The following is a 265,504-nucleotide window of genomic DNA, read 5'->3' as shown; positions in this document are numbered from 1 at the left end:
TATACACGTTATAGCCCTGAATTTTCCAATGCCTATCTCTTTGCAAAAGAGAGATATCGGCAAGGAAAAGCTGCATTGTACTTTTACATTTTTCTCCCAAACGAAAGACACTAGAATGAAAATTTTAAAGCCTCCTGTTAGTGCTTCATCTACACGTTATAGCCCTGAATTTTCCAATGCCTATCTCTTTGCAAAAGAGAGATATCGGCAAGGAAAAGCTGCATTGTACTTTTACATTTTTCTCCCAAACGAAAGACACTAGAATGAAAATTTTAAAGCCTCCTTTTAGTGCTTCATCTACACGTAATAGCCCTGAATTTTCCAATGCCTATCTCTTTGCAAAAGAGAGATATCGGCAAGGAAATGCTGTATTGTACCTTTGCATTTTTCTCCCAAACGAAAGACACTAGAATGAAAATTTTAAAGCCTCCTGTTAGTGCTTCATCTACACGTTATAGCCCTGAATTTTCCAATGCCTAGCTCTTTGCAAAAGAGAGATATTGGCAAGGAAAAGCTGTATTGTACCTTTGCATTTTTCTCCCAAACGAAGGACACTAGAATGAAAATTTTAAAGCCTCCTGTTAGTGCTTCATCTACACGTTATAGCCCTGAATTTTCCAATGCCTATCTCTTTGCAAAAGAGAGATATCGGCAAGGAAAAACTGTATTGTACCTTTGCATTTTTCTCCCGAACGAAAGACACTAGAATGAAAATTTTAAAGCCTCCTGTTAGTGCTTCATCTACACGTTATAGCCCTGAATTTTCCAATGCCTAGCTCTTTGCAAAAGAGAGATATTGGCAAGGAAAAGCTGTATTGTACCTTTGCATTTTTCTCCCAAACGAAAGACACTAGAATGAAAATTTTAAAGTCTACTGTTAGTGCTTCATCTACACGTTATAGCCCTGAATTTTCCAATGCCTATCTCTTTGCAAAAGAGAGATATCGGCAAGGAAAAGCTGTATTGTACCTTTGCATTTTTCTCCCAAACGAAAGACACTAGAATGAAAATTTTAAAGCCTCCTGTTAGTGCTTCATATACACGTTATAGCCCTGAATTTTCCAATGCCTATCTCTTTGCAAAAGAGAGATATCGGCAAGGAAAAGCTGTATTGTACCTTTGCATTTTTCTCCCAAACGAAAGACACTAGAATGAAAATTTTAAAGCCTCCTGTTAGTGCTTCATCTACACGTTATAGCCCTGAATTTTCCAATGCCTAGCTCTTTGCAAAAGAGAGATATCGGCAAGGAAAAGCTGTATTGTACCTTTGCATTTTTCTCCCAAACGAAAGACACTAGAATGAAAATTTTAAAGCCTCCTGTTAGTGCTTCATCTACACGTTATAGCCCTGAATTTTCCAATGCCTATCTCTTTGCAAAAGAGAGATATCGGCAAGGAAAAGCTGTATTGTACCTTTGCATTTTTCTCCCAAACGAAGGACACTAGAATGAAAATTTTATAACCTCCTATTAGTGCTTCATCTACACGTTATAGCCCTGAATTTTCCAATGCCTATCTCTTTGCAAAAGAGAGATATCGGCAAGGAAAAGCTGTATTGTACCTTTGCATTTTTCTCCCAAACGAAGTACACTAGAATGAAAATGTTAAAGCCTCCTGTTAGTGCTTCATCTACACGTTATAGCCCTGCATTTTCCAATGCCTATCTCTTTGCAAAAGAGAGATATCGGCAAGGAAAAGCTGCATTGTACTTTTGCATTTTTCTCCCAAACGAAAGACACTAGAATGAAAATTTTAAAGCCTCCTGTTAGTGCTTCATCTACACGTTATAGCCCTGAATTTTCCAATGCCTATCTCTTTGCAAAAGAGAGATATCGGCAAGGAAAAGCTGTATTGTACCTTTGCATTTTTCTCCCAAACGAAGGACACTAGAATGAAAAATTTAAAGCCTCCTGTTAGTGCTTCATCTACACGTTATAGCCCTGAATTTTCCAATGCCTATCTCTTTGCAAAAGAGAGATATCGGCAAGGAAAAGCTGTATTGTACCTTTGCATTTTTCTCCCAAACGAAAGACACTAGAATGAAAATTTTAAAGCCTACTGTTAGTGCTTCATCTACACGTTATAGCCCTGAATTTTCCAATGCCTAGCTCTTTGCAAAAGAGAGATATCGGCAAGGAAATGCTGTATTGTACCTTTGCATTTTTCTCCCAAACGAAAGACACTAGAATGAAAATGTTAAAGCCTACTGTTAGTGCTTCATCTACACGTTATAGCCCTGAATTTTCCAATGCCTAGCTCTTTGCAAAAGAGAGATATCGGCAAGGAAAAGCTGCATTGTACCTTTGCATTTTTCTCCCAAACGAAAGACACTAGAATGAAAATTTTAAAGCCTCCTGTTAGTGCTTCATCTACACGTTATAGCCCTGAATTTTCCAATGCCTATCTCTTTGCAAAAGAGAGATATCAGCAAGGAAAAGCTGTATTGTACCTTTGCATTTTTCTCCCAAACGAAGGACACTAGAATGAAAATTTTAAAGCCTCCTATTAGTGCTTCATCTACACGTTATAGCCCTGAATTTTCCAATGCCTATCTCTTTGCAAAAGAGAGATATCGGCAAGGAAAAACTGTATTGTAACTTTGCATTTTTCTCCCAAACGAAAGTCACTAAAATGAAAATTTTAAAGCCTCCTGTTAGTGCTTCATCTACACGTTATAGCCCTGAATTTTCCAATGCCTATCTCTTTGCAAAAGAGAGATATCGGCAAGGAAAAGCTGTATTGTACCTTTGCATTTTTCTCCCAAACGAAAGATACTAGAATGAAAATTTTAAATCCTACTGTTAGTGCTTCATCTGCACGTTATAGCCCTGAATTTTCCAATGCCTAGCTCTTTGCAAAAGAGAGATATCGGCAAGGAAAAGCTGTATTGTACCTTTGCATTTTTCTCCCAAACGAAAGACACTAGAATGAAAATTTTAAAGCCTACTGTTAGTGCTTCATCTACACGTTATAGCCCTGAATTTTCCAATGCCTATCTCTTTTCAAAAGAGAGATATCGGCAAGGAAAAGATGTATTGTACCTTTGCATTTTTCTCCCAAACGAAGGATACTAGAATGAAAATGTTAAAGCCTCCTAATAGTGCTTCATCTACACGTTATAGCCCTGAATTTTCCAATGCCTATCTCTTTGCAAAAGAGAGATATCGGCAAGGAAAAGTGTATTGTACTTTTGCATTTTTCTCCCAAACGAAAGACACTAGAATGAAAATTTTAAAGCCTCCTGTTAGTGCTTCATCTACACGTTATAGCCCTGCATTTTCCAATGCCTATCTCTTTGCAAAAGAGAGATATCGGCAAGGAAAAGCTGCATTGTACTTTTGCATTTTTCTCCCAAACGAAAGACACTAGAATGAAAATTTTAAAGCCTCCTGTTAGTGCTTCATCTACACGTTATAGCCCTGAATTTTCCAATGCCTATCTCTTTGCAAAAGAGAGATATCGGCAAGGAAAAGCTGTATTGTGCCTTTGCATTTTTCTCCCAAACGAAAGACACTAGAATGAAAATGTTAAAGCCTACTGTTAGTGCTTCATCTACACGTTATAGCCCTGAATTTTCCAATGCCTAGCTCTTTGCAAAAGAGAGATATTGGCAAGGAAAAGCTGTATTGTACCTTTGCATTTTTCTCCCAAACGAAAGACACTAGAATGAAAATTGTAAAGCCTCCTGTTAGTGCTTCATCTACACGTTATAGCCCTGAATTTTCCAATGCCTATCTCTTTGCAAAAGAGAGATATCGGCAAGGAAAAGCTGTATTGTACCTTTGCATTTTTCTCCCAAACGAAGGACACTAGAATGAAAATTTTAAAGCCTCCTATTAGTGCTTCATCTACACGTTATAGCCCTGAATTTTCCAATGCCTATCTCTTTGCAAAAGAGAGATATCGGCAAGGAAAAACTGTATTGTACCTTTGCATTTTTCTCCCAAACGAAAGACACTAGAATGAAAATTTTAAAGCCTCCTGTTAGTGCTTCATCTACACGTTATAGCCCTGAATTTTCCAATGCCTATCTCTTTGCAAAAGAGAGATATCGGCAAGGAAAAGCTGTATTGTACCTTTGCATTTTTCTCCCAAACGAAAGACACTAGAATGAAAATTTTAAATCCTACTGTTAGTGCTTCATCTACACGTTATAGCCCTGAATTTTCCAATGCCTAACTCTTTGCAAAAGAGAGATATCGACAAGGAAAAGCTGTATTGTACCTTTGCATTTTTCTCCCAAACGAAAGACACTAGAATGAAAATTTTAAAGCCTCCTGTTAGTGCTTCATCTACACGTTATAGCCCTGAATTTTCCAATGCCTATCTCTTTGCAAAAGAGAGATATCGGCAAGGAAAAGCTGTATTGTACCTTTGCATTTTTCTCCCAAACGAAGGACACTAGAATGAAAATTTTAAAGCCTCCTGTTAGTGCTTCATCTACACGTAATAGCCCTGAATTTTCCAATGCCTATCTCTTTGCAAAAGAGAGATATCGGCAAGGAAATGCTGTATTGTACCTTTGCATTTTTCTCCCAAACGAAAGACACTAGAATGAAAATTGTAAAGCCTCCTGTTAGTGCTTCATCTACACGTTATAGCCCTGAATTTTCCAATGCCTAGCTCTTTGCAAAAGAGAGATATCGGCAAGGAAAAGTGTATTGTACTTTTGCATTTTTCTCCCAAACGAAAGACACTAGAATGAAAATTTTAAAGCCTCCTGTTAGTGCTTCATCTACACGTTATAGCCCTGCATTTTCCAATGCCTATCTCTTTGCAAAAGAGAGATATCGGCAAGGAAAAGCTGCATTGTACTTTTGCATTTTTCTCCCAAACGAAAGACACTAGAATGAAAATTTTAAAGCCTCCTGTTAGTGCTTCATCTACACGTTATAGCCCTGAATTTTCCAATGCCTATCTCTTTGCAAAAGAGAGATATCGGCAAGGAAAAGCTGTATTGTGCCTTTGCATTTTTCTCCCAAACGAAAGACACTAGAATGAAAATGTTAAAGCCTACTGTTAGTGCTTCATCTACACGTTATAGCCCTGAATTTTCCAATGCCTAGCTCTTTGCAAAAGAGAGATATCGGCAAGGAAAAGCTGTATTGTACCTTTGCATTTTTCTCCCAAACGAAAGACACTAGAATGAAAATTTTAAAGCCTCCTGTTAGTGCTTCATCTACACGTTATAGCCCTGAATTTTCCAATGCCTATCTCTTTGCAAAAGAGAGATATCGGCAAGGAAAAGCTGTATTGTACCTTTGCATTTTTCTCCCAAACGAAGGACACTAGAATGAAAATTTTAAAGCCTCCTATTAGTGCTTCATCTACACGTTATAGCCCTGAATTTTCCAATGCCTATCTCTTTGCAAAAGAGAGATATCGGCAAGGAAAAGCTGTATTGTACCTTTGTTTTTTTCTCCCAAACGAAAGACACTAGAATGAAAATTTTAAAGCCTCCTATTAGTGCTTCATCTACACGTTATAGCCCTGAATTTTCCAATGCCTATCTCTTTGCAAAAGAGAGATATCGGCAAGGAAAAGCTGCATTGTACTTTTGCATTTTTCTCCCAAACGAAAGACACTAGAATGAAAATTTTAAAGCCTCCTGTTAGTGCTTCATCTACACGTTATAGCCCTGAATTTTCCAATGCCTAGCTCTTTGCAAAAGAGAGATATTGGCAAGGAAAAGCTGTATTGTACCTTTGCATTTTTCTCCCAAACGAAAGACACTAGAATGAAAATTTAAAAGCCTCCTGTTAGTGCTTCATGTACGCGGTATAGCCCTGAATTTTCCAATGCCTAGCTCTTTGCAAAAGAGAGATATCGGCAAGGAAAAGCTGTATTGTACCTTTGCATTTTTCTCCCAAACGAAAGACACTAGAAAGAAAATTTTAAAGCCTACTGTTAGTGCTTCATCTACACGTTATAGCCCTGAATTTTCCAATGCCTAGCTCTTTGCAAAAGAGAGATATCGGCAAGGAAAAGCTGCATTGTACCTTTGCATTTTTCTCCCAAACGAAAGACACTAGAATGAAAATTTTAAAGCCTCCTGTTAGTGCTTCATCTACACGTTATAGCCCTGAATTTTCCAATGCCTATCTCTTTGCAAAAGAGAGATATCAGCAAGGAAAAGCTGTATTGTACCTTTGCATTTTTCTCCCAAACGAAGGACACTAGAATGAAAATTTTAAAGCCTCCTATTAGTGCTTCATCTACACGTTATAGCCCTGAATTTTCCAATGCCTATCTCTTTGCAAAAGAGAGATATCGGCAAGGAAAAGCTGCATTGTACTTTTGCATTTTTCTCCCAAACGAAAGACACTAGAATGAAAATGTTAAAGCCTACTGTTAGTGCTTCATCTACACGTTATAGCCCTGAATTTTCCAATGCCTATCTCTTTGCAAAAGAGAGATATCGGCAAGGAAAAGCTGTATTGTACCTTTGCATTTTTCTCCCAAACGAAGGACACTAGAATGAAAATTTTAAAGCCTCCTATTAGTGCTTCATCTACACGTTATAGCCCTGAATTTTCCAATGCCTATCTCTTTGCAAAAGAGAGATATCGGCAAGGAAAAACTGTATTGTACCTTTGCATTTTTCTCCCAAACGAAAGACACTAGAATGAAAATTTTAAAGCCTCCTGTTAGTGCTTCATCTACACGTTATAGCCCTGAATTTTCCAATGCCTATCTCTTTGCAAAAGAGAGATATCGGCAAGGAAAAGCTGTATTGTACCTTTGCATTTTTCTCCCAAACGAAAGACACTAGAATGAAAATTTTAAATCCTACTGTTAGTGCTTCATCTACACGTTATAGCCCTGAATTTTCCAATGCCTAGCTCTTTGCAAAAGAGAGATATCGACAAGGAAAAGCTGTATTGTACCTTTGCATTTTTCTCCCAAACGAAAGACACTAGAATGAAAATTTTAAAGCCTCCTGTTAGTGCTTCATCTACACGTTATAGCCCTGAATTTTCCAATGCCTATCTCTTTGCAAAAGAGAGATATCGGCAAGGAAAAGCTGTATTGTACCTTTGCATTTTTCTCCCAAACGAAGGACACTAGAATGAAAATTTTAAAGCCTCCTGTTAGTGCTTCATCTACACGTAATAGCCCTGAATTTTCCAATGCCTATCTCTTTGCAAAAGAGAGATATCGGCAAGGAAATGCTGTATTGTACCTTTGCATTTTTCTCCCAAACGAAAGACACTAGAATGAAAATTGTAAAGCCTCCTGTTAGTGCTTCATCTACACGTTATAGCCCTGCATTTTCCAATGCCTATCTCTTTGCAAAAGAGAGATATCGGCAAGGAAAAGCTGTATTGTACCTTTGCATTTTTCTCCCAAACGAAAGACACTAGAATGAAAATGTTAAAGCCTACTGTTAGTGCTTCATCTACACGTTATAGCCCTGAATTTTCCAATGCCTATCTCTTTGCAAAAGAGAGATATCGGCAAGGAAAAGCTGTATTGTACCTTTGCATTTTTCTCCCAAACGAAAGACACTAGAATGAAAATTTTAAAGCCTCCTGTTAGTGCTTCATCTACACGTTATAGCCCTGAATTTTCCAATGCCTAGCTCTTTGCAAAAGAGAGATATCGGCAAGGAAAAGCTGTATTGTACCTTTGCATTTTTCTCCCAAACGAAAGACACTAGAATGAAAATTTTAAAGCCTCCTGTTAGTGCTTCATCTACACGTTATAGCCCTGAATTTTCCAATGCCTATCTCTTTGCAAAAGAGAGATATCGGCAAGGAAAAGCTGTATTGTACCTTTGCATTTTTCTCCCAAACGAAGGACACTAGAATGAAAATTTTAAAGCCTCCTATTAGTGCTTCATCTACACGTTATAGCCCTGAATTTTCCAATGCCTATCTCTTTGCAAAAGAGAGATATCGGCAAGGAAAAGCTGTATTGTACCTTTGCATTTTTCTCCCAAACGAAGTACACTAGAATGAAAATTTTAAAGCCTCCTGTTAGTGCTTCATCTACACGTTATAGCCCTGAATTTTCCAATGCCTATCTCTTTGCAAAAGAGAGATATCGGCAAGGAAATGCTGTATTGTACCTTTGCATTTTTCTCCCAAACGAAAGACACTAGAATGAAAATTTTAAAGCCTCCTGTTAGTGCTTCATCTACACGTTATAGCCCTGCATTTTCCAATGCCTATCTCTTTGCAAAAGAGAGATATCGGCAAGGAAAAGCTGCATTGTACTTTTGCATTTTTCTCCCAAACGAAAGACACTAGAATGAAAATTTTAAAGCCTCCTGTTAGTGCTTCATCTACACGTTATAGCCCTGAATTTTCCAATGCCTAGCTCTTTGCAAAAGAGAGATATCAGCAAGGAAAAGCTGTATTGTACCTTTGCATTTTTCTCCCAAACGAAGGACACTAGAATGAAAATTTTAAAGCCTCCTATTAGTGCTTCATCTACACGTTATAGCCCTGAATTTTCCAATGCCTATCTCTTTGCAAAAGAGAGATATCGGCAAGGAAAAGCTGCATTGTACTTTTGCATTTTTCTCCCAAACGAAAGACACTAGAATGAAAATTTTAAAGCCTCCTGTTAGTGCTTCATCTACACGTTATAGCCCTGAATTTTCCAATGCCTATCTCTTTGCAAAAGAGAGATATCGGCAAGGAAAAGCTGTATTGTGCCTTTGCATTTTTCTCCCAAACGAAAGACACTAGAATGAAAATGTTAAAGCCTACTGTTAGTGCTTCATCTACACGTTATAGCCCTGAATTTTCCAATGCCTAGCTCTTTGCAAAAGAGAGATATCGGCAAGGAAAAGCTGTATTGTACCTTTGCATTTTTCTCCCAAACGAAAGACACTAGAATGAAAATTTTAAAGCCTCCTGTTAGTGCTTCATCTACACGTTATAGCCCTGAATTTTCCAATGCCTATCTCTTTGCAAAAGAGAGATATCGGCAAGGAAAAGCTGTATTGTACCTTTGCATTTTTCTCCCAAACGAAGGACACTAGAATGAAAATTTTAAAGCCTCCTATTAGTGCTTCATCTACACGTTATAGCCCTGAATTTTCCAATGCCTATCTCTTTGCAAAAGAGAGATATCGGCAAGGAAAAACTGTATTGTACCTTTGCATTTTTCTCCCAAACGAAAGACACTAGAATGAAAATTTTAAAGCCTCCTGTTAGTGCTTCATCTACACGTTATAGCCCTGAATTTTCCAATGCCTATCTCTTTGCAAAAGAGAGATATCGGCAAGGAAAAGCTGTATTGTACCTTTGCATTTTTCTCCCAAACGAAAGACACTAGAATGAAAATTTTAAATCCTACTGTTAGTGCTTCATCTACACGTTATAGCCCTGAATTTTCCAATGCCTAGCTCTTTGCAAAAGAGAGATATCGACAAGGAAAAGCTGTATTGTACCTTTGCATTTTTCTCCCAAACGAAAGACACTAGAATGAAAATTTTAAAGCCTCCTGTTAGTGCTTCATCTACACGTTATAGCCCTGAATTTTCCAATGCCTATCTCTTTGCAAAAGAGAGATATCGGCAAGGAAAAGCTGTATTGTACCTTTGCATTTTTCTCCCAAACGAAGGACACTAGAATGAAAATTTTAAAGCCTCCTGTTAGTGCTTCATCTACACGTAATAGCCCTGAATTTTCCAATGCCTATCTCTTTGCAAAAGAGAGATATCGGCAAGGAAATGCTGTATTGTACCTTTGCATTTTTCTCCCAAACGAAAGACACTAGAATGAAAATTGTAAAGCCTCCTGTTAGTGCTTCATCTACACGTTATAGCCCTGCATTTTCCAATGCCTATCTCTTTGCAAAAGAGAGATATCGGCAAGGAAAAGCTGTATTGTACCTTTGCATTTTTCTCCCAAACGAAAGACACTAGAATGAAAATGTTAAAGCCTACTGTTAGTGCTTCATCTACACGTTATAGCCCTGAATTTTCCAATGCCTATCTCTTTGCAAAAGAGAGATATCGGCAAGGAAAAGCTGTATTGTACCTTTGCATTTTTCTCCCAAACGAAAGACACTAGAATGAAAATTTTAAAGCCTCCTGTTAGTGCTTCATCTACACGTTATAGCCCTGAATTTTCCAATGCCTAGCTCTTTGCAAAAGAGAGATATCGGCAAGGAAAAGCTGTATTGTACCTTTGCATTTTTCTCCCAAACGAAAGACACTAGAATGAAAATTTTAAAGCCTCCTGTTAGTGCTTCATCTACACGTTATAGCCCTGAATTTTCCAATGCCTAGCTCTTTGCAAAAGAGAGATATCGGCAAGGAAAAGCTGTATTGTACCTTTGCATTTTTCTCCCAAACGAAGGACACTAGAATGAAAATTTTAAAGCCTCCTATTAGTGCTTCATCTACACGTTATAGCCCTGAATTTTCCAATGCCTATCTCTTTGCAAAAGAGAGATTTCGGCAAGGAAAAGCTGTATTGTACCTTTGCATTTTTCTCCCAAACGAAGTACACTAGAATGAAAATTTTAAAGCCTCCTGTTAGTGCTTCATCTACACGTTATAGCCCTGAATTTTCCAATGCCTATCTCTTTGCAAAAGAGAGATATCGGCAAGGAAATGCTGTATTGTACCTTTGCATTTTTCTCCCAAACGAAAGACACTAGAATGAAAATTTTAAAGCCTCCTGTTAGTGCTTCATCTACACGTTATAGCCCTGCATTTTCCAATGCCTATCTCTTTGCAAAAGAGAGATATCGGCAAGGAAAAGCTGCATTGTACTTTTGCATTTTTCTCCCAAACGAAAGACACTAGAATGAAAATTTTAAAGCCTCCTGTTAGTGCTTCATCTACACGTTATAGCCCTGAATTTTCCAATGCCTAGCTCTTTGCAAAAGAGAGATATTGGCAAGGAAAAGCTGTATTGTACCTTTGCATTTTTCTCCCAAACGAAAGACACTAGAATGAAAATTTAAAAGCCTCCTGTTAGTGCTTCATGTACGCGGTATAGCCCTGAATTTTCCAATGCCTAGCTCTTTGCAAAAGAGAGATATCGGCAAGGAAAAGCTGTATTGTACCTTTGCATTTTTCTCCCAAATGAAAGACACTAGAATGAAAATTTTAAAGCCTACTGTTAGTGCTTCATCTACACGTTATAGCCCTGAATTTTCCAATGCCTAGCTCTTTGCAAAAGAGAGATATCGGCAAGGAAAAGCTGCATTGTACCTTTGCATTTTTCTCCCAAACGAAAGACACTAGAATGAAAATTTTAAAGCCTCCTGTTAGTGCTTCATCTACACGTTATAGCCCTGAATTTTCCAATGCCTATCTCTTTGCAAAAGAGAGATATCAGCAAGGAAAAGCTGTATTGTACCTTTGCATTTTTCTCCCAAACGAAGGACACTAGAATGAAAATTTTAAAGCCTCCTATTAGTGCTTCATCTACACGTTATAGCCCTGAATTTTCCAATGCCTATCTCTTTGCAAAAGAGAGATATCGGCAAGGAAAAACTGTATTGTAACTTTGCATTTTTCTCCCAAACGAAAGACACTAAAATGAAAATTTTAAAGCCTCCTGTTAGTGCTTCATCTACACGTTATAGCCCTGAATTTTCCAATGCCTATCTCTTTGCAAAAGAGAGATATCGGCAAGGAAAAGCTGTATTGTACCTTTGCATTTTTCTCCCAAACGAAAGATACTAGAATGAAAATTTTAAATCCTACTGTTAGTGCTTCATCTGCACGTTATAGCCCTGAATTTTCCAATGCCTAGCTCTTTGCAAAAGAGAGATATCGGCAAGGAAAAGCTGTATTGTACCTTTGCATTTTTCTCCCAAACGAAAGACACTAGAATGAAAATTTTAAAGCCTACTGTTAGTGCTTCATCTACACGTTATAGCCCTGAATTTTCCAATGCCTATCTCTTTTCAAAAGAGAGATATCGGCAAGGAAAAGATGTATTGTACCTTTGCATTTTTCTCCCAAACGAAGGATACTAGAATGAAAATGTTAAAGCCTCCTATTAGTGCTTCATCTACACGTTATAGCCCTGAATTTTCCAATGCCTATCTCTTTGCAAAAGAGAGATATCGGCAAGGAAAAGTGTATTGTACTTTTGCATTTTTCTCCCAAACGAAAGACACTAGAATGAAAATTTTAAAGCCTCCTGTTAGTGCTTCATCTACACGTTATAGCCCTGCATTTTCCAATGCCTATCTCTTTGCAAAAGAGAGATATCGGCAAGGAAAAGCTGCATTGTACTTTTGCATTTTTCTCCCAAACGAAAGACACTAGAATGAAAATTTTAAAGCCTCCTGTTAGTGCTTCATCTACACGTTATAGCCCTGAATTTTCCAATGCCTATCTCTTTGCAAAAGAGAGATATCGGCAAGGAAAAGCTGTATTGTGCCTTTGCATTTTTCTCCCAAACGAAAGACACTAGAATGAAAATGTTAAAGCCTACTGTTAGTGCTTCATCTACACGTTATAGCCCTGAATTTTCCAATGCCTAGCTCTTTGCAAAAGAGAGATATCGGCAAGGAAAAGCTGTATTGTACCTTTGCATTTTTCTCCCAAACGAAAGACACTAGAATGAAAATTTTAAAGCCTCCTGTTAGTGCTTCATCTACACGTTATAGCCCTGAATTTTCCAATGCCTATCTCTTTGCAAAAGAGAGATATCGGCAAGGAAAAGCTGTATTGTACCTTTGCATTTTTCTCCCAAACGAAGGACACTAGAATGAAAATTTTAAAGCCTCCTATTAGTGCTTCATCTACACGTTATAGCCCTGAATTTTCCAATGCCTATCTCTTTGCAAAAGAGAGATATCGGCAAGGAAAAACTGTATTGTACCTTTGCATTTTTCTCCCAAACGAAAGACACTAGAATGAAAATTTTAAAGCCTCCTGTTAGTGCTTCATCTACACGTTATAGCCCTGAATTTTCCAATGCCTATCTCTTTGCAAAAGAGAGATATCGGCAAGGAAAAGCTGTATTGTACCTTTGCATTTTTCTCCCAAACGAAAGACACTAGAATGAAAATTTTAAATCCTACTGTTAGTGCTTCATCTACACGTTATAGCCCTGAATTTTCCAATGCCTAGCTCTTTGCAAAAGAGAGATATCGACAAGGAAAAGCTGTATTGTACCTTTGCATTTTTCTCCCAAACGAAAGACACTAGAATGAAAATTTTAAAGCCTCCTGTTAGTGCTTCATCTACACGTTATAGCCCTGAATTTTCCAATGCCTATCTCTTTGCAAAAGAGAGATATCGGCAAGGAAAAGCTGTATTGTACCTTTGCATTTTTCTCCCAAACGAAGGACACTAGAATGAAAATTTTAAAGCCTCCTGTTAGTGCTTCATCTACACGTAATAGCCCTGAATTTTCCAATGCCTATCTCTTTGCAAAAGAGAGATATCGGCAAGGAAATGCTGTATTGTACCTTTGCATTTTTCTCCCAAACGAAAGACACTAGAATGAAAATTGTAAAGCCTTCTGTTAGTGCTTCATCTACACGTTATAGCCCTGCATTTTCCAATGCCTATCTCTTTGCAAAAGAGAGATATCGGCAAGGAAAAGCTGTATTGTACCTTTGCATTTTTCTCCCAAACGAAAGACACTAGAATGAAAATGTTAAAGCCTACTGTTAGTGCTTCATCTACACGTTATAGCCCTGAATTTTCCAATGCCTATCTCTTTGCAAAAGAGAGATATCGGCAAGGAAAAGCTGTATTGTACCTTTGCATTTTTCTCCCAAACGAAAGACACTAGAATGAAAATTTTAAAGCCTCCTGTTAGTGCTTCATCTACACGTTATAGCCCTGAATTTTCCAATGCCTAGCTCTTTGCAAAAGAGAGATATAGGCAAGGAAAAGCTGTATTGTACCTTTGCATTTTTCTCCCAAACGAAAGACACTAGAATGAAAATTTTAAAGCCTCCTGTTAGTGCTTCATCTACACGTTATAGCCCTGAATTTTCCAATGCCTATCTCTTTGCAAAAGAGAGATATCGGCAAGGAAAAGCTGTATTGTACCTTTGCATTTTTCTCCCAAACGAAGGACACTAGAATGAAAATTTTAAAGCCTCCTATTAGTGCTTCATCTACACGTTATAGCCCTGAATTTTCCAATGCCTATCTCTTTGCAAAAGAGAGATATCGGCAAGGAAAAGCTGTATTGTACCTTTGCATTTTTCTCCCAAACGAAGTACACTAGAATGAAAATTTTAAAGCCTCCTGTTAGTGCTTCATCTACACGTTATAGCCCTGAATTTTCCAATGCCTATCTCTTTGCAAAAGAGAGATATCGGCAAGGAAATGCTGTATTGTACCTTTGCATTTTTCTCCCAAACGAAAGACACTAGAATGAAAATTTTAAAGCCTCCTGTTAGTGCTTCATCTACACGTTATAGCCCTGAATTTTCCAATGCCTATCTCTTTGCAAAAGAGAGATATCGGCAAGGAAAAGCTGTATTGTACCTTTGCATTTTTCTCCCAAACGAAGTACACTAGAATGAAAATTTTAAAGCCTCCTGTTAGTGCTTCATCTACACGTTATAGCCCTGAATTTTCCAATGCCTATCTCTTTGCAAAAGAGAGATATCGGCAAGGAAATGCTGTATTGTACCTTTGCATTTTTCTCCCAAACGAAAGACACTAGAATGAAAATTTTAAAGCCTCCTGTTAGTGCTTCATCTACACGTTATAGCCCTGCATTTTCCAATGCCTATCTCTTTGCAAAAGAGAGATATCGGCAAGGAAAAGCTGCATTGTACTTTTGCATTTTTCTCCCAAACGAAAGACACTAGAATGAAAATTTTAAAGCCTCCTGTTAGTGCTTCATCTACACGTTATAGCCCTGAATTTTCCAATGCCTAGCTCTTTGCAAAAGAGAGATATCAGCAAGGAAAAGCTGTATTGTACCTTTGCATTTTTCTCCCAAACGAAGGACACTAGAATGAAAATTTTAAAGCCTCCTATTAGTGCTTCATCTACACGTTATAGCCCTGAATTTTCCAATGCCTATCTCTTTGCAAAAGAGAGATATCGGCAAGGAAAAGCTGCATTGTACTTTTGCATTTTTCTCCCAAACGAAAGACACTAGAATGAAAATTTTAAAGCCTCCTGTTAGTGCTTCATCTACACGTTATAGCCCTGAATTTTCCAATGCCTATCTCTTTGCAAAAGAGAGATATCGGCAAGGAAAAGCTGTATTGTGCCTTTGCATTTTTCTCCCAAACGAAAGACACTAGAATGAAAATGTTAAAGCCTACTGTTAGTGCTTCATCTACACGTTATAGCCCTGAATTTTCCAATGCCTAGCTCTTTGCAAAAGAGAGATATCGGCAAGGAAAAGCTGTATTGTACCTTTGCATTTTTCTCCCAAACGAAAGACACTAGAATGAAAATTTTAAAGCCTCCTGTTAGTGCTTCATCTACACGTTATAGCCCTGAATTTTCCAATGCCTATCTCTTTGCAAAAGAGAGATATCGGCAAGGAAAAGCTGTATTGTACCTTTGCATTTTTCTCCCAAACGAAGGACACTAGAATGAAAATTTTAAAGCCTCCTATTAGTGCTTCATCTACACGTTATAGCCCTGAATTTTCCAATGCCTATCTCTTTGCAAAAGAGAGATATCGGCAAGGAAAAACTGTATTGTACCTTTGCATTTTTCTCCCAAACGAAAGACACTAGAATGAAAATTTTAAAGCCTCCTGTTAGTGCTTCATCTACACGTTATAGCCCTGAATTTTCCAATGCCTATCTCTTTGCAAAAGAGAGATATCGGCAAGGAAAAGCTGTATTGTACCTTTGCATTTTTCTCCCAAACGAAAGACACTAGAATGAAAATTTTAAATCCTACTGTTAGTGCTTCATCTACACGTTATAGCCCTGAATTTTCCAATGCCTAGCTCTTTGCAAAAGAGAGATATCGACAAGGAAAAGCTGTATTGTACCTTTGCATTTTTCTCCCAAACGAAAGACACTAGAATGAAAATTTTAAAGCCTCCTGTTAGTGCTTCATCTACACGTTATAGCCCTGAATTTTCCAATGCCTATCTCTTTGCAAAAGAGAGATATCGGCAAGGAAAAGCTGTATTGTACCTTTGCATTTTTCTCCCAAACGAAGGACACTAGAATGAAAATTTTAAAGCCTCCTGTTAGTGCTTCATCTACACGTAATAGCCCTGAATTTTCCAATGCCTATCTCTTTGCAAAAGAGAGATATCGGCAAGGAAATGCTGTATTGTACCTTTGCATTTTTCTCCCAAACGAAAGACACTAGAATGAAAATTGTAAAGCCTCCTGTTAGTGCTTCATCTACACGTTATAGCCCTGCATTTTCCAATGCCTATCTCTTTGCAAAAGAGAGATATCGGCAAGGAAAAGCTGTATTGTACCTTTGCATTTTTCTCCCAAACGAAAGACACTAGAATGAAAATGTTAAAGCCTACTGTTAGTGCTTCATCTACACGTTATAGCCCTGAATTTTCCAATGCCTATCTCTTTGCAAAAGAGAGATATCGGCAAGGAAAAGCTGTATTGTACCTTTGCATTTTTCTCCCAAACGAAAGACACTAGAATGAAAATTTTAAAGCCTCCTGTTAGTGCTTCATCTACACGTTATAGCCCTGAATTTTCCAATGCCTAGCTCTTTGCAAAAGAGAGATATCGGCAAGGAAAAGCTGTATTGTACCTTTGCATTTTTCTCCCAAACGAAAGACACTAGAATGAAAATTTTAAAGCCTCCTGTTAGTGCTTCATCTACACGTTATAGCCCTGAATTTTCCAATGCCTAGCTCTTTGCAAAAGAGAGATATCGGCAAGGAAAAGCTGTATTGTACCTTTGCATTTTTCTCCCAAACGAAGGACACTAGAATGAAAATTTTAAAGCCTCCTATTAGTGCTTCATCTACACGTTATAGCCCTGAATTTTCCAATGCCTATCTCTTTGCAAAAGAGAGATTTCGGCAAGGAAAAGCTGTATTGTACCTTTGCATTTTTCTCCCAAACGAAGTACACTAGAATGAAAATTTTAAAGCCTCCTGTTAGTGCTTCATCTACACGTTATAGCCCTGAATTTTCCAATGCCTATCTCTTTGCAAAAGAGAGATATCGGCAAGGAAATGCTGTATTGTACCTTTGCATTTTTCTCCCAAACGAAAGACACTAGAATGAAAATTTTAAAGCCTCCTGTTAGTGCTTCATCTACACGTTATAGCCCTGCATTTTCCAATGCCTATCTCTTTGCAAAAGAGAGATATCGGCAAGGAAAAGCTGCATTGTACTTTTGCATTTTTCTCCCAAACGAAAGACACTAGAATGAAAATTTTAAAGCCTCCTGTTAGTGCTTCATCTACACGTTATAGCCCTGAATTTTCCAATGCCTAGCTCTTTGCAAAAGAGAGATATTGGCAAGGAAAAGCTGTATTGTACCTTTGCATTTTTCTCCCAAACGAAAGACACTAGAATGAAAATTTAAAAGCCTCCTGTTAGTGCTTCATGTACGCGGTATAGCCCTGAATTTTCCAATGCCTAGCTCTTTGCAAAAGAGAGATATCGGCAAGGAAAAGCTGTATTGTACCTTTGCATTTTTCTCCCAAATGAAAGACACTAGAATGAAAATTTTAAAGCCTACTGTTAGTGCTTCATCTACACGTTATAGCCCTGAATTTTCCAATGCCTAGCTCTTTGCAAAAGAGAGATATCGGCAAGGAAAAGCTGCATTGTACCTTTGCATTTTTCTCCCAAACGAAAGACACTAGAATGAAAATTTTAAAGCCTCCTGTTAGTGCTTCATCTACACGTTATAGCCCTGAATTTTCCAATGCCTATCTCTTTGCAAAAGAGAGATATCAGCAAGGAAAAGCTGTATTGTACCTTTGCATTTTTCTCCCAAACGAAGGACACTAGAATGAAAATTTTAAAGCCTCCTATTAGTGCTTCATCTACACGTTATAGCCCTGAATTTTCCAATGCCTATCTCTTTGCAAAAGAGAGATATCGGCAAGGAAAAACTGTATTGTAACTTTGCATTTTTCTCCCAAACGAAAGACACTAAAATGAAAATTTTAAAGCCTCCTGTTAGTGCTTCATCTACACGTTATAGCCCTGAATTTTCCAATGCCTATCTCTTTGCAAAAGAGAGATATCGGCAAGGAAAAGCTGTATTGTACCTTTGCATTTTTCTCCCAAACGAAAGATACTAGAATGAAAATTTTAAATCCTACTGTTAGTGCTTCATCTGCACGTTATAGCCCTGAATTTTCCAATGCCTAGCTCTTTGCAAAAGAGAGATATCGGCAAGGAAAAGCTGTATTGTACCTTTGCATTTTTCTCCCAAACGAAAGACACTAGAATGAAAATTTTAAAGCCTACTGTTAGTGCTTCATCTACACGTTATAGCCCTGAATTTTCCAATGCCTATCTCTTTTCAAAAGAGAGATATCGGCAAGGAAAAGATGTATTGTACCTTTGCATTTTTCTCCCAAACGAAGGATACTAGAATGAAAATGTTAAAGCCTCCTATTAGTGCTTCATCTACACGTTATAGCCCTGAATTTTCCAATGCCTATCTCTTTGCAAAAGAGAGATATCGGCAAGGAAAAGTGTATTGTACTTTTGCATTTTTCTCCCAAACGAAAGACACTAGAATGAAAATTTTAAAGCCTCCTGTTAGTGCTTCATCTACACGTTATAGCCCTGCATTTTCCAATGCCTATCTCTTTGCAAAAGAGAGATATCGGCAAGGAAAAGCTGCATTGTACTTTTGCATTTTTCTCCCAAACGAAAGACACTAGAATGAAAATTTTAAAGCCTCCTGTTAGTGCTTCATCTACACGTTATAGCCCTGAATTTTCCAATGCCTATCTCTTTGCAAAAGAGAGATATCGGCAAGGAAAAGCTGTATTGTGCCTTTGCATTTTTCTCCCAAACGAAAGACACTAGAATGAAAATGTTAAAGCCTACTGTTAGTGCTTCATCTACACGTTATAGCCCTGAATTTTCCAATGCCTAGCTCTTTGCAAAAGAGAGATATCGGCAAGGAAAAGCTGTATTGTACCTTTGCATTTTTCTCCCAAACGAAAGACACTAGAATGAAAATTTTAAAGCCTCCTGTTAGTGCTTCATCTACACGTTATAGCCCTGAATTTTCCAATGCCTATCTCTTTGCAAAAGAGAGATATCGGCAAGGAAAAGCTGTATTGTACCTTTGCATTTTTCTCCCAAACGAAGGACACTAGAATGAAAATTTTAAAGCCTCCTATTAGTGCTTCATCTACACGTTATAGCCCTGAATTTTCCAATGCCTATCTCTTTGCAAAAGAGAGATATCGGCAAGGAAAAACTGTATTGTACCTTTGCATTTTTCTCCCAAACGAAAGACACTAGAATGAAAATTTTAAAGCCTCCTGTTAGTGCTTCATCTACACGTTATAGCCCTGAATTTTCCAATGCCTATCTCTTTGCAAAAGAGAGATATCGGCAAGGAAAAGCTGTATTGTACCTTTGCATTTTTCTCCCAAACGAAAGACACTAGAATGAAAATTTTAAATCCTACTGTTAGTGCTTCATCTACACGTTATAGCCCTGAATTTTCCAATGCCTAGCTCTTTGCAAAAGAGAGATATCGACAAGGAAAAGCTGTATTGTACCTTTGCATTTTTCTCCCAAACGAAAGACACTAGAATGAAAATTTTAAAGCCTCCTGTTAGTGCTTCATCTACACGTTATAGCCCTGAATTTTCCAATGCCTATCTCTTTGCAAAAGAGAGATATCGGCAAGGAAAAGCTGTATTGTACCTTTGCATTTTTCTCCCAAACGAAGGACACTAGAATGAAAATTTTAAAGCCTCCTGTTAGTGCTTCATCTACACGTAATAGCCCTGAATTTTCCAATGCCTATCTCTTTGCAAAAGAGAGATATCGGCAAGGAAATGCTGTATTGTACCTTTGCATTTTTCTCCCAAACGAAAGACACTAGAATGAAAATTGTAAAGCCTTCTGTTAGTGCTTCATCTACACGTTATAGCCCTGCATTTTCCAATGCCTATCTCTTTGCAAAAGAGAGATATCGGCAAGGAAAAGCTGTATTGTACCTTTGCATTTTTCTCCCAAACGAAAGACACTAGAATGAAAATGTTAAAGCCTACTGTTAGTGCTTCATCTACACGTTATAGCCCTGAATTTTCCAATGCCTATCTCTTTGCAAAAGAGAGATATCGGCAAGGAAAAGCTGTATTGTACCTTTGCATTTTTCTCCCAAACGAAAGACACTAGAATGAAAATTTTAAAGCCTCCTGTTAGTGCTTCATCTACACGTTATAGCCCTGAATTTTCCAATGCCTAGCTCTTTGCAAAAGAGAGATATAGGCAAGGAAAAGCTGTATTGTACCTTTGCATTTTTCTCCCAAACGAAAGACACTAGAATGAAAATTTTAAAGCCTCCTGTTAGTGCTTCATCTACACGTTATAGCCCTGAATTTTCCAATGCCTATCTCTTTGCAAAAGAGAGATATCGGCAAGGAAAAGCTGTATTGTACCTTTGCATTTTTCTCCCAAACGAAGGACACTAGAATGAAAATTTTAAAGCCTCCTATTAGTGCTTCATCTACACGTTATAGCCCTGAATTTTCCAATGCCTATCTCTTTGCAAAAGAGAGATATCGGCAAGGAAAAGCTGTATTGTACCTTTGCATTTTTCTCCCAAACGAAGTACACTAGAATGAAAATTTTAAAGCCTCCTGTTAGTGCTTCATCTACACGTTATAGCCCTGAATTTTCCAATGCCTATCTCTTTGCAAAAGAGAGATATCGGCAAGGAAATGCTGTATTGTACCTTTGCATTTTTCTCCCAAACGAAAGACACTAGAATGAAAATTTTAAAGCCTCCTGTTAGTGCTTCATCTACACGTTATAGCCCTGCATTTTCCAATGCCTATCTCTTTGCAAAAGAGAGATATCGGCAAGGAAAAGCTGCATTGTACTTTTGCATTTTTCTCCCAAACGAAAGACACTAGAATGAAAATTTTAAAGCCTCCTGTTAGTGCTTCATCTACACGTTATAGCCCTGAATTTTCCAATGCCTAGCTCTTTGCAAAAGAGAGATATTGGCAAGGAAAAGCTGTATTGTACCTTTGCATTTTTCTCCCAAACGAAAGACACTAGAATGAAAATTTTAAAGCCTCCTGTTAGTGCTTCATCTACACGATATAGCCCTGAATTTTCCAATGCCTAGCTCTTTGCAAAAGAGAGATATCGGCAAGGAAAAGCTGTATTGTACCTTTGCATTTTTCTCCCAAACGAAAGACACTAGAATGAAAATTTTAAAGCCTCCTATTAGTGCTTCATCTACACGTTATAGCCCTGAATTTTCCAATGCCTATCTCTTTGCAAAAGAGAGATATCGGCAAGGAAAAGCTGTATTGTACCTTTGCATTTTTCTCCCAAACGAAGTACACTAGAATGAAAATTTTAAAGCCTCCTGTTAGTGCTTCATCTACACGTTATAGCCCTGAATTTTCCAATGCCTATCTCTTTGCAAAAGAGAGATATCGGCAAGGAAATGCTGTATTGTACCTTTGCATTTTTCTCCCAAACGAAAGACACTAGAATGAAAATTTTAAAGCCTCCTGTTAGTGCTTCATCTACACGTTATAGCCCTGCATTTTCCAATGCCTATCTCTTTGCAAAAGAGAGATATCGGCAAGGAAAAGCTGCATTGTACTTTTGCATTTTTCTCCCAAACGAAAGACACTAGAATGAAAATTTTAAAGCCTCCTGTTAGTGCTTCATCTACACGTTATAGCCCTGAATTTTCCAATGCCTAGCTCTTTGCAAAAGAGAGATATTGGCAAGGAAAAGCTGTATTGTACCTTTGCATTTTTCTCCCAAACGAAAGACACTAGAATGAAAATTTTAAAGCCTCCTGTTAGTGCTTCATCTACACGATATAGCCCTGAATTTTCCAATGCCTATCTCTTTGCAAAAGAGAGATATCGGCAAGGAAAAGCTGTATTGTACCTTTGCATTTTTCTCCCAAACGAAGGACACTAGAATGAAAATTTTAAAGCCTCCTGTTAGTGCTTCATCTACACGTTATAGCCCTGAATTTTCCAATGCCTATTTCTTTGCAAAAGAGAGATATCGGCAAGGAAAAGCTGTATTGTACCTTTGCATTTTTCTCCCAAACGAAAGACACTAGAATGAAAATTTTAAAGCCTACTGTTAGTGCTTCATCTACACGTTATAGCCCTGAATTTTCCAATGCCTAGCTCTTTGCAAAAGAGAGATATCGGCTTGGAAAAGATGTATTGTACCTTTGCATTTTTCTCCCAAACGAAAGACACTAGAATGAAAATTTTAAAGCCTCCTGTTAGTGCTTCATCTACACGTTATAGCCCTGAATTTTCCAATGCCTAGCTCTTTGCAAAAGAGAGATATTGGCAAGGAAAAGCTGTATTGTACCTTTGCATTTTTCTCCCAAACGAAAGACACTAGAATGAAAATTTAAAAGCCTCCTGTTAGTGCTTCATGTACGCGGTATAGCCCTGAATTTTCCAATGCCTAGCTCTTTGCAAAAGAGAGATATCGGCAAGGAAAAGCTGTATTGTACCTTTGCATTTTTCTCCCAAACGAAAGACACTAGAATGAAAATTTTAAAGCCTCCTGTTAGTGCTTCATCTACACGTTATAGCCCTGAATTTTCCAATGCCTATCTCTTTGCAAAAGAGAGATATCGGCAAGGAAATGCTGTATTGTACCTTTGCATTTTTCTCCCAAACGAAAGACACTAGAATGAAAATTTTAAAGCCTCCTGTTAGTGCTTCATCTACACGTTATAGCCCTGAATTTTCCAATGCCTATCTCTTTGCAAAAGAGAGATATCGGCAAGGAAATGCTGTATTGTACCTTTGCATTTTTCTCCCAAACGAAAGACACTAGAATGAAAATTTTAAAGCCTCCTGTTAGTGCTTCATCTACACGTTATAGCCCTGCATTTTCCAATGCCTATCTCTTTGCAAAAGAGAGATATCGGCAAGGAAAAGCTGCATTGTACTTTTGCATTTTTCTCCCAAACGAAAGACACTAGAATGAAAATTTTAAAGCCTCCTGTTAGTGCTTCATCTACACGTTATTGCCCTGAATTTTCCAATGCCTAGCTCTTTGCAAAAGAGAGATATTGGCAAGGAAAAGCTGTATTGTACCTTTGCATTTTTCTCCCAAACGAAAGACACTAGAATGAAAATTTTAAAGCCTCCTGTTAGTGCTTCATCTACACGTTATAGCCCTGAATTTTCCAATGCCTATCTCTTTGCAAAAGAGAGATATCGGCAAGGAAAAACTGTATTGTACCTTTGCATTTTTCTCCCAAACGAAAGACACTAGAATGAAAATTTTAAAGCCTCCTGTTAGTGCTTCATCTACACGTTATAGCCCTGAATTTTCCAATGCCTATCTCTTTGCAAAAGAGAGATATCGGCAAGGAAAAGCTGTATTGTACCTTTGCATTTTTCTCCCAAACGAAGGACACTAGAATGAAAATTTTAAAGCCTCCTATTAGTGCTTCATCTACACGTTATAGCCCTGAATTTTCCAATGCCTATCTCTTTGCAAAAGAGAGATATCGGCAAGGAAAAGCTGTATTGTACCTTTGCATTTTTCTCCCAAACGAAGTACACTAGAATGAAAATGTTAAAGCCTCCTGTTAGTGCTTCATCTACACGTTATAGCCCTGAATTTTCCAATGCCTATCTCTTTGCAAAAGAGAGATATCGGCAAGGAAAAGCTGTATTGTACCTTTGCATTTTTCTCCCAAACGAAAGACACTAGAATGAAAATTTTAAAGCCTCCTGTTAGTGCTTCATCTACACGTTATAGCCCTGAATTTTCCAATGCCTATCTCTTTGCAAAAGAGAGATATCGGCAAGGAAAAGCTGTATTGTACCTTTGCATTTTTCTCCCAAACGAAAGACACTAGAATGAAAATTTTAAAGCCTCCTGTTAGTGCTTCATCTACACGTTATAGCCCTGCATTTTCCAATGCCTATCTCTTTGCAAAAGAGAGATATCGGCAAGGAAAAGCTGCATTGTACTTTTGCATTTTTCTCCCAAACGAAAGACACTAGAATGAAAATTTTAAAGCCTCCTGTTAGTGCTTCATCTACACGTTATAGCCCTGAATTTTCCAATGCCTATCTCTTTGCAAAAGAGAGATATCGGCAAGGAAAAGCTGTATTGTACCTTTGCTTTTTTCTCCCAAACGAAAGACACTAGAATGAAAATTTTAAAGCCTCCTATTAGTGCTTCATCTACACGTTATAGCCCTGAATTTTCCAATGCCTATCTCTTTGCAAAAGAGAGATATCGGCAAGGAAAAGCTGCATTGTACTTTTGCATTTTTCTCCCAAACGAAAGACACTAGAATGAAAATTTTAAAGCCTCCTGTTAGTGCTTCATCTACACGTTATAGCCCTGAATTTTCCAATGCCTAGCTCTTTGCAAAAGAGAGATATTGGCAAGGAAAAGCTGTATTGTACCTTTGCATTTTTCTCCCAAACGAAAGACACTAGAATGAAAATTTAAAAGCCTCCTGTTAGTGCTTCATCTACACGGTATAGCCCTGAATTTTCCAATGCCTAGCTCTTTGCAAAAGAGAGATATCGGCAAGGAAAAGCTGTATTGTACCTTTGCATTTTTCTCCCAAACGAAAGACACTAGAATGAAAATTTTAAAGCCTCCTGTTAGTGCTTCATCTACACGTTATAGCCCTGAATTTTCCAATGCCTATCTCTTTGCAAAAGAGAGATATCGGCAAGGAAATGCTGTATTGTACCTTTGCATTTTTCTCCCAAACGAAAGACACTAGAATGGAAATTTTAAAGCCTCCTGTTAGTGCTTCATCTACACGTTATAGCCCTGCATTTTCCAATGCCTATCTCTTTGCAAAAGAGAGATATCGGCAAGGAAAAGCTGCATTGTACTTTTGCATTTTTCTCCCAAACGAAAGACACTAGAATGAAAATTTTAAAGCCTCCTGTTAGTGCTTCATCTACACGCTATTGCCCTGAATTTTCCAATGCCTAGCTCTTTGCAAAAGAGAGATATTGGCAAGGAAAAGCTGTATTGTACCTTTGCATTTTTCTCCCAAACGAAAGACACTAGAATGAAAATTTTAAAGCCTCCTGTTAGTGCTTCATCTACACGTTATAGCCCTGAATTTTCCAATGCCTATCTCTTTGCAAAAGAGAGATATCGGCAAGGAAAAACTGTATTGTACCTTTGCATTTTTCTCCCAAACGAAAGACACTAAAATGAAAATTTTAAAGCCTCCTGTTAGTGCTTCATCTACACGTTATAGCCCTGAATTTTCCAATGCCTATCTCTTTGCAAAAGAGAGATATCGGCAAGGAAAAGCTGTATTGTACCTTTGCATTTTTCTCCCAAACGAAGGACACTAGAATGAAAATTTAAAAGCCTCCTGTTAGTGCTTCATCTACACGGTATAGCCCTGAATTTTCCAATGCCTATCTCTTTGCAAAAGAGAGATATCGGCAAGGAAAAGCTGTATTGTACCTTTGCATTTTTCTCCCAAACGAAAGACACTAGAATGAAAATTTTAAAGCCTCCTGTTAGTGCTTCATCTACACGTTATAGCCCTGAATTTTCCAATGCCTAGCTCTTTGCAAAAGAGAGATATTGTGCTTCCTAGCTGTTTTTTATAAAATCACTTAATTAAATCTAACTCTGATTACGTCAGAGAAGGCCAGGTACCCTACACCATAAGAGGGGGTTTGAAATTTTGACTTGTCTACTTAAAGATCACCAAAATCTGATGACAAGGTCAATTACATCCCTGGGTGGGATTGAACCTCCAACCTTTTGGTTAATAGCCCATGTAAGTGCAAGAAATCCTGAAGCACTCACTCATCATGGGAAAGTACCAATGTGTATCTTGATTATTGACTTTTTAAAGTTTTTCTAGGAAACGTTCTAGATGAATGATTATTAGCCTTTGTCAGTATTGACTTTTGCAAGGTGTCTCTGTGGCGCAATCAGTTAGTGTGTAAGGCTATTAACCAAAAGGTTGGTGGTTCAATCCCACCCAGGGACTTAATTGACCTTGTTATCAGATTTTGGTGATCTTTAAGTAGACAAGTCAAAATTTCAAACCCACTGTTATGGTGTAGGGTACCTGGCCTTCTCTGATGTTTAGATTTGATTCAGTGATTTTATAAAAACAGCTAGGAAGCACAATTTAGCAGTGGGTTGCAGAGAAAAAGAAATATGCTGGCAGAAAAATCCAATTGAGTGATTAAACAGCTCTTCATTTTCTGGCTTTATTTTTATACTAACAAATTTGTTCTCTGAAAAGTGTCCACAAAGCCAAGTCTCTGATTAACACCTTTGTAGGGATGGTTTTTCACCTATTACTAAATTAAACTTGCTTCATTGGAAAGGCAGCAAGATGCATCCTCATTTCAATGTCTACTGAAATAATACAGGTTGACACCAGGAAACATTAACGCCACTGCATCCTTGCTGCTTTCGCATGTGGAAGTCTGTTTAATGTGAAAACAAGGTGATATCTAATTAGCACACAGGTAAGGAATTAAGAAAATCTTTATTTAAGGGTGAAGATGTTTCTCACAAAATCGTTGCCCCAATGCATCATTGAAATTCAAGCTGGAAAGATGATTTTAATATATCACTTGTACATTTTGCATTGCTCTTCTGGTGACAATGTAGTTTGTTTTGTCAATTACCATTTTAATAATCGGGTAAAGAAAATTAATTGGATTTTTGAAAGAAAACAATACTGTCAATATACTATTAAAACAAATTAAAATGGTAAAAGTTATTGTACTTTAAGTAAAAATAAAAGAGCAAAAATATCAATCCCAGTTTTTGATTACTTTAATTAACAAAAAAAAATGCACATAGCAGAGGATAGTTTCGATCAATCAACCTCTGGGTTATGGGCCCAGCATGCTTCCATTGCACTACTCTGCTGCTCATGGAAGTGTAAGAGATCCTGAAGACTAAATTGATTAAAGGCCTAAAAATACTGGACTATAAGGAAAGACTTACTAGGCTGAATATTTATACACTAGAAAAGAGGTGCCTAAGAGGAGATATTATTAATATCTTCAAATATGTAAAGATACATAACAAAGAGTTATCAGAGGAATTATTTATTAAACGAACACGTGGTCACTCGCTGCGACTGGAGGAAAGTTCAGAACGCAATGGAGGAAAGGTTTCTTCACTGTTAGGGCAATCAGGATGTGGAATTCCCTGCCAGGGAAGGTGGTAATGGCGGACTCTGTAATTGGATTTAAAAAAGGAATGGATACATTTCTGAATGAAAAAGCTATCCAAGGTTATAATACTTAAAATATCAACATGGTTAATCCGGGGGTAACATGAGTTATAGTAGCTAACTAGTCATAAAACATTATTCAGCAAGTATGTAGAATCATCACAACTTAAAACAGGTTGAACACGATGGGCAATTTGCCTCTATTCAACCTCAAAAACTATGTTACTATATTACTATGTTATTGTAGTATACAGAACACCACAATGCAATGAGCAGTGATAGTGAGCACTGATGAGGATACTAGAACTGACACTGAGCAGCAAGATGCAGCACTGGACTATTAGTAATGTACTGTAGTATGCTGAGCACCACAATGCAGCACAAGACAATGAGCAGTGATACTGAGCACTGATGAGGATACTACTGAGAACTGACACTGAGCAGGAGAGACACACTACTAGTATTACTGAGCAGCAATAAGTAACCACTGATACTGAGCACTGATATTGAGATTTCCACTGAGAGAACATAGCCACGTCCTCTCCGCTCTCTCTTCAATGCACGAGTAAAAATGGCAGCAACGCGCAGCTCTTTATATGGAATCCGAATCTCGCGAGAATCCGACAGCGGGATGATGACATTTTCCCTTGTTCAGGTTTTCCGAGTCAGGCGGGAACAACCGAGCCTGCCTCGGACCAGTGTAAACAACGTGGAGTTCGTGGGGAATTCGGTTCTCGGAGAACCGAACCCGCTCCTCTCTACCTTATACCCATCAATTTTTTTATTTTCAATCTAAGCCCCTGCAGTTTTCTGTAAGCATCTGCTTCGCTATGATGATCAACAAGTCACAAGGGCAAACACTCAGGGTTTGAGGCGTAGATCTTAGGACCAGCTGCTACAAGCATGGCAGAGGTGTCACTATCACTGGTGACACCCAGAGAGGTGGCGAGGGAGATTGTAATGCAGTGCGCGCAGATAAGCAGCGCAATGGTAAAAAGGAGGCATGGTTTCATAGGTAGGGGCGTGGCCTGGTGGCCTGAATCTACATTTTGTTGCTCCGGGTGTCCCGGGGGTTGGGGGCTGCACCCGGGGACTAGTGTGTGAGCGGTGCTGGCTCCTGCACAGTGACAGGGCATGGCCACCCAGCATGACGCCTCCCTTCTTGACCATGCTGTAATTGCAGTCGCACTGCAGTTCAGCGTGATCATAAAAAATGGTGTAGGCTCCTGCTGGTGCAGACTGTATGTGCGCGCAGGAAGCCGCCACCATTTTTGTGATCACAGCGGCTGAATGTGATGTCATACAGCCCGCTGTGACCACGCCCCCTGTGTCTCCTCCGTTGCAGACCCCATTTTGAAGCCTTGCCCCCGCACCGCTCCATCCCTGACTTGGAAATGGAGTGTTGCTGACCCACCTCTCCCCCCCTTCCCCGCCCCGATTGACAGGCAGAGGCGATCACATTCTCTGCGGGGTGCCGCAGAAAATGCAGGCACATGCGTATGCTCTTAGCAATTTTTGCAGTTGGATCGCTTATTGCGATTGCAATCCAACCTGAATCAGGCCCTATTACCTATCACAATGCGCTGCGGGCAGTACAAAATTGGGTTAATATAGGAGAAAAACCCCCAGACCTGTGCTCCTTAACTGTACCTGGTGGCTAGTGGAGCGGCTGCCCAGTAATCAGTGTCCACCGCAGTGCGCACACGGCCCACCCCCTACGGCCTCGCTCCCCTTCATCAGCGGCCTCGTGATCCGGAAGGGTGGTGTGTGTGTGACTGACCTTAGGATGAAACCGGAGCCTCCGCTGCAGTGACCCAGCAACCAGGGCACGGGAGTATACAGCGCCGCTGGGAGTGATGAAGCTGCAGTAAAGATGTCTATTAGACCTAGCCTGCTGCAGCCCTTGTAGATTCTCATAAAACAAGTTCTTCTTTTCTTGTCAAAATTAATAGCTAAGAATAGGCTGCCTGAGGCAGGCCCCTGTTAATTGGCCTGCTACTGAAGGCACCAACTACAAACTGAGCTCCCTGTTCATGGAAGCGGGGTTATAGAGGAGAATGCACTGAGCTTCTTGGGAACAGTCAAAAGCTTTGAGCCGGTTGGTGCCTCAGATCAAGATCCTACTCTACACCCCAATGTGAATCCTTGTGGAGTCCAGTGTACCCCACAGAAGAAATTAATGTGTCACACCCATTGGCAGCAACCTTAGAATAGCTGCTGACGGGCACAATTGAGAAAGGAAGGGGGGGGGGGACATTTGAATCCAGCACATAGATGCAATTCAAATATGTAATTTGTACCTTCCTATTTTAAAATATAATGGATGAACCTCACCCTGTGAGAACAATCTTCATGATCAAGAGATCTAATATGTAAAATAAGTATGAGTTGGGATAGGGCTGGGGAGGGTGGCAGCTCGGGCAGCCCCTCCCCCGTCAAGTTAAGGAGATTCAACTGAGGAAGCACAAGGGAACTCTCGTCTGGGGACAACAACTGCAGGGAGACCACATCTTTTCAGATGAACATGGGAGGGCGGAAGGCTGCCTAATACTGAAGCACCATCAAATATCAAACCATATCCAACAACTAGTACAAGCATTCCTGGGGGAAGGTCTGCAGCAGACGGATTTGCATACGGTGATGTCATCCAAGCAGTGGGCCAAAGTTGGCTGGAACCCTCATCTGCATATAAAAAGAGAAAAGGGGCATGCAGGGCATGGCGGCCTTTTGCAGTGCTTGGATGACCCCTAGTTCGCATTAAACACCCCCACCCTCCTTTGGTGTGGGGCTCATGTTGGCCATGCCCCATCCCCTGAAGCATTCATGCTGATTTCTTGCAGCAGCTGGGCACTGTAACAGCTCCAGAGCTGCTCTGTAAGGCAAGTAAAAGGGTGTGGGCCCTGCAGCACCACCTGTAGTTCGCATTGTGCGTTGGAAGGCACAAAGTAAGCAGACGGGAGGAGAAGTCAGGATAGTACACAAGGGCATCCTTTTCTCTTAGTCCGTAGAGGATGCTGGGGTCACATTAAGAACCATGGGGTATAGACGGGATCCGCAAGAGACATGGGCACTTTAAGACTTTCAAAGGGTGTGAACTGGCTCCTCCCTCTATGCCCCTCCTCCAGACTCCAGTTATAGGAACTGTGCCCAGGGAGACGGACATTTCGAGGAAAGGATTTATTGTTAAACTAAGGTGAGCATCTTACCAGCTCACACCTTAAGCATGCCGCAGAACGTGGCATTCAACAGAACACAAGCCAACGGCATGAACAATTGCAGCAAAAAGCTGACCAGAACCGTAACACAACATGTGTATAACCACAAGTAATAACTGCAGACACAGTATGGACTGGGACGGGTGCCCAGCATCCTCTACGTACTAAGAGAAAAGGATTTACCGGTAGGTATTAAAATCCTATTTTCTCATACGACCTAGAGGATGCTGGGGTCACATTAAGAACCATGGGGTTATACCAAAGCTCTTGAACGGGTGGGAGAGTGCGTACGACTCTGCAGCACCGAATGACCCAACTTGAGGTTATCATCAGCCAAGGTATCAAACTTGTAAAACTTAGCAAAAGTGTTTACTAAATAGCTGCTCGGCAAAGTTGCAATGCCGAGACTCCCCGACCAGCTGCCCAGGATGAACCCACCTTTCTAGTAGAATGGGTCTTCACCTAATTCAGTAACGGCAATCCTGCCGTGGAATGAGCATGCTGAATCTTACCACAGATCCAGCGCATAATGGTCTGCATGGAAGCAGGACACCCAATCATGTTGGGAGCATACAGGACAAACAGAGCCTCTGTTTTCCTAATCTGAACCGTTCTGGTGACATAAATTTTCAAAGTTCTGACCACAGCCAGAGACTTTGACTCAACGAAGGTGTCAGTGGCCAAAGGCACCATGTGGAAAGATGAACCACCTTCGGCAGAAATTGTTGACGTGTCCTCAATTCTGCTCTATCTTCATGAAAGATCAAATAAAGGCTCTTGTGATACTGCATGGTTTGTACTGTTTTCCATGTGCTCCCAGATCTTTCAAGCAAGTAGCATGGTCAAGAAAGTTCTGTTTGAAAAGAAACAAACATTTACTGTCATTGTTATGCAAATAAACTTACATTAAAGCTAACAAGAAAGCACACTCGTTCTGTCTTTAAACTGATAAAAGAAACCCCAATAATATGGGGCATGCAAAAATTGAGATAAAACTCAGTTTTGCTCCTCTCCACGGAAATCTTTAATAAAAGGCGAAATATTTGTTAGTTCTGAAGAGAAACCAGAGCATGACCAAGATTCCACCTGTCGCCTGAGTGCCATGCCAGCAGTTCTCATTCAGCTCAAAGTGAGCACCCAATTTGAATGAAAGAAAGCAGATTTCTCACCAGGCTTCCCCTTGCTATAAACATGGTTTGTACTCTTTTCCATGTGCTCCCAGATCTTTCAAACAATTAGTGTGGTCAAGAAAGTTCTGTTTGAAAAGAAACAAACATTTACTGTCATTTCTATGCAAATGAGCTTACATTAAAGCACACTCGTTCTATCTTTAAACCAATAAAATAAAACCCCAATAAGATGGGGCATGCAAAAATTGAGATAAAACTCAGTTTTGCTCCTCTCCACGGAAATCTTTAGTAAAAGGCGAAAGATTTGTTCGTTCTGAAGAGAAACCACAGCATGACCAAGATTCTACCTGTCGCCTGAGTGCCATGCCAGCAGTCCTCATTCAGCTCAAAGTGAGCACCCAATTTGAAAGAAAGAAAGCAGATTTCTCACCAAGCTTCCCCTTGCTATAAACATGGTTTGTACTCTTTTCCATGTGCTCCCAGATCTTTCAAGCAATTAGTATAGTCAAGAAAGTTCTGTTTGAAAAGAAACAAACATTTACTGTCATTTCTACGCAAATGAGCTTACATTAAAGCACACTCGTTCTATCTTTAAACTGATAAAAGAAACCCCAATAAGACGGGGCATGCAAAAATTGAGATAAAACTCAGTTTTGCTCCTCTCCATGGAAATCTTTAGTAAAAGGCGAAAGATTTGTTCGTTCTGAAGAGAAACCAGAGCATGACCAAGATTCCACCTGTCGCCTGAGTGCCGTGCCAGCAGTCCTCATTCAGCTCAAAGTGAGCACCCAATTTGAAAGAAAGAAAGCAGATTTCTCACCAGGCTTCCCCTTGCTATAAGCATGGTTTGTACTCTTTTCCATGTGCTCCCAGATCTTTCAAGCAATTAGTATGGTCAAGAAAGTTCTGCTTGAAAAGAAACAGACATTTATTGTCATTGTTATGCAAATAAACTTACATTAAAGCTAACAAGAAAGCACACTCGTTCTGTCTTTAATCCGATAAAAGAAACCCCAATAATATGGGGCATGCAAAAATTGAGATAAAACTCAGTTTTGCTCCTCTCCACGGAAATCTTTAGTAAAAGGCGAAAGATTTGTTCGTTCTGAAGAGAAACCAGAGCATGACCAAGATTCCACCTGTCGCCTGAGTGCCGTGCCAGCAGTCCTTATTCAGATCAAAGTGAGCGCCCAATTTGAAAGAAAGCAGATTTCTCACCTGTCTTCTCCTTGCTATAAGCATGGTTTGTACTGTATTCCATGTGCTCCCAGATCTTTCAAGCAAGTAGCATGGTCAAGAAAGTTCTGTTTGAAAAGAAACAAACATTTACTGTCATTTCTATGCAAATGAGCTTACATTAAAGCACACTCATTCTATCTTTAAACCGATAAAAGAAACCCCAAAAAGATGGGGCATGCAAAAATTGAGATAAAACTCGGTTTTGCTCCTCTCCACGGAAATCTTTAGTAAAAGGCGAAAGATTTGTTCGTTCTGAAGAGAAACCAGAGCATGACCAAGATTTTTATCTGAAAATATGTGTTCTCCCTGCAGTTGTTGTCCCCAGATGAGAGTTCCCTTGTGCTGCCTCAGTTGAATCTCCTTTACTTGACAGGGGGATGCTCGAGCAGCGACCCTCCCCAGCTCTAGCCCAACTCCTACTTACCTGCCAGGTGAGATACTATGATCATGAAGGTGCTTCTCCCAGGGCAAGGCTCACCCATTGCACTCTGGGTGTGCTGCTTCTGCGATTTCCCCAAATGTGGGAAACTTGACTGCATAATTTGTGTTTCCCCTGGTCGGCTCTCGTATAATTCAGATCTCTTTGTCTCAGGTCTCTCTCCAGCCTAGTTTGCTGTCTGTTTCTACTTCTCTTTTCTTGAGCCGCTCCCTTCTATGCCCTTGCGCACTATCCTGACTTCTCCCGTCTGCTTACTTCGTGCCTTCCAACGCACAATGCAAACTACAGGTAGTGCTGCAGGACCCACACCCTTTTACTTGCCTTACAGAGCGTCTCTGGAGCAGTTACAGTGCCCAGCTGCTGCAAGAAATCAGCTTGAATGCTTCAGGGGCTGGGGAATAGCCAACATGAGCCCCACACCGAAGGAGGGTGGAGGTGTGTAATGCGAACTAGGGGTCATCCAAGCGCCGCAAAAGGCCGCCATGCCCTGCACGCCCCTTGTCTCTTTTCATATGCAGACGAGGGTTGAAGCCAACTTTGACCCACTGTTTGGATGACATCACCATATGCAAATCCATCTGCTGCAGGCCTTCCCCCAGGAATGCTTGCACTAGTTGTTGCATTTGGTTTGTTGTTTGGGGGTGCTTCAGTATTAGGCAGCCTTCTGCCCTCCCATGTTCATCTGAAAATATGTGTTCTCCCTGCAGTTGTTGTCCCCAGATGAGAGTTCCCTTGTGCTGCCTCAGTTGAATCTCCTTTACTTGACAGAGATGTGCCTGAGCAGCGGCCCTCCCCAGCCCTATCCCAAATCATACTTATTTTGCATAGGCGATACCATGGTCATGAAGATTGTTCTCCCAGGGTGAGGTTCATTCATTGCATTCTGGGTATGCTGACCCCTGTGATTTCCCCAAATGTGGGAAACTCGACTGCATTATTTGTGGTAGTGGGGGACTGTGTTTGTGCTTTCCTCTGGTCAGCTCTGGTAAAAATCAGATTTCTTTATCTCAGATCTTCCTCTAGCCTTGTTCTTCTTTCGAGAGTTCCCTTGTGCTGCCTCAGTTGGATCTCTTTCACTTGACAAGGGGGTGCCCGAGCAGCGACCCTCCCCAGCTCTAGCCCAACTCCTACTTACCTGCCAGGTGAGATACTATGATCATGAAGGTGCTTCTCCCAGGGCAAGGCTCACCCATTGCACTCTAGTTGTGCTGCCCCTGTGATTTCCCCAAATGTGGGAAACTTGACTGCATAATTTGTGTTTCCCTTGGTCGGCTCTCGTATAATTCAGATCTCTTTGTCTCAGGTCTCTCTCCAGCCTAGTTTGCTGTCTGTTTCCACTTCTCTTTTCTTGAGCCGCTCCCTTCTATGCCCTTGCGCACTATCCTGACTTCTCCCGTCTGCTTACTTCGTGCCTTCCAACGCACAATGCAAACTACAGGTAGTGCTGCAGGGCCCACACCCTTTTACTTGCCTTACAGAGCAGCTCTGGAGCAGTTACAGTGCCCAGCTGCTGCAAGAAATCAGCTTGAATGCTTCAGGGGCTGGGGCATAGCCAACATGAGCCCCACACCGAAGGAGGGTGGAGGTGTGTAATGCGAACTAGGGGTCATCCAAGCGCCGCAAAAGGCCGCCATGCCCTGCACGCCCCTTTTCTCTTTTCATATGCAGACGAGGGTTGAAGCCAACTTTGACCCACTGCTTGGATGGCATCACCATATGCAAATCCATCTGCTGCAGGCCTTCCCCCAGGAATGCTTGCACTAGTTGTTGCATTTGGTTTGTTGTTTGGGGGTGCTTCAGTATTAGGCAGCCTTCTGCCCTCCCATGTTCATCTGAAAATATGTGTTCTCCCTGCAGTTGTTGTCCCCAGATGAGAGTTCCCTTGTGCTGCCTCAGTTGAATCTCCTTTACTTGACAGAGATGTGCCTGAGCAGCGGCCCTCCCCAGCCCTATCCCAAATCATACTTATTTTGCATAGGAGAGACCATGGTCTTGAAGATTGTTCTCCCAGGGTGAGGTTCATTCATTGCATTCTGGGTATGCTGACCCATGTGATTTCCCCAAATGTGGGAAACTCAACTGCATTATTTGTGGTAGTGGGGGACTGTGTTTGTGCTTTCCTCTGGTCAGCTCTAGTAAAAGTCAGATTTCTTTGTTTCAGTTCTTCCTCTAGCCTTGTTCTTCTTTCGAGAGTTCCCTTGTGCTGCCTCAGTGTGTATGGTTATTAATCAAAAGGTTGGTGGTTCAATCCCACTAAGGGACGTAATTGACCTTGTTATCAGATTTTGGTGATATTTAAGTAGACAAGTCAAAATTTCAAACCCCCTGTTATGGTGTAGGGTACCTGGCCTTCTCTGATGTAATCAGAGTTAGATTTGATTCAGTGATTTTATAAAAACAGCTAGGAAGCACAATTTAGCAGTGGGTTGCAGAGAAAAAGAAATATGCTGGCAAAAAAATCCAATTGAGTGATTAAACAGCTCTTCATTTTCTGGCTTTATTTTTATGCTAACAAATTTGTTCTCTGAAAAGTGTCCACAAAGCCAAGTCTCTGATTAACACCTTTGTAGGGATGGTTTTTCACCTATTACTAAATTAAACTTGCTTCATTGGAAAGGCAGCAAGATGCATCCTCATTTCAATGTCTACTGAAATAATACAGGTTGACACCAGGAAACATTAACGCCACTGCATCCTTGCTGCTTTCGCATGTGGAAGTCTGTTTAATGTGAAAACAAGGTGATATCTAATTAGCACACAGGTAAGGAATTAAGAAAATCTTTATTTAAGGGTGAAGGTGTTTCTCACAAAATCGTTGCCCCAATGCATCATTGAAATTCAAGCTGGAAAGATGATTTTAATATATCACTTGTACATTTTGTATTGCTCTTCTGGTGACAATGTAGTTTGTTTTTGTCAATTACCATTTTAATAATAGGGTAAAGAAAATTAAGTGGATTTTTGAAAGAAAACAATACTGTCAATATACTATTAAAACAAATTAAAATGGTAAAAGTTAGTGTACTTTAAGTAAAAATAAAAGAGCAAAAATATCAATCCCAGTTTTGGATTACTTTAATTAACAAAAAAAATGCATATAGCAGAGGATAGTTTCAATCTGCCTACCTCTGGGTTATGGGCCCAGCATTTTTCCATTGCAGTACTCTGCTGCACATGTAAGTGCAAGAGATCCTGAAGCACTCACTCATCATGGGAAAGTACCAATGTGTTTCTTCGTTGGTTGATGGAAGAAACATCTTACAAAAACTCTCCAGATTATTGACTTTTTAAAGTTTTTCTAGGAAACGTTCTAGATGAATGCTTATTAGCCTTTGTCAGTACGTACGTTTGTAAAGTGTCTCTGTGGCGCAATCTGTTAGTGTGTTTGGTTATTAATCAAAGGGTTGGTGGTTCAATCCCACCCAGGGATGTAATTGACCTTGTTATCAGATTTTGGTGATCTTTAAGTAGACAAGTCAAAATTTCAAACCCCCTTCTTATGGTGTAGGGTACCTGGCCTACTCTGATGTAATCAGAGTTAGATTTGAATCAGTGATTTTATAAAAAAAAACAGCTAGGAAGCACAATTTAGCAGTGGGTTGCAGAGAAAAAGAAATATGCTGGCAGAAAAATCCAATTGAGTGATTAAACAGCTCTTCATTTTCTGGCTTTATTTTTATGCTAACAAATTTGTTCTCTGAAAAGTGTCCACAAAGCTAAGTCTCTGATTAACACCTTTGTAGGGATGGTTTTTCACCTATTACTAAATTAAACTTGCTTCATTGGAAAGGCAGCAAGATGCATCCTCATTTCAATGTCTACTGAAATAATACAGGTTGACACCAGGAAACATTAACGCCACTGCATCCTTGCTGCTTTCGCATGTGGAAGTCTGTTTAATGTGAAAACAAGGTGATATCTAATTAGCACACAGGTAAGGAATTAAGAAAATCTTTATTTAAGGGTGAAGATGTTTCTCACAAAATCGTTGCCCCAATGCATCATTGAAATTCAAGCTGGAAAGATGATTTTAATATATCACTTGTACATTTTGTATTGCTCTTCTGGTGACAATGTAGTTTGTTTTTGTCAATTACCATTTTAATAATCGGGTAAAGAAAATTAATTGGATTTTTGAAAGAAAACAATACTGTCAATATACTATTAAAACAAATTAAAATGGTAAAAGTTATTGTACTTTAAGTAAAAATAAAAGAGCAAAAATATCAATCCCAGTTTTGGATTACTTTAATTAACAAAAAAAAAATGCATATAGCAGAGGATAGTTTCAATCTGCCTACCTCTGGGTTATGGACCCAGCATGCTTCCATTACAGTACTCTGCTGCACATGTAAGTGCAAGAGGTCCTGAAGCACTCACTTATCATGGGAAAGTACCAATGTGTTTCTTCATTGGTTGATGGAAGAAACATCTTACAAAAACTCTCCACATTATTGACTTTTTAAAATGTTTCTAGGAAACGTTCTAGATGAATGCTTATTAGCCTTTGTCAGTATGTAATTTTGCAAAGTGTCGCTGTGGCGCAATCAGTTAGTGTGTATGGTTATTAACCAAAAGGTTGGTGGTTCAATCCCACCCAGGGACGTAATTGACCTTGTTATCAGATTTTGGTGATCTTTAAGTAGACAAGTCAACATTTCAAACCCCCTGTTATGGTGTAGGGTACCTGGCCTTCTCTGATGTAATCAGAGTTAGATTTGATTCAGTGATTTTATAAAAACAGCTAGGAAGCACAATTTAGCAGTGGGTTGCAGAGAAAAAGAAATATGCTGGCAAAAAAATCCAATTGAGTGATTAAACAGCTCTTCATTTTCTGGCTTTATTTTTATGCTAACAAATTTGTTCTCTGAAAAGTGTCCACAAAGCCAAGTCTCTGATTAACACCTTTGTAGGGATGGTTTTTCACCTATTACTAAATTAAACTTGCTTCATTGGAAAGGCAGCAAGATGCATCCTCATTTCAATGTCTACTGAAATAATACAGGTTGACACCAGGAAACATTAACGCCACTGCATCCTTGCTGCTTTCGCATGTGGAAGTCTGTTTAATGTGAAAACAAGGTGATATCTAATTAGCACACAGGTAAGGAATTAAGAAAATCTTTATTTAAGGGTGAAGGTGTTTCTCACAAAATCGTTGCCCCAATGCATCATTGAAATTCAAGCTGGAAAGATGATTTTAATATATCACTTGTACATTTTGTATTGCTCTTCTGGTGACAATGTAGTTTGTTTTTGTCAATTACCATTTTAATAATAGGGTAAAGAAAATTAAGTGGATTTTTGAAAGAAAACAATACTGTCAATATACTATTAAAACAAATTAAAATGGTAAAAGTTATTGTACTTTAAGTAAAAATAAAAGAGCAAAAATATCAATCCCAGTTTTGGATTACTTTAATTAACAAAAAAAAATGCATATAGCAGAGGATAGTTTCAATCTGCCTACCTCTGGGTTATGGGCCCAGCATTTTTCCATTGCAGTACTCTGCTGCACATGTAAGTGCAAGAGATCCTGAAGCACTCACTCATCATGGGAAAGTACCAATGTGTTTCTTCGTTGGTTGATGGAAGAAACATCTTACAAAAACTCTCCAGATTATTGACTTTTTAAAGTTTTTCTAGGAAACGTTCTAGATGAATGCTTATTAGCCTTTGTCAGTATGTACGTTTGTAAAGTGTCTCTGTGGCGCAATCTGTTAGTGTGTTTGGTTATTAATCAAAGGGTTGGTGGTTCAATCCCACCCAGGGATGTAATTGACCTTGTTATCAGATTTTGGTGATCTTTAAGTAGACAAGTCAAAATTTCAAACCCCCTTCTTATGGTGTAGGGTACCTGGCCTACTCTGATGTAATCAGAGTTAGATTTGAATCAGTGATTTTATAAAAAAAAACAACTAGGAAGCACAATTTAGCAGTGGGTTGCAGAGAAAAAGAAATATGCTGGCAGAAAAATCCAATTGAGTGATTAAACAGCTCTTCATTTTCTGGCTTTATTTTTATTGCTAACGAATTTGTTCTCTGAAAAGTGTCCACAAAGCCAAGTATCTGATTAACATATTTGTAGGGATGGTTTTTCACCTATTACTAAATTAAACTTGCTTCATTGGAAAGGCAGCAAGATGCATCCTCATTTCAATATCTACTGAAATAATACAGGTTGACACCCGGAAACATTAACGCCACTGCATCCTTGCTGCTTTCTCATGTGGAAGTCTGTTTAATGTGAAAACAAGGTGATATCTAATTAGCACACAGGTAAGGAATTAAGAAAATCTTTATTTAAGGGTGAAGATGTTTCTCACAAAATCGTTGCCCCAATGCATCATTGAAATTCAAGCTGGAAAGATGATTTTAATATATCACTTGTACATTTTGTATTGCTCTTCTGGTGACACTGTAGTTTGTTTTTGTCAATTACCATTTTAATAATCGGGTAAAGAAAATTAATTGGATTTTTGAAAGAAAACAATACTGTCAATATACTATTAAAACAAATTAAAATGGTAAAAGTTATTGTACTTTAAGTAAAAAAAAAAGCTAAAATATCAATCCCAGTTTTGGATTATTTTAATGAACAAAAAAAAAATGCATATAGCAAAGGATAGTTTCAATCTGCCTACCTCTGGGTTATGGGCCCAGCATGCTTCCATTGCAGTACTCTGCTGCACATGTAAGTGCAAGAGATCCTGAAGCACTCACTCATCATGCGAAAGTAACAATGTGTTTCTTCATTGGTTGCTGGAAGAAACATCTTACAAAAACTCTCCAGATTATTGACTTTTTAAAGTTTTTCTAGGAAACGTTCTAGATGAATGCTTATTAGTCTTTGTCAGTATGTACTTTTCGCAAAGTGTCTCTGTGGCGCGATCGGTTAGTGTGTTCAGCTATTAATCAAAAGGTTGGTGGTTCAATCCCATCCAGGGACGTAATTGACCTTGTGATCAGATTTTGGTAATATTTAAGTAGACAAGTCAAAATTGCAAACCCCCTCTTATGGTGTAGGGTACCTGGCCTTCTCTGATGTAATCAGAGTTAGATTTGATTAAGTGATTTTATAAAAAAAACAGCTAGGAAGCACAATTTAGCAGTGGGTTGCAGAGAAAAAGAAAAATGCTGGCAGAAAAATCCAATTGAGTGATTAAACAGCTCTTCATTTTCTGGCTTTATTTTTATGATAACAAATTTGTTCTCTGAAAAGTGTCCACAAAGCCAAGTATCTGATTAACATCTTTGTAGGGATGGTTTTTCACCTATTACTAAATTAAACTTGCTTCATTGGAAAGGCAGCAAGATGCATCCTCATTTCAATATCTACGGAAATAATACAGGTTGACACCAGGAAACATTAACGCCACTGCATCTTTGCTGTTTTCTCATGTGGAAGTCTGTTTAATGTGAAAACAAGGTGATATCTAATTAGCACACAGGTAAGGAATTAAGAACATCTTTATTTAAGGGTGAAGATGTTTCTCACAAAATCGTTGCCCCAATGCATCATTGAAATTCAAGTTGGAAAGATGATTTTAATATATCACTTGTACATTTTGTATTGCTCTTCTGGTGACAATGTAGTTTGTTTTTGTCAATTACCATTTTAATAATCGGGTAAAGAAAATTAATTGGATTTTTGAAAGAAAACAATACTATTAAAACAAATTAAAATGGTAAAAGTTATTGTACTTTAAGTAAAAATAAAAGAGCAAAAATATCAATCCCAGTTTTGGATTACTTTAATTAACAAAAAAAATGCATATAGCAGAGGATAGTTTCAATCTGCCTACCTCTGGGTTATGGACCCAGCATGCTTCCATTACAGTACTCTGCTGCACATGTAAGTGCAAGAGATCCTGAAGCACTCACTCATCATGGGAAAGTACCAATGTGTTTCTTCATTGGTTGATGGAAGAAACATCTTACAAAAACTCTCCACATTATTGACTTTTTAAAATGTTTCTAGGAATCATTCTAGATGAATGCTTATTAGCCTTTGTCAGTAAGTACTTTTGCAAAGTGTCGCTGTGGCGCAATCAGTTAGTGTGTAAGGCTATTAACCAAAAGGTTGGTGGTTCAATCCCACCCAGGGACTTAATTGACCTTGTTATCAGATTTTGGTGATCTTTAAGTAGACAAGTCAAAATTTCAAACCCACTGTTATGGTGTAGGGTACCTGGCCTTCTCTGATGTTTAGATTTGATTCAGTGATTTTATAAAAACAGCTAGGAAGCACAATTTAGCAGTGGGTTGCAGAGAAAAAGAAATATGCTGGCAGAAAAATCCAATTGAGTGATTAAACAGCTCTTCATTTTCTGGCTTTATTTTTATACTAACAAATTTGTTCTCTGAAAAGTGTCCACAAAGCCAAGTCTCTGATTAACACCTTTGTAGGGATGGTTTTTCACCTATTACTAAATTAAACTTGCTTCATTGGAAAGGCAGCAAGATGCATCCTCATTTCAATGTCTACTGAAATAATACAGGTTGACACCAGGAAACATTAACGCCACTGCATCCTTGCTGCTTTCGCATGTGGAAGTCTGTTTAATGTGAAAACAAGGTGATATCTAATTAGCACACAGGTAAGGAATTAAGAAAATCTTTATTTAAGGGTGAAGATGTTTCTCACAAAATCGTTGCCCCAATGCATCATTGAAATTCAAGCTGGAAAGATGATTTTAATATATCACTTGTACATTTTGTATTGCTCTTCTGGTGACAATGTAGTTTGTTTTTGTCAATTACCATTTTAATAATCGGGTAAAGAAAATTAATTGGATTTTTGAAAGAAAACAATACTGTCAATATACTATTAAAACAAATTAAAATGGTAAAAGTTATTGTACTTTAAGTAAAAATAAAAGAGCAAAAATATCAATCCCAGTTTTGGATTACTTTAATTAACAAAAAAAAATGCATATAGCAGAGGATAGTTTCAATCTGCCTACCTCTGGGTTATGGACCCAGCATGCTTCCATTACAGTACTCTGTTGCACATGTAAGTGCAAGAGGTCCTGAAGCACTCACTTATCATGGGAAAGTACCAATGTGTTTCTTCATTGGTTGATGGAAGAAACATCTTACAAAAACTCTCCACATTATTGACTTTTTAAAATGTTTCTAGGAATCGTTCTAGATGAATGCTTATTAGCCTTTGTCAGTATGTTCTTTTGCAAAGTGTTGTTTTGGCGCAATCAGTTAGTGTGTAAGGCTATTAACCAAAAGGTTGGTGGTTCAATCCCACCCAGGGACTTAATTGACCTTGTTATCAGATTTTGGTGATCTTTAAGTAGACAAGTCAAAATTTCAAACCCCCTGTTATGGTGTAGGGTACCTGGCCTTCTCTAATGTAATCAGAGTTAGATTTGATTCAGTGATTTTATAAAAACAGCTAGGAAGAACAATTTAGCAGTGGGTTGCAGAGAAAAAGAAATATGCTGGCAGAAAAATCCAATTGAGTGATTAAACAGCTCTTCATTTTCTGGCTTTATTTTTATACTAACAAATTTGTTCTCTGAAAAGTGTCCACAAAGACAAGTCTCTGATTAACACCTTTGAAGGGATGGTTTTTCACCTATTACTAAATTAAACTTGCTTCATTGGAAAGGCAGCAAGATGCATCTTCATTTCAATGTCTACTGAAATAATACAGGTTGACACCAGGAAACATTAACGCCACTGCATCCTTGCTGCTTTCGCATGTGGAAGTCTGTTTAATGTGAAAACAAGGTGATATCTAATTAGCACACAGGTAAGGAATTAAGAAAATCTTTATTTAAGGGTGAAGATGTTTCTCACAAAATCGTTGCCCCAATGCATCATTGAAATTCAAGCTGGAAAGATGATTTTAATATATCACTTGTACATTTTGTATTGCTCTTCTGGTGACAATGTAGTTTGTTTTTGTCAATTACCATTTTAATAATCGGGTAAAGAAAATTAAGTGGATTTTTGAAAGAAAACAATACTGTCAATATACTATTAAAACAAATTAAAATGGTAAAAGTTATTGTACTTTAAGTAAAAATAAAAGAGCAAAAATATCAATCCCAGTTTTGGATTACTTTAATTAACAAAAAAAAATGCATATAGCAGAGGATAGTTTCAATTTGCCTACCTCTGGGTTATGGACCCAGCATGCTTCCATTACAGTACTCTGCTGCACATGTAAGTACAAGAGGTCCTGAAGCACTCACTTATCATGGGAAAGTACCAATGTGTTTCTTCATTGGTTGATGGAAGAAACATCTTACAAAAACTCTCCACATTATTGACTTTTTAAAATGTTTCTAGGAATCGTTCTAGATGAATGCTTATTAGCCTTTGTCAGTATGTACTTTTGCTAAGTGTAGCTGTGGCGCAATCAGTTAGTGTGTAAGGCTATTAACCAAAAGGTTGGTTGTTCAATCCCACCCAGGGATTTAATTGACCTTGTTATCAGATTTTGGTGATCTTTAAGTAGACAAGTCAAAATTTCAAACCCCCTGTTATGGTGTAGGGTACCTGGCCTTCTCTGATGTAATCAGAGTTAGATTTGATTCAGTGATTTTATAAAAACAGCTAGGAAGCACAATTTGGCAGTGGGTTGCAGAGAAAAAGAAATATGCTGGCACAAAAATCCAATTGAGTGTTTAAACAGCTCTTCATTTTCTGGCTTTATTTTTATGCTAACTAATTTGTTCTCTGAAAAGTGTCCACAAAGCCAAGTATCTGATTAACATATTTGTAGGGATGGTTTTTCACCTATTACTAAATTAAACTTGCTTCATTGGAAAGGCAGCAAGATGTATCCTCATTTCAATATCTACTGAAATAATACAGGTTGACACCAGGAAACATTAACGCCACTGCATCCTTGCTGCTTTCTCATGTGGAAGTCTGTTTAATGTGAAAACAAGGTGATATCTAATTAGCACACAGGTAAGGAATTAAGAAAATCTTTATTTAAGGGTGAAGATGTTTCTCACAAAATCGTTGCCCCAATGCATCATTGAAATTCAAGCTGGAAAGATGATTTTAATATATCACTTGTACATTTTGTATTGCTCTTATGGTGACAATGTAGTTTGTTTTTGTCAATTACCATTTTAATAATAGGGTAAAGAAAATTAAGTGGATTTTTGAAAGAAAACAATACTGTCAATATACTATTAAAACAAATTAAAATGGTAAAAGTTATTGTACTTTAAGTAAAAATAAAAGCGAAAATATCAATCCCAGTTTTGGATTACTTTAATGAACAAAAAAAAAAATTCATATAGCAAAGGATAGTTTCAATCTGCCTACCTCTGGGTTATGGGCCCAGCATGCTTCCATTGCAGTACTCTGCTGCACATGTAAGTGCAAGAGATCCTGAAGCACTCACTCATCATGCGAAAGTACTAATGTGTTTCTTCATTGGTTGCTGGAAGAAACATCTTACAAAAACTCTCCAGATTATTGACTTTTTAAAGTTTTTCTAGGAAACGTTCTAGATGAATGCTTATTAGTCTTTGTCAGTATGTGCTTTTTGCAAAGTGTCGCTGTGGCGCAATCAGTTAGTGTGTATGGTTATTAACCAAAAGGTTGGTGGTTCAATCCCACCCAGGGACGTAATTGACCTTGTTATCAGATTTTGGTGATCTTTAAGTAGACAAGTCAAAATTTCAAACCCCCTGTTATGGTGTAGGGTACCTGGCCTTCTCTGATGTAATCAGAGTTAGATTTGATTCAGTGATTTTATAAAAACAGCTAGGAAGCACAATTTAGCAGTGGGTTGCAGAGAAAAAGAAATATGCTGGCAAAAAAATCCAATTGAGTGATTAAACAGCTCTTCATTTTCTGGCTTTATTTTTATGCTAACAAATTTGTTCTCTGAAAAGTGTCCACAAAGCCAAGTCTCTGATTAACACCTTTGTAGGGATGGTTTTTCACCTATTACTAAATTAAACTTGCTTCATTGGAAAGGCAGCAAGATGCATCCTCATTTCAATGTCTACTGAAATAATACAGGTTGACACCAGGAAACATTAACGCCACTGCATCCTTGCTGCTTTCGCATGTGGAAGTCTGTTTAATGTGAAAACAAGGTGATATCTAATTAGCACACAGGTAAGGAATTAAGAAAATCTTTATTTAAGGGTGAAGGTGTTTCTCACAAAATCGTTGCCCCAATGCATCATTGAAATTCAAGCTGGAAAGATGATTTTAATATATCACTTGTACATTTTGTATTGCTCTTCTGGTGACAATGTAGTTTGTTTTTGTCAATTACCATTTTAATAATAGGGTAAAGAAAATTAAGTGGATTTTTGAAAGAAAACAATACTGTCAATATACTATTAAAACAAATTAAAATGGTAAAAGTTATTGTACTTTAAGTAAAAATAAAAGCTAAAATATCAATCCCAGTTTTGGATTACTTTAATGAACAAAAAAAAAATGCATATAGCAAAGGATAGTTTCAATCTGCCTACCTCTGGGTTATGGGCCCAGCATGCTTCCATTGCAGTACTCTGCTGCACATGTAAGTGCAAGAGATCCTGAAGCACTCACTCATCATGCGAAAGTACTAATGTGTTTCTTCATTGGTTGCTGGTGAAACATCTTACAAAAACTCTCCAGATTATTGACTTTTTAAAGTTTTTCTAGGAAACGTTCTAGATGAATGCTTATTAGTCTTTGTCAGTATGTGCTTTTTGCAAAGTGTCTCTGTGGCGCAATCGGTTAGTGTGTTCAGCTATTTATCAAAAGGTTGGTGGTTCAATCCCACCCCGGGACGTAATTGACCTTGTGATCACATTTTGGTGATATTTAAGTAGACAAGTCAAAATTGCAAACCCCCTCTTATGGTATAGGGTACCTGGCCTTCTCTGATGTAATCAGAGTTAGATTTGATTAAGTGATTTTATAAAAAAACAGCTAGGAAGCACAATTTAGCAGTGGGTTGCAGAGAAAAAGAAAAATGCTGGCAGAAAAATCCAATTGAGTGATTAAACAGCTCTTCATTTTCTGGCTTTATTTTTATGATTACAAATTTGTTCTCTGAAAAGTGTCCACAAAGCCAAGTATCTGATTAACATCTTTGTAGGGATGGTTTTTCACCTATTACTAAATTAAACTTGCTTCATTGGAAAGGCAGCAAGATGCATCCTCATTTCAATATCTACGGAAATAATACAGGTTGACACCAGGAAACATTAACGCCACTGCATCTTTGCTGTTTTCTCATGTGGAAGTCTGTTTAATGTGAAAACAAGGTGATATCTAATTAGCACACAGGTAAGGAATTAAGAAAATCTTTATTTAAGGGTGAAGATGTTTCTCACAAAATCGTTGCCCCAATGCATCATTGAAATTCAAGCTGGAAAGATGATTTTAATATATCACTTGTACATTTTGTATTGCTCTTCTGGTGACAATGTAGTTTGTTTTTGTCAATTACCATTTTAATAATCGGGTAAAGAAAATTAATTGGATTTTTGAAAGAAAACAATACTGTCAATATACTATTAAAACAAATTAAAATGGTAAAAGTTATTGTACTTTAAGTAAAAATAAAAGAGCAAAAATATCAATCCCAGTTTTGGATTACTTTAATTAACAAAAAAAAATGCATATAGCAGAGGATAGTTTCAATATGCCTACCTCTGGGTTATGGACCCAGCATGCTTCCATTACAGTACTCTGCTGCACATGTAAGTGCAAAAGATCCTGAAGCACTCACTCATCATGGGAAAGTACCAATGTGTTTCTTCATTGGTTGATGGAAGAAACATCTTACAAAAACTCTCCACATTATTGACTTTTTAAAATGTTTCTAGGAATCGTTCTAGATGAATGCTTATTAGCCTTTGTCAGTATGTACTTTTGCAAAGTGTCGCTGTGGCGCAATCAGTTAGTGTGTAAGGCTATTAACCAAAAGGTTGGTGGTTCAATCCCACCCAGGGACTTAATTGACCTTGTTATCAGATTTTGGTGATCTTTAAGTAGACAAGTCAAAATTTCAAACCCCCTGTTATGGTGTAGGGTACCTGGCCTTCTCTGATGTAATCAGAGTTAGATTTGATTCAGTGATTTTATAAAAACAGCTAGGAAGCACAATTTAGCAGTGGGTTGCAGAGAAAAAGAAATATGCTGGCAGAAAAATCCAATTGAGTGATTAAACAGCTCTTCATTTTCTGGCTTTATTTTTATGCTAACAAATTTGTGCTCTGAAAAGTGTCCACAAAGCCAAGTATCTGATTAACACCTTTGTAGGGATGGTTTTTCACCTATTATTAAATTAAACTTGCTTCATTGGAAAGGCAGCAAGTGATGTCATCCAAGCATTGGGTCAAAGTTGGCTTCAAACCTCGTCTGCTTATGAAAAGAGAAAAGGGGTATGCAGGGCATGGCGGCCTTTTGCGGTGCTTGGATGACCCCTAGTTCGCATTAAATAATGCAGTCGAGTTTCCCACATTTGGGGAAATCACAGAGGTCAGCATACCCAGAATGCAATGAATGAACCGCACCCTGGGAGAACAGTCTTCATGACCATGGTATCTCCTATGCAAAATAAGTATGATTTGGGATAGGGCTGGGGAGGGCCGCTGCTCAGGCACATCTCTGTCAAGTAAAGGAGATTCAACTGAGGCAGCACAAGGGAACTCTCATCTGGGGACAACAACTGCAGGGAGAACACATATTTTCAGATGAACATGGGAGGGCAGAAGGCTGCCTAATACTGAAGCACCCCCAAACAACAAACCAAATGCAACAACTAGTGCAAGCATTCCTGGGGGAAGGCCTGCAGCAGATGGATTTGCATATGGCGATGTCATCCAAGCAGTGGGTCAAAGTTGGCTTCAACCCTCGTCTGCATATGAAAAGAGAAAAGGGGTGTGCAGGGCATGGCGGCCTTTTGCGGCACTTGGATGACCCCTAGTTCGCATTAAACACCTCCACCCTCCGTCGGTGTGGGGCTCATGTTGGCTATGCCCCAGCCCCTGAAGGATTCAAGCTGATTTCTTGCAGCAGCTGGGCACTGTAACAGCTCCAGAGCTGCTCTGTAAGGCAAGTAAAAGGGTGTGGGCCCTGCAGCAATACCTGTAGTTCGCATTGTGCGAGACCCCTAGTTCGCATTAAACACCCCCACCCTCCTTCGGTGTGGGGCTCATGTTGGCCATGCCCCAGCCCCTGAAGCATTCACGCTGATTTCTTGCAGCAGCTGGGCACTGTAACAGCTCAAGAGCTGTTCTGTAAGGCAAGTAAAAGGGTGTGGGCCCTGCAGCACTACCTGTAGTTTGCATTGTGCATTGGAAGGCACAAAGTAAGCAGACGGGAGGAGAAGTCAGGATAGTGCACAAGGGTATAGACGGGAGGGGCTCAAGAAAAAAGAAGTGGAAACAGACAGCAAACTAGGCTTCCAATGCACAATGCAAACTACAGGTAGTGCTGCAGGGCCCACACCCTTTTACTTGCCTTACAGAGCAGCTCTGGAGCTGTTTAATCACTCAATTGGATTTTTCTGCCAGCATAATTTTTCTCTTACGTCCTAGAGGATGCTGGGGATTCCGTAAGGACCATGGGGGATAGACGGGCTCCGCAGGAGACATGGGCACTTTAAGAAAGACTTTAGATCTGGGTGTGCACTGGCTCCTCCCTCTATGCCCCTCCTCCAGACCTCAGTTTACTACTGTGCCCAGAGGAGACTGGGTGCTTTTCAGGGAGCTCTCCTGAGTTTCCTGACAGAAAGTATATTTGTTAGATTTTTTTATTTTCAGGGAGCCTGCTGGCAACAGACTCCCTGCATCGAGGGGCGGAGGGGAGAGATGCACACCTACTTCTGTGAGTTGATAGGCTCTGCTTCTTAGGCTACTGTACAGCATTAGCTCCAGAGGGATCGGTACGCAGGTCTCACCCTCGCCGTCCGTCCCAGAGCCGCACCGCCGTCCCCCTCGCAGAGCCGGAAGATAGAAGCCGGGTGAGTATGAGAAGAAAAGAAGACTTCAGAGGCGGCGGAAGACTTCATGATCTTCACTGAGGTAACGCACAGCAGTAAAGCTGTGCTCCATTGCTCCAATACACCTCACACACGGCAGTCAGTGTAAGGGTGAAGGGCGCAGGGGGGACGCCCTGGGCAGCAATATAGACCTCTCTTTGGCAAAATAAATATATATGCAGCTAGGCACTGTATATATATATATAAGAGCCCCCGCCATTTTTTTACTATATTTGAGCGGGACAGAAGCCCGTCGCTGAGGGGGTGGGGCTTCTCCCTCAGCACTCACCAGCGCCATTTTCTCCACAGCACCGCTGAGGGGAAGCTCCACGGACTCTCCCCTGCTTATACCACGGTAGAAAGAGGGTCTTAAAGAAGAGGGGGGCACATAATTAGGCGCATATATATATGGAAATACAGCGCTACTGGGTAAACATAAAATTATTGTGTTTTTTTCCTGGGTCATATAGCGCTGGGGTGTGTGCTGGCATACTCTCTCTCTCTGTCTCTCCAAAGGGCCTTGTTGGGGAACTGTCCTCAGATAAGAGGATTCCCTGAGCGTATGGTGTGTCGGTACACGTGTGTCGACATGTCTGAGGTAGAAGGCTCTCCTAGAGAGGAGCAGGAGCAAATTAATGTGGTGTCTCCATCGACAACGCCGACACCTGACTGGATGGATATGTGGAATGTTTTAAGTGCTAATGTAAACTTATTACACAAGAGATTAGACAAAGCTGAAGCTAGGGAACAGTCAGGGAGTCAACCCATGCCTGTCCCTATGTCGCAGGGACCTTCGGGGTCTCAAAAGCGCCCACTATCCCAAATAGTTGACACAGATACCGACACAGATTCTGACTCCAGTGTCGACTACGATGATGCAAAGTTACAGCCAAAATTGGCTAAATGTATTCGATATATGATTATTGCAATAAAAGATGTTTTGCACATCACAGAGTCCCCTGTCCCTGACACGAGGGTACACATGTATAAGGGAAAGAAACCTGAGATAACCTTTCCCTCCTCACATGAGTTGAACGAATTATGTGAAAAAGCTTGGGAATCTCCAGACAAAAAGCTGCAGATTCCCAAAAGGATTCTTATGGCGTATCCTTTCCCGCCAATGGACAGGATACGGTGGGAATCCTCCCCTAGGGTGGATAAAGCATTGACACGCTTATCCAAAAAGGTAGCGCTGCCATCCCAGGATACGGCTACCATCAGGGACCCTGCTGACCGCAAGCAGGAGGTTACCCTAAAGTCCATTTACACACATTCTGGTACCTTACTCAGACCGGCAATTGCGTCGGCCGGGGTTGTAGCGCGGTGGCAGCATGGACAGATACCTTATCAGCAGAGATTGAGACCCTAGATAAGGATGCTATGTTATTGACCATAGGGCATATAAAAGATGCTGTCCTATATATGAGAGATGCTCAAAGTGACATTAGTCTACTGGGTTCTAGAATAAACGCTATGTCGATTTCTGCTAGACGAGTCCTATGGACCCGGCAATGGACAGGTGATGCCGACTCAAAAAGGCATATGGAGGTTTTACCTTACAGGGGTGAGGAATTGTTTGGGGAAGGTCTCTCGGACCTAGTCTCCACAGCTACAGCTGGTAAATCAAATTTTTTGCCTTATATTCCCTCACAGCCTAAGAAAGCACCACATTATCAAATACAGTCCTTTCGATCACAGAGAAACAAGAAAGTACGAGGTGCGTCCTTTCTTGCCAGAGGTAAGGGCAGAGGGAAGAAGCTGCACAACACAGCTAGTTCCCAGGAACAGAAGTCCTCCCCGGCCTCTACAAAATCCACCGCATGACGCTGGGGCTCCGCTAAAGGAGTCCGCCCAGTTGGGGGCACGTCTTCGAGTTTTCAGCCACATCTGGGTTCATTCGCAGGTGGATCCCTAGGCAATAGAAATTGTTTCTCAGGGTTACAAGCTGAAATTCGAAGAGGTGCCTCCTCGCCGGTTTTTCAAATCGGCCCTACCATCTTCTCCCCAGGAAAGGGAGATAGTGTTAAATGCAATTCACAAATTGTATCTTCAACATATGCAGATGAGGGTTCCAGCCAACTTTGGCCCACTGCTTGGATGACATCACCGTATGCAAATCCGTCTTCTGCAGACCTTCTCCCAGGAATGCTTGTACTAGTTGTTGCATTTGGTTTGTTGTTTGGGCGTGCTTCAGTATTAGGCAGCCTTCTGCCCTCCCATGTTCATCTGAAAATATGTGTTCTCCCGGCAGTTGTTGTCCCCAGATGAGAGTTCCCTTGTGCTGCCTCAGTTGAATCTCCTTTACTTGACAGAGATGTGCCTGAGCAGCGGCCCTCCCCAGCCCTATCTCAAATCATACTTATTTTGCATAGGAGATACCATGGTCATAAAGATTGTTCTCCCAGGGTAAGGTTCATTCATTGCATTCTGGGTATGCTGACCCCTGTGATTTCCCCAAATGTGGGAAACTCAACTGCATTATTTGTGGTAGTGGGGGACTGTGTTTGTGTTTTCCTCTGGTCAGCTCTGGTAAAAGTCAGATTTCTTTGTCTCAGATCTTCCTCTAGCCTTGTTCTTCTTTCGAGAGTTCCATTGTGCTGCCTCAGTTTGACCTCCTTCACTTGACAGGGGGGTACCCGAGCAGCGACCCTCCCCAGCTCTAGCCCAACTCCTACATACCTGCCAGGTGAGATACTATGATCATGAAGGTGCTTCTCCCAGGGCAAGGCGCACCCATTGCACTCTGGGTGTGCTGCTCCTGCGATTTCCCCAAATGTGGGAAACTTGACTGCATAATTTGTGTTTCCCCTGGTCGGCTCTCGTATAATTCAGATCTCTTTGTCTCAGGTCTCTCTCCAGCCTAGTTTGCTGTCTGTTTCCACTTCTGTTTTCTTGAGCCGCTCCCTTCTATGCCCTTGCGCACTATCCTGACTTCTCCCGTCTGCTTACTTTGTGCCTTCCAACGCACAATGCGAACTACAGGTAGTGCTGCAGGGCCCACACCCTTTTACTTGCCGTACAGAGCAGCTCTGGAGCTGTTACAGTGCCCAGCTGCTGCAAGAAATCAGCTTGAATGCTTCAGGGGCTGGGGCATAGCCAACATGAGCCCCACACCGAAGGAGGGTGGAGGTATTTAATGCGAACTAGGGGTCATCCAAGCACCGCAAAAGGCCGCCATGCCCTGCATAACCCTTTTCTCTTTTCATATGCAGATGAGGGTTCCAGCCAACTTTGGCCCACTGCTTGGATGACATCACCGTATGCAAATCCGTCTTCTGCAGACCTTCTCCCAGGAATGCTTTTACTAGTTGTTACATTTGGTTTGTTGTTTGGGGGTGCTTCAGTATTAGGCAGCCTTCTGCCCTCCCATGTTCATCTGAAAATATGTGTTTTCCCTGCAGTTGTTGTCCCCAGATGAGAGTTCCCTTGTGCTGCCTCAGTTGAATCTCCTTTACTTGACAGAGATGTGCCTGAGCAGCGGCCCTCCCCAGCCCTATCCCAAATCATACTTATTTTGCATAGAAGTTTCCATGGTCATGAAGATTGTTCTCCCAGGGTGAGGTTCATTCATTGCATTCTGGGTATGCTGACCCCTGTGATTTCCCCAAATGTGGGAAACTCGACTGCATTAATTGTGGTAGTGGGGGACTGTGTTTGTGCTTTCCTCTGGTCAGCTCTGGTAAAAGACAGATTTCTATGTCTCAGATCTTCCTCTAGCCTTGTTCTTTTTTCGAGAGTTTCCTTGTGCTGCCTCAGTTGGATCTCCTTCACTTGACAGGGGGGTGCCCGAGCAGCGACCCTCCCCATCTCTAGCCCAACTCCTACTTACCTGCCAGGTGAGATACTATGATCAGGAAGGTGCTTCTCCCAGGGCAAGGCTCACCCATTGCACTCTGGGTGTGCTGCTCCTACGATTTCCCCAAATGTGGGACACTTGACTGCATAATTTGTGTTTCCTCTAGTCGGCTACTCGTATAATTCAGATCTCTTTGTCTCAGGTCTCTCTCCAGCCTAGTTTGCTGTCTGTTTCCACTTCTCTTTTCTTGAGCCGCTGCCTTCTATGCCCTTGTGCACTCTCCTGACTTCTCCTGTCTGCTTACTTTGTGCCTTCCAACGCACAATGCAAACTACAGGTAGTGCTGCAGGGCCCACACCCTTTTACTTGCCTTTCAGAGCAGCTCTGGAGCTGTTACAGTGCCCAGCTGCTGCAAGAAATCAGCTTGAATGCTTCAGGGGCTGGGGCATAGCCAACATGAGCCCCACACCGACGGAGGGTGGAGGTGTTTAATGCGAACTAAGGGTCATCCAAGCGCCGCAAAAGGCCGCCATGCCCTGCATACCCCTTTTCTCTTTTCATATGCAGATGAGGGTTCCAGCCAACTTTGGCCCACTGCTTGGATGACATCACCGTATGCAAATCCGTCTTCTGCAGACCTTCCCCCAGGAATGCTTGTACTAGTTGTTGCATTTGGTTTGTTGTTTGGGGTGCTTCAGTATTAGGCAGCCTTCAGCTCTCCCATGTTCATCTGAAAATATGTGTTCTCCCTGCAGTTGTTGTCCCCAGATGAGAGTTCCCTTGTGCTGCCTCAGTTGAATCTCCTTTACTTGAAAGAGATGTGCCTGAGCAGCGGCCCTCCCCAGCCCTATCCCAAATCATACTTATTTTGCATAGGAGATACCATGGTCATGAAGATTGTTCTCCCAGGGTGAGGTTCATTCATTGCATTCTGGGTATGCTGACCCCTGTGATTTCCCCAAATGTGGGAAACTCGACTGCATTATTTGTGGTAGTGGGGGACTGTGTTTGTGCTTTCCTCTGGTCAGCTCTGGTAAAAGTCAGATTTCTTTGTCTCAGATCTTCCTCTAGCCTTGTTCTTTTTTTGAGAGTTTCCTTGTGCTGCCTCAGTTGGATCTCCTTCACTTGACAGGGGGGTGCCCGAGCAGCGACCCTCCCCAGCTCAAGCCCAACTCCTACTTACCTGCCAAGTGAGATACTATGATCAGGAAGGTGCTTCTACCAGGGCAAGGCTCACCCATTGCACTCTGGGTGTGCTGCTCCTACGATTTCCCCAAATGTGGGACACTTGACTGCATAATTTGTGTTTCCTCTGGTCGGCTACTCGTATAATTCAGATCTCTTTGTCTCAGGTCTCTCTCCAGCCTAGTTTGCTGTCTGTTTCCACTTCTCTTTTCTTGAGCCCCTGCCTTCTATGCCCTTGTGCACTCTCCTGACTTCTCCTGTCTGCTTACTTTGTGCCTTCCAACGCACAATGCAAACTACAGGTAGTGCTGCAGGGCCAACACCCTTTTACTTGCCTTACAGAGCAGCTCTGGAGCTGTTACAGTGCCCAGCTGCTGCAAGAAATCAGCTTGAATGCTTCAGGGGCTGGGGCATAGCCAACATGAGCAGCAAGATGCAGCACTGGACTATTAGTAATGTACTGTTGTATGCTGAGCACCACAATGCAGCACAAGACAATGAGCAGTGATACTGAGCACTGATGAGGATACTACTGAGAACTGACACTGAGCAGGAGAGACACACTACTAGTATTACTGAGCAGCAATAAGTAACCACTGATACTGGGCACTGATATTGAGATTTCCACTGAGAGAACATAGCCACGTCCTCTCCGCTCTCTCTTCAATGCACGAGTAAAAATGGCGGCAACGCGCAGCTCTTTATATGGAATCCGAATCTCGCGAGAATCTGACAGCGGGATGATGACATTTTCCCTTGTTCAGGTTTTCATAGTCAGGCGGGAACAACCGAGCCTGCCACGGACCAGTGTAAACCACGTGGAGTTCGTCGGGAATTCGGTTCTCGGAGAACCGAACCCGCTCCTCTATATATACTATATTACTATGTTACTGTAGTATACAGAACACCACAATGCAATGAGCAGTGATAGTGAGCACTGATGAGGATACTAGAACTGACACTGAGCAGCAAGATGCAGCACTGGACTATTAGTAATGTACTGTAGTATGCTGAGCACCACAATGCAGCACAAGACAATGAGCAGTGATACTGAGCACTGATGAGGATACTACTGAGAACTGACACTGAGCAGGAGAGACACACTACTAGTATTACTGAGCAGCAATAAGTAACCACTGATACTGAGCACTGATATTGAGATTTCCACTGAGAGAACATAGCCACGTCCTCTCCGCTCTCTCTTCAATGCACGAGTAAAAATGGCAGCAACGCGCAGCTCTTTATATGGAATCCGAATCTCGCAAGAATCCGACAGCGGGATGATGACATTTTCCCTTGTTCAGGTTTTCCGAGTCAGGCGGGAACAACCGAGCCTGCCTCGGACCAGTGTAAACCACGTGGAGTTCGTGGGGAATTCGGTTCTCGGAGAACCGAACCCGCTCCTCTCTACCTTATACCCATCAATTTTTTTATTTTCAATCTAAGCCCCTGCAGTTTTCTGTAAGCATCTGCTTCGCTATGATGATCAACAAGTCACAAGGGCAAACACTCAGGGCTTGAGGCGTAGATCTTAGGACCAGCTGCTACAAGCATGGCAGAGGTGTCACTATCACTGGTGACACCCAGAAAGGTAGCGAGGGAGATTGTAATGCAGTGCGCGCAGATAAACAGCGCAATGGTAAAAAGGAGGCATGGTTTCATAGGTAGGGGCGTGGCCTGGTGGCCTGAATCTACATTTTGTTGCTCCGGGTGTCCCGGGGGTTGGGGGCTGCACCCGGGGACTAGTGTGTGAGCTGTGCTGGCTCCTGCACAGTGACAGGGCATGGCCACCCAGCATGACGCCTCCCTTCTTGACCATGCTGTAATTGCAGTCGCACTGCAGTTCAGCGTGATCATAAAAAATGGTGTAGGCTCCTGCTGGTGCAGGCTGTAGAGAAAAGCTGCTGTGACCACGCCCCCTGTGTCTCCTCCGTTGCAGACCCCATTTTGAAGCCTTGCCCCCGGACTAAGAGAAAAGTATGCCCTTGCGCACTATCCTGACTTCTCCTCCCGTCTGCTTAATTTGTGCCTTCCAACGCACAATGCGAACAACAGGTGGTGCTGCAGGGCCCACACCCTTTTACTTGCCTTACAGAACAGCTCTGGAGCTGTTACAGTGCCCAGCTGCTGCAAGAAATCAGCTTGAATGCTTCAGGGGATGGGGCATGGCCAACATGAGCCCCACACCAAAGGAGGGTGGGGGTGTTTAATGCGAACTAGGGGTCATCCAAGCACTGCAAAAGGCCGCCATGCCCTGCATGCCCCTTTTCTCTTTTCATATGCAGATGAGGGTTCCAGTCAACTTTGGCCCACTGCTTGGATAACATCACCGTATGCAAATCCGTCTGCTGCAGACCTTCCCCAAGGAGTGCTTGTACTAGTTGTTGCATATGGTTTGATATTTGATGGTGCTTCAGTATTAGGCAGCCTTCCGCCCTCCCATGTTCATCTGAAAAGATGTGGTCTCCCTGCAGTTGTTGTCCCCAGATGAGAGTTCCCTTGTGCTGCCTCAGTTGAATCTCCTTTACTTGACAGAGATGTGCCTGAGCAGCGGCCCTCACCAGCCCTATCCCAAATCATACTTATTTTGCATAGGAGATACCATGGTCATGAAGATTGTTCTCCCAGGGTGAGGTTCATTCATTGCATTCTGGGTATGCTGACCCCTGTGATTTTCCCAAATGTGGGAAACTCGACTGCATTATTTGTGGTAGTGGGGGACTGTGTTTGTGCTTTCCTCTGGTCAGCTCTGGTAAAAGTCAGATTTCTTTGTCTCAGATCTTCCTCTAGCCTTGTTCTTCTTTCGAGAGTTCCCTTGTGCTGCCTCAGTTGGATCTCTTTCACTTGACAGGGGGGTGCCCGAACAGCGACCCTCCCCAGCTCTAGCCCAACTCCTACTTACCTGCCAGGTGAGATACTATGATCATGAAGGTGCTTCTCCCAGGGCAAGGCTCACCCATTGCACTCTGGGTGTGCTGCCCCTGCGATTTCCCCAAATGTGGGAAACTTGACTGCATAATTTGTGTTTCCCCTGGTCGGCTCTCGTATAATTCAGATCTCTTTGTCTCAGGTCTCTCTCCAGCCTAGTTTGCTGTCTGTTTCCACTTCTCTTTTCTTCAACCGCTCCCTTCTATACCCTTGTGCACTATCCTGACTTCTCCTCCCGTCTGCTTACTTTGTGCCTTCCAATGCACAATGCAAACTACAGGTAGTGCTGCAGGGCCCACACCCTTTTACTTGCCTTACAGAGCAGCTCTGGAGCTGTTACAGTGCCCAGCTGCTGCAAGAAATCAGCTTGAATGCTTCAGGGGATGGGGCATGGCCAACATGAGCCCCACACCAAAGGAGGGTGGAGGTGTTTAATGCGAACTAGGGGTCATCCAAGCACCACAAAAGGCCGCCATGCCCTGCACGCCCCTTTTCTCTTTTCATATGCAGATGAGGGTTGAAGCCAACTTTGACCCACTGCTTGGATGACATCACCGTATGCAAATCCGTCTTCTGCAGAACTTCCCCCAGGAATGCTTGCACTAGTTGTTGCATTTGGTTTGTTGTTTGGGGGTGCTTCAGTATTAGGCAGCCTTCTGCCCTCCCATGTTCATCTGAAAATATGTGTTCTCCCTGCAGTTGTTGTCCCCAGATGAGAGTTCCCTTGTGCTGCCTCAGTTGAATCTCCTTTACTTGACAGAGATGTGCATGAGCAGCGGCCCTCCCCAGCCCTATTCCAAATCATACTTATTTTGCATAGGAGATACCATGGTCATGAAGATTGTTCTCCCAGGGTGAGGTTCATTCATTGCATTTTGGGTATGCTGACCCCTGTGATTTCCCCAAATGTGGGAAACTTGACTGCATTATTTGTGGTAGTGGGGGACTGTGTTTGTGCTTTCCTCTGGTCAGCTCTGGTAAAAGTCAGATTTCTTTGTCTCAGATTTTCCTCTAGCCTTGTTCTTCTTTTGAGAGTTCCATTGTGCTGCCTCAGTTGGATCTCCTTCACTTGACAGGGGGGTACCCGAGCAGCGACCCTCCCCAGCTCTAGCCCAACTCCTACTTACCTGCCAGGTGAGATACTATGATCATGAAGGTGCTTCTCCCAGGGCAAGGCTCACCCATTGCACTCTGGGTGTGCTGCCCCTGCGATTTCCCCAAATGTGGGAAACTTGACTGCATAATGTGTGTTTCCCCTGGTCGGCTCTCGTATAATTCAGATCTATTTGTCTCAGGTCTCTCTCCAGCCTAGTTTGCTGTCTGTTTCCACTTCTCTTTTCTTCAGCCGCTCCCTTCTATACCCTTGTGCACTATCCTGACTTCTCCTCCCGTCTGCTTACTTTGTGCCTTCCAATGCACAATGCAAACTACAGGTAGTGCTGCAGGGCCCACACCCTTTTACTTGCCTTACAGAGCAGCTCTGGAGCTGTTACAGTGCCCAGCTGCTGCAAGAAATCAGCTTGAATGCTTCAGGGGATGGGGCATGGCCAACATGAGCCCCACACCAAAGGAGGGGGGAGGTGTTTAATGCGAACTAGGGGTCATCCAAGCACTGCAAAAGGCCGCCATGCCCTGCATGCCCCTTTTCTCTTTTCATATGCAGATGAGGGTTCCAGTCAACTTTGGCCCACTGCTTGGATAACATCACCGTATGCAAATCCGTCTGCTGCAGACCTTCCCCCAGGAGTGCTTGTACTAGTTGTTGCATATGGTTTGATATTTGATGGTGCTTCAGTATTAGGCAGCCTTCCGCCCTCCCATGTTCATCTGAAAAGATGTGGTCTCCCTGCAGTTGTTGTCCCCAGATGAGAGTTCACTTGTGCTGCCTCAGTTGAATCTCCTTTACTTGACAGAGATGTGCCTGAGCAGCTGCCCTCACCAGCCCTATCCCAAATCATACTTATTTTGCATAGGAGATACCATGGTCATGAAGATTGTTCTCCCAGGGTGAGGTTCATTCATTGCATTCTGGGTATGCTGACCCCTGTGATTTTCCCAAATGTGGGAAACTCGACTGCATTATTTGTGGTAGTGGGGGACTGTGTTTGTGCTTTCCTCTGGTCAGCTCTGGTAAAAGTCAGATTTCTTTGTCTCAGATCTTCCTCTAGCCTTGTTCTTCTTTCGAGAGTTCCCTTGTGCTGCCTCAGTTGGATCTCTTTCACTTGACAGGGGGGTGCCCGAACAGCGACCCTCCCCAGCTCTAGCCCAACTCCTACTTACCTGCCAGGTGAGATACTATGATCATGAAGGTGCTTCTCCCAGGGCAAGGCTCACCCATTGCACTCTGGGTGTGCTGCCCCTGCGATTTCCCCAAATGTGGGAAACTTGACTGCATAATTTGTGTTTCCCCTGGTCGGCTCTCGTATAATTCAGATCTCTTTGTCTCAGGTCTCTCTCCAGCCTAGTTTGCTGTCTGTTTCCACTTCTCTTTTCTTCAACCGCTCCCTTCTATACCCTTGTGCACTATCCTGACTTCTCCTCCCGTCTGCTTACTTTGTGCCTTCCAATGCACAATGCAAACTACAGGTAGTGCTGCAGGGCCCACACCCTTTTACTTGCCTTACAGAGCAGCTCTGGAGCTGTTACAGTGCCCAGCTGCTGCAAGAAATCAGCTTGAATGCTTCAGGGGATGGGGCATGGCCAACATGAGCCCCACACCAAAGGAGGGTGGAGGTGTTTAATGCGAACTAGGGGTCATCCAAGCACCGCAAAAGGCCGCCATGCCCTGCACGCCCCTTTTCTCTTTTCAAATGCAGATGAGGGTTGAAGCCAACTTTGACCCACTGCTTGGATGACATCACCGTATGCAAATCCGTCTTCTGCAGAACTTCCCCCAGGAATGCTTGCACTAGTTGTTGCATTTGGTTTGTTGTTTGGGGGTGCTTCAGTATTAGGCAGCCTTCTGCCCTCCCATGTTCATCTGAAAATATGTGTTCTCCCTGCAGTTGTTGTCCCCAGATGAGAGTTCCCTTGTGCTGCCTCAGTTGAATCTCCTTTACTTGACAGAGATGTGCATGAGCAGCGGCCCTCCCCAGCCCTATTCCAAATCATACTTATTTTGCATAGGAGATACCATGGTCATGAAGATTGTTCTCCCAGGGTGAGGTTCATTCATTGCATTTTGGGTATGCTGACCCCTGTGATTTCCCCAAATGTGGGAAACTTGACTGCATTATTTGTGGTAGTGGGGGACTGTGTTTGTGCTTTCCTCTGGTCAGCTCTGGTAAAAGTCAGATTTCTTTGTCTCAGATTTTCCTCTAGCCTTGTTCTTCTTTCGAGAGTTCCATTGTGCTGCCTCAGTTGGATCTCCTTCACTTGACAGGGGGGTACCCGAGCAGCGACCCTCCCCAGCTCTAGCCCAACTCCTACTTACCTGCCAGGTGAGATACTATGATCATGAAGGTGCTTCTCCCAGGGCAAGGCTCACCCATTGCACTCTGGGTGTGCTGCCCCTGCGATTTCCCCAAATGTGGGAAACTTGACTGCATAATTTGTGTTTCCCCTGGTCGGCTCTCGTATAATTCAGATCTATTTGTCTCAGGTCTCTCTCCAGCCTAGTTTGCTGTCTGTTTCCACTTCTCTTTTCTTCAGCCGCTCCCTTCTATACCCTTGTGCACTATCCTGACTTCTCCTCCCGTCTGCTTACTTTGTGCCTTCCAATGCACAATGCAAACTACAGGTAGTGCTGCAGGGCCCACACCCTTTTACTTGCCTTACAGAGCAGCTCTGGAGCTGTTACAGTGCCCAGCTGCTGCAAGAAATCAGCTTGAATGCTTCAGGGGATGGGGCATGGCCAACATGAGCCCCACACCAAAGGAGGGGGGAGGTGTTTAATGCGAACTAGGGGTCATCCAAGCACTGCAAAAGGCCGCCATGCCCTGCATGCCCCTTTTCTCTTTTCATATGCAGATGAGGGTTCCAGTCAACTTTGGCCCACTGCTTGGATAACATCACCGTATGCAAATCCGTCTGCTGCAGACCTTCCCCCAGGAGTGCTTGTACTAGTTGTTGCATATGGTTTGATATTTGATGGTGCTTCAGTATTAGGCAGCCTTCCGCCCTCCCATGTTCATCTGAAAAGATGTGGTCTCCCTGCAGTTGTTGTCCCCAGATGAGAGTTCACTTGTGCTGCCTCAGTTGAATCTCCTTTACTTGACAGAGATGTGCCTGAGCAGCTGCCCTCACCAGCCCTATCCCAAATCATACTTATTTTGCATAGGAGATACCATGGTCATGAAGATTGTTCTCCCAGGGTGAGGTTCATTCATTGCATTCTGGGTATGCTGACCCCTGTGATTTTCCCAAATGTGGGAAACTCGACTGCATTATTTGTGGTAGTGGGGGACTGTGTTTGTGCTTTCCTCTGGTCAGCTCTGGTAAAAGTCAGATTTCTTTGTCTCAGATCTTCCTCTAGCCTTGTTCTTCTTTCGAGAGTTCCCTGGTGCTGCCTCAGTTGGATCTCCTTCACTTCACAGGGGGGAACCCGAGCAGCGACCCTCCCCAGCTCTAGCCCAACTCCTACTTACCTGCCAGGTGAGATACTATGATCATGAAGGTGCTTCTCCCAGGGCAAGGCTCAACCATTGCACTCTGGGTGTGCTGCTCCTGCGATTTCCCCAAATGTGGGAAACTTGACTGCATAATTTGTGTTTCCCCTCGTCGGCTCTCGTATAATTCAGATCTCTTTGTCTCAGGTCTCTCTCCAGCCTAGTTTGCTGTCTGTTTCCACTTCTCTTTTCTTCAGCCGCTCCCTTCTATACCCTTGTGCACTATCCTGACTTCTCCTCCCGTCTGCTTACTTTGTGCCTTCCAATGCACAATGCAAACTACAGGTAGTGCTGCAGGGCCCACACCCTTTTACTTGCCTTACAGAGCAGCTCTGGAGCTGTTACAGTGCCCAGCTGCTGCAAGAAATCAGCTTGAATGCTTCAGGGGCTGGGGCATAGCCAACATGAGCCCCACACCAAAGGAGGGTGGAGGTGTTTAATGCAAACTAGGGGTCAGCCAAGCGCCGCAAAAGGCCACCATGCCCTGCACGCCCCTTTTCTCTTTTCATATGCAGACGAGGGTTGAAGCCAACTTTGACCCACTGCTTGGATGACATCACCATATGCAAATCCATCTGCGGCAGGCCTTCCCCCAGGAATGCTTGCACTAGTTGTTGCATTTGGTTTGTTGTTTGGGGGTGCTTCAGTATTAGGCAGCCTTCTGCCCTCCCATGTTCATCTTCAGGGGATGGGGCATGGCCAACATGAGCCCCACACCAAAGGAGGGTGGAGGTGTTTAATGCGAACTAGGGGTCATCCAAGCACCGCAAAAGGCCGCCATGCCCTGCACGCCCCTTTTCTCTTTTCATATGCAGATGAGGGTTGAAGCCAACTTTGACCCACTGCTTGGATGACATCACCGTATGCAAATCCGTCTTCTGCAGAACTTCACTTGACAGGGGGGTGCCCGAGCAGCGACCCTCCCCATCTCTAGCCCAACTCCTACTTACCTGCCGGGTGAGATACTATGATCAGGAAGGTGCTTCTCCCAGGGCAAGGCTCACCCATTGCACTCTGGGTGTGCTGCTCCTACGATTTCCCCAAATGTGGGACACTTGACTGCATAATTTGTGTTTCCTCTAGTCGGCTACTCGTATAATTCAGATCTCTTTGTCTCAGGTCTCTCTCCAGCCTAGTTTGCTGTCTGTTTCCACTTCTCTTTTCTTGAGCCGCTGCCTTCTATGCCCTTGTGCACTCTCCTGACTTCTCCTGTCTGCTTACTTTGTGCCTTCCAACGCACAATGCAAACTACAGGTAGTGCTGCAGGGCCCACACCCTTTTACTTGCCTTTCAGAGCAGCTCTGGAGCTGTTACAGTGCCCAGCTGCTGCAAGAAATCAGCTTGAATGCTTCAGGGGCTGGGGCATAGCCAACATGAGCCCCACACCGACGGAGGGTGGAGGTGTTTAATGCGAACTAAGGGTCATCCAAGCGCCGCAAAAGGCCGCCATGCCCTGCATACCCCTTTTCTCTTTTCATATGCAGATGAGGGTTCCAGCCAACTTTGGCCCACTGCTTGGATGACATCACCGTATGCAAATCCGTCTTCTGCAGACCTTCCCCCAGGAATGCTTGTACTAGTTGTTGCATTTGGTTTGTTGTTTGGGGTGCTTCAGTATTAGGCAGCCTTCAGCTCTCCCATGTTCATCTGAAAATATGTGTTCTCCCTGCAGTTGTTGTCCCCAGATGAGAGTACCCTTGTGCTGCCTCAGTTGAATCTCCTTTACTTGAAAGAGATGTGCCTGAGCAGCGGCCCTCCCCAGCCCTATCCCAAATCATACTTATTTTGCATAGGAGATACCATGGTCATGAAGATTGTTCTCCCAGGGTGAGGTTCATTCATTGCATTCTGGGTATGCTGACCCCTGTGATTTCCCCAAATGTGGGAAACTCGACTGCATTATTTGTGGTAGTGGGGGACTGTGTTTGTGCTTTCCTCTGGTCAGCTCTGGTAAAAGTCAGATTTCTTTGTCTCAGATCTTCCTCTAGCCTTGTTCTTTTTTTGAGAGTTTCCTTGTGCTGCCTCAGTTGGATCTCCTTCACTTGACAGGGGGGTGCCCGAGCAGCGACCCTCCCCAGCTCAAGCCCAACTCCTACTTACCTGCCAAGTGAGATACTATGATCAGGAAGGTGCTTCTACCAGGGCAAGGCTCACCCATTGCACTCTGGGTGTGCTGCTCCTACGATTTCCCCAAATGTGGGACACTTGACTGCATAATTTGTGTTTCCTCTGGTCGGCTACTCGTATAATTCAGATCTCTTTGTCTCAGGTCTCTCTCCAGCCTAGTTTGCTGTCTGTTTCCACTTCTCTTTTCTTGAGCCCCTGCCTTCTATGCCCTTGTGCACTCTCCTGACTTCTCCTGTCTGCTTACTTTGTGCCTTCCAACGCACAATGCAAACTACAGGTAGTGCTGCAGGGCCAACACCCTTTTACTTGCCTTACAGAGCAGCTCTGGAGCTGTTACAGTGCCCAGCTGCTGCAAGAAATCAGCTTGAATGCTTCAGGGGCTGGGGCATAGCCAACATGAGCAGCAAGATGCAGCACTGGACTATTAGTAATGTACTGTTGTATGCTGAGCACCACAATGCAGCACAAGACAATGAGCAGTGATACTGAGCACTGATGAGGATACTACTGAGAACTGACACTGAGCAGGAGAGACACACTACTAGTATTACTGAGCAGCAATAAGTAACCACTGATACTGGGCACTGATATTGAGATTTCCACTGAGAGAACATAGCCACGTCCTCTCCGCTCTCTCTTCAATGCACGAGTAAAAATGGCGGCAACGCGCAGCTCTTTATATGGAATCCGAATCTCGCGAGAATCCGACAGCGGGATGATGACATTTTCCCTTGTTCAGGTTTTCCGAGTCAGGCGGGAACAACCGAGCCTGCCACGGACCAGTGTAAACCACGTGGAGTTCGTCGGGAATTCGGTTCTCGGAGAACCGAACCCGCTCCTCTATATATACTATATTACTATGTTACTGTAGTATACAGAACACCACAATGCAATGAGCAGTGATAGTGAGCACTGATGAGGATACTAGAACTGACACTGAGCAGCAAGATGCAGCACTGGACTATTAGTAATGTACTGTAGTATGCTGAGCACCACAATGCAGCACAAGACAATGAGCAGTGATACTGAGCACTGATGAGGATACTACTGAGAACTGACACTGAGCAGGAGAGACACACTACTAGTATTACTGAGCAGCAATAAGTAACCACTGATACTGAGCACTGATATTGAGATTTCCACTGAGAGAACATAGCCACGTCCTCTCCGCTCTCTCTTCAATGCACGAGTAAAAATGGCAGCAACGCGCAGCTCTTTATATGGAATCCGAATCTCGCAAGAATCCGACAGCGGGATGATGACATTTTCCCTTGTTCAGGTTTTCCGAGTCAGGCGGGAACAACCGAGCCTGCCTCGGACCAGTGTAAACCACGTGGAGTTCGTGGGGAATTCGGTTCTCGGAGAACCGAACCCGCTCCTCTCTACCTTATACCCATCAATTTTTTTATTTTCAATCTAAGCCCCTGCAGTTTTCTGTAAGCATCTGCTTCGCTATGATGATCAACAAGTCACAAGGGCAAACACTCAGGGCTTGAGGCGTAGATCTTAGGACCAGCTGCTACAAGCATGGCAGAGGTGTCACTATCACTGGTGACACCCAGAAAGGTGGCGAGGGAGATTGTAATGCAGTGCGCGCAGATAAACAGCGCAATGGTAAAAAGGAGGCATGGTTTCATAGGTAGGGGCGTGGCCTGGTGGCCTGAATCTACATTTTGTTGCTCCGGGTGTCCCGGGGGTTGGGGGCTGCACCCGGGGACTAGTGTGTGAGCTGTGCTGGCTCCTGCACAGTGACAGGGCATGGCCACCCAGCATGACGCCTCCCTTCTTGACCATGCTGTAATTGCAGTCGCACTGCAGTTCAGCGTGATCATAAAAAATGGTGTAGGCTCCTGCTGGTGCAGGCTGTAGAGAAAAGCTGCTGTGACCACGCCCCCTGTGTCTCCTCCGTTGCAGACCCCATTTTGAAGCCTTGCCCCCGGACTAAGAGAAAAGTATGCCCTTGCGCACTATCCTGACTTCTCCTCCCGTCTGCTTAATTTGTGCCTTCCAACGCACAATGCGAACAACAGGTGGTGCTGCAGGGCCCACACCCTTTTACTTGCCTTACAGAACAGCTCTGGAGCTGTTACAGTGCCCAGCTGCTGCAAGAAATCAGCTTGAATGCTTCAGGGGATGGGGCATGGCCAACATGAGCCCCACACCAAAGGAGGGTGGGGGTGTTTAATGCGAACTAGGGGTCATCCAAGCACTGCAAAAGGCCGCCATGCCCTGCATGCCCCTTTTCTCTTTTCATATGCAGATGAGGGTTCCAGTCAACTTTGGCCCACTGCTTGGATAACATCACCGTATGCAAATCCGTCTGCTGCAGACCTTCCCCAAGGAGTGCTTGTACTAGTTGTTGCATATGGTTTGATATTTGATGGTGCTTCAGTATTAGGCAGCCTTCCGCCCTCCCATGTTCATCTGAAAAGATGTGGTCTCCCTGCAGTTGTTGTCCCCAGATGAGAGTTCCCTTGTGCTGCCTCAGTTGAATCTCCTTTACTTGACAGAGATGTGCCTGAGCAGCGGCCCTCACCAGCCCTATCCCAAATCATACTTATTTTGCATAGGAGATACCATGGTCATGAAGATTGTTCTCCCAGGGTGAGGTTCATTCATTGCATTCTGGGTATGCTGACCCCTGTGATTTTCCCAAATGTGGGAAACTCAACTGCATTATTTGTGGTAGTGGGGGACTGTGTTTGTGCTTTCCTCTGGTCAGCTCTGGTAAAAGTCAGATTTCTTTGTCTCAGATCTTCCTCTAGCCTTGTTCTTCTTTCGAGAGTTCCCTTGTGCTGCCTCAGTTGGATCTCTTTCACTTGACAGGGGGGTGCCCGAACAGCGACCCTCCCCAGCTCTAGCCCAACTCCTACTTACCTGCCAGGTGAGATACTATGATCATGAAGGTGCTTCTCCCAGGGCAAGGCTCACCCATTGCACTCTGGGTGTGCTGCCCCTGCGATTTCCCCAAATGTGGGAAACTTGACTGCATAATTTGTGTTTCCCCTGGTCGGCTCTCGTATAATTCAGATCTCTTTGTCTCAGGTCTCTCTCCAGCCTAGTTTGCTGTCTGTTTCCACTTCTCTTTTCTTCAACCGCTCCCTTCTATACCCTTGTGCACTATCCTGACTTCTCCTCCCGTCTGCTTACTTTGTGCCTTCCAATGCACAATGCAAACTACAGGTAGTGCTGCAGGGCCCACACCCTTTTACTTGCCTTACAGAGCAGCTCTGGAGCTGTTACAGTGCCCAGCTGCTGCAAGAAATCAGCTTGAATGCTTCAGGGGATGGGGCATGGCCAACATGAGCCCCACACCAAAGGAGGGTGGAGGTGTTTAATGCGAACTAGGGGTCATCCAAGCACCGCAAAAGGCCGCCATGCCCTGCACGCCCCTTTTCTCTTTTCATATGCAGATGAGGGTTGAAGCCAACTTTGACCCACTGCTTGGATGACATCACCGTATGCAAATCCGTCTTCTGCAGAACTTCCCCCAGGAATGCTTGCACTAGTTGTTGCATTTGGTTTGTTGTTTGGGGGTGCTTCAGTATTAGGCAGCCTTCTGCCCTCCCATGTTCATCTGAAAATATGTGTTCTCCCTGCAGTTGTTGTCCCCAGATGAGAGTTCCCTTGTGCTGCCTCAGTTGAATCTCCTTTACTTGACAGAGATGTGCATGAGCAGCGGCCCTCCCCAGCCCTATTCCAAATCATACTTATTTTGCATAGGAGATACCATGGTCATGAAGATTGTTCTCCCAGGGTGAGGTTCATTCATTGCATTTTGGGTATGCTGAACCCTGTGATTTCCCCAAATGTGGGAAACTTGACTGCATTATTTGTGGTAGTGGGGGACTGTGTTTGTGCTTTCCTCTGGTCAGCTCTGGTAAAAGTCAGATTTCTTTGTCTCAGATTTTCCTCTAGCCTTGTTCTTCTTTCGAGAGTTCCATTGTGCTGCCTCAGTTGGATCTCCTTCACTTGACAGGGGGGTACCCGAGCAGCGACCCTCCCCAGCTCTAGCCCAACTCCTACTTACCTGCCAGGTGAGATACTATGATCATGAAGGTGCTTCTCCCAGGGCAAGGCTCACCCATTGCACTCTGGGTGTGCTGCCCCTGCGATTTCCCCAAATGTGGGAAACTTGACTGCATAATTTGTGTTTCCCCTGGTCGGCTCTCGTATAATTCAGATCTATTTGTCTCAGGTCTCTCTCCAGCCTAGTTTGCTGTCTGTTTCCACTTCTCTTTTCTTCAGCCGCTCCCTTCTATACCCTTGTGCACTATCCTGACTTCTCCTCCCGTCTGCTTACTTTGTGCCTTCCAATGCACAATGCAAACTACAGGTAGTGCTGCAGGGCCCACACCCTTTTACTTGCCTTACAGAGCAGCTCTGGAGCTGTTACAGTGCCCAGCTGCTGCAAGAAATCAGCTTGAATGCTTCAGGGGATGGGGCATGGCCAACATGAGCCCCACACCAAAGGAGGGGGGAGGTGTTTAATGCGAACTAGGGGTCATCCAAGCACTGCGAAAGGCCGCCATGCCCTGCATGCCCCTTTTCTCTTTTCATATGCAGATGAGGGTTCCAGTCAACTTTGGCCCACTGCTTGGATAACATCACCGTATGCAAATCCGTCTGCTGCAGACCTTCCCCCAGGAGTGCTTGTACTAGTTGTTGCATATGGTTTGATATTTGATGGTGCTTCAGTATTAGGCAGCCTTCCGCCCTCCCATGTTCATCTGAAAAGATGTGGTCTCCCTGCAGTTGTTGTCCCCAGATGAGAGTTCACTTGTGCTGCCTCAGTTGAATCTCCTTTACTTGACAGAGATGTGCCTGAGCAGCTGCCCTCACCAGCCCTATCCCAAATCATACTTATTTTGCATAGGAGATACCATGGTCATGAAGATTGTTCTCCCAGGGTGAGGTTCATTCATTGCATTCTGGGTATGCTGACCCCTGTGATTTTCCCAAATGTGGGAAACTCGACTGCATTATTTGTGGTAGTGGGGGACTGTGTTTGTGCTTTCCTCTGGTCAGCTCTGGTAAAAGTCAGATTTCTTTGTCTCAGATCTTCCTCTAGCCTTGTTCTTCTTTCGAGAGTTCCCTGGTGCTGCCTCAGTTGGATCTCCTTCACTTCACAGGGGGGAACCCGAGCAGCGACCCTCCCCAGCTCTAGCCCAACTCCTACTTACCTGCCAGGTGAGATACTATGATCATGAAGGTGCTTCTCCCAGGGCAAGGCTCAACCATTGCACTCTGGGTGTGCTGCCCCTGCGATTTCCCCAAATGTGGGAAACTTGACTGCATAATTTGTGTTTCCCCTCGTCGGCTCTCGTATAATTCAGATCTCTTTGTCTCAGGTCTCTCTCCAGCCTAGTTTGCTGTCTGTTTCCACTTCTCTTTTCTTCAGCCGCTCCCTTCTATACCCTTGTGCACTATCCTGACTTCTCCTCCCGTCTGCTTACTTTGTGCCTTCCAATGCACAATGCAAACTACAGGTAGTGCTGCAGGGCCCACACCCTTTTACTTGCCTTACAGAGTAGCTCTGGAGCTGTTACAGTGCCCAGCTGCTGCAAGAAATCAGCTTGAATGCTACAGGGGCTGGGGCATAGCCAACATGAGCCCCACACCAAAGGAGGGTGGAGGTGTTTAATGCAAACTAGGGGTCAGCCAAGCGCCGCAAAAGGCCACCATGCCCTGCACGCCCCTTTTCTCTTTTCATATGCAGACGAGGGTTGAAGCCAACTTTGACCCACTGCTTGGATGACATCACCATATGCAAATCCATCTGCGGCAGGCCTTCCCCCAGGAATGCTTGCACTAGTTGTTGCATTTGGTTTGTTGTTTGGGGGTGCTTCAGTATTAGGCAGCCTTCTGCCCTCCCATGTTCATCTGAAAATATATGTTCTCCCTGCAGTTGTTGTCCCAAGATGAGAGTTCCCTTGTGCTGCCTCAGTTGAATCTCCTTTACTTGACAGAGATGTGCATGAGCAGCGGCCCTCCCCAGCCCTATTCCAAATCATACTTATTTTGCATAGGAGATACCATGGTCATGAAGATTTTTCTCCCAGGGTGAGGTTCATTCATTGCATTTTGGGTATGCTGACCCCTGTGATTTCCCCAAATGTGGGAAACTTGACTGCATTATTTGTGGTAGTGGGAGACTGTGTTTGTGCTTTCCTCTGGTCAGCTCTGGTAAAAGTCAGATTTCTTTGTCTCAGATTTTCCTTTAGCCTTGTTCTTTTTTCGAGAGTTCCCTTGTGCTGCCTCAGTTGGATCTCCTTCACTTTACAGGGGGGTACCCGAGCAGCAACCCTCCCCAGCTCTAGCCCAACTCCTACTTACCTGCCAGGTGAGATACTATGATCATGAAGGTGCTTCTCCCAGGGCAAGGCTCACCCATTGTACTCTGGGTGTGCTGCTCCTGCGATTTCCCCAAATGTGGGAAACTTGACTGCATAATTTGTGTTTCCCCTGGTCGGCTCTCGTATAATTCAGATCTCTTTGTCTCAGGTCTCTCTCCAGCCTAGTTTGCTGTCTGTTTCCACTTCTCTTTTCTTCAGCCGCTCCCTTTTATACCCTTGTGCACTATCCTGACTTCTCCTCCCGTCTGCTTACTTTGTGCCTTCCAATGCACAATGCAAACTACAGGTAGTGCTGCAGGGCCCACACCCTTTTACTTGCCTTACAGAGCAGCTCTGGAGCTGTTACAGTGCCCAGCTGCTGCAAGAAATCAGCTTGAATGCTTCAGGGGATGGGGCATGGCCAACATGAGCCCCACACCAAAGGAGGGTGGAGGTGTTTAATGCGAACTAGGGGTCATCCAAGCACCGCAAAAGGCCGCCATGCCCTGCACGCCCCTTTTCTCTTTTCATATGCAGATGAGGGTTGAAGCCAACTTTGACCCACTGCTTGGATGACATCACCGTATGCAAATCCGTCTTCTGCAGAACTTCCCCCAGGAATGCTTGCACTAGTTGTTGCATTTGGTTTGTTGTTTGGGGGTGCTTCAGTATTAGGCAGCCTTCTGCCCTCCCATGTTCATCTGAAAATATGTGTTCTCCCTGCAGTTGTTGTCCCCAGATGAGAGTTCCCTTGTGCTGCCTCAGTTGAATCTCCTTTACTTGACAGAGATGTGCCTGAGCAGCGGCCCTCCCCAGCTCTATCCCAAATCATACTTATTTTGCATAGGAGATACCATGGTCATGAAGATTATTCTCCCAGGGTGAGGTTCATTCATTGCATTATGGGTATGCTGACCCCTGTGATTTCCCCAAATGTGGGAAACTCGACTGCTTTATTTGTGGTAGTGGGGGACTGTGTTTGTGTTTTCCTCTGGTCAGCTCTGGTAAAAGTCAGATTTCTTTGTTCAGATCTTCCTCTAGCCTTGTTCTTCTTTCGAGAGTTCCCTTGTGCTGCCTCAGTTGGATCTCCTTCACTTGACAGGGGGGTGCCCAAGCAGAGACCCTCCCCAGCTCTAGCCCAACTCCTACTTACCTGCCAGGTGAGATACTATGATCATGAAGGTGCTTCTCCCAGGGCAAGGCTCACCCATTGCACTCTGGGTGTGCTGCCCCTGCGATTTCCCCAAATGTGGGAAACTTGACTGCATAATTTGTGTTTCCCCTGGTCGGCTCTCGTGTAATTCAGATCTCTTTGTCTCAGGTCTCTCTCCAACCTAGTTTGCTGTCTGTTTCCACTTCTCTTTTCTTCAGCCGCTCCCTTCTATACCCTTGTGCACTATCCTGACTTCTCCTCCCGTCTGCTTACTTTGTGCCTTCCAATGCACAATGCAAACTACAGGTAGTGCTGCAGGGCCCACACCCTTTTACTTGCCTTACAGAGCAGCTCTGGAGATGTTACAGTGCCCAGCTGCTGCAAGAAATCAGCTTGAATGCTTCAGGGGATGGGGCATGGCCAACATGAGCCCCACACCAAAGGAGGGTGGAGGTGTTTAATGCGAACTAGGGGTCATCCAAGCACCGCAAAAGGCCGCCATGCCCTGCACGCTCCTTTTCTCTTTTCATATGCAGATGAGGGTTGAAGCCAACTTTGACCCACTGCTTGGATGACATCACCGTATGCAAATCCGTCTTCTGCAGAACTTCCCCCAGGAATGCTTGCACTAGTTGTTGCATTTGGTTTGTTGTTTGGGGGTGCTTCAGTATTAGGCAGCCTTCTGCCCTCCCATGTTCATCTGAAAATATGTGTTCTCCCTGCAGTTGTTGTCCCCAGATGAGAGTTCCCTTGTGCTGCCTCAGTTGAATCTCCTTTACTTGACAGAGATGTGCATGAGCAGCGGCCCTCCCCAGCCCTATTCCAAATCATACTTATTTTGCATAGGAGATACCATGGTCATGAAGATTGTTCTCCCAGGGTGAGGTTCATTCATTGCATTTTGGGTATGCTGACCCCTGTGATTTCCCCAAATGTGGGAAACTTGACTGCATTATTTGTGGTAGTGGGGGACTGTGTTTGTGCTTTCCTCTGGTCAGCTCTGGTAAAAGTCAGATTTCTTTGTCTCAGATTTTCCTCTAGCCTTGTTCTTCTTTCGAGAGTTCCCTTGTGCTGCCTCAGTTGGATCTCCTTCAGTTTACAGGGGGGTACCCGAGCAGCGATCCTCCCCAGCTCTAGCCCAACTCCTACTTACCTGCCAGGTGAGATACTATGATCATGAAGGTGCTTCTCCCAGGGCAAGGCTCACCCATTGCACTCTAGGTGTGCTGCTCCTGCGATTTCCCCAAATGTGGGAAACTTGACTGCATAATTTGTGTTTCCCCTGGTCGGCTCTCGTATAATTCAGATCTCTTTGTCTCAGGTCTCTCTCCAGCCTAGTTTGCTGTCTGTTTCCACTTCTCTTTTCTTGAGCCGCTCCCTTCTATGCCCTTGCGCACTATCCTGACTTCTCCTCCTGTCTGCTTACTTTGTGCCTTCCAACGCACAATGCGAACTACAGGTAGTGCTGCAGGGCCCACACCCTTTTACTTGCCTTACAGAGCAGCTCTGGAGCTGTTACAGTGCCCAGCTGCTGCAAGAAATCAGCTTGAATGCTTCAGGGGATGGGGCATGGCCAACATGAGCCCCACACCAAAGGAGGGTGGAGGTGTTTAATGCGAACTAGGGGTCATCCAAGCACCGCAAAAGGCCGCCATGCCCTGCACGCCCCTTTTCTCTTTTCATATGCAGATGAGGGTTGTAGCCAACTTTGACCCACTGCTTGGATGACATCACCGTATGCAAATCCGTCTTCTGCAGAACTTCCCCCAGGAATGCTTGCACTAGTTGTTGCATTTGGTTTGTTGTTTGGGGGTGCTTCAGTATTAGGCAGCCTTCTGCCCTCCCATGTTCATCTGAAAATATGTGTTCTCCCTGCAGTTGTTGTCCCCAGATGAGAGTTCCCTTGTGCTGCCTCAGTTGAATCTCCTTTACTTGACAGAGATGTGCCTGAGCAGCGGCCCTCCCCAGCTCTATCCCAAATCATACTTATTTTGCATAGGAGATACCATGGTCATGAAGATTATTCTCCCAGGGTGAGGTTCATTCATTGCATTATGGGTATGCTGACCCCTGTGATTTCCCCAAATGTGGGAAACTCGACTGCTTTATTTGTGGTAGTGGGGGACTGTGTTTGTGTTTTCCTCTGGTCAGCTCTGGTAAAAGTCAGATTTCTTTGTTCAGATCTTCCTCTAGCCTTGTTCTTCTTTCGAGAGTTCCCTTGTGCTGCCTCAGTTGGATCTCCTTCACTTGACAGGGGGGTGCCCAAGCAGAGACCCTCCCCAGCTCTAGCCCAACTCCTACTTACCTGCCAGGTGAGATACTATGATCATGAAGGTGCTTCTCCCAGGGCAAGGCTCACCCATTGCACTCTGGGTGTGCTGCCCCTGCGATTTCCCCAAATGTGGGAAACTTGACTGCATAATTTGTGTTTCCCCTGGTCGGCTCTCGTGTAATTCAGATCTCTTTGTCTCAGGTCTCTCTCCAACCTAGTTTGCTGTCTGTTTCCACTTCTCTTTTCTTCAGCCGCTCCCTTCTATACCCTTGTGCACTATCCTGACTTCTCCTCCCGTCTGCTTACTTTGTGCCTTCCAATGCACAATGCAAACTACAGGTAGTGCTGCAGGGCCCACACCCTTTTACTTGCCTTACAGAGCAGCTCTGGAGATGTTACAGTGCCAAGCTGCTGCAAGAAATCTGCTTGAATGCTTCAGGGGATGGGGCATGGCCAACATGAGCCCCACACCAAAGGAGGGTGGAGGTGTTTAATGCGAACTAGGGGTCATCCAAGCACCGCAAAAGGCCGCCATGCCCTGCACGCTCCTTTTCTCTTTTCATATGCAGATGAGGGTTGAAGCCAACTTTGACCCACTGCTTGGATGACATCACCGTATGCAAATCCGTCTTCTGCAGAACTTCCCCCAGGAATGCTTGCACTAGTTGTTGCATTTGGTTTGTTGTTTGGGGGTGCTTCAGTATTAGGCAGCCTTCTGCCCTCCCATGTTCATCTGAAAATATGTGTTCTCCCTGCAGTTGTTGTCCCCAGATGAGAGTTCCCTTGTGCTGCCTCAGTTGAATCTCCTTTACTTGACAGAGATGTGCATGAGCAGCGGCCCTCCCCAGCCCTATTCCAAATCATACTTATTTTGCATAGGAGATACCATGGTCATGAAGATTGTTCTCCCAGGGTGAGGTTCATTCATTGCATTTTGGGTATGCTGACCCCTGTGATTTCCCCAAATGTGGGAAACTTGACTGCATTATTTGTGGTAGTGGGGGACTGTGTTTGTGCTTTCCTCTGGTCAGCTCTGGTAAAAGTCAGATTTCTTTGTCTCAGATTTTCCTCTAGCCTTGTTCTTCTTTCGAGAGTTCCCTTGTGCTGCCTCAGTTGGATCTCCTTCAGTTTACAGGGGGGTACCCGAGCAGCGATCCTCCCCAGCTCTAGCCCAACTCCTACTTACCTGCCAGGTGAGATACTATGATCATGAAGGTGCTTCTCCCAGGGCAAGGCTCACCCATTGCACTCTAGGTGTGCTGCTCCTGCGATTTCCCCAAATGTGGGAAACTTGACTGCATAATTTGTGTTTCCCCTGGTCGGCTCTCGTATAATTCAGATCTCTTTGTCTCAGGTCTCTCTCCAGCCTAGTTTGCTGTCTGTTTCCACTTCTCTTTTCTTGAGCCGCTCCCTTCTATGCCCTTGCGCACTATCCTGACTTCTCCTCCTGTCTGCTTACTTTGTGCCTTCCAACGCACAATGCGAACTACAGGTAGTGCTGCAGGGCCCACACCCTTTTACTTGCCTTACAGAGCAGCTCTGGAGCTGTTACAGTGCCCAGCTGCTGCAAGAAATCAGCTTGAATGCTTCAGGGGCTGGGGCATAGCCAACATGAGCCCCACACCAAAGGAGGGTGGAGGTGTTTAATGCAAACTAGGGGTCAGCCAAGTGCCGCAAAAGGCCACCATGCCCTGCACGCCCCTTTTCTCTTTTCATATGCAGACGAGGGTTGAAGCCAACTTTGACCCACTGCTTGGATGACATCACCATATGCAAATCCATCTGCGGCAGGCCTTCCCCCAGGAATGCTTGCACTAGTTGTTGCATTTGGTTTGTTGTTTGGGGGTGCTTCAGTATTAGGCAGCTTTCTGCCCTCCCATGTTCATCTGAAAATATATGTTCTCCCTGCAGTTGTTGTCCCCAGATGAGAGTTCCCTTGTGCTGCCTCAGTTGAATCTCCTTTACTTGACAGAGATGTGCATGAGCAGCGGCCCTCCCCAGCCCTATTCCAAATCATACTTATTTTGCATAGGAGATACCATGGTCATGAAGATTTTTCTCCCAGGGTGAGGTTCATTCATTGCATTGTGGGTATGCTGACCCCTGTGATTTCCCCAAATGTGGGAAACTCAACTGCATTATTTGTGGTAGTGGGGGACTGTGTTTGTGCTTTCCTCTGGTCAGCTCTAGTAAAAGTCAGATTTCTTTGTCTCACATTTTCCTCTAGCCTTGTTCTTCTTTCGAGAGTTCCCTTGTGCTGCCTTTGTTGGATCTCCTTCACTTTACAGGGGGGTACCCGAGCAGCGACCCTCCCCAGCTCTAGCCCAACTCCTACTTACCTGCCAGGTGAGATACTATGATCATTAAGGTGCTTCTCCCAGGGCAAGGCTCACCCATTGTACTCTGGGTGTGCTGCTCCTGCGATTTCCCCAAATGTGGGAAACTTGACTGCATAATTTGTGTTTCCCCTCGTCGGCTCTCGTATAATTCAGATCTCTTTGTCTCAGGTCTCTCTCCAGCCTAGTTTGCTGTCTGTTTCCACTTCTCTTTTCTTCAGCCGCTCCCTTCTATACCCTTGTGCACTATCCTGACTTCTCCTCCCGTCTGCTTACTTTGTGCCTTCCAATGCACAATGCAAACTACAGGTAGTGCTGCAGGGCCCACACCCTTTTACTTGCCTTACAGAGCAGCTCTGGAGCTGTTACAGTGCCCAGCTGCTGCAAGAAATCAGCTTGAATGCTTCAGGGGCTGGGGCATAGCCAACATCAGCCCCACACCGAAGGAGGGTGGAGGTGTTTAATGCAAACTAGGGGTCAGTCAAGCGCCGCAAAAGGCCACCATGCCCTGCACGCCCCTTTTCTGTTTTCATATGCAGATGAGGGTTGAAGCCAACTTTGACCCACTGCTTGGATGACATCACCATATGCAAATCCATCTGCGGCAGGCCTTCCCCCAGGAATGCTTGCACTAGTTGTTGCATTTGGTTTGTTGTTTGGGGGTGCTTCAGTATTAGGCAGCCTTCTGCTGCACCCTGCTTTGGTGTGGGGCTCATGTTGGCCATGCCCCATCCCCTGAAGCTTTCAAGCAGATTTCTTGCAGCAGCTGGGCACTGTAACAGCTCAAGAGCTGCTCTGTAAGGCAAGTAAAAGGGTGTGGGCCCTGCAGCACTACCTGTAGTTTGCATTGTGCATTGGAAGGCACAAAGTAAGCAGACGGGAGGAGAAGTCAGGATAGTGCACAAGGGTATAGAAGGGAGCGGCTGAAGAAAAGAGAAGTGGAAACAGACAGCAAACTAGGCTGGAGAGAGATCTGAGACAAAGAGATCTGAATTATACGATAGCCGACCAGGGGAAACACAAATTATGCAGTCAAGTTTCCCACATTTGGGGAAATCGCAGGGGCAGCACACCCAGAGTGCAATGGGTGAGCCTTGCCCTGGGAGAAGCACCTTCATGATCATAGTATCTCACCTGGCAGGTAAGTATGAGTTGGGCTAGAGCTGGGGAGGGTCGCTGCTCGGGCACCCCCCTGTTAAGTGAAGGAGATCCAACTGAGGCAGCACAAGGGAACTCTCAAAAGAAGAACAAGGCTAGAGGAAGATCTGAAACAAAGAAATCTGACTTTTACCAGAGCTGACCAGAAGAAAACACAAACACAGTCCCCCACTACCACAAATAAAGCAGTCGAGGTGAGGTTCATTCATTGCATTTTGGGTATGCTGACCCCTGTGATTTCCCCAAATGTGGGAAACTCGACTGCTTTATTTGTGGTAGTGGGGGACTGTGTTTGTGTTTTCTTCTGGTCAGCTCTGGTAAAAGTCAGATTTCTTTGTTTCAGATCTTCCTCTAGCCTTGTTCTTCTTTTGAGAGTTCCCTTGTGCTGCCTCAGTTGGATCTCCTTCACTTAACAGGGGGGTGCCCGAGCAGCGACCCTCCCCAGCTCTAGCCCAACTCCTACTTACCTGCCAGGTGAGATACTATGATCATGAAGGTGCTTCTCCCAGGGCAAGGCTCACCCATTGCACTCTGGGTGTGCAGCCCCTGCGATTTCCCCAAATGTGGGAAACTTGACTGCATAATTTGTGTTTCCCCTGGTCGGCTCTCGTATAATTCAGATCTCTTTGTCTCAGATCTCTCTCCAGCCTAGTTTGCTGTCTGTTTCCACTTCTCTTTTCTTCAGCCGCTCCCTTCTATACCCTTGTGCACTATCCTGACTTCTCCTCCCGTCTGCTTACTTTGTGCCTTCCAATGCACAATGCAAACTACAGGTAGTGCTGCAGGGCCCACACCCTTTTACTTGCCTTACAGAGCAGCTCTGGAGCTGTTACAGTGCCCAGCTGCTGCAAGAAATCTGCTTGAATGCTTCAGGGGATGGGACATGGCCAACATGAGCCCCACACCAAAGGAGGGTGGAGCAGAAGGCTGACTAATACTGAAGCACCCCCAAACAACAAACCAAATGCAACAACTAGTGCAAGCATTCCTGGGGGAAGGCCTGCCGCAGATGGATTTGCATATGGTGATGTCATCCAAGCAGTGGGTCAAAGTTGGCTTCAACCCTCGTCTGCATATGAAAACAGAAAAGGGGCGTGCAGGGCATGGTGGCCTTTTGCGGCGCTTGACCGACCCCTAGTTTGCATTAAACACCTCCACCCTCCTTCGGTGTGGGGCTCATGTTGGCTATGCCCCAGCCCCTGAAGCATTCAAGCTGATTTCTTGCAGCAGCTGGGCACTGTAACAGCTCCAGAGCTGCTCTGTAAGGCAAGTAAAAGGGTGTGGGCCCTGCAGCACTACCTGTAGTTTGCATTGTGCATTGGAAGGCACAAAGTAAGCAGACGGGAGGAGAAGTCAGGATAGTGCACAAGGGTATAGAAGGGAGCGGCTGAAGAAAAGAGAAGTGGAAACAGACAGCAAACTAGGCTGGAGAGAGACAAAGAGATCTGAATTATACGAGAGCCGACCAGGGGAAACACAAATTATGCAGTCAAGTTTCCCACATTTGGGGAAATCGCAGGAGCAGCACACCCAGAGTGCAATGGGTGAGCCTTGCCCTGGGAGAAGCACCTTCATGATCATAGTATCTCACCTGGCAGGTAAGTAGGAGTTGGGCTAGAGCTGGGGAGGGTCGCTGCTCGGGTACCCCCCTGTCAAGTGAAGGAGATCCAACTGAGGCAGCACAAGGGAACTCTCGAAAGAAGAACAAGGCAAGAGGAAAATCTGAGACAAAGAAATCTGACTTTTACCAGAGCTGACCAGAGGAAAGCACAAACACAGTCCCCCACTACCACAAATAATGCAGTTGAGTTTCCCACATTTGGGGAAATCACAGGGGTCAGCATACCCAAAATGCAATGAATGAACCTCACCCTGGGAGAACAATCTTCATGACCATGGTATCTCCTATGCAAAATAAGTATGATTTGGAATAGGGCTGGGGAGGGCCGCTGCTCTGGCACATCTCTGTCAAGTAAAGGAGATTCAACTGAGGCAGCACAAGGGAACTCTCATCTGGGGACAACAACTGCAGGGAGAACACATATTTTCAGATGAACATGGGAGGGCAGAAGGCTGCCTAATACTGAAGCACCCCCAAACAACAAACCAAATGCAACAACTAGTGCAAGCATTCCTGGGGGAAGTTCTGCAGAAGACGGATTTGCATACGGTGATGTCATCCAAGCAGTGGGTCAAAGTTGGCTTCAACCCTCATCTGCATATGAAAAGAGAAAAGGGGCGTGCAGGGCATGGCGGCCTTTTGCGGTGCTTGGATGACCCCTAGTTCGCATTAAACACCTCCACCCTCCTTTGGTGTGGGGCTCATGTTGGCCATGCCCCATCCCCTGAAGCATTCAAGCTGATTTCTTGCAGCAGCTGGGCACTGTAACAGCTCCAGAGCTGCTCTGTAAGGCAAGTAAAAGGGTGTGGGCCCTGCAGCACTACCTGTAGTTTGCATTGTGCATTGGAAGGCACAAAGTAAGCAGACGGGAGGAGAAGTCAGGATAGTGCACAAGGGTATAGAAGGGAGCGGTTGAAGAAAAGAGAAGTGGAAACAGACAGCAAACTAGGCTGGAGAGAGACCTGAGACAAAGAGATCTGAATTATACGAGAGCCGACCAGGGGAAACACAAATTATGCAGTCAAGTTTCCCACATTTGGGGAAATCGCAGGGGCAGCACACCCAGAGTGCAATGGGTGAGCCTTGCCCTGGGAGAAGCACCTTCATGATCATAGTATCTCACCTGGCAGGTAAGTAGGAGTTGGGCTTGAGCTGGGGAGGGTCTCTGCTCGGGCACCCCCCTGTCAAGTGAAGGAGATCCAACTGAGGCAGCACAAGGGAACTCTCAAAAGAAGAACAAGGCTCTGAAACAAAGAAATCTGACTTTTACCAGAGCTGACCAGAGGAAAACACAAACACAGTCCCCCACTACCACAAATAAAGCAGTCGAGTTTCCCACATTTGGGGAAATCACAGGGGTCAGCATACCCAGAATGCAATGAATGAACCTCACCCTGGGAGAATAATCTTCATGACCATGGTATCTCCTATGCAAAATAAGTATGATTTGGGATAGAGCTGGGGAGGGCCGCTGCTCAGGCACATCTCTGTCAAGTTAAGGAGATTCAACTGAGGCAGCACAAGGGAACTCTCATCTAGGGACAACAACTGCAGGGAGAACACATATTTTCAGATGAACATGGGAGGGCAGACGGCTGCCTAATACTGAAGCACCCCCAAACAACAAACCAAATGCAACAACTAGTGCAAGCATTCCTGGGGGAAGGCCTGCCGCAGATGGATTTGCATATGGTGATGTCATCCAAGCAGTGGGTCAAAGTTGGCTTCAACCCTCGTCTGCATATGAAAACAGAAAAGGGGCGTGCAGGGCATGGTGGCCTTTTGCTGTGCTTGTCTGACCCCTAGTTTGCATTAAACACCTCCACCCTTCTTCGGTGTGGGGCTCATGTTGGCTATGCCCCAGCCCCTGAAGCATTCAAGCTGATTTCTTGCAGCAGCTTGGCACTGCAACAGCTCCAGAGCTGCTCTGTAAGGCAAGTAAAAGGGTGTGGGCCCTGCAGCACTACCTGTAGTTTGCATTGTGCATTGGAAGGCACAAAGTAAGCAGACGGGAGGAGAAGTCAGGATAGTGCACAAGGGTATAGAAGGGAGCGGCTGAAGAAAAGAGAAGTGGAAACAGACAGCAAACTAGGCTGGAGAGAGACCTGAGACAAAGAGATCTGAATTATACGAGAGCCGACCAGGGGAAACACAAATTATGCAGTCAAGTTTCCCACATTTGGGGAAATCGCAGGAGCAGCACACCCAGAGTACAATGGGTGAGCCTTGCCCTGGGAGAAGCACCTTCATGATCATAGTATCTCACCTGGCAGGTAAGTAGGAGTTGGGCTAGAGCTGGGGAGGGTCGCTGCTCGGGTACCCCCCTGTAAAGTGAAGGAGATCCAACTGAGGCAGCACAAGGGAACTCTCGAAAGAAGAACAAGGCTAAAGGAAAATCTGAGACAAAGAAATCTGACTTTTACCAGAGCTGACCAGAGGAAAGCACAAACACAGTCTCCCACTACCACAAATAATGCAGTCAAGTTTCCCACATTTGGGGAAATCACAGGGGTCAGCATACCCAAAATGCAATGAATGAACCTCACCCTGGGAGAAAAATCTTCATGACCATGGTATCTCCTATGCAAAATAAGTATGATTTGGAATAGGGCTGGGGAGGGCCGCTGCTCATGCACATCTCTGTCAAGTAAAGGAGATTCAACTGAGGCAGCACAAGGGAACTCTCATCTTGGGACAACAACTGCAGGGAGAACATATATTTTCAGATGAACATGGGAGGGCAGAAGGCTGCCTAATACTGAAGCACCCCCAAACAACAAACCAAATGCAACAACTAGTGCAAGCATTCCTGGGGGAAGGCCTGCCGCAGATGGATTTGCATATGGTGATGTCATCCAAGCAGTGGGTCAAAGTTGGCTTCAACCCTCGTCTGCATATGAAAAGAGAAAAGGGGCGTGCAGGGCATGGTGGCCTTTTGCGGCGCTTGGCTGACCCCTAGTTTGCATTAAACACCTCCACCCTCCTTTGGTGTGGGGCTCATGTTGGCTATGCCCCAGCCCCTGAAGCATTCAAGCTGATTTCTTGCAGCAGCTGGGCACTGTAACAGCTCCAGAGCTGCTCTGTAAGGCAAGTAAAAGGGTCTGGGCCCTGCAGCACTACCTGTAGATCGCATTGTGCGTTGGAAGGCACAAAGTAAGCAGACAGGAGGAGAAGTCAGGATAGTGCGCAAGGGCATAGAAGGGAGCGGCTCAAGAAAAGAGAAGTGGACACAGACAGCAAACTAGGCTGGAGAGAGACCTGAGACAAAGAGATCTGAATTATACGAGAGCCGACCAGGGGAAACACAAATTATGCAGTCAAGTTTCCCACATTTGGGGAAATCGCAGGGGCAGCACACCCAGAGTGCAATGGGTGAGCCTTGCCCTGGGAGAAGCACCTTCATGATCATAGAATCTCACCTGGCAGGTAAGTAGGAGTTGGGCTAGAGCTGGGGAGGGTCGCTGTTCGGGCACCCCCCTGTCAAGTGAAAGAGATCCAACTGAGGCAGCACAAGGGAACTCTCGAAAGAAGAACAAGGCTAGAGGAAGATCTGAGACAAAGAAATCTGACTTTTTCCAGAGCTGACCAGAGGAAAGCACAAACACAGTCCCCCACTACCACAAATAATGCAGTCGAGTTTCCCACATTTGGGGAAATCACAGGGGTCAGCATACCCAGAATGCAATGAATGAACCTCACCTTGGGAGAACAATCTTCATGACCATGGTATCGCCTATGCAAAATAAGTATGATTTGGGATAGGGCTGGGGAGGGCCGCTGCTCAGGCACATCTCTGTCAAGTAAAGGAGATTCAACTGAGGCAGCACAAGGGAACTCTCATCTGGGGACAACAACTGCAGGGAGAACACATATTTTCAGATGAACATGTGAGGGCAGAAGGCTGCCTAATACTGAAGCACCCCCAAACAACAAACCAAATGCAACAACTAGTGCAAGCATTCCTGGGGGAAGGCCTGCAGCAGATGGATTTGCATATGGTGATGTCATCCAAGCAGTGGGTCAAAGTTGGCTTCAACCCTCGTCTGCATATGAAAAGAGAAAAGGGGCGTGCAGGGCATGGCGGCCTTTTGCAGCGCTTGGATGACCCCTAGTTCGCATTACACACCTCCACCCTCCTTCGGTGTGGGGCTCATGTTGGCTATGCCCCAGCCCCTGAAGCATTCAAGCTGATTTCTTGCAGCAGCTGGGCACTGTAACTGCTCCAGAGCTACTCTGTAAGGCAAGTAAAAGGGTGTGGGCCCTGCAGCACTACCTGTAGTTCGCATTGTGCGTTGGAAGGCACGAAGTAAGCAGACGGGAGAAGTCAGGATAGTGCGCAAGGGCATAGAAGGGAGCGGCTCAAGAAAAGAGAAGTGGAAACAGACAGCAAACTAGGCTGGAGAGAGACCTGAGACAAAGAGATCTGAATTATACGAGAGCCGACGAGGGGAAACACAAATTATGCAGTCACGTTTCCCACATTTGGGGAAATCGCAGGAGCAGCACACCCAGAGTGCAATGGTTGAGCCTTGCCCTGGGAGAAGCACCTTCATGATCATAGTATCTCACCTGGCAGGTAAGTAGGAGTTGGGCTAGAGCTGGGGAGGGTCGCTGCTCGGGTTCCCCCCTGTGAAGTGAAGGAGATCCAACTGAGGCAGCACCAGGGAACTCTCGAAAGAAGAACAAGGCTAGAGGAAGATCTGAGACAAAGAAATCTGACTTTTACCAGAGCTGACCAGAGGAAAGCACAAACACAGTCTCCCACTACCACAAATAATGCAGTCAAGTTTCCCACATTTGGGGAAATCACAGGGGTCAGCATACCCAAAATGCAATGAATGAACCTCACCCTGGGAGAAAAATCTTCATGACCATGGTATCTCCTATGCAAAATAAGTATGATTTGGAATAGGGCTGGGGAGGGCCGCTGCTCATGCACATCTCTGTCAAGTAAAGGAGATTCAACTGAGGCAGCACAAGGGAACTCTCATCTTGGGACAACAACTGCAGGGAGAACATATATTTTCAGATGAACATGGGAGGGCAGAGGACTGCCTAATACTGAAGCACCCCCAAACAACAAACCAAATGCAACAACTAGTGCAAGCATTCCTGGGGGAAGGCCTGCCGCAGATGGATTTGCATATGGTGATGTCATCCAAGCAGTGGGTCAAAGTTGGCTTCAACCCTCGTCTGCATATGAAAAGAGAAAAGGGGCGTGCAGGGCATGGTGGCCTTTTGCGGCGCTTGGCTGACCCCTAGTTTGCATTAAACACCTCCACCCTCCTTTGGTGTGGGGCTCATGTTGGCTATGCCCCAGCCCCTGAAGCATTCAAGCTGATTTCTTGCAGCAGCTGGGCACTGTAACAGCTCCAGAGCTGCTCTGTAAGGCAAGTAAAAGGGTGTGGGCCCTGCAGCACTACCTGTAGTTCGCATTGTGCGTTGGAAGGCACAAAGTAAGCAGACAGGAGGAGAAGTCAGGATAGTGCGCAAGGGCATAGAAGTAAGCGGCTCAAGAAAAGAGAAGTGGAAACAGACAGCAAACTAGGCTGGAGAGAGATCTGAGACAAAGAGATCTGAATTATACGAGAGCCGACCAGGGGAAACACAAATTATACAGTCAAGTTTCCCACATTTGGGGAAATCGCAGGAGCAGCACACCCAGAGTGCAATGGGTTAGCCTTGCCCTGGGAGAAGCACCTTCATGATCATAGTATCTCACCTGGCAGGTAAGTAGGAGTTGGGCTAGAGCTGGGGAGGGTCGCTGCTAGGGTACCCCCCTGTAAAGTGAAGGAGATCCAATTAAGGCAGCACAAGGGAACTCTCGAAAGAAGAACAAGGCTAGAGGAAAATCTGAGACAAAGAAATCTGACTTTTACCAGAGCTGACCAGAGGAAAGCACAAACACAGTCCCCCACTACCACAAATAATGCAGTTGAGTTTCCCACATTTGGGGAAATCACAGGGGTCAGCATACCCAAAATGCAATGAATGAACCTCACCCTGGGAGAAAAATCTTCATGACCATGGTATCTCCTATGCAAAATAAGTATGATTTGGAATAGGGCTGGGGAGGGCCGCTGCTCATGCACATCTCTGTCAAGTAAAGGAGATTTAACTGAGGCAGCACAAGGGAACTCTCATCTGGGGACAACAACTGCAGGGAGAACACATATTTTCAGATGAACATGGGAGGGCAGAAGGCTGCCTAATACTGAAGCACCCCCAAACAACAAACCAAATGCAACAACTAGTGCAAGCATTCCTGGGGGAAGTTCTGCAGAAGACGGATTTGCATACGGTGATGTCATCCAAGCAGTGGGTCAAAGTTGGCTTCAACCCTCATCTGCATATGAAAAGAGAAAAGGGGCGTGCAGGGCATGGCGGCCTTTTGCGGTGCTTGGATGACCCCTAGTTCGCATTAAACACCTCCACCCTCCTTTGGTGTGGGGCTCATGTTGGCCATGCCCCATCCCCTGGAGCATTCAAGCTGATTTCTTGCAGCAGCTGGGCACTGTAACAGCTCCAGAGCTGCTCTGTAAGGCAAGTAAAAGGGTGTGGGCCCTGCAGCACTACCTGTAGTTTGCATTGTGCATTGGAAGGCACAAAGTAAGCAGACGGGAGGAGAAGTCAGGATAGTGCACAAGGGTATAGAAGGGAGCGGCTGAAGAAAAGAGAAGTGGAAGCCTTGCCCCCGGACTAAGAGAAAAGAATGCCCTTGCGCACTATCCTGACTTCTCCTCCCGTCTGCTTAATTTGTGCCTTCCAACGCACAATGCGAACAACAGGTGGTGCTGCAGGGCCCACACACTTTTACTTGCCTTACAGAACAGCTCTGGAGCTGTTACAGTGCCCAGCTGCTGCAAGAAATCAGCTTGAATGCATCAGGGGATGGGGCATGGCCAACATGAGCCCCACACCAAAGGAGGGTGGGGGTGTTTAATGCGAACTAGGGGTCATCCAAGCACTGCAAAAGGCCGCCATGCCCTGCATGCCCCTTTTCTCTTTTCATATGCAGATGAGGGTTCCAGTCAACTTTGGCCCACTGCTTGGATTTACATCACCGTATGCAAATCCGTCTGCTGCAGACCTTCCCCCAGGAGTGCTTGTACTAGTTGTTGCATATGGGCCCTCATTCCGAGTCGTTCGCTCTGTAAATTTCATCGCATCGCAGTGAAATTCTGCTTAGTACGCATGCGCAATATTCGCACTGCGACTGCGCCAAGTAATTTTACAATGAAGAAAGTATTTTTACTCACGGCTTTTTCTTCGCTCCGGCGATCGTAATGTGATTGACAGGAAATGGGTGTTACTGGGCGGAAACAGGCCGTTTTATGGGCGTGTGGGAAAAAACGCTACAGTTTCCGGAAAAAACGCAGGAGTGGCCGGAGAAACGGGGGAGTGTCTGGGCGAACTCTGGGAGTGTTTGTGACGTCAAACCAGGAACGACAAGCACTGAACTGATCGCAGATGCAGAGTAAGTCTGAAGCTACTCTGAAACTGCTGAGTAGTTTGTAATCGCAATATTGCGAATACATCGGTCGCAATTTTAAGAAGCTAAGATTCACTCCCAGTAGGCGGCGGCTTAGCGTGTGTAACTCTGCTAAAATCGCCTTGCGAGCGATCAACTCGGAATGAGGGCCATGGTTTGATATTTGATGGTGCTTCAGTATTAGGCAGCCTTCCGCCCTCCCATGTTCATCTGAAAAGATGTGGTCTCCCTGCAGTTGTTGTCCCCAGATGAGAGTTCCCTTGTGCTGCCTCAGTTGAATCTCCTTTACTTGACAGAGATGTGCCTGAGCAGCGGCCCTCACCAGCCCTATCCCAAATCATACTTATTTTGCATAGGAGATACCATGGTCATGAAGATTGTTCTCCCAGGGTTAGGTTCATTCATTGCATTCTGGGTATGCTGACCCCAGTGATTTTCCCAAATGTGGGAAACTCGACTGCATTATTTGTGGTAGTGGGGGACTGTGTTTGTGCTTTCCTCTGGTCAGCTCTGGTAAAAGTCAGATTTCTTTGTCTCAGATCTTCCTCTAGCCTTGTTCTTCTTTCGAGAGTTCCCTGGTGCTGCTTCAGTTGGATCTCCTTCACTTCACAGGGGGGAACCCGAGCAGCGACCCTCCCCAGCTCTAGCCCAACTCCTACTTACCTGCCAGGTGAGATACTATGATCATGAAGGTGCTTCTCCCAGGGCAAGGCTCAACCATTGCACTCTGGGTGTGCTGCTCCTGCGATTTCCCCAAATGTGGGAAACTTGACTGCATAATTTGTGTTTCCCCTCGTCGGCTCTCGTATAATTCAGATCTCTTTGTCTCAGGTCTCTCTCCAGCCTAGTTTGCTGTCTGTTTCCACTTCTCTTTTCTTGAGCCGCTCCCTTCTATGCCCTTGCGCACTATCCTGACTTCTCCCGTCTGCTTACTTCGTGCCTTCCAACGCACAATGCGAACTACAGGTAGTGCTGCAGGGCCCACACCCTTTTACTTGCCTTACAGAGTAGCTCTGGAGCAGTTACAGTGCCCAGCTGCTGCAAGAAATCAGCTTTAATGCTTCAGGGGCTGGGGCATAGCCAACATGAGCCCCACACAGAAGGAGGGAGGAGGTGTGTAATGCAAACTAGGGGTCATCCAAGCGCTGCAAAAGGCCGCCATGCCCTGCACGCCCCTTTTCTCTTTTCATATGCAGACGAGGGTTGAAGCCAACTTTGACCCACTGCTTGGATGACATCACCATATGCAAATCCATCTGCTGCAGGCCTTCCCCCAGGAATGCTTGCACTAGTTGTTGCATTTGGTTTGTTGTTTGGGGGTGCTTCAGTATTAGGCAGCCTTCTGCCCTCACATGTTCATCTGAAAATATGTGTTCTCCCTGCAGTTGTTGTCCCCAGATGAGAGTTCCCTTGTGCTGCCTCAGTTGAATCTCCTTTACTTGACAGAGATGTGCCTGAGCAGCGGCCCTCCCCAGCCCTATCCCAAATCATACTTATTTTGCATAGGCGATACCATGGTCATGAAGATTGTTCTCCCAGGGTGAGGTTCATTCATTGCATTCTGGGTATGCTGACCCCTGTGATTTCCCCAAATGTGGGAAACTCGACTGCATTATTTGTGGTAGTGGGGGACTGTGTTTGTGCTTTCCTCTGGCCAGCTCTGGAAAAAGTCAGATTTCTTTGTCTCAGATCTTCCTCTAGCCTTGTTCTTCTTTCGAGAGTTCCCTTGTGCTGCCTCAGTTGGATCTCTTTCACTTGACAGGGGGGTGCCCGAACAGCGACCCTCCCCAGCTCTAGCCCAACTCCTACTTACCTGCCAGGTGAGATACTATGATCATGAAGGTGCTTCTCCCAGGGCAAGGCTCACCCATTGCACTCTGGGTGTGCTGCCCCTGCGATTTCCCCAAATGTGGGAAACTTGACTGCATAATTTGTGTTTCCCTTGGTCGGCTCTCGTATAATTCAGATCTCTTTGTCTCAGGTCTCTCTCCAGCCTAGTTTGCTGTCTGTTTCCACTTCTCTTTTCTTCAGCCGCTCCCTTCTATACCCTTGTGCACTATCCTGACTTCTCCTCCCGTCTGCTTACTTTGTGCCTTCCAATGCACAATGCAAACTACAGGTAGTGCTGCAGGGCCCACACCCTTTTACTTGCCTTACAGAGCAGCTCTGGAGCTGTTACAGTGCCCAGCTGCTGCAAGAAATCAGCTTGAATGCTCCAGGGGATGGGGCATGGCCAACATGAGCCCCACACCAAAGGAGGGTGGAGGTGTTTAATGCGAACTAGGGGTCATCCAAGCACCGCAAAAGGCCGCCATGCCCTGCACGCCCCTTTTCTCTTTTCATATGCAGATGAGGGTTGAAGCCAACTTTGACCCACTGCTTGGATGACATCACCGTATGCAAATCCGTCTTCTGCAGAACTTCCCCCAGGAATGCTTGCACTAGTTGTTGCATTTGGTTTGTTGTTTGGGGGTGCTTCAGTATTAGGCAGCCTTCTGCCCTCCCATGTTCATCTGAAAATATGTGTTCTCCCTGCAGTTGTTGTCCCCAGATGAGAGTTCCCTTGTGCTGCCTCAGTTAAATCTCCTTTACTTGACAGAGATGTGCATGAGCAGCGGCCCTCCCCAGCCCTATTCCAAATCATACTTATTTTGCATAGGAGATACCATGGTCATGAAGATTTTTCTCCCAGGGTGAGGTTCATTCATTGCATTTTGGGTATGCTGACCCCTGTGATTTCCCCAAATGTGGGAAACTCAACTGCATTATTTGTGGTAGTGGGGGACTGTGTTTGTGCTTTCCTCTGGTCAGCTCTGGTAAAAGTCAGATTTCTTTGTCTCAGATTTTCCTCTAGCCTTGTTCTTCTTTCGAGAGTTCCCTTGTGCTGCCTTAATTGGATCTCCTTCACTTTACAGGGGGGTACCCTAGCAGCGACCCTCCCCAGCTCTAGCCCAACTCCTACTTACCTGCCAGGTGAGATACTATGATCATGAAGGTGCTTCTCCCAGGGCAAGGCTAACCCATTGCACTCTGGGTGTGCTGCTCCTGCGATTTCCCCAAATGTGGGAAACTTGACTGTATAATTTGTGTTTCCCCTGGTCGGCTCTCGTATAATTCAGATCTCTTTGTCTCAGATCTCTCTCCAGCCTAGTTTGCTGTCTGTTTCCACTTCTCTTTTCTTGAGCCGCTTACTTCTATGCCCTTGCGCACTATCCTGACTTCTCCTCCTGTCTGCTTACTTTGTGCCTTCCAACGCACAATGCGAACTACAGGTAGTGCTGCAGGGCCCACACCCTTTTACTTGCCTTACAGAGCAGCTCTGGAGCTGTTACAGTGCCCAGCTGCTGCAAGAAATCAGCTTGAATGCTTCAGGGGCTGGGGCATAGCCAACATGAGCCCCACACCAAAGGAGGGTGGAGGTGTTTAATGCAAACTAGGGGTCAGCCAAGCGCCGCAAAAGGCCACCATGCCCTGCACGCCCCTTTTCTCTTTTCATATGCAGACGAGGGTTGAAGCCAACTTTGACCCACTGCTTGGATGACATCACCATATGCAAATCCATCTGCGGCAGGCCTTCCCCCAGGAATGCTTGCACTAGTTGTTGCATTTGGTTTGTTGTTTGGGGGTGCTTCAGTATTAGGCAGTCCTCTGCCCTCCCATGTTCATCTGAAAATATATGTTCTCCCTGCAGTTGTTGTCCCAAGATGAGAGTTCCCTTGTGCTGCCTCAGTTGAATCTCCTTTACTTGACAGAGATGTGCATGAGCAGCGGCCCTCCCCAGCCCTATTCCAAATCATACTTATTTTGCATAGGAGATACCATGGTCATGAAGATTTTTCTCCCAGGGTGAGGTTCATTCATTGCATTTTGGGTATGCTGACCCCTGTGATTTCCCCAAATGTGGGAAACTTGACTGCATTATTTGTGGTAGTGGGAGACTGTGTTTGTGCTTTCCTCTGGTCAGCTCTGGTAAAAGTCAGATTTCTTTGTCTCAGATCTTCCTCTAGCCTTGTTCTTCTTTCGAGAGTTCCCTGGTGCTGCCTCAGTTGGATCTCCTTCACTTCACAGGGGGGAACCCGAGCAGCGACCCTCCCCAGCTCTAGCCCAACTCCTACTTACCTGCCAGGTGAGATACTATGATCATGAAGGTGCTTCTCCCAGGGCAAGGCTCAACCATTGCACTCTGGGTGTGCTGCTCCTGCGATTTCCCCAAATGTGGGAAACGTGACTGCATAATTTGTGTTTCCCCTCGTCGGCTCTCGTATAATTCAGATCTCTTTGTCTCAGGTCTCTCTCCAGCCTAGTTTGCTGTCTGTTTCCACTTCTCTTTTCTTGAGCCGCTCCCTTCTATGCCCTTGCGCACTATCCTGACTTCTCCCGTCTGCTTACTTCGTGCCTTCCAACGCACAATGCGAACTACAGGTAGTGCTGCAGGGCCCACACCCTTTTACTTGCCTTACAGAGTAGCTCTGGAGCAGTTACAGTGCCCAGCTGCTGCAAGAAATCAGCTTGAATGCTTCAGGGGCTGGGGCATAGCCAACATGAGCCCCACACCGAAGGAGGGTGGAGGTGTGTAATGCGAACTAGGGGTCATCCAAGCGCTGCAAAAGGCCGCCATGCCCTGCACGCCCCTTTTCTCTTTTCATATGCAGACGAGGGTTGAAGCCAACTTTGACCCACTGCTTGGATGACATCACCATATGCAAATCCATCTGCTGCAGGCCTTCCCCCAGGAATGCTTGCACTAGTTGTTGCATTTGGTTTGTTGTTTGGGGGTGCTTCAGTATTAGGCAGCCTTCTGCCCTCACATGTTCATCTGAAAATATGTGTTCTCCCTGCAGTTGTTGTCCCCAGATGAGAGTTCCCTTGTGCTGCCTCAGTTGAATCTCCTTTACTTGACAGAGATGTGCCTGAGCAGCGGCCCTCCCCAGCCCTATCCCAAATCATACTTATTTTGCATAGGCGATACCATGGTCATGAAGATTGTTCTCCCAAGGTGAGGTTCATTCATTGCATTCTGGGTATGCTGACCCCTGTGATTTCCCCAAATGTGGGAAACTCGACTGCATTATTTGTGGTAGTGGGGGACTGTGTTTGTGCTTTCCTCTGGTCAGCTCTGGAAAAAGTCAGATTTCTTTGTCTCAGATCTTCCTCTAGCCTTGTTCTTCTTTCGAGAGTTCCCTTGTGCTGCCTCAGTTGGATCTCTTTCACTTGACAGGGGGGTGCCCGAACAGCGACCCTCCCCAGCTCTAGCCCAACTCCTACTTACCTGCCAGGTGAGATACTATGATCATGAAGGTGCTTCTCCCAGGGCAAGGCTCACCCATTGCACTCTGGGTGTGCTGCCCCTGCGATTTCCCCAAATGTGGGAAACTTGACTGCATAATTTGTGTTTCCCCTGGTCGGCTCTCGTATAATTCAGATCTCTTTGTCTCAGGTCTCTCTCCAGCCTAGTTTGCTGTCTGTTTCCACTTCTCTTTTCTTGAGCCGCTCCCTTCTATGCCCTTGCGCACTATCCTGACTTCTCCTCCTGTCTGCTTACTTTGTGCCTTCCAACGCACAATGCGATCTACAGGTAGTGCTGCAGGGCCCAGACCCTTTTACTTGCCTTACAGAGCAGCTCTGGAGCTGTTACAGTGCCCAGCTGCTGCAAGAAATCAGCTTGAATGCTTCAGGGGCTGGGGCATAGCCAACATGAGCCAAAGGAGGGTGGAGGTGTTTAATGCAAACTAGGGGTCAGCCAAGCGCCGCAAAAGGCCACCATGCCCTGCACGCCCCTTTTCTCTTTTCATATGCAGACGAGGGTTGAAGCCAACTTTGACCCACTGCTTGGATGACATCACCATATGCAAATCCATCTGCGGCAGGCCTTCCCCCAGGAATGCTTGCACTAGTTGTTGCATTTGGTTTGTTGTTTGGGGGTGCTTCAGTATTAGGCAGCCTTCTGCCCTCCCATGTTCATCTGAAAATATATGTTCTCCCTGCAGTTGTTGTCCCAAGATGAGAGTTCCCTTGTGCTGCCTCAGTTGAATCTCCTTTACTTGACAGAGATGTGCATGAGCAGCGGCACTCCCCAGCCCTATTCCAAATCATACTTATTTTGCATAGGAGATACCATGGTCATGAAGATTTTTCTCCCAGGGTGAGGTTCATTCATTGCATTTTGGGTATGCTGACCCCTGTGATTTCCCCAAATGTGGGAAACTTGACTGCATTATTTGTGGTAGTGGGAGACTGTGTTTGTGCTTTCCTCTGGTCAGCTCTGGTAAAAGTCAGATTTCTTTGTCTCAGATTTTCCTTTAGCCTTGTTCTTCTTTCGAGAGTTCCCTTGTGCTGCCTCAGTTGGATCTCCTTCACTTTACAGGGGGGTACCCGAGCAGCGACCCTCCCCAGCTCTAGCCCAACTCCTACTTACCTGCCAGGTGAGATACTATGATCATGAAGGTGCTTCTCCCAGGGCAAGGCTCACCCATTGTACTCTGGGTGTGCTGCTCCTGCGATTTCCCCAAATGTGGGAAACTTGACTGCATAATTTGTGTTTCCCCTGGTCGGCTCTCGTATAATTCAGATCTCTTTGTCTCAGGTCTCTCTCCAGCCTAGTTTGCTGTCTGTTTCCACTTCTCTTTTCTTCAGCCGCTCCCTTCTATACCCTTGTGCACTATCCTGACTTCTCCTCCCGTCTGCTTACTTTGTGCCTTCCAATGCACAATGCAAACTACAGGTAGTGCTGCAGGGCCCACACCCTTTTACTTGCCTTACAGAACAGCTCTGGAGCTGTTGCAGTGCCCAGCTGCTGCAAGAAATCAGCTTGAATGCTTCAGGGGCTGGGGCATAGCCAACATGAGCCCCACACCGAAGAAGGGTGGAGGTGTTTAATGCAAACTAGGGGTCAGACAAGCGCAGCAAAAGGCCACCATGCCCTGCACGCCCCTTTTCTGTTTTCATATGCAGACGAGGGTTGAAGCCAACTTTGACCCACTGCTTGGATGACATCACCATATGCAAATCCATCTGCGGCAGGCCTTCTCCCAGGAATGCTTGCACTAGTTGTTGCATTTGGTTTGTTGTTTGGGGGTGCTTCAGTATTAGGCAGCCGTCTGCCCTCCCATGTTCATCTGAAAATATGTGTTCTCCCTGCAGTTGTTGTCCCTAGATGAGAGTTCCCTTGTGCTGCCTCAGTTGAATCTCCTTAACTTGACAGAGATGTGCCTGAGCAGCGGCCCTCCCCAGCTCTATCCCAAATCATACTTATTTTGCATAGGAGATACCATGGTCATGAAGATTATTCTCCCAGGGTGAGGTTCATTCATTGCATTCTGGGTATGCTGACCCCTGTGATTTCCCCAAATGTGGGAAACTCGACTGCTTTATTTGTGGTAGTGGGGGACTGTGTTTGTGTTTTCCTCTGGTCAGCTCTGGTAAAAGACAGATTTCTTTGTTTCAGAGCCTTGTTCTTCTTTTGAGAGTTCCCTTGTGCTGCCTCAGTTGGATCTCCTTCACTTGACAGGGGGGTGCCCGAGCAGAGACCCTCCCCAGCTCTAGCCCAACTCCTACTTACCTGCCAGGTGAGATACTATGATCATGAAGGTGCTTCTCCCAGGGCAAGGCTCACTCATTGCACTCTGGGTGTGCTGCCCCTGCGATTTCCCCAAATGTGGGAAACTTGACTGCATAATTTGTGTTTCCCCTGGTCGGCTCTCGTATAATTCAGATCTCTTTGTCTCAGGTCTCTCTCCAGCCTAGTTTGCTGTCTGTTTCCACTTCTCTTTTCTTCAGCCGCTCCCTTCTATACCCTTGTGCACTATCCTGACTTCTCCTCCCGTCTGCTTACTTTGTGCCTTCCAATGCACAATGCAAACTACAGGTAGTGCTGCAGGGCCCACACCCTTTTACTTGCCTTACAGAGCAGCTCTGGAGCTGTTACAGTGCCCAGCTGCTGCAAGAAATCTGCTTGAATGCTTCAGGGGATGGGGCATGGCCAACATGAGCCCCACACCAAAGGAGGGTGGAGGTGTTTAATGCGAACTAGGGGTCATCCAAGCACCGCAAAAGGCCGCCATGCCCTGCACGCCCCTTTTCTCTTTTCATATGCAGATGAGGGTTGAAGCCAACTTTGACCCACTGCTTGTATGACATCACCGTATGCAAATCCGTCTTCTGCAGAACTTCCCCCAGGAATGCTTGCACTAGTTGTTGCATTTGGTTTGTTGTTTGGGGGTGCTTCAGTATTAGGCAGCCTTCTGCCCTCCCATGTTCATCTGAAAATATGTGTTCTCCCTGCAGTTGTTGTCCCCAGATGAGAGTTCCCTTGTGCTGCCTCAGTTGAATCTCCTTTACTTGACAGAGATGTGCCAGAGCAGCGGCCCTCCCCAGCCCTATTCCAAATCATACTTATTTTGCATAGGAGATACCATGGTCATGAAGATTGTTCTCCCAGGGTGAGGTTCATTCATTGCATTTTGGGTATGCTGACCCCTGTGATTTCCCCAAATGTGGGAAACTCAACTGCATTATTTGTGGTAGTGGGGGACTGTGTTTGTGCTTTCCTCTGGTCAGCTCTGGTAAAAGTCAGATTTCTTTGTCTCAGATTTTCCTCTTGCCTTGTTCTTCTTTCGAGAGTTCCCTTGTGCTGCCTCAGTTGGATCTCCTTCACTTGACAGGGGGGTACCCGAGCAGCGACCCTCCCCAGCTCTAGCCCAACTCCTACTTACCTGCCAGGTGAGATACTATGATCATGAAGGTGCTTCTCCCAGGGCAAGGCTCACCCATTGCACTCTGGGTGTGCTGCTCCTGCGATTTCCCCAAATGTGGGAAACTTGACTGCATAATTTGTGTTTCCCCTGGTCGGCTCTCGTATAATTCAGATCTCTTTGTCTCTCTCCAGCCTAGTTTGCTGTCTGTTTCCACTTCTCTTTTCTTCAGCCGCTCCCTTCTATACCCTTGTGCACTATCCTGACTTCTCCTCCCGTCTGCTTACTTTGTGCCTTCCAATGCACAATGCAAACTACAGGTAGTGCTGCAGGGCCCACACCCTTTTACTTGCCTTACAGAGCAGCTCTGGAGCTGTTACAGTGCCCAGCTGCTGCAAGAAATCAGCTTGAATGCTTCAGGGGCTGGGGCATAGCCAACATGAGCCCCACACCGAAGGAGGGTGGAGGTGTTTAATGCAAACTAGGGGTCGGTCAAGCGCCGCAAAAGGCCACCATGCCCTGCACGCCCCTTTTCTGTTTTCATATGCAGACGAGGGTTGAAGCCAACTTTGACCCACTGCTTGGATGACATCACCATATGCAAATCCATCTGCGGCAGGCCTTCCCCCAGGAATGCTTGCACTAGTTGTTGCATTTGGTTTGTTGTTTGGGGGTGCTTCAGTATTAGTCAGCCTTCTGCTCCACCCTCCTTTGGTGTGGGGCTCATGTTGGCCATGTCCCATCCCCTGAAGCATTCAAGCAGATTTCTTGCAGCAGCTGGGCACTGTAACAGCTCCAGAGCTGCTCTGTAAGGCAAGTAAAAGGGTGTGGGCCCTGCAGCACTACCTGTAGTTTGCATTGTGCATTGGAAGGCACAAAGTAAGCAGACGGGAGGAGAAGTCAGGATAGTGCACAAGGGTATAGAAGGGAGCGGCTGAAGAAAAGAGAAGTGGAAACAGACAGCAAACTAGGCTGGAGAGAGATCTGAGACAAAGAGATCTGAATTATACGAGAGCCGACCAGGGGAAACACAAATTATGCAGTCAAGTTTCCCACATTTGGGGAAATCGCAGGGGCTGCACACCCAGAGTGCAATGGGTGAGCCTTGCCCTGGGAGAAGCACCTTCATGATCATAGTATCTCACCTGGCAGGTAAGTAGGAGTTGGGCTAGAGCTGGGGAGGGTCGCTGCTCGGGCACCCCCCTGTTAAGTGAAGGAGATCCAACTGAGGCAGCACAAGGGAACTCTCAAAAGAAGAACAAGGCTAGAGGAAGATCTGAAACAAAGAAATCTGACTTTTACCAGAGCTGACCAGAAGAAAACACAAACACAGTCCCCCACTACCACAAATAAAGCAGTCGAGTTTCCCACATTTGGGGAAATCACAGGGGTCAGCATACCCAAAATGCAATGAATGAACCTCACCTCGACTGCTTTATTTGTGGTAGTGGGGGACTGTGTTTGTGTTTTCTTCTGGTCAGCTCTGGTAAAAGTCAGATTTCTTTGTTTCAGATCTTCCTCTAGCCTTGTTCTTCTTTTGAGAGTTCCCTTGTGCTGCCTCAGTTGGATCTCCTTCACTTAACAGGGGGGTGCCCGAGCAGCGACCCTCCCCAGCTCTAGCCCAACTCATACTTACCTGCCAGGTGAGATACTATGATCATGAAGGTGCTTCTCCCAGGGCAAGGCTCACCCATTGCACTCTGGGTGTGCTGCCCCTGCGATTTCCCCAAATGTGGGAAACTTGACTGCATAATTTGTGTTTCCCCTGGTCGGCTATCGTATAATTCAGATCTCTTTGTCTCAGATCTCTCTCCAGCCTAGTTTGCTGTCTGTTTCCACTTCTCTTTTCTTCAGCCGCTCCCTTCTATACCCTTGTGCACTATCCTGACTTCTCCTCCCGTCTGCTTACTTTGTGCCTTCCAATGCAAAATGCAAACTACAGGTAGTGCTGCAGGGCCCACACCCTTTTACTTGCCTTACAGAGCAGCTCTTGAGCTGTTACAGTGCCCAGCTGCTGCAAGAAATCTGCTTGAAAGCTTCAGGGGATGGGGCATGGCCAACATGAGCCCCACACCAAAGCAGGGTGCAGCAGAAGGCTGCCTAATACTGAAGCACCCCCAAACAACAAACCAAATGCAACAACTAGTGCAAGCATTCCTGGGGGAAGGCCTGCCGCAGATGGATTTGCATATGGTGATGTCATCCAAGCAGTGGGTCAAAGTTGGCTTCAACCCTCATCTGCATATGAAAACAGAAAAGGGGCGTGCAGGGCATGGTGGCCTTTTGCGGCGCTTGACTGACCCCTAGTTTGCATTAAACACCTCCACCCTCCTTCGGTGTGGGGCTGATGTTGGCTATGCCCCAGCCCCTGAAGCATTCAAGCTGATTTCTTGCAGCAGCTGGGCACTGTAACAGCTCCAGAGCTGCTCTGTAAGGCAAGTAAAAGGGTGTGGGCCCTGCAGCACTACCTGTAGTTTGCATTGTGCATTGGAAGGCACAAAGTAAGCAGACGGGAGGAGAAGTCAGGATAGTGCACAAGGGTATAGAAGGGAGCGGCTGAAGAAAAGAGAAGTGGAAACAGACAGCAAACTAGGCTGGAGAGAGACCTGAGACAAAGAGATCTGAATTATACGAGAGCCGACGAGGGGAAACACAAATTATGCAGTCAAGTTTCCCACATTTGGGGAAATCGCAGGAGCAGCACACCCAGAGTACAATGGGTGAGCCTTGCCCTGGGAGAAGCACCTTAATGATCATAGTATCTCACCTGGCAGGTAAGTAGGAGTTGGGCTAGAGCTGGGGAGGGTCGCTGCTCGGGTACCCCCCTGTAAAGTGAAGGAGATCCAACAAAGGCAGCACAAGGGAACTCTCGAAAGAAGAACAAGGCTAGAGGAAAATGTGAGACAAAGAAATCTGACTTTTACTAGAGCTGACCAGAGGAAAGCACAAACACAGTCCCCCACTACCACAAATAATGCAGTTGAGTTTCCCACATTTGGGGAAATCACAGGGGTCAGCATACCCAAAATGCAATGAATGAACCTCACCCTGGGAGAAAAATCTTCATGACCATGGTATCTCCTATGCAAAATAAGTATGATTTGGAATAGGGCTGGGGAGGGCCGCTGCTCATGCACATCTCTGTCAAGTAAAGGAGATTCAACTGAGGCAGCACAAGGGAACTCTCATCTGGGGACAACAACTGCAGGGAGAACATATATTTTCAGATGAACATGGGAGGGCAGAAAGCTGCCTAATACTGAAGCACCCCCAAACAACAAACCAAATGCAACAACTAGTGCAAGCATTCCTGGGGGAAGGCCTGCCGCAGATGGATTTGCATATGGTGATGTCATCCAAGCAGTGGGTCAAAGTTGGCTTCAACCCTCGTCTGCATATGAAAAGAGAAAAGGGGCGTGCAGGGCATGGCGGCCTTTTGCGGCACTTGGCTGACCCCTAGTTTGCATTAAACACCTCCACCCTCCTTTGGTGTGGGGCTCATGTTGGCTATGCCCCAGCCCCTGAAGCATTCAAGCTGATTTCTTGCAGCAGCTGGGCACTGTAACAGCTCCAGAGCTGCTCTGTAAGGCAAGTAAAAGGGTGTGGGCCCTGCAGCACTACCTGTAGTTCGCATTGTGCGTTGGAAGGCACAAAGTAAGCAGACAGGAGGAGAAGTCAGGATAGTGCGCAAGGGCATAGAAGGGAGCGGCTCAAGAAAAGAGAAGTGGAAACAGACAGCAAACTAGGCTGGAGAGAGACCAGAGACAAAGAGATCTGAATTATACGAGAGCCGACCAGGGGAAACACAAATTATGCAGTCAAGTTTCCCACATTTGGGGAAATCGCAGGAGCAGCACACCTAGAGTGCAATGGGTGAGCCTTGCCCTGGGAGAAGCACCTTCATGATCATAGTATCTCACCTGGCAGGTAAGTAGGAGTTGGGCTAGAGCTGGGGAGGATCGCTGCTCGGGTACCCCCCTGTAAACTGAAGGAGATCCAACTGAGGCAGCACAAGGGAACTCTCGAAAGAAGAACAAGGCTAGAGGAAAATCTGAGACAAAGAAATCTGACTTTTACCAGAGCTGACCAGAGGAAAGCACAAACACAGTCCCCCACTACCACAAATAATGCAGTCAAGTTTCCCACATTTGGGGAAATCACAGGGGTCAGCATACCCAAAATGCAATGAATGAACCTCACCCTGGGAGAACAATCTTCATGACCATGGTATCTCCTATGCAAAATAAGTATGATTTGGAATAGGGCTGGGGAGGGCCGCTGCTCATGCACATCTCTGTCAAGTAAAGGAGATTCAACTGAGGCAGCACAAGGGAACTCTCATCTGGGGACAACAACTGCAGGGAGAACACATATTTTCAGATGAACATGGGAGGGCAGAAGGCTGCCTAATACTGAAGCACCCCCAAACAACAAACCAAATGCAACAACTAGTGCAAGCATTCCTGGGGGAAGTTCTGCAGAAGACGGATTTGCATACGGTGATGTCATCCAAGCAGTGGGTCAAAGTTGGCTTCAACCCTCATCTGCATATGAAAAGAGAAAAGGAGCGTGCAGGGCATGGCGGCCTTTTGCGGTGCTTGGATGACCCCTAGTTCGCATTAAACACCTCCACCCTCCTTTGGTGTGGGGCTCATGTTGGCCATGCCCCATCCCCTGAAGCATTCAAGCTGATTTCTTGCAGCAGCTGGGCACTGTAACATCTCCAGAGCTGCTCTGTAAGGCAAGTAAAAGGGTGTGGGCCCTGCAGCACTACCTGTAGTTTGCATTGTGCATTGGAAGGCACAAAGTAAGCAGACGGGAGGAGAAGTCAGGATAGTGCACAAGGGTATAGAAGGGAGCGGCTGAAGAAAAGAGAAGTGGAAACAGACAGCAAACTAGGTTGGAGAGAGACCTGAGACAAAGAGATCTGAATTACACGAGAGCCGACCAGGGGAAACACAAATTATGCAGTCAAGTTTCCCACATTTGGGGAAATCGCAGGGGCAGCACACCCAGAGTGCAATGGGTGAGCCTTGCCCTGGGAGAAGCACCTTCATGATCATAGTATCTCACCTGGCAGGTAAGTAGGAGTTGGGCTAGAGCTGGGGAGGGTCTCTGCTTGGGCACCCCCCTGTCAAGTGAAGGAGATCCAACTGAGGCAGCACAAGGGAACTCTCGAAAGAAGAACAAGGCTAGAGGAAGATCTGAACAAAGAAATCTGACTTTTACCAGAGCTGACCAGAGGAAAACACAAACACAGTCCCCCACTACCACAAATAAAGCAGTCGAGTTTCCCACATTTGGGGAAATCACAGGGGTCAGCATACCCATAATGCAATGAATGAACCTCACCCTGGGAGAATAATCTTCATGACCATGGTATCTCCTATGCAAAATAAGTATGATTTGGGATAGAGCTGGGGAGGGCCGCTGCTCAGGCACATCTCTGTCAAGTAAAGGAGATTCAACTGAGGCAGCACAAGGGAACTCTCATCTGGGGACAACAACTGCAGGGAGAACACATATTTTCAGATGAACATGGGAGGGCAGAAGGCTGCCTAATACTGAAGCACCCCCAAACAACAAACCAAATGCAACAACTAGTGCAAGCATTCCTGGGGGAAGTTCTGCAGAAGACGGATTTGCATACGGTGATGTCATCCAAGCAGTGGGTCAAAGTTGGCTTCAACCCTCATCTGCATATGAAAAGAAAAAAGGGGCGTGCAGGGCATGGCGGCCTTTTGCGGTGCTTGGATGACCCCTAGTTCGCATTAAACACCTCCACCCTCCTTTGGTGTGGGGCTCATGTTGGCCATGCCCCATCCCCTGAAGCATTCAAGCTGATTTCTTGCAGCAGCTGGGCACTGTAACAGCTCCAGAGCTGCTCTGTAAGGCAAGTAAAAGGGTGTGGGCCCTGCAGCACTACCTGTAGTTTGCATTGTGCATTGGAAGGCACAAAGTAAGCAGACGGGAGGAGAAGTCAGGATAGTGCACAAGGGTATAAAAGGGAGCGGCTGAAGAAAAGAGAAGTGGAAACAGACAGCAAACTAGGCTGGAGAGAGACCTGAGACAAAGAGATCTGAATTATACGAGAGCCGACCAGGGGAAACACAAATTATGCAGTCAAGTTTCCCACATTTGGGGAAATCGCAGGAGCAGCACACCCAGAGTACAATGGGTGAGCCTTGCCCTGGGAGAAGCACCTTCATGATCATAGTATCTCACCTGGCAGGTAAGTAGGAGTTGGGCTAGAGCTGGGGAGGGTCGCTGCTCGGGTACCCCCCTGTAAAGTGAAGGAGATCCAACTGAGGCAGCACAAGGGAACTCTCGAAAAAAGAACAAGGCTAAAGGAAAATCTGAGACAAAGAAATCTGACTTTTACCAGAGCTGACCAGAGGAAAGCACAAACACAGTCTCCCACTACCACAAATAATGCAGTCAAGTTTCCCACATTTGGGGAAATCACAGGGGTCAGCATACCCAAAATGCAATGAATGAACCTCACCCTGGGAGAAAAATCTTCATGACCATGGTATCTCCTATGCAAAATAAGTATGATTTGGAATAGGGCTGGGGAGGGCCGCTGCTCATGCACATCTCTGTCAAGTAAAGGAGATTCAACTGAGGCAGCACAAGGGAACTCTCATCTTGGGACAACAACTGCAGGGAGAACATATATTTTCAGATGAACATGGGAGGGCAGAAGGCTGCCTAATACTGAAGCACCCCCAAACAACAAACCAAATGCAACAACTAGTGCAAGCATTCCTGGGGGAAGGCCTGCCGCAGATGGATTTGCATATGGTGATGTCATCCAAGCAGTGGGTCAAAGTTGGCTTCAACCCTCGTCTGCATATGAAAAGAGAAAAGGGGCGTGCAGGGCATGGTGGCCTTTTGCGGCGCTTGGCTGACCCCTAGTTTGCATTAAACACCTCCACCCTCCTTTGGTGTGGGGCTCATGTTGGCTATGCCCCAGCCCCTGAAGCATTCAAGCTGATTTCTTGCAGCAGCTGGGCACTGTAACAGCTCCAGAGCTGCTCTGTAAGGCAAGTAAAAGGGTGTGGGCCCTGCAGCACTACCTGTAGTTTGCATTGTGCATTGGAAGGCACAAAGTAAGCAGACGGGAGGAGAAGTCAGGATAGTGCACAAGGGTATAGAAGGGAGCGGCTGAAGAAAAGAGAAGTGGAAACAGACAGCAAACTAGGCTGGAGAGAGACCTGAGACAAAGAGATCTGAATTATACGAGAGCCGACGAGGGGAAACACAAATTATGCAGTCAAGTTTCCCACATTTGGGGAAATCGCAGGAGCAGCACACCCAGAGTGCAATGGTTGAGCCTTGCCCTGGGAGAAGCACCTTCATGATCATAGTATCTCACCTGGCAGGTAAGTAGGAGTTGGGCTAGAGCTGGGGAGGGTCGCTGCTCGGGTTCCCCCCTGTGAAGTGAAGGAGATCCAACTGAGGCAGCACCAGGGAACTCTCGAAAGAAGAACAAGGCTAGAGGAAGATCTGAGACAAAGAAATCTGACTTTTACCAGAGCTGACCAGAGGAAAGCACAAACACAGTCCCCCACTACCACAAATAATGCAGTCGAGTTTCCCACATTTGGGAAAATCACAGGGGTCAGCATACCCAGAATGCAATGAATGAACCTCACCCTGGGAGAACAATCTTCATGACCATGGTATCTCCTATGCAAAATAAGTATGATTTGGGATAGGGCTGGTGAGGGCAGCTGCTCAGGCACATCTCTGTCAAGTAAAGGAGATTCAACTGAGGCAGCACAAGTGAACTCTCATCTGGGGACAACAACTGCAGGGAGACCACATCTTTTCAGATGAACATGGGAGGGCGGAAGGCTGCCTAATACTGAAGCACCATCAAATATCAAACCATATGCAACAACTAGTACAAGCACTCCTGGGGGAAGGTCTGCAGCAGACGGATTTGCATACGGTGATGTTATCCAAGCAGTGGGCCAAAGTTGACTGGAACCCTCATCTGCATATGAAAAGAGAAAAGGGGCATGCAGGGCATGGCGGCCTTTCGCAGTGCTTGGATGACCCCTAGTTCGCATTAAACACCTCCCCCCTCCTTTGGTGTGGGGCTCATGTTGGCCATGCCCCATCCCCTGAAGCATTCAAGCTGATTTCTTGCAGCAGCTGGGCACTGTAACAGCTCCAGAGCTGCTCTGTAAGGCAAGTAAAAGGGTGTGGGCCCTGCAGCACTACCTGTAGTTTGCATTGTGCATTGGAAGGCACAAAGTAAGCAGACGGGAGGAGAAGTCAGGATAGTGCACAAAGGTATAGAAGGGAGCGGCTGAAGAAAAGAGAAGTGGAAACAGACAGCAAACTAGGCTGGAGAGAGACCTGAGACAAATAGATCTGAATTATACGAGAGCCGACCAGGGGAAACACAAATTATGCAGTCAAGTTTCCCACATTTGGGGAAATCGCAGGGGCAGCACACCCAGAGTGCAATGGGTGAGCCTTGCCCTGGGAGAAGCACCTTCATGATCATAGTATCTCACCTGGCAGGTAAGTAGGAGTTGGGCTAGAGCTGGGGAGGGTCGCTGCTCGGGTACCCCCCTGTCAAGCGAAGGAGATCCAACTGAGGCAGCACAATGGAACTCTCGAAAGAAGAACAAGGCTAGAGGAAAATCTGAGACAAAGAAATCTGACTTTTACCAGAGCTGACCAGAGGAAAGCACAAACACAGTCCCCCACTACCACAAATAATGCAGTCAAGTTTCCCACATTTGGGGAAATCACAGGGGTCAGCATACCCAAAATGCAATGAATGAACCTCACCCTGGGAGAACAATCTTCATGACCATGGTATCTCCTATGCAAAATAAGTATGATTTGGAATAGGGCTGGGGAGGGCCGCTGCTCATGCACATCTCTGTCAAGTAAAGGAGATTCAACTGAGGCAGCACAAGGGAACTCTCATCTGGGGACAACAACTGCAGGGAGAACACATATTTTCAGATGAACATGGGAGGGCAGAAGGCTGCCTAATACTGAAGCACCCCCAAACAACAAACCATATGCAACAACTAGTACAAGCACTCCTGGGGGAAGGTCTGCAGCAGACGGATTTGCATACGGTGATGTCATCCAAGCAGTGGGCCAAAGTTGACTGGAACCCTCATCTGCATATGAAAAGAGAAAAGGGGCATGCAGGGCATGGCGGCCTTTCGCAGTGCTTGGATGACCCCTAGTTCGCATTAAACACCTCCCCCCTCCTTTGGTGTGGGGCTCATGTTGGCCATGCCCCATCCCCTGAAGCATTCAAGCTGATTTCTTGCAGCAGCTGGGCACTGTAACAGCTCCAGAGCTGCTCTGTAAGGCAAGTAAAAGGGTGTGGGCCCTGCAGCACTACCTGTAGTTTGCATTGTGCATTGGAAGGCACAAAGTAAGCAGACGGGAGGAGAAGTCAGGATAGTGCACAAGGGTATAGAAGGGAGCGGCTGAAGAAAAGAGAAGTGGAAACAGACAGCAAACTAGGCTGGAGAGAGACCTGAGACAAATAGATCTGAATTATACGAGAGCCGACCAGGGGAAACACAAATTATGCAGTCAAGTTTCCCACATTTGGGGAAATCGCAGGGGCAGCACACCCAGAGTGCAATGGGTGAGCCTTGCCCTGGGAGAAGCACCTTCATGATCATAGTATCTCACCTGGCAGGTACGTAGGAGTTGGGCTAGAGCTGGGGAGGGTCGCTGCTCGGGTACCCCCCTGTCAAGTGAAGGAAATCCAACTGAGGCAGCACAATGGAACTCTCGAAAGAAGAACAAGGCTAGAGGAAAATCTGAGACAAAGAAATCTGACTTTTACCAGAGCTGACCAGAGGAAAGCACAAACACAGTCCCCCACTACCACAAATAATGCAGTCAAGTTTCCCACATTTGGGGAAATCACAGGGGTCAGCATACCCAAAATGCAATGAATGAACCTCACCCTGGGAGAACAATCTTCATGACCATGGTATCTCCTATGCAAAATAAGTATGATTTGGAATAGGGCTGGGGAGGGCCGCTGCTCATGCACATCTCTGTCAAGTAAAGGAGATTCAACTGAGGCAGCACAAGGGAACTCTCATCTGGGGACAACAACTGCAGGGAGAACACATATTTTCAGATGAACATGGGAGGGCAGAAGGCTGCCTAATACTGAAGCACCCCCAAACAACAAACCAAATGCAACAACTAGTGCAAGCATTCCTGGGGGAAGTTCTGCAGAAGACGGATTTGCATACGGTGATGTCATCCAAGCAGTGGGTCAAAGTTGGCTTCAACCCTCATCTGCATATGAAAAGAGAAAAGGGGCGTGCAGGGCATGGCGGCCTTTTGCGGTGCTTGGATGACCCCTAGTTCGCATTAAACACCTCCACCCTCCTTTGGTGTGGGGCTCATGTTGGCCATGCCCCATCCCCTGAAGCATTCAAGCTGATTTCTTGCAGCAGCTGGGCACTGTAACAGCTCCAGAGCTGCTCTGTAAGGCAAGTAAAAGGGTGTGGGCCCTGCAGCACTACCTGTAGTTTGCATTGTGCATTGGAAGGCACAAAGTAAGCAGACGGGAGGAGAAGTCAGGATAGTGCACAAGGGTATAGAAGGGAGCGGTTGAAGAAAAGAGAAGTGGAAACAGACAGCAAACTAGGCTGGAGAGAGACCTGAGACAAAGAGATCTGAATTATACGAGAGCCGACCAGGGGAAACACAAATTATGCAGTCAAGTTTCCCACATTTGGGGAAATCGCAGGGGCAGCACACCCAGAGTGCAATGGGTGAGCCTTGCCCTGGGAGAAGCACCTTCATGATCATAGTATCTCACCTGGCAGGTAAGTAGGAGTTGGGCTAGAGCTGGGGAGGGTCGCTGTTCGGGCACCCCCCTGTCAAGTGAAAGAGATCCAACTGAGGCAGCACAAGGGAACTCTCGAAAGAAGAACAAGGCTAGAGGAAGATCTGAGACAAAGAAATCTGACTTTTACCAGAGCTGACCAGAGGAAAGCACAAACACAGTCCCCCACTACCACAAATAATGCAGTCGAGTTTCCCACATTTGGGAAAATCACAGGGGTCAGCATACCCAGAATGCAATGAATGAACCTCACCCTGGGAGAACAATCTTCATGACCATGGTATCTCCTATGCAAAATAAGTATGATTTGGGATAGGGCTGGTGAGGGCCGCTGCTCAGGCACATCTCTGTCAAGTAAAGGAGATTCAACTGAGGCAGCACAAGGGAACTCTCATCTGGGGACAACAACTGCAGGGAGACCACATCTTTTCAGATGAACATGGGAGGGCGGAAGGCTGCCTAATACTGAAGCACCATCAAATATCAAACCATATGCAACAACTAGTACAAGCACTCCTTGGGGAAGGTCTGCAGCAGACGGATTTGCATACGGTGATGTTATCCAAGCAGTGGGCCAAAGTTGACTGGAACCCTCATCTGCATATGAAAAGAGAAAAGGGGCATGCAGGGCATGGCGGCCTTTTGCAGTGCTTGGATGACCCCTAGTTCGCATTAAACACCCCCACCCTCCTTTGGTGTGGGGCTCATGTTGGCCATGCCCCATCCCCTGAAGCATTCAAGCTGATTTCTTGCAGCAGCTGGGCACTGTAACAGCTCCAGAGCTGTTCTGTAAGGCAAGTAAAAGGGTGTGGGCCCTGCAGCACCACCTGTTGTTCGCATTGTGCGTTGGAAGGCACAAATTAAGCAGACGGGAGGAGAAGTCAGGATAGTGCGCAAGGGCATACTTTTCTCTTAGTCCGGGGGCAAGGCTTCAAAATGGGGTCTGCAACGGAGGAGACACAGGGGGCGTGGTCACAGCAGCTTTTCTCTACAGCCTGCACCAGCAGGAGCCTACACCATTTTTTATGATCACGCTGAACTGCAGTGCGACTGCAATTACAGCATGGTCAAGAAGGGAGGCGTCATGCTGGGTGGCCATGCCCTGTCACTGTGCAGGAGCCAGCACAGCTCACACACTAGTCCCCGGGTGCAGCCCCCAACCCCCGGGACACCCGGAGCAACAAAATGTAGATTCAGGCCACCAGGCCACGCCCCTACCTATGAAACCATGCCTCCTTTTTACCATTGCGCTGTTTATCTGCGCGCACTGCATTACAATCTCCCTCGCTACCTTTCTGGGTGTCACCAGTGATAGTGACACCTCTGCCATGCTTGTAGCAGCTGGTCCTAAGATCTACGCCTCAAGCCCTGAGTGTTTGCCCTTGTGACTTGTTGATCATCATAGCGAAGCAGATGCTTACAGAAAACTGCAGGGGCTTAGATTGAAAATAAAAAAATTGATGGGTATAAGGTAGAGAGGAGCGGGTTCGGTTCTCCGAGAACCGAATTCCCCACGAACTCCACGTGGTTTACACTGGTCCGAGGCAGGCTCGGTTGTTCCCGCCTGACTCGGAAAACCTGAACAAGGGAAAATGTCATCATCCCGCTGTCGGATTCTTGCGAGATTCGGATTCCATATAAAGAGCTGCGCGTTGCTGCCATTTTTACTCGTGCATTGAAGAGAGAGCGGAGAGGACGTGGCTATGTTCTCTCAGTGGAAATCTCAATATCAGTGCTCAGTATCAGTGGTTACTTATTGCTGCTCAGTAATACTAGTAGTGTGTCTCTCCTGCTCAGTGTCAGTTCTCAGTAGTATCCTCATCAGTGCTCAGTATCACTGCTCATTGTCTTGTGCTGCATTGTGGTGCTCAGCATACTACAGTACATTACTAATAGTCCAGTGCTGCATCTTGCTGCTCAGTGTCAGTTCTAGTATCCTCATCAGTGCTCACTATCACTGCTCATTGCATTGTGGTGTTCTGTATACTACAGTAACATAGTAATATAGTATATATAGAGGAGCGGGTTCGGTTCTCCGAGAACCGAATTCCCGACGAACTCCACGTGGTTTACACTGGTCCGTGGCAGGCTCGGTTGTTCCCGCCTGACTCGGAAAACCTGAACAAGGGAAAATGTCATCATCCCGCTGTCGGATTCTCGCGAGATTCGGATTCCATATAAAGAGCTGCGCGTTGCCGCCATTTTTACTCGTGCATTGAAGAGAGAGCGGAGAGGACGTGGCTATGTTCTCTCAGTGGAAATCTCAATATCAGTGCCCAGTATCAGTGGTTACTTATTGCTGCTCAGTAATACTAGTAGTGTGTCTCTCCTGCTCAGTGTCAGTTCTCAGTAGTATCCTCATCAGTGCTCAGTATCACTGCTCATTGTCTTGTGCTGCATTGTGGTGCTCAGCATACAACAGTACATTACTAATAGTCCAGTGCTGCATCTTGCTGCTCATGTTGGCTATGCCCCAGCCCCTGAAGCATTCAAGCTGATTTCTTGCAGCAGCTGGGCACTGTAACAGCTCCAGAGCTGCTCTGTAAGGCAAGTAAAAGGGTGTTGGCCCTGCAGCACTACCTGTAGTTTGCATTGTGCGTTGGAAGGCACAAAGTAAGCAGACAGGAGAAGTCAGGAGAGTGCACAAGGGCATAGAAGGCAGGGGCTCAAGAAAAGAGAAGTGGAAACAGACAGCAAACTAGGCTGGAGAGAGACCTGAGACAAAGAGATCTGAATTATACGAGTAGCCGACCAGAGGAAACACAAATTATGCAGTCAAGTGTCCCACATTTGGGGAAATCGTAGGAGCAGCACACCCAGAGTGCAATGGGTGAGCCTTGCCCTGGTAGAAGCACCTTCCTGATCATAGTATCTCACTTGGCAGGTAAGTAGGAGTTGGGCTTGAGCTGGGGAGGGTCGCTGCTCGGGCACCCCCCTGTCAAGTGAAGGAGATCCAACTGAGGCAGCACAAGGAAACTCTCAAAAAAAGAACAAGGCTAGAGGAAGATCTGAGACAAAGAAATCTGACTTTTACCAGAGCTGACCAGAGGAAAGCACAAACACAGTCCCCCACTACCACAAATAATGCAGTCGAGTTTCCCACATTTGGGGAAATCACAGGGGTCAGCATACCCAGAATGCAATGAATGAACCTCACCCTGGGAGAACAATCTTCATGACCATGGTATCTCCTATGTAAAATAAGTATGATTTGGGATAGGGCTGGGGAGGGCCGCTGCTCAGGCACATCTCTTTCAAGTAAAGGAGATTCAACTGAGGCAGCACAAGGGTACTCTCATCTGGGGACAACAACTGCAGGGAGAACACATATTTTCAGATGAACATGGGAGAGCTGAAGGCTGCCTAATACTGAAGCACCCCAAACAACAAACCAAATGCAACAACTAGTACAAGCATTCCTGGGGGAAGGTCTGCAGAAGACGGATTTGCATACGGTGATGTCATCCAAGCAGTGGGCCAAAGTTGGCTGGAACCCTCATCTGCATATGAAAAGAGAAAAGGGGTATGCAGGGCATGGCGGCCTTTTGCGGCGCTTGGATGACCCTTAGTTCGCATTAAACACCTCCACCCTCCGTCGGTGTGGGGCTCATGTTGGCTATGCCCCAGCCCCTGAAGCATTCAAGCTGATTTCTTGCAGCAGCTGGGCACTGTAACAGCTCCAGAGCTGCTCTGAAAGGCAAGTAAAAGGGTGTGGGCCCTGCAGCACTACCTGTAGTTTGCATTGTGCGTTGGAAGGCACAAAGTAAGCAGACAGGAGAAGTCAGGAGAGTGCACAAGGGCATAGAAGGCAGCGGCTCAAGAAAAGAGAAGTGGAAACAGACAGCAAACTAGGCTGGAGAGAGACCTGAGACAAAGAGATCTGAATTATACGAGTAGCCGACTAGAGGAAACACAAATTATGCAGTCAAGTGTCCCACATTTGGGGAAATCGTAGGAGCAGCACACCCAGAGTGCAATGGGTGAGCCTTGCCCTGGGAGAAGCACCTTCCTGATCATAGTATCTCACCTGGCAGGTAAGTAGGAGTTGGGCTAGAGATGGGGAGGGTCGCTGCTCGGGCACCCCCCTGTCAAGTGAAGTTCTGCAGAAGACGGATTTGCATACGGTGATGTCATCCAAGCAGTGGGTCAAAGTTGGCTTCAACCCTCATCTGCATATGAAAAGAGAAAAGGGGCGTGCAGGGCATGGCGGCCTTTTGCGGTGCTTGGATGACCCCTAGTTCGCATTAAACACCTCCACCCTCCTTTGGTGTGGGGCTCATGTTGGCCATGCCCCATCCCCTGAAGATGAACATGGGAGGGCAGAAGGCTGCCTAATACTGAAGCACCCCCAAACAACAAACCAAATGCAACAACTAGTGCAAGCATTCCTGGGGGAAGGCCTGCCGCAGATGGATTTGCATATGGTGATGTCATCCAAGCAGTGGGTCAAAGTTGGCTTCAACCCTCGTCTGCATATGAAAAGAGAAAAGGGGCGTGCAGGGCATGGTGGCCTTTTGCGGCGCTTGGCTGACCCCTAGTTTGCATTAAACACCTCCACCCTCCTTTGGTGTGGGGCTCATGTTGGCTATGCCCCAGCCCCTGAAGCATTCAAGCTGATTTCTTGCAGCAGCTGGGCACTGTAACAGCTCCAGAGCTGCTCTGTAAGGCAAGTAAAAGGGTGTGGGCCCTGCAGCACTACCTGTAGTTTGCATTGTGCATTGGAAGGCACAAAGTAAGCAGACGGGAGGAGAAGTCAGGATAGTGCACAAGGGTATAGAAGGGAGCGGCTGAAGAAAAGAGAAGTGGAAACAGACAGCAAACTAGGCTGGAGAGAGACCTGAGACAAAGAGATCTGAATTATACGAGAGCCGACGAGGGGAAACACAAATTATGCAGTCAAGTTTCCCACATTTGGGGAAATCGCAGGAGCAGCACACCCAGAGTGCAATGGTTGAGCCTTGCCCTGGGAGAAGCACCTTCATGATCATAGTATCTCACCTGGCAGGTAAGTAGGAGTTGGGCTAGAGCTGGGGAGGGTCGCTGCTCGGGTTCCCCCCTGTGAAGTGAAGGAGATCCAACTGAGGCAGCACAAGGGAACTCTCGAAAGAAGAACAAGGCTAGAGGAAGATCTGAGACAAAAAAATCTGACTTTTACCAGAGCTGACCAGAGGAAAGCACAAACACAGTCCCCCACTACCACAAATAATGCAGTCGAGTTTCCCACATTTGGGAAAATCACAGGGGTCAGCATACCCAGAATGCAATGAATGAACCTCACCCTGGGAGAACAATCTTCATGACCATGGTATCTCCTATGCAAAATAAGTATGATTTGGGATAGGGCTGGTGAGGGCAGCTGCTCAGGCACATCTCTGTCAAGTAAAGGAGATTCAACTGAGGCAGCACAAGTGAACTCTCATCTGGGGACAACAACTGCAGGGAGACCACATCTTTTCAGATGAACATGGGAGGGCGGAAGGCTGCCTAATACTGAAGCACCATCAAATATCAAACCATATGCAACAACTAGTACAAGCACTCCTGGGGGAAGGTCTGCAGCAGACGGATTTGCATACGGTGATGTTATCCAAGCAGTGGGCCAAAGTTGACTGGAACCCTCATCTGCATATGAAAAGAGAAAAGGGGCATGCAGGGCATGGCGGCCTTTTGCAGTGCTTGGATGACCCCTAGTTCGCATTAAACACCTCCCCCCTCCTTTGGTGTGGGGCTCATGTTGGCCATGCCCCATCCCCTGAAGCATTCAAGCTGATTTCTTGCAGCAGCTGGGCACTGTAACAGCTCCAGAGCTGCTCTGTAAGGCAAGTAAAAGGGTGTGGGCCCTGCAGCACTACCTGTAGTTTGCATTGTGCATTGGAAGGCACAAAGTAAGCAGACGGGAGGAGAAGTCAGGATAGTGCACAAGGGTATAGAAGGGAGCGGCTGAAGAAAAGAGAAGTGGAAACAGACAGCAAACTAGGCTGGAGAGAGACCTGAGACAAATAGATCTGAATTATACGAGAGCCGACCAGGGGAAACACAAATTATGCAGTCAAGTTTCCCACATTTGGGGAAATCGCAGGGGCAGCACACCCAGAGTGCAATGGGTGAGCCTTGCCCTGGGAGAAGCACCTTCATGATCATAGTATCTCACCTGGCAGGTAAGTAGGAGTTGGGCTAGAGCTGGGGAGGGTCGCTGCTCGGGTACCCCCCTGTCAAGTGAAGGAGATCCAACTGAGGCAGCACAATGGAACTCTCGAAAGAAGAACAAGGCTAGAGGAAAATCTGAGACAAAGAAATCTGACTTTTACCAGAGCTGACCAGAGGAAAGCACAAACACAGTCCCCCACTACCACAAATAATGCAGTCAAGTTTCCCACATTTGGGGAAATCACAGGGGTCAGCATACCCAAAATGCAATGAATGAACCTCACCCTGGGAGAACAATCTTCATGACCATGGTATCTCCTATGCAAAATAAGTATGATTTGGAATAGGGCTGGGGAGGGCCGCTGCTCATGCACATCTCTGTCAAGTAAAGGAGATTCAACTGAGGCAGCACAAGGGAACTCTCATCTGGGGACAACAACTGCAGGGAGAACACATATTTTCAGATGAACATGGGAGGGCAGAAGGCTGCCTAATACTGAAGCACCCCCAAACAACAAACCAAATGCAACAACTAGTGCAAGCATTCCTGGGGGAAGTTCTGCAGAAGACGGATTTGCATACGGTGATGTCATCCAAGCAGTGGGTCAAAGTTGGCTTCAACCCTCATCTGCATTTGAAAAGAGAAAAGGGGCGTGCAGGGCATGGCGGCCTTTTGCGGTGCTTGGATGACCCCTAGTTCGCATTAAACACCTCCACCCTCCTTTGGTGTGGGGCTCATGTTGGCCATGCCCCATCCCCTGAAGCATTCAAGCTGATTTCTTGCAGCAGCTGGGCACTGTAACAGCTCCAGAGCTGCTCTGTAAGGCAAGTAAAAGGGTGTGGGCCCTGCAGCACTACCTGTAGTTTGCATTGTGCATTGGAAGGCACAAAGTAAGCAGACGGGAGGAGAAGTCAGGATAGTGCACAAGGGTATAGAAGGGAGCGGTTGAAGAAAAGAGAAGTGGAAACAGACAGCAAACTAGGCTGGAGAGAGACCTGAGACAAAGAGATCTGAATTATACGAGAGCCGACCAGGGGAAACACAAATTATGCAGTCAAGTTTCCCACATTTGGGGAAATCGCAGGGGCAGCACACCCAGAGTGCAATGGGTGAGCCTTGCCCTGGGAGAAGCACCTTCATGATCATAGTATCTCACCTGGCAGGTAAGTAGGAGTTGGGCTAGAGCTGGGGAGGGTCGCTGTTCGGGCACCCCCCTGTCAAGTGAAAGAGATCCAACTGAGGCAGCACAAGGGAACTCTCGAAAGAAGAACAAGGCTAGAGGAAAATCTGAGACAAAGAAATCTGACTTTTACCAGAGCTGACCAGAGGAAAGCACAAACACAGTCCCCCACTACCACAAATAATGCAGTCGAGTTTCCCACATTTGGGAAAATCACAGGGGTCAGCATACCCAGAATGCAATGAATGAACCTCACCCTGGGAGAACAATCTTCATGACCATGGTATCTCCTATGCAAAATAAGTATGATTTGGGATAGGGCTGGTGAGGGCAGCTGCTCAGGCACATCTCTGTCAAGTAAAGGAGATTCAACTGAGGCAGCACAAGTGAACTCTCATCTGGGGACAACAACTGCAGGGAGACCACATCTTTTCAGATGAACATGGGAGGGCGGAAGGCTGCCTAATACTGAAGCACCATCAAATATCAAACCATATGCAACAACTAGTACAAGCACTCCTGGGGGAAGGTCTGCAGCAGACGGATTTGCATACGGTGATGTTATCCAAGCAGTGGGCCAAAGTTGACTGGAACCCTCATCTGCATATGAAAAGAGAAAAGGGGCATGCAGGGCATGGCGGCCTTTTGCACTGCTTGGATGACCCCTAGTTCGCATTAAACACCTCCCCCCTCCTTTGGTGTGGGGCTCATGTTGGCCATGCCCCATCCCCTGAAGCATTCAAGCTGATTTCTTGCAGCAGCTGGGCACTGTAACAGCTCCAGAGCTGCTCTGTAAGGCAAGTAAAAGGGTGTGGGCCCTGCAGCACTACCTGTAGTTTGCATTGTGCATTGGAAGGCACAAAGTAAGCAGACGGGAGGAGAAGTCAGGATAGTGCACAAGGGTATAGAAGGGAGCGGCTGAAGAAAAGAGAAGTGGAAACAGACAGCAAACTAGGCTGGAGAGAGACCTGAGACAAATAGATCTGAATTATACGAGAGCCGACCAGGGGAAACACAAATTATGCAGTCAAGTTTCCCACATTTGGGGAAATCGCAGGGGCAGCACACCCAGAGTGCAATGGGTGAGCCTTGCCCTGGGAGAAGCACCTTCATGATCATAGTATCTCACCTGGCAGGTAAGTAGGAGTTGGGCTAGAGCTGGGGAGGGTCGCTGCTCGGGTACCCCCCTGTCAAGTGAAGGAGATCCAACTGAGGCAGCACAATGGAACTCTCGAAAGAAGAACAAGGCTAGAGGAAAATCTGAGACAAAGAAATCTGACTTTTACCAGAGCTGACCAGAGGAAAGCACAAACACAGTCCCCCACTACCACAAATAATGCAGTCAAGTTTCCCACATTTGGGGAAATCACAGGGGTCAGCATACCCAAAATGCAATGAATGAACCTCACCCTGGGAGAACAATCTTCATGACCATGGTATCTCCTATGCAAAATAAGTATGATTTGGAATAGGGCTGGGGAGGGCCGCTGCTCATGCACATCTCTGTCAAGTAAAGGAGATTCAACTGAGGCAGCACAAGGGAACTCTCATCTGGGGACAACAACTGCAGTGAGAACACATATTTTCAGATGAACATGGGAGGGCAGAAGGCTGCCTAATACTGAAGCACCCCCAAACAACAAACCAAATGCAACAACTAGTGCAAGCATTCCTGGGGGAAGTTCTGCAGAAGACGGATTTGCATACGGTGATGTCATCCAAGCAGTGGGTCAAAGTTGGCTTCAACCCTCATCTGCATATGAAAAGAGAAAAGGGGCGTGCAGGGCATGGCGGCCTTTTGTGGTGCTTGGATGACCCCTAGTTCGCATTAAACACCTCCACCCTCCTTTGGTGTGGGGCTCATGTTGGCCATGCCCCATCCCCTGAAGCATTCAAGCTGATTTCTTGCAGCAGCTGGGCACTGTAACAGCTCCAGAGCTGCTCTGTAAGGCAAGTAAAAGGGTGTGGGCCCTGCAGCACTACCTGTAGTTTGCATTGTGCATTGGAAGGCACAAAGTAAGCAGACGGGAGGAGAAGTCAGGATAGTGCACAAGGGTATAGAAGGGAGCGGTTGAAGAAAAGAGAAGTGGAAACAGACAGCAAACTAGGCTGGAGAGAGACCTGAGACAAAGAGATCTGAATTATACGAGAGCCGACCAGGGGAAACACAAATTATGCAGTCAAGTTTCCCACATTTGGGGAAATCGCAGGGGCAGCACACCCAGAGTGCAATGGGTGAGCCTTGCCCTGGGAGAAGCACCTTCATGATCATAGTATCTCACCTGGCAGGTAAGTAGGAGTTGGGCTAGAGCTGGGGAGGGTCGCTGTTCGGGCACCCCCCTGTCAAGTGAAAGAGATCCAACTGAGGCAGCACAAGGGAACTCTCGAAAGAAGAACAGGGCTAGAGGAAGATCTGAGACAAAGAAATCTGACTTTTACCAGAGCTGACCAGAGGAAAGCACAAACACAGTCCCCCACTACCACAAATAATGCAGTCGAGTTTCCCACATTTGGGAAAATCACAGGGGTCAGCATACCCAGAATGCAATGAATGAACCTCACCCTGGGAGAACAATCTTCATGACCATGGTATCTCCTATGCAAAATAAGTATGATTTGGGATAGGGCTGGTGAGGGCCGCTGCTCAGGCACATCTCTGTCAAGTAAAGGAGATTCAACTGAGGCAGCACAAGGGAACTCTCATCTGGGGACAACAACTGCAGGGAGACCACATCTTTTCAGATGAACATGGGAGGGCGGAAGGCTGCCTAATACTGAAGCACCATCAAATATCAAACCATATGCAACAACTAGTACAAGCACTCCTTGGGGAAGGTCTGCAGCAGACGGATTTGCATACGGTGATGTTATCCAAGCAGTGGGCCAAAGTTGACTGGAACCCTCATCTGCATATGAAAAGAGAAAAGGGGCATGCAGGGCATGGCGGCCTTTTGCAGTGCTTGGATGACCCCTAGTTCGCATTAAACACCCCCACCCTCCTTTGGTGTGGGGCTCATGTTGGCCATGCCCCATCCCCTGAAGCATTCAAGCTGATTTCTTGCAGCAGCTGGGCACTGTAACAGCTCCAGAGCTGTTCTGTAAGGCAAGTAAAAGGGTGTGGGCCCTGCAGCACCACCTGTTGTTCGCATTGTGCGTTGGAAGGCACAAATTAAGCAGACGGGAGGAGAAGTCAGGATAGTGCGCAAGGGCATACTTTTCTCTTAGTCCGGGGGCAAGGCTTCAAAATGGGGTCTGCAACGGAGGAGACACAGGGGGCGTGGTCACAGCAGCTTTTCTCTACAGCCTGCACCAGCAGGAGCCTACACCATTTTTTATGATCACGCTGAACTGCAGTGCGACTGCAATTACAGCATGGTCAAGAAGGGAGGCGTCATGCTGGGTGGCCATGCCCTGTCACTGTGCAGGAGCCAGCACAGCTCACACACTAGTCCCCGGGTGCAGCCCCCAACCCCCGGGACACCCGGAGCAACAAAATGTAGATTCAGGCCACCAGGCCACGCCCCTACCTATGAAACCATGCCTCCTTTTTACCATTGCGCTGTTTATCTGCGCGCACTGCATTACAATCTCCCTCGCTACCTTTCTGGGTGTCACCAGTGATAGTGACACCTCTGCCATGCTTGTAGCAGCTGGTCCTAAGATCTACGCCTCAAGCCCTGAGTGTTTGCCCTTGTGACTTGTTGATCATCATAGCGAAGCAGATGCTTACAGAAAACTGCAGGGGCTTAGATTGAAAATAAAAAAATTGATGGGTATAAGGTAGAGAGGAGCGGGTTCGGTTCTCCGAGAACCGAATTCCCCACGAACTCCACGTGGTTTACACTGGTCCGAGGCAGGCTCGGTTGTTCCCGCCTGACTCGGAAAACCTGAACAAGGGAAAATGTCATCATCCCGCTGTCGGATTCTTGCGAGATTCGGATTCCATATAAAGAGCTGCGCGTTGCTGCCATTTTTACTCGTGCATTGAAGAGAGAGCGGAGAGGACGTGGCTATGTTCTCTCAGTGGAAATCTCAATATCAGTGCTCAGTATCAGTGGTTACTTATTGCTGCTCAGTAATACTAGTAGTGTGTCTCTCCTGCTCAGTGTCAGTTCTCAGTAGTATCCTCATCAGTGCTCAGTATCACTGCTCATTGTCTTGTGCTGCATTGTGGTGCTCAGCATACTACAGTACATTACTAATAGTCCAGTGCTGCATCTTGCTGCTCAGTGTCAGTTCTAGTATCCTCATCAGTGCTCACTATCACTGCTCATTGCATTGTGGTGTTCTGTATACTACAGTAACAGAGTAATATAGTATATATAGAGGAGCGGGTTCGGTTCTCCGAGAACCGAATTCCCGACGAACTCCACGTGGTTTACACTGGTCCGTGGCAGGCTCGGTTGTTCCCGCCTGACTATGAAAACCTGAACAAGGGAAAATGTCATCATCCCGCTGTCAGATTCTCGCGAGATTCGGATTCCATATAAAGAGCTGCGCGTTGCCGCCATTTTTACTCGTGCATTGAAGAGAGAGCGGAGAGGACGTGGCTATGTTCTCTCAGTGGAAATCTCAATATCAGTGCCCAGTATCAGTGGTTACTTATTGCTGCTCAGTAATACTAGTAGTGTGTCTCTCCTGCTCAGTGTCAGTTCTCAGTAGTATCCTCATCAGTGCTCAGTATCACTGCTCATTGTCTTGTGCTGCATTGTGGTGCTCAGCATACAACAGTACATTACTAATAGTCCAGTGCTGCATCTTGCTGCTCATGTTGGCTATGCCCCAGCCCCTGAAGCATTCAAGCTGATTTCTTGCAGCAGCTGGGCACTGTAACAGCTCCAGAGCTGCTCTGTAAGGCAAGTAAAAGGGTGTTGGCCCTGCAGCACTACCTGTAGTTTGCATTGTGCGTTGGAAGGCACAAAGTAAGCAGACAGGAGAAGTCAGGAGAGTGCACAAGGGCATAGAAGGCAGGGGCTCAAGAAAAGAGAAGTGGAAACAGACAGCAAACTAGGCTGGAGAGAGACCTGAGACAAAGAGATCTGAATTATACGAGTAGCCGACCAGAGGAAACACAAATTATGCAGTCAAGTGTCCCACATTTGGGGAAATCGAAGGAGCAGCACACCCAGAGTGCAATGGGTGAGCCTTGCCCTGGTAGAAGCACCTTCCTGATCATAGTATCTCACTTGGCAGGTAAGTAGGAGTTGGGCTTGAGCTGGGGAGGGTCGCTGCTCGGGCACCCCCCTGTCAAGTGAAGGAGATCCAACTGAGGCAGCACAAGGGAACTCTCGAAAAAAGAACAAGGCTAGAGGAAGATCTGAGACAAAGAAATCTGACTTTTACCAGAGCTGACCAGAGGAAAGCACAAACACAGTCCCCCACTACCACAAATAATGCAGTCGAGTTTCCCACATTTGGGGAAATCACAGGGGTCAGCATACCCAGAATGCAATGAATGAACCTCACCCTGGGAGAACAATCTTCATGACCATGGTATCTCCTATGCAAAATAAGTATGATTTGGGATAGGGCTGGGGAGGGCCGCTGCTCAGGCACATCTCTTTCAAGTAAAGGAGATTCAACTGAGGCAGCACAAGGGAACTCTCATCTGGGGACAACAACTGCAGGGAGAACACATATTTTCAGATGAACATGGGAGAGCTGAAGGCTGCCTAATACTGAAGCACCCCAAACAACAAACCAAATGCAACAACTAGTACAAGCATTCCTGGGGGAAGGTCTGCAGAAGACGGATTTGCATACGGTGATGTCATCCAAGCAGTGGGCCAAAGTTGGCTGGAACCCTCATCTGCATATGAAAAGAGAAAAGGGGTATGCAGGGCATGGCGGCCTTTTGCGGCGCTTGGATGACCCTTAGTTCGCATTAAACACCTCCACCCTCCGTCGGTGTGGGGCTCATGTTGGCTATGCCCCAGCCCCTGAAGCATTCAAGCTGATTTCTTGCAGCAGCTGGGCACTGTAACAGCTCCAGAGCTGCTCTGAAAGGCAAGTAAAAGGGTGTGGGCCCTGCAGCACTACCTGTAGTTTGCATTGTGCGTTGGAAGGCACAAAGTAAGCAGACAGGAGAAGTCAGGAGAGTGCACAAGGGCATAGAAGGCAGCGGCTCAAGAAAAGAGAAGTGGAAACAGACAGCAAACTAGGCTGGAGAGAGACCTGAGACAAAGAGATCTGAATTATACGAGTAGCCGACTAGAGGAAACACAAATTATGCAGTCAAGTGTCCCACATTTGGGGAAATCGTAGGAGCAGCACACCCAGAGTGCAATGGGTGAGCCTTGCCCTGGGAGAAGCACCTTCCTGATCATAGTATCTCACCTGGCAGGTAAGTAGGAGTTGGGCTAGAGATGGGGAGGGTCGCTGCTCGGGCACCCCCCTGTCAAGTGAAGGAGATCCAACTGAGGCAGCACAAGGAAACTCTCGAAAAAAGAACAAGGCTAGAGGAAGATCTGAGACAAAGAAATCTGTCTTTTACCAGAGCTGACCAGAGGAAAGCACAAACACAGTCCCCCACTACCACAATTAATGCAGTCGAGTTTCCCACATTTGGGGAAATCACAGGGGTCAGCATACCCAGAATGCAATGAATGAACCTCACCCTGGGAGAACAATCTTCATGACCATGGAAACTTCTATGCAAAATAAGTATGATTTGGGATAGGGCTGGGGAGGGCCGCTGCTCAGGCACATCTCTGTCAAGTAAAGGAGATTCAACTGAGGCAGCACAAGGGAACTCTCATCTGGGGACAACAACTGCAGGGAGAACACATATTTTCAGATGAACATGGGAGGGCAGAAGGCTGCCTAATACTGAAGCACCCCCAAACAACAAACCAAATGTAACAACTAGTAAAAGCATTCCTGGGAGAAGGTCTGCAGAAGACGGATTTGCATACGGTGATGTCATCCAAGCAGTGGGCCAAAGTTGGCTGGAACCCTCATCTGCATATGAAAAGAGAAAAGGGTTATGCAGGGCATGGCGGCCTTTTGCGGTGCTTGGATGACCCCTAGTTCGCATTAAATACCTCCACCCTCCTTCGGTGTGGGGCTCATGTTGGCTATGCCCCAGCCCCTGAAGCATTCAAGCTGATTTCTTGCAGCAGCTGGGCACTGTAACAGCTCCAGAGCTGCTCTGTACGGCAAGTAAAAGGGTGTGGGCCCTGCAGCACTACCTGTAGTTCGCATTGTGCGTTGGAAGGCACAAAGTAAGCAGACGGGAGAAGTCAGGATAGTGCGCAAGGGCATAGAAGGGAGCGGCTCAAGAAAACAGAAGTGGAAACAGACAGCAAACTAGGCTGGAGAGAGACCTGAGACAAAGAGATCTGAATTATACGAGAGCCGACCAGGGGAAACACAAATTATGCAGTCAAGTTTCCCACATTTGGGGAAATCGCAGGAGCAGCACACCCAGAGTGCAATGGGTGAGCCTTGCCCTGGGAGAAGCACCTTCATGATCATAGTATCTCACCTGGCAGGTATGTAGGAGTTGGGCTAGAGCTGGGGAGGGTCGCTGCTCGGGTACCCCCCTGTCAAGTGAAGGAGGTCAAACTGAGGCAGCACAATGGAACTCTCGAAAGAAGAACAAGGCTAGAGGAAGATCTGAGACAAAGAAATCTGACTTTTACCAGAGCTGACCAGAGGAAAACACAAACACAGTCCCCCACTACCACAAATAATGCAGTTGAGTTTCCCACATTTGGGGAAATCACAGGGGTCAGCATACCCAGAATGCAATGAATGAACCTCACCCTGGGAGAACAATCTTTATGACCATGGTATCTCCTATGCAAAATAAGTATGATTTGAGATAGGGCTGGGGAGGGCTGCTGCTCAGGCACATCTCTGTCAAGTAAAGGAGATTCAACTGAGGCAGCACAAGGGAACTCTCATCTGGGGACAACAACTGCCGGGAGAACACATATTTTCAGATGAACATGGGAGGGCAGAAGGCTGCCTAATACTGAAGCACGCCCAAACAACAAACCAAATGCAACAACTAGTACAAGCATTCCTGGGAGAAGGTCTGCAGAAGACGGATTTGCATACGGTGATGTCATCCAAGCAGTGGGCCAAAGTTGGCTGGAACCCTCATCTGCATATGTTGAAGATACAATTTGTGAATTGCATTTAACACTATCTCCCTTTCCTGGGGAGAAGATGGTAGGGCCAATTTGAAAAACCGGCGAGGAGGCACCTCTTCGAATTTCAGCTTGTAACCCTGAGAAACAATTTCTATTGCCTAGGGATCCACCTGCGAATGAACCCAGATGTGGCTGAAAACTCGAAGACGTGCCCCCAACTGGGCGGACTCCTTTAGCGGAGCCCCAGCGTCATGCGGTGGATTTTGTAGAGGCCGGGGAGGACTTCTGTTCCTGGGAACTAGCTGTGTTGTGCAGCTTCTTCCCTCTGCCCTTACCTCTGGCAAGAAAGGACGCACCTCGTACTTTCTTGTTTCTCTGTGATCGAAAGGACTGTATTTGATAATGTGGTGCTTTCTTAGGCTGTGAGGGAATATAAGGCAAAAAATTTGATTTACCAGCTGTAGCTGTGGAGACTAGGTCCGAGAGACCTTCCCCAAACAATTCCTCACCCCTGTAAGGTAAAACCTCCATATGCCTTTTTGAGTCGGCATCACCTGTCCATTGCCGGGTCCATAGGACTCGTCTAGCAGAAATCGACATAGCGTTTATTCTAGAACCCAGTAGACTAATGTCACTTTGAGCATCTCTCATATATAGGACAGCATCTTTTATATGCCCTATGGTCAATAACATAGCATCCTTATCTAGGGTCTCAATCTCTGCTGATAAGGTATCTGTCCATGCTGCCACCGCGCTACAACCCCGGCCGACGCAATTGCCGGTCTGAGTAAGGTACCAGAATGTGTGTAAATGGACTTTAGGGTAACCTCCTGCTTGCGGTCAGCAGGGTCCCTGATGGTAGCCGTATCCTGGGATGGCAGCGCTACCTTTTTGGATAAGCGTGTCAATGCTTTATCCACCCTAGGGGAGGATTCCCACCGTATCCTGTCCATTGGCGGGAAAGGATACGCCATAAGAATCCTTTTGGGAATCTGCAGCTTTTTGTCTGGAGATTCCCAAGCTTTTTCACATAATTCGTTCAACTCATGTGAGGAGGGAAAGGTTATCTCAGGTTTCTTTCCCTTATACATGTGTACCCTCGTGTCAGGGACAGGGGACTCTGTGATGTGCAAAACATCTTTTATTGCAATAATCATATATCGAATACATTTAGCCAATTTTGGCTGTAACTTTGCATCATCGTAGTCGACACTGGAGTCAGAATCTGTGTCGGTATCTGTGTCAACTATTTGGGATAGTGGGCGCTTTTGAGACCCCGAAGGTCCCTGCGACATAGGGACAGGCATGGGTTGACTCCCTGACTGTTCCCTAGCTTCAGCTTTGTCTAATCTCTTGTGTAATAAGTTTACATTAGCACTTAAAACATTCCACATATCCATCCAGTCAGGTGTCGGCGTTGTCGATGGAGACACCACATTAATTTGCTCCTGCTCCTCTCTAGGAGAGCCTTCTACCTCAGACATGTCGACACACGTGTACCGACACACCATACACTCAGGGAATCCTCTTATCTGAGGACAGTTCCCCAACAAGGCCCTTTGGAGAGACAGAGAGAGAGAGTATGCCAGCACACACCCCAGCGCTATATGACCCAGGAAAAAAACACAATAATTTTATGTTTACCCAGTAGCGCTGTATTTCCATATATATATGCGCCTAATTATGTGCCCCCCTCTTCTTTAAGACCCTCTTTCTACCGTGGTATAAGCAGGGGAGAGTCCGTGGAGCTTCCCCTCAGCGGTGCTGTGGAGAAAATGGCGCTGGTGAGTGCTGAGGGAGAAGCCCCACCCCCTCAGCGACGGGCTTCTGTCCCGCTCAAATATAGTAAAAAAATGGCGGGGGCTCTTATATATATATATACAGTGCCTAGCTGCATATATATTTATTTTGCCAAAGAGAGGTCTATATTGCTGCCCAGGGCGTCCCCCCTGCGCCCTTCACCCTTACACTGACTGCCGTGTGTGAGGTGTATTGGAGCAATGGAGCACAGCTTTACTGCTGTGCGTTACCTCAGTGAAGATCATGAAGTCTTCCGCCGCCTCTGAAGTCTTCTTTTCTTCTCATACTCACCCGGCTTCTATCTTCCGGCTCTGCGAGGGGGACGGCGGCGCGGCTCTGGGACGGACGGCGAGGGTGAGACCTGCGTACCGATCCCTCTGGAGCTAATGCTGTACAGTAGCCTAAGAAGCAGAGCCTATCAACTCACAGAAGTAGGTGTGCATCTCTCCCCTCCGCCCCTCGATGCAGGGAGTCTGTTGCCAGCAGGCTCCCTGAAAATAAAAAAATCTAACAAATATACTTTCTGTCAGGAAACTCAGGAGAGCTCCCTGAAAAGCACCCAGTCTCCTCTGGGCACAGTAGTAAACTGAGGTCTGGAGGAGGGGCATAGAGGGAGGAGCCAGTGCACACCCAGATCTAAAGTCTTTCTTAAAGTGCCCATGTCTCCTGCGGAGCCCGTCTATCCCCCATGGTCCTTACGGAATCCCCAGCATCCTCTAGGACGTAAGAGAAAAATTATGCTGGCAGAAAAATCCAATTGAGTGATTAAACAGCTCCAGAGCTGCTCTGTAAGGCAAGTAAAAGGGTGTGGGCCCTGCAGCACTACCTGTAGTTTGCATTGTGCATTGGAAGCCTAGTTTGCTGTCTGTTTCCACTTCTTTTTTCTTGAGCCCCTCCCGTCTATACCCTTGTGCACTATCCTGACTTCTCCTCCCGTCTGCTTACTTTGTGCCTTAAAAATGCACAATGCAAACTACAGGTAGTGCTGCAGGGCCCACACCCTTTTACTTGCCTTACAGAGCAGCTCTTGAGCTGTTACAGTGCCCAGCTGCTGCAAGAAATCAGCGTGAATGCTTCAGGGGCTGGGGCATGGCCAACATGAGCCCCACACCGAAGGAGGGTGGGGGTGTTTAATGCGAACTAGGGGTCTCGCACAATGCGAACTACAGGTATTGCTGCAGGGCCCACACCCTTTTACTTGCCTTACAGAGCAGCTCTGGAGCTGTTACAGTGCCCAGCTGCTGCAAGAAATCAGCTTGAATCCTTCAGGGGCTGGGGCATAGCCAACATGAGCCCCACACCGACGGAGGGTGGAGGTGTTTAATGCGAACTAGGGGTCATCCAAGTGCCGCAAAAGGCCGCCATGCCCTGCACACCCCTTTTCTCTTTTCATATGCAGACGAGGGTTGAAGCCAACTTTGACCCACTGCTTGGATGACATCGCCATATGCAAATCCATCTGCTGCAGGCCTTCCCCCAGGAATGCTTGCACTAGTTGTTGCATTTGGTTTGTTGTTTGGGGGTGCTTCAGTATTAGGCAGCCTTCTGCCCTCCCATGTTCATCTGAAAATATGTGTTCTCCCTGCAGTTGTTGTCCCCAGATGAGAGTTCCCTTGTGCTGCCTCAGTTGAATCTCCTTTACTTGACAGAGATGTGCCTGAGCAGCGGCCCTCCCCAGCCCTATCCCAAATCATACTTATTTTGCATAGGAGATACCATGGTCATGAAGACTGTTCTCCCAGGGTGCGGTTCATTCATTGCATTCTGGGTATGCTGACCTCTGTGATTTCCCCAAATGTGGGAAACTCGACTGCATTATTTAATGCGAACTAGGGGTCATCCAAGCACCGCAAAAGGCCGCCATGCCCTGCATACCCCTTTTCTCTTTTCATAAGCAGACGAGGTTTGAAGCCAACTTTGACCCAATGCTTGGATGACATCACTTGCTGCCTTTCCAATGAAGCAAGTTTAATTTAATAATAGGTGAAAAACCATCCCTACAAAGGTGTTAATCAGATACTTGGCTTTGTGGACACTTTTCAGAGCACAAATTTGTTAGCATAAAAATAAAGCCAGAAAATGAAGAGCTGTTTAATCACTCAATTGGATTTTTCTGCCAGCATATTTCTTTTTCTCTGCAACCCACTGCTAAATTGTGCTTCCTAGCTGTTTTTATAAAATCACTGAATCAAATCTAACTCTGATTACATCAGAGAAGGCCAGGTACCCTACACCATAACAGGGGGTTTGAAATTTTGACTTGTCTACTTAAAGATCACCAAAATCTGATAACAAGGTCAATTAAGTCCCTGGGTGGGATTGAACCACCAACCTTTTGATAAATAGCTGAACACACTAACCGATTGCGCCACAGAGACACTTTGCAAAAAGCACATACTGACAAAGACTAATAAGCATTCATCTAGAACGTTTCCTAGAAAAACTTTAAAAAGTCAATAATCTGGAGAGTTTTTGTAAGATGTTTCACCAGCAACCAATGAAGAAACACATTAGTACTTTCGCATGATGAGTGAGTGCTTCAGGATCTCTTGCACTTACATGTGCAGCAGAGTACTGCAATGGAAGCATGCTGGGCCCATAACCCAGAGGTAGGCAGATTGAAACTATCCTTTGCTATATGCATTTTTTTTTTGTTCATTAAAGTAATCCAAAACTGGGATTGATATTTTAGCTTTTATTTTTACTTAAAGTACAATAACTTTTACCATTTTAATTTGTTTTAATAGTATATTGACAGTATTGTTTTCTTTCAAAAATCCAATTAATTTTCTTTATCCGATTATTAAAATGGTAATTGACAAAAACAAACTACATTGTCACCAGAAGAGCAATACAAAATGTACAAGTGATATATTAAAATCATCTTTCCAGCTTGAATTTCAATGATGCATTGGGGCAACGATTTTGTGAGAAACATCTTCACCCTTAAATAAAGATTTTCTTAATTCCTTACCTGTGTGCTAATTAGATATCACCTTGTTTTCACATTAAACAGACTTCCACATGAGAAAGCAGCAAGGATGCAGTGGCGTTAATGTTTCCTGGTGTCAACCTGTATTATTTCAGTAGATATTGAAATGAGGATGCATCTTGCTGCCTTTCCAATGAAGCAAGTTTAATTTAGTAATAGGTGAAAAACCATCCCTACAAATATGTTAATCAGATACTTGGCTTTGTGGACACTTTTCAGAGAACAAATTCGTTAGCATAAAAATAAAGCCAGAAAATGAAGAGCTGTTTAATCACTCAATTGGATTTTTCTGCCAGCATATTTCTTTTTCTCTGCAACCCACTGCTAAATTGTGCTTCCTAGCTGTTTTTTTTATAAAATCACTGATTCAAATCTAACTCTGATTACATCAGAGTAGGCCAGGTACCCTACACCATAAGAAGGGGGTTTGAAATTTTGACTTGTCTACTTAAAGATCACCAAAATCTGATAACAAGGTCAATTACATCCCTGGGTGGGATTGAACCACCAACCCTTTGATTAATAACCAAACACACTAACAGATTGCGCCACAGAGACACTTTACAAACGTACATACTGACAAAGGCTAATAAGCATTCATCTAGAACGTTTCCTAGAAAAACTTTAAAAAGTCAATAATCTGGAGAGTTTTTGTAAGATGTTTCTTCCATCAACCAACGAAGAAACACATTGGTACTTTCCCATGATGAGTGAGTGCTTCAGGATCTCTTGCACTTACATGTGCAGCAGAGTACTGCAATGGAAAAATGCTGGGCCCATAACCCAGAGGTAGGCAGATTGAAACTATCCTCTGCTATATGCATTTTGTTTGTTAATTAAAGTAATCCAAAACTGGGATTGATATTTTTGCTCTTTTATTTTTACTTAAAGTACAATAACTTTTACCATTTTAATTTGTTTTAATAGTATATTGACAGTATTGTTTTCTTTCAAAAATCCACTTAATTTTCTTTACCCTATTATTAAAATGGTAATTGACAAAAACAAACTACATTGTCACCAGAAGAGCAATACAAAATGTACAAGTGATATATTAAAATCATCTTTCCAGCTTGAATTTCAATGATGCATTGGGGCAACGATTTTGTGAGAAACACCTTCACCCTTAAATAAAGATTTTCTTAATTCCTTACCTGTGTGCTAATTAGATATCACCTTGTTTTCACATTAAACAGACTTCCACATGCGAAAGCAGCAAGGATGCAGTGGCGTTAATGTTTCCTGGTGTCAACCTGTATTATTTCAGTAGACATTGAAATGAGGATGCATCTTGCTGCCTTTCCAATGAAGCAAGTTTAATTTAGTAATAGGTGAAAAACCATCCCTACAAAGGTGTTAATCAGAGACTTGGCTTTGTGGACACTTTTCAGAGAACAAATTTGTTAGCATAAAAATAAAGCCAGAAAATGAAGAGCTGTTTAATCACTCAATTGGATTTTTTTGCCAGCATATTTCTTTTTCTCTGCAACCCACTGCTAAATTGTGCTTCCTAGCTGTTTTTATAAAATCACTGAATCAAATCTAACTCTGATTACATCAGAGAAGGCCAGGTACCCTACACCATAACAGGGGGTTTGAAATTTTGACTTGTCTACTTAAAGATCACCAAAATCTGATAACAAGGTCAATTACGTCCCTGGGTGGGATTGAACCACCAACCTTTTGGTTAATAACCATACACACTAACTGATTGCGCCACAGCGACACTTTGCAAAAAGCACATACTGACAAAGACTAATAAGCATTCATCTAGAACGTTTCCTAGAAAAACTTTAAAAAGTCAATAATCTGGAGAGTTTTTGTAAGATGTTTCTTCCAGCAACCAATGAAGAAACACATTAGTACTTTCGCATGATGAGTGAGTGCTTCAGGATCTCTTGCACTTACATGTGCAGCAGAGTACTGCAATGGAAGCATGCTGGGCCCATAACCCAGAGGTAGGCAGATTGAAACTATCCTTTGCTATATGAATTTTTTTTTTTGTTCATTAAAGTAATCCAAAACTGGGATTGATATTTTCGCTTTTATTTTTACTTAAAGTACAATAACTTTTACCATTTTAATTTGTTTTAATAGTATATTGACAGTATTGTTTTCTTTCAAAAATCCACTTAATTTTCTTTACCCTATTATTAAAATGGTAATTGACAAAAACAAACTACATTGTCACCATAAGAGCAATACAAAATGTACAAGTGATATATTAAAATCATCTTTCCAGCTTGAATTTCAATGATGCATTGGGGCAACGATTTTGTGAGAAACATCTTCACCCTTAAATAAAGATTTTCTTAATTCCTTACCTGTGTGCTAATTAGATATCACCTTGTTTTCACATTAAACAGACTTCCACATGAGAAAGCAGCAAGGATGCAGTGGCGTTAATGTTTCCTGGTGTCAACCTGTATTATTTCAGTAGATATTGAAATGAGGATACATCTTGCTGCCTTTCCAATGAAGCAAGTTTAATTTAGTAATAGGTGAAAAACCATCCCTACAAATATGTTAATCAGATACTTGGCTTTGTGGACACTTTTCAGAGAACAAATTAGTTAGCATAAAAATAAAGCCAGAAAATGAAGAGCTGTTTAAACACTCAATTGGATTTTTGTGCCAGCATATTTCTTTTTCTCTGCAACCCACTGCCAAATTGTGCTTCCTAGCTGTTTTTATAAAATCACTGAATCAAATCTAACTCTGATTACATCAGAGAAGGCCAGGTACCCTACACCATAACAGGGGGTTTGAAATTTTGACTTGTCTACTTAAAGATCACCAAAATCTGATAACAAGGTCAATTAAATCCCTGGGTGGGATTGAACAACCAACCTTTTGGTTAATAGCCTTACACACTAACTGATTGCGCCACAGCTACACTTAGCAAAAGTACATACTGACAAAGGCTAATAAGCATTCATCTAGAACGATTCCTAGAAACATTTTAAAAAGTCAATAATGTGGAGAGTTTTTGTAAGATGTTTCTTCCATCAACCAATGAAGAAACACATTGGTACTTTCCCATGATAAGTGAGTGCTGCAGGACCTCTTGCACTTACATGTGCAGCAGAGTACTGTAATGGAAGCATGCTGGGTCCATAACCCAGAGGTAGGCAAATTGAAACTATCCTCTGCTATATGCATTTTTTTTTGTTAATTAAAGTAATCCAAAACTGGGATTGATATTTTTGCTCTTTTATTTTTACTTAAAGTACAATAACTTTTACCATTTTAATTTGTTTTAATAGTATATTGACAGTATTGTTTTCTTTCAAAAATCCACTTAATTTTCTTTACCCGATTATTAAAATGGTAATTGACAAAAACAAACTACATTGTCACCAGAAGAGCAATACAAAATGTACAAGTGATATATTAAAATCATCTTTCCAGCTTGAATTTCAATGATGCATTGGGGCAACGATTTTGTGAGAAACATCTTCACCCTTAAATAAAGATTTTCTTAATTCCTTACCTGTGTGCTAATTAGATATCACCTTGTTTTCACATTAAACAGACTTCCACATGCGAAAGCAGCAAGGATGCAGTGGCGTTAATGTTTCCTGGTGTCAACCTGTATTATTTCAGTAGACATTGAAATGAAGATGCATCTTGCTGCCTTTCCAATGAAGCAAGTTTAATTTAGTAATAGGTGAAAAACCATCCCTACAAAGGTGTTAATCAGAGACTTGGCTTTGTGGACACTTTTCAGAGAACAAATTTGTTAGTATAAAAATAAAGCCAGAAAATGAAGAGCTGTTTAATCACTCAATTGGATTTTTCTGCCAGCATATTTCTTTTTCTCTGCAACCCACTGCTAAATTGTGCTTCCTAGCTGTTTTTATAAAATCACTGAATCAAATCTAAACATCAGAGAAGGCCAGGTACCCTACACCATAACAGTGGGTTTGAAATTTTGACTTGTCTACTTAAAGATCACCAAAATCTGATAACAAGGTCAATTAAGTCCCTGGGTGGGATTGAACCACCAACCTTTTGGTTAATAGCCTTACACACTAACTGATTGCGCCACAGCGACACTTTGCAAAAGTACTTACTGACAAAGGCTAATAAGCATTCATCTAGAATGATTCCTAGAAACATTTTAAAAAGTCAATAATGTGGAGAGTTTTTGTAAGATGTTTCTTCCATCAACCAATGAAGAAACACATTGGTACTTTCCCATGATGAGTAAGTGCTTCAGGATCTCTTGCACTTACATGTGCAGCAGAGTACTGTAATGGAAGCATGCTGGGTCCATAACCCAGAGGTAGGCAGATTGAAACTATCCTCTGCTATATGCATTTTTTTTGTTAATTAAAGTAATCCAAAACTGGGATTGATATTTTTGCTCTTTTATTTTTACTTAAAGTACAATAACTTTTACCATTTTAATTTGTTTTAATAGTATTGTTTTCTTTAAAAAATCCTATTAATTTTCTTTACCCAATTATTAAAATGGTAATTGACAAAAACAAACTACATTGTCACCAGAAGAGCAATACAAAATGTACAAGTGATATATTAAAATCATCTTTCCAGCTTGAATTTCAATGATGCATTGGGGCAACGATTTTGTGAGAAACATCTTCACCCTTAAATAAAGATGTTCTTAATTCCTTACCTGTGTGCTAATTAGATATCACCTTGTTTTCACATTAAACAGACTTCCACATGAGAAAACAGCAAAGATGCAGTGGCGTTAATGTTTCCTGGTGTCAACCTGTATTATTTCCGTAGATATTGAAATGAGGATGCATCTTGCTGCCTTTCCAATGAAGCAAGTTTAATTTAGTAATAGGTGAAAAACCATCCCTACAAAGATGTTAATCAGATACTTGGCTTTGTGGACACTTTTCAGAGAACAAATTTGTTATCATAAAAATAAAGCCAGAAAATGAAGAGCTGTTTAATCACTCAATTGGATTTTTCTGCCACCATTTTTCTTTTTCTCTGCAACCCACTGCTAAATTGTGCTTCCTAGCTGTTTTTTTTATAAAATCACTTAATCAAATCTAACTCTGATTACATCAGAGAAGGCCAGGTACCCTACACCATAAGAGGGGGTTTGCAATTTTGACTTGTCTACTTAAATATTACCAAAATCTGATCACAAGGTCAATTACGTCCCTGGATGGGATTGAACCACCAACCTTTTGATTAATAGCTGAACACACTAACCGATCGCGCCACAGAGACACTTTGCGAAAAGTACATACTGACAAAGACTAATAAGCATTCATCTAGAACGTTTCCTAGAAAAACTTTAAAAAGTCAATAATCTGGAGAGTTTTTGTAAGATGTTTCTTCCAGCAACCAATGAAGAAACACATTGTTACTTTCGCATGATGAGTGAGTGCTTCAGGATCTCTTGCACTTACATGTGCAGCAGAGTACTGCAATGGAAGCATGCTGGGCCCATAACCCAGAGGTAGGCAGATTGAAACTATCCTTTGCTATATGCATTTTTTTTTTGTTCATTAAAATAATCCAAAACTGGGATTGATATTTTAGCTTTTTTTTTTACTTAAAGTACAATAACTTTTACCATTTTAATTTGTTTTAATAGTATATTGACAGTATTGTTTTCTTTCAAAAATCCAATTAATTTTCTTTACCCGATTATTAAAATGGTAATTGACAAAAACAAACTACAGTGTCACCAGAAGAGCAATACAAAATGTACAAGTGATATATTAAAATCATCTTTCCAGCTTGAATTTCAATGATGCATTGGGGCAACGATTTTGTGAGAAACATCTTCACCCTTAAATAAAGATTTTCTTAATTCCTTACCTGTGTGCTAATTAGATATCACCTTGTTTTCACATTAAACAGACTTCCACATGAGAAAGCAGCAAGGATGCAGTGGCGTTAATGTTTCCGGGTGTCAACCTGTATTATTTCAGTAGATATTGAAATGAGGATGCATCTTGCTGCCTTTCCAATGAAGCAAGTTTAATTTAGTAATAGGTGAAAAACCATCCCTACAAATATGTTAATCAGATACTTGGCTTTGTGGACACTTTTCAGAGAACAAATTCGTTAGCATAAAAATAAAGCCAGAAAATGAAGAGCTGTTTAATCACTCAATTGGATTTTTCTGCCAGCATATTTCTTTTTCTCTGCAACCCACTGCTAAATTGTGCTTCCTAGCTGTTTTTTTTATAAAATCACTGATTCAAATCTAACTCTGATTACATCAGAGTAGGCCAGGTACCCTACACCATAAGAAGGGGGTTTGAAATTTTGACTTGTCTACTTAAAGATCACCAAAATCTGATAACAAGGTCAATTACATCCCTGGGTGGGATTGAACCACCAACCCTTTGATTAATAACCAAACACACTAACAGATTGCGCCACAGAGACACTTTACAAACGTACATACTGACAAAGGCTAATAAGCATTCATCTAGAACGTTTCCTAGAAAAACTTTAAAAAGTCAATAATCTGGAGAGTTTTTGTAAGATGTTTCTTCCATCAACCAACGAAGAAACACATTGGTACTTTCCCATGATGAGTGAGTGCTTCAGGATCTCTTGCACTTACATGTGCAGCAGAGTACTGCAATGGAAAAATGCTGGGCCCATAACCCAGAGGTAGGCAGATTGAAACTATCCTCTGCTATATGCATTTTTTTTTGTTAATTAAAGTAATCCAAAACTGGGATTGATATTTTTGCTCTTTTATTTTTACTTAAAGTACAATAACTTTTACCATTTTAATTTGTTTTAATAGTATATTGACAGTATTGTTTTCTTTCAAAAATCCACTTAATTTTCTTTACCCTATTATTAAAATGGTAATTGACAAAAACAAACTACATTGTCACCAGAAGAGCAATACAAAATGTACAAGTGATATATTAAAATCATCTTTCCAGCTTGAATTTCAATGATGCATTGGGGCAACGATTTTGTGAGAAACACCTTCACCCTTAAATAAAGATTTTCTTAATTCCTTACCTGTGTGCTAATTAGATATCACCTTGTTTTCACATTAAACAGACTTCCACATGCGAAAGCAGCAAGGATGCAGTGGCGTTAATGTTTCCTGGTGTCAACCTGTATTATTTCAGTAGACATTGAAATGAGGATGCATCTTGCTGCCTTTCCAATGAAGCAAGTTTAATTTAGTAATAGGTGAAAAACCATCCCTACAAAGGTGTTAATCAGAGACTTGGCTTTGTGGACACTTTTCAGAGAACAAATTTGTTAGCATAAAAATAAAGCCAGAAAATGAAGAGCTGTTTAATCACTCAATTGGATTTTTTTGCCAGCATATTTCTTTTTCTCTGCAACCCACTGCTAAATTGTGCTTCCTAGCTGTTTTTATAAAATCACTGAATCAAATCTAACTCTGATTACATCAGAGAAGGCCAGGTACCCTACACCATAACAGGGGGTTTGAAATTTTGACTTGTCTACTTAAAGATCACCAAAATCTGATAACAAGGTCAATTACGTCCCTGGGTGGGATTGAACCACCAACCTTTTGGTTAATAACCATACACACTAACTGATTGCGCCACAGCGACACTTTGCAAAAGTACATACTGACAAAGGCTAATAAGCATTCATCTAGAACGTTTCCTAGAAACATTTTAAAAAGTCAATAATGTGGAGAGTTTTTGTAAGATGTTTCTTCCATCAACCAATGAAGAAACACATTGGTACTTTCCCATGATAAGTGAGTGCTTCAGGACCTCTTGCACTTACATGTGCAGCAGAGTACTGTAATGGAAGCATGCTGGGTCCATAACCCAGAGGTAGGCAGATTGAAACTATCCTCTGCTATATGCATTTTTTTTTTGTTAATTAAAGTAATCCAAAACTGGGATTGATATTTTTGCTCTTTTATTTTTACTTAAAGTACAATAACTTTTACCATTTTAATTTGTTTTAATAGTATATTGACAGTATTGTTTTCTTTCAAAAATCCAATTAATTTTCTTTACCCGATTATTAAAATGGTAATTGACAAAAACAAACTACATTGTCACCAGAAGAGCAATACAAAATGTACAAGTGATATATTAAAATCATCTTTCCAGCTTGAATTTCAATGATGCATTGGGGCAACGATTTTGTGAGAAACATCTTCACCCTTAAATAAAGATTTTCTTAATTCCTTACCTGTGTGCTAATTAGATATCACCTTGTTTTCACATTAAACAGACTTCCACATGCGAAAGCAGCAAGGATGCAGTGGCGTTAATGTTTCCTGGTGTCAACCTGTATTATTTCAGTAGACATTGAAATGAGGATGCATCTTGCTGCCTTTCCAATGAAGCAAGTTTAATTTAGTAATAGGTGAAAAACCATCCCTACAAAGGTGTTAATCAGAGACTTAGCTTTGTGGACACTTTTCAGAGAACAAATTTGTTAGCATAAAAATAAAGCCAGAAAATGAAGAGCTGTTTAATCACTCAATTGGATTTTTCTGCCAGCATATTTCTTTTTCTCTGCAACCCACTGCTAAATTGTGCTTCCTAGCTGTTTTTTTTTATAAAATCACTGATTCAAATCTAACTCTGATTACATCAGAGTAGGCCAGGTACCCTACACCATAAGAAGGGGGTTTGAAATTTTGACTTGTCTACTTAAAGATCACCAAAATCTGATAACAAGGTCAATTACATCCCTGGGTGGGATTGAACCACCAACCCTTTGATTAATAACCAAACACACTAACAGATTGCGCCACAGAGACACTTTACAAATGTACGTACTGACAAAGGCTAATAAGCATTCATCTAGAACGTTTCCTAGAAAAACTTTAAAAAGTCAATAATCTGGAGAGTTTTTGTAAGATGTTTCTTCCATCAACCAACGAAGAAACACATTGGTACTTTCCCATGATGAGTGAGTGCTTCAGGATCTCTTGCACTTACATGTGCAGCAGAGTACTGCAATGGAAAAATGCTGGGCCCATAACCCAGAGGTAGGCAGATTGAAACTATCCTCTGCTATATGCATTTTTTTTGTTAATTAAAGTAATCCAAAACTGGGATTGATATTTTTGCTCTTTTATTTTTACTTAAAGTACACTAACTTTTACCATTTTAATTTGTTTTAATAGTATATTGACAGTATTGTTTTCTTTCAAAAATCCACTTAATTTTCTTTACCCTATTATTAAAATGGTAATTGACAAAAACAAACTACATTGTCACCAGAAGAGCAATACAAAATGTACAAGTGATATATTAAAATCATCTTTCCAGCTTGAATTTCAATGATGCATTGGGGCAACGATTTTGTGAGAAACACCTTCACCCTTAAATAAAGATTTTCTTAATTCCTTACCTGTGTGCTAATTAGATATCACCTTGTTTTCACATTAAACAGACTTCCACATGCGAAAGCAGCAAGGATGCAGTGGCGTTAATGTTTCCTGGTGTCAACCTGTATTATTTCAGTAGACATTGAAATGAGGATGCATCTTGCTGCCTTTCCAATGAAGCAAGTTTAATTTAGTAATAGGTGAAAAACCATCCCTACAAAGGTGTTAATCAGAGACTTGGCTTTGTGGACACTTTTCAGAGAACAAATTTGTTAGCATAAAAATAAAGCCAGAAAATGAAGAGCTGTTTAATCACTCAATTGGATTTTTTTGCCAGCATTTTTCTTTTTCTCTGCAACCCACTGCTAAATTGTGCTTCCTAGCTGTTTTTATAAAATCACTGAATCAAATCTAACTCTGATTACATCAGAGAAGGCCAGGTACCCTACACCATAACAGGGGGTTTGAAATTTTGACTTGTCTACTTAAATATCACCAAAATCTGATAACAAGGTCAATTACGTCCCTTAGTGGGATTGAACCACCAACCTTTTGATTAATAACCATACACACTGAGGCAGCACAAGGGAACTCTCGAAAGAAGAACAAGGCTAGAGGAAGAACTGAAACAAAGAAATCTGACTTTTACTAGAGCTGACCAGAGGAAAGCACAAACACAGTCCCCCACTACCACAAATAATGCAGTTGAGTTTCCCACATTTGGGGAAATCACATGGGTCAGCATACCCAGAATGCAATGAATGAACCTCACCCTGGGAGAACAATCTTCAAGACCATGGTCTCTCCTATGCAAAATAAGTATGATTTGGGATAGGGCTGGGGAGGGCCGCTGCTCAGGCACATCTCTGTCAAGTAAAGGAGATTCAACTGAGGCAGCACAAGGGAACTCTCATCTGGGGACAACAACTGCAGGGAGAACACATATTTTCAGATGAACATGGGAGGGCAGAAGGCTGCCTAATACTGAAGCACCCCCAAACAACAAACCAAATGCAACAACTAGTGCAAGCATTCCTGGGGGAAGGCCTGCAGCAGATGGATTTGCATATGGTGATGCCATCCAAGCAGTGGGTCAAAGTTGGCTTCAACCCTCGTCTGCATATGAAAAGAGAAAAGGGGCGTGCAGGGCATGGCGGCCTTTTGCGGCGCTTGGATGACCCCTAGTTCGCATTACACACCTCCACCCTCCTTCGGTGTGGGGCTCATGTTGGCTATGCCCCAGCCCCTGAAGCATTCAAGCTGATTTCTTGCAGCAGCTGGGCACTGTAACTGCTCCAGAGCTGCTCTGTAAGGCAAGTAAAAGGGTGTGGGCCCTGCAGCACTACCTGTAGTTTGCATTGTGCGTTGGAAGGCACGAAGTAAGCAGACGGGAGAAGTCAGGATAGTGCGCAAGGGCATAGAAGGGAGCGGCTCAAGAAAAGAGAAGTGGAAACAGACAGCAAACTAGGCTGGAGAGAGACCTGAGACAAAGAGATCTGAATTATACGAGAGCCGACCAAGGGAAACACAAATTATGCAGTCAAGTTTCCCACATTTGGGGAAATCACAGGGGCAGCACAACTAGTGTGCAATGGGTGAGCCTTGCCCTGGGAGAAGCACCTTCATGATCATAGTATCTCACCTGGCAGGTAAGTAGGAGTTGGGCTAGAGCTGGGGAGGGTCGCTGCTCGGGCACCCCCCTGTCAAGTGAAAGAGATCCAACTGAGGCAGCACAAGGGAACTCTCGAAAGAAGAACAAGGCTAGAGGAAGATCTGAGATAAAGAAATCTGATTTTTACCAGAGCTGACCAGAGGAAAGCACAAACACAGTCCCCCACTACCACAAATAATGCAGTCGAGTTTCCCACATTTGGGGAAATCACAGGGGTCAGCATACCCAGAATGCAATGAATGAACCTCACCCTGGGAGAACAATCTTCATGACCATGGTATCGCCTATGCAAAATAAGTATGATTTGGGATAGGGCTGGGGAGGGCCGCTGCTCAGGCACATCTCTGTCAAGTAAAGGAGATTCAACTGAGGCAGCACAAGGGAACTCTCATCTGGGGACAACAACTGCAGGGAGAACACATATTTTCAGATGAACATGGGAGGGCAGAAGGCTGCCTAATACTGAAGCACCCCCAAACAACAAACCAAATGCAACAACTAGTGCAAGCATTCCTGGGGGAAGGCCTGCAGCAGATGGATTTGCATATGGTGATGTCATCCAAACAGTGGGTCAAAGTTGGCTTCAACCCTCGTCTGCATATGAAAAGAGACAAGGGGCGTGCAGGGCATGGCGGCCTTTTGCGGCGCTTGGATGACCCCTAGTTCGCATTACACACCTCCACCCTCCTTCGGTGTGGGGCTCATGTTGGCTATTCCCCAGCCCCTGAAGCATTCAAGCTGATTTCTTGCAGCAGCTGGGCACTGTAACTGCTCCAGAGACGCTCTGTAAGGCAAGTAAAAGGGTGTGGGTCCTGCAGCACTACCTGTAGTTTGCATTGTGCGTTGGAAGGCACGAAGTAAGCAGACGGGAGAAGTCAGGATAGTGCGCAAGGGCATAGAAGGGAGCGGCTCAAGAAAAGAGAAGTAGAAACAGACAGCAAACTAGGCTGGAGAGAGACCTGAGACAAAGAGATCTGAATTATACGAGAGCCGACCAGGGGAAACACAAATTATGCAGTCAAGTTTCCCACATTTGGGGAAATCGCAGAAGCAGCACACCCAGAGTGCAATGGGTGAGCCTTGCCCTGGGAGAAGCACCTTCATGATCATAGTATCTCACCTGGCAGGTAAGTAGGAGTTGGGCTAGAGCTGGGGAGGGTCGCTGCTCGAGCATCCCCCTGTCAAGTAAAGGAGATTCAACTGAGGCAGCACAAGGGAACTCTCATCTGGGGACAACAACTGCAGGGAGAACACATATTTTCAGATAAAAATCTTGGTCATGCTCTGGTTTCTCTTCAGAACGAACAAATCTTTCGCCTTTTACTAAAGATTTCCGTGGAGAGGAGCAAAACCGAGTTTTATCTCAATTTTTGCATGCCCCATCTTTTTGGGGTTTCTTTTATCGGTTTAAAGATAGAATGAGTGTGCTTTAATGTAAGCTCATTTGCATAGAAATGACAGTAAATGTTTGTTTCTTTTCAAACAGAACTTTCTTGACCATGCTACTTGCTTGAAAGATCTGGGAGCACATGGAATACAGTACAAACCATGCTTATAGCAAGGAGAAGACAGGTGAGAAATCTGCTTTCTTTCAAATTGGGCGCTCACTTTGATCTGAATAAGGACTGCTGGCACGGCACTCAGGCGACAGGTGGAATCTTGGTCATGCTCTGGTTTCTCTTCAGAACGAACAAATCTTTCGCCTTTTACTAAAGATTTCCGTGGAGAGGAGCAAAACTGAGTTTTATCTCAATTTTTGCATGCCCCATATTATTGGGGTTTCTTTTATCGGATTAAAGACAGAACGAGTGTGCTTTCTTGTTAGCTTTAATGTAAGTTTATTTGCATAACAATGACAATAAATGTCTGTTTCTTTTCAAGCAGAACTTTCTTGACCATACTAATTGCTTGAAAGATCTGGGAGCACATGGAAAAGAGTACAAACCATGCTTATAGCAAGGGGAAGCCTGGTGAGAAATCTGCTTTCTTTCTTTCAAATTGGGTGCTCACTTTGAGCTGAATGAGGACTGCTGGCACGGCACTCAGGCGACAGGTGGAATCTTGGTCATGCTCTGGTTTCTCTTCAGAACGAACAAATCTTTCGCCTTTTACTAAAGATTTCCATGGAGAGGAGCAAAACTGAGTTTTATCTCAATTTTTGCATGCCCCGTCTTATTGGGGTTTCTTTTATCAGTTTAAAGATAGAACGAGTGTGCTTTAATGTAAGCTCATTTGCGTAGAAATGACAGTAAATGTTTGTTTCTTTTCAAACAGAACTTTCTTGACTATACTAATTGCTTGAAAGATCTGGGAGCACATGGAAAAGAGTACAAACCATGTTTATAGCAAGGGGAAGCCTGGTGAGAAATCTGCTTTCTTTCTTTCAAATTGGGTGCTCACTTTGAGCTGAATGAGGACTGCTGGCATGGCACTCAGGCGACAGGTAGAATCTTGGTCATGCTGTGGTTTCTCTTCAGAACGAACAAATCTTTCGCCTTTTACTAAAGATTTCCGTGGAGAGGAGCAAAACTGAGTTTTATCTCAATTTTTGCATGCCCCATCTTATTGGGGTTTTATTTTATTGGTTTAAAGATAGAACGAGTGTGCTTTAATGTAAGCTCATTTGCATAGAAATGACAGTAAATGTTTGTTTCTTTTCAAACAGAACTTTCTTGACCACACTAATTGTTTGAAAGATCTGGGAGCACATGGAAAAGAGTACAAACCATGTTTATAGCAAGGGGAAGCCTGGTGAGAAATCTGCTTTCTTTCATTCAAATTGGGTGCTCACTTTGAGCTGAATGAGAACTGCTGGCATGGCACTCAGGCGACAGGTGGAATCTTGGTCATGCTCTGGTTTCTCTTCAGAACTAACAAATATTTCGCCTTTTATTAAAGATTTCCGTGGAGAGGAGCAAAACTGAGTTTTATCTCAATTTTTGCATGCCCCATATTATTGGGGTTTCTTTTATCAGTTTAAAGACAGAACGAGTGTGCTTTCTTGTTAGCTTTAATGTAAGTTTATTTGCATAACAATGACAGTAAATGTTTGTTTCTTTTCAAACAGAACTTTCTTGACCATGCTACTTGCTTGAAAGATCTGGGAGCACATGGAAAACAGTACAAACCATGCAGTATCACAAGAGCCTTTATTTGATCTTTCATGAAGATAGAGCAGAATTGAGGACACGTCAACAATTTCTGCCGAAGGTGGTTCATCTTTCCACATGGTGCCTTTGGCCACTGACACCTTCGTTGAGTCAAAGTCTCTGGCTGTGGTCAGAACTTTGAAAATTTATGTCACCAGAACGGTTCAGATTAGGAAAACAGAGGCTCTGTTTGTCCTGTATGCTCCCAACATGATTGGGTGTCCTGCTTCCATGCAGACCATTATGCGCTGGATCTGTGGTAAGATTCAGCATGCTCATTCCACGGCAGGATTGCCGTTACTGAATTAGGTGAAGACCCATTCTACTAGAAAGGTGGGTTCATCCTGGGCAGCTGGTCGGGGAGTCTCGGCATTGCAACTTTGCCGAGCAGCTATTTAGTAAACACTTTTGCTAAGTTTTACAAGTTTGATACCTTGGCTGATGATAACCTCAAGTTGGGTCATTCGGTGCTGCAGAGTCGTACGCACTCTCCCACCCGTTCAAGAGCTTTGGTATAACCCCATGGTTCTTAATGTGACCCCAGCATCCTCTAGGTCGTATGAGAAAATAGGATTTTAATACCTACCGGTAAATCCTTTTCTCTTAGTACGTAGAGGATGCTGGGCACCCGTCCCAGTCCATACTGTGTCTGCAGTTATTACTTGTGGTTATACACATGTTGTGTTACGGTTCTGGTCAGCTTTTTGCTGCAATTGTTCATGCCGTTGGCTTGTGTTCTGTTGAATGCCACGTTCTGCGGCATGCTTAAGGTGTGAGCTGGTAAGATGCTCACCTTAGTTTAACAATAAATCCTTTCCTCGAAATGTCCGTCTCCCTGGGCACAGTTCCTATAACTGGAGTCTGGAGGAGGGGCATAGAGGGAGGAGCCAGTTCACACCCTTTGAAAGTCTTAAAGTGCCCATGTCTCTTGCGGATCCCGTCTATACCCCATGGTTCTTAATGTGACCCCAGCATCCTCTACGGACTAAGAGAAAAGGATGCCCTTGTGTACTATCCTGACTTCTCCTCCCGTCTGCTTACTTTGTGCCTTCCAACGCACAATGCGAACTACAGGTGGTGCTGCAGGGCCCACACCCTTTTACTTGCCTTACAGAGCAGCTCTGGAGCTGTTACAGTGCCCAGCTGCTGCAAGAAATCAGCATGAATGCTTCAGGGGATGGGGCATGGCCAACATGAGCCCCACACCAAAGGAGGGTGGGGGTGTTTAATGCGAACTAGGGGTCATCCAAGCACTGCAAAAGGCCGCCATGCCCTGCATGCCCCTTTTCTCTTTTTATATGCAGATGAGGGTTCCAGCCAACTTTGGCCCACTGCTTGGATGACATCACCGTATGCAAATCCGTCTGCTGCAGACCTTCCCCCAGGAATGCTTGTACTAGTTGTTGGATATGGTTTGATATTTGATGGTGCTTCAGTATTAGGCAGCCTTCCGCCCTCCCATGTTCATCTGAAAAGATGTGGTCTCCCTGCAGTTGTTGTCCCCAGACGAGAGTTCCCTTGTGCTTCCTCAGTTGAATCTCCTTAACTTGACGGGGGAGGGGCTGCCCGAGCTGTCACCCTCCCCAGCCCTATCCCAACTCATACTTATTTTACATATTAGATCTCTTGATCATGAAGATTGTTCTCACAGGGTGAGGTTCATCCATTATATTTTAAAATAGGAAGGTACAAATTACATATTTGAATTGCATCTATGTGCTGGATTCAAATGTCCCCCCCCTTCCTTTCTCAATTGTGCCCGTCAGCAGCTATTCTAAGGTTGCTGCCAATGGGTGTGACACATTAATTTCTTCTGTGGGGTACACTGGACTCCACAAGGATTCACATTGGGGTGTAGAGTAGGATCTTGATCTGAGGCACCAACCGGCTCAAAGCTTTTGACTGTTCCCAAGAAGCTCAGTGCATTCTCCTCTATAACCCCGCTTCCATGAACAGGGAGCTCAGTTTGTAGTTGGTGCCTTCAGTAGCAGGCCAATTAACAGGGGCCTGCCTCAGGCAGCCTATTCTTAGCTATTAATTTTGACAAGAAAAGAAGAACTTGTTTTATGAGAATCTACAAGGGCTGCAGCAGGCTAGGTCTAATAGACATCTTTACTGCAGCTTCATCACTCCCAGCGGCGCTGTATACTCCCGTGCCCTGGTTGCTGGGTCACTGCAGCGGAGGCTCCGGTTTCATCCTAAGGTCAGTCACACACACACCACCCTTCCGGATCACGAGGCCGCTGATGAAGGGGAGCGAGGCCGTAGGGGGTGGGCCGTGTGCGCACTGCGGTGGACACTGATTACTGGGCAGCCGCTCCACTAGCCACCAGGTACAGTTAAGGAGCACAGGTCTGGGGGTTTTTCTCCTATATTAACCCAATTTTGTACTGCCCGCAGCGCATTGTGATAGGTAATAGGGCCTGATTCAGGTTGGATTGCAATCGCAATAAGCGATCCAACTGCAAAAATTGCTAAGAGCATACGCATGTGCCTGCATTTTCTGCGGCACCCCGCAGAGAATGTGATCGCCTCTGCCTGTCAATCGGGGCGGGGAAGGGGGGGAGAGGTGGGTCAGCAACACTCCATTTCCAAGTCAGGGATGGAGCGGTGCGGGGGCAAGGCTTCAAAATGGGGTCTGCAACGGAGGAGACACAGGGGGCGTGGTCACAGCGGCTGTATGACATCACATTCAGCCGCTGTGATCACAAAAATGGTGGCGGCTTCCTGCGCGCACATACAGTCTGCACCAGCAGGAGCCTACACCATTTTTTATGATCACGCTGAACTGCAGTGCGACTGCAATTACAGCATGGTCAAGAAGGGAGGCGTCATGCTGGGTGGCCATGCCCTGTCACTGTGCAGGAGCCAGCACCGCTCACACACTAGTCCCCGGGTGCAGCCCCCAACCCCCGGGACACCCGGAGCAACAAAATGTAGATTCAGGCCACCAGGCCACGCCCCTACCTATGAAACCATGCCTCCTTTTTACCATTGCGCTGCTTATCTGCGCGCACTGCATTACAATCTCCCTCGCCACCTCTCTGGGTGTCACCAGTGATAGTGACACCTCTGCCATGCTTGTAGCAGCTGGTCCTAAGATCTACGCCTCAAACCCTGAGTGTTTGCCCTTGTGACTTGTTGATCATCATAGCGAAGCAGATGCTTACAGAAAACTGCAGGGGCTTAGATTGAAAATAAAAAAATTGATGGGTATAAGGTAGAGAGGAGTGGGTTCGGTTCTCCGAGAACCGAATTCCCCACGAACTCCACGTTGTTTACACTGGTCCGAGGCAGGCTCGGTTGTTCCCGCCTGACTCGGAAAACCTGAACAAGGGAAAATGTCATCATCCCGCTGTCGGATTCTCGCGAGATTCGGATTCCATATAAAGAGCTGCGCGTTGCTGCCATTTTTACTCGTGCATTGAAGAGAGAGCGGAGAGGACGTGGCTATGTTCTCTCAGTGGAAATCTCAATATCAGTGCTCAGTATCAGTGGTTACTTATTGCTGCTCAGTAATACTAGTAGTGTGTCTCTCCTGCTCAGTGTCAGTTCTCAGTAGTATCCTCATCAGTGCTCAGTATCACTGCTCATTGTCTTGTGCTGCATTGTGGTGCTCAGCATACTACAGTACATTACTAATAGTCCAGTGCTGCATCTTGCTGCTCAGTGTCAGTTCTAGTATCCTCATCAGTGCTCACTATCACTGCTCATTGCATTGTGGTGTTCTGTATACTACAATAACATAGTAATATAGTAACATAGTTTTTGAGGTTGAATAGAGGCAAATTGCCCATCGTGTTCAACCTGTTTTAAGTTGTGATGATTCTACATACTTGCTGAATAATGTTTTATGACTAGTTAGCTACTATAACTCATGTTACCCCCGGATTAACCATGTTGATATTTTAAGTATTATAACCTTGGATAGCTTTTTCATTCAGAAATGTATCCATTCCTTTTTTAAATCCAATTACAGAGTCCGCCATTACCACCTTCCCTGGCAGGGAATTCCACATCCTGATTGCCCTAACAGTGAAGAAACCTTTCCTCCATTGCGTTCTGAACTTTCCTCCAGTCGCAGCGAGTGACCACGTGTTCGTTTAATAAATAATTCCTCTGATAACTCTTTGTTATGTATCTTTACATATTTGAAGATATTAATAATATCTCCTCTTAGGCACCTCTTTTCTAGTGTATAAATATTCAGCCTAGTAAGTCTTTCCTTATAGTCCAGTACTTTTAGGCCTTTAATCAATTTAGTCTTCAGGATCTCTTACACTTCCATGAGCAGCAGAGTAGTGCAATGGAAGCATGCTGGGCCCATAACCCAGAGGTTGATTGATCGAAACTATCCTCTGCTATGTGCATTTTTTTTTGTTAATTAAAGTAATCAAAAACTGGGATTGATATTTTTGCTCTTTTATTTTTACTTAAAGTACAATAACTTTTACCATTTTAATTTGTTTTAATAGTATATTGACAGTATTGTTTTCTTTCAAAAATCCAATTAATTTTCTTTACCCGATTATTAAAATGGTAATTGACAAAACAAACTACATTGTCACCAGAAGAGCAATGCAAAATGTACAAGTGATATATTAAAATCATCTTTCCAGCTTGAATTTCAATGATGCATTGGGGCAACGATTTTGTGAGAAACATCTTCACCCTTAAATAAAGATTTTCTTAATTCCTTACCTGTGTGCTAATTAGATATCACCTTGTTTTCACATTAAACAGACTTCCACATGCGAAAGCAGCAAGGATGCAGTGGCGTTAATGTTTCCTGGTGTCAACCTGTATTATTTCAGTAGACATTGAAATGAGGATGCATCTTGCTGCCTTTCCAATGAAGCAAGTTTAATTTAGTAATAGGTGAAAAACCATCCCTACAAAGGTGTTAATCAGAGACTTGGCTTTGTGGACACTTTTCAGAGAACAAATTTGTTAGTATAAAAATAAAGCCAGAAAATGAAGAGCTGTTTAATCACTCAATTGGATTTTTCTGCCAGCATATTTCTTTTTCTCTGCAACCCACTGCTAAATTGTGCTTCCTAGCTGTTTTTATAAAATCACTGAATCAAATCTAAACATCAGAGAAGGCCAGGTACCCTACACCATAACAGTGGGTTTGAAATTTTGACTTGTCTACTTAAAGATCACCAAAATCTGATAACAAGGTCAATTAAGTCCCTGGGTGGGATTGAACCACCAACCTTTTGGTTAATAGCCTTACACACTAACTGATTGCGCCACAGAGACACCTTGCAAAAGTCAATACTGACAAAGGCTAATAATCATTCATCTAGAACGTTTCCTAGAAAAACTTTAAAAAGTCAATAATCAAGATACACATTGGTACTTTCCCATGATGAGTGAGTGCTTCAGGATTTCTTGCACTTACATGGGCTATTAACCAAAAGGTTGGAGGTTCAATCCCACCCAGGGATGTAATTGACCTTGTCATCAGATTTTGGTGATCTTTAAGTAGACAAGTCAAAATTTCAAACCCCCTCTTATGGTGTAGGGTACCTGGCCTTCTCTGACGTAATCAGAGTTAGATTTAATTAAGTGATTTTATAAAAAACAGCTAGGAAGCACAATATCTCTCTTTTGCAAAGAGCTAGGCATTGGAAAATTCAGGGCTATAACGTGTAGATGAAGCACTAACAGGAGGCTTTAAAATTTTCATTCTAATGTCTTTCGTTTGGGAGAAAAATGCAAAGGTACAATACAGCTTTTCCTTGCCGATATCTCTCTTTTGCAAAGAGATAGGCATTGGAAAATTCAGGGCTATACCGTGTAGATGAAGCACTAACAGGAGGCTTTTAAATTTTCATTCTAGTGTCCTTCGTTTGGGAGAAAAATGCAAAGGTACAATACAGCTTTTCCTTGCCGATATCTCTCTTTTGCAAAGAGATAGGCATTGGAAAATTCAGGGCTATAACGTGTAGATGAAGCACTAACAGGAGGCTTTAAAATTTTCATTCTAGTGTCTTTCGTTTGGGAGAAAAATGCAAAGGTACAATACAGCTTTTCCTTGCCAATATCTCTCTTTTGCAAAGAGCTAGGCATTGGAAAATTCAGGGCAATAACGTGTAGATGAAGCACTAACAGGAGGCTTTAAAATTTTCATTCTAGTGTCTTTCGTTTGGGAGAAAAATGCAAAAGTACAATGCAGCTTTTCCTTGCCGATATCTCTCTTTTGCAAAGAGATAGGCATTGGAAAATGCAGGGCTATAACGTGTAGATGAAGCACTAACAGGAGGCTTTAAAATTTTCATTCTAGTGTCTTTCGTTTGGGAGAAAAATGCAAAGGTACAATACAGCATTTCCTTGCCGATATCTCTCTTTTGCAAAGAGATAGGCATTGGAAAATTCAGGGCTATAACGTGTAGATGAAGCACTAACAGGAGGCTTTAAAATTTTCATTCTAGTGTCTTTCGTTTGGGAGAAAAATGCAAAGGTACAATACAACTTTTCCTTGCCGATATCTCTCTTTTGCAAAGAGCTAGGCATTGGAAAATTCAGGGCTATACCGTGTAGATGAAGCACTAACAGGAGGCTTTTAAATTTTCATTCTAGTGTCTTTCGTTTGGGAGAAAAATGCAAAGGTACAATACAGCTTTTCCTTGCCAATATCTCTCTTTTGCAAAGAGCTAGGCATTGGAAAATTCAGGGCTATAACGTGTAGATGAAGCACTAACAGGAGGCTTTAAAATTTTCATTCTAGTGTCTTTCGTTTGGGAGAAAAATGCAAAAGTACAATGCAGCTTTTCCTTGCCGATATCTCTCTTTTGCAAAGAGATAGGCATTGGAAAATTCAGGGCTATAACGTGTAGATGAAGCACTAATAGGAGGCTTTAAAATTTTCATTCTAGTGTCTTTCGTTTGGGAGAAAAAAGCAAAGGTACAATACAGCTTTTCCTTGCCGATATCTCTCTTTTGCAAAGAGATAGGCATTGGAAAATTCAGGGCTATAACGTGTAGATGAAGCACTAATAGGAGGCTTTAAAATTTTCATTCTAGTGTCTTTCGTTTGGGAGAAAAATGCAAAGGTACAATACAGCTTTTCCTTGCCGATATCTCTCTTTTGCAAAGAGCTAGGCATTGGAAAATTCAGGGCTATAACGTGTAGATGAAGCACTAACAGTAGGCTTTAAAATTTTCATTCTAGTGTCTTTCGTTTGGGAGAAAAATGCAAAGGTACAATACAGCTTTTCCTTGCCAATATCTCTCTTTTGCAAAGAGCTAGGCATTGGAAAATTCAGGGCTATAACGTGTAGATGAAGCACTAACAGGAGGCTTTAAAATTTTCATTCTAGTGTCTTTCGTTTGGGAGAAAAATGCAAAAGTACAATGCAGCTTTTCCTTGCCGATATCTCTCTTTTGCAAAGAGATAGGCATTGGAAAATGCAGGGCTATAACGTGTAGATGAAGCACTAACAGGAGGCTTTAAAATTTTCATTCTAGTGTCTTTCGTTTGGGAGAAAAATGCAAAGGTACAATACAGCATTTCCTTGCCGATATCTCTCTTTTGCAAAGAGATAGGCATTGGAAAATTCAGGGCTATAACGTGTAGATGAAGCACTAACAGGAGGCTTTAAAATTTTCATTCTAGTGTCTTTCGTTTGGGAGAAAAATGCAAAGGTACAATACAGCTTTTCCTTGCCGATATCTCTCTTTTGCAAAGAGATAGGCATTGGAAAATTCAGGGCTATAACGTGTAGATGAAGCACTAACAGGAGGCTTTAACATTTTCATTCTAGTGTACTTCGTTTGGGAGAAAAATGCAAAGGTACAATACAGCTTTTCCTTGCCGATATCTCTCTTTTGCAAAGAGATAGGCATTGGAAAATTCAGGGCTATAACGTGTAGATGAAGCACTAATAGGAGGCTTTAAAATTTTCATTCTAGTGTCCTTCGTTTGGGAGAAAAATGCAAAGGTACAATACAGCTTTTCCTTGCCGATATCTCTCTTTTGCAAAGAGATAGGCATTGGAAAATTCAGGGCTATAACGTGTAGATGAAGCACTAACAGGAGGCTTTAAAATTTTCATTCTAGTGTCTTTCGTTTGGGAGAAAAATGCAAAGGTACAATACAGTTTTTCCTTGCCGATATCTCTCTTTTGCAAAGAGATAGGCATTGGAAAATTCAGGGCTATAACGTGTAGATGAAGCACTAACAGGAGGCTTTAAAATTTTCATTCTAGTGTCTTTCGTTTGGGAGAAAAATGCAAAGGTACAATACAGCTTTTCCTTGCCAATATCTCTCTTTTGCAAAGAGCTAGGCATTGGAAAATTCAGGGCAATAACGTGTAGATGAAGCACTAACAGGAGGCTTTAAAATTTTCATTCTAGTGTCTTTCGTTTGGGAGAAAAATGCAAAAGTACAATGCAGCTTTTCCTTGCCGATATCTCTCTTTTGCAAAGAGATAGGCATTGGAAAATGCAGGGCTATAACGTGTAGATGAAGCACTAACAGGAGGCTTTAAAATTTTCATTCTAGTGTCTTTCGTTTGGGAGAAAAATGCAAAGGTACAATACAGCATTTCCTTGCCGATATCTCTCTTTTGCAAAGAGATAGGCATTGGAAAATTCAGGGCTATAACGTGTAGATGAAGCACTAACAGGAGGCTTTAAAATTTTCATTCTAGTGTCTTTCGTTTGGGAGAAAAATGCAAAGGTACAATACAGCTTTTCCTTGCCGATATCTCTCTTTTGCAAAGAGCTAGGCATTGGAAAATTCAGGGCTATACCGCGTACATGAAGCACTAACAGGAGGCTTTTAAATTTTCATTCTAGTGTCTTTCGTTTGGGAGAAAAATGCAAAGGTACAATACAGCTTTTCCTTGCCAATATCTCTCTTTTGCAAAGAGCTAGGCATTGGAAAATTCAGGGCTATAACGTGTAGATGAAGCACTAACAGGAGGCTTTAAAATTTTCATTCTAGTGTCTTTCGTTTGGGAGAAAAATGCAAAACTACAATGCAGCTTTTCCTTGCCGATATCTCTCTTTTGCAAAGAGATAGGCATTGGAAAATTCAGGGCTATAACGTGTAGATGAAGCACTAATAGGAGGCTTTAAAATTTTCATTCTAGTGTCTTTCGTTTGGGAGAAAAAAACAAAGGTACAATACAGCTTTTCCTTGCCGATATCTCTCTTTTGCAAAGAGATAGGCATTGGAAAATTCAGGGCTATAACGTGTAGATGAAGCACTAACAGGAGGCTTTAAAATTTTCATTCTAGTGTCTTTCGTTTGGGAGAAAAATGCAAAGGTACAATACAGCTTTTCCTTGCCGATATCTCTCTTTTGCAAAGAGCTAGGCATTGGAAAATTCAGGGCTATAACGTGTAGATGAAGCACTAACAGTAGGCTTTAAAATTTTCATTCTAGTGTCTTTCGTTTGGGAGAAAAATGCAAAGGTACAATACAGCTTTTCCTTGCCGATATCTCTCTTTTGCAAAGAAATAGGCATTGGAAAATTCAGGGCTATAACGTGTAGATGAAGCACTAACAGGAGGCTTTAAAATTTTCATTCTAGTGTCCTTCGTTTGGGAGAAAAATGCAAAGGTACAATACAGCTTTTCCTTGCCGATATCTCTCTTTTGCAAAGAGATAGGCATTGGAAAATTCAGGGCTATATCGTGTAGATGAAGCACTAACAGGAGGCTTTAAAATTTTCATTCTAGTGTCTTTCGTTTGGGAGAAAAATGCAAAGGTACAATACAGCTTTTCCTTGCCAATATCTCTCTTTTGCAAAGAGCTAGGCATTGGAAAATTCAGGGCTATAACGTGTAGATGAAGCACTAACAGTAGACTTTAAAATTTTCATTCTAGTGTCTTTCGTTTGGGAGAAAAATGCAAAGGTACAATACAGCTTTTCCTTGCCAATATCTCTCTTTTGCAAAGAGCTAGGCATTGGAAAATTCAGGGCTATAACGTGTAGATGAAGCACTAACAGGAGGCTTTAAAATTTTCATTCTAGTGTCTTTCGTTTGGGAGAAAAATGCAAAGGTACAATACAGTTTTTCCTTGCCGATATCTCTCTTTTGCAAAGAGATAGGCATTGGAAAATTCAGGGCTATAACGTTTAGATGAAGCACTAACAGGAGGCTTTAAAATTTTCATTCTAGTGTCTTTCGTTTGGGAGAAAAATGCAAAGGTACAATACAGCTTTTCCTTGCCGATATCTCTCTTTTGCAAAGAGATAGGCATTTGAAAATTCAGGGCTATAACGTGTAGATGAAGCACTAACAGGAGGCTTTAAAATTTTCATTCTAGTGTCCTTCGTTTGGGAGAAAAATGCAAAGGTACATTACAGCTTTTCCTTGCCGATATCTCTCTTTTGCAAAGAGATAGGCATTGGAAAATTCAGGGCTATAACGTGTAGATGAAGCACTAACAGGAGGCTTTAAAATTTTCATTCTAGTGTCTTTCGTTTGGGAGAAAAATGCAAAGGTACAATACAGCTTTTCCTTGCCAATATCTCTCTTTTGCAAAGAGCTAGGCATTGGAAAATTCAGGGCTATAACGTGTAGATGAAGCACTAACAGGAGGCGAACATCCCCAAAGGGGAGTTCCTAAGATTAAAGAGGAACTGTTCGGATGAGGCAACCTACCGACACAAAAGTGAGGAGGTAGCGGCCCGTCTCAAGGAACGAGGCTACAGCAATAGATCCATTAAAAAGGCACGGAACTCCCTTTTGAAAACAACTAGGAATTCCCTCATCTTCCAAGAAAAGAAAGTGAAGGATCAAGATGACCTGAGATTTGTGGGAGACTTCTGTCAGGAGTGGAGACAACTTAAAGAAGGTATACAAAAACACTGGCATGTTCTGTTGTCTGACTCAGACCTAGCAACTAGCCTGGGAGACAAGGTCTCGATGAGCTGGAGAAGGTCACCCAACCTAAACGACTATTGGGTACAAAGTCATTACCAACGACTCCCTTCCGTCTCTCCTTCAGTAAGAGGCATATACCCTTGTGGGACCTGCAGGGCCTGTGACTATATGAAGCCAACACAAGAAATCACAGACAAATTTGGTAACCAACACAGGATCTCCGATTACTTCAACTGCAAAACAACCAATGTGGTGTATTGCCTACAGTGCCTGTGTGGCAAAAGATATGTGGGAATAACCACACGGATGTTTAAACAACGGATTTTGGAACATGCAGGAACAATCCGAAACGTGGATAGGGATATGCAGAACTTCCGACAAATAACCACGGTGGCCAGACATTTTCATCTCCACCATAATGACAACACCCATCGAATGCAAGCTTTTGGCCTGGAAAAGGTCAAACTTGGAATCAGAGGGGGCGATGTAATGCAGGAACTACTCAAAAAGGAGAGCCAGTGGACCTACCTATTGGGAAGTTTAGCTCCATCAGGTCTCAACGAACACATAAACTATACGGTGTTCCTATGATGATTATTTACATGTGATATTGAGACACGCCATTTAGATCTCGATGGCGCCAATGTATGCGCTCTCTCTCTTTCTCTCTTTCCCCTTTCTTAACTCAACCTTTCCTTAGGCTCCAACAAATTCGTGCTACCCCGGCCTGCAAGACCTATTTTCATTACATGCTGTGTATCAGGCCACTTTTCATTAGATGTATCAACATAATAATTGCAATAGCAAATTAAATCACCAGTATATTTCAACAATATACAACTATTACCCCAATTTTTAACCTACTCCCCCCTTGGTGTCCTCCTTGACTCACCGTCCTTTCCCTTTCCTCCCCACTTTTCACCAGTTCTATTATTATCATTATTTTTATTTCTATAATTCTTACACATTCTGTACTCACTAGTATTCTTATTATTTGAATATACACACTCTTTAGACCGTTTTGAACAACAACTAGGTACACTTTTTGACATTACCTATCAAGGTAACATCTTTATCACCCACAAACATTTGTTTTGTGTTTTCTCACATGTGCACTTTTAATTTTGTGTTTAATGTCACTTTTTTCAATTTTGTCACTTTTATTCACATATTTTTCATCTCTGATACCACAACCATCAGGTCACAATTACATCTGCTCGATGATTTTTCGAGCAGACCTACACATAGAACCTAAATTAATCACCTGCAGTCAATTTCTACACAATCAGGTTTCATAACATTCACAATACAGAGCACCAACACTAATGATACACAACAACCAAACAAGCCTCCCCTGCACTGTAGTCACCCATTTCCCATTATTTAACCCTTTTTTCCCCATTCTGTCATCCCTTCCCCCTCCCCTTCCAATTTTCCCTTCCCTCAATTACACCCCCCTTTTCTCCTCCCCCTTTTGTTTTCACTTCCCTCCCCCCCCCCTCCCCCTTTCCCCCCTCTTTTTCCCCCCTCCCCCCCCTCCCTTTTCCTCCCCCCCCCCCCTCCCCCGCTTTTTTCCCCCTGGTCCCTCCATACCCATTCCCCCCCCCCCCTCCCAAACCCCCGCCCCCCCCACCCCCCTTTTATAAAAAAAAAAAAAATTTATATTTATATTTATCTTCATAATCTCTAATCCTTAATTTTCATGTTTCATTTTTAATTTCTAATTTTATATTTATATTTATTCTTATTTTTACATTCTTTATATTTATTTTTATTTTACAGTTATATTTATTGTCTTATCTATACCTATCTCATACCCATTTACATTTATCATTATTATTACTATTATTTTCAAATTTATACTCATTTTTATTCTTATTTATTATTTTTTATTATTATCATTATTACTTTTATTTATTTTGCATTTTTCTCTCCTCCGTATTTCCCCAAATTTCAACTTCGTATTCATCAGTGCATAATTTTACTCTATACGGACTTTGGCGGGAAAGCCTAAACTTTAAGGTTATATTATCAAAGATGAATATTCGGCGAGGATAATGCACAATATTTCCATCTCCAGAACAAGATTTGTTCCTCTAAATAGAGTTTTATTTATTTATTATTTATCATAACCGTCTATTAATTAGTAAATTACAGTCACTTTTATCTTACTTACGACGATTGGGTCACCAACCTCTGTCACTGGCATATTTTGATTAACAGGTCGGTCATGTTTATATCTATTTTCATTATTTTTTATTATTATTTCCTATTATCCCTATTATGATTATTACTTTTATTTTGATATCACTATTATTATTAGTATTATCACAGGAGATATTTCCTCTTACTAATCAATTAATTTCTGCATTAAGAATGTCATAGCTTAAATCTCCTGAAACATATTGTCGATTCTAATTATGTTAAATGTATGTTTAGAAAACGCACATTGTCTTTAATCTTATTTTTCTGTTGGATTTTCAGCTTATATAACTGTGATTTGATTAACCATTATCCTCCATAAAAAAATTCTGTTTATTAATTAAACCGTTATTCGATATTTTTGATCTAACACACCATACGCTTTGAACATTACTTTAATTGATTCCATTGTGATCCACATATATTAACTTTCATTTATGGAGGTTTAATAGAATAAGCACTGCCTGGTGGATAGAATTGTTTAACAAAAATTATGCCATAATTAGTGGTCTACGTATATTAACTATTACTTATGGAGCTTCAATAGAATAAGCACAGCCAGGTGGATGGAAGCGCTGAACAAACCTATGCCATAATTAGGCAATTAAGAACTCAGGAAAGGGATTGGTTGATGATCCCCTTTTTAAATGCACCATCTGAACACCACCATAGGCTGCCAGGTGAGCAAGCCCAGGTGGTGAAACGTACGTCCAACTAACGGCCTCACGCACGGACTCCTCACTGCAGGAGGAGCCGTGACCAACAGCAGTCATTCAGAACGGCTGAGCGGCAATAATCCATCGAGTTCGGGGAGATCGCGAGTGGTAATGTACAATAACCTACGGGTCAGACTCACTCACCCGACACTCCCCACACACTCTCTCTCTTCCTGTCAACTTTCACTTTCACGGACAGACACCCGGTCTCCGGTGGCGCATCCGGACCCTGCAAGGCAAGTGGCAACAGGGTCCGCCTAACACCACATACGGCTTCTCAGGCTGCCGTCCGCTGCCTTTCTTTCCACGGCACAACCCACGATCCCGCTCTCATCTGTCCTCCGCTCCAATGATGAGGTCAGACAGCAGATGGGATCAGTGAACTGGAGTGCCGACTATCCTTTGCCCTCAGAGTTACAGTCTCACACTTGACCAGTTACCTGCAGGTAATTTTGATAAAATAACAAGTACCAACGCATACAAAAACATGGCAATAAACAAGGCGCAATTATTGGGGATATAAACACCTGTGATTTTGTTTTAACTTGTGCCTATTAAGATAATATCAATTGTTACCTAGCAACAGCAATGTTTTTTATTAGGAGCAGGTCTGTTTTGTGCAATCTCATTGCACAATAAATGTTGTTAAATGATGCAGTGTTATTAACACAATTGTGATTTAGTCTATTACTGTGGGCCTTTTTATTTCATTTTCGGACTCTGGCTCAGACCCAAGTGGCGCATTTAGGACCCTGCAAGGCTCATAAGCATCAGGGCCCATCTAACACCACGTTGGGGTCTCTAGCCAGTGTGCCAGTTCTATCTTTTTTCTGTGACACAGTCGACGGTCCTACTCTCATCTTTCCTCCGCTCATGAATGAGGTTAGACAGCAGATGGGACTAGCAGACTAGAGTGTCACTATCTAATTTTCTACTATCCATGCCAGCATAATCTTGTTTTTTCTTTATTTGCATTTGTTACATACCTGACAAACAACACTAATGTGTCAGTTTTTCATTCAAGATACAAATGAATCATTTTGGAGACAGAATGTTGCAGTAAAACCCAATTGTAACTATGTATTCTCTAACAGACATGGATATTATTTTCTCTTTAACATGGAAGAGATGTTAAAACACAGATTTACTCTGTGAAATATGGGGAGAAGCTGATCTCACATACACAGCAGTATTTTTCTGCAAGGTGTAATTAATTATATCACCAATATCATCTCTGCTGCTCACAGGATATTTTTGATAGATTACTATCATTTTTTGTCATTAATTTCTGTGATTACTGCTGTTCATTGGATAAGTTTGATAGATTACTATCATTTTTCTTATCATCCATTGTTGAGCAAAATATACAAATAATTTTAAGATGATGATATTTGCTCTTTTTTAAATTATTCATATTTTTACCACTGTTTAAAAGGGGAATAAGTAATTGATACGTCTAATATACCCCTGTTATTTTATTTTAGTTGAGTATTGGATAAATAAAAGCTAAGTTTTAATTATAGACAGTTTTCATCTTTTTCACATCATTAATCATCAAAAGAGTGCTCCAAATATAGGAATTTCTTCTATTTGGTAAGATGTGGGCTCTTCCACACCCACCAAATCATTCTGTATCTGGTACACTATTCCTGGGAGCACCTCCAACGTCAGAATAGTTGCCCACTTGGGCTTGATATATTTTTTCTGTTTAGTTGGTTGTTTGAGATTTAGTCATTCAATTATAACCAGTCTGGTGCAGGGTAAACCAAGTTTTGCCACAAAAGTCAATACTGACAAAGGCTAATAATCATTCATCTAGAACGTTTCCTAGAAAAACTTTAAAAAGTCAATAATCTGGAGAATTTTTGTAAGAAACACATTGGTACTTTCCCATGATGAGTGAGTGCTTCAGGATTTCTTGCACTTACATGGGCTATTAACCAAAAGGTTGGTGGTTCAATCCCACCCAGGGATGTAATTGACCTTGTCATCAGATTTTGGTGATCTTTAAGTAGACAAGTCAAAATTTCAAACCCCCTCTTATGGTGTAGGGTACCTGGCCTTCTCTGACGTAATCAGAGTTAGATTTAATTAAGTGATTTTATAAAAAACAGCTAGGAAGCACAATTTAGCAGTGGGTTGCAGAGAAAAAAATAACATTTTAAACCTACCGGTAATTTTTTTTTCTCGTAGTCCGTAGAGGATGATGGGGACTCCGTAAGGACCATGGGGGATAGACGGGCTCCGCAGCAGACATGGGCACTTTAAGAAAGACTTTAGATCTGGGTGTGCACTGGCTCCTCCCTCTATGCCCCTCCTCCATACCTCAGTTAGAGAAACTGTGCCCAGAGGAGACGGACAGTACGAGGAAAGGATTTTTGTTAATCCAAGGTCAAGATTCATACCAGCCACACCAATCACACCGTATAACTTGTGATATACTACCCAGTTAACAGTATGAATCAAATCTAACTCTGATTACATCAGAGAAGGCCAGGTACCCTACACCATAGCAGGGGTTTTCGAAATTTTGACTTGTCTACTTAAAGATCAACAAAATCTGATAATAAGTTCAATTACATCCCTGGGTGGGATTGAACCACCAACCTTTTGGTTAATAGCCGTATACACTAACTGATTGCGCCACAGCGAAACTTTACAAAAGTACATACTGACAAAGGCTAATAAGCATTCATCTAGAACGTTTCCTATAAAAACTTTAAATAGTCAATAATCTGGAGAGTTTTTGTAAGATGTTTCTTCCATCAACCAATGAAGAAACACATTGGTACTTTCCCATGATGAGTGAGTGCTTCAGGATCTCTTGCACTTACATGTGCAGCAGAGTACTGTAATGGAAGCATGCTGGGTCCATAACCCAGAGGTAGGCAGATTGAAACTATCCTCTGCTATATGACTTGTCTACTTAAATATTACCAAAATTTGATCACAAGGTCAATTACGTCCCTGGATGGGATTGAACCACCAACCTTTTGATTAATAGCTGAACACACTAACCGATTGCGCCACAGAGACACTTTGCAAAAAGTACATACTGACAAAGACTAATAAGCATTCATCTAGAACGTTTCCTAGAAAAACTTTAAAAAGTCAATAACCTGGAGAGTTTTTGTAAGATGTTTCTTCCAGCAACCAATGAAGAAACACATTGGTACTTTCCCATGATGAGTGAGTGCTTCAGGATCTCTTGCACTTACATGTGCAGCAGAGTACTGCAATGGAAGCATGCTGGGCCCATAACCCAGAGGTAGGCAGATTGATACTATCCTTTGCTATATGCATTTTTTTTGTTCATTAAAGTAATCCAAAACTGGGATTGATATTTTAGCTTTTATTTTTACTTAAAGTACAATAACTTTTACCATTTTAATTTGTTTTAATAGTATATTGACAGTGTTGTTTTCTTTCAAAAATCCAATTAATTTTCTTTACTCGATTATTAAAATGGTAAGTGACAAAAACAAACTACATTGTCACCAGAAGAGCAATACAAAATGTACAAGTGATATATTAAAATCATCTTTCCAGCTTGAATTTCAATGATGCATTGGGGCAACGATTTTGTGAGAAACATCTTCACCCTTAAATAAAGATTTTCTTAATTCCTTACCTGTGTGCTAATTAGATATCACCTTGTTTTCACATTAAACAGACTTCCACATGAGAAAGCAGCAAGGATGCAGTGGCGTTAATGTTTCCTGGTGTCAACCTGTATTATTTCAGTAGATATTGAAATGAGGATGCATCTTGCTGCCTTTCCAATGAAGCAAGTTTAATTTAGTAATAGGTGAAAAACCATCCCTACAAATATGTTAATCAGATACTTGGCTTTGTGGACACTTTTCAGAGAACAAATTAGTTAGCATAAAAATAAAGCCAGAAAATGAAGAGCTGTTTAATCACTCAATTGGATTTTTCTGCCAGCATATTTCTTTTTCTCTGCAACCCACTGCTAAATTGTGCTTCCTAGCTGTTTTTTTTATAAAATCACTGATTCAAATCTAACTCTGATTACATCAGAGTAGGCCAGGTACCCTACACCATAAGAAGGGGGTTTGAAATTTTGACTTGTCTACTTAAAGATCACCAAAATCTGATAACAAGGTCAATTACATCGCTGGGTGGGATTGAACCACCAACCCTTTGATTAATAACCAAACACACTAACCGATTGCGCCACAGAGACACTTTACAAACATACATACTGACAAAGGCTAATAAGCATTCATCTAGAACGTTTCCTAGAAAAACTTTAAAAAGTCAATAATCTGGAGAGTTTTTGTAAGATGTTTCTTCCATCAACCAACGAAGAAACACATTGGTACTTTCCCATGATGAGTGAGTGCTTCAGGATCTCTTGCACTTACATGTGCAGCAGAGTACTGCAATGGAAACATGCTGGGCCCATAACCCAGAGGTAGGCAGATTGAAACTATCCTCTGCTATATGCATTTTTTTTTGTTAATTAAAGTAATCCAAAACTGGGATTGATATTTTTGCTCTTTTATTTTTACTTAAAGTACAATAACTTTTACCATTTTAATTTGTTTTAATAGTATATTGACAGTATTGTTTTCTTTCAAAAATCCACTTAATTTTCTTTACCCTATTATTAAAATGGTAATTGACAAAAACAAACTACATTGTCACCAGAAGAGCAATACAAAATGTACAAGTGATATATTAAAATCATCTTTCCAGCTTGAATTTCAATGATGCATTGGGGCAACGATTTTGTGAGAAACACCTTCACCCTTAAATAAAGATTTTCTTAATTCCTTACCTGTGTGCTAATTAGATATCACCTTGTTTTCACATTAAACAGACTTCCACATGCGAAAGCAGCAAGGATGCAGTGGCGTTAATGTTTCCTGGTGTCAACCTGTATTATTTCAGTAGACATTGAAATGAGGATGCATCTTGCTGCCTTTCCAATGAAGCAAGTTTAATTCAGTAATAGGTGAAAAACCATTCCTACAAAGGTGTTAATCAGAGACTTGGCTTTGTGGACACTTTTCAGAGAGCAAATTTGTTAGCATAAACATAAAATCAGAAAATGAAGAGCTGTTTAAACAGCTACTGCCTGAGGGTCTCTTGACCTGGTGCAATACCTCTGTAGCTTTTTGTTGAGGCGGGACGCCATCATGTCTATCTGGAACAGTCCCCACCGACTTGCAATCTGTGCGAAGACTTCCTGATGGAGTCCCCACTCTCCTGGATGTAGGTCGTGTCTGCTGAGGAAGTCTGCTTCCCAGTTGTCCACTCCCGGAATGAACACTGCTGACAGTGCGCTTACATGATTCTCCACCCAGCGAAGAATTCTGGTGGCTTCCGCCATCGCCACTCTGCTCCTTGTGCCGCCTTGGCGGTTTACATGAACTACTGCGGTGACGTTGTCTGACTGGATCAGAACTGGTTGGTCGCGAAGTAAGGTCTCCGCTTGACATAGGGCGTTGTATATGGCCCTTAGCTCCAGGATGTTGATGTGAAGACAAGTCTCCTGACTCGACCAAAGACCTTGGAAATTTCTTCCCTGTGTGGCTGCTCCCCAACCTCGGAGGCTCGCGTTCGTGGTCACCAGGATCCAGTCCTGAATGCCGAACCTGCGGCCCTCTAGAAGGTGAGCACTCTGCAGCCACCACAGGAGAGATACCCTGGCCCTGGGGGACAGGGTGATCAACTGATGAATCTGTAGATGTGACCCGGACCACTTGTCCAGTAGGTCCCATTGCAAGATCCTCGCATGGAACCTGCCGAAGGGAATGGCCTCGTATGATGCCACCATCATTCCCAGGACTCGAGTGCAGTGATGCACTGACACCTGTTTTGGTTTCAATAGGTTCCTGACCAGAGTCATGAGTTCCTGGGCCTTTTCTATCGGAAGATAAACCCTTTTCTGGTCCGTATCCAGAATAATGCCCAAGCAAAGTCAGACGAGTCGTAGGAACCAACTGCGACTTCGGGATATTGAGAATCCAGCCGTTTTGCTGTAACACCTTCAATGAAAGTTATACGCTGTTCAGCAACTGCTCTCTTGATCTCGCTTTTATGAGGAGATCGTTCAAGTACGGGATAATTGTGACACCTTGCTTTCGCAGGAGCACCATAATTTCTGTCATTACCTTGGTGAAAATTCTCGGAGAAAATTCTGGAGAGACCAAACGGCAACGTCTGAAATTGGTAATGACAATACTGTACCGCAAATCTTAGGTACGCCTGATGAGGTGGATAAATGAGTACATGAAGGTATGCATCCTTTATGTCCAGAGATATCATAAAATCCCCCCCTTCTAGGCTGGCGATGACCGCTCTTAGCGATTCCATCTTGAACTTGAACCTTTTCAAGTATAGGTTCAGGGATTTTAAATTTAATATGGGTCTGACCAAACCGTCCGGTTTTGGGACTACAAACAGGGTCGAATAATTTCCCTTTCCTTGTTGAAGCAGGGGAACCTTGACCACCACCTGTTGAAGATACAATTTGTGAATTGCATTTAACACTATCTCCCTTTCCTGGGGAGAAGATGGTAGGGCCGATTTGAAAAACCGGCGAGGAGGCACCTCTTCGAATTTCAGCTTGTAACCCTGAGAAACAATTTCTATTGCCTAGGGATCCACCTGCGAATGAACCCAGATGTGGCTGAAAACTCGAAGACGTGCCCCCAACTGGGCGGACTCCTTTAGCGGAGCCCCAGCGTCATGCGGTGGATTTTGTAGAGGCCGGGGAGGACTTCTGTTCCTGGGAACTAGCTGTGTTGTGCAGCTTCTTCCCTCTGCCCTTACCTCTGGCAAGAAAGGACGCACCTCGTACTTTCTTGTTTCTCTGTGATCGAAAGGACTGCATTTGATAATGTGGTGCTTTCTTAGGCTGTGAGGGAATATAAGGCAAAAAATTTGATTTACCAGCTGTAGCTGTGGAGACAAGGTCCGAGAGACCTTCCCCAAACAATTCCTCACCCCTGTAAGGTAAAACCTCCATATGCCTTTTTGAGTCGGCATCACCTGTCCATTGCCGGGTCCATAGGACTCGTCTAGCAGAAATCGACATAGCGTTTATTCTAGAACCCAGTAGACTAATGTCACTTTGAGCATCTCTCATATATAGGACAGCATCTTTTATATGCCCTATGGTCAATAACATAGCATCCTTATCTAGGGTCTCAATCTCTGCTGATAAGGTATCTGTCCATGCTGCCACCGCGCTACAACCTCGGCCGACGCAATTGCCGGTCTGAGTAAGGTACCAGAATGTGTGTAAATGGACTTTAGGGTAACCTCCTGCTTGCGGTCAGCAGGGTCCCTGATGGTAGCCGTATCCTGGGATGGCAGCGCTACCTTTTTGGATAAGCGTGTCAATGCTTTATCCACCCTAGGGGAGGATTCCCACCGTATCCTGTCCATTGGCGGGAAAGGATACGCCATAAGAATCCTTTTGGGAATCTGCAGCTTTTTGTCTGGAGATTCCCAAGCTTTTTCACATAATTCGTTCAACTCATGTGAGGGGGGAAAGGTTATCTCAGGTTTCTTTCCCTTATACATGTGTACCCTCGTGTCAGGGACAGGGGACTCTGTGATGTGCAAAACATCTTTTATTGCAATAATCATATATCGAATACATTTAGCCAATTTTGGTTGTAACTTTGCATCATCGTAGTCGACACTGGAGTCAGAATCCGTGTCGGTATCTGTGTCAACTATTTGGGATAGTGGGCGCTTTTGAGACCCCGAAGGTCCCTGCGACATAGGGACAGGCATGGGTTGACTCCCTGACTGTTCCCTAGCTTCAGCTTTGTCTAATCTCTTGTGTAATAAGTTTACATTAGCACTTAAAACATTCCACATATCCATCCAGTCAGGTGTCGGCGTTGTCGATGGAGACACCACATTAATTTGCTCCTGCTCCTCTCTAGGAGAGCCTTCTACCTCAGACATGTCGACACACGTGTACCGACACACCATACACTCAGGGAATCCTCTTATCTGAGGACAGTTCCCCAACAAGGCCCTTTGGAGAGACAGAGAGAGAAAGTATGCCAGCACACACCCCAGCGCTATATGACCCAGGAAAAAAACACAATCATTTTATGTTTACCCAGTAGCGCTGTATTTCCATATATATATGCGCCTAATTATGTGCCCTCTCTTCTTTAAGACCCTCTTTCTACCGTGGTATAAGCAGGGGAGAGTCCATGGAGCTTCCCCTCAGCGGTGCTGTGGAGAAAATGGCGCTGGTGAGTGCTGAGGGAGAAGCCCCACCCCCTCAGCGACGGGCTTCTGTCCCGCTCAAATATAGTAAAAAAATGGCGGGGGCTCTTATATATATATACAGTGCCTAGCTGCATATATATTTATTTTGCCAAAGAGAGGTCTATATTGCTGCCCAGGGCGTCCCCCCTGCGCCCTTCACCCTTACACTGACTGCCGTGTGTGAGGTGTATGGGAGCAATGGAGCACAGCTTTACTGCTGTGCGTTACCTCAGTGAAGATCATGAAGTCTTCCGCCGCCTCTGAAGTCTTCTTTTCTTCTCATACTCACCCGGCTTCTATCTTCCGGCTCTGCGAGGGGGACTGCGGCGCGGCTCTGGGACGGACGGCGAGGGTGAGACCTGCGTACCGATCCCTCTGGAGCTAATGCTGTACAGTAGCCTAAGAAGCAGAGCCTATCAACTCACAGAAGTAGGTGTGCATCTCTCCCCTCCGCCCCTCGATGCAGGGAGTCTGTTGCCAGCAGGCTCCCTGAAAATAAAAAAATCTGACAAATATACTTTCTGTCAGGAAACTCAGGAGAGCTCCCTGAAAAGCACCCAGTCTCCTCTGGGCACAGTAGTAAACTGAGGTCTGGAGGAGGGGCATAGAGGGAGGAGCCAGTGCACACCCAGATCTAAAGTCTTTCTTAAAGTGCCCATGTCTCCTGCGGAGCCCGTCTATCCCCCATGGTCCTTACGGAGTCCCCAGCATCCTCTAGGACGTAAGAGAAAAATTATGCTGGCAGAAAAATCCAATTGAGTGATTAAACAGCTCCAGAGCTGCTCTGTAAGGCAAGTAAAAGGGTGTGGGCCCTGCAGCACTACCTGTAGTTTGCATTGTGCATTGGAAGCCTAGTTTGCTGTCTGTTTCCACTTCTTTTTTCTTGAGCCCCTCCCGTCTATACCCTTGTGCACTATCCTGACTTCTCCTCCCGTCTGCTTACTTTGTGCCTTCCAATGCACAATGCAAACTACAGGTAGTGCTGCAGGGCCCACACCCTTTTACTTGCCTTACAGAGCAGCTCTTGAGCTGTTACAGTGCCCAGCTGCTGCAAGAAATCAGCTTGAATCCTTCAGGGGCTGGGGCATAGCCAACATGAGCCCCACACCGACGGAGGGTGGAGGTGTTTAATGCGAACTAGGGGTCATCCAAGTGCCGCAAAAGGCCGCCATGCCCTGCACGCCCCTTTTCTCTTTTCATATGCAGACGAGGGTTGAAGCCAACTTTGACCCACTGCTTGGATGACATCGCCATATGCAAATCCATCTGCTGCAGGCCTTCCCCCAGGAATGCTTGCACTAGTTGTTGCATTTGGTTTGTTGTTTGGGGGTGCTTCAGTATTAGGCAGCCTTCTGCCCTCCCATGTTCATCTGAAAATATGTGTTCTCCCTGCAGTTGTTGTCCCCAGATGAGAGTTCCCTTGTGCTGCCTCAGTTGAATCTCCTTTACTTGACAGAGATGTGCCTGAGCAGCGGCCCTCCCCAGCCCTATCCCAAATCATACTTATTTTGCATAGGAGATACCATGGTCATGAAGACTGTTCTCCCAGGGTGCGGTTCATTCATTGCATTCTGGGTATGCTGACCCCTGTGATTTCCCCAAATGTGGGAAACTCGACTGCATTATTTAATGCGAACTAGGGGTCATCCAAGCACCGCAAAAGGCCGCCATGCCCTGCATACCCCTTTTCTCTTTTCATAAGCAGACGAGGTTTGAAGCCAACCTTGACCCACTGCTTGGATGACATCACTTGCTGCCTTTCCAATGAAGCAAGTTTAATTTAATAATAGGTGAAAAACCATCCCTACAAAGGTGATAATCAGATACTTGGCTTTGTGGACACTTTTCAGAGCACAAATTTGTTAGCATAAAAATAAAGCCAGAAAATGAAGAGCTGTTTAATCACTCAATTGGATTTTTCAGCCAGCATATTTCTTTTTCTCTGCAACCCACTGCTAAATTGTGCTTTGTGGCTGTTTTTTTTATAAAATCACTTAATCAAATCTAACTCTGATTACATCAGAGAAGGCCAGGTACCCTACACCATAAGAGGTGGTTTGAAATTTTTACTTGTCTACTTAAAGATCACCAAAATCTGATAACAAGGTCAATTACGTCCCTAGGTGGGATTGAACCACCAACCTTTTGGTTAACAACTGAACACGCTAACTGTTTGTGCCTCAGAGACACTTTGCGAAAGTACATACTGACAAAGGCTAATAAGCATTCATCTAGAACGTTTCCTAGAAAAACTTTAAAAAGTCAATAATCTGGAGAGTTTTTGTAAGATGTTTCTTCCATCAACCAATGAAGAAACACATTGGTACTTTCCCATGATGAGTGAGTGCTTCAGGATCTCTTGCACTTACATGTGCAGCAGAGTACTGTAATGGAAGCATGCTGGGTCCATAACCCAGAGGTAGGCAGATTGAAACTATCCTCTGCTATATGCATTGTTTTTTGTTAATTAAAGTAATCCAAAACTGGGATTGATATTTTTGCTCTTTTATTTTTACTTAAAGTACAATAACTTTTACCATTTTAATTTGTTTTAATAGTATATTGACAGTATTGTTTTCTTTCAAAAATCCACTTAATTTTCTTTACCCTATTATTAAAATGGTAATTGACAAAAACAAACTACATTGTCACCAGAAGAGCAGTACAAAATATACAAGTGATATATTAAAATCATCTTTCCAGCTTTAATTTCAATGATGCCTTGGTGCAACAATTTTGTGAGAAACATCTTCACCCATAAAGAAAGATTTTCTTAATTCCTTACCTGTGTGCTGATTAGATATCACCTTGTTTTCACATTAAACAGACTTCCCCTTGAGGAAGCAGCAAGGATGCAGTGACGTTTATGTTTCCTGGTGTCAACCTGTATTATTTCAGTAGACATTGAAATGAGGATGCATCTTGCTGCCTTTCCAATGAAGCAAGTTTAATTCAGTAATAGGTGAAAAACCATTCCTACTAAAGGTGTTAATCAGAGACTTGGCTTTGTGGACACTTTTCAGAGAGCAAATTTGTTAGCATAAACATAAAATCAGAAAATGAAGAGCTGTTTAATCACTCAATTGGACTTTTCTGCCAGCATAATTTTTTTTCTCTGCAACCCACTGCTAAATTGTGCTTCCTAGCTGTTTTTTATAAAATCACTTAATCAAATCTAACTCTGATTACATCAGAGAAGGCCGGGTACCCTACACCATAAGAGGGGGTTTGAAATTTTGACTTGTCTACTTAAAGATCACCAAAATCTGATAACAAGGTCAATTACGTCCCTGGGTGGGATTGAATCACCAACCTTTAGGTTAATAGCCATACACACTAACTGATTGCGCCATAGCGACACTTTGCGAAAGCACATACTGACAAAGGCTAATAAGCATTCATCTAGAACGTTTCCTAGAAAAACTTTAAAAAGTCAATAATCTGGAGAATTTTTGTAAGAAACACATTGGTACTTTCCCATGATGAGTGAGTGCTTCAGGATCTCTTGCACTTACATGGGCTATTAACCAAAAGGTTCCCACCCAGTGATGTAATTGACCTTGTGATCAGATTTTGGTGATCTTTAAGTAGACAAGTCAAAATTTCAAACCCCCTCTTATGGTGTAGGGTACCTGGCCTTCTCTGACGTAATCAGAGTTAGATTTAATTAAGGTGCGCAAGGGCATAGAAGGGAGCGGTTTAAGAAAAGAGAAGTGGAAACAGACAGCAAACTAGGCTGGAGAGAGACCTGAGACAAAGAGATCTGAATTATACGAGAGCCGACCAGGGGAAACACAAATTATGCAGTCAAGTTTCCCACATTTGGGGAAATCGCAGGAGCAGCACACCCAGAGTGCAATGGGTGAGCCTTGCCCTGGGAGAAGCACCTTCATGATCATAGTATCTCACCTGGCAGGTAAGTAGGAGTTGGGCTAGTGCTGGGGAGGGTCGCTGCTCGGGTACGCCCCTGTCAAGTGAAGGAGATCCAACTGAGGCAGCACAAGGGAACTCTCGAAAGAAGAACAAGGCTAGAGGAAGATCTGAGACAAAGAAATCTGACTTTTACCAGAGCTGACCAGAGGAAAGCACAAACACAGTCCCCCACTACCACCAGGAAACATTAACGCCACTGCATCCTTGCTGCTTTCTCATGTGGTAGTCTATTTAATGTGAAAACAAGGTGATATCTAATTAGCACACAGAAAAGAAAATTAAGTGAATTTTTGAAAGAAAACAATACTGTCAATATACTATTAAAACAAATTAAAATGGTAAAAGTTATTGTACTTTAAGTAAAAATAAAAGAGCAAAAATGTCAATCCCAGTTTTGGATTACTTTAATTAACAAAAAAAATGCATATAGCAGAGGATAGTTTCAATCTGCCTACCTCTGGGTTATGGAATCAGCATGCTTCCATTACAGTACTCTGCTGCACATGTATGTGCAAGAGATCCTGAAGCACTCACTCATCATGGGAAAGTACCAATGTGTTTCTTCATTGGTTGATGGAAGAAACATCTTACAAAAACTCTCCACATTATTGACTTTTTAAAATGTTTCTAGGAAACGTTCTAGATGAATGCTTATTAGCCTTTTTCAGTATATGCTTTTGCAAAGTTGTAGCATTTGGTTTGTTGTTTGGGGGTGCTTCAGTATTAGGCAGCCTTCTGCCCTCCCATGTTCATCTGAAAATATGTGTTCTCCCTGCAGTTGTTGTCCCCAGATGAGAGTTCCCTTGTGCTGCCTCAGTTGAATCTCCTTTACTTGACAGAGATGTGCCTGAGCAGCGGCCCTCCCCAGCCCTATCCCAAATCATACTTATTTTGCATAGGAGAGACCATGGTCTTGAAGATTGTTCTCCCAGGGTGAGGTTCATTCATTGCATTCTGGGTATGCTGACCCCTGTGATTTCCCCAAATGTGGGAAACTCAACTGCATTATTTGTGGTAGTGGGGGACTGTGTTTGTGCTTTCCTCTGGTCAGCTCTGGTAAAAGTCAGATTTCTTTGTTTCAGTTCTTCCTCTAGCCTTGTTCTTCTTTCGAGAGTTCCCTTGTGCTGCCTCAGTTGGATCTCCTTCACTTGACAGGGGGGTGCCCGAGCAGCGACCCTCCCCAGCTCTAGCCCAACTTCTACTTACCTGCCAGGTGAGATACTATAATCATGAAGGTGCTTCTCCCAGGGCAAGGCTCACCCATTGCACTCTGGATTTGCTGCCCCTGCGATTTCCCCAAATGTGGGAAACTTGACTGCATAATTTGTGTTTCCCCTGGTCGGCTCTCGTATAATTCAGATCTCTTTGTCTCAGGTCTCTCTCCAGCCTAGTTTGCTGTCTGTTTCCACTTCTCTTTTCTTAAGCCGCTCCATTCTATGGCCTTGCGCACTATCCTTACTTCTCCCGTCTGCTTACTTTGTGCCTTCCAATGCACAATGCAAACTACAGGTAGTGCTGCTGGGCCCACACCCTTTTACTTGCTTTACAGAGCAGCTCTGGAGCTGTTACAGTGCCCAGCTGCTGCAAGAAATCAGCTTGAATGCTTCAGGGGCTGGGGCATAGCCAACATGAGCCCCACACCGAAGGAGGGTGGAGGTGTTTAATGCGAACTAGGGGTCATCCAAGCGCCGCAAAAGGCAGCCATGCCCTGCACACCCCTTTTTTATTTTCATATGCAGACGAGGGTTGAATCCAACTTTGACCCACTGCTTGGATGACATCACCATATGCAAATCCGTCTGCTGCAGGCCTTCCCCCAGGAATGCTTGCACTAGTAGTTGCATTTGGTTTGTTGTTTGGGGGTGCTTCAGTATTAGGCAGCCTTCTGCCCTCCCATGTTCATCTGAAAATATGTGTTCTCCCTGCAGTTGTTGTCCCCAGATGAGAGTTCCCTTGTGCTGCCTCAGTTGAATCTCCTTTACTTGACAGAGATGTGCCTGAGCAGCGGCCCTCCCCAGCCCTATCCCAAATCATACTTATTTTGCATAGGAGATACCATGGTCATGAAGATTGTTCTCCCAGGGTGAGGTTCATTCATTGCACTCTGGGTATGCTGACCCCTGTGTTTTCCCCAAATGTGGGAAACTCGACTGCATTATTTGTGGTAGTGGGGGACTGTGTTTGTGCTTTCCTCTGGTCAGCTCTGGTAAAAGTCAGATTTCTTTGTCTCAGATCTTCCTCTAGCCTTGTTCTTCTTTCGAGAGTTCCCTTGTGCTGCCTCAGTTGGATCTCCTTCACTTGACAGGGGGTGCCCGAGCAGCAATCCTCCACAGCTCTAGCCCAACTCCTACTTACCTGCCAGGTGAGATACTATGATCTTCACTGTTAGGGCAATCAGGATGTGGAATTCCCTGCCAGGGAAGGTGGTAATGGCGGACTCTGTAATTGGATTTAAAAAAGGAATGGATACATTTCTGAATGAAAAAGCTATCCAAGGTTATAATACTTAAAATATCAACATGGTTAATCCGGGGGTAACATGAGTTATAGTAGCTAACTAGTCATAAAACATTATTCAGCAAGTATGTAGAATCATCACAACTTAAAACAGGTTGAACACGATGGGCAATTTGCCTCTATTCAACCTCAAAAACTATGTTACCATATGTTACTATATTACTATGTTACTGTAGTATACAGAACACCACAATGTAATGAGCAGTGATAGTGAGCACTGATGAGGATACTAGAACTGACACTGAGCAGCAAGATGCAGCACTGGACTATTAGTAATGTACTGTAGTATGCTGAGCACCACAATGCAGCACAAGACAATGAGCAGTGATACTGAGCACTGATGAGTATACTACTGAGAACTGACACTGAGCAGGAGAGACACACTACTAGTATTACTGAGCAGCAATAAGTAACCACTGATACTGAGCACTGATATTGAGATTTCCACTGAGAGAACATAGCCACGTCCTCTCCGCTCTCTCTTCAATGCACGAGTAAAAATGGCGGCAACGCGCAGCTCTTTATATGGAATCCGAATCTCGCGAGAATCCGACAGCGGGATGATGACATTTTCCCTTGTTCAGGTTTTCCGAGTCAGGCGGGAACAACCGAGCCTGCCTCGGACCAGTGTAAACCACGTGGAGTTCGTCGGGAATTCGGTTCTCGGAGAACCGAACCCGCTCCTCTATATATACTATATTACTATGTTACTGTAGTATACAGAACACCACAATGCAATGAGCAGTGATAGTGAGCACTGATGAGGATACTAGAACTGACACTGAGCAGCAAGATGCAGCACTGGACTATTAGTAATGTACTGTAGTATGCTGAGCACCACAATGCAGCACAAGACAATGAGCAGTGATACTGAGCACTGATGAGGATACTACTGAGAACTGACACTGAGCAGGAGAGACACACTACTAGTATTACTGAGCAGCAATAAGTAACCACTGATACTGAGCACTGATATTGAGATTTCCACTGAGAGAACATAGCCACGTCCTCTCCGCTCTCTCTTCAATGCACGAGTAAAAATGGCAGCAACGCGCAGCTCTTTATATGGAATCCGAATCTCACGAGAATCTGACAGCGGGATGATGACATTTTCCCTTGTTCAGGTTTTCCGAGTCAGGCAGGAACAACCGAGCCTGCCTCGGACCAATGTAAACCACGTGGAGTTCGTGGGGAATTCGGTTCTCGGAGAACCGAACCCGCTCCTCTCTACCTTATACCCATCAATTGTTTTTATTTTCAATCTAAGCCCCTGCAGTTTTCTGTAAGCATCTGCTTCGCTATGATGATCAACAAGTCACAAGGGCAAACACTCAGGGCTTGAGGCGTAGATCTTAGGACCAGCTGCTACAAGCATGGCAGAGGTGTCACTATCACTGGTGACACCCAGAGAGGTGGCGAGGGAGATTGTAATGCAGTGCGCGCAGATAAACAGCGCAATGGTAAAAAGGAGGCATGGTTTCATAGGTAGGGGCGTGGCCTGGTGGCCTGAATCTACATTTTGTTGCTCCGGGTGTCCCGGGGGTTGGGGGCTGCACCCGGGGACTAGTGTGTGAGCGGTGCTGGCTCCTGCACAGTGACAGGGCATGGCCACCCAGCATGACGCCTCCCTTCTTGACCATGCTGTAATTGCAGTCGCACTGCAGTTCAGCGTGATCATAAAAAATGGTGTAGGCTCCTGCTGGTGCAGACTGTAGAGAAAAGCTGCTGTGACCACGCCCCCTGTGTCTCCTCCGTTGCAGACCCCATTTTGAAGCCTTGCCCCCGGACTAAGAGAAAAGAATGCCCTTGCGCACTATCCTGACTTCTCCTCCCGTCTGCTTAATTTGTGCCTTCCAACGCACAATGCGAACAAGAGGTGGTGCTGCAGGGCCCACACCCTTTTACTTGCCTTACAGAACAGCTCTGGAGCTGTTACAGTGCCCAGCTGCTGCAAGAAATCAGCTTGAATGCATCAGGGGATGGGGCATGGCCAACATGAGCCCCACACCAAAGGAGGGTGGAGGTGTTTAATGCGAACTAGGGGTCATCCAAGCACTGCAAAAGGCCGCCATGCCCTGCATGCCCCTTTTCTCTTTTCATATGCAGATGAGGGTTCCAGTCAACTTTGGCCCACTGCTTGGATTTACATCACCGTATGCAAATCCGTCTGCTGCAGACCTTCCCCCAGGAGTGCTTGTACTAGTTGTTGCATATGGGCCCTCATTCCGAGTCGTTCGCTCTGTAAATTTCATCGCATCGCAGTGAAATTCTGCTTAGTACGCATGCGCAATATTCGCACTGCGACTGCGCCAAGTAATTTTACAATGAAGAAAGTATTTTTACTCACGGCTTTTTCTTCGCTCCGGCGATCGTAATGTGATTGACAGGAAATGGGTGTTACTGGGCGGAAACAGGCCGTTTTATGGGCGTGTGGGAAAAAACGCTACAGTTTCCGGAAAAAACGCAGGAGTGGCCGGAGAAACGGGGGAGTGTCTGGGCGAACTCTGGGAGTGTTTGTGACGTCAAACCAGGAACGACAAGCACTGAACTGATCGCAGATGCCGAGTAAGTCTGAAGCTACTCTGAAACTGCTAAGTAGTTTGTAATCGCAATATTGCGAATACATCGGTCGCAATTTTAAGAAGCTAAGATTCACTCCCAGTAGGCGGCGGCTTAGCGTGTGTAACTCTGCTAAAATCGCCTTGCGAGCGATCAACTCGGAATGAGGGCCATGGTTTGATATTTGATGGTGCTTCAGTATTAGGCTGCCTTCCGCCCTCCCATGTTCATCTGAAAAGATGTGGTCTCCCTGCAGTTGTTGTCCCAAGATGAGAGTTCCCTTGTGCTGCCTCAGTTGAATCTCCTTTACTTGACAGAGATGTGCCTGAGCAGCGGCCCTCACCAGCCCTATCCCAAATCATACTTATTTTGCATAGGAGATACCATGGTCATGAAGATTGTTCTCCCAGGGTGAGGTTCATTCATTGCATTCTGGGTATGCTGACCCCTGTGATTTTCCCAAATGTGGGAAACTCGACTGCATTATTTGTGGTAGTGGGGGACTGTGTTTGTGCTTTCCTCTGGTCAGCTCTGGTAAAAGTCAGATTTCTTTGTCTCAGATCTTCCTCTAGCCTTGTTCTTCTTTCGAGAGTTCCCTGGTGCTGCTTCAGTTGGATCTCCTTCACTTCACAGGGGGGAACCCGAGCTCTAGCCCAACTCCTACTTACCTGCCAGGTGAGATACTATGATCATGAAGGTGCTTCTCCCAGGGCAAGGCTCAACCATTGCACTCTGGGTGTGCTGCTCTTGCGATTTCCCCAAATGTGGGAAACTTGACTGCATAATTTGTGTTTCCCCTCGTCGGCTCTCGTATAATTCAGATCTCTTTGTCTCAGGTCTCTCTCCAGCCTAGTTTGCTGTCTGTTTCCACTTCTCTTTTCTTGAGCCGCTCCCTTCTATGCCCTTGCGCACTATCCTGACTTCTCCCGTCTGCTTACTTCGTGCCTTCCAACGCACAATGCGAACTACAGGTAGTGCTGCAGGGCCCACACCCTTTTACTTGCCTTACAGAGTAGCTCTGGAGCAGTTACAGTGCCCAGCTGCTGCAAGAAATCAGCTTGAATGCTTCAGGGGCTGGGGCATAGCCAACATGAGCCCCACACCGAAGGAGGGAGGAGGTGTGTAATGCAAACTAGGGGTCATCCAAGCGCTGCAAAAGGCCGCCATGCCCTGCACGCCCCTTTTCTCTTTTCATATGCAGACGAGGGTTGAAGCCAACTTTGACCCACTGCTTGGATGACATCACCATATGCAAATCCATCTGCTGCAGGCCTTCCCCCAGGAATGCTTGCACTAGTTGTTGCATTTGGTTTGTTGTTTGGGGGTGCTTCAGTATTAGGCAGCCTTCTGCCCTCACATGTTCATCTGAAAATATGTGTTCTCCCTGCAGTTGTTGTCCCCAGATGAGAGTTCCCTTGTGCTGCCTCAGTTGAATCTCCTTTACTTGACAGAGATGTGCCTGAGAAGCGGCCCTCCCCAGCCCTATCCCAAATCATACTTATTTTGCATAGGCGATACCATGGTCATGAAGATTGTTCTCCCAGGGTGAGGTTCATTCATTGCATTCTGGGTATGCTGACCCCTGTGATTTCCCCAAATGTGGGAAACTCGACTGCATTATTTGTGGTAGTGGGGGACTGTGTTTGTGCTTTCCTCTGGCCAGCTCTGGAAAAAGTCAGATTTCTTTGTCTCAGATCTTCCTCTAGCCTTGTTCTTCTTTCGAGAGTTCCCTTGTGCTGCCTCAGTTGGATCTCTTTCACTTGACAGGGGGGTGCCCGAACAGCGACCCTCCCCAGCTCTAGCCCAACTCCTACTTACCTGCCAGGTGAGATACTATGATCATGAAGGTGCTTCTCCCAGGGCAAGGCTCACCCATTGCACTCAGGGTGTGCTGCCCCTGCGATTTCCCCAAATGTGGGAAACTTGACTGCATAATTTGTGTTTCCCTTGGTCGGCTCTCGTATAATTCAGATCTCTTTGTCTCAGGTCTCTCTCCAGCCTAGTTTGCTGTCTGTTTCCACTTCTCTTTTCTTCAGCCGCTCCCTTCTATACCCTTGTGCACTATCCTGACTTCTCCTCCCGTCTGCTTACTTTGTGCCTTCCAATGCACAATGCAAACTACAGGTAGTGCTGCAGGGCCCACACCCTTTTACTTGCCTTACAGAGCAGATCTGGAGCTGTTACAGTGCCCAGCTGCTGCAAGAAATCAGCTTGAATGCTTCAGGGGATGGGGCATGGCCAACATGAGCCCCACACCAAAGGAGGGTGGAGGTGTTTAATGCGAACTAGGGGTCATCCAAGCACCGCAAAAGGCCGCCATGCCCTGCACGCCCCTTTTCTCTTTTCATATGCAGATGAGGGTTGAAGCCAACTTTGACCCACTGCTTGGATGACATCACCGTATGCAAATCCGTCTTCTGCAGAACTTCCCCCAGGAATGCTTGCACTAGTTGTTGCATTTGGTTTGTTGTTTGGGGGTGCTTCAGTATTAGGCAGCCTTCTGCCCTCCCATGTTCATCTGAAAATATGTGTTCTCCCTGCAGTTGTTGTCCCCAGATGAGAGTTCCCTTGTGCTGCCTCAGTTAAATCTCCTTTACTTGACAGAGATGTGCATGAGCAGCGGCCCTCCCCAGCCCTATTCCAAATCATACTTATTTTGCATAGGAGATACCATGGTCATGAAGATTTTTCTCCCAGGGTGAGGTTCATTCATTGCATTTTGGGTATGCTGACCCCTGTGATTTCCCCAAATGTGGGAAACTCAGCTGCATTATTTGTGGTAGTGGGGGACTGTGTTTGTGCTTTCCTCTGGTCAGCTCTGGTAAAAGTCAGATTTCTTTGTCTCAGATTTTCCTCTAGCCTTGTTCTTCTTTCGAGAGTTCCCTTGTGCTGCCTTAGTTGGATCTCCTTCACTTTACAGGGGGGTACCCGAGCAGCGACCCTCCCCAGCTCTAGCCCAACTCCTACTTACCTGCCAGGTGAGATACTATGATCATGAAGGTACTTCTCCCAGGGCAAGGCTAACCCATTGCACTCTGGGTGTGCTGCTCCTGCGATTTCCCCAAATGTGGGAAACTTGACTGTATAATTTGTGTTTCCCCTGGTCGGCTCTCGTATAATTCAGATCTCTTTGTCTCAGGTCTCTCTCCAGCCTAGTTTGCTGTCTGTTTCCACTTCTCTTTTCTTGAGCCGCTCCCTTCTATGCCCTTGCGCACTATCCTGACTTCTCCTCCTGTCTGCTTACTTTGTGCCTTCCAACGCACAATGCGAACTACAGGTAGTGCTGCAGGGCCCACACCCTTTTACTTGCCTTACAGAGCAGCTCTGGAGCTGTTACAGTGCCCAGCTGCTGCAAGAAATCAGCTTGAATGCTTCAGGGGCTGGGGCATAGCCAACATGAGCCCAACACCAAAGGAGGGTGGAGGTGTTTAATGCAAACTAGGGGTCAGCCAAGCGCCGCAAAAGGCCACCATGCCCTGCACGCCCCTTTTCTCTTTTCATATGCAGACGAGGGTTGAAGCCAACTTTGACCCACTGCTTGGATGACATCACCATATGCAAATCCATCTGCGGCAGGCCTTCCCCCAGGAATGCTTGCACTAGTTGTTGCATTTGGTTTGTTGTTTGGGGGTGCTTCAGTATTAGGCAGCCTTCTGCCCTCCCATGTTCATCTGAAAATATATGTTCTCCCTGCAGTTGTTGTCCCAAGATGAGAGTTCCCTTGTGCTGCCTCAGTTGAATCTCCTTTACTTGACAGAGATGTGCATGAGCAGCGGCCCTCCCCAGCCCTATTCCAAATCATACTTATTTTGCATAGGAGATACCATGGTCATGAAGATTTTTCTCCCAGGGTGAGGTTCATTCATTGCATTTTGGGTATGCTGACCCCTGTGATTTCCCCAAATGTGGGAAACTTGACTGCATTATTTGTGGTAGTGGGAGACTGTGTTTGTGCTTTCCTCTGGTCAGCTCTGGTAAAAGTCAGATTTCTTTGTCTCAGATCTTCCTCTAGCCTTGTTCTTCTTTCAAGAGTTCCCTGGTGCTGCCTCAGTTGGATCTCCTTCACTTCACAGGGGGGAACCCGAGCAGCGACCCTCCCCAGCTCTAGCCCAACTCCTACTTACCTGCCAGGTGAGATACTATGATCATGAAGGTGCTTCTCCCAGGGCAAGGCTCAACCATTGCACTCTGGGTGTGCTGCTCCTGCGATTTCCCCAAAATGTGGGAAACTTGACTGCATAATTTGTGTTTCCCCTCGTCGGCTCTCGTATAATTCAGATCTCTTTGTCTCAGGTCTCTCTCCAGCCTAGTTTGCTGTCTGTTTCCACTTCTCTTTTCTTGAGCCGCTCCCTTCTATGCCCTTGCGCACCATCCTGACTTCTCCCGTCTGCTTACTTCGTGCCTTCCAACGCACAATGCGAACTACAGGTAGTGCTGCAGGGTCCACACCCTTTTACTTGCCTTACAGAGTAGCTCTGGAGCAGTTACAGTGCCCAGCTGCTGCAAGAAATCAGCTTGAATGCTTCAGGGGCTGGGGCATAGCCAACATGAGCCCCACACCGAAGGAGGGTGGAGGTGTGTAATGCGAACTAGGGGTCATCCAAGCGCTGCAAAAGGCCGCCATGCCCTGCACGCCCCTTTTCTCTTTTCATATGCAGACGAGGGTTGAAGCCAACTTTGACCCACTGCTTGGATGACATCACCATATGCAAATCCATCTGCTGCAGGCCTTCCCCCAGGAATGCTTGCACTAGTTGTTGCATTTGGTTTGTTGTTTGGGGGTGCTTCAGTATTAGGCAGCCTTCTGCCCTCACATGTTCATCAGAAAATATGTGTTCTCCCTGCAGTTGTTGTCCCCAGATGAGAGTTCCCTTGTGCTGCCTCAGTTGAATCTCCTTTACTTGACAGAGATGTGCCTGAGCAGCGGCCCTCCCCAGCCCTATCCCAAATCATACTTATTTTGCATAGGCGATACCATGGTCATGAAGATTGTTCTCCCAAGGTGAGGTTCATTCATTGCATTCTGGGTATGCTGACCCCTGTGATTTCCCCAAATGTGGGAAACTCGACAGCATTATTTGTGGTAGTGGGGGACTGTGTTTGTGCTTTCCTCTGGTCAGCTCTGGAAAAAGTCAGATTTCTTTGTCTCAGATCTTCCTCTAGCCTTGTTCTTCTTTCGAGAGTTCCCTTGTGCTACCTCAGTTGGATCTCTTTCACTTGACAGGGGGGTGCCCGAACAGCGACCCTCCCCAGCTCTAGCCCAACTCCTACTTACCTGCCAGGTGAGATACTATGATTATGAAGGTGCTTCTCCCAGGGCAAGGCTCACCCATTGCACTCTGGGTGTGCTGCCCCTGCGATTTCCCCAAATGTGGGAAACTTGACTGCATAATTTGTGTTTCCCCTGGTCGGCTCTCGTATAATTCAGATCTCTTTGTCTCAGGTCTCTCTCCAGCCTAGTTTGCTGTCTGTTTCCAATTCTCTTTTCTTGAGCCGCTCCCTTCTATGCCCTTGCGCACTATCCTGACTTCTCCTCCTGTCTGCTTACTTTGTGCCTTCCAACGCACAATGCGATCTACAGGTAGTGCTGCAGGGCCCAGACCCTTTTACTTGCCTTACAGAGCAGCTCTGGAGCTGTTACAGTGCCCAGCTGCTGCAAGAAATCAGCTTGAATGCTTCAGGGGCTGGGGCATAGCCAACATGAGCCCCACACCAAAGGAGGGTGGAGGTGTTTAATGCAAACTAGGGGTCAGACAAGCGCCGCAAAAGGCCACCATGCCCTGCACGCCCCTTTTCTCTTTTCATATGCAGACGAGGGTTGAAGCCAACTTTGACCCACTGCTTGGATGACATCACCATATGCAAATCCCTCTGCGGCAGGCCTTCCCCCAGGAATGCTTGCACTAGTTGTTGCATTTGGTTTGTTGTTTGGGGGTGCTTCAGTATTAGGCAGCCTTCTGCCCTCCCATGTTCATCTGAAAATATATGTTCTCCCTGCAGTTGTTGTCCCAAGATGAGAGTTCCCTTGTGCTGCCTCAGTTGAATCTCCTTTACTTGACAGAGATGTGCATGAGCAGCGGCCCTCCCCAGCCCTATTCCAAATCATACTTATTTTGCATAGGAGATACCATGGTCATGAAGATTTTTCTCCCAGGGTGAGGTTCATTCATTGCATTTTGGGTATGCTGACCCCTGTGATTTCCCCAAATGTGGGAAACTTGACTGCATTATTTGTGGTAGTGGGAGACTGTGTTTGTGCTTTCCTCTGGTCAGCTCTGGTAAAAGTCAGATTTCTTTGTCTCAGATTTTCCTTTAGCCTTGTTCTTCTTTCGAGAGTTCCCTTGTGCTGCCTCAGTTGGATCTCCTTCACTTTACAGGGGGGTGCCCGAGCAGCGACCCTCCCCAGCTCTAGCCCAACTCCTACTTACCTGCCAGGTGAGATACTATGATCATGAAGGTGCTTCTCCCAGGGCAAGGCTCACCCATTGTACTCTGGGTGTGCTGCTCCTGCGATTTCCCCAAATGTGGGAAACTTGACTGCATAATTTGTGTTTCCCCTGGTCGGCTCTCGTATAATTCAGATCTCTTTGTCTCAGGTCTCTCTCCAGCCTAGTTTGCTGTCTGTTTCCACTTCTCTTTTCTTCAGCCGCTCCCTTCTATACCCTTGTGCACTATCCTGACTTCTCCTCCCGTCTGCTTACTTTGTGCCTTCCAATGCACAATGCAAACTACAGGTAGTGCTGCAGGGCCCACACCCTTTTACTTGCCTTACAGAGCAGCTCTGGAGCTGTTGCAGTGCCAAGCTGCTGCAAGAAATCAGCTTGAATGCTTCAGGGGCTGGGGCATAGCCAACATGAGCCCCACACCGAAGGAGGGTGGAGGTGTTTAATGCAAACTAGGGGTCAGACAAGCGCAGCAAAAGGCCACCATGCGCTGCACGCCCCTTTTCTGTTTTCATATGCAGACTAGGGTTGAAGCCAACTTTGACCCACTGCTTGGATGACATCACCATATGCAAATCCATCTGCGGCAGGCCTTCCCCCAGGAATGCTTGCACTAGTTGTTGCATTTGGTTTGTTGTTTGGGGGTGCTTCAGTATTAGGCAGCCTTCTGCCCTCCCATGTTCATCTGAAAATATGTGTTCTCCCTGCAGTTGTTGTCCCTAGATGAGAGTTCCCTTGTGCTGCCTCAGTTGAATCTCCTTAACTTGACAGAGATGTGCCTGAGCAGCGGCCCTCCCCAGCTCTATCCCAAATCATACTTATTTTGCATAGGAGATACCATGGTCATGAAGATTATTCTCCCAGGGTGAGGTTCATTCATTGCATTCTGGGTATGCTGACCCCTGTGATTTCCCCAAATGTGGGAAACTCGACTGCTTTATTTGTGGTAGTGGGGGACTGTGTTTGTGTTTTCCTCTGGTCAGCTCTGGTAAAAGTCAGATTTCTTTGTTTCAGAGCCTTGTTCTTCTTTTGAGAGTTCCCTTGTGCTGCCTCAGTTGGATCTCCTTCACTTGACAGGGGGGTGCCCGAGCAGAGACCCTCCCCAGCTCTAGCCCAACTCCTACTTACCTGCCAGGTGAGATACTATGATCATGAAGGTGCTTCTCCCAGGGCAAGGCTCACCCATTGCACTCTGGGTGTGCTGCCCCTGCGATTTCCCCAAATGTGGGAAACTTGACTGCATAATTTGTGTTTCCCCTGGTCGGCTCTCGTATAATTCAGATCTCTTTGTCTCAGGTCTCTCTCCAGCCTAGTTTGCTGTCTGTTTCCACTTCTCTTTTCTTCAGCCGCTCCCTTCTATGCCCTTGTGCACTATCCTGACTTCCCCGTCTGCTTACTTTGTGCCTTCCAACGCACAATGCAAACTACAGGTAGTGCTGCAGGGCCCACACCCTTTTACTTGCTTTACAGAGCAGCTCTGGAGCTGTTACAGTGCCCAGCTGCTGCAAGAAATCAGCTTGAATGCTTCAGGGGCTGGGGCATAGCCAACATGAGCCCCACACCGAAGGAGGGTGGAGGTGTTTAATGCGAACTAGGGGTCATCCAAGCGCCGCAAAAGGCAGCCATGCCCTGCACACCCCTTTTTTATTTTCATATGCAGACGAGGGTTGAAGCCAACTTTGACCCACTGCTTGGATGACATCACCATATGCAAATCCGTCTGCTGCAGGCCTTCCCCCAGGAATGCTTGCACTAGTAGTTGCATTTGGTTTGTTGTTTGGGGGTGCTTCAGTATTAGGCAGCCTTCTGCCCTCCCATGTTCATCTGAAAATATGTGTTCTCCCTGCAGTTGTTGTCCCCAGATGAGAGTTCCCTTGTGCTGCCTCAGTTGAATCTCCTTTACTTGACAGAGATGTGCCTGAGCAGCGGCCCTCCCCAGCCCTATCCCAAATCATACTTATTTTGCATAGGAGATACCATGGTCATGAAGATTGTTCTCCCAGGGTGAGGTTCATTCATTGCACTCTGGGTATGCTGACCCCTGTGATTTCCCCAAATGTGGGAAACTCGACTGCATTATTTGTGGTAGTGGGGGACTGTGTTTGTGCTTTCCTCTGGTCAGCTCTGGTAAAAGTCAGATTTCTTTGTCTCAGATCTTCCTCTAGCCTTGTTCTTCTTTCGAGAGTTCCCTTGTGCTGCCTCAGTTGGATCTCCTTCACTTGACAGGGGGTGCCCGAGCAGCAATCCTCCACAGCTCTAGCCCAACTCCTACTTACCTGCCAGGTGAGATACTATGATCTTCACTGTTAGGGCAATCAGGATGTGGAATTCCCTGCCAGGGAAGGTGGTAATGGCGGACTCTGTAATTGGATTTAAAAAAGGAATGGATACATTTCTGAATGAAAAAGCTATCCAAGGTTATAATACTTAAAATATCAACATGGTTAATCCGGGGGTAACATGAGTTATAGTAGCTAACTAGTCATAAAACATTATTCAGCAAGTATGTAGAATCATCACAACTTAAAACAGGTTGAACACGATGGGCAATTTGCCTCTATTCAACCTCAAAAACTATGTTACCATATGTTACTATATTACTATGTTACTGTAGTATACAGAACACCACAATGTAATGAGCAGTGATAGTGAGCACTGATGAGGATACTAGAACTGACACTGAGCAGCAAGATGCAGCACTGGACTATTAGTAATGTACTGTAGTATGCTGAGCACCACAATGCAGCACAAGACAATGAGCAGTGATACTGAGCACTGATGAGGATACTACTGAGAACTGACACTGAGCAGGAGAGACACACTACTAGTATTACTGAGCAGCAATAAGTAACCACTGATACTGAGCACTGATATTGAGATTTCCACTGAGAGAACATAGCCACGTCCTCTCCGCTCTCTCTTCAATGCACGAGTAAAAATGGCGGCAACGCGCAGCTCTTTATATGGAATCCGAATCTCGCGAGAATCCGACAGCGGGATGATGACATTTTCCCTTGTTCAGGTTTTCCGAGTCAGGCAGGAACAACCGAGCCTGCCTCGGACCAGTGTAAACCACGTGGAGTTCGTCGGGAATTCGGTTCTCGGAGAACCGAACCCGCTCCTCTATATATACTATATTACTATGTTACTGTAGTATACAGAACACCACAATGCAATGAGCAGTGATAGTGAGCACTGATGAGGATACTAGAACTGACACTGAGCAGCAAGATGCAGCACTGGACTATTAGTAATGTACTGTAGTATGCTGAGCACCACAATGCAGCACAAGACAATGAGCAGTGATACTGAGCACTGATGAGGATACTACTGAGAACTGACACTGAGCAGGAGAGACACACTACTAGTATTACTGAGCAGCAATAAGTAACCACTGATACTGAGCACTGATATTGAGATTTCCACTGAGAAAACATAGCCACGTCCTCTCCGCTCTCTCTTCAATGCACGAGTAAAAATGGCAGCAACGCGCAGCTCTTTATATGGAATCCGAATCTCACGAGAATCTGACAGCGGGATGATGACATTTTCCCTTGTTCAGGTTTTCCGAGTCAGGCAGGAACAACCGAGCCTGCCTCGGACCAATGTAAACCACGTGGAGTTCGTGGGGAATTCGGTTCTCGGAGAACCGAACCCACTCCTCTCTACCTTATACCCATCAATTGTTTTTATTTTCAATCTAAGCCCCTGCAGTTTTCTGTAAGCATCTGCTTCGCTATGATGATCAACAAGTCACAAGGGCAAACACTCAGGGCTTGAGGCGTAGATCTTAGGACCAGCTGCTACAAGCATGGCAGAGGTGTCACTATCACTGGTGACACCCAGAGAGGTGGCGAGGGAGATTGTAATGCAGTGCGCGCAGATAAACAGCGCAATGGTAAAAAGGAGGCATGGTTTCATAGGTAGGGGCGTGGCCTGGTGGCCTGAATCTACATTTTGTTGCTCCGGGTGTCCCGGGGGTTGGGGGCTGCACCCGGGGACTAGTGTGTGAGCGGTGCTGGCTCCTGCACAGTGACAGGGCATGGCCACCCAGCATGACGCCTCCCTTCTTGACCATGCTGTAATTGCAGTCGCACTGCAGTTCAGCGTGATCATAAAAAATGGTGTAGGCTCCTGCTGGTGCAGACTGTAGAGAAAAGCTGCTGTGACCACGCCCCCTGTGTCTCCTCCGTTGCAGACCCCATTTTGAAGCCTTGCCCCCGGACTAAGAGAAAAGAATGCCCTTGCGCACTATCCTGACTTCTCCTCCCGTCTGCTTAATTTGTGCCTTCCAACGCACAATGCGAACAACAGGTGGTGCTGCAGGGCCCACACACTTTTACTTGCCTTACAGAACAGCTCTGGAGCTGTTACAGTGCCCAGCTGCTGCAAGAAATCAGCTTGAATGCATCAGGGGATGGGGCATGGCCAACATGAGCCCCACACCAAAGGAGGGTGGGGGTGTTTAATGCGAACTAGGGGTCATCCAAGCACTGCAAAAGGCCGCCATGCCCTGCATGCCCCTTTTCTCTTTTCATATGCAGATGAGGGTTCCAGTCAACTTTGGCCCACTGCTTGGATTTACATCACCGTATGCAAATCCGTCTGCTGCAGACCTTCCCCCAGGAGTGCTTGTACTAGTTGTTGCATATGGGCCCTCATTCCGAGTCGTTCGCTCTGTAAATTTCATCGCATCGCAGTGAAATTCTGCTTAGTACGCATGCGCAATATTCGCACTGCGACTGCGCCAAGTAATTTTACAATGAAGAAAGTATTTTTACTCACGGATTTTTCTTCGCTCCGGCGATCGTAATGTGATTGACAGGAAATGGGTGTTACTGGGCGGAAACAGGCCGTTTTATGGGCGTGTGGGAAAAAACGCTACAGTTTCCGGAAAAAACGCAGGAGTGGCCGGAGAAACGGGGGAGTGTCTGGGCGAACTCTGGGAGTGTTTGTGACGTCAAACCAGGAACGACAAGCACTGAACTGATCGCAGATGCAGAGTAAGTCTGAAGCTACTCTGAAACTGCTAAGTAGTTTGTAATCGCAATATTGCGAATACATCGGTCGCAATTTTAAGAAGCTAAGATTCACTCCCAGTAGGCGGCGGCTTAGCGTGTGTAACTCTGCTAAAATCGCCTTGCGAGCGATCAACTCGGAATGAGGGCCATGGTTTGATATTTGATGGTGCTTCAGTATTAGGCAGCCTTCCGCCCTCCCATGTTCATCTGAAAAGATGTGGTCTCCCTGCAGTTGTTGTCCCCAGATGAGAGTTCCCTTGTGCTGCCTCAGTTGAATCTCCTTTACTTGACAGAGATGTGCCTGAGCAGCGGCCCTCACCAGCCCTATCCCAAATCATACTTATTTTGCATAGGAGATACCATGGTCATGAAGATTGTTCTCCCAGGGTTAGGTTCATTCATTGCATTCTGGGTATGCTGACCCCTGTGATTTTCCCAAATGTGGGAAACTCGACTGCATTATTTGTGGTAGTGGGGGACTGTGTTTGTGCTTTCCTCTGGTCAGCTCTGGTAAAAGTCAGATTTCTTTGTCTCAGATCTTCCTCTAGCCTTGTTCTTCTTTCGAGAGTTCCCTGGTGCTGCTTCAGTTGGATCTCCTTCACTTCACAGGGGGGAACCCGAGCAGCGACCCTCCCCAGCTCTAGCCCAACTCCTACTTACCTGCCAGGTGAGATACTATGATCATGAAGGTGCTTCTCCCAGGGCAAGGCTCAACCATTGCACTCTGGGTGTGCTGCTCCTGCGATTTCCCCAAATGTGGGAAACTTGACTGCATAATTTGTGTTTCCCCTCGTCGGCTCTCGTATAATTCAGATCTCTTTGTCTCAGGTCTCTCTCCAGCCTAGTTTGCTGTCTGTTTCCACTTCTCTTTTCTTGAGCCGCTCCCTTCTATGCCCTTGCGCACTATCCTGACTTCTCCCGTCTGCTTACTTCGTGCCTTCCAATGCACAATGCGAACTACAGGTAGTGCTGCAGGGCCCACACCCTTTTACTTGCCTTACAGAGTAGCTCTGGAGCAGTTACAGTGCCCAGCTGCTGCAAGAAATCAGCTTTAATGCTTCAGGGGCTGGGGCATAGCCAACATGAGCCCCACACCGAAGGAGGGAGGAGGTGTGTAATGCAAACTAGGGGTCATCCAAGCGCTGCAAAAGGCCGCCATGCCCTGCACGCCCCTTTTCTCTTTTCATATGCAGACGAGGGTTGAAGCCAACTTTGACCCACTGCTTGGATGACATCACCATATGCAAATCCATCTGCTGCAGGCCTTCCCCCAGGAATGCTTGCACTAGTTGTTGCATTTGGTTTGTTGTTTGGGAGTGCTTCAGTATTAGGCAGCCTTCTGCCCTCACATGTTCATCTGAAAATATGTGTTCTCCCTGCAGTTGTTGTCCCCAGATGAGAGTTCCCTTGTGCTGCCTCAGTTGAATCTCCTTTACTTGACAGAGATGTGCCTGAGCAGCGGCCCTCCCCAGCCCTATCCCAAATCATACTTATTTTGCATAGGCGATACCATGGTCATGAAGATTGTTCTCCCAGGGTGAGGTTCATTCATTGCATTCTGGGTATGCTGACCCCTGTGATTTCCCCAAATGTGGGAAACTCGACTGCATTATTTGTGGTAGTGGGGGACTGTGTTTGTGCTTTCCTCTGGCCAGCTCTGGAAAAAGTCAGATTTCTTTGTCTCAGATCTTCCTCTAGCCTTGTTCTTCTTTCGAGAGTTCCCTTGTGCTGCCTCAGTTGGATCTCTTTCACTTGACAGGGGGGTGCCCGAACAGCGACCCTCCCCAGCTCTAGCCCAACTCCTACTTACCTGCCAGGTGAGATACTATGATCATGAAGGTGCTTCTCCCAGGGCAAGGCTCACCCATTGCACTCTGGGTGTGCTGCCCCTGCGATTTCCCCAAATGTGGGAAACTTGACTGCATAATTTGTGTTTCCCTTGGTCGGCTCTCGTATAATTCAGATCTCTTTGTCTCAGGTCTCTCTCCAGCCTAGTTTGCTGTCTGTTTCCACTTCTCTTTTCTTCAGCCGCTCCCTTCTATACCCTTGTGCACTATCCTGACTTCTCCTCCCGTCTGCTTACTTTGTGCCTTCCAATGCACAATGCAAACTACAGGTAGTGCTGCAGGGCCCACACCCTTTTACTTGCCTTACAGAGCAGCTCTGGAGCTGTTACAGTGCCCAGCTGCTGCAAGAAATCAGCTTGAATGCTCCAGGGGATGGGGCATGGCCAACATGAGCCCCACACCAAAGGAGGGTGGAGGTGTTTAATGCGAACTAGGGGTCATCCAAGCACCGCAAAAGGCCGCCATGCCCTGCACGCCCCTTTTCTCTTTTCATATGCAGATGAGGGTTGAAGCCAACTTTGACCCACTGCTTGGATGACATCACCGTATGCAAATCCGTCTTCTGCAGAACTTCCCCCAGGAATGCTTGCACTAGTTGTTGCATTTGGTTTGTTGTTTGGGGGTGCTTCAGTATTAGGCAGCCTTCTGCCCTCCCATGTTCATCTGAAAATATGTGTTCTCCCTGCAGTTGTTGTCCCCAGATGAGAGTTCCCTTGTGCTGCCTCAGTTAAATCTCCTTTACTTGACAGAGATGTGCATGAGCAGCGGCCCTCCCCAGCCCTATTCCAAATCATACATATTTTGCATAGGAGATACCATGGTCATGAAGATTTTTCTCCCAGGGTGAGGTTCATTCATTGCATTTTGGGTATGCTGACCCCTGTGATTTCCCCAAATGTGGGAAACTCAACTGCATTATTTGTGGTAGTGGGGGACTGTGTTTGTGCTTTCCTCTGGTCAGCTCTGGTAAAAGTCAGATTTCTTTGTCTCAGATTTTCCTCTAGCCTTGTTCTTCTTTCGAGAGTTCCCTTGTGCTGCCTTAATTGGATCTCCTTCACTTTACAGGGGGGTACCCTAGCAGCGACCCTCCCCAGCTCTAGCCCAACTCCTACTTACCTGCCAGGTGAGATACTATGATCATGAAGGTGCTTCTCCCAGGGCAAGGCTAACCCATTGCACTCTGGGTGTGCTGCTCCTGCGATTTCCCCAAATGTGGGAAACTTGACTGTATAATTTGTGTTTCCCCTGGTCGGCTCTCGTATAATTCAGATCTCTTTGTCTCAGGTCTCTCTCCAGCCTAGTTTGCTGTCTGTTTCCACTTCTCTTTTCTTGAGCCGCTTACTTCTATGCCCTTGCGCACTATCCTGACTTCTCCTCCTGTCTGCTTACTTTGTGCCTTCCAACGCACAATGCGAACTACAGGTAGTGCTGCAGGGCCCACACCCTTTTACTTGCCTTACAGAGCAGCTCTGGAGCTGTTACAGTGCCCAGCTGCTGCAAGAAATCAGCTTGAATGCTTCAGGGGCTGGGGCATAGCCAACATGAGCCCCACACCAAAGGAGGGTGGAGGTGTTTAATGCAAACTAGGGGTCAGCCAAGCGCCGCAAAAGGCCACCATGCCCTGCACGCCCCTTTTCTCTTTTCATATGCAGACGAGGGTTGAAGCCAACTTTGACCCACTGCTTGGATGACATCACCATATGCAAATCCATCTGCGGCAGGCCTTCCCCCAGGAATGCTTGCACTAGTTGTTGCATTTGGTTTGTTGTTTGGGGGTGCTTCAGTATTAGGCAGTCCTCTGCCCTCCCATGTTCATCTGAAAATATATGTTCTCCCTGCAGTTGTTGTCCCAAGATGAGAGTTCCCTTGTGCTGCCTCAGTTGAATCTCCTTTACTTGACAGAGATGTGCATGAGCAGCGGCCCTCCCCAGCCCTATTCCAAATCATACTTATTTTGCATAGGAGATACCATGGTCATGAAGATTTTTCTCCCAGGGTGAGGTTCATTCATTGCATTTTGGGTATGCTGACCCCTGTGATTTCCCCAAATGTGGGAAACTTGACTGCATTATTTGTGGTAGTGGGAGACTGTGTTTGTGCTTTCCTCTGGTCAGCTCTGGTAAAAGTCAGATTTCTTTGTCTCAGATCTTCCTCTAGCCTTGTTCTTCTTTCGAGAGTTCCCTGGTGCTGCCTCAGTTGGATCTCCTTCACTTCACAGGGGGGAACCCGAGCAGCGACCCTCCCCAGCTCTAGCCCAACTCCTACTTACCTGCCAGGTGAGATACCATGATCATGAAGGTGCTTCTCCCAGGGCAAGGCTCAACCATTGCACTCTGGGTGTGCTGCTCCTGCGATTTCCCCAAATGTGGGAAACGTGACTGCATAATTTGTGTTTCCCCTCGTCGGCTCTCGTATAATTCAGATCTCTTTGTCTCAGGTCTCTCTCCAGCCTAGTTTGCTGTCTGTTTCCACTTCTCTTTTCTTGAGCCGCTCCCTTCTATGCCCTTGCGCACTATCCTGACTTCTCCCGTCTGCTTACTTCGTGCCTTCCAACGCACAATGCGAACTACAGGTAGTGCTGCAGGGCCCACACCCTTTTACTTGCCTTACAGAGTAGCTCTGGAGCAGTTACAGTGCCCAGCTGCTGCAAGAAATCAGCTTGAATGCTTCAGGGGCTGGGGCATAGCCAACATGAGCCCCACACCGAAGGAGGGTGGAGGTGTGTAATGCGAACTAGGGGTCATCCAAGTGCTGCAAAAGGCCGCCATGCCCTGCACGCCCCTTTTCTCTTTTCATATGCAGACGAGGGTTGAAGCCAACTTTGACCCACTGCTTGGATGACATCACCATATGCAAATCCATCTGCTGCAGGCCTTCCCCCAGGAATGCTTGCACTAGTTGTTGCATTTGGTTTGTTGTTTGGGGGTGCTTCAGTATTAGGCAGCCTTCTGCCCTCACATGTTCATCTGAAAATATGTGTTCTCCCTGCAGTTGTTGTCCCCAGATGAGAGTTCCCTTGTGCTGCCTCAGTTGAATCTCCTTTACTTGACAGAGATGTGCCTGAGCAGCGGCCCTCCCCAGCCCTATCCCAAATCATACTTATTTTGCATAGGCGATACCATGGTCATGAAGATTGTTCTCCCAAGGTGAGGTTCATTCATTGCATTCTGGGTATGCTGACCCCTGTGATTTCCCCAAATGTGGGAAACTCGACTGCATTATTTGTGGTAGTGGGGGACTGTGTTTGTGCTTTCCTCTGGTCAGCTCTGGAAAAAGTCAGATTTCTTTGTCTCAGATCTTCCTCTAGCCTTGTTCTTCTTTCGAGAGTTCCCTTGTGCTGCCTCAGTTGGATCTCTTTCACTTGACAGGGGGGTGCCCGAACAGCGACCCTCCCCAGCTCTAGCCCAACTCCTACTTACCTGCCAGGTGAGATACTATGATCATGAAGGTGCTTCTCCCAGGGCAAGGCTCACCCATTGCACTCTGGGTGTGCTGCCCCTGCGATTTCCCCAAATGTGGGAAACTTGACTGCATAATTTGTGTTTCCCCTGGTCGGCTCTCGTATAATTCAGATCTCTTTGTCTCAGGTCTCTCTCCAGCCTAGTTTGCTGTCTGTTTCCACTTCTCTTTTCTTGAGCCGCTCCCTTCTATGCCCTTGCGCACTATCCTGACTTCTCCTCCTGTCTGCTTACTTTGTGCCTTCCAACGCACAATGCGATCTACAGGTAGTGCTGCAGGGCCCAGACCCTTTTACTTGCCTTACAGAGCAGCTCTGGAGCTGTTACAGTGCCCAGCTGCTGCAAGAAATCAGCTTGAATGCTTCAGGGGCTGGGGCATAGCCAACATGAGCCCCACACCAAAGGAGGGTGGAGGTGTTTAATGCAAACTAGGGGTCAGCCAAGCGCCGCAAAAGGCCACCATGCCCTGCACGCCCCTTTTCTCTTTTCATATGCAGACGAGGGTTGAAGCCAACTTTGACCCACTGCTTGGATGACATCACCATATGCAAATCCATCTGCGGCAGGCCTTCCCCCAGGAATGCTTGCACTAGTTGTTGCATTTGGTTTGTTGTTTGGGGGTGCTTCAGTATTAGGCAGCCTTCTGCCCTCCCATGTTCATCTGAAAATATATGTTCTCCCTGCAGTTGTTGTCCCAAGATGAGAGTTCCCTTGTGCTGCCTCAGTTGAATCTCCTTTACTTGACAGAGATGTGCATGAGCAGCGGCCCTCCCCAGCCCTATTCCAAATCATACTTATTTTGCATAGGAGATACCATGGTCATGAAGATTTTTCTCCCAGGGTGAGGTTCATTCATTGCATTTTGGGTATGCTGACCCCTGTGATTTCCCCAAATGTGGGAAACTTGACTGCATTATTTGTGGTAGTGGGAGACTGTGTTTGTGCTTTCCTCTGGTCAGCTCTGGTAAAAGTCAGATTTCTTTGTCTCAGATTTTCCTTTAGCCTTGTTCTTCTTTCGAGAGTTCCCTTGTGCTGCCTCAGTTGGATCTCCTTCACTTTACAGGGGGGTACCCGAGCAGCGACCCTCCCCAGCTCTAGCCCAACTCCTACTTACCTGCCAGGTGAGATACTATGATCATGAAGGTGCTTCTCCCAGGGCAAGGCTCACCCATTGTACTCTGGGTGTGCTGCTCCTGCGATTTCCCCAAATGTGGGAAACTTGACTGCATAATTTGTGTTTCCCCTGGTCGGCTCTCGTATAATTCAGATCTCTTTGTCTCAGGTCTCTCTCCAGCCTAGTTTGCTGTCTGTTTCCACTTCTCTTTTCTTCAGCCGCTCCCTTCTATACCCTTGTGCACTATCCTGACTTCTCCTCCCGTCTGCTTACTTTGTGCCTTCCAATGCACAATGCAAACTACAGGTAGTGCTGCAGGGCCCACACCCTTTTACTTGCCTTACAGAGCAGCTCTGGAGCTGTTGCAGTGCCAAGCTGCTGCAAGAAATCAGCTTGAATGCTTCAGGGGCTGGGGCATAGCCAACATGAGCCCCACACCGAAGAAGGGTGGAGGTGTTTAATGCAAACTAGGGGTCAGACAAGCGCAGCAAAAGGCCACCATGCCCTGCACGCCCCTTTTCTGTTTTCATATGCAGACGAGGGCTGAAGCCAACTTTGACCCACTGCTTGGATGACATCACCATATGCAAATCCATCTGCGGCAGGCCTTCCCCCAGGAATGCTTGCACTAGTTGTTGCATTTGGTTTGTTGTTTGGGGGTGCTTCAGTATTAGGCAGCCGTCTGCCCTCCCATGTTCATCTGAAAATATGTGTTCTCCCTGCAGTTGTTGTCCCTAGATGAGAGTTCCCTTGTACTGCCTCAGTTGAATCTCCTTAACTTGACAGAGATGTGCCTGAGCAGCGGCCCTCCCCAGCTCTATCCCAAATCATACTTATTTTGCATAGGAGATACCATGGTCATGAAGATTATTCTCCCAGGGTGAGGTTCATTCATTGCATTCTGGGTATGCTGACCCCTGTGATTTCCCCAAATGTGGGAAACTCGACTGCTTTATTTGTGGTAGTGGGGGACTGTGTTTGTGTTTTCCTCTGGTCAGCTCTGGTAAAAGTCAGATTTCTTTGTTTCAGAGCCTTGTTCTTCTTTTGAGAGTTCCCTTGTGCTGCCTCAGTTGGATCTCCTTCACTTGACAGGGGGGTGCCCGAGCAGAGACCCTCCCCAGCTCTAGCCCAACTCCTACTTACCTGCCAGGTGAGATACTATGATCATGAAGGTGCTTCTCCCAGGGCAAGGCTCACCCATTGCACTCTGGGTGTGCTGCCCCTGCGATTTCCCCAAATGTGGGAAACTTGACTGCATAATTTGTGTTTCCCCTGGTCGGCTCTCGTATAATTCAGATCTCTTTGTCTCAGGTCTCTCTCCAGCCTAGTTTGCTGTCTGTTTCCACTTCTCTTTTCTTCAGCCGCTCCCTTCTATACCCTTGTGCACTATCCTGACTTCTCCTCCCGTCTGCTTACTTTGTGCCTTCCAATGCACAATGCAAACTACAGGTAGTGCTGCAGGGCCCACACCCTTTTACTTGCCTTACAGAGCAGCTCTGGAGCTGTTACAGTGCCCAGCTGCTGCAAGAAATCTGCTTGAATGCTTCAGGGGATGGGGCATGGCCAACATGAGCCCCACTCCAAAGGAGGGTGGAGGTGTTTAATGCGAACTAGGGGTCATCCAAGCACCGCAAAAGGCCGCCATGCCCTGCACGCCCCTTTTCTCTTTTCATATGCAGATGAGGGTTGAAGCCAACTTTGACCCACTGCTTGTATGACATCACCGTATGCAAATCCGTCTTCTGCAGAACTTCCCCCAGGAATGCTTGCACTAGTTGTTGCATTTGGTTTGTTGTTTGGGGGTGCTTCAGTATTAGGCAGCCTTCTGCCCTCCCATGTTCATCTGAAAATATGTGTTCTCCCTGCAGTTGTTGTCCCCAGATGAGAGTTCCCTTGTGCTGCCTCAGTTGAATCTCCTTTACTTGACAGAGATGTGCATGAGCAGCGGCCCTCCCCAGCCCTATTCCAAATCATACTTATTTTGCATAGGAGATACCATGGTCATGAAGATTGTTCTCCCAGGGTGAGGTTCATTCATTGCATTTTGGGTATGCTGACCCCTGTGATTTCCCCAAATGTGGGAAACTCAACTGCATTATTTGTGGTAGTGGGGGACTGTGTTTGTGCTTTCCTCTGGTCAGCTCTGGTAAAAGTCAGATTTCTTTGTCTCAGATTTTCCTCTTGCCTTGTTCTTCTTTCGAGAGTTCCCTTGTGCTGCCTCAGTTGGATCTCCTTCACTTGACAGGGGGGTACCCGAGCAGCGACCCTCCCCAGCTCTAGCCCAACTCCTACTTACCTGCCAGGTGAGATACTATGATCATGAAGGTGCTTCTCCCAGGGCAAGGCTCACCCATTGCACTCTGGGTGTGCTGCTCCTGCGATTTCCCCAAATGTGGGAAACTTGACTGCATAATTTGTGTTTCCCCTGGTCGGCTCTCGTATAATTCAGATCTCTTTGTCTCAGGTCTCTCTCCAGCCTAGTTTGCTGTCTGTTTCCACTTCTCTTTTCTTCAGCCGCTCCCTTCTATACCCTTGTGCACTATCCTGACTTCTCCTCCCGTCTGCTTACTTTGTGCCTTCCAATGCACAATGCAAACTACAGGTAGTGCTGCAGGGCCCACACCCTTTTACTTGCCTTACAGAGCAGCTCTGGAGCTGTTAAAGTGCCCAGCTGCTGCAAGAAATCAGCTTGAATGCTTCAGGGGCTGGGGCATAGCCAACATGAGCCCCACACCGAAGGAGGGTGGAGGTGTTTAATGCAAACTAGGGGTCGGTCAAGCGCCGCAAAAGGCCACCATGCCCTGCACGCCCCTTTTCTGTTTTCATATGCAGACGAGGGTTGAAGCCAACTTTGACCCACTGCTTGGATGACATCACCATATGCAAATCCATCTGCGGCAGGCCTTCCCCCAGGAATGCTTGCACTAGTTGTTGCATTTGGTTTGTTGTTTGGGGGTGCTTCAGTATTAGTCAGCCTTCTGCTCCACCCTCCTTTGGTGTGGGGCTCATGTTGGCCATGTCCCATCCCCTGAAGCATTCAAGCAGATTTCTTGCAGCAGCTGGGCACTGTAACAGCTCCAGAGCTGCTCTGTAAGGCAAGTAAAAGGGTGTGGGCCCTGCAGCACTACCTGTAGTTTGCATTGTGCATTGGAAGGCACAAAGTAAGCAGACGGGAGGAGAAGTCAGGATAGTGCACAAGGGTATAGAAGGGAGCGGCTGAAGAAAAGAGAAGTGGAAACAGACAGCAAACTAGGCTGGAGAGAGAGATCTGAGACAAAGAGATCTGAATTATACGAGAGCCGACCAGGGGAAACACAAATTATGCAGTCAAGTTTCCCACATTTGGGGAAATCGCAGGGGCTGCACACCCAGAGTGCAATGGGTGAGCCTTGCCCTGGGAGAAGCACCTTCATGATCATAGTATCTCACCTGGCAGGTAAGTAGGAGTTGGGCTAGAGCTGGGGAGGGTCGCTGCTCGGGCACCCCCCTGTTAAGTGAAGGAGATCCAACTGAGGCAGCACAAGGGAACTCTCAAAAGAAGAACAAGGCTAGAGGAAGATCTGAAACAAAGAAATCTGACTTTTACCAGAGCTGACCAGAAGAAAACACAAACACAGTCCCCCACTACCACAAATAAAGCAGTCGAGTTTCCCACATTTGGGGAAATCACAGGGGTCAGCATACCCAAAATGCAATGAATGAACCTCACCTCGACTGCTTTATTTGTGGTAGTGGGGGACTGTGTTTGTGTTTTCTTCTGGTCAGCTCTGGTAAAAGTCAGATTTCTTTGTTTCAGATCTTCCTCTAGCCTTGTTCTTCTTTTGAGAGTTCCCTTGTGCTGCCTCAGTTGGATCTCCTTCACTTAACAGGGGGGTGCCCGAGCAGCGACCCTCCCCAGCTCTAGCCCAACTCATACTTACCTGCCAGGTGAGATACTATGATCATGAAGGTGCTTCTCCCAGGGCAAGGCTCACCCATTGCACTCTGGGTGTGCTGCCCCTGCGATTTCCCCAAATGTGGGAAACTTGACTGCATAATTTGTGTTTCCCCTGGTCGGCTATCGTATAATTCAGATCTCTTTGTCTCAGATCTCTCTCCAGCCTAGTTTGCTGTCTGTTTCCACTTCTCTTTTCTTCAGCCGCTCCCTTCTATACCCTTGTGCACTATCCTGACTTCTCCTCCCGTCTGCTTACTTTGTGCCTTCCAATGCACAATGCAAACTACAGGTAGTGCTGCAGGGCCCACACCCTTTTACTTGCCTTACAGAGCAGCTCTTGAGCTGTTACAGTGCCCAGCTGCTGCAAGAAATCTGCTTGAAAGCTTCAGGGGATGGGGCATGGCCAACATGAGCCCCACACCAAAGCAGGGTGCAGCAGAAGGCTGCCTAATACTGAAGCACCCCCAAACAACAAACCAAATGCAACAACTAGTGCAAGCATTCCTGGGGGAAGGCCTGCCGCAGATGGATTTGCATATGGTGATGTCATCCAAGCAGTGGGTCAAAGTTGGCTTCAACCCTCATCTGCATATGAAAACAGAAAAGGGGCGTGCAGGGCATGGTGGCCTTTTGCGGCGCTTGACTGACCCCTAGTTTGCATTAAACACCTCCACCCTCCTTCGGTGTGGGGCTGATGTTGGCTATGCCCCAGCCCCTGAAGCATTCAAGCTGATTTCTTGCAGCAGCTGGGCACTGTAACAGCTCCAGAGCTGCTCTGTAAGGCAAGTAAAAGGGTGTGGGCCCTGCAGCACTACCTGTAGTTTGCATTGTGCATTGGAAGGCACAAAGTAAGCAGACGGGAGGAGAAGTCAGGATAGTGCACAAGGGTATAGAAGGGAGCGGCTGAAGAAAAGAGAAGTGGAAACAGACAGCAAACTAGGCTGGAGAGAGACCTGAGACAAAGAGATCTGAATTATACGAGAGCCGACGAGGGGAAACACAAATTATGCAGTCAAGTTTCCCACATTTGGGGAAATCGCAGGAGCAGCACACCCAGAGTACAATGGGTGAGCCTTGCCCTGGGAGAAGCACCTTAATGATCATAGTATCTCACCTGGCAGGTAAGTAGGAGTTGGGCTAGAGCTGGGGAGGGTCGCTGCTCGGGTACCCCCCTGTAAAGTGAAGGAGATCCAACAAAGGCAGCACAAGGGAACTCTCGAAAGAAGAACAAGGCTAGAGGAAAATGTGAGACAAAGAAATCTGACTTTTACTAGAGCTGACCAGAGGAAAGCACAAACACAGTCCCCCACTACCACAAATAATGCAGTTGAGTTTCCCACATTTGGGGAAATCACAGGGGTCAGCATACCCAAAATGCAATGAATGAACCTCACCCTGGGAGAAAAATCTTCATGACCATGGTATCTCCTATGCAAAATAAGTATGATTTGGAATAGGGCTGGGGAGGGCCGCTGCTCATGCACATCTCTGTCAAGTAAAGGAGATTCAACTGAGGCAGCACAAGGGAACTCTCATCTGGGGACAACAACTGCAGGGAGAACATATATTTTCAGATGAACATGGGAGGGCAGAAAGCTGCCTAATACTGAAGCACCCCCAAACAACAAACCAAATGCAACAACTAGTGCAAGCATTCCTGGGGGAAGGCCTGCCGCAGATGGATTTGCATATGGTGATGTCATCCAAGCAGTGGGTCAAAGTTGTGACAATGCTAAATTCCTTTGTCGTATAAACAACCCTTTATGAAGCTAAGAACACTGTACGCTGTTTACTGAAGAAGTACCGTAATGGTACGCTAGTTGCGTAACGATCGCTCAGCCGTAGGCGAGACGCTCAAGCGTCACGTTCGCTCACGGCCCAGGGATCACAGGACACGTTATTGGTTATGTCTAGGGTAATGATTCGCTATGGCGTAGCTTACGCTCGAGACCACGAGGAGGTCACCAGCGATGCAGACGCTCACAACACTATACCTTTATGATAAAACCTTATACCAATGAAATACACTGAATACCTTAATGTGAGTACAGGGTGTAAGTGCAACCTTGTGTAACCTGACTAACTACAAAGCTGCTTGAGCGTCACCGACGCTCAAGTGAACACTTATCACTATAGAAAATGCACAGATACTGGTTTAGGTTCCAAAGCCTATTAACTGTATTATATCTAATATACTTGTAAAAAGGGGATAACAGTACAAATGATACACTACAATATAACAGAGACTTCCTAACCACAGAACTAAACAATAAATACAAAAAGACAATACTACACTGACCTAAATGCAATACAATACAATACTATCTAATACAATACAATACTAGCCTAGTCTAGGGGAGATATGAGAGAACAGAACAGAGAGAGAGAGAGAGAGAGAGAGAGAGAGAGATGAGATGAGAGAAATTGGCTCACAGAAAGACAATGATTACGGAGAGAAACTTACGCACAAAGGGTATGATCGCCTGCGCCTCGATATCCAGCTCCCGGCTATCAGCAGATAACCGTTGATGAGAGAGTCAGAGCTGGATGTGGTCGGCCTGCCTATTTATGCCCCACACACAATGCAATCTCCTGGTCCTACAATCCCATTGTCCATTGGCCGAAGGAATTCGGCCCTGTATCATAACAAAAGGTCATAGGGTGATTCATACAGGTGGGCTGTGACGATTTCCAACAGCTCAGGTGGGTGGGAAACTGGGTTTCCCGCCGCATACCTGAGTATGTGTAATTAATAGAAATGGACATAAACTTCTTATGTCCATAACTATTCGCACGAGCGATTAATACGCTCCAAACCAACACCGGAATATTGCTAATTAAATACTCTTCCGATGGGTACCAAACACTGCTGTGTGATTCCTGTTAGACCCTTTGTACGATATAAAGAGGGATTCCTCAGCTCTGGGACATTGTATTTTAACCAAACTTTCAGAATCTATCAAAGGGACCATGATCTATAAACTACATTAATTGTGAACATTTGTAACGAATGAGTCGCACGCTACGACTACATAAACTCTACCGTAAATACGCATACCGCGCCTGCGAGTGCACGTTATTGCGGGTATGCGAATCCACGGGAGAGCGCATGCACGCGCAGCGCGGACCAGTGTGCGGTGCAAATATGGCAACGTGCATTGAGACATTTTTCTGACTTTGACAGTCCACCCTTTGGCAGTCAATAATAACTGCCACAAAACATTTAAGGAGAAAAATGTAAGTCAGGGGTTAATTGATTTCCATGGTTGGGTAGGGGAGGAGAGAGGAGAAGGTGTGAAGAGGGTATGACCTAGTGAGAAAGCAGAAGCATGTGTGTATGAGTCCATGTTTGGAGGGTCATGTATCATCGTGCCGTACGTGTGGTAAATCAAGCTTCGAGGTATTGCGAAGTATACATTTGAATTCCTCCTTATCCTGTGGTACAGGTCTGTGGATGGGCTGTCAAACTTTACCGAGCTCATTTCGGCTGTGGTTGTAACAAAATGGGGATGCACATTTTAGTTGATGATACATGAATGGGGGAGGTATGTGGTTGCTGATATCTGTGCCTGTATTCCCTATCGTCTATGTGTGTCGTTACCTGAGGGTTGTAGAGATGAAGATAAAGAACACTTACGAAAAATGCAATGATATTCTATGTCAGGGAAATGTACATCTGTCGTCGAAGTTGTTTTCGGTATCTGTTGAGAGTCGTCTTCTTTGCGCTGTATTGCTCCTTAGGCATGAGCAAATAGCTTTGTCTGAGCCATCAGATTTACAAAAATGTTGGGCTAGCGTGAGTTTAAAGATACTAGGGAAACTGGGGATCTATGGCAAAGTTCATCAAGTGTCCATATTTAAAGTTGTCAAATCTTCTTCTTTGGTCAATCCGTTGTCTGTATACATCTCGTCTCGTCAGCTTCCTCGTCCAAGGGGGTCTTTGTATCTGGGAGAAAAGCAGAAAAACAGGTGAAAGAAACGGACCGCATAATCGCATTTTTCATCACATTCTGGTTTCTATCATTGGGTCATAAATCAAATCCAGGTTAATTACAGTTTCCTCACTCGTCAAGCTCATCACTTTTGTACTTTGTTTGCACCTCATTAAAGCCTGCCCGCATCTAAATATCAATCCAATCGATATAACGACACCCAAGATACATAGTAGAAACTTTCCAACATCCATTATGACTCCTTGAGCCCACTCTCCTAAACCGGAGAACCAATTTCGCGGGTTCAACCATGACACCCAACCAGTCAGCTCATTACCTACAGCAGCAAGGGTGAGATTGTGTTTTCGACGAAATTCCCACTTCAATTGGAGAATATCGTCCATCTTTTGGTCTATGACCTCTACCGGATCCTCGGTGCTATTTGTGATATACGTGCAACACTTTATGCCGTACTGTGTTGCCAATGTAACACAATATCCGCCTGTTACTGCTGTAAGATAATTAAGAACCATCCTATGCTGAACTAGTTCTGTTTTGTAAGCTTGAAGTTCTCTTCCAGTGTATCTAAACGTGTCATCATACATTTCAGTGATATTATCTAACAAATTGGCGAGTGCGGAAATGTATTTATAATTCATCACTCCTCGAGCGGTACGAGTGAAATCTAACGCTACCAGAACCTGAATCCCGGTGGATTCATGGATAAGATCAGAGGCCGGATGCTCTAGCCTTTCTGACAGTTGTCTTTTAACTCGGTGCTCGTAATGAGTGTGAGTATAAGGAGCTTGGGCACCACGGTGTATGTCCTTCATTTTGTCATGTGTAACAGTCATCACTTCAGGCAATACTTTTCCAATATAACACAATCCTTCAGAGTTTGGGGCAAGCCACTTGTACGCCTTTCTCCCGCATATGAAATATGCATCATCGGGGAGAACATATGGGACGGAGAAGGACATGACCATGTTACAAACCTTCCAGGTGAAATCTCCTGACCCTAATTCTTCCAACTGCTTAATGCACGTATCGGTTTGTACGATATGTGCACAGTATCCTGGTGATACCTCTCCAACTCTAGTAATCCTATTTCCTAAGGTATATCGATACCGGAAAGATTTTCCTCTACTGGCTATGTGGCGTACGAGCTCTGTATCTGTAGGCATTCTATCTGCTCTGTGTGAAAAGGTCATGGTAAGGTTGCTCCATGACACTTCCCAATTTCCCGGTTTTCTGGGATTGGAGATGTTAAAACATAAGAGGGACCTATCCACATGGTATTGGTGGAGCTTCAAACTAGGAGGGCTGGAGATATTAAACCTCCGGTCCACCGGTCTCCCACCACTTAGCTCAAGTACCTCCCCTAACGTTAAAGGAAATGGTACTAGCCCTGATTTGCTGTGACCCTGAGGTACTTGAGAGCATACCCAACAATCTGTTTGGTTTAACACGTTACCCACTAAGGAGTGATAGTCACTCAATGGATGCCGGTCTATATGGATATTAAAACTAGATTGGCATTTCTTTATGCATCCATCTTCAACCAGATTATCACAGAGCCTACAGATACAATTTTCTTCAGCTAACAATCCATCACAATTTCTTCTATCGGATCGTTTTCTGATACTCGCCTTTGCTTGTTGGTTTGGTTGATCTTGGAAAACTACGCCTCCATCATCATAATCGGAACCCATTCCAGAACCTCTTTCGACCTCTATGGTACTCTCGCCGGAACAGACTGCTCTGGTCAACATCATGGTTAACATCAAAATCCGGATCACAGTCTCTTGGGGCAAGTCCATCTTTGAGGAGGAAATAGAGAAGAATGAGGAGGGGGAAAAAGAAATTTTAAGGGAGAGGGGCTGGGAAGTGGAGAAAAACAATAAAAGGGAGAAGGGAGTCGACAGCTGCTTTCGATTTTCAAGGCTCAGGTGCCGCCTCAATCCTCCTGGAACAGACACTCCAGTGATACAACCTCTACCGTCTGTTCCTTATCGCGGGACTTCTCTGGATCAGCAACCTTTTTGCAGTGGGATGAATGGACCCAAGTCTCTCTCTCAGCAACCTTCAATGCTGTGGTGCTAGTCAATAAGACCTGGTATGGTCCTTCCCATCTATCAATAAGACAACCTGAGCGTAGAAAATTTCGTATCATTACATAATCCCCAGGTTCAATGTCATGACAATTACTATCTGGTAAATCAGGAATCACCAACTTCAGATTATCATTTTGATTCCTCAACTGTTTACTCATGTTAATCAAGTACTTTACAGTTACTTCATTGTTACATTTCAAATCATCCTGAGGGTTAATCATGACATGCGGTTGTCGACCAAACAAGATTTCAAAAGGAGACAGATTAAGAGGGGACCTGGGAGTGGTTCTGATGCTATACAAAACAATGGGTAAAGCTTCTGGCCACGTCAATCCTGTCTCTGCCATTACTTTACTCAATTTATTTTTAATAGTGCTGTTCACTCTTTCGACCTTCGCACTCGCCTGTGGACGGTACGGAGTGTGTAGCTTACTATCAATACCCATCAATTTACACATTCCTTGAAAGACATCACCTGTAAAATGGGTACCCCTATCACTTTCAATGATTCTAGGGATACCATATCTACATACAAATTCCTGCACAATTTTCTTAGCTGTAAACATAGCGGTATTTGTAGCTGCTGGAAAAGCCTCGACCCAATTCGAGAAAACATCTATACAGACAAGTACATATTTCAAATTTCGACATGGGGGTAATTGAATGAAGTCAATTTGTATTACCTGGAAAGGGCCGCCGGCAGGTGGGATATGGGATGGTTCTGTAGGTATTGCTTTTCCAATATTCTTTCTCAGACAGGTAAGGCATGACATTGCTCTTTTACTCGCATGAGAGGAGAATCCTGGGGCGCACCAGTATGCTCTTACCAATTTGCACATCCCCTCCTTGCCTAGATGAGTCAGCCCGTGAGCTGCTTCAGCCAGACATGGAAGGTATGCCCTGGGGGCCACTGGTTTACCATGTCCATCCGTCCAGAGCCCTGAGGACTCCTGGCCATATCCCTTTGCCTTCCAGACTGCTCTTTCCTGTGTGGAACACAGATTCTGCATCTCACACAACTTCTGTGTGTTGATGGTATTAAATACCATCAACTGTGTGGTGTCTGTCCGTGTGGGGGTAGCAGCTGCAAGCTTTGCGGCTTCGTCTGCTCGGCTGTTACCAAGGGATACTGGGTCTTGGCTATATGTATGTGCTTTACATTTGATAACAGCCACTCTGTCGGGTTCCTGTATCGCTGTTAGAAGCCTTTTTATGTGAGCTGCATGCGCTATCGGTGTACCAGCTGCCGTCATGAAATTTCTGAGCCGCCATAGGGCTCCGAAATCATGGACTACCCCGAACGCGTATCTGGAATCGGTGTAGATATTGGCTGACTTACCCTTAGCCAATTCACATGCTCTGGTTAGGGCGACCAGTTCAGCAACCTGGGCTGAGTGAGGTGGGCCTAGCGGTTCCGCTTCTATGGTGTCTTGGTCATCTACGACTGCGTATCCAGTACACAAGTCTCCCGAGTCTGACTGTCTGTGACAACTACCATCCGTGTAGAACGTGAGTTCTGCATCTTCCAGTGGATTGTCACTGATGTCAGGCCTTGCGGTAAAATTTTGGGTCAAATATTCCATACAATCATGTGTATCTTCCTTTGCATTAAATCCTCCTTCCCCATCACTCTCACCTTCCACCCTTTGTGTCTGACCAGGCACACCTGGGAGAAATGTTGCAGGATTTAATGCGCTGCATCTCCTTATGGTGATGTTTACGGGGGCCATTAATGCCAATTCCCATCTTGTAAACCTTGCAGATGAGACGTGTCTGGTTTGGGCAGAATTCAATAAGGCAGATACCGCATGCGGTGTATGGATTGTGAGGTTGTGGCCTAGCACGACATCTTCGCTTTTCGTTACTAGCAATGCTATCGCCGCAACGCTACGCAAGCATGTGGGGAGGGATCGCGCTACCGTATCTAGCTGGGCGCTGTAGTATGCAATTGGCCTGCTGGCATCACCGTGTTTTTGTGTTAGTACACCTGCTGCGCACCCAGCACTTTCTGTTCCGTATAGTTCAAAGGGTTTCCCATAGTCTGGCATACCTAGTGCTGGTGCCTGCGTTAGGCACTGTTTGAGTCTCTCAAATGCTGTTTCAGATTCGTCTGTATGCGAAATCCGATCAGGTTTGTTTGAAGAGACCATTTCCTGCAAAGGTAGCGCCAATATGGAAAACCCTGGGATCCAATTACGGCAATACCCACACATTCCTAAAAACGTCCTGATCTGTTGCTGGGTTTGTGGCAGTGTCATGTCTCTAATGGCTTGGATTCTATCAGCGGTCAGGTGTCTCAGTCCTTGTGTTAGACAGTGTCCCAAATATTTTACCTTAGCTTGGCATAATTGCAACTTGTCTTTGGAAACCTTGTGACCTGTGTCTGAAAGATGAAACAGGAGCTGTTTCGTATCCTTCAGAGATGCTTCCAGTGAATCTGAACACAGTAATAAATCGTCCACATACTGTATCAATACTGATCCACTGTCTGGTTGGAAAGACTGTAAACAATCATACAAAGCCTGAGAAAATATACTTGGACTATCTATGAAACCTTGGGGTAACCGAGTCCACGTGTATTGGACTCCTCTGTATGTGAATGCAAACAAATATTGGCTGTCAGGGTGCAGAGGTACCGAAAAGAAAGCGGAGCAGAGGTCAATAACAGTGAAAAATTTGGCAGTGGGAGGAATTTGCATTAGGATGACAGCTGGATTAGGCACTACGGGGAACTGACTCTCAACTATTTTGTTAATCCCCCTTAGATCCTGCACTAGCCTGTAACCCCTCCCCCCACTCTTTTTAACAGGGAAGATGGGACTATTTGCGGTGCTGGACGTTCTTACTAGAATGCCCTGTTGTAGCAAGCGCTCTATTACGGGAAAAACTCCTAGCTCCACCTCTGGCTTCAGAGGATACTGTGGGATTTTTGGAGCTATCCTACCATCTTTTACTTGCACAACTACTGGAGCTACGTTTGCCATTAATCCAGTGTCCTGTCCATCTTTTGTCCAAAGTGACTCTGGTATCTGAGATATCATCTCTTCTACTTGGGATGGATTCCTATTTGTCATAATGGAATGTGACATTAATTTTGATGGGGAGTCTAACATGTCTCGTACTTCCTGAGCGTGATTCTCAGGAATGTCCAAGAATACACCTTCAGGGGTACAATAAATGACGCAACCCATTTTACATAGTAAGTCTCTCCCCAGGAGATTAGTTGGTGCCGATGCAGCCAGCAAAAAGGAATGCTTGGTATACAAAGGCCCTATTGTAATCTCGGCTGGTTTGCTAACAGGGTAGTGCTGGACTACTCCTGTTACTCCCATGGCTGGAATTGTCCTACCAGTGGTTCTCATGCCCACTGTCGAATTTATCACTGACTTGGCCGCCCCTGTGTCTACAAGAAAGTTTAAAGTTTTACCAGCCACATTGATTGCAATCTCTGGTTCGCTTCCAAGACTGGCAATCAACTTAACTGGCTGCAGATTACAGGTATGGCCACACCCCTATTGGGTATGCTGACCTCCCAGAATCCCGCTGGCAGCAACTACTTGTGAGGGAGTTAGCTGGGAACTACCAGAGGCATGCCAGTCTCTGTTTGGGGGATATCTTTTTGTTTCCCCTGTATGTGGCTCAAAACTCCGCCTCTGTGGACCCTGCTCCCAATGTCGTGTGTTGTGTTGTTGTCTAGGGGGTTGAAAAGACCTTTGTACATTCTTTGTTCTACATTCTCGTGCAAAGTGTCCCGGTCTGTTACAAGAAAAACATGTTATTACACTTGCCTTACCCACAGGATTCGGTGGTACATACGCAGGCTGCCTTGTGGTCAGCGCCTGTATACTTACGGACATCAACTTATCACTTTGCGATTCCCTGTGCCTAGTGATGTTTCTGTCGTGATCAATAGCAGCCTCTCTCAAGCCGGACACTGACAGACCTCGCCAGCACGGTTGCGTGGTCTGAACCCTAGTCTTTAATGTTTCCTTTAAACCATCCATCAGTACGGATACTGCTACTTCCCGATGGTTTGGGTTGGTCTTAATGTCTTCTATACCAGTGTACTTTGCCATTTCTAATAGTGCCCGGTGAAAATATTCTGTTGCCGTTTCGGACTCCTTTTGCTTAATGGAAAATATTTTATTCCATTTAACAACGGCTGGGAAATACTCTTTTAGCTGTAAATTTATCCTCTTTACATTATCCTTGTTGTACACGTCTGTAAGCGGTACATCTTTATCCAATGCACAATCAGCTAAAAACTGAGTTGCATCAACATTGGAAGGTAAACAAGCCCTTAGCAGTATCTGCCAATCCTTGTTGTTGGGTTCTACAGTGTTACCTAGATCCCTGATGTATTTTTGGCTAGCAACTAAATCCTTCCTGGGGTCAGGAAATTCGGACACTATTGTTCTTAATTCCATTCTGGAAAATGGAGTGTACATGGCAATGTTCCTTATGGGAGTGGCTCCAGACACATCTGTTTTTCCATTGGGAACTGCTATTACCCTTACAGGAGCAATTCTAACAGCCTCTTCCTGTGTAGATTCTACTGCTTGTTGTGGTACAATTGTTTCAGTGTAGTGCATGGTGCCGTACTTACCCGTTGACACGACCTCACCTATCCCTCCGCTAGGGGCTTTCACTAATCTCGTGGGTGTCGCTGTGCCTACTGTGGTCTCTGCTATGGTGGCTGCAAGAGAGAGAGCTGAAATTGTTGCTGAATCGTCTTCTTGATCACACTCCTGAGGAAGGTTCAAAACAGGGTACATCTTGCACGGGTTAATACTTGCATGAGTTATTTGGTTAACATCATTAACATTTACAGGGTTACTAAGAGTTTGTGTTTTACAACCCAGTGCGTTTCTCTCCGCAATCAACTTCTCTCCTGCAATGTATGGTGGAGGAGGAGCTGTGGCAATCAACTTCCTGACTGCCCCAGATCCTGCCGCCAGAGCCAAACCTCTCTGTATCTCACCTTCCTGGTGCCATAACTGTAAACAATCATGATGTTGAATTCGTCTCTTTGTTGATTTTACGAGACATATCCTCCTCCTTAAATTTTGTAACACTTCTGGACTAAAGCTACCTATTCTTGGGAATTTGTCCCTGTCTTGTACAGTCATTCTCTCCCATTCATCACATAAAGATTCGGTGTGAATTCCATATTTTTCACACATTACATATCGTGCCGACCCAACTGGTCGGTTCACAGAATCAACCTGAACCAGGGTTGATCGCCCCCTACCTGAACAAATGGCCCCCATAATCTGCAGGCGTTGCTTATTCCTCCTTGAATATCAAGGCTTTCAGCGAACCCTTACAAACAAACCAAGATGTCCTTGGGCAGGCCGGCGGTGGTGGTTTATCAAGTACCCCACTTACTTCTCGCCCACGTTGGCCTGTGCTGCAATCACTGTAGCCAGAGCTGCTGTACCCAACCTAGGGCCCCTGTGAACCTTTAGTTTACTGGAACATATGAGGGTTACCCGCAGGACACTTACTCTTTCCAGTAAAGTTGGGGTTGTTAGATAGTTCCTGAGTGACCAGCGAACTTCCCTTCCAAAAATAAAAAATTACACAAATCACGTCAGAATGTACAGATAGCGTTTGTGACCACTTTACTCTAATGGTATTAGGTCAGATTACTAACTACTGCACACAATAACGTGCGGTCCAATCGTTCAGTATACGAGCACTACTTGTCATGTACTGAAAGATCAATGGAATCTATGTTTCCGGCTGCGATTCCTTCAGCCAGAGCTTGTATGGCCTATATGGGTTCTGCACCAACACCCCAGGCGTTGTGCCACTGGACTTTTATAGCGGACCTTTTACCTTATGACCTCCTGGTCTTGTTACCTTATGACCTCCTGGTCTTGTTACCTTATGACCTCCTGGTCTTGTTACCTTATGGTCCGCTATACTCTAATGCTCAAATATTATTTAACCAGGGATGCCTCCCTGGCCACCGTATATGTCACTTACACGTATGTCCCTTGACGAGTACCCGGCTTTCCTTTTGGTTCCACCTTAAAGTTATATAAACTTTTGTATACAAAACACACTCACTCAACACATGTACACTTTGTTTCTATGTCTATTTCTGCGCAGAAATTGTCTTTAGGCCAAAAGTGTTACCAATTAGGAGCAGGATCTGTTAAACTAAATTTCAGATTTTCCAAAAATAGATTTGCGTTATTTACCGCTTCGCGTTATCTACCGCTGTGCGTTAATTATCGCCTTTGCGTTACTTCACTTTATCACAACTTGAGCTACGTGGGCGTAACCGGACGCTACGTTGCGTAATGAACGCTGCGTGCGTCTGCCTTTTGGATTGCGTACGCTAGTCTTTGTTAGCGACACGTGTATGCAATGCAAAGGATCCACCGTAACACAATATATTTTTATCAATGTAAATGATCCCTGATCATCTACCGCAATCCACACTGACTGCCTTGTATCTCAGACAAACCGTGTGTTTGTTCTATACTTTAACTATCACCTCTACTATTAAATAACAGCAAATCTCTTTTTAGCACTTTCTATCAACTATAAAATTGGCAAACAGGAATAGTGATATACGAAAAATGAAACAGAAATGCAGATATATGTATGCGTGCGTGTATACGCAAGACAGAAGAGAAATAAAAGTTTTAAAAGACACAAGCGTTTTGTTCTTACTTCCGGTTCCCGGATTCCTTCAGCATTCTTTATCTAAGCGAAGCAGACGCTTATCCCGCCAGCACTATGAGACAACCTCCCACCCTTTGCTGGAGGGATAATGTCTGCTGATCTACCTAGTGCAGATATGAGAAGGATAGGACGAGCCCGCAATTGACAATGCTAAATTCCTTTGTCGTATAAACAACCCTTTATGAAGCTAAGAACACTGTACGCTGTTTACTGAAGAAGTACCGTAATGGTACGCTAGTTGCGTAACGATCGCTCAGCCGTAGGCGAGACGCTCAAGCGTCACGTTCGCTCACGGCCCAGGGATCACAGGACACGTTATTGGTTATGTCTAGGGTAATGATTCGCTATGGCGTAGCTTACGCTCGAGACCACGAGGAGGTCACCAGCGATGCAGACGCTCACAACACTATACCTTTATGATAAAACCTTATACCAATGAAATACACTGAATACCTTAATGTGAGTACAGGGTGTAAGTGCAACCTTGTGTAACCTGACTAACTACAAAGCTGCTTGAGCGTCACCGACGCTCAAGTGAACACTTATCACTATAGAAAATGCACAGATACTGGTTTAGGTTCCAAAGCCTATTAACTGTATTATATCTAATATACTTGTAAAAAGGGGATAACAGTACAAATGATACACTACAATATAACAGAGACTTCCTAACCACAGAACTAAACAATAAATACAAAAAGACAATACTACACTGACCTAAATGCAATACAATACAATACTATCTAATACAATACAATACTAGCCTAGTCTAGGGGAGATATGAGAGAACAGAACAGAGAGAGAGAGAGAGAGAGAGAGAGAGAGAGATGAGATGAGAGAAATTGGCTCACAGAAAGACAATGATTACGGAGAGAAACTTACGCACAAAGGGTATGATCGCCTGCGCCTCGATATCCAGCTCCCGGCTATCAGCAGATAACCGTTGATGAGAGAGTCAGAGCTGGATGTGGTCGGCCTGCCTATTTATGCCCCACACACAATGCAATCTCCTGGTCCTACAATCCCATTGTCCATTGGCCGAAGGAATTCGGCCCTGTATCATAACAAAAGGTCATAGGGTGATTCATACAGGTGGGCTGTGACGATTTCCAACAGCTCAGGTGGGTGGGAAACTGGGTTTCCCGCCGCATACCTGAGTATGTGTAATTAATAGAAATGGACATAAACTTCTTATGTCCATAACTATTCGCACGAGCGATTAATACGCTCCAAACCAACACCGGAATATTGCTAATTAAATACTCTTCCGATGGGTACCAAACACTGCTGTGTGATTCCTGTTAGACCCTTTGTACGATATAAAGAGGGATTCCTCAGCTCTGGGACATTGTATTTTAACCAAACTTTCAGAATCTATCAAAGGGACCATGATCTATAAACTACATTAATTGTGAACATTTGTAACGAATGAGTCGCACGCTACGACTACATAAACTCTACCGTAAATACGCATACCGCGCCTGCGAGTGCACGTTATTGCGGGTATGCGAATCCACGGGAGAGCGCATGCACGCGCAGCGCGGACCAGTGTGCGGTGCAAATATGGCAACGTGCATTGAGACATTTTTCTGACTTTGACAGTTGGCTTCAACCCTCGTCTGCATATGAAAAGAGAAAAGGGGCGTGCAGGGCATGGTGGCCTTTTGCGGCACTTGGCTGACCCCTAGTTTGCATTAAACACCTCCACCCTCCTTTGGTGTGGGGCTCATGTTGGCTATGCCCCAGCCCCTGAAGCATTCAAGCTGATTTCTTGCAGCAGCTGGGCACTGTAACAGCTCCAGAGCTGCTCTGTAAGGCAAGTAAAAGGGTGTGGGCCCTGCAGCACTACCTGTAGTTCGCATTGTGCGTTGGAAGGCACAAAGTAAGCAGACAGGAGGAGAAGTCAGGATAGTGCGCAAGGGCATAGAAGGGAGCGGCTCAAGAAAAGAGAAGTGGAAACAGACAGGAAACTAGGCTGGAGAGAGACCTGAGACAAAGAGATCTGAATTATACGAGAGCCGACCAGGGGAAACACAAATTATGCAGTCAAGTTTCCCACATTTGGGGAAATCGCAGGAGCAGCACACCTAGAGTGCAATGGGTGAGCCTTGCCCTGGGAGAAGCACCTTCATGATCATAGTATCTCACCTGGCAGGTAAGTAGGAGTTGGGCTAGAGCTGGGGAGGATCGCTGCTCGGGTACCCCCCTGTAAACTGAAGGAGATCCAACTGAGGCAGCACAAGGGAACTCTCGAAAGAAGAACAAGGCTAGAGGAAAATCTGAGACAAAGAAATCTGACTTTTACCAGAGCTGACCAGAGGAAAGCACAAACACAGTCCCCCACTACCACAAATAATGCAGTCAAGTTTCCCACATTTGGGGAAATCACAGGGGTCAGCATACCCAAAATGCAATGAATGAACCTCACCCTGGGAGAACAATCTTCATGACCATGGTATCTCCTATGCAAAATAAGTATGATTTGGAATAGGGCTGGGGAGGGCCGCTGCTCATGCACATCTCTGTCAAGTAAAGGAGATTCAACTGAGGCAGCACAAGGGAACTCTCATCTGGGGACAACAACTGCAGGGAGAACACATATTTTCAGATGAACATGGGAGGGCAGAAGGCTGCCTAATACTGAAGCACCCCCAAACAACAAACCAAATGCAACAACTAGTGCAAGCATTCCTGGGGGAAGTTCTGCAGAAGACGGATTTGCATACGGTGATGTCATCCAAGCAGTGGGTCAAAGTTGGCTTCAACCCTCATCTGCATATGAAAAGAGAAAAGGAGCGTGCAGGGCATGGCGGCCTTTTGCGGTGCTTGGATGACCCCTAGTTCGCATTAAACACCTCCACCCTCCTTTGGTGTGGGGCTCATGTTGGCCATGCCCCATCCCCTGAAGCATTCAAGCTGATTTCTTGCAGCAGCTGGGCACTGTAACATCTCCAGAGCTGCTCTGTAAGGCAAGTAAAAGGGTGTGGGCCCTGCAGCACTACCTGTAGTTTGCATTGTGCATTGGAAGGCACAAAGTAAGCAGACGGGAGGAGAAGTCAGGATAGTGCACAAGGGTATAGAAGGGAGCGGCTGAAGAAAAGAGAAGTGGAAACAGACAGCAAACTAGGTTGGAGAGAGACCTGAGACAAAGAGATCTGAATTACACGAGAGCCGACCAGGGGAAACACAAATTATGCAGTCAAGTTTCCCACATTTGGGGAAATCGCAGGGGCAGCACACCCAGAGTGCAATGGGTGAGCCTTGCCCTGGGAGAAGCACCTTCATGATCATAGTATCTCACCTGGCAGGTAAGTAGGAGTTGGGCTAGAGCTGGGGAGGGTCTCTGCTTGGGCACCCCCCTGTCAAGTGAAGGAGATCCAACTGAGGCAGCACAAGGGAACTCTCGAAAGAAGAACAAGGCTAGAGGAAGATCTGAACAAAGAAATCTGACTTTTACCAGAGCTGACCAGAGGAAAACACAAACACAGTCCCCCACTACCACAAATAAAGCAGTCGAGTTTCCCACATTTGGGGAAATCACAGGGGTCAGCATACCCATAATGCAATGAATGAACCTCACCCTGGGAGAATAATCTTCATGACCATGGTATCTCCTATGCAAAATAAGTATGATTTGGGATAGAGCTGGGGAGGGCCGCTGCTCAGGCACATCTCTGTCAAGTAAAGGAGATTCAACTGAGGCAGCACAAGGGAACTCTCATCTGGGGACAACAACTGCAGGGAGAACACATATTTTCAGATGAACATGGGAGGGCAGAAGGCTGCCTAATACTGAAGCACCCCCAAACAACAAACCAAATGCAACAACTAGTGCAAGCATTCCTGGGGGAAGTTCTGCAGAAGACGGATTTGCATACGGTGATGTCATCCAAGCAGTGGGTCAAAGTTGGCTTCAACCCTCATCTGCATATGAAAAGAGAAAAGGGGCGTGCAGGGCATGGCGGCCTTTTGCGGTGCTTGGATGACCCCTAGTTCGCATTAAACACCTCCACCCTCCTTTGGTGTGGGGCTCATGTTGGCCATGCCCCATCCCCTGAAGCATTCAAGCTGATTTCTTGCAGCAGCTGGGCACTGTAACAGCTCCAGAGCTGCTCTGTAAGGCAAGTAAAAGGGTGTGGGCCCTGCAGCACTACCTGTAGTTTGCATTGTGCATTGGAAGGCACAAAGTAAGCAGACGGGAGGAGAAGTCAGGATAGTGCACAAGGGTATAGAAGGGAGCGGCTGAAGAAAAGAGAAGTGGAAACAGACAGCAAACTAGGCTGGAGAGAGACCTGAGACAAAGAGATCTGAATTATACGAGAGCCGACCAGGGGAAACACAAATTATGCAGTCAAGTTTCCCACATTTGGGGAAATCACAGGAGCAGCACACCCAGAGTACAATGGGTGAGCCTTGCCCTGGGAGAAGCACCTTCATGATCATAGTATCTCACCTGGCAGGTAAGTAGGAGTTGGGCTAGAGCTGGGGAGGGTCGCTGCTCGGGTACCCCCCTGTAAAGTGAAGGAGATCCAACTGAGGCAGCACAAGGGAACTCTCGAAAAAAGAACAAGGCTAAAGGAAAATCTGAGACAAAGAAATCTGACTTTTACCAGAGCTGACCAGAGGAAAGCACAAACACAGTCTCCCACTACCACAAATAATGCAGTCAAGTTTCCCACATTTGGGGAAATCACAGGGGTCAGCATACCCAAAATGCAATGAATGAACCTCACCCTGGGAGAAAAATCTTCATGACCATGGTATCTCCTATGCAAAATAAGTATGATTTGGAATAGGGCTGGGGAGGGCCGCTGCTCATGCACATCTCTGTCAAGTAAAGGAGATTCAACTGAGGCAGCACAAGGGAACTCTCATCTTGGGACAACAACTGCAGGGAGAACATATATTTTCAGATGAACATGGGAGGGCAGAAGGCTGCCTAATACTGAAGCACCCCCAAACAACAAACCAAATGCAACAACTAGTGCAAGCATTCCTGGGGGAAGGCCTGCCGCAGATGGATTTGCATATGGTGATGTCATCCAAGCAGTGGGTCAAAGTTGGCTTCAACCCTCGTCTGCATATGAAAAGAGAAAAGGGGCGTGCAGGGCATGGTGGCCTTTTGCGGCGCTTGGCTGACCCCTAGTTTGCATTAAACACCTCCACCCTCCTTTGGTGTGGGGCTCATGTTGGCTATGCCCCAGTCCCTGAAGCATTCAAGCTGATTTCTTGCAGCAGCTGGGCACTGTAACAGCTCCAGAGCTGCTCTGTAAGGCAAGTAAAAGGGTGTGGGCCCTGCAGCACTACCTGTAGTTTGCATTGTGCATTGGAAGGCACAAAGTAAGCAGACGGGAGGAGAAGTCAGGATAGTGCACAAGGGTATAGAAGGGAGCGGCTGAAGAAAAGAGAAGTGGAAACAGACAGCAAACTAGGCTGGAGAGAGACCTGAGACAAAGAGATCTGAATTATACGAGAGCCGACGAGGGGAAACACAAATTATGCAGTCAAGTTTCCCACATTTGGGGAAATCGCAGGAGCAGCACACCCAGAGTGCAATGGTTGAGCCTTGCCCTGGGAGAAGCACCTTCATGATCATAGTATCTCACCTGGCAGGTAAGTAGGAGCTGGGCTAGAGCTGGGGAGGGTCGCTGCTCGGGTTCCCCCCTGTGAAGTGAAGGAGATCCAACTGAGGCAGCACCAGGGAACTCTCGAAAGAAGAACAAGGCTAGAGGAAGATCTGAGACAAAGAAATCTGACTTTTACCAGAGCTGACCAGAGGAAAGCACAAACACAGTCCCCCACTACCACAAATAATGCAGTCGAGTTTCCCACATTTGGGAAAATCACAGGGGTCAGCATACCCAGAATGCAATGAATGAACCTCACCCTGGGAGAAAAATCTTCATGACCATGGTATCTCCTATGCAAAATAAGTATGATTTGGGATAGGGCTGGTGAGGGCAGCTGCTCAGGCACATCTCTGTCAAGTAAAGGAGATTCAACTGAGGCAGCACAAGTGAACTCTCATCTGGGGACAACAACTGCAGGGAGACCACATCTTTTCAGATGAACATGGGAGGGCGGAAGGCTGCCTAATACTGAAGCACCATCAAATATCAAACCATATGCAACAACTAGTACAAGCACTCCTGGGGGAAGGTCTGCAGCAGACGGATTTGCATACGGTGATGTTATCCAAGCAGTGGGCCAAAGTTGACTGGAACCCTCATCTGCATATGAAAAGAGAAAAGGGGCATGCAGGGCATGGCGGCCTTTTGCAGTGCTTGGATGACCCCTAGTTCGCATTAAACACCTCCCCCCTCCTTTGGTGTGGGGCTCATGTTGGCCATGCCCCATCCCCTGAAGCATTCAAGCTGATTTCTTGCAGCAGCTGGGCACTGTAACAGCTCCAGAGCTGTTCTGTAAGGCAAGTAAAAGGGTGTGGGCCCTGCAGCACCACCTGTTGTTCGCATTGTGCGTTGGAAGGCACAAATTAAGCAGACGGGAGGAGAAGTCAGGATAGTGCGCAAGGGCATACTTTTCTCTTAGTCCGGGGGCAAGGCTTCAAAATGGGGTCTGCAACGGAGGAGACACAGGGGGCGTGGTCACAGCAGCTTTTCTCTACAGCCTGCACCAGCAGGAGCCTACACCATTTTTTATGATCACGCTGAACTGCAGTGCGACTGCAATTACAGCATGGTCAAGAAGGGAGGCGTCATGCTGGGTGGCCATGCCCTGTCACTGTGCAGGAGCCAGCACAGCTCACACACTAGTCCCCGGGTGCAGCCCCCAACCCCCGGGACACCCGGAGCAACAAAATGTAGATTCAGGCCACCAGGCCACGCCCCTACCTATGAAACCATGCCTCCTTTTTACCATTGCGCTGTTTATCTGCGCGCACTGCATTACAATCTCCCTCGCCACCTTTCTGGGTGTCACCAGTGATAGTGACACCTCTGCCATGCTTGTAGCAGCTGGTCCTAAGATCTACGCCTCAAGCCCTGAGTGTTTGCCCTTGTGACTTGTTGATCATCATAGCGAAGCAGATGCTTACAGAAAACTGCAGGGGCTTAGATTGAAAATAAAAAAATTGATGGGTATAAGGTAGAGAGGAGCGGGTTCGGTTCTCCGAGAACCGAATTCCCCACGAACTCCACGTGGTTTACACTGGTCCGAGGCAGGCTCGGTTGTTCCCGCCTGACTCGGAAAACCTGAACAAGGGAAAATGTCATCATCCCGCTGTCGGATTCTTGCGAGATTCGGATTCCATATAAAGAGCTGCGCGTTGCTGCCATTTTTACTCGTGCATTGAAGAGAGAGCGGAGAGGACGTGGCTATGTTCTCTCAGTGGAAATCTCAATATCAGTGCTCAGTATCAGTGGTTACTTATTGCTGCTCAGTAATACTAGTAGTGTGTCTCTCCTGCTCAGTGTCAGTTCTCAGTAGTATCCTCATCAGTGCTCAGTATCACTGCTCATTGTCTTGTGCTGCATTGTGGTGCTCAGCATACTACAGTACATTACTAATAGTCCAGTGCTGCATCTTGCTGCTCAGTGTCAGTTCTAGTATCCTCATCAGTGCTCACTATCACTGCTCATTGCATTGTGGTGTTCTGTATACTACAGTAACATAGTAATATAGTATATATAGAGGAGCGGGTTCGGTTCTCCGAGAACCGAATTCCCGACGAACTCCACGTGGTTTACACTGGTCCGTGGCAGGCTCGGTTGTTCCCGCCTGACTCGGAAAACCTGAACAAGGGAAAATGTCATCATCCCGCTGTCGGATTCTCGCGAGATTCGGATTCCATATAAAGAGCTGCGCGTTGCCGCCATTTTTACTCGTGCATTGAAGAGAGAGCGGAGAGGACGTGGCTATGTTCTCTCAGTGGAAATCTCAATATCAGTGCCCAGTATCAGTGGTTACTTATTGCTGCTCAGTAATACTAGTAGTGTGTCTCTCCTGCTCAGTGTCAGTTCTCAGTAGTATCCTCATCAGTGCTCAGTATCACTGCTCATTGTCTTGTGCTGCATTGTGGTGCTCAGCATACAACAGTACATTACTAATAGTCCAGTGCTGCATCTTGCTGCTCATGTTGGCTATGCCCCAGCCCCTGAAGCATTCAAGCTGATTTCTTGCAGCAGCTGGGCACTGTAACAGCTCCAGAGCTGCTCTGTAAGGCAAGTAAAAGGGTGTTGGCCCTGCAGCACTACCTGTAGTTTGCATTGTGCGTTGGAAGGCACAAAGTAAGCAGACAGGAGAAGTCAGGAGAGTGCACAAGGGCATAGAAGGCAGGGGCTCAAGAAAAGAGAAGTGGAAACAGACAGCAAACTAGGCTGGAGAGAGACCTGAGACAAAGAGATCTGAATTATACGAGTAGCCGACCAGAGGAAACACAAATTATGCAGTCAAGTGTCCCACATTTGGGGAAATCGTAGGAGCAGCACACCCAGAGTGCAATGGGTGAGCCTTGCCCTGGTAGAAGCACCTTCCTGATCATAGTATCTCACTTGGCAGGTAAGTAGGAGTTGGGCTTGAGCTGGGGAGGGTCGCTGCTCGGGCACCCCCCTGTCAAGTGAAGGAGATCCAACTGAGGCAGCACAAGGAAACTCTCAAAAAAAGAACAAGGCTAGAGGAAGATCTGAGACAAAGAAATCTGACTTTTACCAGAGCTGACCAGAGGAAAGCACAAACACAGTCCCCCACTACCACAAATAATGCAGTCGAGTTTCCCACATTTGGGGAAATCACAGGGGTCAGCATACCCAGAATGCAATGAATGAACCTCACCCTGGGAGAACAATCTTCATGACCATGGTATCTCCTATGCAAAATAAGTATGATTTGGGATAGGGCTGGGGAGGGCCGCTGCTCAGGCACATCTCTTTCAAGTAAAGGAGATTCAACTGAGGCAGCACAAGGGAACTCTCATCTGGGGACAACAACTGCAGGGAGAACACATATTTTCAGATGAACATGGGAGAGCTGAAGGCTGCCTAATACTGAAGCACCCCAAACAACAAACCAAATGCAACAACTAGTACAAGCATTCCTGGGGGAAGGTCTGCAGAAGACGGATTTGCATACGGTGATGTCATCCAAGCAGTGGGCCAAAGTTGGCTGGAACCCTCATCTGCATATGAAAAGAGAAAAGGGGTATGCAGGGCATGGCGGCCTTTTGCAGTGCTTGGATGACCCCTAGTTCGCATTAAACATCCCCACCCTCCTTTGGTGTGGGGCTCATGTTGGCCATGCCCCATCCCCTGAAGCACTCAAGCTGATTTCTTGCAGCAGCTGGGCACTGTAACAGCTCCAGAGCTGTTCTGTAAGGCAAGTAAAAGGGTGTGGGCCCTGCAGCACCACCTGTTGTTCGCATTGTGCGTTGGAAGGCACAAATTAAGCAGACGGGAGGAGAAGTCAGGATAGTGCGCAAGGGCATACTTTTCTCTTAGTCCGGGGGCAAGGCTTCAAAATGGGGTCTGCAACGGAGGAGACACAGGGGGCGTGGTCACAGCAGCTTTTCTCTACAGCCTGCACCAGCAGGAGCCTACACCATTTTTTATGATCACGCTGAACTGCAGTGCGACTGCAATTACAGCATGGTCAAGAAGGGAGGCGTCATGCTGGGTGGCCATGCCCTGTCACTGTGCAGGAGCCAGCACAGCTCACACACTAGTCCCCGGGTGCAGCCCCCAACCCCCGGGACACCCGGAGCAACAAAATGTAGATTCAGGCCACCAGGCCACGCCCCTACCTATGAAACCATGCCTCCTTTTTACCATTGCGCTGTTTATCTGCGCGCACTGCATTACAATCTCCCTCGCCACCTTTCTGGGTGTCACCAGTGATAGTGACACCTCTGCCATGCTTGTAGCAGCTGGTCCTAAGATCTACGCCTCAAGCCCTGAGTGTTTGCCCTTGTGACTTGTTGATCATCATAGCGAAGCAGATGCTTACAGAAAACTGCAGGGGCTTAGATTGAAAATAAAAAAATTGATGGGTATAAGGTAGAGAGGAGCGGGTTCGGTTCTCCGAGAACCGAATTCCCCACGAACTCCACGTGGTTTACACTGGTCCGAGGCAGGCTCGGTTGTTCCCGCCTGACTCGGAAAACCTGAACAAGGGAAAATGTCATCATCCCGCTGTCGGATTCTTGCGAGATTCGGATTCCATATAAAGAGCTGCGCGTTGCTGCCATTTTTACTCGTGCATTGAAGAGAGAGCGGAGAGGACGTGGCTATGTTCTCTCAGTGGAAATCTCAATATCAGTGCTCAGTATCAGTGGTTACTTATTGCTGCTCAGTAATACTAGTAGTGTGTCTCTCCTGCTCAGTGTCAGTTCTCAGTAGTATCCTCATCAGTGCTCAGTATCACTGCTCATTGTCTTGTGCTGCATTGTGGTGCTCAGCATACTACAGTACATTACTAATAGTCCAGTGCTGCATCTTGCTGCTCAGTGTCAGTTCTAGTATCCTCATCAGTGCTCACTATCACTGCTCATTGCATTGTGGTGTTCTGTATACTACAGTAACATAGTAATATAGTATATATAGAGGAGCGGGTTCGGTTCTCCGAGAACCGAATTCCCGACGAACTCCACGTGGTTTACACTGGTCCGTGGCAGGCTCGGTTGTTCCCGCCTGACTCGGAAAACCTGAACAAGGGAAAATGTCATCATCCCGCTGTCGGATTCTCGCGAGATTCGGATTCCATATAAAGAGCTGCGCGTTGCCGCCATTTTTACTCGTGCATTGAAGAGAGAGCGGAGAGGACGTGGCTATGTTCTCTCAGTGGAAATCTCAATATCAGTGCCCAGTATCAGTGGTTACTTATTGCTGCTCAGTAATACTAGTAGTGTGTCTCTCCTGCTCAGTGTCAGTTCTCAGTAGTATCCTCATCAGTGCTCAGTATCACTGCTCATTGTCTTGTGCTGCATTGTGGTGCTCAGCATACAACAGTACATTACTAATAGTCCAGTGCTGCATCTTGCTGCTCATGTTGGCTATGCCCCAGCCCCTGAAGCATTCAAGCTGATTTCTTGCAGCAGCTGGGCACTGTAACAGCTCCAGAGCTGCTCTGTAAGGCAAGTAAAAGGGTGTTGGCCCTGCAGCACTACCTGTAGTTTGCATTGTGCGTTGGAAGGCACAAAGTAAGCAGACAGGAGAAGTCAGGAGAGTGCACAAGGGCATAGAAGGCAGGGGCTCAAGAAAAGAGAAGTGGAAACAGACAGCAAACTAGGCTGGAGAGAGACCTGAGACAAAGAGATCTGAATTATACGAGTAGCCGACCAGAGGAAACACAAATTATGCAGTCAAGTGTCCCACATTTGGGGAAATCGTAGGAGCAGCACACCCAGAGTGCAATGGGTGAGCCTTGCCCTGGTAGAAGCACCTTCCTGATCATAGTATCTCACTTGGCAGGTAAGTAGGAGTTGGGCTTGAGCTGGGGAGGGTCGCTGCTCGGGCACCCCCCTGTCAAGTGAAGGAGATCCAACTGAGGCAGCACAAGGAAACTCTCAAAAAAAGAACAAGGCTAGAGGAAGATCTGAGACAAAGAAATCTGACTTTTACCAGAGCTGACCAGAGGAAAGCACAAACACAGTCCCCCACTACCACAAATAATGCAGTCGAGTTTCCCACATTTGGGGAAATCACAGGGGTCAGCATACCCAGAATGCAATGAATGAACCTCACCCTGGGAGAACAATCTTCATGACCATGGTATCTCCTATGCAAAATAAGTATGATTTGGGATAGGGCTGGGGAGGGCCGCTGCTCAGGCACATCTCTTTCAAGTAAAGGAGATTCAACTGAGGCAGCACAAGGGAACTCTCATCTGGGGACAACAACTGCAGGGAGAACACATATTTTCAGATGAACATGGGAGAGCTGAAGGCTGCCTAATACTGAAGCACCCCAAACAACAAACCAAATGCAACAACTAGTACAAGCATTCCTGGGGGAAGGTCTGCAGAAGACGGATTTGCATACGGTGATGTCATCCAAGCAGTGGGCCAAAGTTGGCTGGAACCCTCATCTGCATATGAAAAGAGAAAAGGGGTATGCAGGGCATGGCGGCCTTTTGCGGCGCTTGGATGACCCTTAGTTCGCATTAAACACCTCCACCCTCCGTCGGTGTGGGGCTCATGTTGGCTATGCCCCAGCCCCTGAAGCATTCAAGCTGATTTCTTGCAGCAGCTGGGCACTGTAACAGCTCCAGAGCTGCTCTGAAAGGCAAGTAAAAGGGTGTGGGCCCTGCAGCACTACCTGTAGTTTGCATTGTGCGTTGGAAGGCACAAAGTAAGCAGACAGGAGAAGTCAGGAGAGTGCACAAGGGCATAGAAGGCAGCGGCTCAAGAAAAGAGAAGTGGAAACAGACAGCAAACTAGGCTGGAGAGAGACCTGAGACAAAGAGATCTGAATTATACGAGTAGCCGACTAGAGGAAACACAAATTATGCAGTCAAGTGTCCCACATTTGGGGAAATCGTAGGAGCAGCACACCCAGAGTGCAATGGGTGAGCCTTGCCCTGGGAGAAGCACCTTCCTGATCATAGTATCTCACCTGGCAGGTAAGTAGGAGTTGGGCTAGAGATGGGGAGGGTCGCTGCTCGGGCACCCCCCTGTCAAGTGAAGTTCTGCAGAAGACGGATTTGCATACGGTGATGTCATCCAAGCAGTGGGTCAAAGTTGGCTTCAACCTTCATCTGCATATGAAAAGAGAAAAGGGGCGTGCAGGGCATGGCGGCCTTTTGCGGTGCTTGGATGACCCCTAGTTCGCATTAAACACCTCCACCCTCCTTTGGTGTGGGGCTCATGTTGGCCATGCCCCATCCCCTGAAGATGAACATGGGAGGGCAGAAGGCTGCCTAATACTGAAGTACCCCCAAACAACAAACCAAATGCAACAACTAGTGCAAGCATTCCTGGGGGAAGGCCTGCCGCAGATGGATTTGCATATGGTGATGTCATCCAAGCAGTGGGTCAAAGTTGGCTTCAACCCTCGTCTGCATATGAAAAGAGAAAAGGGGCGTGCAGGGCATGGTGGCCTTTTGCGGCGCTTGGCTGACCCCTAGTTTGCATTAAACACCTCCACCCTCCTTTGGTGTGGGGCTCATGTTGGCTATGCCCCAGCCCCTGAAGCATTCAAGCTGATTTCTTGCAGCAGCTGGGCACTGTAACAGCTCCAGAGCTGCTCTGTAAGGCAAGTAAAAGGGTGTGGGCCCTGCAGCACTACCTGTAGTTTGCATTGTGCATTGGAAGGCACAAAGTAAGCAGACGGGAGGAGAAGTCAGGATAGTGCACAAGGGTATAGAAGGGAGCGGCTGAAGAAAAGAGAAGTGGAAACAGACAGCAAACTAGGCTGGAGAGAGACCTGAGACAAAGAGATCTGAATTATACGAGAGCCGACGAGGGGAAACACAAATTATGCAGTCAAGTTTCCCACATTTGGGGAAATCGCAGGAGCAGCACACCCAGAGTGCAATGGTTGAACCTTGCCCTGGGAGAAGCACCTTCATGATCATAGTATCTCACCTGGCAGGTAAGTAGGAGTTGGGCTAGAGCTGGGGAGGGTCGCTGCTCGGGTTCCCCCCTGTGAAGTGAAGGAGATCCAACTGAGGCAGCACCAGGGAACTCTCGAAAGAAGAACAAGGCTAGAGGAAGATCTGAGACAAAGAAATCTGACTTTTACCAGAGCTGACCAGAGGAAAGCACAAACACAGTCCCCCACTACCACAAATAATGCAGTCGAGTTTCCCACATTTGGGAAAATCACAGGGGTCAGCATACCCAGAATGCAATGAATGAACCTCACCCTGGGAGAACAATCTTCATGACCATGGTATCTCCTATGCAAAATAAGTATGATTTGGGATAGGGCTGGTGAGGGCAGCTGCTCAGGCACATCTCTGTCAAGTAAAGGAGATTCAACTGAGGCAGCACAAGTGAACTCTCATCTGGGGACAACAACTGCAGGGAGACCACATCTTTTCAGATGAACATGGGAGGGCGGAAGGCTGCCTAATACTGAAGCACCATCAAATATCAAACCATATGCAACAACTAGTACAAGCACTCCTGGGGGAAGGTCTGCAGCAGACGGATTTGCATACGGTGATGTTATCCAAGCAGTGGGCCAAAGTTGACTGGAACCCTCATCTGCATATGAAAAGAGAAAAGGGGCATGCAGGGCATGGCGGCCTTTTGCAGTGCTTGGATGACCCCTAGTTCGCATTAAACACCTCCCCCCTCCTTTGGTGTGGGGCTCATGTTGGCCATGCCCCATCCCCTGAAGCATTCAAGCTGATTTCTTGCAGCAGCTGGGCACTGTAACAGCTCCAGAGCTGCTCTGTAAGGCAAGTAAAAGGGTGTGGGCCCTGCAGCACTACCTGTAGTTTGCATTGTGCATTGGAAGGCACAAAGTAAGCAGACGGGAGGAGAAGTCAGGATAGTGCACAAGGGTATAGAAGGGAGCGGCTGAAGAAAAGAGAAGTGGAAACAGACAGCAAACTAGGCTGGAGAGAGACCTGAGACAAATAGATCTGAATTATACGAGAGCCGACCAGGGGAAACACAAATTATGCAGTCAAGTTTCCCACATTTGGGGAAATCGCAGGGGCAGCACACCCAGAGTGCAATGGGTGAGCCTTGCCCTGGGAGAAGCACCTTCATGATCATAGTATCTCACCTGGCAGGTAAGTAGGAGTTGGGCTAGAGCTGGGGAGGGTCGCTGCTCGGGTACCCCCCTGTCAAGTGAAGGAGATCCAACTGAGGCAGCACAATGGAACTCTCGAAAGAAGAACAAGGCTAGAGGAAAATCTGAGACAAAGAAATCTGACTTTTACCAGAGCTGACCAGAGGAAAGCACAAACACAGTCCCCCACTACCACAAATAATGCAGTCAAGTTTCCCACATTTGGGGAAATCACAGGGGTCAGCATACCCAAAATGCAATGAATGAACCTCACCCTGGGAGAACAATCTTCATGACCATGGTATCTCCTATGCAAAATAAGTATGATTTGGAATAGGGCTGGGGAGGGCCGCTGCTCATGCACATCTCTGTCAAGTAAAGGAGATTCAACTGAGGCAGCACAAGGGAACTCTCATCTGGGGACAACAACTGCAGGGAGAACACATATTTTCAGATGAACATGGGAGGGCAGAAGGCTGCCTAATACTGAAGCACCCCCAAACAACAAACCAAATGCAACAACTAGTGCAAGCATTCCTGGGGGAAGTTCTGCAGAAGACGGATTTGCATACGGTGATGTCATCCAAGCAGTGGGTCAAAGTTGGCTTCAACCCTCATCTGCATATGAAAAGAGAAAAGGGGCGTGCAGGGCATGGCGGCCTTTTGCGGTGCTTGGATGACCCCTAGTTCGCATTAAACACCTCCACCCTCCTTTGGTGTGGGGCTCATGTTGGCCATGCCCCATCCCCTGAATCATTCAAGCTGATTTCTTGCAGCAGCTGGGCACTGTAACAGCTCCAGAGCTGCTCTGTAAGGCAAGTAAAAGGGTGTGGGCCCTGCAGCACTACCTGTAGTTTGCATTGTGCATTGGAAGGCACAAAGTAAGCAGACGGGAGGAGAAGTCAGGATAGTGCACAAGGGTATAGAAGGGAGCGGTTGAAGAAAGAGAAGTGGAAACAGACAGCAAACTAGGCTGGAGAGAGACCTGAGACAAAGAGATCTGAATTATACGAGAGCCGACCAGGGGAAACACAAATTATGCAGTCAAGTTTCCCACATTTGGGGAAATCGCAGGGGCAGCACACCCAGAGTGCAATGGGTGAGCCTTGCCCTGGGAGAAGCACCTTCATGATCATAGTATCTCACCTGGCAGGTAAGTAGGAGTTGGGCTAGAGCTGGGGAGGGTCGCTGTTCGGGCACCCCCCTGTCAAGTGAAAGAGATCCAACTGAGGCAGCACAAGGGAACTCTCGAAAGAAGAACAAGGCTAGAGGAAGATCTGAGACAAAGAAATCTGACTTTTACCAGAGCTGACCAGAGGAAAGCACAAACACAGTCCCCCACTACCACAAATAATGCAGTCGAGTTTCCCACATTTGGGAAAATCACAGGGGTCAGCATACCCAGAATGCAATGAATGAACCTCACCCTTGGAGAACAATCTTCATGACCATGGTATCTCCTATGCAAAATAAGTATGATTTGGGATAGGGCTGGTGAGGGCAGCTGCTCAGGCACATCTCTGTCAAGTAAAGGAGATTCAACTGAGGCAGCACAAGTGAACTCTCATCTGGGGACAACAACTGCAGGGAGACCACATCTTTTCAGATGAACATGGGAGGGCGGAAGGCTGCCTAATACTGAAGCACCATCAAATATCAAACCATATGCAACAACTAGTACAAGCACTCCTGGGGGAAGGTCTGCAGCAGACGGATTTGCATACGGTGATGTTATCCAAGCAGTGGGCCAAAGTTGACTGGAACCCTCATCTGCATATGAAAAGAGAAAAGGGGCATGCAGGGCATGGCGGCCTTTTGCAGTGCTTGGATGACCCCTAGTTCGCATTAAACACCTCCCCCCTCCTTTGGTGTGGGGCTCATGTTGGCCATGCCCCATCCCCTGAAGCATTCAAGCTGATTTCTTGCAGCAGCTGGGCACTGTAACAGCTCCAGAGCTGCTCTGTAAGGCAAGTAAAAGGGTGTGGGCCCTGCAGCACTACCTGTAGTTTGCATTCTAGTGTCTTTCGTTTGGGAGAAAAATGCAAAGGTACAATACAGCTTTTCCTTGCCGATATCTCTCTTTTGCAAAGAGCTAGGCATTGGAAAATTCAGGGCTATACCGTGTAGATGAAGCACTAACAGGAGGCTTTTAAATTTTCATTCTAGTGTCTTTCGTTTGGGAGAAAAATGCAAAGGTACAATACAGCTTTTCCTTGCCAATATCTCTCTTTTGCAAAGAGCTAGGCATTGGAAAATTCAGGGCTATAACGTGTAGATGAAGCACTAACAGGAGGCTTTAAAATTTTCATTCTAGTGTCTTTCGTTTGGGAGAAAAATGCAAAAGTACAATGCAGCTTTTCCTTGCCGATATCTCTCTTTTGCAAAGAGATAGGCATTGGAAAATTCAGGGCTATAACGTGTAGATGAAGCACTAATAGGAGGCTTTAAAATTTTCATTCTAGTGTCTTTCGTTTGGGAGAAAAAAGCAAAGGTACAATACAGCTTTTCCTTGCCGATATCTCTCTTTTGCAAAGAGATAGGCATTGGAAAATTCAGGGCTATAACGTGTAGATGAAGCACTAACAGGAGGCTTTAAAATTTTCTTTCTAGTGTCTTTCGTTTGGGAGAAAAATGCAAAGGTACAATACAGCTTTTCCTTGCCGATATCTCTCTTTTGCAAAGAGCTAGGCATTGGAAAATTCAGGGCTATAACGTGTAGATGAAGCACTAACAGTAGGCTTTAAAATTTTCATTCTAGTGTCTTTCGTTTGGGAGAAAAATGCAAAGGTACAATACAGCTTTTCCTTGCCAATATCTCTCTTTTGCAAAGAGCTAGGCATTGGAAAATTCAGGGCTATAACGTGTAGATGAAGCACTAACAGGAGGCTTTAAAATTTTCATTCTAGTGTCTTTCGTTTGGGAGAAAAATGCAAAAGTACAATGCAGCTTTTCCTTGCCGATATCTCTCTTTTGCAAAGAGATAGGCATTGGAAAATGCAGGGCTATAACGTGTAGATGAAGCACTAACAGGAGGCTTTAAAATTTTCATTCTAGTGTCTTTCGTTTGGGAGAAAAATGCAAAGGTACAATACAGCATTTCCTTGCCGATATCTCTCTTTTGCAAAGAGATAGGCATTGGAAAATTCAGGGCTATAACGTGTAGATGAAGCACTAACAGGAGGCTTTAAAATTTTCATTCTAGTGTCTTTCGTTTGGGAGAAAAATGCAAAGGTACAATACAGCTTTTCCTTGCCGATATCTCTCTTTTGCAAAGAGATAGGCATTGGAAAATTCAGGGCTATAACGTGTAGATGAAGCACTAACAGGAGGCTTTAACATTTTCATTCTAGTGTACTTCGTTTGGGAGAAAAATGCAAAGGTACAATACAGCTTTTCCTTGCCGATATCTCTCTTTTGCAAAGAGATAGGCATTGGAAAATTCAGGGCTATAACGTGTAGATGAAGCACTAATAGGAGGCTTTAAAATTTTCATTCTAGTGTCCTTCGTTTGGGAGAAAAATGCAAAGGTACAATACAGCTTTTCCTTGCCGATATCTCTCTTTTGCAAAGAGATAGGCATTGGAAAATTCAGGGCTATAACGTGTAGATGAAGCACTAACAGGAGGCTTTAAAATTTTCATTCTAGTGTCTTTCGTTTGGGAGAAAAATGCAAAGGTACAATACAGTTTTTCCTTGCCGATATCTCTCTTTTGCAAAGAGATAGGCATTGGAAAATTCAGGGCTATAACGTGTAGATGAAGCACTAACAGGAGGCTTTAAAATTTTCATTCTAGTGTCTTTCGTTTGGGAGAAAAATGCAAAGGTACAATACAGTTTTTCCTTGCCGATATCTCTCTTTTGCAAAGAGATAGGCATTGGAAAATTCAGGGCTATAACGTGTAGATGAAGCACTAACAGGAGGCTTTAAAATTTTCATTCTAGTGTCTTTCGTTTGGGAGAAAAATGCAAAGGTACAATACAGTTTTTCCTTGCCGATATCTCTCTTTTGCAAAGAGATAGGCATTGGAAAATTCAGGGCTATAACGTGTAGATGAAGCACTAACAGGAGGCTTTAAAATTTTCATTCTAGTGTCTTTCGTTTGGGAGAAAAATGCAAAGGTACAATACAGCTTTTCCTTGCCAATATCTCTCTTTTGCAAAGAGCTAGGCATTGGAAAATTCAGGGCAATAACGTGTAGATGAAGCACTAACAGGAGGCTTTAAAATTTTCATTCTAGTGTCTTTCGTTTGGGAGAAAAATGCAAAAGTACAATGCAGCTTTTCCTTGCCGATATCTCTCTTTTGCAAAGAGATAGGCATTGGAAAATGCAGGGCTATAACGTGTAGATGAAGCACTAACAGGAGGCTTTAAAATTTTCATTCTAGTGTCTTTCGTTTGGGAGAAAAATGCAAAGGTACAATACAGCATTTCCTTGCCGATATCTCTCTTTTGCAAAGAGATAGGCATTGGAAAATTCAGGGCTATAACGTGTAGATGAAGCACTAACAGGAGGCTTTAAAATTTTCATTCTAGTGTCTTTCGTTTGGGAGAAAAATGCAAAGGTACAATACAGCTTTTCCTTGCCGATATCTCTCTTTTGCAAAGAGCTAGGCATTGGAAAATTCAGGGCTATACCGCGTACATGAAGCACTAACAGGAGGCTTTTAAATTTTCATTCTAGTGTCTTTCGTTTGGGAGAAAAATGCAAAGGTACAATACAGCTTTTCCTTGCCAATATCTCTCTTTTGCAAAGAGCTAGGCATTGGAAAATTCAGGGCTATAACGTGTAGATGAAGCACTAACAGGAGGCTTTAAAATTTTCATTCTAGTGTCTTTCGTTTGGGAGAAAAATGCAAAAGTACAATGCAGCTTTTCCTTGCCGATATCTCTCTTTTGCAAAGAGATAGGCATTGGAAAATTCAGGGCTATAACGTGTAGATGAAGCACTAATAGGAGGCTTTAAAATTTTCATTCTAGTGTCTTTCGTTTGGGAGAAAAAAGCAAAGGTACAATACAGCTTTTCCTTGCCGATATCTCTCTTTTGCAAAGAGATAGGCATTGGAAAATTCAGGGCTATAACGTGTAGATGAAGCACTAACAGGAGGCTTTAAAATTTTCATTCTAGTGTCTTTCGTTTGGGAGAAAAATGCAAAGGTACAATACAGCTTTTCCTTGCCGATATCTCTCTTTTGCAAAGAGCTAGGCATTGGAAAATTCAGGGCTATAACGTGTAGATGAAGCACTAACAGTAGGCTTTAAAATTTTCATTCTAGTGTCTTTCGTTTGGGAGAAAAATGCAAAGGTACAATACAGCTTTTCCTTGCCGATATCTCTCTTTTGCAAAGAAATAGGCATTGGAAAATTCAGGGCTATAACGTGTAGATGAAGCACTAACAGGAGGCTTTAAAATTTTCATTCTAGTGTCCTTCGTTTGGGAGAAAAATGCAAAGGTACAATACAGCTTTTCCTTGCCGATATCTCTCTTTTGCAAAGAGATAGGCATTGGAAAATTCAGGGCTATATCGTGTAGATGAAGCACTAACAGGAGGCTTTAAAATTTTCATTCTAGTGTCTTTCGTTTGGGAGAAAAATGCAAAGGTACAATACAGCTTTTCCTTGCCAATATCTCTCTTTTGCAAAGAGCTAGGCATTGGAAAATTCAGGGCTATAACGTGTAGATGAAGCACTAACAGGAGGCTTTAAAATTTTCATTCTAGTGTCTTTCGTTTGGGAGAAAAATGCAAAAGTACAATGCAGCTTTTCCTTGCCGATATCTCTCTTTTGCAAAGAGATAGGCATTGGAAAAAGCAGGGCTATAACGTGTAGATGAAGCACTAACAGGAGGCTTTAAAATTTTCATTCTAGTGTCTTTCGTTTGGGAGAAAAATGCAAAGGTACAATACAGCATTTCCTTGCCGATATCTCTCTTTTGCAAAGAGATAGGCATTGGAAAATTCAGGGCTATAACGTGTAGATGAAGCACTAACAGGAGGCTTTAAAATTTTCATTCTAGTGTACTTCGTTTGGGAGAAAAATGCAAAGGTACAATACAGCTTTTCCTTGCCGATATCTCTCTTTTGCAAAGAGATAGGCATTGGAAAATTCAGGGCTATAACGTGTAGATGAAGAACTAATAGGAGGCTTTAAAATTTTCATTCTAGTGTCCTTCGTTTGGGAGAAAAATGCAAAGGTACAATACAGCTTTTCCTTGCCGATATCTCTCTTTTGCAAAGAGATAGGCATTGGAAAATTCAGGGCTATAACGTGTAGATGAAGCACTAACAGGAGGCTTTAAAATTTTCATTCTAGTGTCTTTCGTTTGGGAGAAAAATGCAAAGGTACAATACAGTTTTTCCTTGCCGATATCTCTCTTTTGCAAAGAGATAGGCATTGGAAAATTCAGGGCTATAACGTGTAGATGAAGCACTAACAGGAGGCTTTAAAATTTTCATTCTAGTGTCTTTCGTTTGGGAGAAAAATGCAAAGGTACAATACAGTTTTTCCTTGCCGATATCTCTCTTTTGCAAAGAGATAGGCATTGGAAAATTCAGGGCTATAACGTGTAGATGAAGCACTAACAGGAGGCTTTAAAATTTTCATTCTAGTGTCTTTCGTTTGGGAGAAAAATGCAAAGGTACAATACAGCTTTTCCTTGCCAATATCTCTCTTTTGCAAAGAGCTAGGCATTGGAAAATTCAGGGCAATAACGTGTAGATGAAGCACTAACAGGAGGCTTTAAAATTTTCATTCTAGTGTCTTTCGTTTGGGAGAAAAATGCAAAAGTACAATGCAGCTTTTCCTTGCCGATATCTCTCTTTTGCAAAGAGATAGGCATTGGAAAATGCAGGGCTATAACGTGTAGATGAAGCACTAACAGGAGGCTTTAAAATTTTCATTCTAGTGTCTTTCGTTTGGGAGAAAAATGCAAAGGTACAATACAGCATTTCCTTGCCGATATCTCTCTTTTGCAAAGAGATAGGCATTGGAAAATTCAGGGCTATAACGTGTAGATGAAGCACTAACAGGAGGCTTTAAAATTTTCATTCTAGTGTCTTTCGTTTGGGAGAAAAATGCAAAGGTACAATACAGCTTTTCCTTGCCGATATCTCTCTTTTGCAAAGAGCTAGGCATTGGAAAATTCAGGGCTATACCGCGTACATGAAGCACTAACAGGAGGCTTTTAAATTTTCATTCTAGTGTCTTTCGTTTGGGAGAAAAATGCAAAGGTACAATACAGCTTTTCCTTGCCAATATCTCTCTTTTGCAAAGAGCTAGGCATTGGAAAATTCAGGGCTATAACGTGTAGATGAAGCACTAACAGGAGGCTTTAAAATTTTCATTCTAGTGTCTTTCGTTTGGGAGAAAAATGCAAAAGTACAATGCAGCTTTTCCTTGCCGATATCTCTCTTTTGCAAAGAGATAGGCATTGGAAAATTCAGGGCTATAACGTGTAGATGAAGCACTAATAGGAGGCTTTAAAATTTTCATTCTAGTGTCTTTCGTTTGGGAGAAAAAAGCAAAGGTACAATACAGCTTTTCCTTGCCGATATCTCTCTTTTGCAAAGAGATAGGCATTGGAAAATTCAGGGCTATAACGTGTAGATGAAGCACTAACAGGAGGCTTTAAAATTTTCATTCTAGTGTCTTTCGTTTGGGAGAAAAATGCAAAGGTACAATACAGCTTTTCCTTGCCGATATCTCTCTTTTGCAAAGAGCTAGGCATTGGAAAATTCAGGGCTATAACGTGTAGATGAAGCACTAACAGTAGGCTTTAAAATTTTCATTCTAGTGTCTTTCGTTTGGGAGAAAAATGCAAAGGTACAATACAGCTTTTCCTTGCCGATATCTCTCTTTTGCAAAGAAATAGGCATTGGAAAATTCAGGGCTATAACGTGTAGATGAAGCACTAACAGGAGGCTTTAAAATTTTCATTCTAGTGTCTTTCGTTTGGGAGAAAAATGCAAAAGTACAATGCAGCTTTTCCTTGCCGATATCTCTCTTTTGCAAAGAGATAGGCATTGGAAAAAGCAGGGCTATAACGTGTAGATGAAGCACTAACAGGAGGCTTTAAAATTTTCATTCTAGTGTCTTTCGTTTGGGAGAAAAATGCAAAGGTACAATACAGCATTTCCTTGCCGATATCTCTCTTTTGCAAAGAGATAGGCATTGGAAAATTCAGGGCTATAACGTGTAGATGAAGCACTAACAGGAGGCTTTAAAATTTTCATTCTAGTGTACTTCGTTTGGGAGAAAAATGCAAAGGTACAATACAGCTTTTCCTTGCCGATATCTCTCTTTTGCAAAGAGATAGGCATTGGAAAATTCAGGGCTATAACGTGTAGATGAAGCACTAATAGGAGGCTTTAAAATTTTCATTCTAGTGTCCTTCGTTTGGGAGAAAAATGCAAAGGTACAATACAGCTTTTCCTTGCCGATATCTCTCTTTTGCAAAGAGATAGGCATTGGAAAATTCAGGGCTATAACGTGTAGATGAAGCACTAACAGGAGGCTTTAAAATTTTCATTCTAGTGTCTTTCGTTTGGGAGAAAAATGCAAAGGTACAATACAGCTTTTCCTTGCCGATATCTCTCTTTTGCAAAGAGCTAGGCATTGGAAAATTCAGGGCTATAACGTGTAGATGAAGCACTAACAGGAGGCTTTAAAATTTTCATTCTAGTGTCTTTCGTTTGGGAGAAAAATGCAAAGGTACAATACAGCTTTTCCTTGCCGATATCTCTCTTTTGCAAAGAGATAGGCATTGGAAAATTCAGGGCTATAACGTGTAGATGAAGCACTAACAGTAGGCTTTAACATTTTCATTCTAGTGTCTTTCGTTTGGGAGAAAAATGCAAAGGTACAATACAGCTTTTCCTTGCCGATATCTCTCTTTTGCAAAGAGATAGGCATTGGAAAATGCAGGGCTATAACGTGTAGATGAAGCACTAACAGGAGGCTTTACAATTTTCATTCTAGTGTCTTTCGTTTGGGAGAAAAATGCAAAAGTACAATGCAACTTTTCCTTGCCGATATCTCTCTTTTGCAAAGAGATAGGCATTGGAAAATGCAGGGCTATAACGTGTAGATGAAGCACTAACAGGAGGCTTTAAAATTTTCATTCTAGTGTCTTTCGTTTGGGAGAAAAATGCAAAGGTACAATACAGCATTTCCTTGCCGATATCTCTCTTTTGCAAAGAGATAGGCATTGGAAAATGCAGGGCTATAACGTGTAGATGAAGCACTAACAGGAGGCTTTAAAATTTTCATTCTAGTGTCTTTCGTTTGGGAGAAAAATGCAAAGGTACAATACAGCATTTCCTTGCCGATATCTCTCTTTTGCAAAGAGATAGGCATTGGAAAATTCAGGGCTATAACGTGTAGATGAAGCACTAACAGGAGGCTTTAAAATTTTCATTCTAGTGTCTTTCGTTTGGGAGAAAAATGCAAAGGTACAATACAGCTTTTCCTTGCCGATATCTCTCTTTTGCAAAGAGCTAGGCATTGGAAAATTCAGGGCTATACCGCGTACATGAAGCACTAACAGGAGGCTTTTAAATTTTCATTCTAGTGTCTTTCGTTTGGGAGAAAAATGCAAAGGTACAATACAGCTTTTCCTTGCCAATATCTCTCTTTTGCAAAGAGCTAGGCATTGGAAAATTCAGGGCTATAACGTGTAGATGAAGCACTAACAGGAGGCTTTAAAATTTTCATTCTAGTGTCTTTCGTTTGGGAGAAAAATGCAAAAGTACAATGCAGCTTTTCCTTGCCGATATCTCTCTTTTGCAAAGAGATAGGCATTGGAAAATTCAGGGCTATAACGTGTAGATGAAGCACTAATAGGAGGCTTTAAAATTTTCATTCTAGTGTCTTTCGTTTGGGAGAAAAAAGCAAAGGTACAATACAGCTTTTCCTTGCCGATATCTCTCTTTTGCAAAGAGATAGGCATTGGAAAATTCAGGGCTATAACGTGTAGATGAAGCACTAACAGGAGGCTTTAAAATTTTCATTCTAGTGTCTTTCGTTTGGGAGAAAAATGCAAAGGTACAATACAGCTTTTCCTTGCCGATATCTCTCTTTTGCAAAGAGCTAGGCATTGGAAAATTCAGGGCTATAACGTGTAGATGAAGCACTAACAGTAGGCTTTAAAATTTTCATTCTAGTGTCTTTCGTTTGGGAGAAAAATGCAAAGGTACAATACAGCTTTTCCTTGCCGATATCTCTCTTTTGCAAAGAAATAGGCATTGGAAAATTCAGGGCTATAACGTGTAGATGAAGCACTAACAGGAGGCTTTAAAATTTTCATTCTAGTGTCCTTCGTTTGGGAGAAAAATGCAAAGGTACAATACAGCTTTTCCTTGCCGATATCTCTCTTTTGCAAAGAGATAGGCATTGGAAAATTTAGGGCTATATCGTGTAGATGAAGCACTAACAGGAGGCTTTAAAATTTTCATTCTAGTGTCTTTCGTTTGGGAGAAAAATGCAAAGGTACAATACAGCTTTTCCTTGCCAATATCTCTCTTTTGCAAAGAGCTAGGCATTGGAAAATTCAGGGCTATAACGTGTAGATGAAGCACTAACAGTAGGCTTTAAAATTTTCATTCTAGTGTCTTTCGTTTGGGAGAAAAATGCAAAGGTACAATACAGCTTTTCCTTGCCAATATCTCTCTTTTGCAAAGAGCTAGGCATTGGAAAATTCAGGGCTATAACGTGTAGATGAAGCACTAACAGGAGGCTTTAAAATTTTCATTCTAGTGTCTTTCGTTTGGGAGAAAAATGCAAAAGTACAATGCAGCTTTTCCTTGCCGATATCTCTCTTTTGCAAAGAGATAGGCATTGGAAAATGCAGGGCTATAACGTGTAGATGAAGCACTAACAGGAGGCTTTAAAATTTTCATTCTAGTGTCTTTCGTTTGGGAGAAAAATGCAAAGGTACAATACAGCATTTCCTTGCCGATATCTCTCTTTTGCAAAGAGATAGGCATTGGAAAATTCAGGGCTATAACGTGTAGATGAAGCACTAACAGGAGGCTTTAAAATTTTCATTCTAGTGTCTTTCGTTTGGGAGAAAAATGCAAAGGTACAATACAGCTTTTCCTTGCCGATATCTCTCTTTTGCAAAGAGATAGGCATTGGAAAATTCAGGGCTATAACGTGTAGATGAAGCACTAACAGGAGGCTTTAACATTTTCATTCTAGTGTCTTTCGTTTGGGAGAAAAATGCAAAGGTACAATACAGCTTTTCCTTGCCGATATCTCTCTTTTGCAAAGAGATAGGCATTGGAAAATTCAGGGCTATAACGTGTAGATGAAGCACTAACAGTAGGCTTTAACATTTTCATTCTAGTGTCTTTCGTTTGGGAGAAAAATGCAAAGGTACAATACAGCTTTTCCTTGCCGATATCTCTCTTTTGCAAAGAGATAGGCATTGGAAAATGCAGGGCTATAACGTGTAGATGAAGCACTAACAGGAGGCTTTACAATTTTCATTCTAGTGTCTTTCGTTTGGGAGAAAAATGCAAAAGTACAATGCAACTTTTCCTTGCCGATATCTCTCTTTTGCAAAGAGATAGGCATTGGAAAATGCAGGGCTATAACGTGTAGATGAAGCACTAACAGGAGGCTTTAAAATTTTCATTCTAGTGTCTTTCGTTTGGGAGAAAAATGCAAAGGTACAATACAGCATTTCCTTGCCGATATCTCTCTTTTGCAAAGAGATAGGCATTGGAAAATGCAGGGCTATAACGTGTAGATGAAGCACTAACAGGAGGCTTTAAAATTTTCATTCTAGTGTCTTTCGTTTGGGAGAAAAATGCAAAGGTACAATACAGCATTTCCTTGCCGATATCTCTCTTTTGCAAAGAGATAGGCATTGGAAAATTCAGGGCTATAACGTGTAGATGAAGCACTAACAGGAGGCTTTAAAATTTTCATTCTAGTGTCTTTCGTTTGGGAGAAAAATGCAAAGGTACAATACAGCTTTTCCTTGCCGATATCTCTCTTTTGCAAAGAGCTAGGCATTGGAAAATTCAGGGCTATACCGCGTACATGAAGCACTAACAGGAGGCTTTTAAATTTTCATTCTAGTGTCTTTCGTTTGGGAGAAAAATGCAAAGGTACAATACAGCTTTTCCTTGCCAATATCTCTCTTTTGCAAAGAGCTAGGCATTGGAAAATTCAGGGCTATAACGTGTAGATGAAGCACTAACAGGAGGCTTTAAAATTTTCATTCTAGTGTCTTTCGTTTGGGAGAAAAATGCAAAAGTACAATGCAGCTTTTCCTTGCCGATATCTCTCTTTTGCAAAGAGATAGGCATTGGAAAATTCAGGGCTATAACGTGTAGATGAAGCACTAATAGGAGGCTTTAAAATTTTCATTCTAGTGTCTTTCGTTTGGGAGAAAAAAGCAAAGGTACAATACAGCTTTTCCTTGCCGATATCTCTCTTTTGCAAAGAGATAGGCATTGGAAAATTCAGGGCTATAACGTGTAGATGAAGCACTAACAGGAGGCTTTAAAATTTTCATTCTAGTGTCTTTCGTTTGGGAGAAAAATGCAAAGGTACAATACAGCTTTTCCTTGCCGATATCTCTCTTTTGCAAAGAGCTAGGCATTGGAAAATTCAGGGCTATAACGTGTAGATGAAGCACTAACAGTAGGCTTTAAAATTTTCATTCTAGTGTCTTTCGTTTGGGAGAAAAATGCAAAGGTACAATACAGCTTTTCCTTGCCGATATCTCTCTTTTGCAAAGAAATAGGCATTGGAAAATTCAGGGCTATAACGTGTAGATGAAGCACTAACAGGAGGCTTTAAAATTTTCATTCTAGTGTCCTTTGTTTGGGAGAAAAATGCAAAGGTACAATACAGCTTTTCCTTGCCGATATCTCTCTTTTGCAAAGAGATAGGCATTGGAAAATTTAGGGCTATATCGTGTAGATGAAGCACTAACAGGAGGCTTTAAAATTTTCATTCTAGTGTCTTTCGTTTGGGAGAAAAATGCAAAGGTACAATACAGCTTTTCCTTGCCAATATCTCTCTTTTGCAAAGAGCTAGGCATTGGAAAATTCAGGGCTATAACGTGTAGATGAAGCACTAACAGTAGGCTTTAAAATTTTCATTCTAGTGTCTTTCGTTTGGGAGAAAAATGCAAAGGTACAATACAGCTTTTCCTTGCCAATATCTCTCTTTTGCAAAGAGCTAGGCATTGGAAAATTCAGGGCTATAACGTGTAGATGAAGCACTAACAGGAGGCTTTAAAATTTTCATTCTAGTGTCTTTCGTTTGGGAGAAAAATGCAAAAGTACAATGCAGCTTTTCCTTGCCGATATCTCTCTTTTGCAAAGAGATAGGCATTGGAAAATGCAGGGCTATAACGTGTAGATGAAGCACTAACAGGAGGCTTTAAAATTTTCATTCTAGTGTCTTTCGTTTGGGAGAAAAATGCAAAGGTACAATACAGCATTTCCTTGCCGATATCTCTCTTTTGCAAAGAGATAGGCATTGGAAAATTCAGGGCTATAACGTGTAGATGAAGCACTAACAGGAGGCTTTAAAATTTTCATTCTAGTGTCTTTCGTTTGGGAGAAAAATGCAAAGGTACAATACAGCTTTTCCTTGCCGATATCTCTCTTTTGCAAAGAGATAGGCATTGGAAAATTCAGGGCTATAACGTGTAGATGAAGCACTAACAGGAGGCTTTAACATTTTCATTCTAGTGTACTTCGTTTGGGAGAAAAATGCAAAGGTACAATACAGCTTTTCCTTGCCGATATCTCTCTTTTGCAAAGAGATAGGCATTGGAAAATTCAGGGCTATAACGTGTAGATGAAGCACTAATAGGAGGCTTTAAAATTTTCATTCTAGTGTCCTTCGTTTGGGAGAAAAATGCAAAGGTACAATACAGCTTTTCCTTGCCGATATCTCTCTTTTGCAAAGAGATAGGCATTGGAAAATTCAGGGCTATAACGTGTAGATGAAGCACTAACAGGAGGCTTTAAAATTTTCATTCTAGTGTCTTTCGTTTGGGAGAAAAATGCAAAGGTACAATACAGTTTTTCCTTGCCGATATCTCTCTTTTGCAAAGAGATAGGCATTGGAAAATTCAGGGCTATAACGTGTAGATGAAGCACTAACAGGAGGCTTTAAAATTTTCATTCTAGTGTCTTTCGTTTGGGAGAAAAATGCAAAGGTACAATACAGCTTTTCCTTGCCAATATCTCTCTTTTGCAAAGAGCTAGGCATTGGAAAATTCAGGGCAATAACGTGTAGATGAAGCACTAACAGGAGGCTTTAAAATTTTCATTCTAGTGTCTTTCGTTTGGGAGAAAAATGCAAAAGTACAATGCAGCTTTTCCTTGCCGATATCTCTCTTTTGCAAAGAGATAGGCATTGGAAAATGCAGGGCTATAACGTGTAGATGAAGCACTAACAGGAGGCTTTAAAATTTTCATTCTAGTGTCTTTCGTTTGGGAGAAAAATGCAAAGGTACAATACAGCATTTCCTTGCCGATATCTCTCTTTTGCAAAGAGATAGGCATTGGAAAATTCAGGGCTATAACGTGTAGATGAAGCACTAACAGGAGGCTTTAAAATTTTCATTCTAGTGTCTTTCGTTTGGGAGAAAAATGCAAAGGTACAATACAGCTTTTCCTTGCCGATATCTCTCTTTTGCAAAGAGCTAGGCATTGGAAAATTCAGGGCTATACCGCGTACATGAAGCACTAACAGGAGGCTTTTAAATTTTCATTCTAGTGTCTTTCGTTTGGGAGAAAAATGCAAAGGTACAATACAGCTTTTCCTTGCCAATATCTCTCTTTTGCAAAGAGCTAGGCATTGGAAAATTCAGGGCTATAACGTGTAGATGAAGCACTAACAGGAGGCTTTAAAATTTTCATTCTAGTGTCTTTCGTTTGGGAGAAAAATGCAAAAGTACAATGCAGCTTTTCCTTGCCGATATCTCTCTTTTGCAAAGAGATAGGCATTGGAAAATTCAGGGCTATAACGTGTAGATGAAGCACTAATAGGAGGCTTTAAAATTTTCATTCTAGTGTCTTTCGTTTGGGAGAAAAAAGCAAAGGTACAATACAGCTTTTCCTTGCCGATATCTCTCTTTTGCAAAGAGATAGGCATTGGAAAATTCAGGGCTATAACGTGTAGATGAAGCACTAACAGGAGGCTTTAAAATTTTCATGCTAGTGTCTTTCGTTTGGGAGAAAAATGCAAAGGTACAATACAGCTTTTCCTTGCCGATATCTCTCTTTTGCAAAGAGCTAGGCATTGGAAAATTCAGGGCTATAACGTGTAGATGAAGCACTAACAGTAGGCTTTAAAATTTTCATTCTAGTGTCTTTCGTTTGGGAGAAAAATGCAAAGGTACAATACAGCTTTTCCTTGCCGATATCTCTCTTTTGCAAAGAAATAGGCATTGGAAAATTCAGGGCTATAACGTGTAGATGAAGCACTAACAGGAGGCTTTAAAATTTTCATTCTAGTGTCCTTCGTTTGGGAGAAAAATGCAAAGGTACAATACAGCTTTTCCTTGCCGATATCTCTCTTTTGCAAAGAGATAGGCATTGGAAAATTCAGGGCTATATCGTGTAGATGAAGCACTAACAGGAGGCTTTAAAATTTTCATTCTAGTGTCTTTCGTTTGGGAGAAAAATGCAAAGGTACAATACAGCTTTTCCTTGCCAATATCTCTCTTTTGCAAAGAGCTAGGCATTGGAAAATTCAGGGCTATAACGTGTAGATGAAGCACTAACAGGAGGCTTTAAAATTTTCATTCTAGTGTCTTTCGTTTGGGAGAAAAATGCAAAGGTACAATACAGCATTTCCTTGCCGATATCTCTCTTTTGCAAAGAGATAGGCATTGGAAAATTCAGGGCTATAACGTGTAGATGAAGCACTAACAGGAGGCTTTAAAATTTTCATTCTAGTGTACTTCGTTTGGGAGAAAAATGCAAAGGTACAATACAGCTTTTCCTTGCCGATATCTCTCTTTTGCAAAGAGATAGGCATTGGAAAATTCAGGGCTATAACGTGTAGATGAAGCACTAATAGGAGGCTTTAAAATTTTCATTCTAGTGTCCTTCGTTTGGGAGAAAAATGCAAAGGTACAATACAGCTTTTCCTTGCCGATATCTCTCTTTTGCAAAGAGATAGGCATTGGAAAATGCAGGGCTATAACGTGTAGATGAAGCACTAACAGGAGGCTTTACAATTTTCATTCTAGTGTCTTTCGTTTGGGAGAAAAATGCAAAAGTACAATGCAACTTTTCCTTGCCGATATCTCTCTTTTGCAAAGAGATAGGCATTGGAAAATTCAGGGCTATAACGTGTAGATGAAGCACTAACAGGAGGCTTTAAAATTTTCATTCTAGTGTCTTTCGTTTGGGAGAAAAATGCAAAGGTACAATACAGCTTTTCCTTGTCGATATCTCTCTTTTGCAAAGAGCTAGGCATTGGAAAATTCAGGGCTATAACGTGTAGATGAAGCACTAACAGCAGGATTTAAAATTTTCATTCTAGTGTCTTTCGTTTGGGAGAAAAATGCAAAGGTACAATACAGCTTTTCCTTGCCGATATCTCTCTTTTGCAAAGAGATAGGCATTGGAAAATTCAGGGCTATAACGTGTAGATGAAGCACTAACAGGAGGCTTTAAAATTTTCATTCTAGTGTCTTTCGTTTGGGAGAAAAATGCAAAGGTACAATACAGTTTTTCCTTGCCGATATCTCTCTTTTGCAAAGAGATAGGCATTGGAAAATTCAGGGCTATAACGTGTAGATGAAGCACTAATAGGAGGCTTTAACATTTTCATTCTAGTGTCCTTCGTTTGGGAGAAAAATGCAAAGGTACAATACAGCTTTTCCTTGCCGATATCTCTCTTTTGCAAAGAGATAGGCATTGGAAAATTCAGGGCCATAACGTGTAGATGAAGCACTAACAGGAGGCTTTAAAATTTTCATTCTAGTGTCTTTCGTTTGGGAGAAAAATGCAAAGGTACAATACAGCTTTTCCTTGCCGATATCTCTCTTTTGCAAAGAGCTAGGCATTGGAAAATTCAGGGCTATAACGTGTAGATGAAGCACTAACAGTAGGCTTTAACATTTTCATTCTAGTGTCTTTCGTTTGGGAGAAAAATGCAAAGGCACAATACAGCTTTTCCTTGCCGATATCTCTCTTTTGCAAAGAGATAGGCATTGGAAAATTCAGGGCTATAACGTGTAGATGAAGCACTAACAGGAGGCTTTAAAATTTTCATTCTAGTGTCTTTCGTTTGGGAGAAAAATGCAAAAGTACAATGCAGCTTTTCCTTGCCGATATCTCTCTTTTGCAAAGAGATAGGCATTGGAAAATGCAGGGCTATAACGTGTAGATGAAGCACTAACAGGAGGCTTTAAAATTATCATTCTAGTGTCTTTCGTTTGGGAGAAAAATGCAAAAGTACAATACACTTTTCCTTGCCGATATCTCTCTTTTGCAAAGAGATAGGCATTGGAAAATTCAGGGCTATAACGTGTAGATGAAGCACTAATAGGAGGCTTTAACATTTTCATTCTAGTATCCTTCGTTTGGGAGAAAAATGCAAAGGTACAATACATCTTTTCCTTGCCGATATCTCTCTTTTGAAAAGAGATAGGCATTGGAAAATTCAGGGCTATAACGTGTAGATGAAGCACTAACAGGAGGCTTTAAAATTTTCATTCTAGTGTCTTTCGTTTGGGAGAAAAATGCAAAGGTACAATACAGCTTTTCCTTGCCGATATCTCTCTTTTGCAAAGAGCTAGGCATTGGAAAATTCAGGGCTATAACGTGTAGATGAAGCACTAACAGTAGGCTTTAAAATTTTCATTCTAGTGTCTTTCGTTTGGGAGAAAAATGCAAAGGTACAATACAGCTTTTCCTTGCCGATATCTCTCTTTTGCAAAGAGCTAGGCATTGGAAAATTCAGGGCTATAACGTGCAGATGAAGCACTAACAGTAGGATTTAAAATTTTCATTCTAGTATCTTTCGTTTGGGAGAAAAATGCAAAGGTACAATACAGCTTTTCCTTGCCGATATCTCTCTTTTGCAAAGAGATAGGCATTGGAAAATTCAGGGCTATAACGTGTAGATGAAGCACTAACAGGAGGCTTTAAAATTTTCATTTTAGTGTCTTTCGTTTGGGAGAAAAATGCAAAGGTACAATACAGTTTTTCCTTGCCGATATCTCTCTTTTGCAAAGAGCTAGGCATTGGAAAATTCAGGGCTATAACGTGTAGATGAAGCACTAACAGGAGGCTTTAAAATTTTCATTCTAGTGTCTTTCGTTTGGGAGAAAAATGCAAAGGTACAATACAGCATTTCCTTGCCGATATCTCTCTTTTGCAAAGAGATAGGCATTGGAAAATTCAGGGCTATAACGTGTAGATGAAGCACTAACAGGAGGCTTTAAAATTTTCATTCTAGTGTCTTTCGTTTGGGAGAAAAATGCAAAGGTACAATACAGCATTTCCTTGCCGATATCTCTCTTTTGCAAAGAGATAGGCATTGGAAAATTCAGGGCTATAACGTGTAGATGAAGCACTAACAGGAGGCTTTAAAATTTTCATTCTAGTGTCTTTCGTTTGGGAGAAAAATGCAAAGGTACAATACAGCTTTTCCTTGCCGATATCTCTCTTTTGCAAAGAGATAGGCATTGGAAAATTCAGGGCTATAACGTGTAGATGAAGCACTAACAGGAGGCTTTAACATTTTCATTCTAGTGTACTTCGTTTGGGAGAAAAATGCAAAGGTACAATACAGCTTTTCCTTGCCGATATCTCTCTTTTGCAAAGAGATAGGCATTGGAAAATTCAGGGCTATAACGTGTAGATGAAGCACTAATAGGAGGCTTTAAAATTTTCATTCTAGTGTCCTTCGTTTGGGAGAAAAATGCAAAGGTACAATACAGCTTTTCCTTGCCGATATCTCTCTTTTGCAAAGAGATAGGCATTGGAAAATTCAGGGCTATAACGTGTAGATGAAGCACTAACAGGAGGCTTTAAAATTTTCATTCTAGTGTCTTTCGTTTGGGAGAAAAATGCAAAGGTACAATACAGTTTTTCCTTGCCGATATCTCTCTTTTGCAAAGAGATAGGCATTGGAAAATTCAGGGCTATAACGTGTAGATGAAGCACTAACAGGAGGCTTTAAAATTTTCATTCTAGTGTCTTTCGTTTGGGAGAAAAATGCAAAGGTACAATACAGTTTTTCCTTGCCGATATCTCTCTTTTGCAAAGAGATAGGCATTGGAAAATTCAGGGCTATAACGTGTAGATGAAGCACTAACAGGAGGCTTTAAAATTTTCATTCTAGTGTCTTTCGTTTGGGAGAAAAATGCAAAGGTACAATACAGTTTTTCCTTGCCGATATCTCTCTTTTGCAAAGAGATAGGCATTGGAAAATTCAGGGCTATAACGTGTAGATGAAGCACTAACAGGAGGCTTTAAAATTTTCATTCTAGTGTCTTTCGTTTGGGAGAAAAATGCAAAGGTACAATACAGCTTTTCCTTGCCAATATCTCTCTTTTGCAAAGAGCTAGGCATTGGAAAATTCAGGGCAATAACGTGTAGATGAAGCACTAACAGGAGGCTTTAAAATTTTCATTCTAGTGTCTTTCGTTTGGGAGAAAAATGCAAAAGTACAATGCAGCTTTTCCTTGCCGATATCTCTCTTTTGCAAAGAGATAGGCATTGGAAAATGCAGGGCTATAACGTGTAGATGAAGCACTAACAGGAGGCTTTAAAATTTTCATTCTAGTGTCTTTCGTTTGGGAGAAAAATGCAAAGGTACAATACAGCATTTCCTTGCCGATATCTCTCTTTTGCAAAGAGATAGGCATTGGAAAATTCAGGGCTATAACGTGTAGATGAAGCACTAACAGGAGGCTTTAAAATTTTCATTCTAGTGTCTTTCGTTTGGGAGAAAAATGCAAAGGTACAATACAGCTTTTCCTTGCCGATATCTCTCTTTTGCAAAGAGCTAGGCATTGGAAAATTCAGGGCTATACCGCGTACATGAAGCACTAACAGGAGGCTTTTAAATTTTCATTCTAGTGTCTTTCGTTTGGGAGAAAAATGCAAAGGTACAATACAGCTTTTCCTTGCCAATATCTCTCTTTTGCAAAGAGCTAGGCATTGGAAAATTCAGGGCTATAACGTGTAGATGAAGCACTAACAGGAGGCTTTAAAATTTTCATTCTAGTGTCTTTCGTTTGGGAGAAAAATGCAAAAGTACAATGCAGCTTTTCCTTGCCGATATCTCTCTTTTGCAAAGAGATAGGCATTGGAAAATTCAGGGCTATAACGTGTAGATGAAGCACTAATAGGAGGCTTTAAAATTTTCATTCTAGTGTCTTTCGTTTGGGAGAAAAAAGCAAAGGTACAATACAGCTTTTCCTTGCCGATATCTCTCTTTTGCAAAGAGATAGGCATTGGAAAATTCAGGGCTATAACGTGTAGATGAAGCACTAACAGGAGGCTTTAAAATTTTCATTCTAGTGTCTTTCGTTTGGGAGAAAAATGCAAAGGTACAATACAGCTTTTCCTTGCCGATATCTCTCTTTTGCAAAGAGCTAGGCATTGGAAAATTCAGGGCTATAACGTGTAGATGAAGCACTAACAGTAGGCTTTAAAATTTTCATTCTAGTGTCTTTCGTTTGGGAGAAAAATGCAAAGGTACAATACAGCTTTTCCTTGCCGATATCTCTCTTTTGCAAAGAAATAGGCATTGGAAAATTCAGGGCTATAACGTGTAGATGAAGCACTAACAGGAGGCTTTAAAATTTTCATTCTAGTGTCCTTCGTTTGGGAGAAAAATGCAAAGGTACAATACAGCTTTTCCTTGCCGATATCTCTCTTTTGCAAAGAGATAGGCATTGGAAAATTCAGGGCTATATCGTGTAGATGAAGCACTAACAGGAGGCTTTAAAATTTTCATTCTAGTGTCTTTCGTTTGGGAGAAAAATGCAAAGGTACAATACAGCTTTTCCTTGCCAATATCTCTCTTTTGCAAAGAGCTAGGCATTGGAAAATTCAGGGCTATAACGTGTAGATGAAGCACTAACAGGAGGCTTTAAAATTTTCATTCTAGTGTCTTTCGTTTGGGAGAAAAATGCAAAAGTACAATGCAGCTTTTCCTTGCCGATATCTCTCTTTTGCAAAGAGATAGGCATTGGAAAAAGCAGGGCTATAACGTGTAGATGAAGCACTAACAGGAGGCTTTAAAATTTTCATTCTAGTGTCTTTCGTTTGGGAGAAAAATGCAAAGGTACAATACAGCATTTCCTTGCCGATATCTCTCTTTTGCAAAGAGATAGGCATTGGAAAATTCAGGGCTATAACGTGTAGATGAAGCACTAACAGGAGGCTTTAAAATTTTCATTCTAGTGTACTTCGTTTGGGAGAAAAATGCAAAGGTACAATACAGCTTTTCCTTGCCGATATCTCTCTTTTGCAAAGAGATAGGCATTGGAAAATTCAGGGCTATAACGTGTAGATGAAGAACTAATAGGAGGCTTTAAAATTTTCATTCTAGTGTCCTTCGTTTGGGAGAAAAATGCAAAGGTACAATACAGCTTTTCCTTGCCGATATCTCTCTTTTGCAAAGAGATAGGCATTGGAAAATTCAGGGCTATAACGTGTAGATGAAGCACTAACAGGAGGCTTTAAAATTTTCATTCTAGTGTCTTTCGTTTGGGAGAAAAATGCAAAGGTACAATACAGTTTTTCCTTGCCGATATCTCTCTTTTGCAAAGAGATAGGCATTGGAAAATTCAGGGCTATAACGTGTAGATGAAGCACTAACAGGAGGCTTTAAAATTTTCATTCTAGTGTCTTTCGTTTGGGAGAAAAATGCAAAGGTACAATACAGTTTTTCCTTGCCGATATCTCTCTTTTGCAAAGAGATAGGCATTGGAAAATTCAGGGCTATAACGTGTAGATGAAGCACTAACAGGAGGCTTTAAAATTTTCATTCTAGTGTCTTTCGTTTGGGAGAAAAATGCAAAGGTACAATACAGCTTTTCCTTGCCAATATCTCTCTTTTGCAAAGAGCTAGGCATTGGAAAATTCAGGGCAATAACGTGTAGATGAAGCACTAACAGGAGGCTTTAAAATTTTCATTCTAGTGTCTTTCGTTTGGGAGAAAAATGCAAAAGTACAATGCAGCTTTTCCTTGCCGATATCTCTCTTTTGCAAAGAGATAGGCATTGGAAAATGCAGGGCTATAACGTGTAGATGAAGCACTAACAGGAGGCTTTAAAATTTTCATTCTAGTGTCTTTCGTTTGGGAGAAAAATGCAAAGGTACAATACAGCATTTCCTTGCCGATATCTCTCTTTTGCAAAGAGATAGGCATTGGAAAATTCAGGGCTATAACGTGTAGATGAAGCACTAACAGGAGGCTTTAAAATTTTCATTCTAGTGTCTTTCGTTTGGGAGAAAAATGCAAAGGTACAATACAGCTTTTCCTTGCCGATATCTCTCTTTTGCAAAGAGCTAGGCATTGGAAAATTCAGGGCTATACCGCGTACATGAAGCACTAACAGGAGGCTTTTAAATTTTCATTCTAGTGTCTTTCGTTTGGGAGAAAAATGCAAAGGTACAATACAGCTTTTCCTTGCCAATATCTCTCTTTTGCAAAGAGCTAGGCATTGGAAAATTCAGGGCTATAACGTGTAGATGAAGCACTAACAGGAGGCTTTAAAATTTTCATTCTAGTGTCTTTCGTTTGGGAGAAAAATGCAAAGGTACAATACAGCTTTTCCTTGCCGATATCTCTCTTTTGCAAAGAGCTAGGCATTGGAAAATTCAGGGCTATACCGCGTACATGAAGCACTAACAGGAGGCTTTTAAATTTTCATTCTAGTGTCTTTCGTTTGGGAGAAAAATGCAAAGGTACAATACAGCTTTTCCTTGCCAATATCTCTCTTTTGCAAAGAGCTAGGCATTGGAAAATTCAGGGCTATAACGTGTAGATGAAGCACTAACAGGAGGCTTTAAAATTTTCATTCTAGTGTCTTTCGTTTGGGAGAAAAATGCAAAAGTACAATGCAGCTTTTCCTTGCCGATATCTCTCTTTTGCAAAGAGATAGGCATTGGAAAATTCAGGGCTATAACGTGTAGATGAAGCACTAATAGGAGGCTTTAAAATTTTCATTCTAGTGTCTTTCGTTTGGGAGAAAAAAGCAAAGGTACAATACAGCTTTTCCTTGCCGATATCTCTCTTTTGCAAAGAGATAGGCATTGGAAAATTCAGGGCTATAACGTGTAGATGAAGCACTAACAGGAGGCTTTAAAATTTTCATTCTAGTGTCTTTCGTTTGGGAGAAAAATGCAAAGGTACAATACAGCTTTTCCTTGCCGATATCTCTCTTTTGCAAAGAGCTAGGCATTGGAAAATTCAGGGCTATAACGTGTAGATGAAGCACTAACAGTAGGCTTTAAAATTTTCATTCTAGTGTCTTTCGTTTGGGAGAAAAATGCAAAGGTACAATACAGCTTTTCCTTGCCGATATCTCTCTTTTGCAAAGAAATAGGCATTGGAAAATTCAGGGCTATAACGTGTAGATGAAGCACTAACAGGAGGCTTTAAAATTTTCATTCTAGTGTCCTTCGTTTGGGAGAAAAATGCAAAGGTACAATACAGCTTTTCCTTGCCGATATCTCTCTTTTGCAAAGAGATAGGCATTGGAAAATTTAGGGCTATATCGTGTAGATGAAGCACTAACAGGAGGCTTTAAAATTTTCATTCTAGTGTCTTTCGTTTGGGAGAAAAATGCAAAGGTACAATACAGCTTTTCCTTGCCAATATCTCTCTTTTGCAAAGAGCTAGGCATTGGAAAATTCAGGGCTATAACGTGTAGATGAAGCACTAACAGTAGGCTTTAAAATTTTCATTCTAGTGTCTTTCGTTTGGGAGAAAAATGCAAAGGTACAATACAGCTTTTCCTTGCCAATATCTCTCTTTTGCAAAGAGCTAGGCATTGGAAAATTCAGGGCTATAACGTGTAGATGAAGCACTAACAGGAGGCTTTAAAATTTTCATTCTAGTGTCTTTCGTTTGGGAGAAAAATGCAAAAGTACAATGCAGCTTTTCCTTGCCGATATCTCTCTTTTGCAAAGAGATAGGCATTGGAAAATGCAGGGCTATAACGTGTAGATGAAGCACTAACAGGAGGCTTTAAAATTTTCATTCTAGTGTCTTTCGTTTGGGAGAAAAATGCAAAGGTACAATACAGCATTTCCTTGCCGATATCTCTCTTTTGCAAAGAGATAGGCATTGGAAAATTCAGGGCTATAACGTGTAGATGAAGCACTAACAGGAGGCTTTAAAATTTTCATTCTAGTGTCTTTCGTTTGGGAGAAAAATGCAAAGGTACAATACAGCTTTTCCTTGCCGATATCTCTCTTTTGCAAAGAGATAGGCATTGGAAAATTCAGGGCTATAACGTGTAGATGAAGCACTAACAGGAGGCTTTAACATTTTCATTCTAGTGTACTTCGTTTGGGAGAAAAATGCAAAGGTACAATACAGCTTTTCCTTGCCGATATCTCTCTTTTGCAAAGAGATAGGCATTGGAAAATTCAGGGCTATAACGTGTAGATGAAGCACTAATAGGAGGCTTTAAAATTTTCATTCTAGTGTCCTTCGTTTGGGAGAAAAATGCAAAGGTACAATACAGCTTTTCCTTGCCGATATCTCTCTTTTGCAAAGAGATAGGCATTGGAAAATTCAGGGCTATAACGTGTAGATGAAGCACTAACAGGAGGCTTTAAAATTTTCATTCTAGTGTCTTTCGTTTGGGAGAAAAATGCAAAGGTACAATACAGTTTTTCCTTGCCGATATCTCTCTTTTGCAAAGAGATAGGCATTGGAAAATTCAGGGCTATAACGTGTAGATGAAGCACTAACAGGAGGCTTTAAAATTTTCATTCTAGTGTCTTTCGTTTGGGAGAAAAATGCAAAGGTACAATACAGCTTTTCCTTGCCAATATCTCTCTTTTGCAAAGAGCTAGGCATTGGAAAATTCAGGGCAATAACGTGTAGATGAAGCACTAACAGGAGGCTTTAAAATTTTCATTCTAGTGTCTTTCGTTTGGGAGAAAAATGCAAAAGTACAATGCAGCTTTTCCTTGCCGATATCTCTCTTTTGCAAAGAGATAGGCATTGGAAAATGCAGGGCTATAACGTGTAGATGAAGCACTAACAGGAGGCTTTAAAATTTTCATTCTAGTGTCTTTCGTTTGGGAGAAAAATGCAAAGGTACAATACAGCATTTCCTTGCCGATATCTCTCTTTTGCAAAGAGATAGGCATTGGAAAATTCAGGGCTATAACGTGTAGATGAAGCACTAACAGGAGGCTTTAAAATTTTCATTCTAGTGTCTTTCGTTTGGGAGAAAAATGCAAAGGTACAATACAGCTTTTCCTTGCCGATATCTCTCTTTTGCAAAGAGCTAGGCATTGGAAAATTCAGGGCTATACCGCGTACATGAAGCACTAACAGGAGGCTTTTAAATTTTCATTCTAGTGTCTTTCGTTTGGGAGAAAAATGCAAAGGTACAATACAGCTTTTCCTTGCCAATATCTCTCTTTTGCAAAGAGCTAGGCATTGGAAAATTCAGGGCTATAACGTGTAGATGAAGCACTAACAGGAGGCTTTAAAATTTTCATTCTAGTGTCTTTCGTTTGGGAGAAAAATGCAAAAGTACAATGCAGCTTTTCCTTGCCGATATCTCTCTTTTGCAAAGAGATAGGCATTGGAAAATTCAGGGCTATAACGTGTAGATGAAGCACTAATAGGAGGCTTTAAAATTTTCATTCTAGTGTCTTTCGTTTGGGAGAAAAAAGCAAAGGTACAATACAGCTTTTCCTTGCCGATATCTCTCTTTTGCAAAGAGATAGGCATTGGAAAATTCAGGGCTATAACGTGTAGATGAAGCACTAACAGGAGGCTTTAAAATTTTCATTCTAGTGTCTTTCGTTTGGGAGAAAAATGCAAAGGTACAATACAGCTTTTCCTTGCCGATATCTCTCTTTTGCAAAGAGCTAGGCATTGGAAAATTCAGGGCTATAACGTGTAGATGAAGCACTAACAGTAGGCTTTAAAATTTTCATTCTAGTGTCTTTCGTTTGGGAGAAAAATGCAAAGGTACAATACAGCTTTTCCTTGCCGATATCTCTCTTTTGCAAAGAAATAGGCATTGGAAAATTCAGGGCTATAACGTGTAGATGAAGCACTAACAGGAGGCTTTAAAATTTTCATTCTAGTGTCCTTCGTTTGGGAGAAAAATGCAAAGGTACAATACAGCTTTTCCTTGCCGATATCTCTCTTTTGCAAAGAGATAGGCATTGGAAAATTCAGGGCTATATCGTGTAGATGAAGCACTAACAGGAGGCTTTAAAATTTTCATTCTAGTGTCTTTCGTTTGGGAGAAAAATGCAAAGGTACAATACAGCTTTTCCTTGCCAATATCTCTCTTTTGCAAAGAGCTAGGCATTGGAAAATTCAGGGCTATAACGTGTAGATGAAGCACTAACAGGAGGCTTTAAAATTTTCATTCTAGTGTCTTTCGTTTGGGAGAAAAATGCAAAGGTACAATACAGCATTTCCTTGCCGATATCTCTCTTTTGCAAAGAGATAGGCATTGGAAAATTCAGGGCTATAACGTGTAGATGAAGCACTAACAGGAGGCTTTAAAATTTTCATTCTAGTGTACTTCGTTTGGGAGAAAAATGCAAAGGTACAATACAGCTTTTCCTTGCCGATATCTCTCTTTTGCAAAGAGCTAGGCATTGGAAAATTCAGGGCTATACCGCGTACATGAAGCACTAACAGGAGGCTTTTAAATTTTCATTCTAGTGTCTTTCGTTTGGGAGAAAAATGCAAAGGTACAATACAGCTTTTCCTTGCCAATATCTCTCTTTTGCAAAGAGCTAGGCATTGGAAAATTCAGGGCTATAACGTGTAGATGAAGCACTAACAGGAGGCTTTAAAATTTTCATTCTAGTGTCTTTCGTTTGGGAGAAAAATGCAAAAGTACAATGCAGCTTTTCCTTGCCGATATCTCTCTTTTGCAAAGAGATAGGCATTGGAAAATTCAGGGCTATAACGTGTAGATGAAGCACTAATAGGAGGCTTTAAAATTTTCATTCTAGTGTCTTTCGTTTGGGAGAAAAAAGCAAAGGTACAATACAGCTTTTCCTTGCCGATATCTCTCTTTTGCAAAGAGATAGGCATTGGAAAATTCAGGGCTATAACGTGTAGATGAAGCACTAACAGGAGGCTTTAAAATTTTCATTCTAGTGTCTTTCGTTTGGGAGAAAAATGCAAAGGTACAATACAGCTTTTCCTTGCCGATATCTCTCTTTTGCAAAGAGCTAGGCATTGGAAAATTCAGGGCTATAACGTGTAGATGAAGCACTAACAGTAGGCTTTAAAATTTTCATTCTAGTGTCTTTCGTTTGGGAGAAAAATGCAAAGGTACAATACAGCTTTTCCTTGCCGATATCTCTCTTTTGCAAAGAAATAGGCATTGGAAAATTCAGGGCTATAACGTGTAGATGAAGCACTAACAGGAGGCTTTAAAATTTTCATTCTAGTGTCCTTCGTTTGGGAGAAAAATGCAAAGGTACAATACAGCTTTTCCTTGCCGATATCTCTCTTTTGCAAAGAGATAGGCATTGGAAAATTCAGGGCTATATCGTGTAGATGAAGCACTAACAGGAGGCTTTAAAATTTTCATTCTAGTGTCTTTCGTTTGGGAGAAAAATGCAAAGGTACAATACAGCTTTTCCTTGCCAATATCTCTCTTTTGCAAAGAGCTAGGCATTGGAAAATTCAGGGCTATAACGTGTAGATGAAGCACTAACAGGAGGCTTTAAAATTTTCATTCTAGTGTCTTTCGTTTGGGAGAAAAATGCAAAGGTACAATACAGCATTTCCTTGCCGATATCTCTCTTTTGCAAAGAGATAGGCATTGGAAAATTCAGGGCTATAACGTGTAGATGAAGCACTAACAGGAGGCTTTAAAATTTTCATTCTAGTGTACTTCGTTTGGGAGAAAAATGCAAAGGTACAATACAGCTTTTCCTTGCCGATATCTCTCTTTTGCAAAGAGATAGGCATTGGAAAATTCAGGGCTATAACGTGTAGATGAAGCACTAATAGGAGGCTTTAAAATTTTCATTCTAGTGTCCTTCGTTTGGGAGAAAAATGCAAAGGTACAATACAGCTTTTCCTTGCCGATATCTCTCTTTTGCAAAGAGATAGGCATTGGAAAATGCAGGGCTATAACGTGTAGATGAAGCACTAACAGGAGGCTTTACAATTTTCATTCTAGTGTCTTTCGTTTGGGAGAAAAATGCAAAAGTACAATGCAACTTTTCCTTGCCGATATCTCTCTTTTGCAAAGAGATAGGCATTGGAAAATTCAGGGCTATAACGTGTAGATGAAGCACTAACAGGAGGCTTTAAAATTTTCATTCTAGTGTCTTTCGTTTGGGAGAAAAATGCAAAGGTACAATACAGCTTTTCCTTGTCGATATCTCTCTTTTGCAAAGAGCTAGGCATTGGAAAATTCAGGGCTATAACGTGTAGATGAAGCACTAACAGCAGGATTTAAAATTTTCATTCTAGTGTCTTTCGTTTGGGAGAAAAATGCAAAGGTACAATACAGCTTTTCCTTGCCGATATCTCTCTTTTGCAAAGAGATAGGCATTGGAAAATTCAGGGCTATAACGTGTAGATGAAGCACTAACAGGAGGCTTTAAAATTTTCATTCTAGTGTCTTTCGTTTGGGAGAAAAATGCAAAGGTACAATACAGTTTTTCCTTGCCGATATCTCTCTTTTGCAAAGAGATAGGCATTGGAAAATTCAGGGCTATAACGTGTAGATGAAGCACTAATAGGAGGCTTTAACATTTTCATTCTAGTGTCCTTCGTTTGGGAGAAAAATGCAAAGGTACAATACAGCTTTTCCTTGCCGATATCTCTCTTTTGCAAAGAGATAGGCATTGGAAAATTCAGGGCCATAACGTGTAGATGAAGCACTAACAGGAGGCTTTAAAATTTTCATTCTAGTGTCTTTCGTTTGGGAGAAAAATGCAAAGGTACAATACAGCTTTTCCTTGCCGATATCTCTCTTTTGCAAAGAGCTAGGCATTGGAAAATTCAGGGCTATAACGTGTAGATGAAGCACTAACAGTAGGCTTTAACATTTTCATTCTAGTGTCTTTCGTTTGGGAGAAAAATGCAAAGGCACAATACAGCTTTTCCTTGCCGATATCTCTCTTTTGCAAAGAGATAGGCATTGGAAAATTCAGGGCTATAACGTGTAGATGAAGCACTAACAGGAGGCTTTAAAATTTTCATTCTAGTGTCTTTCGTTTGGGAGAAAAATGCAAAAGTACAATGCAGCTTTTCCTTGCCGATATCTCTCTTTTGCAAAGAGATAGGCATTGGAAAATGCAGGGCTATAACGTGTAGATGAAGCACTAACAGGAGGCTTTAAAATTATCATTCTAGTGTCTTTCGTTTGGGAGAAAAATGCAAAAGTACAATACACTTTTCCTTGCCGATATCTCTCTTTTGCAAAGAGATAGGCATTGGAAAATTCAGGGCTATAACGTGTAGATGAAGCACTAATAGGAGGCTTTAACATTTTCATTCTAGTATCCTTCGTTTGGGAGAAAAATGCAAAGGTACAATACATCTTTTCCTTGCCGATATCTCTCTTTTGAAAAGAGATAGGCATTGGAAAATTCAGGGCTATAACGTGTAGATGAAGCACTAACAGGAGGCTTTAAATTTTTCATTCTAGTGTCCTTCGTTTGGGAGAAAAATGCAAAGGTACAATACAGCTTTTCCTTGCCGATATCTCTCTTTTGCAAAGAGATAGGCATTGGAAAATTCAGGGCTATAACGTATAGATGAAGCACTAACAGGAGGCTTTAAAATTTTCATTCTAGTGTCTTTCGTTTGGGAGAAAAATGCAAAAGTACAATGCAGCTTTTCCTTGCCGATATCTCTCTTTTGCAAAGAGATAGGCATTGGAAAATGCAGGGCTATAACGTGTAGATGAAGCACTAACAGGAGGCTTTAAAATTTTCATTCTAGTGTCTTTCGTTTGGGAGAAAAATGCAAAGGTACAATACAGCTTTTCCTTGCCGATATCTCTCTTTTGCAAAGAGATAGGCATTGGAAAATTCAGGGCTATAACGTGTAGATGAAGCACTAACAGGAGGCTTTAACATTTTCATTCTAGTGTACTTCGTTTGGGAGAAAAATGCAAAGGTACAATACAGCTTTTCCTTGCCGATATCTCTCTTTTGCAAAGAGATAGGCATTGGAAAATTCAGGGCTATAACGTGTAGATGAAGCACTAATAGGAGGTTTTAAAATTTTCATTCTAGTGTCCTTCGTTTGGGAGAAAAATGCAAAGGTACAATACAGCTTTTCCTTGCCGATATCTCTCTTTTGCAAAGAGATAGGCATTGGAAAATTCAGGGCTATAACGTGTAGATGAAGCACTAACAGGAGGCTTTAAAATTTTCATTCTAGTGTCTTTCGTTTGGGAGAAAAATGCAAAGGTACAATACAGCTTTTCCTTGCCGATATCTCTCTTTTGCAAAGAGCTAGGCATTGGAAAATTCAGGGCTATAACGTGTAGATGAAGCACTAACAGGAGGCTTTAAAATTTTCATTCTAGTGTCTTTCGTTTGGGAGAAAAATGCAAAGGTACAATACAGCTTTTCCTTGCCGATATCTCTCTTTTGCAAAGAGATAGGCATTGGAAAATTCAGGGCTATAACGTGTATATGAAGCACTAACAGGAGGCTTTAAAATTTTCATTCTAGTGTCTTTCGTTTGGGAGAAAAATGCAAAGGTACAATACAGCTTTTCCTTGCCGATATCTCTCTTTTGCAAAGAGATAGGCATTGGAAAATTCAGGGCTATAACGTGTAGATGAAGCACTAACAGTAGACTTTAAAATTTTCATTCTAGTGTCTTTCGTTTGGGAGAAAAATGCAAAGGTACAATACAGCTTTTCCTTGCCAATATCTCTCTTTTGCAAAGAGCTAGGCATTGGAAAATTCAGGGCTATAACGTGTAGATGAAGCACTAACAGGAGGCTTTAAAATTTTCATTCTAGTGTCTTTCGTTCGGGAGAAAAATGCAAAGGTACAATACAGTTTTTCCTTGCCGATATCTCTCTTTTGCAAAGAGATAGGCATTGGAAAATTCAGGGCTATAACGTGTAGATGAAGCACTAACAGGAGGCTTTAAAATTTTCATTCTAGTGTCCTTCGTTTGGGAGAAAAATGCAAAGGTACAATACAGCTTTTCCTTGCCAATATCTCTCTTTTGCAAAGAGCTAGGCATTGGAAAATTCAGGGCTATAACGTGTAGATGAAGCACTAAAAGGAGGCTTTAAAATTTTCATTCTAGTGTCTTTCGTTTGGGAGAAAAATGTAAAAGTACAATGCAGCTTTTCCTTACCGATATCTCTCTTTTGCAAAGAGATAGGCATTGGAAAATTCAGGGCTATAACGTGTAGATGAAGCACTAACAGGAGGCTTTAAAATTTTCATTCTAGTGTCTTTCGTTTGGGAGAAAAATGTAAAAGTACAATGCAGCTTTTCCTTGCCGATATCTCTCTTTTGCAAAGAGATAGGCATTGGAAAATTCAGGGCTATAACGTGTATATGAAGCACTAACAGGAGGCTTTAAAATTTTCATTCTAGTGTCTTTCGTTTGGGAGAAAAATGCAAAGGTACAATACAGCTTTTCCTTGCCGGTATCTCTCTTTTGCTAAGAGATAGGCATTGGAAAATTCAGGGCTATAACGTGTAGATGAAGCACTAAAAGGAGGCTTTAAAATTTTCATTCTAGTGTCCTTCGTTTGGGAGAAAAATGCAAAGGTACAATACAGCTTTTCCTTGCCGATATCTCTCTTTTGCAAAGAGATAGGCATTGGAAAATTCAGGGCTATAACGTGTAGATGAAGCACTAATAGGAGGCTTTAAAATTTTCATTCTAGTGTCCTTCGTTTGGGAGAAAAATGCAAAGGTACAATACAGCTTTTCCTTGCCGATATCTCTCTTTTGCAAAGAGATAGGCATTGGAAAATTCAGGGCTATAACGTGTAGATGAAGCACTAACAGGAGGCTTTAAAATTTTCATTCTAGTGTCTTTCGTTTGGGAGAAAAATGCAAAGGTACAATACAGCTTTTCCTTGCCGATATCTCTCTTTTGCAAAGAGCTAGGCATTGGAAAATTCAGGGCTATAACGTGTAGATGAAGCACTAACAGTAGACTTTAAAATTTTCATTCTAGTGTCTTTCGTTTGGGAGAAAAATGCAAAGGTACAATACAGCTTTTCCTTGCCAATATCTCTCTTTTGCAAAGAGCTAGGCATTGGAAAATTCAGGGCTATAACGTGTAGATGAAGCACTAACAGGAGGCTTTAAAATTTTCATTCTAGTGTCTTTCGTTTGGGAGAAAAATGCAAAGGTACAATACAGTTTTTCCTTGCCGATATCTCTCTTTTGCAAAGAGATAGGCATTGGAAAATTCAGGGCTATAACGTGTAGATGAAGCACTAACAGGAGGCTTTAAAATTTTCATTCTAGTGTCTTTCGTTTGGGAGAAAAATGCAAAGGTACAATACAGCTTTTCCTTGCCGATATCTCTCTTTTGCAAAGAGATAGGCATTTGAAAATTCAGGGCTATAACGTGTAGATGAAGCACTAACAGGAGGCTTTAAAATTTTCATTCTAGTGTCCTTCGTTTGGGAGAAAAATGCAAAGGTACAATACAGCTTTTCCTTGCCGATATCTCTCTTTTGCAAAGAGATAGGCATTGGAAAATTCAGGGCTATAACGTGTAGATGAAGCACTAATAGGAGGCTTTAAAATTTTCATTCTAGTGTCCTTCGTTTGGGAGAAACATGCAAAGGTACAATACAGCTTTTCCTTGCCGATATCTCTCTTTTGCAAAGAGATAGGCATTGGAAAATTCAGGGCTATAACGTGTAGATGAAGCACTAACAGGAGGCTTTAAAATTTTCATTCTAGTGTCTTTCGTTTGGGAGAAAAATGCAAAGGTACAATACAGCTTTTCCTTGCCGATATCTCTCTTTTGCAAAGAGCTAGGCATTGGAAAATTCAGGGCTATAACGTGTAGATGAAGCACTAATAGGAGGCTTTAAAATTTTCATTCTAGTGTCTTTCGTTTGGGAGAAAAATGCAAAAGTACAATGCTGCTTTTCCTTGCCGATATCTCTCTTTTGCAAAGAGATAGGCATTGGAAAATTCAGGGCTATAACGTGTAGATGAAGCACTAACAGGAGGCTTTAAAATTTTCATTCTAGTGTCCTTCGTTTGGGAGAAAAATGCAAAGGTACATTACAGCTTTTCCTTGCCAATATCTCTCTTTTGCAAAGAGCTAGGCATTGGAAAATTCAGGGCTATAACGTGTAGATGAAGCACTAACAGGAGGCTTTAAAATTTTCATTCTAGTGTCCTTCGTTTGGGAGAAAAATGCAAAGGTACAATACAGCTTTTCCTTGCCGATATCTCTCTTTTGCAAAGAGATAGGCATTGGAAAATTCAGGGCTATAACGTGTAGATGAAGCACTAACAGGAGGCTTTAAAATTTTCATTCTAGTGTCTTTCGTTTGGGAGAAAAATGCAAAGGTACAATACAGCTTTTCCTTGCCGATATCTCTCTTTTGCAAAGAGCTAGGCATTGGAAAATTCAGGGCTATAACGTGTAGATGAAGCACTAACAGTAGACTTTAAAATTTTCATTCTAGTGTCTTTCGTTTGGGAGAAAAATGCAAAGGTACAATACAGCTTTTCCTTGCCAATATCTCTCTTTTGCAAAGAGCTAGGCATTGGAAAATTCAGGGCTATAACGTGTAGATGAAGCACTAACAGGAGGCTTTAAAATTTTCATTCTAGTGTCTTTCGTTTGGGAGAAAAATGCAAAGGTACAATACAGTTTTTCCTTGCCGATATCTCTCTTTTGCAAAGAGATAGGCATTGGAAAATTCAGGGCTATAACGTGTAGATGAAGCACTAACAGGAGGCTTTAAAATTTTCATTCTAGTGTCTTTCGTTTGGGAGAAAAATGCAAAGGTACAATACAGCTTTTCCTTGCCGATATCTCTCTTTTGCAAAGAGATAGGCATTGGAAAATTCAGGGCTATAACGTGTAGATGAAGCACTAACAGGAGGCTTTAAAATTTTCATTCTAGTGTCCTTCGTTTGGGAGAAAAATGCAAAGGTACAATACAGCTTTTCCTTGCCGATATCTCTCTTTTGCAAAGAGATAGGCATTGGAAAATTCAGGGCTATAACGTGTAGATGAAGCACTAACAGGAGGCTTTAAAATTTTCATTCTAGTGTCTTTCGTTTGGGAGAAAAATGCAAAGGTACAATACAGCTTTTCCTTGCCGATATCTCTCTTTTGCAAAGAGCTAGGCATTGGAAAATTCAGGGCTATAACGTGTAGATGAAGCACTAATAGGAGGCTTTAAAATTTTCATTCTAGTGTCTTTCGTTTGGGAGAAAAATGCAAAAGTACAATGCTGCTTTTCCTTGCCGATATCTCTCTTTTGCAAAGAGATAGGCATTGGAAAATTCAGGGCTATAACGTGTAGATGAAGCACTAACAGGAGGCTTTAAAATTTTCATTCTAGTGTCCTTCGTTTGGGAGAAAAATGCAAAGGTACATTACAGCTTTTCCTTGCCAATATCTCTCTTTTGCAAAGAGCTAGGCATTGGAAAATTCAGGGCTATAACGTGTAGATGAAGCACTAACAGGAGGCTTTAAAATTTTCATTCTAGTGTCTTTCGTTTGGGAGAAAAATGCAAAGGTACAATACAGCATTTCCTTGCCGATATCTCTCTTTTGCAAAGAGATAGGCATTGGAAAATTCAGGGCTATTACGTGTAGATGAAGCACTAAAAGGAGGCTTTAAAATTTTCATTCTAGTGTCTTTCGTTTGGGAGAAAAATGTAAAAGTACAATGACGCTTTTCCTTGCCGATATCTCTCTTTTGCAAAGAGATAGGCATTGGAAAATTCAGGGCTATAACGTGTAGATGAAGCACTAACAGGAGGCTTTAAAATTTTCATTCTAGTGTCTTTCGTTTGGGAGAAAAATGTAAAAGTACAATGCAGCTTTTCCTTGCCGATATCTCTCTTTTGCAAAGAGATAGGCATGAGAAAATTCAGGGCTATAAAGTGTATATGAAGCACTAACAGGAGGCTTTAAAATTTTCATTCTAGTGTCTTTCGTTTGGGAGAAAAATGCAAAGGTACAATACAGCTTTTCCTTGCTGATATCTCTCTTTTGCTAAGAGATAGGCATTGGAAAATTCAGGGCTATAACGTGTAGATGAAGCACTAACAGGAGGCTTTAAAATTTTCATTCTAGTGTCCTTCGTTTGGGAGAAAAATGCAAAGGTACAATACAGCTTTTCCTTGCCGATATCTCTCTTTTGCAAAGAGATAGGCATTGGAAAATTCAGGGCTATAACGTGTAGATGAAGCACTAATAGGAGGCTTTAAAATTTTCATTCTAGTGTCCTTCGTTTGGGAGAAAAATGCAAAGGTACAATACAGCTTTTCCTTGCCGATATCTCTCTTTTGCAAAGAGATAGGCATTGGAAAATTCAGGGCTATAACGTGTAGATGAAGCACTAACAGGAGGCTTTAAAATTTTCATTCTAGTGTCTTTCGTTTGGGAGAAAAATGCAAAGGTACAATACAGCTTTTCCTTGCCGATATCTCTCTTTTGCAAAGAGCTAGGCATTGGAAAATTCAGGGCTATAACGTGTAGATGAAGCACTAACAGGAGGCTTTAAAATTTTCATTCTAGTGTCTTTCGTTTGGGAGAAAAATGCAAAGGTACAATACAGTTTTTCCTTGCCGATATCTCTCTTTTGCAAAGAGATAGGCATTGGAAAATTCAGGGCTATAACGTGTAGATGAAGCACTAACAGGAGGCTTTAAAATTTTCATTCTAGTGTCCTTCGTTTGGGAGAAAAATGCAAAGGTACAATACAGCTTTTCCTTGCCAATATCTCTTTTTTGCAAAGAGCTAGGCATTGGAAAATTCAGGGCTATAACGTGTAGATGAAGCACTAACAGGAGGCTTTAAAATTTTCATTCTAGTGTCCTTCGTTTGGGAGAAAAATGCAAAGGTACAATACAGCTTTTCCTTGCCGATATCTCTCTTTTGCAAAGAGATAGGCATTGGAAAATTCAGGGCTATAACGTGTAGATGAAGCACTAATAGGAGGCTTTAAAATTTTCATTCTAGTGTCCTTCGTTTGGGAGAAACATGCAAAGGTACAATACAGCTTTTCCTTGCCGATATCTCTCTTTTGCAAAGAGATAGGCATTGGAAAATTCAGGGCTATAACGTGTATATGAAGCACTAACAGGAGGCTTTAAAATTTTCATTCTAGTGTCTTTCGTTTGGGAGAAAAATGCAAAGGTACAATACAGCTTTTCCTTGCCGATATCTCTCTTTTGCAAAGAGCTAGGCATTGGAAAATTCAGGGCTATAACGTGTAGATGAAGCACTAATAGGAGGCTTTAAAATTTTCATTCTAGTGTCTTTCGTTTGGGAGAAAAATGCAAAAGTACAATGCTGCTTTTCCTTGCCGATATCTCTCTTTTGCAAAGAGATAGGCATTGGAAAATTCAGGGCTATAACGTGTAGATGAAGCACTAACAGGAGGCTTTAAAATTTTCATTCTAGTGTCCTTCGTTTGGGAGAAAAATGCAAAGGTACAATACAGCTTTTCCTTGCTGATATCTCTCTTTTGCTAAGAGATAGGCATTGGAAAATTCAGGGCTATAACGTGTAGATGAAGCACTAACAGGAGGCTTTAAAATTTTCATTCTAGTGTCCTTCGTTTGGGAGAAAAATGCAAAGGTACAATACAGCTTTTCCTTGCCGATATCTCTCTTTTGCAAAGAGATAGGCATTGGAAAATTCAGGGCTATAACGTGTAGATGAAGCACTAATAGGAGGCTTTAAAATTTTCATTCTAGTGTCCTTCGTTTGGGAGAAAAATGCAAAGGTACAATACAGCTTTTCCTTGCCGATATCTCTCTTTTGCAAAGAGATAGGCATTGGAAAATTCAGGGCTATAACGTGTAGATGAAGCACTAACAGGAGGCTTTAAAATTTTCATTCTAGTGTCTTTCGTTTGGGAGAAAAATGCAAAGGTACAATACAGCTTTTCCTTGCCGATATCTCTCTTTTGCAAAGAGCTAGGCATTGGAAAATTCAGGGCTATAACGTGTAGATGAAGCACTAACAGGAGGCTTTAAAATTTTCATTCTAGTGTCTTTCGTTTGGGAGAAAAATGCAAAGGTACAATACAGTTTTTCCTTGCCGATATCTCTCTTTTGCAAAGAGATAGGCATTGGAAAATTCAGGGCTATAACGTGTAGATGAAGCACTAACAGGAGGCTTTAAAATTTTCATTCTAGTGTCCTTCGTTTGGGAGAAAAATGCAAAGGTACAATACAGCTTTTCCTTGCCAATATCTCTTTTTTGCAAAGAGCTAGGCATTGGAAAATTCAGGGCTATAACGTGTAGATGAAGCACTAACAGGAGGCTTTAAAATTTTCATTCTAGTGTCTTTCGTTTGGGAGAAAAATGCAAAGGTACAATACAGCATTTCCTTGCCGATATCTCTCTTTTGCAAAGAGATAGGCATTGGAAAATTCAGGGCTATTACGTGTAGATGAAGCACTAAAAGGAGGCTTTAAAATTTTCATTCTAGTGTCTTTCGTTTGGGAGAAAAATGTAAAAGTACAATGCAGCTTTTCCTTGCCGATATCTCTCTTTTGCAAAGAGATAGGCATTGGAAAATTCAGGGCTATAACGTGTAGATGAAGCACTAACAGGAGGCTTTAAAATTTTCATTCTAGTGTCTTTCGTTTGGGAGAAAAATGTAAAAGTACAATGCAGCTTTTCCTTGCCGATATCTCTCTTTTGCAAAGAGATAGGCATTGGAAAATTCAGGGCTATAACGTGTATATGAAGCACTAACAGGAGGCTTTAAAATTTTCATTCTAGTGTCTTTCGTTTGGGAGAAAAATGCAAAGGTACAATACAGCTTTTCCTTGCCGATATCTCTCTTTTGTTAAGAGATAGGCATTGGAAAATTCAGGGCTATAACGTGTAGATGAAGCACTAAAAGGAGGCTTTAAAATTTTCATTCTAGTGTCTTTCGTTTGGGAGAAAAATGCAAAGGTACAATACAGCTTTTCCTTGCCGATATCTCTCTTTTGTTAAGAGATAGGCATTGGAAAATTCAGGGCTATAACGTGTAGATGAAGCACTAAAAGGAGGCTTTAAAATTTTCATTCTAGTGTCCTTCGTTTGGGAGAAAAATGCAAAGGTACAATACAGCTTTTCCTTGCCGATATCTCTCTTTTGCAAAGAGATAGGCATTGGAAAATTCAGGGCTATAACGTGTAGATGAAGCACTAACAGGAGGCTTTAAAATTTTCATTCTAGTGTCTTTCGTTTGGGAGAAAAATGCAAAGGTACAATACAGCATTTCCTTGCCGATATCTCTCTTTTGCAAAGAGATAGGCATTGGAAAATTCAGGGGTATTACGTGTAGATGAAGCACTAAAAGGAGGCTTTAAAATTTTCATTCTAGTGTCTTTCGTTTGGGAGAAAAATGTAAAAGTACAATGCAGCTTTTCCTTGCCGATATCTCTCTTTTGCAAAGAGATAGGCATTGGAAAATTCAGGGCTATAACGTGTAGATGAAGCACTAACAGGAGGCTTTAAAATTTTCATTCTAGTGTCTTTCGTTTGGGAGAAAAATGTAAAAGTACAATGCAGCTTTTCCTTGCCGATATCTCTCTTTTGCAAAGAGATAGGCATTGGAAAATTCAGGGCTATAACGTGTATATGAAGCACTAACAGGAGGCTTTAAAATTTTCATTCTAGTGTCTTTCGTTTGGGAGAAAAATGCAAAGGTACAATACAGCTTTTCCTTGCCGATATCTCTCTTTTGCAAAGAGATAGGCATTGGAAAATTCAGGGCTATAACGTGTAGATGAAGCACTAACAGGAGGCTTTAAAATTTTCATTCTAGTGTCTTTCGTTTGGGAGAAAAATGCAAAGGTACAATACAGCTTTTCCTTGCCGATATCTCTCTTTTGCAAAGAGCTAGGCATTTGAAAATTCAGGGCTATAACGTGTAGATGAAGCACTAACAGTAGACTTTAAAATTTTCATTCTAGTGTCTTTCGTTTGGGAGAAAAATGCAAAGGTACAATACAGCTTTTCCTTGCCGATATCTCTCTTTTGCTAAGAGATAGGCATTGGAAAATTCAGGGCTATAACGTGTAGATGAAGCACTAAAAGGAGGCTTTAAAATTTTCATTCTAGTGTCCTTCGTTTGGGAGAAAAATGCAAAGGTACAATATAGCTTTTCCTTGCCGATATCTCTCTTTTGCAAAGAGATAGGCATTGGAAAATTCAGGGCTATTACGTGTAGATGAAGCACTAAAAGGAGGCTTTAAAATTTTCATTCTAGTGTCTTTCGTTTGGGAGAAAAATGTAAAAGTACAATGCAGCTTTTCCTTGCCGATATCTCTCTTTTGCAAAGAGATAGGCATTGGAAAATTCAGGGCTATAACGTGTAGATGAAGCACTAACAGGAGGCTTTAAAATTTTCATTCTAGTGTCTTTCGTTTGGGAGAAAAATGTAAAAGTACAATGCAGCTTTTCCTTGCCGATATCTCTCTTTTGCAAAGAGATAGGCATTGGAAAATTCAGGGCTATAACGTTTATATGAAGCACTAACAGGAGGCTTTAAAATTTTCATTCTAGTGTCTTTCGTTTGGGAGAAAAATGCAAAGGTACAATACAGCTTTTCCTTGCCGATATCTCTCTTTTGCTAAGAGATAGGCATTGGAAAATTCAGGGCTATAACGTGTAGATGAAGCACTAAAAGGAGGCTTTAAAATTTTCATTCTAGTGTCCTTCGTTTGGGAGAAAAATGCAAAGGTACAATACAGCTTTTCCTTGCCGATATCTCTCTTTTGCAAAGAGATAGGCATTGGAAAATTCAGGGCTATAACGTGTAGATGAAGCACTAATAGGAGGCTTTAAAATTTTCATTCTAGTGTCCTTCGTTTGGGAGAAAAATGCAAAGGTACAATACAGCTTTTCCTTGCCGATATCTCTCTTTTGCAAAGAGATAGGCATTGGAAAATTCAGGGCTATAACGTGTAGATGAAGCACTAACAGGAGGCTTTAAAATTTTCATTCTAGTGTCTTTCGTTTGGGAGAAAAATGCAAAGGTACAATACAGCTTTTCCTTGCCGATATCTCTCTTTTGCAAAGAGCTAGGCATTGGAAAATTCAGGGCTATAACGTGTAGATGAAGCACTAACAGTAGACTTTAAAATTTTCATTCTAGTGTCTTTCGTTTGGGAGAAAAATGCAAAGGTACAATACAGCTTTTCCTTGCCAATATCTCTCTTTTGCAAAGAGCTAGGCATTGGAAAATTCAGGGCTATAACGTGTAGATGAAGCACTAACAGGAGGCTTTAAAATTTTCATTCTAGTGTCTTTCGTTTGGGAGAAAAATGCAAAGGTACAATACAGTTTTTCCTTGCCGATATCTCTCTTTTGCAAAGAGATAGGCATTGGAAAATTCAGGGCTATAACGTGTAGATGAAGCACTAACAGGAGGCTTTAAAATTTTCATTCTAGTGTCTTTCGTTTGGGAGAAAAATGCAAAGGTACAATACAGCTTTTCCTTGCCGATATCTCTCTTTTGCAAAGAGATAGGCATTTGAAAATTCAGGGCTATAACGTGTAGATGAAGCACTAACAGAAGGCTTTAAAATTTTCATTCTAGTGTCCTTCGTTTGGGAGAAAAATGCAAAGGTACAATACAGCTTTTCCTTGCCGATATCTCTCTTTTGCAAAGAGATAGGCATTGGAAAATTCAGGGCTATAACGTGTAGATGAAGCACTAATAGGAGGCTTTAAAATTTTCATTCTAGTGTCCTTCGTTTGGGAGAAACATGCAAAGGTACAATACAGCTTTTCCTTGCCGATATCTCTCTTTTGCAAAGAGATAGGCATTGGAAAATTCAGGGCTATAACGTGTAGATGAAGCACTAACAGGAGGCTTTAACATTTTCATTCTAGTGTCTTTCGTTTGGGAGAAAAATGCAAAGGTACAATACAGCTTTTCCTTGCCGATATCTCTCTTTTGCAAAGAGCTAGGCATTGGAAAATTCAGGGCTATAACGTGTAGATGAAGCACTAATAGAAGGCTTTAAAATTTTCATTCTAGTGTCTTTCGTTTGGGAGAAAAATGCAAAAGTACAATGCTGCTTTTCCTTGCCGATATCTCTCTTTTGCAAAGAGATAGGCATTGGAAAATTCAGGGCTATTACGTGTAGATGAAGCACTAACAGGAGGCTTTAAAATTTTCATTCTAGTGTCCTTCGTTTGGGAGAAAAATGCAAAGGTACAATACAGCTTTTCCTTGCCAATATCTCTCTTTTGCAAAGAGCTAGGCATTGGAAAATTCAGGGCTATTACGTGTAGATGAAGCACTAACAGGAGGCTTTAAAATTTTCATTCTAGTGTCTTTCGTTTGGGAGAAAAATGCAAAGGTACAATACAGCATTTCCTTGCCGATATCTCTCTTTTGCAAAGAGATAGGCATTGGAAAATTCAGGGCTATTACGTGTAGATGAAGCACTAAAAGGAGGCTTTAAAATTTTCATTCTAGTGTCTTTCGTTTGGGAGAAAAATGTAAAAGTACAATGCAGCTTTTCCTTGCCGATATCTCTCTTTTGCAAAGAGATAGGCATTGGAAAATTCAGGGCTATAACGTGTAGATGAAGCACTAACAGGAGGCTTTAAAATTTTCATTCTAGTGTCTTTCGTTTGGGAGAAAAATGTAAAAGTACAATGCAGCTTTTCCTTGCCGATATCTCTCTTTTGCAAAGAGATAGGCATGAGAAAATTCAGGGCTATAACGTGTATATGAAGCACTAACAGGAGGCTTTAAAATTTTCATTCTAGTGTCTTTCGTTTGGGAGAAAAATGCAAAGGTACAATACAGCTTTTCCTTGCCGATATCTCTCTTTTGCTAAGAGATAGGCATTGGAAAATTCAGGGCTATAACGTGTAGATGAAGCACTAACAGGAGGCTTTAAAATTTTCATTCTAGTGTCCTTCGTTTGGGAGAAAAATGCAAAGGTACAATACAGCTTTTCCTTGCCGATATCTCTCTTTTGCAAAGAGATAGGCATTGGAAAATTCAGGGCTATAACGTGTAGATGAAGCACTAATAGGAGGCTTTAAAATTTTCATTCTAGTGTCCTTCGTTTGGGAGAAAAATGCAAAGGTACAATACAGCTTTTCCTTGCCGATATCTCTCTTTTGCAAAGAGATAGGCATTGGAAAATTCAGGGCTATAACGTGTAGATGAAGCACTAACAGGAGGCTTTAAAATTTTCATTCTAGTGTCTTTCGTTTGGGAGAAAAATGCAAAGGTACAATACAGCTTTTCCTTGCCGATATCTCTCTTTTGCAAAGAGCTAGGCATTGGAAAATTCAGGGCTATAACGTGTAGATGAAGCACTAACAGTAGACTTTAAAATTTTCATTCTAGTGTCTTTCGTTTGGGAGAAAAATGCAAAGGTACAATACAGCTTTTCCTTGCCAATATCTCTCTTTTGCAAAGAGCTAGGCATTGGAAAATTCAGGGCTATAACGTGTAGATGAAGCACTAACAGGAGGCTTTAAAATTTTCATTCTAGTGTCTTTCGTTTGGGAGAAAAATGCAAAGGTACAATACAGTTTTTCCTTGCCGATATCTCTCTTTTGCAAAGAGATAGGCATTGGAAAATTCAGGGCTATAACGTTTAGATGAAGCACTAACAGGATGCTTTAAAATTTTCATTCTAGTGTCTTTCGTTTGGGAGAAAAATGCAAAGGTACAATACAGCTTTTCCTTGCCGATATCTCTCTTTTGCAAAGAGATAGGCATTTGAAAATTCAGGGCTATAACGTGTAGATGAAGCACTAACAGGAGGCTTTAAAATTTTCATTCTAGTGTCCTTCGTTTGGGAGAAAAATGCAAAGGTACATTACAGCTTTTCCTTGCCGATATCTCTCTTTTGCAAAGAGATAGGCATTGGAAAATTCAGGGCTATAACGTGTAGATGAAACACTAACAGGAGGCTTTAAAATTTTCATTCTAGTGTCTTTCGTTTGGGAGAAAAATGCAAAGGTACAATACAGCTTTTCCTTGCCGATATCTCTCTTTTGCAAAGAGATAGGCATTTGAAAATTCAGGGCTATAACGTGTAGATGAAGCACTAACAGGAGGCTTTAAAATTTTCATTCTAGTGTCCTTCGTTTGGGAGAAAAATGCAAAGGTACATTACAGCTTTTCCTTGCCGATATCTCTCTTTTGCAAAGAGATAGGCATTGGAAAATTCAGGGCTATAACGTGTAGATGAAGCACTAACAGGAGGCTTTAAAATTTTCATTCTAGTGTCCTTCGTTTGGGAGAAAAATGCAAAGGTACATTACAGCTTTTCCTTGCCGATATCTCTCTTTTGCAAAGAGATAGGCATTGGAAAATTCAGGGCTATAACGTTTAGATGAAGCACTAACAGGAGGCTTTAAAATTTTCATTCTAGTGTCTTTCGTTTGGGAGAAAAATGCAAAGGTACAATACAGCTTTTCCTTGCCGATATCTCTCTTTTGCAAAGAGATAGGCATTTGAAAATTCAGGGCTATAACGTGTAGATGAAGCACTAACAGGAGGCTTTAAAATTTTCATTCTAGTGTCCTTCGTTTGGGAGAAAAATGCAAAGGTACATTACAGCTTTTCCTTGCCGATATCTCTCTTTTGCAAAGAGATAGGCATTGGAAAATTCAGGGCTATAACGTTTAGATGAAGCACTAACAGGAGGCTTTAAAATTTTCATTCTAGTGTCTTTCGTTTGGGAGAAAAATGCAAAGGTACAATACAGCTTTTCCTTGCCAATATCTCTCTTTTGCAAAGAGCTAGGCATTGGAAAATTCAGGGCTATAACGTGTAGATGAAGCACTAACAGGAGGCTTTAAAATTTTCATTCTAGTGTCTTTCGTTTGGGAGAAAAATGCAAAGGTACAATACAGCATTTCCTTGCCGATATCTCTCTTTTGCAAAGAGATAGGCATTGGAAAATTCAGGGCTATTACGTGTAGATGAAGCACTAAAAGGAGGCTTTAAAATTTTCATTCTAGTGTCTTTCGTTTGGGAGAAAAATGTAAAAGTACAATGCAGCTTTTCCTTGCCGATATCTCTCTTTTGCAAAGAGATAGGCATTGGAAAATTCAGGGCTATAACGTGTAGATGAAGCACTAACAGGAGGCTTTAAAATTTTCATTCTAGTGTCTTTCGTTTGGGAGAAAAATGCAAAGGTACAATACAGTTTTTCCTTGCCGATATCTCTCTTTTGCAAAGAGATAGGCATTGGAAAATTCAGGGCTATAACGTGTAGATGAAGCACTAACAGGAGGCTTTAAAATTTTCATTCTAGTGTCTTTCGTTTGGGAGAAAAATGTAAAAGTACAATGCAGCTTTTCCTTGCCGATATCTCTCTTTTGCAAAGAGATAGGCATGAGAAAATTCAGGGCTATAACGTGTATATGAAGCACTAACAGGAGGCTTTAAAATTTTCATTCTAGTGTCTTTCGTTTGGGAGAAAAATGCAAAGGTACAATACAGCTTTTCCTTGCCGATATCTCTCTTTTGCAAAGAGCTAGGCATTGGAAAATTCAGGGCTATAACGTGTAGATGAAGCACTAACAGTAGACTTTAAAATTTTCATTCTAGTGTCTTTCGTTTGGGAGAAAAATGCAAAGGTACAATACAGCTTTTCCTTGCCAATATCTCTCTTTTGCAAAGAG

The 265,504-nt window shown here is 44.2% G+C and overlaps 164 non-coding genes and 19 pseudogenes across 164 annotated transcripts; 101 read left to right on the top strand and 82 right to left on the bottom strand.

Moving 5' to 3' along the window:
* Positions 1 to 31,451: 31,451 nt before the first annotated feature.
* LOC135035584 (U5 spliceosomal RNA) lies at positions 31,452 to 31,567 on the bottom strand. Its single transcript, XR_010230592.1, has one exon. It is a non-coding gene; the product is annotated as a U5 spliceosomal RNA (small nuclear RNA).
* A 275-nt stretch (positions 31,568 to 31,842) lies between these two features.
* Positions 31,843 to 31,958, bottom strand: LOC135035577 (U5 spliceosomal RNA). The gene has a single exon (XR_010230586.1). It is a non-coding gene; the product is annotated as a U5 spliceosomal RNA (small nuclear RNA).
* Positions 31,959 to 32,232: 274 nt separating this feature from the next.
* Positions 32,233 to 32,348, bottom strand: LOC135035581 (U5 spliceosomal RNA). The gene has a single exon (XR_010230589.1). It is a non-coding gene; the product is annotated as a U5 spliceosomal RNA (small nuclear RNA).
* A 286-nt stretch (positions 32,349 to 32,634) lies between these two features.
* LOC135035571 (U5 spliceosomal RNA) lies at positions 32,635 to 32,750 on the bottom strand. Its single transcript, XR_010230580.1, has one exon. It is a non-coding gene; the product is annotated as a U5 spliceosomal RNA (small nuclear RNA).
* Positions 32,751 to 33,020: 270 nt separating this feature from the next.
* LOC135035573 (U5 spliceosomal RNA) lies at positions 33,021 to 33,136 on the bottom strand. The gene has a single exon (XR_010230582.1). It is a non-coding gene; the product is annotated as a U5 spliceosomal RNA (small nuclear RNA).
* Positions 33,137 to 33,280: 144 nt separating this feature from the next.
* On the top strand, positions 33,281 to 33,443 carry LOC135035507 (U1 spliceosomal RNA). Its single transcript, XR_010230543.1, has one exon. It is a non-coding gene; the product is annotated as a U1 spliceosomal RNA (small nuclear RNA).
* Positions 33,444 to 34,114: 671 nt separating this feature from the next.
* LOC135035412 (U1 spliceosomal RNA) lies at positions 34,115 to 34,278 on the top strand. Its single transcript, XR_010230450.1, has one exon. It is a non-coding gene; the product is annotated as a U1 spliceosomal RNA (small nuclear RNA).
* Positions 34,279 to 34,430: 152 nt separating this feature from the next.
* LOC135035559 (U1 spliceosomal RNA) lies at positions 34,431 to 34,593 on the top strand. The gene has a single exon (XR_010230576.1). It is a non-coding gene; the product is annotated as a U1 spliceosomal RNA (small nuclear RNA).
* A 671-nt stretch (positions 34,594 to 35,264) lies between these two features.
* LOC135035421 (U1 spliceosomal RNA) lies at positions 35,265 to 35,428 on the top strand. The gene has a single exon (XR_010230458.1). It is a non-coding gene; the product is annotated as a U1 spliceosomal RNA (small nuclear RNA).
* A 12,257-nt stretch (positions 35,429 to 47,685) lies between these two features.
* Positions 47,686 to 47,864, bottom strand: LOC135035569 (U1 spliceosomal RNA; annotated as a pseudogene).
* A 3,773-nt stretch (positions 47,865 to 51,637) lies between these two features.
* LOC135035414 (U1 spliceosomal RNA) lies at positions 51,638 to 51,801 on the top strand. Its single transcript, XR_010230452.1, has one exon. It is a non-coding gene; the product is annotated as a U1 spliceosomal RNA (small nuclear RNA).
* Positions 51,802 to 51,953: 152 nt separating this feature from the next.
* Positions 51,954 to 52,116, top strand: LOC135035517 (U1 spliceosomal RNA). The gene has a single exon (XR_010230552.1). It is a non-coding gene; the product is annotated as a U1 spliceosomal RNA (small nuclear RNA).
* A 671-nt stretch (positions 52,117 to 52,787) lies between these two features.
* LOC135035452 (U1 spliceosomal RNA) lies at positions 52,788 to 52,951 on the top strand. Its single transcript, XR_010230491.1, has one exon. It is a non-coding gene; the product is annotated as a U1 spliceosomal RNA (small nuclear RNA).
* A 152-nt stretch (positions 52,952 to 53,103) lies between these two features.
* On the top strand, positions 53,104 to 53,267 carry LOC135035524 (U1 spliceosomal RNA). Its single transcript, XR_010230558.1, has one exon. It is a non-coding gene; the product is annotated as a U1 spliceosomal RNA (small nuclear RNA).
* A 670-nt stretch (positions 53,268 to 53,937) lies between these two features.
* LOC135035476 (U1 spliceosomal RNA) lies at positions 53,938 to 54,101 on the top strand. The gene has a single exon (XR_010230512.1). It is a non-coding gene; the product is annotated as a U1 spliceosomal RNA (small nuclear RNA).
* Positions 54,102 to 54,253: 152 nt separating this feature from the next.
* On the top strand, positions 54,254 to 54,417 carry LOC135035558 (U1 spliceosomal RNA). Its single transcript, XR_010230575.1, has one exon. It is a non-coding gene; the product is annotated as a U1 spliceosomal RNA (small nuclear RNA).
* Positions 54,418 to 56,841: 2,424 nt separating this feature from the next.
* On the top strand, positions 56,842 to 57,005 carry LOC135035590 (U1 spliceosomal RNA). Its single transcript, XR_010230598.1, has one exon. It is a non-coding gene; the product is annotated as a U1 spliceosomal RNA (small nuclear RNA).
* A 152-nt stretch (positions 57,006 to 57,157) lies between these two features.
* LOC135035475 (U1 spliceosomal RNA) lies at positions 57,158 to 57,320 on the top strand. Its single transcript, XR_010230511.1, has one exon. It is a non-coding gene; the product is annotated as a U1 spliceosomal RNA (small nuclear RNA).
* Positions 57,321 to 57,994: 674 nt separating this feature from the next.
* LOC135035612 (U1 spliceosomal RNA) lies at positions 57,995 to 58,158 on the top strand. Its single transcript, XR_010230619.1, has one exon. It is a non-coding gene; the product is annotated as a U1 spliceosomal RNA (small nuclear RNA).
* A 152-nt stretch (positions 58,159 to 58,310) lies between these two features.
* On the top strand, positions 58,311 to 58,473 carry LOC135035518 (U1 spliceosomal RNA). Its single transcript, XR_010230553.1, has one exon. It is a non-coding gene; the product is annotated as a U1 spliceosomal RNA (small nuclear RNA).
* A 674-nt stretch (positions 58,474 to 59,147) lies between these two features.
* On the top strand, positions 59,148 to 59,311 carry LOC135035589 (U1 spliceosomal RNA). Its single transcript, XR_010230597.1, has one exon. It is a non-coding gene; the product is annotated as a U1 spliceosomal RNA (small nuclear RNA).
* A 152-nt stretch (positions 59,312 to 59,463) lies between these two features.
* LOC135035473 (U1 spliceosomal RNA) lies at positions 59,464 to 59,626 on the top strand. Its single transcript, XR_010230510.1, has one exon. It is a non-coding gene; the product is annotated as a U1 spliceosomal RNA (small nuclear RNA).
* A 674-nt stretch (positions 59,627 to 60,300) lies between these two features.
* On the top strand, positions 60,301 to 60,464 carry LOC135035611 (U1 spliceosomal RNA). Its single transcript, XR_010230618.1, has one exon. It is a non-coding gene; the product is annotated as a U1 spliceosomal RNA (small nuclear RNA).
* Positions 60,465 to 60,616: 152 nt separating this feature from the next.
* On the top strand, positions 60,617 to 60,779 carry LOC135035482 (U1 spliceosomal RNA). The gene has a single exon (XR_010230518.1). It is a non-coding gene; the product is annotated as a U1 spliceosomal RNA (small nuclear RNA).
* Positions 60,780 to 61,453: 674 nt separating this feature from the next.
* Positions 61,454 to 61,617, top strand: LOC135035588 (U1 spliceosomal RNA). The gene has a single exon (XR_010230596.1). It is a non-coding gene; the product is annotated as a U1 spliceosomal RNA (small nuclear RNA).
* A 152-nt stretch (positions 61,618 to 61,769) lies between these two features.
* Positions 61,770 to 61,905, top strand: LOC135035534 (U1 spliceosomal RNA; annotated as a pseudogene).
* Positions 61,906 to 62,740: 835 nt separating this feature from the next.
* Positions 62,741 to 62,904, top strand: LOC135035543 (U1 spliceosomal RNA). The gene has a single exon (XR_010230566.1). It is a non-coding gene; the product is annotated as a U1 spliceosomal RNA (small nuclear RNA).
* Positions 62,905 to 63,574: 670 nt separating this feature from the next.
* Positions 63,575 to 63,738, top strand: LOC135035464 (U1 spliceosomal RNA). The gene has a single exon (XR_010230501.1). It is a non-coding gene; the product is annotated as a U1 spliceosomal RNA (small nuclear RNA).
* A 152-nt stretch (positions 63,739 to 63,890) lies between these two features.
* On the top strand, positions 63,891 to 64,054 carry LOC135035557 (U1 spliceosomal RNA). Its single transcript, XR_010230574.1, has one exon. It is a non-coding gene; the product is annotated as a U1 spliceosomal RNA (small nuclear RNA).
* A 2,424-nt stretch (positions 64,055 to 66,478) lies between these two features.
* Positions 66,479 to 66,642, top strand: LOC135035617 (U1 spliceosomal RNA). The gene has a single exon (XR_010230623.1). It is a non-coding gene; the product is annotated as a U1 spliceosomal RNA (small nuclear RNA).
* Positions 66,643 to 66,794: 152 nt separating this feature from the next.
* On the top strand, positions 66,795 to 66,957 carry LOC135035472 (U1 spliceosomal RNA). The gene has a single exon (XR_010230509.1). It is a non-coding gene; the product is annotated as a U1 spliceosomal RNA (small nuclear RNA).
* A 674-nt stretch (positions 66,958 to 67,631) lies between these two features.
* LOC135035413 (U1 spliceosomal RNA) lies at positions 67,632 to 67,795 on the top strand. The gene has a single exon (XR_010230451.1). It is a non-coding gene; the product is annotated as a U1 spliceosomal RNA (small nuclear RNA).
* A 152-nt stretch (positions 67,796 to 67,947) lies between these two features.
* Positions 67,948 to 68,110, top strand: LOC135035481 (U1 spliceosomal RNA). Its single transcript, XR_010230517.1, has one exon. It is a non-coding gene; the product is annotated as a U1 spliceosomal RNA (small nuclear RNA).
* A 674-nt stretch (positions 68,111 to 68,784) lies between these two features.
* On the top strand, positions 68,785 to 68,948 carry LOC135035580 (U1 spliceosomal RNA). The gene has a single exon (XR_010230588.1). It is a non-coding gene; the product is annotated as a U1 spliceosomal RNA (small nuclear RNA).
* A 152-nt stretch (positions 68,949 to 69,100) lies between these two features.
* LOC135035515 (U1 spliceosomal RNA) lies at positions 69,101 to 69,236 on the top strand (annotated as a pseudogene).
* Positions 69,237 to 69,937: 701 nt separating this feature from the next.
* Positions 69,938 to 70,101, top strand: LOC135035448 (U1 spliceosomal RNA). The gene has a single exon (XR_010230487.1). It is a non-coding gene; the product is annotated as a U1 spliceosomal RNA (small nuclear RNA).
* A 152-nt stretch (positions 70,102 to 70,253) lies between these two features.
* Positions 70,254 to 70,416, top strand: LOC135035503 (U1 spliceosomal RNA). The gene has a single exon (XR_010230539.1). It is a non-coding gene; the product is annotated as a U1 spliceosomal RNA (small nuclear RNA).
* Positions 70,417 to 71,090: 674 nt separating this feature from the next.
* LOC135035432 (U1 spliceosomal RNA) lies at positions 71,091 to 71,254 on the top strand. The gene has a single exon (XR_010230471.1). It is a non-coding gene; the product is annotated as a U1 spliceosomal RNA (small nuclear RNA).
* A 151-nt stretch (positions 71,255 to 71,405) lies between these two features.
* Positions 71,406 to 71,568, top strand: LOC135035456 (U1 spliceosomal RNA). Its single transcript, XR_010230495.1, has one exon. It is a non-coding gene; the product is annotated as a U1 spliceosomal RNA (small nuclear RNA).
* A 674-nt stretch (positions 71,569 to 72,242) lies between these two features.
* LOC135035610 (U1 spliceosomal RNA) lies at positions 72,243 to 72,406 on the top strand. The gene has a single exon (XR_010230617.1). It is a non-coding gene; the product is annotated as a U1 spliceosomal RNA (small nuclear RNA).
* A 152-nt stretch (positions 72,407 to 72,558) lies between these two features.
* LOC135035542 (U1 spliceosomal RNA) lies at positions 72,559 to 72,721 on the top strand. The gene has a single exon (XR_010230565.1). It is a non-coding gene; the product is annotated as a U1 spliceosomal RNA (small nuclear RNA).
* A 674-nt stretch (positions 72,722 to 73,395) lies between these two features.
* Positions 73,396 to 73,559, top strand: LOC135035431 (U1 spliceosomal RNA). Its single transcript, XR_010230470.1, has one exon. It is a non-coding gene; the product is annotated as a U1 spliceosomal RNA (small nuclear RNA).
* A 151-nt stretch (positions 73,560 to 73,710) lies between these two features.
* LOC135035455 (U1 spliceosomal RNA) lies at positions 73,711 to 73,873 on the top strand. The gene has a single exon (XR_010230494.1). It is a non-coding gene; the product is annotated as a U1 spliceosomal RNA (small nuclear RNA).
* Positions 73,874 to 74,547: 674 nt separating this feature from the next.
* On the top strand, positions 74,548 to 74,711 carry LOC135035609 (U1 spliceosomal RNA). The gene has a single exon (XR_010230616.1). It is a non-coding gene; the product is annotated as a U1 spliceosomal RNA (small nuclear RNA).
* A 152-nt stretch (positions 74,712 to 74,863) lies between these two features.
* On the top strand, positions 74,864 to 75,026 carry LOC135035541 (U1 spliceosomal RNA). Its single transcript, XR_010230564.1, has one exon. It is a non-coding gene; the product is annotated as a U1 spliceosomal RNA (small nuclear RNA).
* Positions 75,027 to 75,700: 674 nt separating this feature from the next.
* Positions 75,701 to 75,864, top strand: LOC135035613 (U1 spliceosomal RNA). Its single transcript, XR_010230620.1, has one exon. It is a non-coding gene; the product is annotated as a U1 spliceosomal RNA (small nuclear RNA).
* A 152-nt stretch (positions 75,865 to 76,016) lies between these two features.
* LOC135035537 (U1 spliceosomal RNA) lies at positions 76,017 to 76,152 on the top strand (annotated as a pseudogene).
* An 855-nt stretch (positions 76,153 to 77,007) lies between these two features.
* On the bottom strand, positions 77,008 to 77,170 carry LOC135035461 (U1 spliceosomal RNA). The gene has a single exon (XR_010230498.1). It is a non-coding gene; the product is annotated as a U1 spliceosomal RNA (small nuclear RNA).
* Positions 77,171 to 77,638: 468 nt separating this feature from the next.
* Positions 77,639 to 77,801, top strand: LOC135035495 (U1 spliceosomal RNA). The gene has a single exon (XR_010230531.1). It is a non-coding gene; the product is annotated as a U1 spliceosomal RNA (small nuclear RNA).
* An 821-nt stretch (positions 77,802 to 78,622) lies between these two features.
* Positions 78,623 to 78,785, bottom strand: LOC135035484 (U1 spliceosomal RNA). The gene has a single exon (XR_010230520.1). It is a non-coding gene; the product is annotated as a U1 spliceosomal RNA (small nuclear RNA).
* Positions 78,786 to 78,937: 152 nt separating this feature from the next.
* On the bottom strand, positions 78,938 to 79,101 carry LOC135035605 (U1 spliceosomal RNA). The gene has a single exon (XR_010230612.1). It is a non-coding gene; the product is annotated as a U1 spliceosomal RNA (small nuclear RNA).
* A 674-nt stretch (positions 79,102 to 79,775) lies between these two features.
* LOC135035471 (U1 spliceosomal RNA) lies at positions 79,776 to 79,938 on the bottom strand. Its single transcript, XR_010230508.1, has one exon. It is a non-coding gene; the product is annotated as a U1 spliceosomal RNA (small nuclear RNA).
* Positions 79,939 to 80,080: 142 nt separating this feature from the next.
* LOC135035427 (U1 spliceosomal RNA) lies at positions 80,081 to 80,244 on the bottom strand. The gene has a single exon (XR_010230465.1). It is a non-coding gene; the product is annotated as a U1 spliceosomal RNA (small nuclear RNA).
* Positions 80,245 to 80,918: 674 nt separating this feature from the next.
* Positions 80,919 to 81,081, bottom strand: LOC135035502 (U1 spliceosomal RNA). The gene has a single exon (XR_010230538.1). It is a non-coding gene; the product is annotated as a U1 spliceosomal RNA (small nuclear RNA).
* Positions 81,082 to 81,233: 152 nt separating this feature from the next.
* On the bottom strand, positions 81,234 to 81,397 carry LOC135035447 (U1 spliceosomal RNA). Its single transcript, XR_010230486.1, has one exon. It is a non-coding gene; the product is annotated as a U1 spliceosomal RNA (small nuclear RNA).
* A 674-nt stretch (positions 81,398 to 82,071) lies between these two features.
* Positions 82,072 to 82,234, bottom strand: LOC135035504 (U1 spliceosomal RNA). Its single transcript, XR_010230540.1, has one exon. It is a non-coding gene; the product is annotated as a U1 spliceosomal RNA (small nuclear RNA).
* Positions 82,235 to 82,386: 152 nt separating this feature from the next.
* LOC135035435 (U1 spliceosomal RNA) lies at positions 82,387 to 82,550 on the bottom strand. The gene has a single exon (XR_010230474.1). It is a non-coding gene; the product is annotated as a U1 spliceosomal RNA (small nuclear RNA).
* A 698-nt stretch (positions 82,551 to 83,248) lies between these two features.
* LOC135035552 (U1 spliceosomal RNA) lies at positions 83,249 to 83,384 on the bottom strand (annotated as a pseudogene).
* Positions 83,385 to 83,536: 152 nt separating this feature from the next.
* On the bottom strand, positions 83,537 to 83,700 carry LOC135035446 (U1 spliceosomal RNA). Its single transcript, XR_010230485.1, has one exon. It is a non-coding gene; the product is annotated as a U1 spliceosomal RNA (small nuclear RNA).
* Positions 83,701 to 84,374: 674 nt separating this feature from the next.
* LOC135035514 (U1 spliceosomal RNA) lies at positions 84,375 to 84,537 on the bottom strand. The gene has a single exon (XR_010230550.1). It is a non-coding gene; the product is annotated as a U1 spliceosomal RNA (small nuclear RNA).
* Positions 84,538 to 84,689: 152 nt separating this feature from the next.
* LOC135035595 (U1 spliceosomal RNA) lies at positions 84,690 to 84,853 on the bottom strand. Its single transcript, XR_010230603.1, has one exon. It is a non-coding gene; the product is annotated as a U1 spliceosomal RNA (small nuclear RNA).
* Positions 84,854 to 86,631: 1,778 nt separating this feature from the next.
* Positions 86,632 to 86,795, top strand: LOC135035417 (U1 spliceosomal RNA). Its single transcript, XR_010230455.1, has one exon. It is a non-coding gene; the product is annotated as a U1 spliceosomal RNA (small nuclear RNA).
* A 152-nt stretch (positions 86,796 to 86,947) lies between these two features.
* LOC135035532 (U1 spliceosomal RNA) lies at positions 86,948 to 87,083 on the top strand (annotated as a pseudogene).
* A 698-nt stretch (positions 87,084 to 87,781) lies between these two features.
* On the top strand, positions 87,782 to 87,945 carry LOC135035411 (U1 spliceosomal RNA). Its single transcript, XR_010230449.1, has one exon. It is a non-coding gene; the product is annotated as a U1 spliceosomal RNA (small nuclear RNA).
* Positions 87,946 to 88,097: 152 nt separating this feature from the next.
* LOC135035491 (U1 spliceosomal RNA) lies at positions 88,098 to 88,260 on the top strand. Its single transcript, XR_010230527.1, has one exon. It is a non-coding gene; the product is annotated as a U1 spliceosomal RNA (small nuclear RNA).
* Positions 88,261 to 88,934: 674 nt separating this feature from the next.
* LOC135035594 (U1 spliceosomal RNA) lies at positions 88,935 to 89,098 on the top strand. The gene has a single exon (XR_010230602.1). It is a non-coding gene; the product is annotated as a U1 spliceosomal RNA (small nuclear RNA).
* Positions 89,099 to 89,250: 152 nt separating this feature from the next.
* On the top strand, positions 89,251 to 89,413 carry LOC135035513 (U1 spliceosomal RNA). Its single transcript, XR_010230549.1, has one exon. It is a non-coding gene; the product is annotated as a U1 spliceosomal RNA (small nuclear RNA).
* A 674-nt stretch (positions 89,414 to 90,087) lies between these two features.
* Positions 90,088 to 90,251, top strand: LOC135035445 (U1 spliceosomal RNA). Its single transcript, XR_010230484.1, has one exon. It is a non-coding gene; the product is annotated as a U1 spliceosomal RNA (small nuclear RNA).
* Positions 90,252 to 90,403: 152 nt separating this feature from the next.
* Positions 90,404 to 90,539, top strand: LOC135035551 (U1 spliceosomal RNA; annotated as a pseudogene).
* A 698-nt stretch (positions 90,540 to 91,237) lies between these two features.
* On the top strand, positions 91,238 to 91,401 carry LOC135035434 (U1 spliceosomal RNA). Its single transcript, XR_010230473.1, has one exon. It is a non-coding gene; the product is annotated as a U1 spliceosomal RNA (small nuclear RNA).
* Positions 91,402 to 91,553: 152 nt separating this feature from the next.
* Positions 91,554 to 91,716, top strand: LOC135035470 (U1 spliceosomal RNA). The gene has a single exon (XR_010230507.1). It is a non-coding gene; the product is annotated as a U1 spliceosomal RNA (small nuclear RNA).
* A 667-nt stretch (positions 91,717 to 92,383) lies between these two features.
* LOC135035444 (U1 spliceosomal RNA) lies at positions 92,384 to 92,547 on the top strand. The gene has a single exon (XR_010230483.1). It is a non-coding gene; the product is annotated as a U1 spliceosomal RNA (small nuclear RNA).
* Positions 92,548 to 92,699: 152 nt separating this feature from the next.
* Positions 92,700 to 92,862, top strand: LOC135035501 (U1 spliceosomal RNA). The gene has a single exon (XR_010230537.1). It is a non-coding gene; the product is annotated as a U1 spliceosomal RNA (small nuclear RNA).
* Positions 92,863 to 93,536: 674 nt separating this feature from the next.
* LOC135035426 (U1 spliceosomal RNA) lies at positions 93,537 to 93,700 on the top strand. The gene has a single exon (XR_010230464.1). It is a non-coding gene; the product is annotated as a U1 spliceosomal RNA (small nuclear RNA).
* Positions 93,701 to 93,842: 142 nt separating this feature from the next.
* Positions 93,843 to 94,005, top strand: LOC135035496 (U1 spliceosomal RNA). Its single transcript, XR_010230532.1, has one exon. It is a non-coding gene; the product is annotated as a U1 spliceosomal RNA (small nuclear RNA).
* A 674-nt stretch (positions 94,006 to 94,679) lies between these two features.
* Positions 94,680 to 94,843, top strand: LOC135035593 (U1 spliceosomal RNA). The gene has a single exon (XR_010230601.1). It is a non-coding gene; the product is annotated as a U1 spliceosomal RNA (small nuclear RNA).
* Positions 94,844 to 94,995: 152 nt separating this feature from the next.
* On the top strand, positions 94,996 to 95,158 carry LOC135035483 (U1 spliceosomal RNA). The gene has a single exon (XR_010230519.1). It is a non-coding gene; the product is annotated as a U1 spliceosomal RNA (small nuclear RNA).
* An 821-nt stretch (positions 95,159 to 95,979) lies between these two features.
* LOC135035494 (U1 spliceosomal RNA) lies at positions 95,980 to 96,142 on the bottom strand. Its single transcript, XR_010230530.1, has one exon. It is a non-coding gene; the product is annotated as a U1 spliceosomal RNA (small nuclear RNA).
* A 468-nt stretch (positions 96,143 to 96,610) lies between these two features.
* On the top strand, positions 96,611 to 96,773 carry LOC135035460 (U1 spliceosomal RNA). Its single transcript, XR_010230497.1, has one exon. It is a non-coding gene; the product is annotated as a U1 spliceosomal RNA (small nuclear RNA).
* Positions 96,774 to 97,628: 855 nt separating this feature from the next.
* LOC135035536 (U1 spliceosomal RNA) lies at positions 97,629 to 97,764 on the bottom strand (annotated as a pseudogene).
* A 152-nt stretch (positions 97,765 to 97,916) lies between these two features.
* Positions 97,917 to 98,080, bottom strand: LOC135035592 (U1 spliceosomal RNA). The gene has a single exon (XR_010230600.1). It is a non-coding gene; the product is annotated as a U1 spliceosomal RNA (small nuclear RNA).
* A 674-nt stretch (positions 98,081 to 98,754) lies between these two features.
* On the bottom strand, positions 98,755 to 98,917 carry LOC135035539 (U1 spliceosomal RNA). Its single transcript, XR_010230562.1, has one exon. It is a non-coding gene; the product is annotated as a U1 spliceosomal RNA (small nuclear RNA).
* A 152-nt stretch (positions 98,918 to 99,069) lies between these two features.
* On the bottom strand, positions 99,070 to 99,233 carry LOC135035608 (U1 spliceosomal RNA). Its single transcript, XR_010230615.1, has one exon. It is a non-coding gene; the product is annotated as a U1 spliceosomal RNA (small nuclear RNA).
* Positions 99,234 to 99,907: 674 nt separating this feature from the next.
* On the bottom strand, positions 99,908 to 100,070 carry LOC135035454 (U1 spliceosomal RNA). The gene has a single exon (XR_010230493.1). It is a non-coding gene; the product is annotated as a U1 spliceosomal RNA (small nuclear RNA).
* A 151-nt stretch (positions 100,071 to 100,221) lies between these two features.
* LOC135035430 (U1 spliceosomal RNA) lies at positions 100,222 to 100,385 on the bottom strand. Its single transcript, XR_010230468.1, has one exon. It is a non-coding gene; the product is annotated as a U1 spliceosomal RNA (small nuclear RNA).
* A 674-nt stretch (positions 100,386 to 101,059) lies between these two features.
* Positions 101,060 to 101,222, bottom strand: LOC135035500 (U1 spliceosomal RNA). The gene has a single exon (XR_010230536.1). It is a non-coding gene; the product is annotated as a U1 spliceosomal RNA (small nuclear RNA).
* Positions 101,223 to 101,374: 152 nt separating this feature from the next.
* Positions 101,375 to 101,538, bottom strand: LOC135035443 (U1 spliceosomal RNA). Its single transcript, XR_010230482.1, has one exon. It is a non-coding gene; the product is annotated as a U1 spliceosomal RNA (small nuclear RNA).
* Positions 101,539 to 102,239: 701 nt separating this feature from the next.
* LOC135035531 (U1 spliceosomal RNA) lies at positions 102,240 to 102,375 on the bottom strand (annotated as a pseudogene).
* A 152-nt stretch (positions 102,376 to 102,527) lies between these two features.
* Positions 102,528 to 102,691, bottom strand: LOC135035568 (U1 spliceosomal RNA). The gene has a single exon (XR_010230578.1). It is a non-coding gene; the product is annotated as a U1 spliceosomal RNA (small nuclear RNA).
* A 674-nt stretch (positions 102,692 to 103,365) lies between these two features.
* On the bottom strand, positions 103,366 to 103,528 carry LOC135035480 (U1 spliceosomal RNA). The gene has a single exon (XR_010230516.1). It is a non-coding gene; the product is annotated as a U1 spliceosomal RNA (small nuclear RNA).
* Positions 103,529 to 103,680: 152 nt separating this feature from the next.
* On the bottom strand, positions 103,681 to 103,844 carry LOC135035607 (U1 spliceosomal RNA). The gene has a single exon (XR_010230614.1). It is a non-coding gene; the product is annotated as a U1 spliceosomal RNA (small nuclear RNA).
* Positions 103,845 to 104,518: 674 nt separating this feature from the next.
* On the bottom strand, positions 104,519 to 104,681 carry LOC135035511 (U1 spliceosomal RNA). Its single transcript, XR_010230547.1, has one exon. It is a non-coding gene; the product is annotated as a U1 spliceosomal RNA (small nuclear RNA).
* Positions 104,682 to 104,833: 152 nt separating this feature from the next.
* On the bottom strand, positions 104,834 to 104,997 carry LOC135035606 (U1 spliceosomal RNA). Its single transcript, XR_010230613.1, has one exon. It is a non-coding gene; the product is annotated as a U1 spliceosomal RNA (small nuclear RNA).
* A 674-nt stretch (positions 104,998 to 105,671) lies between these two features.
* Positions 105,672 to 105,834, bottom strand: LOC135035469 (U1 spliceosomal RNA). Its single transcript, XR_010230506.1, has one exon. It is a non-coding gene; the product is annotated as a U1 spliceosomal RNA (small nuclear RNA).
* Positions 105,835 to 105,986: 152 nt separating this feature from the next.
* LOC135035556 (U1 spliceosomal RNA) lies at positions 105,987 to 106,150 on the bottom strand. The gene has a single exon (XR_010230573.1). It is a non-coding gene; the product is annotated as a U1 spliceosomal RNA (small nuclear RNA).
* A 2,424-nt stretch (positions 106,151 to 108,574) lies between these two features.
* LOC135035555 (U1 spliceosomal RNA) lies at positions 108,575 to 108,738 on the bottom strand. Its single transcript, XR_010230572.1, has one exon. It is a non-coding gene; the product is annotated as a U1 spliceosomal RNA (small nuclear RNA).
* Positions 108,739 to 108,890: 152 nt separating this feature from the next.
* On the bottom strand, positions 108,891 to 109,054 carry LOC135035415 (U1 spliceosomal RNA). The gene has a single exon (XR_010230453.1). It is a non-coding gene; the product is annotated as a U1 spliceosomal RNA (small nuclear RNA).
* A 670-nt stretch (positions 109,055 to 109,724) lies between these two features.
* LOC135035523 (U1 spliceosomal RNA) lies at positions 109,725 to 109,888 on the bottom strand. The gene has a single exon (XR_010230557.1). It is a non-coding gene; the product is annotated as a U1 spliceosomal RNA (small nuclear RNA).
* An 835-nt stretch (positions 109,889 to 110,723) lies between these two features.
* On the bottom strand, positions 110,724 to 110,859 carry LOC135035530 (U1 spliceosomal RNA; annotated as a pseudogene).
* Positions 110,860 to 111,011: 152 nt separating this feature from the next.
* On the bottom strand, positions 111,012 to 111,175 carry LOC135035544 (U1 spliceosomal RNA). The gene has a single exon (XR_010230567.1). It is a non-coding gene; the product is annotated as a U1 spliceosomal RNA (small nuclear RNA).
* A 674-nt stretch (positions 111,176 to 111,849) lies between these two features.
* LOC135035479 (U1 spliceosomal RNA) lies at positions 111,850 to 112,012 on the bottom strand. Its single transcript, XR_010230515.1, has one exon. It is a non-coding gene; the product is annotated as a U1 spliceosomal RNA (small nuclear RNA).
* Positions 112,013 to 112,164: 152 nt separating this feature from the next.
* Positions 112,165 to 112,328, bottom strand: LOC135035603 (U1 spliceosomal RNA). Its single transcript, XR_010230611.1, has one exon. It is a non-coding gene; the product is annotated as a U1 spliceosomal RNA (small nuclear RNA).
* Positions 112,329 to 113,002: 674 nt separating this feature from the next.
* On the bottom strand, positions 113,003 to 113,165 carry LOC135035468 (U1 spliceosomal RNA). Its single transcript, XR_010230505.1, has one exon. It is a non-coding gene; the product is annotated as a U1 spliceosomal RNA (small nuclear RNA).
* A 152-nt stretch (positions 113,166 to 113,317) lies between these two features.
* LOC135035533 (U1 spliceosomal RNA) lies at positions 113,318 to 113,481 on the bottom strand. The gene has a single exon (XR_010230561.1). It is a non-coding gene; the product is annotated as a U1 spliceosomal RNA (small nuclear RNA).
* Positions 113,482 to 114,155: 674 nt separating this feature from the next.
* Positions 114,156 to 114,318, bottom strand: LOC135035478 (U1 spliceosomal RNA). Its single transcript, XR_010230514.1, has one exon. It is a non-coding gene; the product is annotated as a U1 spliceosomal RNA (small nuclear RNA).
* Positions 114,319 to 114,470: 152 nt separating this feature from the next.
* On the bottom strand, positions 114,471 to 114,634 carry LOC135035602 (U1 spliceosomal RNA). The gene has a single exon (XR_010230610.1). It is a non-coding gene; the product is annotated as a U1 spliceosomal RNA (small nuclear RNA).
* A 674-nt stretch (positions 114,635 to 115,308) lies between these two features.
* On the bottom strand, positions 115,309 to 115,471 carry LOC135035467 (U1 spliceosomal RNA). Its single transcript, XR_010230504.1, has one exon. It is a non-coding gene; the product is annotated as a U1 spliceosomal RNA (small nuclear RNA).
* Positions 115,472 to 115,623: 152 nt separating this feature from the next.
* Positions 115,624 to 115,787, bottom strand: LOC135035521 (U1 spliceosomal RNA). Its single transcript, XR_010230555.1, has one exon. It is a non-coding gene; the product is annotated as a U1 spliceosomal RNA (small nuclear RNA).
* A 2,424-nt stretch (positions 115,788 to 118,211) lies between these two features.
* LOC135035549 (U1 spliceosomal RNA) lies at positions 118,212 to 118,375 on the bottom strand. The gene has a single exon (XR_010230568.1). It is a non-coding gene; the product is annotated as a U1 spliceosomal RNA (small nuclear RNA).
* A 152-nt stretch (positions 118,376 to 118,527) lies between these two features.
* Positions 118,528 to 118,691, bottom strand: LOC135035451 (U1 spliceosomal RNA). The gene has a single exon (XR_010230490.1). It is a non-coding gene; the product is annotated as a U1 spliceosomal RNA (small nuclear RNA).
* Positions 118,692 to 119,361: 670 nt separating this feature from the next.
* On the bottom strand, positions 119,362 to 119,525 carry LOC135035522 (U1 spliceosomal RNA). Its single transcript, XR_010230556.1, has one exon. It is a non-coding gene; the product is annotated as a U1 spliceosomal RNA (small nuclear RNA).
* A 152-nt stretch (positions 119,526 to 119,677) lies between these two features.
* Positions 119,678 to 119,841, bottom strand: LOC135035450 (U1 spliceosomal RNA). The gene has a single exon (XR_010230489.1). It is a non-coding gene; the product is annotated as a U1 spliceosomal RNA (small nuclear RNA).
* A 671-nt stretch (positions 119,842 to 120,512) lies between these two features.
* Positions 120,513 to 120,675, bottom strand: LOC135035510 (U1 spliceosomal RNA). Its single transcript, XR_010230546.1, has one exon. It is a non-coding gene; the product is annotated as a U1 spliceosomal RNA (small nuclear RNA).
* Positions 120,676 to 120,827: 152 nt separating this feature from the next.
* On the bottom strand, positions 120,828 to 120,991 carry LOC135035614 (U1 spliceosomal RNA). The gene has a single exon (XR_010230621.1). It is a non-coding gene; the product is annotated as a U1 spliceosomal RNA (small nuclear RNA).
* Positions 120,992 to 124,765: 3,774 nt separating this feature from the next.
* LOC135035567 (U1 spliceosomal RNA) lies at positions 124,766 to 124,944 on the top strand (annotated as a pseudogene).
* Positions 124,945 to 136,031: 11,087 nt separating this feature from the next.
* On the bottom strand, positions 136,032 to 136,195 carry LOC135035419 (U1 spliceosomal RNA). Its single transcript, XR_010230457.1, has one exon. It is a non-coding gene; the product is annotated as a U1 spliceosomal RNA (small nuclear RNA).
* A 671-nt stretch (positions 136,196 to 136,866) lies between these two features.
* On the bottom strand, positions 136,867 to 137,029 carry LOC135035566 (U1 spliceosomal RNA). Its single transcript, XR_010230577.1, has one exon. It is a non-coding gene; the product is annotated as a U1 spliceosomal RNA (small nuclear RNA).
* Positions 137,030 to 137,181: 152 nt separating this feature from the next.
* LOC135035622 (U1 spliceosomal RNA) lies at positions 137,182 to 137,345 on the bottom strand. Its single transcript, XR_010230628.1, has one exon. It is a non-coding gene; the product is annotated as a U1 spliceosomal RNA (small nuclear RNA).
* A 671-nt stretch (positions 137,346 to 138,016) lies between these two features.
* On the bottom strand, positions 138,017 to 138,179 carry LOC135035506 (U1 spliceosomal RNA). The gene has a single exon (XR_010230542.1). It is a non-coding gene; the product is annotated as a U1 spliceosomal RNA (small nuclear RNA).
* Positions 138,180 to 138,323: 144 nt separating this feature from the next.
* On the top strand, positions 138,324 to 138,439 carry LOC135035572 (U5 spliceosomal RNA). The gene has a single exon (XR_010230581.1). It is a non-coding gene; the product is annotated as a U5 spliceosomal RNA (small nuclear RNA).
* A 270-nt stretch (positions 138,440 to 138,709) lies between these two features.
* LOC135035570 (U5 spliceosomal RNA) lies at positions 138,710 to 138,825 on the top strand. The gene has a single exon (XR_010230579.1). It is a non-coding gene; the product is annotated as a U5 spliceosomal RNA (small nuclear RNA).
* Positions 138,826 to 139,111: 286 nt separating this feature from the next.
* Positions 139,112 to 139,227, top strand: LOC135035579 (U5 spliceosomal RNA). The gene has a single exon (XR_010230587.1). It is a non-coding gene; the product is annotated as a U5 spliceosomal RNA (small nuclear RNA).
* Positions 139,228 to 139,501: 274 nt separating this feature from the next.
* Positions 139,502 to 139,617, top strand: LOC135035576 (U5 spliceosomal RNA). The gene has a single exon (XR_010230585.1). It is a non-coding gene; the product is annotated as a U5 spliceosomal RNA (small nuclear RNA).
* A 275-nt stretch (positions 139,618 to 139,892) lies between these two features.
* On the top strand, positions 139,893 to 140,008 carry LOC135035583 (U5 spliceosomal RNA). Its single transcript, XR_010230591.1, has one exon. It is a non-coding gene; the product is annotated as a U5 spliceosomal RNA (small nuclear RNA).
* A 23,718-nt stretch (positions 140,009 to 163,726) lies between these two features.
* On the top strand, positions 163,727 to 163,905 carry LOC135035564 (U1 spliceosomal RNA; annotated as a pseudogene).
* A 2,083-nt stretch (positions 163,906 to 165,988) lies between these two features.
* LOC135035489 (U1 spliceosomal RNA) lies at positions 165,989 to 166,151 on the bottom strand. The gene has a single exon (XR_010230525.1). It is a non-coding gene; the product is annotated as a U1 spliceosomal RNA (small nuclear RNA).
* Positions 166,152 to 167,042: 891 nt separating this feature from the next.
* LOC135035597 (U1 spliceosomal RNA) lies at positions 167,043 to 167,206 on the top strand. The gene has a single exon (XR_010230605.1). It is a non-coding gene; the product is annotated as a U1 spliceosomal RNA (small nuclear RNA).
* Positions 167,207 to 167,358: 152 nt separating this feature from the next.
* Positions 167,359 to 167,521, top strand: LOC135035550 (U1 spliceosomal RNA). Its single transcript, XR_010230569.1, has one exon. It is a non-coding gene; the product is annotated as a U1 spliceosomal RNA (small nuclear RNA).
* Positions 167,522 to 168,192: 671 nt separating this feature from the next.
* Positions 168,193 to 168,356, top strand: LOC135035596 (U1 spliceosomal RNA). The gene has a single exon (XR_010230604.1). It is a non-coding gene; the product is annotated as a U1 spliceosomal RNA (small nuclear RNA).
* Positions 168,357 to 171,596: 3,240 nt separating this feature from the next.
* LOC135035509 (U1 spliceosomal RNA) lies at positions 171,597 to 171,760 on the top strand. The gene has a single exon (XR_010230545.1). It is a non-coding gene; the product is annotated as a U1 spliceosomal RNA (small nuclear RNA).
* Positions 171,761 to 171,896: 136 nt separating this feature from the next.
* LOC135035548 (U1 spliceosomal RNA) lies at positions 171,897 to 172,032 on the top strand (annotated as a pseudogene).
* A 698-nt stretch (positions 172,033 to 172,730) lies between these two features.
* LOC135035621 (U1 spliceosomal RNA) lies at positions 172,731 to 172,894 on the top strand. The gene has a single exon (XR_010230627.1). It is a non-coding gene; the product is annotated as a U1 spliceosomal RNA (small nuclear RNA).
* Positions 172,895 to 173,046: 152 nt separating this feature from the next.
* On the top strand, positions 173,047 to 173,209 carry LOC135035492 (U1 spliceosomal RNA). The gene has a single exon (XR_010230528.1). It is a non-coding gene; the product is annotated as a U1 spliceosomal RNA (small nuclear RNA).
* A 674-nt stretch (positions 173,210 to 173,883) lies between these two features.
* LOC135035598 (U1 spliceosomal RNA) lies at positions 173,884 to 174,047 on the top strand. The gene has a single exon (XR_010230606.1). It is a non-coding gene; the product is annotated as a U1 spliceosomal RNA (small nuclear RNA).
* Positions 174,048 to 174,199: 152 nt separating this feature from the next.
* LOC135035505 (U1 spliceosomal RNA) lies at positions 174,200 to 174,362 on the top strand. Its single transcript, XR_010230541.1, has one exon. It is a non-coding gene; the product is annotated as a U1 spliceosomal RNA (small nuclear RNA).
* Positions 174,363 to 175,036: 674 nt separating this feature from the next.
* On the top strand, positions 175,037 to 175,200 carry LOC135035442 (U1 spliceosomal RNA). Its single transcript, XR_010230481.1, has one exon. It is a non-coding gene; the product is annotated as a U1 spliceosomal RNA (small nuclear RNA).
* Positions 175,201 to 175,352: 152 nt separating this feature from the next.
* LOC135035545 (U1 spliceosomal RNA) lies at positions 175,353 to 175,489 on the top strand (annotated as a pseudogene).
* Positions 175,490 to 176,187: 698 nt separating this feature from the next.
* LOC135035449 (U1 spliceosomal RNA) lies at positions 176,188 to 176,351 on the top strand. Its single transcript, XR_010230488.1, has one exon. It is a non-coding gene; the product is annotated as a U1 spliceosomal RNA (small nuclear RNA).
* Positions 176,352 to 176,503: 152 nt separating this feature from the next.
* Positions 176,504 to 176,666, top strand: LOC135035508 (U1 spliceosomal RNA). Its single transcript, XR_010230544.1, has one exon. It is a non-coding gene; the product is annotated as a U1 spliceosomal RNA (small nuclear RNA).
* Positions 176,667 to 177,340: 674 nt separating this feature from the next.
* Positions 177,341 to 177,504, top strand: LOC135035440 (U1 spliceosomal RNA). Its single transcript, XR_010230480.1, has one exon. It is a non-coding gene; the product is annotated as a U1 spliceosomal RNA (small nuclear RNA).
* Positions 177,505 to 177,656: 152 nt separating this feature from the next.
* Positions 177,657 to 177,819, top strand: LOC135035499 (U1 spliceosomal RNA). The gene has a single exon (XR_010230535.1). It is a non-coding gene; the product is annotated as a U1 spliceosomal RNA (small nuclear RNA).
* A 674-nt stretch (positions 177,820 to 178,493) lies between these two features.
* On the top strand, positions 178,494 to 178,657 carry LOC135035425 (U1 spliceosomal RNA). The gene has a single exon (XR_010230462.1). It is a non-coding gene; the product is annotated as a U1 spliceosomal RNA (small nuclear RNA).
* Positions 178,658 to 178,799: 142 nt separating this feature from the next.
* Positions 178,800 to 178,962, top strand: LOC135035466 (U1 spliceosomal RNA). Its single transcript, XR_010230503.1, has one exon. It is a non-coding gene; the product is annotated as a U1 spliceosomal RNA (small nuclear RNA).
* A 670-nt stretch (positions 178,963 to 179,632) lies between these two features.
* On the top strand, positions 179,633 to 179,796 carry LOC135035410 (U1 spliceosomal RNA). The gene has a single exon (XR_010230448.1). It is a non-coding gene; the product is annotated as a U1 spliceosomal RNA (small nuclear RNA).
* Positions 179,797 to 183,036: 3,240 nt separating this feature from the next.
* LOC135035616 (U1 spliceosomal RNA) lies at positions 183,037 to 183,200 on the top strand. The gene has a single exon (XR_010230622.1). It is a non-coding gene; the product is annotated as a U1 spliceosomal RNA (small nuclear RNA).
* A 152-nt stretch (positions 183,201 to 183,352) lies between these two features.
* On the top strand, positions 183,353 to 183,488 carry LOC135035529 (U1 spliceosomal RNA; annotated as a pseudogene).
* Positions 183,489 to 184,186: 698 nt separating this feature from the next.
* LOC135035620 (U1 spliceosomal RNA) lies at positions 184,187 to 184,350 on the top strand. Its single transcript, XR_010230626.1, has one exon. It is a non-coding gene; the product is annotated as a U1 spliceosomal RNA (small nuclear RNA).
* A 152-nt stretch (positions 184,351 to 184,502) lies between these two features.
* On the top strand, positions 184,503 to 184,665 carry LOC135035490 (U1 spliceosomal RNA). The gene has a single exon (XR_010230526.1). It is a non-coding gene; the product is annotated as a U1 spliceosomal RNA (small nuclear RNA).
* A 674-nt stretch (positions 184,666 to 185,339) lies between these two features.
* LOC135035619 (U1 spliceosomal RNA) lies at positions 185,340 to 185,503 on the top strand. The gene has a single exon (XR_010230625.1). It is a non-coding gene; the product is annotated as a U1 spliceosomal RNA (small nuclear RNA).
* A 152-nt stretch (positions 185,504 to 185,655) lies between these two features.
* LOC135035512 (U1 spliceosomal RNA) lies at positions 185,656 to 185,818 on the top strand. The gene has a single exon (XR_010230548.1). It is a non-coding gene; the product is annotated as a U1 spliceosomal RNA (small nuclear RNA).
* Positions 185,819 to 186,492: 674 nt separating this feature from the next.
* LOC135035438 (U1 spliceosomal RNA) lies at positions 186,493 to 186,656 on the top strand. Its single transcript, XR_010230478.1, has one exon. It is a non-coding gene; the product is annotated as a U1 spliceosomal RNA (small nuclear RNA).
* Positions 186,657 to 186,808: 152 nt separating this feature from the next.
* Positions 186,809 to 186,944, top strand: LOC135035547 (U1 spliceosomal RNA; annotated as a pseudogene).
* Positions 186,945 to 187,642: 698 nt separating this feature from the next.
* Positions 187,643 to 187,806, top strand: LOC135035433 (U1 spliceosomal RNA). Its single transcript, XR_010230472.1, has one exon. It is a non-coding gene; the product is annotated as a U1 spliceosomal RNA (small nuclear RNA).
* Positions 187,807 to 187,958: 152 nt separating this feature from the next.
* Positions 187,959 to 188,121, top strand: LOC135035465 (U1 spliceosomal RNA). The gene has a single exon (XR_010230502.1). It is a non-coding gene; the product is annotated as a U1 spliceosomal RNA (small nuclear RNA).
* A 674-nt stretch (positions 188,122 to 188,795) lies between these two features.
* On the top strand, positions 188,796 to 188,959 carry LOC135035437 (U1 spliceosomal RNA). The gene has a single exon (XR_010230477.1). It is a non-coding gene; the product is annotated as a U1 spliceosomal RNA (small nuclear RNA).
* A 152-nt stretch (positions 188,960 to 189,111) lies between these two features.
* On the top strand, positions 189,112 to 189,274 carry LOC135035497 (U1 spliceosomal RNA). Its single transcript, XR_010230533.1, has one exon. It is a non-coding gene; the product is annotated as a U1 spliceosomal RNA (small nuclear RNA).
* A 674-nt stretch (positions 189,275 to 189,948) lies between these two features.
* On the top strand, positions 189,949 to 190,112 carry LOC135035424 (U1 spliceosomal RNA). The gene has a single exon (XR_010230461.1). It is a non-coding gene; the product is annotated as a U1 spliceosomal RNA (small nuclear RNA).
* A 142-nt stretch (positions 190,113 to 190,254) lies between these two features.
* Positions 190,255 to 190,417, top strand: LOC135035463 (U1 spliceosomal RNA). The gene has a single exon (XR_010230500.1). It is a non-coding gene; the product is annotated as a U1 spliceosomal RNA (small nuclear RNA).
* A 674-nt stretch (positions 190,418 to 191,091) lies between these two features.
* On the top strand, positions 191,092 to 191,255 carry LOC135035527 (U1 spliceosomal RNA). Its single transcript, XR_010230560.1, has one exon. It is a non-coding gene; the product is annotated as a U1 spliceosomal RNA (small nuclear RNA).
* Positions 191,256 to 191,407: 152 nt separating this feature from the next.
* LOC135035488 (U1 spliceosomal RNA) lies at positions 191,408 to 191,570 on the top strand. The gene has a single exon (XR_010230524.1). It is a non-coding gene; the product is annotated as a U1 spliceosomal RNA (small nuclear RNA).
* An 830-nt stretch (positions 191,571 to 192,400) lies between these two features.
* LOC135035493 (U1 spliceosomal RNA) lies at positions 192,401 to 192,563 on the bottom strand. Its single transcript, XR_010230529.1, has one exon. It is a non-coding gene; the product is annotated as a U1 spliceosomal RNA (small nuclear RNA).
* Positions 192,564 to 193,031: 468 nt separating this feature from the next.
* LOC135035459 (U1 spliceosomal RNA) lies at positions 193,032 to 193,194 on the top strand. The gene has a single exon (XR_010230496.1). It is a non-coding gene; the product is annotated as a U1 spliceosomal RNA (small nuclear RNA).
* An 855-nt stretch (positions 193,195 to 194,049) lies between these two features.
* LOC135035535 (U1 spliceosomal RNA) lies at positions 194,050 to 194,185 on the bottom strand (annotated as a pseudogene).
* A 152-nt stretch (positions 194,186 to 194,337) lies between these two features.
* Positions 194,338 to 194,501, bottom strand: LOC135035591 (U1 spliceosomal RNA). Its single transcript, XR_010230599.1, has one exon. It is a non-coding gene; the product is annotated as a U1 spliceosomal RNA (small nuclear RNA).
* A 13,300-nt stretch (positions 194,502 to 207,801) lies between these two features.
* On the bottom strand, positions 207,802 to 207,964 carry LOC135035540 (U1 spliceosomal RNA). The gene has a single exon (XR_010230563.1). It is a non-coding gene; the product is annotated as a U1 spliceosomal RNA (small nuclear RNA).
* A 152-nt stretch (positions 207,965 to 208,116) lies between these two features.
* LOC135035601 (U1 spliceosomal RNA) lies at positions 208,117 to 208,280 on the bottom strand. The gene has a single exon (XR_010230609.1). It is a non-coding gene; the product is annotated as a U1 spliceosomal RNA (small nuclear RNA).
* Positions 208,281 to 208,954: 674 nt separating this feature from the next.
* LOC135035453 (U1 spliceosomal RNA) lies at positions 208,955 to 209,117 on the bottom strand. Its single transcript, XR_010230492.1, has one exon. It is a non-coding gene; the product is annotated as a U1 spliceosomal RNA (small nuclear RNA).
* Positions 209,118 to 209,268: 151 nt separating this feature from the next.
* Positions 209,269 to 209,432, bottom strand: LOC135035429 (U1 spliceosomal RNA). Its single transcript, XR_010230467.1, has one exon. It is a non-coding gene; the product is annotated as a U1 spliceosomal RNA (small nuclear RNA).
* Positions 209,433 to 210,106: 674 nt separating this feature from the next.
* LOC135035516 (U1 spliceosomal RNA) lies at positions 210,107 to 210,269 on the bottom strand. Its single transcript, XR_010230551.1, has one exon. It is a non-coding gene; the product is annotated as a U1 spliceosomal RNA (small nuclear RNA).
* Positions 210,270 to 210,421: 152 nt separating this feature from the next.
* On the bottom strand, positions 210,422 to 210,585 carry LOC135035436 (U1 spliceosomal RNA). The gene has a single exon (XR_010230476.1). It is a non-coding gene; the product is annotated as a U1 spliceosomal RNA (small nuclear RNA).
* Positions 210,586 to 211,286: 701 nt separating this feature from the next.
* On the bottom strand, positions 211,287 to 211,422 carry LOC135035528 (U1 spliceosomal RNA; annotated as a pseudogene).
* A 152-nt stretch (positions 211,423 to 211,574) lies between these two features.
* LOC135035618 (U1 spliceosomal RNA) lies at positions 211,575 to 211,738 on the bottom strand. Its single transcript, XR_010230624.1, has one exon. It is a non-coding gene; the product is annotated as a U1 spliceosomal RNA (small nuclear RNA).
* A 2,424-nt stretch (positions 211,739 to 214,162) lies between these two features.
* On the bottom strand, positions 214,163 to 214,326 carry LOC135035554 (U1 spliceosomal RNA). The gene has a single exon (XR_010230571.1). It is a non-coding gene; the product is annotated as a U1 spliceosomal RNA (small nuclear RNA).
* A 152-nt stretch (positions 214,327 to 214,478) lies between these two features.
* LOC135035439 (U1 spliceosomal RNA) lies at positions 214,479 to 214,642 on the bottom strand. The gene has a single exon (XR_010230479.1). It is a non-coding gene; the product is annotated as a U1 spliceosomal RNA (small nuclear RNA).
* Positions 214,643 to 217,065: 2,423 nt separating this feature from the next.
* LOC135035553 (U1 spliceosomal RNA) lies at positions 217,066 to 217,229 on the bottom strand. The gene has a single exon (XR_010230570.1). It is a non-coding gene; the product is annotated as a U1 spliceosomal RNA (small nuclear RNA).
* A 152-nt stretch (positions 217,230 to 217,381) lies between these two features.
* LOC135035428 (U1 spliceosomal RNA) lies at positions 217,382 to 217,545 on the bottom strand. The gene has a single exon (XR_010230466.1). It is a non-coding gene; the product is annotated as a U1 spliceosomal RNA (small nuclear RNA).
* Positions 217,546 to 218,215: 670 nt separating this feature from the next.
* On the bottom strand, positions 218,216 to 218,379 carry LOC135035519 (U1 spliceosomal RNA). The gene has a single exon (XR_010230554.1). It is a non-coding gene; the product is annotated as a U1 spliceosomal RNA (small nuclear RNA).
* An 835-nt stretch (positions 218,380 to 219,214) lies between these two features.
* LOC135035538 (U1 spliceosomal RNA) lies at positions 219,215 to 219,350 on the bottom strand (annotated as a pseudogene).
* Positions 219,351 to 219,502: 152 nt separating this feature from the next.
* Positions 219,503 to 219,666, bottom strand: LOC135035498 (U1 spliceosomal RNA). The gene has a single exon (XR_010230534.1). It is a non-coding gene; the product is annotated as a U1 spliceosomal RNA (small nuclear RNA).
* Positions 219,667 to 220,340: 674 nt separating this feature from the next.
* LOC135035477 (U1 spliceosomal RNA) lies at positions 220,341 to 220,503 on the bottom strand. Its single transcript, XR_010230513.1, has one exon. It is a non-coding gene; the product is annotated as a U1 spliceosomal RNA (small nuclear RNA).
* Positions 220,504 to 220,655: 152 nt separating this feature from the next.
* Positions 220,656 to 220,819, bottom strand: LOC135035600 (U1 spliceosomal RNA). Its single transcript, XR_010230608.1, has one exon. It is a non-coding gene; the product is annotated as a U1 spliceosomal RNA (small nuclear RNA).
* A 673-nt stretch (positions 220,820 to 221,492) lies between these two features.
* Positions 221,493 to 221,655, bottom strand: LOC135035462 (U1 spliceosomal RNA). The gene has a single exon (XR_010230499.1). It is a non-coding gene; the product is annotated as a U1 spliceosomal RNA (small nuclear RNA).
* Positions 221,656 to 221,807: 152 nt separating this feature from the next.
* On the bottom strand, positions 221,808 to 221,971 carry LOC135035599 (U1 spliceosomal RNA). The gene has a single exon (XR_010230607.1). It is a non-coding gene; the product is annotated as a U1 spliceosomal RNA (small nuclear RNA).
* Positions 221,972 to 265,504: the final 43,533 nt, after the last annotated feature.

This window comes from Pseudophryne corroboree, unplaced genomic scaffold (assembly GCF_028390025.1).
Source record: "Pseudophryne corroboree isolate aPseCor3 unplaced genomic scaffold, aPseCor3.hap2 scaffold_606, whole genome shotgun sequence".
Lineage (NCBI taxonomy): Eukaryota > Metazoa > Chordata > Amphibia > Anura > Myobatrachidae > Pseudophryne > Pseudophryne corroboree.
Note: the sequence above shows the minus strand (reverse complement) of the source record. Positions and strands in the feature narration are given on the sequence as shown.